The 276715-nt window shown below is 43.9% G+C and overlaps 3 protein-coding genes across 5 annotated transcripts in view; 1 reads left to right on the forward strand and 2 right to left on the reverse strand.

Annotated features, from left to right (window-relative positions):
- The window catches only part of MYPN (myopalladin), a 288939-nt gene extending 284510 nt beyond the window's left edge, over positions 1–4429 (reverse strand). Inside the window, exon 1 of the mRNA XM_069753441.1 lies at positions 4340–4429. The gene's annotated coding sequence lies outside the window, so the exon portion shown is untranslated. The remainder of the gene's footprint in view (positions 1–4339) is intronic.
- A 42664-nt stretch (positions 4430–47093) lies between these two features.
- Positions 47094–199553, forward strand: HERC4 (HECT and RLD domain containing E3 ubiquitin protein ligase 4). 2 transcript variants are annotated; one of them, XM_069753442.1, is made up of 25 exons: positions 47094–47420; positions 63373–63687; positions 75111–75270; positions 76826–76902; positions 77916–78137; positions 79223–79314; positions 81202–81332; positions 83112–83272; positions 83392–83468; positions 94239–94363; positions 94768–94827; positions 98933–99044; positions 128810–128999; positions 130756–130928; positions 131029–131148; positions 149647–149670; positions 151572–151670; positions 160335–160502; positions 160584–160727; positions 175742–175908; positions 177026–177092; positions 178188–178270; positions 194972–195155; positions 197910–198012; positions 199017–199553. In XM_069753442.1, exons 2-25 carry the CDS (start codon positions 63462–63464, stop codon positions 199223–199225), a joined length of 3174 nt encoding a protein of 1057 aa, XP_069609543.1. In that variant the 5' UTR covers positions 47094–47420; positions 63373–63461; the 3' UTR covers positions 199226–199553. The 2 variants fall into 2 exon arrangements, with proteins under 2 accessions (XP_069609543.1, XP_069609544.1); XM_069753443.1 differs by lacking the exon at positions 149647–149670 and having other exon boundaries at positions 47095–47420.
- Positions 199554–234068: 34515 nt separating this feature from the next.
- Positions 234069–261368, reverse strand: DNAJC12 (DnaJ heat shock protein family (Hsp40) member C12). 2 transcript variants are annotated; one of them, XM_069753445.1, is made up of 5 exons: positions 261073–261368; positions 243524–243602; positions 242620–242759; positions 239036–239225; positions 234069–235245 (listed from the first exon to the last, which is right to left on the reverse strand). In XM_069753445.1, the coding sequence occupies exons 1-5, from the start codon at positions 261148–261150 to the stop codon at positions 235151–235153; spliced, it is 582 nt and encodes a 193-aa protein (XP_069609546.1). In that variant the 5' UTR covers positions 261151–261368; the 3' UTR covers positions 234069–235150. The 2 variants fall into 2 exon arrangements, with proteins under 2 accessions (XP_069609546.1, XP_069609545.1); XM_069753444.1 differs by having other exon boundaries at positions 242620–242762; positions 261073–261306.
- Positions 261369–276715: the final 15347 nt, after the last annotated feature.

Here is a 276715-nt window from a genome sequence, read left to right on the forward strand (position 1 = left end):
CACTGCCGCAGTAAAAACAAAGACCTTGTGCGAGTCTCTCCTTGCAGCGTTGCTCAGAAGACTTAAGGCGATCGACCTGCATGGGTTCAGGAGAAGATGAAGAAGCCACCGGGGCTGCTTGAGAAAAAGAAGTCTCTCGAGCAACAGTGGTCTGGCGAAGAGGTCTCCTCTCTCTGGCAAGCTCACGAGTGCGCTCCTGAAAGCGCAGATCAATGCGTATGGCCAAGGAGATAAGATCATCCAAAGAGGTGGGAGTGTCCTGTCCCGCCAACTCATCCTTAATCCGTGAAGACAAACCACGCCAAAACGCTCCAACCAAAGCCTCATTGTTCCACCCAAGGTCTGAGGACAGAGTCCGGAAACGGATGGCGTACTGGGCTACTGAGAGAGTACCCTGGTAAAGGTTAAAGAGGGACTCAGTGGTAGAGACCAGACGACCAGGTTCATCAAAAACCTTACGGAAGGTATCCAGGAACGGATTGAGTTGGGAGACCAAAGGATCATCACGCTCCCAGAGGGGATTAACCCACGCCAAAGCCTCACCCTCCAAATGGGATACTATAAAAGCAACCTTAGCTCGGTCGGTAGGATAAAGTAACGGAGACAATTCAAAATGCAACTGGCATTGATTAAGAAAGCCGCGGCACGCTTTAGAATCCCCACCATACCGAGGAGGTCTAGCAAGTTGGGGCGAGGGTTGTGGCGCAGAGACAGGAGTGGAAACAGAGGCCACATTCTGGAGTGAGAGAAGCCGATCATTAATGGAGGCCATAAAATTCAAAATATGGGACCGAGTGTCCCGTTGTTGACCTAGCTCCTGCTGAAGGGCAACCAACTGTGGAGCAATAACAGGATCAGAAGGCTGTAAAGCCGCTAGGCGAGACTCCATATTCTTTAAAAATGACATGATCCTAGTCTGGTTTTCACGCAAAAAGAGTAAGTCCTTTTGAGTGGCAGAGACTCCAGCGGGGTCCATGGCCTGATGTTACTGTGACGCTGTAAGAATCTGGCTGCACTCGGATGTCACCCGAGTGCAGTCCTATTAGAGCATGTAGATTCAAACAGTGAAAAACAGAGAGTGGACCCACTGGACCGTGATGACGAACCCCTCTCGGACGAGCTGACCAGGTGGACCGCCCCCTATACAGGGAGAGTTAGGGGCAGGCCCGTGAGGGACTATCGCCACGGAAGCTGGAGGGTCGACTGAGATCAGATGGGTACACAGCAGGCACAACGGGAAAGAGGGAACAGAAAGGAACTACTGAGACAAGGGAGAAGATGGGAACGCTACGGAGGCACGGAGGCTGGCAGGACAATATGGAGACACTGAGGCTGACGGGAGCAAGGAAAAGATATAGGAGCCGGGCAGGTACTGCAGAGGAAAAGGAACTGAAGGAACAAGGCAGGAACACAGGAATCAGGCAGGCACTGCAGAGGGCAGAGGAGACCCAAAGTCAGAGAGCTAGGAACGCACAGAGACCACAGGTGGCCAGAAGCACTTGTAAACACAAATGAACATCAGGCACAGAGAAGCAGCAGGAAGCAGTTTACATAGCAGCATGGGAGCTACTTCCGGGTTACAGTCGTCCAGGATGACGGAGAGGACAGGAAAGAGCACCAACAGAGGAATCAGATGTGCGCACGCGCAGAGCTGAATGCGACGCGCGCGCGCACCCGGCGAGCTGCAGTGGGGAGAGGCGGCGGCAGCAACGGCATGACACTCGGCCTAGATCTGGCAATGGCTCACCATGTTCAACCACAGTAAACCATTGATTCTGGGAAGTTTAGTTAGGAAGTATCTCACACACCTTGTTACCTACATTGTAAGATTGATCTATTATTTGGTGGGTAGTAGTGATGAGCGATTGTACTCAGCTCAGTGGATTCCCTTCAGTTACCTTCATTTTTCAACTCCCAAAACGGCACACACACATTGCAATATTTGCCAGCCAAGCTTGTACTTGAAAGTGCAGTGACAGTGGACCAGCTCGAAGCTCCTCCAGCATACAGTCTACTGTCTGTAGGCACATTTGATAAAAATCATAATGGCTGCGTAGACCCAAATTCAGCTGCAGTAAGTGGCCTTTTTGGGCCCATTTCATGATGTGAGAATGGACCCATAATTATTGACTCAATTAATTCAAATGTTAGGTACCAAAGAAAAATCTAATTCACCGAAAAGCACCAAATTATAAAACTTAAATTTTAATACACTAATAAAATATGAATAATAGCACAATATATTTTACCCCAACACAAAGGAACAGCTGTGTTAACCCCTTAAAGACCGCCGATAGTCATTTTAACGGCAGCAGTTAAGGGTAATTATTACTCAGCGCCTCTTTTTAACGGCGCTGAGAAATAAGGATATGTCGCCCTCCAGTGTCGGAAATTTTCCGGGGTTTTGGTTTTTACCGACCCCAAGATAGTAATTGTCAATAGAAGGAAACTCTGGATGTCCTCTGCCACACTCTGCTTATATCCTAAGGTTCCAGGCAGTGCTTGTGATGATACACCACATGTGCATATGCAGTTTTACAATGATTCACTTCCTATACAGGACTAAAAAGAGGCGATGAGGGTTTAATCCAGCATTTTTTGAAAAATGATGGTGACTATAAAAATGTGTTTTTATTAGCAAAGCTTACTTCATTAAAAAATATATTGTCAAATTAAACGGAGGAAAAACGCGTATTTAAAACTCACGCGTTTTGGCCTATAGAGAGTCCTTATCTGAAACGCATAAGATTGTGCTTCTTTCGTCTCCTTTCTCCATTATCCGCTCAAGGTTACCGGTCTAGATGAGTCCATGCATCGACATTCAGGATATTTTGGCATTTCTTTCAGTGCAGTGGTAAACTGACCCCCCCCCTTTTTTTTCATATTTGACTTCCTATACAGGTTGCAGGGTGGGCCATGATGACCACTGACTTGGGCTTCAGAATAAAGACAGGTTGCAGTCTTGTTAAAAGCTGTATTTTCAAATTTCGTCCGAAAAGCTACTTTAACTTTTTCTCAGTTGTAACTGATTAAGAAATAATTTCATCAGAATCTTTGCAATTGTTATCGGTATAATATTTTTAATATTGCAAATATTAACCAATATGTGAACCTTTAATAATCAGAGTGCAAATAGTAAAATGAAATAATGGTACAAATAGACACTCGCACGACCAGTATATTTCTATTCATTTGATAAAAGATAAATAATTTAAATAGTTTGGGCAAATAGACAATCACATGACAAGCTTATTTCTATTAATTTTATAAGAAAATAAAAAGAAATTAATTAATAAAATAAAAGAACTGTTACTATATGTAACATATGTACATAAAAGCGGACTCATTTTTCTCTCGCCCTACAATGTGATGACTTTACTGTTGCTGAGGGTTAACAGTTAACAGCCCTGTCTGTAAAGAAACACTAGAAGTTGTGCCATATGGATGCCTTCATCACAGTACGCATTTGTGTGGAGGGGGAGGGCGACAGCCAGGCTATAAAAATAACTCATTTCATTTACTTTGATCCTTTGTTAAATTTACAAACAATTCTCCCAAATTGAACTCGTCTAGATACATACAGAATATTGATTTACAACAACTGTAGAAAAAAAATCATGCAGTGTTTTTGTTTTCACCTGGAATTACACTGTCATGTTCCATAGGACTATGAAGAACCATAGCACATTCTCAAAAAAATGTCAGAAATCATATAAAATTTTTCGTATCAATGTGCAATTACATAAATATAAAAGCAGCAAAGAACAAAATAATAAACAATTCGTAAGTCTTAATCTGGAATTAGTACCTTCCCAGCAGTATTTTGTGCTTGTCAGTTATAGTTTAACATTTAGTATGTTTTGGGTATTTAGAAGTCAGTGCCGTATGTATTTATTGGGGCAAAATTTTCATTTCATAGATCAAATCTCTACTATAATGTGAAATACCCGGCTGCTCTTGGTAGACAAGTCCCAGTACTCTTAACACAACAACTCTTAACAATATGTAACATTATTGATTGCGTTTTCGATATATGAACCATTAATTACAAAATACACATACGCCCAAAGGCAACACTCATGTCTCAATCATTCACCCGAAGATCTCCAAAAAAAACGATATGTAGACTCTTACAAAACAAATGACGCAGGAAGACTTTTTACAACCTTATCATCTATCCCCACAACTTTAGGGAATGACTTGTAGTATCTAAAATTTCTAGGAATAGTTTCCTCAAGTCTTATAATAAGAATAAAACACCAAAATCTAAATTGTAGAGTGTGAGTAAATGCTGAGTAAAGCAGATCTTATATGTAATACATACAAAATGACACCTTACCAGACAGTGACACACTAGTCATCCACCATCTGCTCTTCCTCTCTCTTTCATGGTTCTTGGTCTCGTGCCTTCCTCTGTCAGGACAGTAATGGCCGCTTTCTTTTTTTTTTGCCTTTTTAGCAAGCTAATTATAGGTGCCCTCCTCATCCTGCTGTGGAAAAAAAACATAATGTCATGCCAAGAGTTGAAGTGTACGCACCACTTGTCGGGCTGTGGACGCAGCCTGCAAACGGAGATTTAGACAAATTTAGGCAAAGGCTACTGGTTGGATGAGTCAGACACAAGATAATTAAAATAAATCAAATGTATTTCTTATGGTGTTATCCCAAACTTTTATTCTTTGATAGACGACCAATTATTTCCTATTAGAAGTAAAAACAAAAAAGATAATCTAAAATAAGGTTTAATAAATTAAATAAATAGATTGTAAGTCGGTGATGGCAAGGTCATGTTCTCTGACTCTGTAATAGTCTTTTATTGTTAGCTCTATTTTATTTGCATTTTCCCGAACTTTATACCTTATTTATGTACATTAATCCTCATAAAATAGTAATAATAATAATAATAAAAATGCAAATGCCTAAAATAAAGATCTGTATGAGTCAAGTTAACTTAAAAAAAATATGATAAGGGATTGAAGGAGATTAGACAAAAAAAAACTCCTAGGTAGGTAGTAGTTATCCACAAGTAGAGCAGAGTAGTCTACATGCATGGGATAGAGTATCACGTAGAAATAAACCCTCTTCTCAAGAGGAAGGTAGCAGACCTACACATGTTCTGTTATCTGACTCTTCTATTAAAAGGATAGATGGTCTGTATTTAGGGTCAATATAAAATTTATTAACAAGGATATGGTTGCACAGCTTAGTTGCTTCTATTCCCAGACACACGTTTCATAGCTTAACGCATGCAAATTAACTCTTTCCTAAAGCCCCCATACACAGACTAATTTTGTCAGAATCCATCAAAGTAGTTGACAGGTTCTGCCGGCAGTGTAGTGTGTATGGGGGCCCCAGACATCTGATTGTCACAGGAGATGTCGATCAGGCATGTCCCATTTCAGACTGCTGATCGGTTTGCTCTCTCGGAGATAAACCACCAAACAAGACTGTTAGTGGCTTTCTCATAAAGAAGACAGCAGCGCCCGTCCAAACGAATGCTGCTGTTGATGGTAGAGCCGGCGGAAATTACTGCAACTGAACAATCTGCTGAAGCATCGTTTGGCCGACAGCCATCTAATGTGTATTGCGGATGTAAAGAAGTTGTCCACTACTTGGACAACCACTTCTCATACCCCCTGCTTGGTCCCGATAAAATAAAGAAGCTTATACTCACCTCCTGTGCCAACACTCAAACGGCGCCAGCATGGTATGTGAGTATAAGCTTTTTCATGTTATCGTGGCCAAACATTTAGATTAAGAAGTGGTTGTCTTAGTAGTGGACAACACCTTTAAAGAGAAGAAAACTATCTTGCTTGTGACACCTTTTTAAATGCCACCATGTGGTATCATCATATCTCGTGTGGAGACAGATGCAGAAACACATATAGCCTCCTGACGACGCTTGATGGGGAGGAGACCTCATTCACACCTCCGTGTTTAAACACATATGTGAAAAAATGGTACCAGTGTCATCAGTGTATCTGTGTAGGCAGAGATTAGGCACGGCACTCCTGGTATTTTTCACTAGGTGCACAAGTAGGATCCCATCAAGTAATAAATACAGCTTTGGCAAAAATAACAACATGTCTCCGAATTTCCAAGCAATACATTTTGCATTTTTTTCTGACTAAGAAAAATGGTCAAAATTAAAAACAAACAAACAGTACTTTCAGGCCTCAAATAATGCAAAGAAAACAGGTTCAAAATAATTTAGAAACAACAATACTAATGTTTTAACTCAGGAAGAGTTCAGAAATCAATATTTTGTGGCATGCTTTCCACCAGTTTTTCACACTGCTTCTGGCGCAAAAATTTAAGTTCTTCTTTACTTGATGGCCATGTTACTATCCATCATCCTCTTGATTACATTGCAGAGGTTTTCATTGGGGTTCAGGTCTGGAGATTGGGCTGGCCATGACAGGGTTTTGATGTGGTGGTCTCTTAATTTTTTCCAGAGCTGTAGTAAGAAAACTTGGCACCCAAAGATCATTTAATTCAGTTTTATTTGTTCAAGAAATCCATGAATGGCCTGCACAACTAAAATGGAATTAAATGATCTCTAAGTGCCATGTTTTCTTGCTGCCATCAGTGTATGGTCAGTGTGTCCGTTTTTCCATCAGTCTGGTGTCATCAATGGTTTTCATGGATGGATAAATTACAAAGCTTCTCCTATACTTTGCAATGTTGACTATGGACAGAATATGGATGCTCTAAATATTTTTCATGGACCCATAGACTTGCAATAGCCATTTTTATCTGTGCTGCCGGAAAAAAAATGACATATGACTAACACCATAGATTATAAATGGTCTATCCGTGGTAAAAACGAATACAACACTGAGGTGCACACGGATGTGAGTGAGACCTTACTGTGTATCATTTGTTGTAGTGTTTGACAGTATTTTTATTGTTAGTAAACCCTGCAGAAAGCTGTTGTACTTAAACTACAACACCTGATGACTGGACAGTCTTCTGCAGCAAGCAGTGTTACTAATATTCCTGACATCTTTTTCTTCATTTTACAAAAGTCTGTAAATAATTCTTCTAGACAGCAATATACAGTGGGTACGGAAAGTATTTTCTGGTCTCTCCAGAGATGCTCAATTGGGTTTAGGTCAGGGCTCTGGCTGGGCCAGTCAAGAATGGTCACAGAGTTGTTCTGAAGCCACTCCTTTGTTATTTTAGCTGTGTGCTTAGGGTCATTGTCTTGTTGGAGGGTGAACCTTCGGCCAAGTCTGATTTCCATAGCACCATGGAAGAGGTTTTCATCCAGGAAATCTCTGTACGTGGCCACATTCATGTTTCCTTCAATGGCAACCAGTAGTCCTGTCCCTGCATCTGAAAAACACCCCCATAGCATGATGCTGCCACCACCATGTTTCACTGTTGGGATTGTATTCTGCAGGTGATGAGCAGTGCCTGGTTTTCTCCACACATACCGCTTAGATTTATCACCAAAAAGGTCTATCTTCGTCTCATCAGACCAGAGAATCTTATTTCTTGTAGTCTGGGAGTCATTCATGTGCTTTTTAGCAAACTACGTAGGTTTTCATATGTCTTGCACTGAGGAGAGGCTTCCGTCGGGGCACTCTGCCATAAAGGCCTGACTTGTGGAGGGGGCTGTAGTGATAGTTTTGAGATATTCAGAAAAAATACAGAACAAAAACTCAAACATTTATGACCAATTGACTGGACGAATCCTGTTGTTACACCAGGTTTCAACTCTCTAGGAACTCAAGATATTCGCTAAAAAATGGAATACAAAACAAATATTAACATTATCATTTCATGCTAAGTGTTACATTAAAAAGGCAATGTAGGATGGATCCCTGTGTATTATGAAGGAGGTAAGAAACAGCACCTGAGTTATGGTACTGTATATCCTGACAAAGACTGCACAGACTCTACTCAGAGATACATTCTGGTCTGTCTCTCTCTCTTTGGCTCCAAAACACAGCAAGTCTGGTCAGCTTCCCTGAGCTGACTGACTAAGGAGAACAGCTATCAGACGCCGTCATTACTAACCCAATAAGTAAAGGATGCGCAAATTCTGGGGCGGCTACAGGCTGCTATTTTTAAGCTGGGGAGGGCCATATACAGCTTTGGCAAAAATTAAGAGACCACTGCAAAATGTTCAGTTTGTCTGATTTTTCTCTTTATAGGTATATTTTTGAGTAAAATGTAAATTGCTATTTTATCCTATAAACGTCTGACAACATGTCTCCGAATTTCCAAGCAATACATTTTTTATTTTTTTTTCTGACAAAGAAAAATGGTCAAAATTAAAAAAAACAACAGTACTTTCAGACCTCAAATAATGCAAAGAAAACAAGTTCATAATCATTTAGAAACAACAATACTAATGTTTTAACTCAGGAAGAGTTCAGAAATCAATATTTTGTGGATTAACCATGATTTGTAATCACAGCTTTTATGTGTCTTGGCATGCTTTCCACCAGTCTTTCACACTGCTTCTGGTGCAAAAATTTAAGCAGTTCTTCTTTGATGGCTTGTGACCATCCATCATCCTCTTGATTACATTCCAGAGGTTTTCAATGGGGTTCAGGTCTGGAGATTGGGCTGCCCATGGCAGGGTTTTGATGTGGTGGCCTCTTAATTTTTGTATCTATAGCCCTTCCCAGCCTGAGAATAACAGCCCCCAGCTGTCTGCTTTATTTTGGTTTTATCTTGGTTATGAAAAGTATGGCGGAACCCACACCTAACCCCAACACAATCCTAACCCCAACAAAACCGTAACCCCAACACCACAACTGTAACCCCAGCACAACCCTAACCCCAAGAAAACCCTAGCCACAACCCTAACCCTAGCCACAACCCTAACCCAAGCCCAACCCTAAGTCTAGCCCCAACCTCTGCCCTAGCTTTAACCCCAACCCTAACCATAGCCCCAACCCTAACCCTAGCTGCAAAGAATGGAATTTTTTTTTATTTTATTACTTTTACCTAACTAAGGGGGTGACAAAGAGGGGTTTGATTTACTATTTTTTTTATTTTGATCACTGTAACATAGTAACATAGTAACATAGTTAGTAAGGCCGAAAAAAGACATTTGTCCATCCAGTTCAGCCTATATTCCATCATAATAAATCCCCAGATCTACGTCCTTCTACAGAACCTAATAATTGTATGATACAATATTGTTCTGCTCCAGGAAGACATCCAGGCCTCTCTTGAACCCCTCGACTGAGTTCGCCATCACCACCTCCTCAGGCAAGCAATTCCAGATTCTCACTGCCCTAACAGTAAAGAATCCTCTTCTATGTTGGTGGAAAAACCTTCTCTCCTCCAGACGCAAAGAATGCCCCCTTGTGCCCGTCACCTTCCTTGGTATAAACAGATCCTCAGCGAGATATTTGTATTTCCCCTTATATACTTATACATGGTTATTAGATCGCCCCTCAGTCGTCTTTTTTCTAGACTAAATAATCCTAATTTCGCTAATCTATCTGGGTATTGTAGTTCTCCCATCCCCTTTATTAATTTTGTTGCCCTCCTTTGTACTCTCTCTAGTTCCATTATATCCTTCATGAGCACCGGTGCCCAAAACTGGACACAGTACTCCATGTGCGGTCTAACTAGGGATTTGTACAGAGGCAGTATAATGCTCTCATCATGTGTATCCAGACCTCTTTTAATGCACCCCATGATCCTGTTTGCCTTGGCAGCTGCTGCCTGGCACTGGCTGCTCCAGGTAAGTTTATCATTAACTAGGATCCCCAAGTCCTTCTCCCTGTCAGATTTACCCAGTGGTTTCCCATTCAGTGTGTAATGGTGATATTGATTCCTTCTTCCCATGTGTATAACCTTATATTTATCATTGTTAAACCTCATCTGCCACCTTTCAGACCCTATCACAGTGATCAAAATGAACCAATAGGGAAAATTTCCAATTGTTGCTGGGTACCGGCCGGTTGAACTCGGTGGGCGCACTGCGTAATGAGTGGAGGACAGAGGAGTCTCTTAAAGAAGAAGTTATAGGTCTGCGATAGCCAGAAATCTTGCATGTTTTTAGGTGACCAAATACTTATTTTCCACCATAATTTCAAAATAAATCTCGCCAAATCAGACAAGGTGATTTTCTGGATCTGTTTTCTCATTTTGACTCTCATAGTTGTGGTCTACCTATGATATCAATTACAGGGCTCTCTCATCTTTTTAAGTGGGAGAACTTGCACAATTGGTGGCTGACTACTTTTTTCCCCACTGTATGCTGGATGGTGTCACACTGTTACACGTATGGCACACGGACACGGACCAGGGACCTCACCGATACTGTTTTTCCAGTACCAGAAATATCAGGATCTGTGAAGTGGGCCTAAGGCAGTTTTAATTAGCTGGATCCTTCCTGACCTATAAATTGTAGGCTTTTCAACCTAGGACAGGTTACTTATCAGGTTAGGGTCCCAACAATAAGGTACGCCTTGTCGATGGCTGTTGAGTTCTAATGGATTGGCCAATTTATGAGCTAAGTACCTTTTTTTCTGTATTTGTATTTTTTATAGCAATATTGCAGTTCCATTTTTTCAATATTCCATATGGATATAATGTAGCATTCACCTATTTTCTATGCCAGTAATGCAGTTTTATAATTTCCTAACTTTATTAAATTTTATCAATTCAGAGTGGAGCTATTTTTTCTTAGTACTGCATTGTAAGCTTCAGCTAAAAGCAAGTAGAGTGATGTACAGTAAAGCAAGCTGCTAGTTAAATGATTTATGAAAGTCACTACATTTACTAATTGTTTTGCAAGTGTAGTAAAAAGGAATATGTAAGGAAACCATACATTATTCAGTGGAAGGTATATAAAATGAGGTCTACGTTTCAGCCTCAGTCCAACTTGTGCTTACATTTTCTGTAACAGGTGGTTGTATCTGATATGCACTGCTCACAGCAAAATGATGCCCCATCAATCTGACTAATCAGAAAAACATCTGAACTGAAAGGAAAAGGTTAACAAAACTGCCTATCATATTTCAAGATGTTGAACTCATGACAACATGTGTCTCTGCCTGTCAGTGTTTTACTAAACATTAGTATACAGTATAGATAGTACCTATAAAAGAAGCATTTAGTAAATAACGGCTCTAAGGGAGAACATTTCTCCTTGTGGAGAGTGCCAAGCAGGCGCAAGAAGACCTATAGGCTATGCAATGCTCCTCTGGGAATTTAGAAATACACTTAACTCTAGTGCCATGGGAGCGGAGAGCAGTGAATATTCATTCCGCTTTAATAGCGGGACACACGATCGCCCAGCAGCTGTGAGAAGCCGGCGGCTGCTGCTACTGTGCCCGCTATTAAAGATCAATGAATATTCACTGCTCTCCACACCTATGGGAGTGGAGAGAATGAATATTAATTCTCTTGAGTAGCGGGAACACTTGAATGCACGGCAGCTACGGTAACTCGGTGGCTGTGGCTAACAGCATGTCCATTTTTAAAGAGAAATGAATATTCACTGCTCTCCACTCCCATGGACGTGGAGAGCAGCGAATATTCATTTCTCTTTAGCAGCGGTCAGCAGGTACATCCAGACTAAAAGTCGCATCCCTCATTTTCCTCAACATTTACAGTTGATCCTGTCTCTGATGGTAAATTTCCGATCATCATGAGGATTTCTAAATTCTTTGAAACAAGAAAAGAACACAGTGCGGCACTCACCCTGTTTGAAGCTGTGATATCGTGCTCTTTATTGGAGAAAAATATTTAAAACATCCGTAAGGACATCAGGTCTGCAGGAGGGTGCGGAGGTGGAGTGTGGACGACGGCCGTTTCGCATGGTATGTCCAATTGGACCCGTTGAAGCACATACCGTGCGAAACGGCCGTCGTCCACACTCCACCTCCGCACCCTCCTGCAGACCTGATGTCCTTACGGATGTTTTAAATATTTTTCTCCAATAAAGAGCAAGATATCACAGCTTCAAACAGGGTGAGTGCCGCACTGTGTTCTTTTCTTGTTTCATTTAATTTATGTGGATTGCTTATCAGTGCAGAGCACCGTATACCCAGAGCGGTCGTGCCACCTGTGTGTTTTTCGGATATCCTTCAATGAGTCAAGGTCCATACTGATTTGTGCTTCTCTAGTGCCGTCCACTGTTCATTCTGTGTCTTGTTTCTAAATTCTTTAGTGATGGGTAAATATTGGCAAAAGGTACAGGAATTAGTGGGGAATTTCTTCTTCAAAGAAAGACTTTACATTCACTGCCTTTCTATGAAGAAAAATGAACAGTTGTCGATGAGCAATTCTGGAGAACTGAAATACCTATATACTTACCTGCTTTACATATTCAGTGCAGACCAAAAGTTTGGACACACCTTCTCATTTAAAGATTTTTCTGTATTTTCATGACTATGAAAATTGTACATTCAAACTGAAGGCATCAAAACTATGAATTAACACATGTGGAAGTATATACTTAACAAGAAAGTGTGAGAAAACTGAAATTATGTCTTATATTCTAGGTTCTTCAAAGTAGCCACCTTTTGCTTTGATGACTGCTTTGCACACTCTTGGCATTCTCTTGATGAGCTTCAAGAGGTAGTCACCGGGAATGGTTTTCACTTCACAGGTGTGCCCTGTCAGGTTTAATAAGTGGGATTTCTTGCCTTATAAATGGTGTTGGGACCATCAGTTGTGTTGTGCAGAAGACTGGTGGATACACAGCTGATAGTCCTACTGAATAGACTGCTAGAATTTGTATTATGGCAAGAAAAAAGCAGCTAAGTAAATAAAAACAAGTGGCCATTATTACTTTAAGAAATGAAGGTCAGTCAGTCCGAAAAATTGGGAAAACTTTGAAAGTGTCCCCAAGTGCAGTGGCAAAAACCTTCAAGCGCTACAAAGAAACTGGCTCACATGAGGATCGACCCAGGAAAGGAAGACCAAGAGTAACCTCTGCTTCTGAGGATAAGTTTATCCGAGTCACCAGCCTCAGAAATCGCAGGTTAACAGCAGCTCAGATTAGAGACCAGGTCAATGCAACACAGAGTTCTAGCAGCAGACACATCTCTACAACAACTGTTAAGAGGAGACTTTGTGCAGCAGGTTTTCATGGTAAAATAGCTGCTAGGAAACCACTGCCAAGGACAGGCAACAAGCAAAAAAGACTTGTTTGGGCTAAAGAACACAAGGAATGGGCATTAGACCAGTGTAAATCTGTGCTTTGGTCTGATGAGTCCAAATTTGAGATCTTTGGTTCCAACCACCATGTTTTTGTGCGAGGCAGAAAACGTGAACGGATCGACTCTACATGCCTGGTTCCCATGGCATGGTGAAGCATGGAAGAGGAGGTGTGATGGTGTGCGGGTGCTCTGTTGGTGACACTGTTGGGGATTTATTCAAAATTGCAGGCATTCTGAACCAGCATGGCTACCACAGCATCTTGCAGCGGCATGCTATTCCATCCGGTTTGCGTTTAGTTGGACTAGCATTTATTTTTCAATAGAACAATGACCCCAAACACACCTCCAGGCTGTGTAAGGGCTATTTGACCAAGGAGGAGAGTGGGTCAGGAGAAAGCTTCTCTGGGAACTCCTTCAAGATTGTTGGAAGACCATTCCCGGTGACTACCTCTTGAAGCTAATCAAGAGAATGCCAAGAGTGTGCAAAGCAGTCATCAAAGCAAAAGGTGGCTACTTTGAAAAACCTAGAATATAAGAAATAATTTCAGTTGTTTCACACTTTTTTGTTAAGTATATAATTCCACATGTGTTAATTCATAGTTTTGATGCCTTCAGTGTGAATGTACAATTTTCATAGTCATGAAAATACAGAAAAATCTTTAAATGAGAAGGTGTGTCTAAACATTTGGTCTGTACTGTGTATATATTCCTAATAATAGAGTAGTTGTGCAATGTATTCCTGAACCACAGCTTATGATAAATTCATTTATATACTCGAGTATAAGCTGAGCTTTTCAGCACATTATGCAGAAAAAGCCCCCCTCAGCTTGTACCCGAGTGAGGGTCCCACAAGATGGAGAAAGAGCGGCAGCAGCAGAGCAGCGGGTCACAGGAGGCAGGATCTGGCTGCTGCGGCTAAAGCTTGTGCCCTATGCTAAAGAAAAATGAATATTCACTGTGCTAGCAGTGAATATTCATTGCTCTTTAATAGCGTGCACAGTATATGAAGCCGGTGGCTTCCTGCAGCTGCCGCGCGATCACGTGTGGCAGCTACTTAAATGAATGAATATTCACTTCTCTCCACTCCCATGGGCGTAGAGGGCAGTGAATATTCATTCCCTTAAGTAGCGGTCATATGTGATCGCCCGGCCACTGCAGGAAGCCGGTGGCTGCTGCTACTCTACCCGCTACTAAAGGGCAATGAAGTCAGTGCTCTCCACGCATATAGTCCCGGCATAGAGACCAGCAAGTGTTCCAGCAGCTGTCCTCTGCTTGTAAGCAGCACTTGACTGCTATGTGCGTGCTGCTTACAAGCATAAATCTGCTGGTGGCATCGGAACAAGATGCTGCGAGGGAGCACAGGAAGGTAAGTAGGATGTTTTATTTTTTTAATGCTTTTCTGATGGGGGCCATGCATATCAGGAGAGGGATGAGGGGGCCACGTGTACCAGGATAGGGATGAGGAGCCATGCCTACCAGGATAGGGATGAGAAGCCACACCTACCAGGATAGGGATGAGGAGCCATGCATACCAGGATAGGGATGAGGAGCTATGCATATCATGATGGGGATGAGGAGTGTTATGATCCGGTGACCTTGGAGCCGCATGGAACTTTCTCTGGAGTTGGTGGAAACTATACTGACCGCAAATCCTGAACTTAACTTCGCAACTAGAAGTAGCCGTGGGGTGTGCCTAACAAATCCTAGACACCTCGACACAGCCGGAGGACTAAATACCCCTATAGATGGAAATAGGAAGTCTACCTTGCCTCAGAGCAGAACCCCAAAGGATAGGCAGCCCCCCACAAATATTGACTGTGAGTAGTAGAGGAAAAGACACACGCAGGCAGGAAACAGGATTTAGCAAAAGAGGCCACTCTAGCTAAAATAGGAAAGGGTTGGACAGGATACTAAGCGGTCAGTATTAAAATCCTCCCAAAAATATCCACAGCAGAAAATACCAAAAAACGCCACCATCTAACTAAAGATGTGGAACGTATATCTGCAACTCCAGAGAATCCAGCAAGACTGAGAAAACACTGACACAATCTAAGCTGGACAAGAGACAACAAATGAATAGCACAGAATTATTAAGCACACAGCATGTGTGCCACAGAAACAAAAACCAGACACTTATCTTTGCTGAAATGGCAGCAAGGCAGGAGGAACCAGACAAAGATCCAAAACCTCCCAGAACCATGGACAACTGGCAAGGACTAATTAATCCTGCACACCTAAATACCCCAGTCAGAGCTGCAATCAGCAGATACACCTGACCAGGACTGCAACTCAGGGACAACTGCATTACCACCTACAACCACCGGAGGGAGCCCAAAAGCAGAATTCACAACAGAGGAGGCCATGCATACCAGGATGGGGATGAGGGGACATGTATACCAGGCTTATACATGAGTCAATAAGTTTTCCTAGTTTTTCGTGATAAAATTAGGTGCCTTGGCTTACAGTGGGTACATAAAGTATTCAGACCCCTTTAAATTTTTATCTCTCTTTGTTTCATTGCAGCCATTTGGTAAATTCAAAACGCTCATTTTTTTCTCATTATTGTATACTCTGCACCCCATCTTGACTGAAAAAAAAAAGAAATGTAGAAATTTTTGCAAATTTATTAAAAAAAACCCAGAAATATCACATGGTCATAAGTATTCTGACCCTTTGCCCAGTATTAAGTATTGCACTGTTTTGAGCTAGTAAAGCCATGAGTCTTCTTGGGAATGATGCAACAAGTTTTCCACACCTGAATTTGGGGATCCTCTGCCATTCTTCCTTGCAGATCCACTCTAGTTCCGTCAGGTTGGATGGTGAATGTTGGTGGACAGCCATTTTCAGGTCTCTCCAGAGATGCTCAATTGGGATTAGGTCAGGGCTCTGTCAAGAATGGTCACAGAGTTGTTCTGAAGCCACTCCTTTGTTATTTAAGTTGTGTGCTTAGGGTCATTGTCTTGTTGGAAGGTGAGCTTTCGGCCAAGTCTGAGGTCCAGAGCACTCTGGAAGAGGTGTTCATCCAGGATAGCTCTGTACTTGGTTGCATTCATGTTTCTGCAATGACAACCAGACATCCTGTCTCTGCAGCTGAAAAACACCCCCATAGCATGATGCTGCCACCACCATGTTTCACTGTTGGGATTGTATTGGGCAGGTGATGAGCAGTGCCTGGCTTTCTCCACTGCTTAGAATTATCACCAAAAAGGTCTATCTTCATCTTATCAGACAAGAGAATCTTATTTCTCATAGTCTGGGAGTCCTTCGTGTGTTTCTTAGCAAACTCGGGCTTTCATTTGTCTTGCACTGAGGAGAGGTTTCCTTCGGGCCACTCTGCCATAAAGGCCTGACTGGTGGAGGGCTACAGTGATAGTTGACTTTGTGGAACTTTCTCCCATCTCCCTACTGCATCTCTGGAGCTCAGCCACAGTGATTGTGGGATTCTTCTTTACCTCTCTCACCAAGGCTCTTCTCCCCCCTATTGCTCAGTTTGCCTGGACGGCCAGGTCTAGGAAGACTTCTGGTGGTTCCAAACTTCTTCCAGTTAAGGATTATTGAGGCCAATGTGCTCTTAGATACCTGGATTATTGCAGAAATTCTGTTGTAACCTTGGCCAGATCTGTGCCTTGCCATAATCCTGTCTCTGAGCTCCTTGGCCAGTTCCTTTGACCTCATGATTCTCATTTGGTCTGACATGCACTGTGAGCTGTGAGGCCTTATATAGACAGGTGTGTGCCTTTCCAAATCAAGTCCTATCAGTTTAATTAAACACAGCTGGACTCAAATGAAGGAATAGAACCATCTCAAGAAGGATCACAAGGAAATGGACAGCATGTGACAAATATGGGTGTCTGAGCCAAGGGTCTGAATACTTATGACCATGTGATATTTCAGTTTTTCTTTTTTATTAAATTTGCAAAAATGTCTACATTTCTGTTATCTTTCAGTCAAGATGTGGTATAGAGTGTACATTAATGCGAAAAAAATGCACTTTTTAGAATTTACTAAATGGCTGCAATAAAACAAAGAGTGACAAATTTAAAGGGGTCTGAATACTTTCTGTACCCACGGTACATACAAAAAATCTATTAATAATAAGAGGAATTATGATGAATAAGAACTATATAAGTTAACCTATTCATCAGTTTGCCCAGCCTTTAATAAAAGTTATAGTTAATGATTTTATGATTACGTGTTTTCCTATTGTGAAGAAAATATTATAGACACCAATAAATAATATTAATACACTGGAAGAATGAGCAATGAGAAAGATAATAAAGACTTGTAAGAAGATATTTAATATGCCCTCACCGCAGGTGCTATGATTGGATCCGGTCCTGGTCATGTGACTTGAAGGACCTTTGCATCCGCAGTTCCTAAAATAACTGTGGAATTCCTACAGTGTATATGTGGTAGGTCCTCAAATTAAGACGCTTAATGTGCAAGCGCTGCAGGTCCTATGATCGGATGTAATTCGGTCCCGATCATGTGACTTGAAGGACCTTTGTATTCTCAGGTCCTAAAATAAATGCTGAATTCCTACTACAAATGTGCAGCATGCCCTCATGTCTAATCAAATAATTACATGGCCGACATAGGTCATGTGACTTGTAGTACCGCCCCTTTTACAGGTCCTGAAAAGAAATGGATGAATTCACAAGTCATGAGAATGTGACAGGTCCTTAACCCTTTTCTGACCTTTGACGTACTATCCCGTCGAGGTGACCTGGGCGTATCTGATCCTCGACGGGATAGTATGTCATAGCGATCGGCCGCGCTCACGGGGGAAGCGCGGCCGGGTGTCAGCTGCCTATCGCAGCTGACATCCGGCACTATGTGCCAGGAGTGGTCACGGACCGCCCCCGGCACATTAACCCCCGGCACACCGCAATCAAACATGATCGCAGTGTGCCGGCGGTATAGGGAAGCATCGTGCAGGGAGGGGGCTCCCTGCGGGCTTCCCTGAGACCCCCGCAGCAACGTGATGTGATCGCATTGCTGCGAGGGCCTCTTACCTCCTCCTCCTCCTCGGATCCAAGATGGCCACGGCATCCGGGTCCTGCAGGGAGGTGGCTTCACTGCGCCTGCTCAGAGCAGGCACCGGAAAGGATAGGAAAAGTGCACGTCAGATCGCTGATCTGACACAGTGCACAGCAAAGTGTCAGATCAGCGAGCTTACACTATAACATAATGCCCCCCCCCCGGGGCAATGTTATAGTGTAAAAAAAAATATTCACATGTGTAAAAAAAAATTAAAATAAATTCCCCCCAAAAAATATATATATATATTGTTCCTATAAATACATTTCTTTATCTAAATAAAAAAAAAAACAATAAAAGTAGACATATTTAGTATTGCCGCATCCGTAACGACCCCACCTATACAACCATATAACTAGTTAACCCCTTCAGTGAACACCGTAAAAAACAAACAAACAAACAAACAAAAAACAACGCTTTATTCTCATACTGCAAATAAAAAGTGGAATAACACGCGATCAAAAAGACAGATATAAATAACCATGGTACCGCTGGAAACAACATCTTGTCCCGCAAAAAACGAGCCACCATACAGCATCATCAGCGAAAAAATAAAAATGTTATAGTCCTCAGAATAAAGCGATGCAAAAATAATTATTTTTTATATAAAATAGTTTTTATCGTATAAAAGCGCCAAAACATAAAAAAATGATATAAATGAGGTATCGCTGTAATCATACTGACCCGAAGAATAAAACTGCTTTATCAATTTTACCAAACGCGGAACGGTATAAACGCCTCCCCCAAAAGAAATTCATGAATAGCTGGTTTTTGGTCATTTTGCCTCACAAAAATCGGAATAAAAAGCGATCAAAAAAGTTACATGCCCGAAAATGTTACCAATAAAAACGCCAACTTGTCCCGCAAAAAACAAGACCTCACATGACTCTGTGGACTCAAATATGGAAAAATTGTAGCTCTCAAAATGTGGTAATGCAAAAAAATATTTTTTGCAATAAAAAGCGTCTTTCAGTGTGTGACCAATCATAAAAATCCGCTAAATAACCCGCTGTAAAAGTAAAACAAACCCCCCTTCATCACCCCCTTAGTTAGGGAAAAATTAAAAAATTAAAAAAATGTATTTATTTCCATTTTCCTATTAGGATTAGGGCGAGGGTTAGGGTTAGGGCTAGGGTTAAGGCTAGGGTTAGGGTTAGGGCTAGGGCTAGGCTTATGGCTAGGGTTGGGGCTAGGGTTAAGGCTACAGTTAGGGTTGGGGCTAAAGTTAGGGTTAGGAGCTAAAGTTAGGGTTAGGGTTTGGATTACATTTACGGTTGGGAATAGGGTTGGGATTAGGGTTAGGGGTGTGTCTGGGTTAGAGGTGTGGTTAGGGTTACCGTTGGGATTAGGGTTAGGGGTGTATTTGGATTAGGGTTTCAGTTATAATTGGGGGGTTTCCACTGTTTAGGCACATCAGGGGCTCTCCAAACGCGACATGGCGCCCGATCTCAATTCCAGCCAATTCCAGCGTTGAAAAAGTAAAACAGTGCTCCTTCCCTTCCAAGCTCTCCCGTGTGCCCAAACAGGGGTTTACCCCAACATATAGGGTATCAGCGTACTCAGGACAAATTGGACAACAACTTTAGGGGTCCAATTTCTCTTGTTACCCTTGGGAAAATACAAAACTGGGGGCTAAAAAAGATTTTTTATTTTCACGGCTCTGCATTATAAACTTCAGTGAAACACTTGGGGGTTCAAAGTTCTCACAACACATCTAGATACGTTCCTTGGGGGGTCTAGTTTCCAATATGGGGTCACTTGTGGGGGGTTTCTACTGTTTAGGTACATTAGGGGCTCTGCAAACGCAATGTGACGCCTGCAGACCAATCCATCTAAGTCTGCATTCCAAATGATGCTCCTTCCCTTCCGAGCTCTGCCATGCGCTCAAACGGTGGTTCCCCCCCACATATCGGGTATCAGCGTACTCAGGATAAATTGGACAACAACATTTAGGGTCCAATTTCTCCTGTTACCCTTGGAAAAATACAAAACTGGGGGCTAAAAAATAATTTTTGTGGAAATTGTTTTTATTTTATTTGCACGGCTCTGCATTATAAACTGTAGTGAAACACTTGGGGGTTCAAAGCTCTCACAACACATCTAGATGAGTTCCTTAGGGGGTCTACTTTACAAAATGGTGTCACTTGTGAGGGGTTTCTACTGTTTAGGTACATTATTGACTCTGCAAATGCAATGTGACGCCTGCAGACCATTCCATCTAAGTCTGCATTCCAAATTGCGCTCCTTCCCTTCCGAGCCCTCCCATGCACCCAAACGGTGGTTCCCCCCACATATCGGGTATCAGCGTACTCAGGACAAATTGGATAACAACATTTAGGGTCCAATTTCTCCTGTTACCCTTGGAAAAATACAAAACTGGGGGCTAAAAAATAATTTTTGTGGGAAAAAATGTTTGTTTTATTTTTACGGCTCTGCATTATAAACTTCGTTGTGAATTCTGTGGCAGAGCTCCCTCCTGTGGTCACAAGTGGTACTTCGGCTGATTCTCTCTGTGAGCTTCCGTTGGTGGAGGAAAGTGGTACTGCGGCTTCTGAGTTTCCTTCCTCAGGTGAGGGGTGAAGTCGTTAGGTGCTGCTCTATTTAACTCCACCTAGTGCTTTGATCCTGGCCTCCAGTCAATGTTCTAGTATTGGACCTGTTTCCTCCTGGATCGTTCCTGTGGCCTGCTGCTCTGCATAGCTAAGTTCCGCTTTGCTATTTTGTTTGCTGTTTTTTTCTGTCCAGCTTGTCTATTTGTTTTTTCCTGCTTGCTGGAAGCTCTGGGACACAGAGGGTGTACCTCCGTGCCGTTAGTTCGGTTCGGAGGGTCTTTTTCCCCCTTTTGCGTGGTTTTTGTAGGGTTTTGTGTTGACCGCAAAGTTACCTTTCCTATCCTCGCTCTGTTCAGAAAGTCGGGCCTCACTTTGCTAAATCTATTTAATCTCTACGTTTGTCTTTTCATCTTAACTCACAGTCATTATATGTGGGGGGCTGCCTTTTCCTTTGGGGTATTTCTCTGAGGCAAGGTAGGCTTATTTTCTATCTTCAGGCTAGCTAGTTTCTCAGGCTGTGCCGAGTTGCATAGGGAGCGTTAGGCGCAATCCACGGCTGCCTCTAGTGTGGTTGGAGAGGATTAGGGATTGCGATCAGCAGAGTTCCCACGTCTCAGAGCTCGTTCTATGTTTTTGGGTTATTGTCAGGTCACTTTATGTGTTCTGACCTCTATGTCCATTATGGTACTGAATTACCTTATCATAACAGTACTGGAGGCCCAAAGTACTAATGATTCCCAATAGAGGGAAAAAAGAAGTTCTGAGACCATTTTTTTTTCTCTGCACTGTGTTTTGCCTTTTTTTTCCCCTAGACATTTGGGTGGTTCAGGACACAGGTATAGCGATGGACATTAAAGGTCTGTCTTCATGTGTGGATCAGCTCACGGCAAGAGTACAAAATATTCAAGACTTTGTGGTCCAGAATTCTATGTTAGAACCGAGAATTCCTATTCCTGATTTGTTTTTTGGAGATAGAACTAAATTTCTGAGTTTCAAAAATAATTGTAAACTGTTTCTGGCTTTTAGACCTCGCTCCTCTGGTGACCCAGTTCAACAAGTTAGGATCATTATTTCTTTTTTACGTGGCGACCCTCAGGACTGGGCATTTTCTCTTGCGTCAGGAGATCCTGCATTAAGTAATGTCGATGCATTTTTCCTGGCGCTCAGATTGCTGTACGATGAGCCTAATTCAGTGGATCAGGCAGAGAAGAATTTGCTGGCTCTGTGTCAGGGTCAGGATGAGATAGAGGTATATTGTCAGAAATTTAGAAAGTGGTCCGTACTCACTCAGTGGAATGAAGGTGCGCTCGCAGCTATTTTCAGAAAAGGTCTCTCTGAAACCCTTAAGGATGTCATGGTGGGATTTCCTATGCCTGCTGGTCTGAATGAGTCTATGTCTTTGGCCATTCAGATCGGTCGACGCTTGCGTGAGCGTAAATCTGTGCACCATTTGGCGGTATTACCTGAGCTTAAACCTGAGCCTATGCAGTGCGATAGGACTTTGACCAGAGTTGAACGGCAAGAACACAGACGTCTGAATGGGCTGTGTTTCTACTGTGGTGATTCCACTCATGCTATCTCTGATTGTCCTAAGCGCACTAAGCGGTTCGCTAGGTCTGCCACCATTGGTACGGTACAGTCAAAATTTCTTCTGTCCGTTACCTTGATCTGCTCTTTGTCATCGTATTCTTTCATGGCATTTGTGGATTCAGGCGCTGCCCTGAATTTGATGGACTTGGAGTATGCTAGGCGTTGTGGGTTTTTCTTGGAGCCCTTGCAGTGTCCTATTCCATTGAGAGGAATTGATGCTACGCCTTTGGCCAAGAATAAGCCTCAGTACTGGACCCAGCTGACCATGTGCATGGCTCCTGCACATCAGGAGGTTATTCGCTTTCTGGTGTTGCATAATCTGCATGATGTGGTCGTGTTGGGGTTGCCATGGCTACAAGTCCATAATCCAGTATTAGATTGGAAATCCATGTCTGTGTCCAGCTGGGGTTGTCAGGGGGTACATGGTGATGTCCCATTTCTGACTATTTCGTCATCCACCCCTTCTGAGGTTCCAGAGTTCTTGTCTGATTGCCGGGATGTATTTGATGAGCCCAAGTCCGATACCCTACCTCCGCATAGGGATTGTGATTGTGCTATCGATTTGATTCCTGGTAGTAAATTCCCAAAAGGTCGACTGTTTAATTTATCTGTGCCTGAGCACGCCGCTATGCGGAGTTATGTGAAGGAGTCCTTGGAGAAGGGGCATATTCGCCCGTCATCGTCGCCATTAGGAGCAGGGTTCTTTTTTGTAGCCAAGAAGGATGGTTCACTGAGACCTTGTATAGATTACCGCCTTCTAAATAAGATCACGGTTAAATTTCAGTACCCCTTGCCGTTGTTATCTGATTTGTTTGCTCGGATTAAGGGGGCTAGTTGGTTCACCAAGATAGATCTTCGTGGTGCGTATAATCTTGTGCGTATTAAGCGAGGCGATGAATGGAAAACTGCATTTAATACGCCCGAGGGCCATTTTGAGTATCTAGTGATGCCATTCGGACTTGCCAATGCTCCATCAGTGTTTCAGTCCTTTATGCATGACATCTTCTGAGAGTACCTGGATAAATTCCTGATTGTGTACTTGGATGACATTTTGATCTTCTCGGATGATTGGGAGTCTCATGTGAAGCAGGTCAGAACGGTTTTTCAGGTCCTGCGTGCTAATTCTTTGTTTGTGAAGGGATCAAAGTGTCTCTTTGGTGTTCAGAAGGTTTCATTTTTGGGGTTCATCTTTTCCCCTTCTACCATCGAGATGGACCCTGTTAAGGTCCGAGCCATCCATGATTGGACTCAGCCGACATCTCTGAAAAGTCTGCAAAAGTTCCTGGGCTTTGCTAATTTTTATCGTCGCTTCATCTGCAATTTTTCTAGTATTGCTAAACCATTGACCGATTTGACCAAGAAGGGTGCTGATGTGGTCAATTGGTCTTCTGCTGCTGTGGAAGCTTTTCAAGAGTTGAAACGTCGTTTTTCTTCTGCCCCTTTGTTGTGTCAACCAGATGTTTCGCTTCCGTTCCAGGTCGAGGTTGATGCTTCTGAGATTGGAGCAGGGGCTGTTTTGTCGCAGAGAAGTTGTGATTGCTCGGTGATGAAACCATGCGCCTTCTTTTCCAGGAAGTTTTCGCCTGCTGAGCGAAATTATGATGTGGGCAATCGAGAGTTGCTGGCCATGAAGTGGGCATTCGAGGAGTGGCGTCATTGGCTTGAAGGAGCTAAGCATCGCGTGGTGGTCTTGACTGATCATAAGAACTTGACTTATCTCGAGTCCGCCAAGCGGTTGAATCCTAGACAGGCTCGTTGGTCGTTGTTTTTTGCCCGTTTTGACTTTGTGATTTCGTACCTTCCGGGCTCTAAAAATATGAAGGCGGATGCTCTGTCTAGGAGTTTTGTGCCTGACTCTCCGGGTTTATCTGAGCCGGCGGGTATCCTCAAAGAGGGAGTAATTGTGTCTGCCATCTCCCCTGATTTGCGGCGGGTGCTGCAAAAATTTCAGGCTAATAAACCTGATCGTTGCCCAGCGGAGAAACTGTTTGTCCCTAATAGGTGGACGAATAAAGTTATCTCTGAGGTTCATTGTTCGGTGTTGGCTGGTCATCCTGGAATCTTTGGTACCAGAGAGTTAGTGGCTAGATCCTTTTGGTGGCCATCTCTGTCGCGGGATGTGCGTACTTTTTTGCAGTCCTGTGGGATTTGTGCTCGGGCTAAGCCCTGCTGTTCTCGTGCCAGTGGGTTGCTTTTGCCCTTGCCGGTCCCGAAGAGGCCTTGGACACATATCTCTATGGATTTTATTTCAGATCTTCCCGTCTCTCAAAAGATGTCAGTCATTTGGGTGGTCTGTGATCGCTTCTCTAAGATGGTCCATTTGGTACCCTTGTCTAAATTACCTTCCTCCTCTGATTTGGTGCCATTGTTCTTCCAGCATGTGGTTCGTTTACATGGCATTCCAGAGAATATTGTTTCTGACAGAGGTTCCCAGTTTGTTTCGAGGTTTTGGCGAGCCTTTTGTGGTAGGATGGGCATTGACTTGTCTTTTTCCTCGGCTTTCCATCCTCAGACTAATGGCCAGACCGAACGAACCAATCAGACCTTGGAAACATATCTGAGATGCTTTGTTTCTGCTGATCAGGATGACTGGGTGTCCTTTTTGCCTTTGGCTGAGTTCGCCCTTAATAATCGGGCCAGCTCGGCTACCTTGGTTTCGCCGTTTTTCTGCAATTCTGGGTTCCATCCTCGTTTCTCTTCAGGACAGGTTGAGTCTTCGGACTGTCCTGGTGTGGATACTGTGGTGGACAGGTTGCAGCAGATTTGGACTCATGTAGTGGACAATTTGACCTTGACCCAGGAGAAGGCTCAATGTTTCGCTAATCGCAGACGCTGTGTGGGTCCCCGACTTCGTGTTGGGGATTTGGTTTGGTTATCTTCTCGTCATATTCCTATGAAGGTTTCCTCTCCTAAGTTTAAACCTCGTTTCATTGGTCCGTATAGGATTTCTGAGGTTCTTAATCCTGTGTCTTTTCGTCTGACCCTTCCAGATTCTTTTTCCATACATAACGTATTCCATAGGTCATTGTTGCGGAGATACGTGGCACCTATGGTTCCATCTGTTGACCCTCCTGCCCCGGTTTTGGTGGAGGGGGAGTTGGAGTATATTGTGGAGAAGATTTTGGATTCTCGTGTTTCAAGACGGAAACTCCAGTATCTGGTTAAGTGGAAGGGTTATGCTCAGGAAGATAATTCCTGGGTCTTTGCCTCTGATGTCCATGCTCCCGATCTTGTTCGTGCCTTTCATATGGCTCATCCTGGTCGTCCTGGGGGCTCTGGTGAGGGTTCGGTGACCCCTCCTCAAGGGGGGGGGTACTGTTGTGAATTCTGTGGCAGAGCTCCCTCCTGTGGTCACAAGTGGTACTTCGGCTGATTCTCTCTGTGAGCTTCCGTTGGTGGAGGAAAGTGGAACTGCGGCTTCTGAGTTTCCTTCCTCAGGTGATGTGGTGAAGTCGTTAGGTGCTGCTCTATTTAACTCCACCTAGTGTTTTGATCCTGGCCTCCAGTCAATGTTCTAGTATTGGACCTGTTTCCTCCAGGATCGTTCCTGTGGCCTGCTGCTCTGCATAGCTAAGTTCCGCTTTGCTATTTTGTTTGCTGTTTTTTTCTGTCCAGCTTGTCTATTTGTTTTTTCCTGCTTGCTGGAAGCTCTGGGACGCAGAGGGTGTACCTCCGTGCCGTTAGTTCGGGCTTCAGGCCAGCTAGTTTCTCAGGCTGTGCCGAGTTGCATAGGGAGCGTTAGGCGCAATCCACGGCTGCCTCTAGTGTGGTTGGAGAGGATTAGGGATTGCGGTCAGCAGAGTTCCCACGTCTCAGAGCTCGTTCTATGTTTTTGGGATATTGTCAGGTCACTGTATGTGCTCTGACCTCTATGTCCATTGTGGTACTGAATTACCTTATCATAACAAAACTTCTTTTAAGCCCTTGGTGGGTCAAAGTGCTCACCACACATCCATATAAGTTCCTTAGGGGGTCTACTTTCCAAAATGGTGTCACTTGTGGGGGGTTTCAATGTTTAGGCACATCAGTGGCTCTCCAAACGCAACATGGCATCCCATCTCAATTCCTGTCAATTTTGCATTGAAAAGTCAAATTGCTCTCCTTCGCTTCCGAGCTCTGTCATGCGCCCAAACGGTGGTTTACCCCCACATATGGGTTATCGGCGTACTCAGGACAAATTGTACAACAACTATTGAGGTCCATTTTCTCCTGTTACCCTTGGTAAAATAAAACAAATTGGAGCTGAAGTAAATTTGTGAAAAAAAGTTAAATGTTAATTTTTATTTAAACATTCCAAAAATTCCTGTGAAACACCTGAAGGGTTAATAAACTTCTTGAATCTGGTTTTGAGCACCTTGAGGGCTGCGGTTTTTAGAATGGTGTCACACTTGGGTATTTTCTATCATATAGACCCCTCAAAAAGACTTCAAATGAGATGTGGTCCCTAAAAAAAAATGGTGTTGTAAAAATGAGAAATTGCTGGTCAACTTTTAACCCTTATAACTCCCTAACAAAAAAAATTTTGGTTCCAAAATATATCTCTGTGATTTAATTGCATAAAAATTCAAAGTTGGAAAATTGCAAAATTTTCAAAATTTTCTCCAAATTTCCGTTTTTTTCACAAATAAACGCAGGTAATATCAAAGAAATTTTACCACTATCATGAAGTACAATATGTCACGAGAAAAAAATGTCAGAATCACTGACATCGTTGCCATAACGACACATTGACATTGTAGTCGGCATGACAATACACGATACTGACATCATGCTTGCCATGACAACACTTGATATTATTACATCATTGTTACCATGACAACACACTATGGCATCACCGTTGCTATGACAACAATCAGCACTATAACATAATTGTCCCAAGAAAAAACACAACACTGACAGCATCATTGCTATAAGAATACAATTAATCATTGTTACAATGACAACATTAACATTATCGTCACCATGGCAACGAAAGACACTATGACATCATCGTTGCTATGACAGCATTATGACATGTTTGTTTCCATGACAACACACAATATTGACATAATCTTTGCCATGACAACACATGACACTATGACATAATTATTGTCATGATAACATATGACAATTACAGTTCTTATTCCATATCATTAAAAATTTTCATTCTATTCACATTTAATTATTTATTGCACCATAATTTTTTGTGTTTCGGTCAGAATTTTTTTCAGACACTGGGTGCCCCAATGAGTTCAAAATTGGACCAGTCCCTAGCTATATTATTTATGTCATGACGGGAGGAATTTTTAATTTTTTCTGAGAAAAATCCTTTTATTCACACATAATTTCATATGGAAGTCATGTGGACGACATACTACTGGTATGGAGAATGGATTCATTAGATTTTGTCGAATTCACTAGGTATTTGAATACCAACCAATGCAATTTTCATTTTACATGCATTACCCCTTCAATTCAAGTTTCCTTTCTGGATGTATTGCTCACTGGAAATTACACCACGTGCAGAGTTGACACTTCTCTTTATAGAAAGGATACTTCGAGGAGTACAATTCTGTTATCCACTAGTTCACACCCCAACGCACTATTCAGGCCATCCCTAGGGGTGAATTCAAGGCCATCCCTAGGGGTGAATTCACCGCCGATCAGCAGCGGTGTTTGCCGCGCTGCTAAGCAAATGACAGCGCGACAAACACCCGGTGTTCGGGCAGCCTAATCCAAACACCCATTTAGTGTCTGTGCCTTTACTGTTCGGGTTCGCACATCTCTATCCTCGGCTACTGCACCTGGCCATGCAGGAGTCGATGATGAAACAACCTTCTCGGCATGTGGCCTCATACTTTTCTGTATGCGGCCACATGTCATCGAAAATGGCTACTCGTTTCAGTGCTGATACGCGTGTCATAGGTTCGCCATTGTTGAGTCCTTTTCCGTCCCTGGCTTCCTGGATGTAGGGATCCAAGTAAATGACACGCAGCACAAAGGTTGTGTGGTCATAAACAGGGGTAGCCCCGGAGCACGCCTGCCTCACTGGGTGCTGTCCCTTCTTTATATAGTAAAAAGTTAGGCATTTACAGACATGCGCACATATTTCACAATCTCTTACAAAACAAGTCTATATTAGTGAAATGTTACAATATCTGGTATGTGGGTGAAGGACTATGATAACAAGAAGGAATGCGCGCGTGATTACTTCCATAAAAGGAAATGTCAAGTTTGCTGTTTAGAAGCAGATTTCTCAGGAGGAAGACAAGATGGATTCTTTGGTTCAGTCTGGTCTCCACAATTCCCCCCTTTGACATATTCTTTTATAATCTATCATAAATTCTTGCATGAAGTCTGTGCATTCTCTTCTTTATACGGCAGTATACTAAAACATTACAAATTCAAGCATAAAAAATGACAAGGATTAATATGACGATCGGATAACATATAAAAACTTTATATTCTCGTATCACAAAATTTATTTGTGCATACCGAGATACCCTTGAGTACAACCTTGAACAATACATATATAATTACAATAACAATAACTATATGTATTAGGCTTTGCATAATTCCGGTAACCCACCCACCGATCCCTCTGAACCAATTGGCCGGGTTAAGAAAAGAAAAGGTATCTGACCACCAGCTATCCTTATTTTGGTCATTGTCTTTGTCATACTGATCCCTGAGTCGTTGTACGTCTTTTAATTTAAATCTCATACTCATAGTACTATTAGGGTCTATATAATGACAGCAGGTGGGTCCGATGATTTGACACATACCCCCTTGTGAGGCAGTTAGGTAATCCAATACCAGGGTATGTTGGTTAGTGACTATTATAAGCTGATTCTGTACAGCTATACTGGTATTTAATATGTCCAATATGTCCCAAATCTGATCATCTAGATAATCCGTGGCTCTAACTAATTTATCCCACATTTGTGTTAACATTATTAACATCAATATCATGAGTCTTATACTGCCTTTTTGCAATGACTTGCATGTATCCATGATGCCTTTCCTTCAAGCTTGACTGATGTAGGTGTTGTCAATAGGACTTGGAAGGGTCCGTCAAATCTTGGTTCAAGAGCCTTTCTGGTGTGTCTTTTTACATAGACTTGATCACCTGGTTCCAACTTGTGACTTCCTTCAGTGTTGTCAGGATCTGGAAGGGAAGCAAAAACTTGTGCATGCACCTTAGTTAATTGTTTCTGAAGATTTTGCACATAAGAAGTCAATGACTCAATATTTAACACAAGTTGCTGTGGAAAATAACATCCTAAATTGGCAGTCCTGCCAAACAAAATTTCATATGGAGACAGTTTAGTCTTACCCCTTGGGGTATTGCGTATTGAGTAAAGGGCCAGTGGAAGGCATTCTGTCCAAGGCTTTCCTGTTTCAGCCATGGCTTTCTGTATTTTTAATTTTAAAGTTCCATTCATGCGTTCCACCTTACCAGAACTTTGAGGATGATACGGAGTGTGTAACTGACTTTCAACACCCAACATTTTCAGTACATTTTGAAATATTTCTCCAGTGAAATGAGTACCCCTATCTGACTCGATCACTTCAGGGAGACCATAACGGGGCACCAGTTCGGCAACTAGCTTTACAGCAGTGTTTTTAGCTGAAGCCTTCCGAACTGGATAGGCCTCTGGCCACCCCGAGAACATGTCCACACACACCAACACATACTCATACCCATTACTCTTTGGCAGCTGGATAAAGTCTATCTGTAACCGTTGAAACGGGTAGAGAGGTCGGACATGGTGCTTCATAGGGGTCTTTGCTGTCTGTCCGGGATTATGTGTCAGGCATATAGCGCATGCAGCACAATAGTCTCTTGCGTAGTTGCCAAAACCTGGAGCCAACCAGACTTGCTTTGCCAGTAGTGTCATTGCATTTGCAGACACATGCGTAGGGTGGTGCAATCCACCAACTACAATCGGGTACCAGGCTCTAGGTAGACATATTAGTCCATCTTTCTTCCAAATTTCCGCTTGTTCTTCTGCCCCTTCCTTTTTCCACCTGTCCCTCTCCTCTTCTCCTGCATCTTCCTGTGCTTGTCTCAGTCTATCTTCAGTATTTTCCGTGGGATTTACAGTATGGACCTGTTGTAAGGGTTTGACTGCTGCTGCTTTGGCTGCTTTATCAGCCCTATCATTTCCCCTAGATTCCCTAGTGTCGAGTCTCACATGTGCAGCTACCTTGATTACTGCTACTTCTTTTGTTTCTTGTGCAGCCTCTAAGATCTGTTTGATCAGAGAAGCATGTTTTACAGGTTGTCCTGACGCTGTCATGTAACCTCTAGCTCTCCAGATTACTCCAAAATCAAACACAATACCATGTGCATACCTAGAATCAGTGTATATATTAGCTGTCTGATTCTCAGCTATTTTTAGAGCTTCAATCAATGCTGTTAGTTCTGCTTCTTGTGCAGATTGTTTCGGTGGAAGCGGTTCTGCTTTGAGAGTTTCAGATTCTGACACAACTGCATACCCTGTATGGAAGTTACCTGTGTCATCTGCAAACCTACTACCATCTATAAACAGCTCTAAATCTGGATTTTGAAGTGGTGTTTCGGATACATTGGGTAAGCCTACCGTTTCTTGTAAAATGAGCTCTGTACAATCATGTGTGTCTGTAGGGAAAAAATTTGCGTATGGATCAGTGTCCTTATTCCCCCCTTCAGACTCGAGAGGTAGCAGTGTAGCTATATTGAGAGTCTGAAGCCTAGCAAATGTGATAGTAGAGGGGAGCAACAAAGAACACTGTAGCCGCAAATGTCTGGCCATGGAAATGTGTTTTGGTTGAACCTGGTTTAATATCCCATAAACATCATGTGTAGTTTGAACTGTGAGTGGATGCTCTAGGACAATTTCTGATGCTTTGTCCAACAATAGTGAGACAGCAACAACTACACGTACACAGGTTGGCGCTGCTCTAGCTACGGGATCTAACCTTGCTGAAAGATATGCAATTGGTCTTTGTTTCCCTGCATGCTTCTGGGTAAGAACTCCTGTAGCATGGGAATCAACTTCTGCAGCCATAAGCTGAAATGGTTTGGTGTAGTCTGGTAGCCCTAACGCTGGAGCTGAAACAAGGGCATCTTTTAATTGTTGGAACGAAATCTGACCTTCTTTTGTCAACATGTAAGGTTCACTTTTTACACAGTCATACAGTGGTTGCATTAGTTGACTGGCATGTATAATCCATTGTCTACAATGAGACACTATTCCTAAAAATGCTCGTAGCTGTTTATGATTTCTAGGCTCATTCATCTGTCTTATTGCTTCAGTTCTTTGAGGTGTAAGATGCTTTTTACCTTGAGAAATGCAATGACCTAGAAAGACCACTTTGGTCTGACAAACTTGTAGCTTTTGTCTATTCACTTTACACCCTTCTTTTTCTAGAAAACATAGTAAACTCACAGTGGACCTTTCTGCAGTTTCTAGATCTGGGCAGCAAAGTAGTAGGTCATCCACATACTGCAAAATTACTACCTGTGGTTCGGGTTCAAACCTCTGGAGGACTGTTTGTAGGGCATTTGAATAAAGAGTAGGGGAGTGTATCATTCCCTGTGGAAGGCGTGTCCACGCCAACTGTTTGCCCTTAAATGTAAATGCAAACAAATGCCAACTGTCTTGGTGTAAAGGAACCGAGAAAAATGAATTTGAAAGATCTATTACAGTAAACACTTGAGAACTGGCTGGTATCTGTGATAGTAACGTATGAGGATTGGGTACAACTGGGGTGATTGGATCTAGAACTTTGTTTATTTCTCTTAGATCATGTACCATACGATATTTGGGCATAGAACCCTTATCAAGAGTTCTCTTCTTGACTGGATACAGAGGAGTGTTAGCAGGTGATTGTATCTCTACCAAAACTCCTTTCTCTCTATATCCCTCTATCTGTTTTGTAATCGCTAGTTCCTGTTGGGCACTCACAGGGTATTGTCTGAGCTGTGGGAGAACAGTTCCTGGTTGCACAGATAGTTTTACAGGAGAGATATGCAATAATCCCACATCAGTGTCACCCTGTGCCCACAGTGTTTCTGGGACCGTTGAGAGGTCTAGATCTGTGGTGTACTCTTTTTCTTCAGTATAATCCTCAAAAGCCTGAATTCTGACATATTGTTCTAATATTTCTGCATCATCAGGGATAGTCAGCATAACTGTGCCATCTTCCCTAAAATTGATGTTAGCTTCTAATTTCTTTAGGACATCAATTCCCAACAAACATGTTGGGGCACCTCTGGCATACAAAAATCTGGATGCAAAACATTTAGGTCCTAATGAGACCTCTAGGGGCACAGTATATTGCAGTGTTCGAATTACCCCATCATAACCCTCAGCCAAAGTTGTTTGCTGTGAAACATCTTCTGGGTTCGGAAGAAAATCTTGATTCAAAATTGAGGAAGTTGCACCTGTATCTATCAAAAATGGAATCTCTCTTCCCCCCACATTCACCTGTATTATAGGTCTTCTAGCTGGTAGGGAAGTTTGTAACACATTGAGTCAATCTGAGTCTGGTATGGGACCATCCACTATGGATGTCTGTTGGGTGTCTGAGGGCTTATTCTTTGGTACAAATTTTCCTGATTTTATGTCTGCCTGCTTCTTTCTACATTCTCTCTGGAAATGTCCTGGTTTCTTGCAGTAATGACAGGGAAAATTATGTCTTGCCCTTCCACCTGTTGTGTTTGCTTGCGCTATTCTGACAGGTTTTTTCTTTTCTCTTAAATCCATAGCAATGCCCATACATCTTTGTTTCACTATCTGTGGTTGTTCTAGAGTTCTCCAATCTGGCGTAGCTGACTTGAATCTTTCCTTAATGCCTGGTTCAAGTCCCTCAATCAATTGTTTAGTATAGAGCCGGAGGACTCCTGGATCAGCAATATTTAATCCCTCATCCCTAAAGCTATCTTCCAGCTCCCGGGAATACTCATCTATGGATTGACCTGCTTTCTGCATAACTATGCCTGTGGATCCTCTCTCCCTCTGTTTTCCTTGCATGAACTGATTTAGAGCCTCTACAAACCGGTTTCCTGACTCTATCACAAAAGGTGCTCTTACATTTTCTCCTGGTCTTTGAGCCTGTGTTGCTACAATCAGCTCCTGAAACATTCCCGATGGCATTTTTAGCCTACATAATTCCATTCCATCCATCCATGAACCATTATGTGTGCGAATTATTTGCTCTATATAACTAGCAAATCTATTTGGGTATCGAGTTGGATCTGGTGCATTCATAAGAAGAGACATACCCTCAGCTGGTGTCCATGGAAAATACTGCTGTGTTTCAATTTGCCTAGTAATTCTTTGATTAGGATTCTCGGGATCAGCTTCTCTCACTCCCTTTGTTATTATCCTAACAGGTGCTAATAACTGATGGCCTTTAGGGGCCCCACAGGCGGAACACTCAGTTCTCCAATCCGGATTCTGCTGGCCACAATTTTGGCATACCCATCCTTCCACCCCGCTTAACCCAGGATATAAATTTGGTATGGGTTTCCCTCCCTCTGTACCTCCTGAAGGTACAAATGGTTGAACATTCGGATCTAGATAAGGAGGAGGAACTGAATGAGTCGTAGCACAACATTTTCTCGTACCCATACTCCATTTGGAAGTGTCTGGATCATACTTCCAATTCTCCTCTTTAGCTGTTTTTGAGACCTTTATCATACAGTGTATGATTTCTTCCCACCCATTATCCCTGATAATTCCACCTCGTTCTTTACTCAGTCTTTCCCATTCAGTGCTAAACATTTGTGCTTCTGAAATTCCCAATTTTTTCTTACCCTTCTGATCTGCCTTCTGACTGTCTTTCCACATCTTTCCTGTATGATATCTTTTGCTTCTACTTGTCCTAAGACGGTTTTTGTCTGTTTATTTCCCATTTTTCTTTTCAATAATAGCTACACTTATCCTAGGTGACGTTTGGACAACCACCTCTCTGGAGTGATGTCTCGTTGCCTTCTTCCTAGGGAGCTAAAATATTGAAGGGCTGATCTGCTCCGTTCTTTCTAATGTGCAGAATAAACTTGATTCCTACAATGCACGCAAACAGGATCAGCAACACCAAACAGATCACCAAACTTTCCGTCTCTGTTATCATACTTGTCCCAGGCTCATGGACCCGTGTCCTGGGCTCATTCTATCAAACTCTTATCCAGAAATGAAGAAACAAGTTCTTAAAGAGAGTCAAGCATGGACGGAGGTCTCCCCGAAAGGACGCAACCACATGACCCAGTTAGGCTGACTTCACTAATAAGACTTGTCCTAACAATTTCGGCTTATTGTTTTACGTACTTTTATCCTTCTTTCATAACATGCCACAACCTTCACACTGTTCACACACTGCCAGGGACAGGACTCATAAATCTATACAATATGGTAACCCGAGTTTTATAGGTATCTACTCACTACTAGACTAACCCAGCGTGACACGGCTCGTAGAGATCTTTCGGATAATACAGGGCAGATAAAAGAGAACTAATAATGTCTCTTACCTGGCCAGGTTTTTCAGTTCATTTGCCGTCCATTATCCCAGATCTCCGTTGTCCGTATCCGCAGGTGAATCTCGAGCAGATACTCTCGCCTCGGGTCCCTGTTTCGGGCGCCAAGAAATGTTGAGTCCTTTTCCGTCCCTGGCTTCCTGGATGTAGGGATCCAAGTAAATGACACGCAGCACAAAGGTTGTGTGGTCATAAACAGGGGTAGCCCCGGAGCACGCCTGCCTCACTGGGTGCTGTCCCTTCTTTATATAGTAAAAAGTTAGGCATTTACAGACATGCGCACATATTTCACAATCTCTTACAAAACAAGTCTATATTAGTGAAATGTTACAATATCTGGTATGTGGGTGAAGGACTATGATAACAAGAAGGAATGCGCGCGTGATTACTTCCATAAAAGGAAATGTCAAGTTTGCTGTTTAGAAGCAGATTTCTCAGGAGTAAGACAAGATGGATTCTTTGGTTCAGTCTGGTCTCCACAGCCATCACGGGTCTAGACAGTCCTGGCAGATCTGGAACAAGTGATAATATGTACCATAAATCATCTGTTCAGGATCAATGCTACTTTGTCCACAGTGTTTGCAGTGTTATGGCCAGTCACGCTTGCTGACGTACTGAATGGAAAAAGACTGTTGCCCTGAACATGCGTAACGTCACTAGCTATGAGCAAAAACGATTATTCCATGTGTTTTCAGAGGCAACAAACTCCTTCCTCAGGATTCAAATCCTTGAAGAAGGAGGACAATATTGGAGACATAATTCCATGTCAATCATCTGTATACTGGTGCTGGAGTCCTGGGTCCAAATCCCACCAAGGACATCATCTGCAAGGAGTTTGTATGTTCTCCCCGTGTTTGCGTGGGTTTCCTCCGGGTTCTCCGGTTTCTTCCCACATTCCAAAGACATACTGATAGGGAATTTAGATTGTGAGCCCCATCGGGGACAGCGATGATAATGTGTGCAAACTGTAAAGCACTGTGGAATATGTTAGCGCTATATAAAAATAAAGATTATTTATTTATTATTATTGGGCATGGAATTATAAAAAAACCTTCAGCACATGCTGTGGTAACATGACACCTGGCCAGCTCAGACAAAGGATTCACACCCCCACCTAGCTGGCTGGTATGTAACCTTCAACAGGAAGACCCCTGTGGATCCAAGCTATGCGGCCTAAAGCTATTTCCACACACCAGTTTTTTGCCTTCAGGCATAATCTGTCTATTTTTGGAAAAAAACAGATCTGGAGTAAATTGTGAACAACTGATGCGCCGGATCCGTTTTTTTTTTTTTGCTCTATCCGTTTTGGTTTATCGGGCATAAAATTCTGACTTCCTGTTCCGAGGAAGAGGATAGGAGAGAGAGAGAGACTCTCCAGAAGTCAAAATGCAGGAACAGGGCATGCTCAGTGCGAAAAAAACATAATAGGTAGCTGGATCCAGTCAATACATCACACGTTTCATCTGTTTATCGCTGGAACCGAGGCTAGGAGTTTTTTTTCGCCTTACAGAAAAAACGTTCATATGGACGATTTCTCCGTCCGCTGGAAAAGAAATTTTGGACGGATGAAACGTGAGGCCATCAGGCACAATCCAGCGCTAATACAACTCTATGAGAATAAAATGAATCTTGCGGAAAAAAAAAAAAGATCTTTTTTTTCAAAACTCGCGGGACTGTGCCTGACGACAAAAACCTGATGTGTTCAGCCAGCTATGATTTCATAAAGGAGTTATGGAAATACTATAGGTCCTAGCTGTGCATCGTATATATATTTCTGAGATCCCTAGACCAGGGCAAGCTCCTGCCTGGGTCTCAAGTAATTCTATCACGCCGTTCCGCGCTGATAAGAGTCTGTTTCACTGGGGCTAGTAAAAGGGGCCTCTCAGCCTGTCAGGGTTGTAGGCGAGGGTGGTGCCACATCAGTGACTGCGTGGGCAACCTTCTCTCACTCCCTGTACCTCCCTGGGCCCGTGTGGACAGGAGGGATCTGTGTAAAACTGTGCCAACCTGACCTTACGTGTCCCCAGGCGGTGTGGAACGTCATCTTGGTACAAGTGGGAAAACCTTACCACGTGATCCCACTGACATAATACTGACGTAAGACAGGGTGGTGAGGTGTGAACTCTTCACACTAATCTTTCCTGAACAAAGGACTTATTGCACCGAATATCACTTGGCATCAACATTGTTTATTTGCTGATCGGTTTCTGAGATCACTTGTCATCAAGAGAATCCCTATGGTGTGTTATTTCATAGTGGATCTACATGCAAGTAGGTAGCCTAACACGATCCAGTTGCCAATCATTTGGCATTTCATTTTATGTCAATCGATTTTATAATTTATAGATCCTGGGCATCAGTGCATATCACTTTTTCTTTTATACATGTCTCAGTTTCAGACTCCGTTGGTTCTGATTGTGCTGTGCCTGGATATAGGAAGGTGCTCTAAGAAACAACATATCACTAATACCCAAGTGATCCTGTCTGATGTATGTGACTGTCAGTGTGAAGAAATAAGCTAACTTGTTGCAACCAACTATAATGTTCAAATTAACCAAGGATATGCATCAAGAGAAGGACCAGACTTTACCACTTGTCTTACATCCAATAGTGCCAGCCTTATAGTCATGCTTCCATAAAGATTCCACCATCTTGCCCTGTCCTCCATTTTATATTTAAAGGGATTTTCTCATTTTCTATCTTCAGGAGTGCAGGACTCGCTTACCTTTCTGTTTCCTAATATGGTCCTGAAGTTTCACAGTCCAGAACTGGAGCATGGTCATGTGGTCGGCTTGCAAACTGTAAGGGTACCATCTCACAGTGGCACTTTGGTCTCTACTACGGCACGATTCGTGACGTTCCAGCGATATACTTACGATCTCGCTGTGTCTGACACGCTACTGCGATCAGGGACCCCGCTGAGAATCGTACGTCGTAGCAGATCGTTTGAAGATTTCTTTCGTCGTCAAGTGTCCCGCTGTGGCGGCATGATCGCATCGTGTAACAAAGGTGTGCACGATATTCTCCACCTCCTCTGCTGATTCTACATCGCAAATACGTCATGAAATTATCGCTCCAGCGCCGTGCATTGCGAAGTGTGATCGCAGTCTACGACGCTGGAGCGATAATGGAGCGACGCTGGAGCGTCACGGATCGTGCCGACGTAGCGACCAAAGTGCCACTGTGAGACGGTACCTTAAAGAAAAAAGATTGCAAATATGTGCTCCTTGTCTAGGAAACCGGCCATCTCTTATACTTGGCAGAGGTGGCTGGTAACCTAAGCAACAAGAAGTAAATTATAGAAATAAAAATCTTACTTTTAATAAGAGGTAAATTGCAAAGCACTTGCAGTTTCACCCATTTAACAAGATGGAACAATCCTTTTTGGTTCTTAATAGGTTGCAACATCAGAAATGACCTAGTTTCTTGTAGTTTGTATCAACAGAACAGAGAGGTCATTCATGGGCCTGAGCAATGAACTTGAAGTTAGATACTGGTAAGCTGGGAGAAGTTGCTGAGAAGACAATTAGTGCAAAAATTGAAAGGAACGGATGGCACTCACCGGTTAAAAAAAAAACCTCTTTATTCCAATACTTTAAAACATTGGCATCAGGAGGATGGGAGCAGGAGTGGAATGGACGACAGCCGTTTCGTGCTGCAGTGGCGCTTCTACTGGTCAGCGCGAAAAATGGATGTCGTCCATTCCACTCCTGCTCCCATCCTCCCGATACCGATGTTTTAAAGTATTGGAATAAAGAAGGTTTTTTTTAACCGTTGAGTGCCATCCGTTCCTTTCAATTTTTGTATCCATTGTGGCTATTTCTTTGGAGTGGCATCCCGGCTCACGGAGCACTTACTGCAGTATATATGCTTGCAGCATCATTTCATGCAGATACCTGTGCACTGAGTGGGCTTCTCCGCTGTGCGGATTAACACTTTGTTGGAGCTGAGAAGACAATTAGCCAGCTGGCTAAAGCAGTGTTTTGAAGTAGATGAAGTATATACTGTATATGTGTGTGCAGTGGACTATAGATTTATTGTGTCACTGGCAATAGTGTAACATCTGTCTTGAAAGCTGCATGTCGCACCCAGGTGTTAATATGTATTTTCCTGGGACAAGTAAACTTCTGTCCCCAAATCTCACCAGGGGTCATGCTGAGATCCAAGAAGAAAGGTAACATTTGCCACCTCCTAGCTCTTGGAAGAGAGATGTTAATTACAGTCTGATGGTATCTCTGGGACATCTGTTACACAAAGGATCTCAAGAGAAAATCATATATTCATTGGGGGGTGCGGCCCTGGCCCAATCAAATACCAAGCAATTATGATATTAACCTGAGGGGCTGTTCTCAAAACCTGACCTCCAGACCAAAGTTATAAAATAGACCTGTAATCAGAGAATCGTGTTCACATGTGAGGGCAGCCTGAGACGCTGATATGTTCCACCAACTCCATTCACCCCCTCAGGGAGCAGAAAGCAAACTACCAGTTAGATGATTTCTGTAAATTTTCTCCTGTTGTTTTATATTGTTTTGCATAAGTTGTATGTCTTTTTATTATCATATTTTTATACCTTTTTCTTACTGTAAGCATATGAACTTTTTGTATTAAAGTATAAAACTTTAGCAAGTTGAGCCTTGAATGTTCTAAAAGAATCCATAGCCTGAGGTGTGTGAGCCTTATGAGTGATAGACATTATTAGTATTGATATTCCCGGGACTCATCGCCCGTGTATTCGGTGAGTGGTGGCAGCGTGTATAAGCGGGTGTGTGATTTATGCTCCCATTACAGCATAGGACAGAGGTTGAATGCTGGACTGAGAGAAGGGGATAGATTAACCCTTGCAGGCACAACCCCAAGTCACGTGCTGAGCGCGGGCACATGACGAAATTGTTACACCACGGAGTAGGGATCCGTGACAATTGGTGGCAGAAATTGGTGGCAGAGCGGTGGGATAGAATTATTTCTATTAAAGCATTAGTGCATGTGGATCGCCCCATAGGGCAGTGAGGTACTCGGAGCCGGGCCCTTCGGTTCTCAAGGGGGATGTCATGGTGGCTGACCCGGTCCGTGGCCCTAGGGACGTCCGTTGTAAAGGGGGGAAAGGTCTTTAAAGGGATAATGTTTGTGACGCCACCTGTGGTATTCGGTCAGGGTGACCGACGCTGCTCAGGGGTCCGCTGGGGTGATGTTATGGCAGCTAGATAGTATACCTTCCCACAGGAGAAGTGTGTCCCCAGGGCTTCCCAGAGTGTAGATGGTGGATGGTGTGAGGCGCAGTGAAGAATGAGGACACAAGGTTGCAGTCTCTTTACCTTTACTGAAGGCTTCAGCGTCCACAGTCCAGAGCACCGGATCACAGGGCTGGCAGAGTCCGGCCGGTCTGAAGGCAAATCCAGAGTCCACTTATCCAGGTGGAAATCAGTAGCCTTCCTCTGGCACTTGGATGTTGTAGTACCTTACTGCTGAGCCTCTCATAAGGTCCTCACAACTGTTGTTGGTGTTGTAGATGTTATGTCTTTCTCTCTGTCCCCCAGATGGATAGGAACAACCCGTATGACTGATGGCCTGAGGCTTTTTACAGGGACTCTAGCACGCCCCAGCCCCCACAAGTTGCCACCATGCCTGCTTGGTATAGGTCGGGCAGGTAACGTGGAATTATCTGTCCTACCAGTCTCTGAAGTAAAGCGTAGAGATTCTTACTCCCTCGGAATTCTGGCTACCGGATTTCTGTGCCTCAGAAGGAAGCAGCCTGCTCCTAGCTGATCTCCCTCTGATATTCATTTTCCTGTGCTCTGCTTTCCTGCACACTCTCTGCAATATGTTCTGCTTTCTATGTCTCTTCCCAGGAGCTGTAGCACTTCATGCCACAGAGCTCCTCTTCCTCTATCTTCCTGACAGGAACTGAACCTTTTCCCTCCAGATCAGGATGTTCTTATAGGGGAGTTCACCTTAAACAGGCTTAGAGCTCCCCCTTCTGATCTGGAGTGTGAACATGTTGCATGCATTGTATTACCTGATAAAGAGATCTCCTTTATTGCCTTCAGACGTAACATCACTCCCCCTGGTGGAAGAACGACATTACTGCAACGACCAGGACCCTGGGGCGCTGCACATGGTTTAAGCAATTATTCCCTGTACTAAAGAATTGGTATCCTTGTGAGGAGTGCACCAGTTCTACAAGGTTCAACTCAGTGCTTACTTAGACATACTTGCAAACATTTTCCCTTCCCCGTTTTTCTTTTCTATCTTTTATTTGGCAAAGGCTGTTCATCGATATGGCAGCCCAGCACAAGAAGATGAGCAAAGAGGCTCCGACCGGCCTCTGTGAGCAGAGAGGAATAGAGACGGCCGACAGATCCACGGAGCTGCTGATACGCGCCTTGGTCGAGCAAGACATAGAGCAAAGTGCTGGAACATCTGGGAAGGAGAGAGCCCACCTCAGAGAGACCCAGCAATGCCAGCTCTTGCACCGGAGATACCTGAAGGAAATGCCGGTTCTGAGGAGCCTATAGACTGTACTTTACAAAGGGACTGACAATGGCTGGGAACAAGTAATCCCAATTTGTGCATGCAGCTTATCCTACAGCACCGACAGGCTGAGAGAGAGGCTGCAGAACGCCGGTGTAACAGGCCAGATTAACCCCCCGCCCAGAATATACCCGGGGTTAAAGTGGCCTAGGCCAGATTATACCCCGGGTATATTCTGGCCTAGCCCAAACTATACCCCGGGTATAAATTTGACTAGTCCAGTTTATACCCCTCTGGGCCAGATTATACCCCGGGTATATTCTGGCCTAGCCCAAACTATACCCCGGAGTACAAATTGGACTAGTCCAGTTTATACCCCTCCAGGTCAGAATATACCCCAGCTACTGTAGATCAGATTTTTCAGGCTTTTGAGAACCATTGAGTGACATTCTTAAAAACAAATTGGAGCTGAAGTAAATTTTTTGGTGAAAAAAAGTTAAATGTTAATTTTTTTAAAACATTCCAAAAATTCTTGTAAAACACCTGAAGGGTTAATAAACTTCTTGAATGTGGTTTTGAGCACCTTGAGGGGTGCAGTTTTTAGAATGGTGTCACACTTCGTTATTTTCTATCATATAGACCCCTCAAAATGACTTCAAATGTGATGTGGTCCCTAAAAAATATTGGTGTTGTAAAAATTAGAAATTGCTGGTCAACTTTTAACCCTTATTACTCCCTAACAAAAATTTTAGTTCCAAAATTGTGCTGATGTAAAGTAGACATGTGGGAAATGTTACTTATTAATTATTTTACATGACATATCTCTGTGATTTAAGGGCATAAAAATTCAAAGTTGGAAAATTGCAAAATTTTCAACATTTTCGCCAAATTTCTGTTTTTTTCACAAATAAACGCAAGTTATATCAAAGAAATTTTACCACTATCATGAAGTACAATATGTCACAAGAAAACAATGTCAGAATCGCCAAGATCCGTTAAAGCATTCCAGAGTTATAACCTCATAAAGGGACAGTGGTCAGAATTGTAAAAATTGGCCCGGTCCATAACGTGCACACCACCCTTGGGGCTTAAGGGGCTAATTACAGCCTGATGGTATCTCTGGGACAGCTGTTACACAAAGGATCTCAAGAGAAAATAACATATTCATTGGAGGTGCGGCCATGGTCCAATCAAAAACCAAGCAATTATGATATTAACCTGAGGGGCTGTTCTAGAAACCTGACCTCCAGACCAAAGTTATAAAATAGACCTGTAATCAGAGAATTGTGTTCACATGTGAGGGCAGCCTGAGACGCTGATGTGTTCCACCAACTCCATTCACCCCCCCCTCAGGGAGCAGAAAGCAAACTACCAGTTAGATGATTTCTGTAAGTTTTCTCCTGTTGTTTTATATTGTTTTGCATAAGTTGTATGTCTTTTTATTATCATATTTTATACCTTTTTCTTACTGTAAGCATTGAACTTTTTGTATTAAAGTATACAACTTTAACAAGTTTAATCTTGGATGTTCTAAAAGAATCCATAGCCTGAGGTGTGTGAGCCTTATGAGTGGTAGACATTAGTATTAATATTTCCGGGACTCATCACCCGTGTATTCGGTGAGCGGTGGCAGCGTGTATGAGCGGGTGTGTGGCCTGGGTCGGTGTGTGATTTATGCTCCCATTACAGCATAGGACAGAGGTTGAATGCTGGACTGAGAGAGGGGGATAGATTAACCCTGAGAGCGGGCACGTGGCGAATTAGTTACACCATGGAGTAGGGATCCGTGACAGGGGATATGGGACCATCATACTGTATTGGGGCTGTGAGGGGAACCCCCATACGATATGGTGGATTATCATACTGTATTGGGACTGTTAAGGGGACCCTCATGCTATATGGGTGCTGTGGGGAGACTAAGGCTGTGGTGAACCATCATACTATATTGGGAACCATAATACTGTGTGGGGCAATGTGGAGGGACCATCATACTGTGTAGGGGACTGTGGTGGAACAGTCATACTTTGTGGTGGGCTATGGAGACCATCATGTAGTGGGGGAACTGTTGTGAATTCTGTGGCAGAGCTCCCTCCTGTGGTCACAAGTGGTACTTCGGCTGATTCTCTCTGTGAGCTTCCGTTGGTGGAGGAAAGTGGTACTGCGGCTTCTGAGTTTCCTTCCTCAGGTGAGGGGTGAAGTCGTTAGGTGCTGCTCTATTTAACTCCACCTAGTGCTTTGATCCTGGCCTCCAGTCAATGTTCTAGTATTGGACCTGTTTCCTCCTGGATCGTTCCTGTGGCCTGCTGCTCTGCATAGCTAAGTTCCGCTTTTGCTTTTTGTTTGCTGTTTTTTTTTGTCCAGCTTGCTTATTTGTTTTCTCGTGCTTGCTGGAAGCTCTGGGACGCAGAGGGTGTACCTCCGTGCCGTTAGTTCGGTACGGAGGGTCTTTTTGCCCCCTTTGCGTGGTTGTTTGTAGGGTTTTGTGTTGACCGCAAAGTTACCTTTCCTATCCGCGCTCTGTTCAGAATGTCGGGCCTCACTTTGCTAAATCTATTTCATCTCTACGTTTGTCTTTTCATCTTAACTCACAGTCATTATATGTGGGGGCTGCCTTTTCCTTTGGGGTATTTCTCTGAGGCAAGGTAGGCTTATTTTCTATCTTCAGGCTAGCTAGTTTCTCAGGCTGTGCCGAGTTGCATAGGGAGCGTTAGGCGCAATCCACGGCTGCCTCTAGTGTGGTTGGAGAGGATTAGGGATTGCGGTCAGCAGATGAGATATGTGGCCAGGTGAACCGACTGTCCCAACTTGGATTCTTTAAGAAATCTCTGGGGTTTCAGTGATGGTCAATGATGCAGACCTGTGTTCTACCAGCTGAGATCGTGAAGTCACCCGGACCAGAAGAAAAAGTCTCTTTACTGGTGGCATGCAACCTATTTTTAGATTTAACCAGTGTCCTTCAGTCCACCCTTACAGATAAGGGGAAGAATGGTGACGACCAAGTTGCCTTGTTTGAATATGTAATCTATTTGCATAGATTTTACTCCTCTGTTTTAAACATCAACAAACTATCTTTGAGTAATTAGCATATCAGTAGACCTTACTATTCATCGAGGATAAGCTACCGCCTCACCAACACCGGAGCTACCGCCTCACCAACACCGGAGCTACCGCCTCACCAACACCGGAGCTCTTGCAACCCTCAACCTACTGTCTCCTTCCCCATAATCCTGTAGAATGTAAGCCCGCAAGGGCAGGGTCCTCACCCCTCTGTATCAGTCTGTCATTGTTAGTTTGTTTACTGTATGTGATATCTGTAACTTGTATGTAACCCCTTCTCATGTACAGCACCATGGAATCAATGGTGCTATATAAATAAATAATAATAATAATAAGGATAAGAGCACACTATGTTATATCAAATATCAGCTTACAAGTCAATATTCCAGGCTTACACAAACAAAAGTCTGTTTTCTTGCATTATTACTGTCTGGAGTAGTGCCATATGGTTTGTGTAGAGATGGTGGAATGTGAGAAGGGTTCTAGAAAAACAGTAAGCCACAGATTTCTGTGTGTTACATTTTACAGAGACGAGTTATGGATGGAAGAAGAGGTCATGGTGGTCTAGGCCAATGAAAAAGAAAATGGAAAATGAAAGACAACAATCTACAAGAACGTCACCGGTGAGAACCTGCACAGTACACACATACAGTCATGGATGAAAGTATTGACACCCTTGAAATTGTCCAGAAAATTAAGTATTTCCCCCAGAAAATTATTGCAATTACACGTTTTGTTATACACGTTTACTTCCTTTGTGTATTGGAACAACACAAAAATAAGAAAAAAGGGCAAATTGGACATAATTTTACACAAAACCCCCAAAACGGGCAGGATAACACATATACATGTGCTGAATACAGAATAATTAAATGGCCATCAGTGCTGCACCATGATCGCAACCATATTGTGTATTTAATTATTTGTGATGGTATCCATAAATTCCTCACAAAAATCAGTTTGAAAATGGCACAAGCCGCGACTGCTCGGTAGCAGCTATTGGCGATCCGACAGCTTCTACTGCACAGGCAGCGCCATCTTGCTCTAGAAAAAAGAAGCCTCCTCCAAGATGGCGCCTGTGCAGTAGCATCTGCAGGATTGCTGAGAGATGCTACTGCGCAGGCGCGGCTGGCGCCATCTTACTGGAGATAATTTTTTTTCTCTAGCAAGATGACGCTGCTGGCACCTGAACTGTAGGTGCCATTTTTAAACAGATTTTTTTTTTTTAAGGAATTTATGAATATCATCACAAAAAATAATTAAATGCATAATATGGATGCAATCATGGTGCAGCGGAGGCACCGCCGCCTTCCTGCAGAAGGGGATTCTTTTTTATATATATGTGATGTTGTCATAATATACTCTTCCTTGTGTATATATATTACCTGGCTTTTCACCTACTGTAACTTCCCCTTTAAATAATGTATTTATACTGTATGACGCCTATGATTTTTTGCTGTCTGTATGTGTAGGCACCCATTGTTAGTCGTGCCACCACTTCACCTTGTATTTCTAATAAATATGTTTAAATATATTTTTTCGTTTCACTTATCCTTTATTTGCATACTTTCCTTGACCTATATTCGGCCTTTTCTCTATTGGTTTACTATTTCCTCTGAATGGTCTGCCATTCTCCATGTGCACAAATACATCACTATCTACAATTACATTGTTCATACAAAAATATTGGTTTGATGTATATACTGCTCTGGTTCAGTATTTTGAGCTATAATATTTATTATGTAAACTAGGGGGCAGGTCAGTAACTTGCCTGGAGCCATACAGATGAATACCTAATCAGAGCACCACATGAAGACCCCCCACGGGCCGCCCCGAGCACGAGCATATCAGTAACTCAAAACTGAAAATAAAGATTAAACAACAACCACAAGACAGATTTCATCAACCAAGGTATCATTGTGATCAGTATAACGGCGCCGACCTGACACTGTCTGTAGGTTACTGTGCACAATCCTGCTGACGGGTTCCCTTTAAAAGCTGAAGAGGTTGTCCACATTGATGGCGTATCCTCAGGATAGGACATCAATGTGTGATCAGCCGGGGTTCAGCATCCTGCCGATCATCTGCTATCGGTGCCGGCCGTCTACTCATAGTTGACGCCGTGGGGTCCTAGATGTACAGTACCAAGTCCCCACTACTACAAGTAGACGGCCACGTTCCACAAGTACCGGCGGCCACCGATGACAGCTGATTGGTGCGGTGCTGAACCCCGGGTGATCAACCATTGATGCTCTATCCTAGTGATCGGCCATTAATGTAAAAGTAGTGGACAGCCTCTTTAATAAAAGTTACAGTAATCTGTAAACTATAAGTGCACTAATTGCCGCCAGTGACGGATGAAGCGCATTTTGCAATGTCACGGTTTGGCTTCGTTCACACTGAGTGTTTTTTAATGAGAACTCTTCCTTCATTTCTATGAGAAATTCACTTTGCGGCTTATGGAGGAGTTTCTGGAGCTTTTCGGGTATGTGCACATGTTGCGGATTTTGCTGCGGATCCGCAGCAGTTTCCCATGAGTTTACAGTACAATGTAAACCTATGGGAAACCAAAAACGCTGTGCACATGATTGCTGTGTTTCTGAAGAGGGTTGCATAAACCCAGGTCCTTGCTCCTGAGGGAAACCTCCCCAAACTAAGCACCGTCCAATCAATAGGCTGCCAAAAAGCTTCAGGAAAAACTCCCGGCCCTATAAAAGGGCGATTCCTGGACAGGTTTGTGTTTGAGACTCCTGAACTGCTCAGTGTAACCCTGGCCTTACACTGCAGCCCAACAAATCAAGAAAAAAAACAAATAAATGGAGCGAGCAGTGAGGGGTAAATGCTGTGGTGATGAAGAGGTTAATAATCATCCCCGGCACTGGAGAAGCTTCGCGTAGTTCCCAGGCTGGAGGTGACGTCACGTGTGCGCGGCGCTCGGTGCTGCTGCTCCCCCTCCCGGTAACCCAGAAGGGCCTGGAATGTTCCTCCCCCGGTCACCGCGCGCACCATAGACGTCACTGAGCCGCTCGCAGCACGGACGGCAGGCCATGAACCTGGAGGCTCGGGGTGAGTAGCGGCTATGGCGTGTGTGTGCTCGGTGCCGGGCGGTGGATGTAGCAGAGCCGGGAGCCTGCACTCACCTCATGACAGCAGCTCCAGGACCGGGCCTGTGGACCGGAGCCGCTGTCACCTGACTGTCACATTACCGGGCAGGACCCGGGCGGCAGGTTACAGCCCATCCTCATGGCTAGCTGGCTACTAACCCCATCAGGACCGGACAGTTCTCTTTACGTGCTCTAGTTTTTTAGTCTTTTCACCAAACCCGTAACTTTTCTGTTTTTCTGCTGACACATGTACAGGGGTTGTGTTTTTAGGGCACAAGTTGTAGATTTCATTGACCTCGTTCGCGTTCAAAGTGGGGTGAAATAAACGCAGCGCTGCCCAGTGACTGGGGCTTGTGTTTATGGCGCTTGTCGTGCAGCAATAATAAGGCCGTGCGATAACGGCAATCCCACACGCACACATACGTGTACACACACGCGTAAACACACGATTGCATGCTACATACATACAGAATATCACATACACAGTATGTGCGCACACGATCGCATGCTACATACACACAGAATATCACATATACAGTATGTGCACACGATTGCATGCTACATACACAGAATATCACATATACAGTATGTGCACACACGATCGCACGCATAAACACACGATCGCATGCTACATACACACAGAATATCACATATACAGTATGTGCACACGATCGCATGCTACATACACACAGAATATCACATACACAGTATGTGCACACACGATCGCATGCTACATACACAGAATATCACATATACAGTATGTGCACACACGATCGCATGCTACATACACAGAATATCACATATACAGTATGTGCACACACGATCGCATGCTACATACACAGAATATCACATACACAGTATGTGCACACGATCGCATGCTACATACACACAGAATATCACATACACAGTATGTGCACACGATCGCATGCTACATACACACAGAATATCACATACACAGTATGTGCACACACGATCGCATGCTACATACACAGAATATCACATATACAGTATGTGCACACACGATCGCATGCTACATACACAGAATATCACATATACAGTATGTGCACACACGATCGCATGCTACATACACAGAATATCACATACACAGTATGTGCACACGATCGCATGCTACATACACACAGAATATCACATACACAGTATGTGCACACGATCGCATGCTACATACACGCAGAATATCACATACACAGTATGTGCACACACGATCGCATGCTACATACACGCAGAATATCACATACACAGTATGTGCACACACGATCGCATGCTACATACACGCAGAATATCACATACACAGTATGTGCACACACGATCGCATGCTACATACACGCAGAATATCACATACACAGTATGTGCACACACGATCGCATGCTACATACATGCAGAATATCACATACACAGTATGTGCACACACGATCGCACGCTACATACACGCAGAATATCACATACACAGTATGTGCACACGATCGCATGCTACATACACGCAGAATATCACATACACAGTATGTGCACACACCGATCGCATGCTACATACACGCAGAATATCACATACACAGTATGTGCACACACGATCGCATGCTACATACACGCAGAATATCACATACACAGTATGTGCACACACCGATCGCATGCTACATACACGCAGAATATCACATACACAGTATGTGCACACACGATCGCACGCTACATACACGCAGAATATCACATACACAGTATGTGCACACACGATCGCACGCTACATACACGCAGAATATCACATACACAGTATGTGCACACACGATCGCACGCTACATACACGCAGAATATCACATACACAGTATGTGCACACACGATCGCACGCTACATACACGCAGAATATCACATACACAGTATGTGCACACACGATCGCACGCTACATACACGCAGAATATCACATACACAGTATGTGCACACACGATCGCACGCTACATACACGCAGAATATCACATACACAGTATGTGCACACACGATCGCACGCTACATACACGCAGAATATCACATACACAGTATGTGCACACACGATCGCACGCTACATACACGCAGAATATCACATACACAGTATGTGCACACACGATCGCACGCTACATACACGCAGAATATCACATACACAGTATGTGCACACACGATCGCACGCTACATACACGCAGAATATCACATACACAGTATGTGCACACACGATCGCACGCTACATACACGCAGAATATCACATACACAGTATGTGCACACACGATCGCACGCTACATACACGCAGAATATCACATACACAGTATGTGCACACACGATCGCACGCTACATACACGCAGAATATCACATACACAGTATGTGCACACACGATCGCACGCTACATACACGCAGAATATCACATACACAGTATGTGCACACACGATCGCACGCTACATACACGCAGAATATCACATACACAGTATGTGCACACACGATCGCACGCTACATACACGCAGAATATCACATACACAGTATGTGCACACACGATCGCACGCTACATACACGCAGAATATCACATACACAGTATGTGCACACACGATCGCACGCTACATACACGCAGAATATCACATACACAGTATGTGCACACACGATCGCACGCTACATACACGCAGAATATCACATACACAGTATGTGCACACACGATCGCACGCTACATACACGCAGAATATCACATACACAGTATGTGCACACACGATCGCACGCTACATACACGCAGAATATCACATACACAGTATGTGCACACACGATCGCACGCTACATACACGCAGAATATCACATACACAGTATGTGCACACACGATCGCACGCTACATACACGCAGAATATCACATACACAGTATGTGCACACACGATCGCACGCTACATACACGCAGAATATCACATATACAGTATGTGCACACGATCGCACGCGTACACACACATGATCGCATGCTACATACACACAGAATATCACATATACAGTATGTGCGCACACAATCGCACGCGTACACACACGATCACATGCTACATACACAGAATATCACATATACAGTATGTGCGCACACGATCGCACGCGTACACACACACGATCGCACGCATAAACACGATCGCATGCTACATACACACAGAATATCACATATACAGTATGTGCACACGATCGCATGCTACATACACACAGAATATCACATATACAGTATGTGCACACACGATCGCATGCTACATACACACAGAATATCACATATACAGTATGTGCACACGATCGCACGCGTACACACACATGATCGCATGCTACATACACACAGAATATCACATATACAGTATGTGCGCACACAATCGCACGCGTACACACACGATCACATGCTACATACACAGAATATCACATATACAGTATGTGCGCACACGATCGCACGCGTACACACACACGATCGCACGCATAAACACGATCGCATGCTACATACACACAGAATATCACATATACAGTATGTGCACACGATCGCACGCATAGAAACACGATCGCACGCATAAACACATGATCGCATGCTACATACACAGAATATCACATATACAGTATGTGCACACACACGATCGCACGCGTAAAAAACACACGATCGCATGCTACATACACAGAATATCACATATACAGTATGTGCACACACACGATCGCACACGTAAAAAACACACGATCGCACGCATAGAAACACACGATCGCACGCATAGAAACACACGATCGCATGCTACATACACACAGAATATCACATATGCAGTATGTGCACACACGATCGCACGCGTAAACACACGATCGCATGCTACATACACAGAATATCACATATACCTTATGTGCACACGATCGCATGCTACATACACAGAATATCACATATACCTTATGTGCACACACGATCGCATGCTACATACACAGAATATCACACATACAGTATGTGCACACACATGATCGCACGCGTAAAAAACACGATCGCACGCATAGAAACACACAATCGCACGCATAAACACGATCGCATGCTACATACACACAGAATATCACATATACAGTATGTGCACACACGATCGCATGCATAGAAACACGATCGCACGCGTAAACACAAACACACGATCGCATGCTACATACACACAGAATATCACATATACAGTATGTGCACACATACAATCGCACGCATAGAAACACACGATTGCATGCGTACACACACACACGAACGACCTCACACTCGTGCGCACACACTCTTATCTTGTATACGTGTGTGTGCATACGTATGCGTACACACACGGCTATAAATAGTTTGTTGCCATTTTTCCGGACCAGTAGCCCCTCTGTACATACACCTATGTGAGAGCTTGATACTTGCTCTCTGATCTAAATAATTTTATATTTTCATACTACAAATTTTTTTTGTGCGCAGCATAGCAAATATTTATTTATTTATTTTAAACTGGGTTAGGGTGGTGATTTAAGGGTACTTATTCCTCAGCGCCGCTTTTTAACGTCACTGAGAAATAACGGTATAGCGCCCCCCCCTTCCAAGGTCTCAGCGACGGGGGATAACTAAGACCCCAGAGGACATGATCAGGGCCTGTCTTTACAGTCCCCTGTCATGTGATTGCTGTTATTCACCCCCCAAAAAGTCAGATTTACAATTAATTCACCCTTTGATATGATCTCGCACAGGGGTGTCAAACTGCATTCCTCGAGGGCCGCAAACCATGCGTGTTTTCAAGATTTCCTTAGCTTTGCACAAGGTGCTGCAATCATTATTTGTGTAGGTGATTAAATTATCACCTGTGCAGTACAAGGAAATCCTGAAAACATGACCTGTTTGCAGCCCTCGAGGAATGCAGTTTGACACCCCTGACTAGCATATCAGAGAAAAGAGAAATTGGACATATTACTCCTTCCCCCCCCCCCCCCCAATGCTTATGCCATCCCCTGACCCTCCTGCTCTGTCCCCCGGCCATCCACATCATCTTCCTGGGAAAAAATGGCGGGTACATGCACAGTGCGTCCGCCATGATTTACCAGCTGGTACCCAGCAACAATAGGGAATTTTTCATATTGGTTCCTTTTGTTCACTGTGGTAGACCCTATCACAATGATCAAAATAAAAAAAAATATTAAATTCCTCCTTGGTTACATAAATGTTATAAAATAAAGTGTATTTTTCCATTCTTTGCAGTTGGGACTAGAATTGTTTTTTTTTAATTTCAAAAGGTAAAAAAAAATGACGATATGACAGATAGTGTTGATCGCAAGTGCTCGCTACTCAAGTTTGCATCGGGTGCTCGGGTATGCAGGGAGATTCGCAGATACCCCGCTTGTTTTCCTTTGTGCTGTCTAAGGCCGGGATCACACATGCGAGAAATACGTCCGAGTCTCGCATGTTAATACCCGGCATTGCTGCCGTCACTCAGGAGCGGAGCGTGTGGCTGCATGTATTGCTATGCGGCCGCACGCTTCGGGTATTAAAGGGACACTGTCACCTGAATTTGGAGGGAACAATCTTCAGCCATGGAGGCGGGGTTTTTGGATTTTTGATTCACCCTTTCCTTACCCGCTGGCTGCAATATTGGATTGAAGTTCATTCTCTGTCCCCCGTAGTACATGCCTGCACAGTGCAATCTTGCCTTGCCCAGGTGTGTACTATGGAGGACAGAGAATGAACTTCAATCCAATATTTCAGCCAGCATGCAGCCAGCGGGTAAGGAAAGGGTGAATCAAAAATCCAAAAACCCCGCCTCCATGGCTGAAGATTGTTCCCTCCAAATTCAGGTGACAGTGTCCCTTTAACATGCGAGACTCGGCCGTATTTCTCACATGGGTGATCCTGGCCTAACACTCACAAAACATGCAGGGCAGGGACTCGAGCATGCCACTCAAGCACCTGCGATATTCGGTGCATAGCCGAGCACCTGATGGAAACTGGAGTAGCGGGAACTTGTGCTCAACACTTATGACGACATATTCAATATGACAACCTAATACATTGTGTCCGTAAAGTCATGGTGCACTTTTGACCAGTCACAGGATCTATTTGTAATTTACATTTTGGCGCCCTTTCTCTGGCCCAATCATATCAGACCTGTTCATGAGGAGGGATAACAAGAACCAATCAAACAACACAAACTCATTTAAGCTGTTGCTGAGCCCCCTGTCAGATTAACCCCTGATAAACTGAACTCTGATTAATACACTGCCAGGTCTGTGACATCATGCTACCACAAGCTTATGTGAGCTGTGAGTTTTTCCATGCCAGTCGAGATGTGGACGGTACAGAGGAAAGTTCAGTGTGTTCTGTGGCTCGCTAAATTCGAATCCGTGACCAAAGTGCTACGTGAATATGGGCGCATTTATAACGAAGCGCCACCACATAGGAATAACATTACTCGTTGGGATAAGCAGTTGAAGGAAACCGTCAGTTTGGCAGAGGAACCCCGTTCTGGTAGGCCATCAGTCAGTGACGAGTCTGTAGAGGCTATACGGGATAGCTTCCTAAGGAGCCCTAGAAAATCTGTGCGTGCGTGCGCTCAACAATTACACCTAAGCAAGACTACAGTTCATAAGGTGTTAAGGAAAACGTCTTTGTTTTACGGGGCACGAATTGCGGCTGTTGCACGCTATCAAACCGGCAAATAGACCCACACGATGCGCGTTTGCTACAGATATGTTTCATGAGATCAACAATGATGCAAGATTTTTGCAGAAGATTGTGTTTAGCGATGAGGCGACCTTCCATATCTGTGGACATATTTATCGCCATAACGTCGGAATATGGGCTGCTGAACATCCTCATGTCTACGCTGAGTACGAACGTAACACCCCTAAAGTGAACATGTGGTGTGGCCTGATGCATGATAAGGTGATGGGTCCATTTTTTTTTCGCAGAGCGGTCTGTGACGGCAAAGACATCTTGACATGTTGGAATTGTATGCAGTGCCACAATTTCCAGAAGATGTCATCTTTCAACAGAACGGCGCTCCTCCACACTACGCCACCATTGTTTGAGAGTTTCTGGATGGAACATTCCCCCGGCGGTGGATAGGCAGGGGTTCTGTCAAGCCATGGCCACCACGATCCTGGATCTGATGCCCTTAGACTTTTACTTTTGGGGTTAAGTGAAGCAACATGTGTACATTGAACGTATCAACGACATTAATCACTCAAAACAGACGGACGTTATTCACTCTGTTACACCAGACGTCCTTACCCATGTATGGCAAGAACTTCACTATTGTTTGGATGTGTGTAGGGCAACAAATGGAGCCCACATCAAAGTGCACTGAATAGGTATGAAACTGGAGGAGTTTTTCTTTTATTTGAAGCAGATTTCACATTTCTATCTTTTTTTTGTTGCTTTTCAGTGACTGGTCAAAAGTGCACCATGACTTTACGGACACACTGTATTATCAAATTCTGTGTCGTACCTGTGGGTTCAAAATGCTCGCTGTTCCGCTGTATGAAATCCTTGAGGGGCGTGTTTTCCGAAATGAGGTCACTTGTGGGGAGTTTCCACTGTTTAGGCATGTTAGGGGCTCTCCAAATGCGACATGACGTCCGCTCTCATTTCTAGCCAATTTTGCGTTCAAAAAGTCAAATGGAGCTCCTTCCGAGCTCTGCCATTGTACCAAAACAGTAGATTTCCCCAACAATTGCGGTATCGACGTTCTCAGGAGAAATTTCACAACAAATTTTGGGGGACAATTTTCTCCAGTTACCCTTGTGAAAAGTAAATTGTTTGGGGAAAAAGTTAATGTTTTTTCCTTCGACATTGCTTCAGTTCTCGTGAAGCAACTGAAGGGTTAATAAACTTCTTGAATGTGGTTTTGAGCACCTTGAGGGGTGCAGTTTTTAGAATGGTGTCATCACTTTTGGACTTCAAATGTGATGTGATCCCTTTAAAAAATAAAACAAAAACAAAGTTTTGTACATTTTGTTGGAAAAATGAGAAATTGCTGGTCAACTTTTCACCCTTATAACTTCCTAACATTAAAAATGTTTCCAAAATTGTCCTAAAGTAGACGTGTCGGAAATGTTATTTATTAACTATTTTGTGTGACACCACTCTCTGATGTAAGGGCAATTTGATTATTTCTTTATTAATAAACTCGTCATATTGAAGAATTTTTACCACTATCCCGAAGTACAATATGTCATGAAAAAAACCAATCTCAGAATCAGTGGGATCCGTAGAAGTGTTCCAGAGTTATAACCATGTAAAGTGACAGTGGTCAGAATTGTAAAATTTGTTTTGGTCAGGAAGGTCAAAATTGACTCTCACTAAGTGGTTAAACATTTCTATTTTTTTTTAACATTATTTTCCATCCTTTCCAAGAATTTTGTTTGTTTCCCATCACTGTCTGTCCTACTGGTTCTTGGAATCCCTGGTATCTCTTTTCCCTTTCGCTTTCCCATTTGTGTCTGTATCCTTTTCACAGTTCGTAATCACGTCTTATTACCAGGATTCAGTGCACTCGGTACTGAGGGAATGAATTATACATGTTCTGGATCTGCCCGAGAATATACCTGAATCTTATCAGGGTTTAAGGGGAACTTGTCAGGTCTCACAAGCCTCCTAGACTGCCCCATTATCATTCAGAGCCATAAACCCTCCATCCCAATGATGCCCTTAAAGGGAACCTGTCACCCCCAAAATTGAGGGTGAGCTAAGCCCACCAGCATCAGGGGCTTATCTACAGCATTCTGTTATGCTGTAGATAAGCCCCCAATGTATCCTAAAAGATAAGAAAAAGAGGTTAGATTATACTCACCCAGGGGCGGTCCCGGTCCGGTCCGATGGGTGTCGCGGTCCGGTCCGGTGCCTCCCATCGTCACCAGATGACGTCCTCTTCTGGTCTTCACGCTGAGGCACAGGCGTACTTTGCCCTTTCGAGGGCGGAGCAAAGTACTGCAGTGCGCTGGCGCTGGCCCTCTCTGACCTTTCCTGGCGCCTGCGCACTGTCAACAGGGCAGACAAAGTACGCCTGCGCCGGAGCCGCAGTGTGAAGACCAGAAGAGGATGTCATCCTATGAAGATGGGAGGCGCCGGACCGCGACACCCACTGTATCGGACCGCCCGCCCAGGTGAGTATAATATAACCTATTTTTCTCATCTTTTAGGATATATCGGGGGCTTATCTACAGCATTACAGAATGCTGTAGATAAGCCCCTGATGCCGGTGGGATTAGCTCAACCTCGATTTTGGGGGTGACCGTTTGCCTTTAATAGCACAGACAAGGGTTCCTATATGTTAAAAAGAAAGGCCTTGCTTTTAGAAATAGAGGAAGAAAAATGAAAGGGTATGTGCACATCTTGCGGATTAGTGTGCGGATTTTTCCACACTGTTTTTTGCAAAATCTGGAGTAAACAGCACTGCGGATTACCCACAGATTTGCCGCGTTTTTTATGCGGATTCCACCTGCGGTTTTACACCTGCGGAATCCGTATATATATATATATATATATATATATATATATATATATATATATATATATATATATATATATATATATATATATATATATATATATATATATATATATATATATATATATATAATATGCATGCATGCATGCATGCATGCATGCCCCTCCGGCAAAAATTAAGAGACCACTGCAAAATGTTCAGTTTGATTTTTCTCTTTATAGGTATATTTTTGAGTAAAATGTAAATTGTCCATTCACTCTATAAACTTCTGACAACATGTCTCCGAATTTGCAAGCAATATATTTTGTATTTCTTTTTTTCTGAACAGGAGAAATGGTCAAAATTACAAAAAACCCAGTTTGTGTGTGTGTATATGTGTGTGTATGGCCGGGGTCACACTAGACCGTAATACGGCCGAGTGCAATGTGATAAAAAATCGCATTGCACTCGGACCAATGTTACCATATGGGGCAGCTCCCAGCAGCCAACTTTTTGTCAGCCATTTTCCTTGGTCCGAGACAATCGCAGCATGCGGCACGCAGCGCTGGATCAGGGCCAGGTGAATATAGCAAGTGTCGGGGGCCTGAGCTATCGGCGACTCCGGCACCTGAGCCCCACAAGTGCGCTGGTGTCCCCGCCTGCTCAGGCCCCCCAGCACTCGGCGCCCAGCGACGATAGGTGAGTGTTATTTTTTTTTTATATATATATCGCAGCAGCATACGGGGCATATACTATGGAGCATCTTATGGGGGCCATAAACCTTTATGGAGCAGTGTACGGGGCATATACTATGGAGCATCTTATGGGGGCCATAAACCTTTATGGAGCATCTTATTGGGGCCATCAACCATAATGCAGCAGCATACAGGGCATATAATATGGAGCATCATATGGTGGCCATCAACCATCATGGAGCAGCATATGAGGCATATACTATGGAGCATCTTATGGGGGCCATCAACCATAATGCAGCAGCATACAGGGCATATAATATGGAGCATCTTATGGGGGGCCATCAACATTTATGGAGCAGCATACGGGGCATATACTATGGAGCATCTTATGGGGGCCATCAACCATAATGGAGCAGCATACGGGGCATATACTATGGAGCATCTTATGGGGGCCATCAACCATAATGGAGCAGCATACGGGGCATATACTATGGAGCATCTTATATACGGGGCATATACTATGGAGCATCTTATGGGGGCCATCAACCATAATGGAGCAGCATACGGGGCATATACTATGGAGCATCTTATGGGGGCCATCAACCATAATGCAGCAGCATATGAGGCATATACTATGGAGCATCTTATGGGGGTCATCAACCATAATGCAGCAGCATATGAGGCATATACTATGGAACATCTTATGGGGGTCATCAACCATAATGCAGCAGCATATGAGGCATATACTATGGAGCATCTTATGGGGGCCATCAACCATAATGCAGCAGCATATGAGGCATATACTATGGAGCATCTTATGGGGGCCATCAACCATAGTGGAGCAGCATACGGGGCATATACTATGGAGCATCTTATGGGGGCCATCAACCATAATGGAGCAGCATATGAGGCATATACTATGGAGCATCTTATGGGGCCATCAACCTTTATGGAGCAGCGTATGGGGCATATGGATGGGAGCAACAAATTACAGAACGGTGGGGCAGGATGGGAGCAGCACATGACAGAACGGGGGTGCAGGATGGCAGCACATGACAGAACGGGGGTGCAGGATGGAAGCAGCACATGACAGAACGGAGGCGCAGGATGGGAGCAGCACATGACAGAATGGGGGTGCAGGATGGGAGCAGCACATGACAGAATGGGGGCGCAGGATGGGTGCAGCACATGACAGGATGGGGGAGCAGGATGGAGCAGCTCATGACAGGATGGGGACGCAGGATGGAGCAGCACATGACAGGATGGAGACGCAGGATGGAGCAGCTCATAACAGGATGGGGACGCAGGATGGAGCAGCACATGACAGGATGGGGACGCAGGATGGAGCAGCACATACCAGGATGGAGACCATATACCAATATAAATGCTCGCCACCCGGGCGTAGAACGGGTTCAATAGCTAGTGTGTGTGTATATGTATGTATGTGTGTATATATATATATATATATATATATTCCAAAAAATGAAGGCAGCACTCCAATAGAAAAAAGGACAGTGATTTATTGGCCCATGTGCGACGTTTCAGTCCAGGATGTGGACCTTTCTCAAGGCTTGAGAAAGGTCCACATCCTGGACTGAAACGTCACACATGGGCCAATAAATCACTTTCCTTTTTTCTATTGGAGTGCTGCCTTCATTTTTGGGACTATAGTATGAGGTTTGGTATATACCTGGAAAGACTTTTTGCACCCTTTGTTTTCTTTTGGTGCTGCTTTTTGTTTTCTTTTTCTTTATCTATCTATCTATCTATCTATCTATATTAATATTATACTGACGAACCCTTTTTCGAATCCTGAGTGTCATAGATCTGCATGAGATTGGTTGTGCTTAGTTCTTTTCACAGAAATATACTGGGGAAAGAAGGGTGATTGGGGGTTTATAGGAATTTTTTAACTCCAGTTGTTCAATCTGACTCTTAATAATTGAACATCAAATGTGAAGAATAATTTCTAATTTCCCTTCTCATCCGAGTATCTTCCCGCGGTTATGTGCTGTCGTCCATGACATGTCAGGCATTTAGTTTGTGTTCGCCCCTATGACTGCAGTGATTCCTTTGTGTATACAATAGGGTGAATGTTCCTGTCACTGAGCAACAACACTGTAGTGTTTAGGTGGCAATGGTTTTTCTTTTTACAATACTAACAATAGTAAAAAGATACTACAGTAATTATTTAAATATATTGTCCAGCACTAAGGGTACCGTCACACTAAGCGACGCTGCAGCGATACCGACAACGATGTCGATCGCTGCAGCGTCGCTGGAGAGCTGTCACACAGACAGCTCTCCAGCGACCAGCGATCCAGAGGTCCCCGGTAACCAGGGTAAACATCGGGTTACAAAGCGCAGGGCCGCGCTTAGTAACCTGATGTTTACCCTGGTTACCAGCGTAAACGTTAAAAAAACAAACACTACATACTTACCTTCAGCTGTCTGTCCTCCGGCGCTCTGCTTTCCTCTGCACTGTCAGCGCTGGTCAGCCGGAAAGCAGAGCGGTGACATCACAGACAGACAGCTGAAGGTAAGTATGTAGTGTTTGTTTTTTTAACGTTTACGCTGGTAACCAGGGTAAACATCGGGTTACTAAGCGCGGCCCTGCGCTTAGTAACCCGATGTTTACCCTGGTTACCAGTGACGACATCGCTGGATCGGCGTCACACACGCCGATCCAGCGACGAAATAAAGTTCTGGACTTTCCTCAGCGACCAACGATCTCCCAGCAGGGGCCTGATCGTTGGTCGCTGTCACACATAACGATTTCCTTAACGATATCGTTGCTACGTCACAAAAAGCAACGATATCGTTAACGATATCGTTGTGTGACGGTACCTTAAGATATTGGTGAGGTATCCTTAGGATAGGCGGTACTCAGGATCAGCCAGGTTAGGTTCTGACACTGAGCGTCTGTTAACGGGAACCTGTCAGCAGGATAATGCAACCTACACATAGTGTCAGGTCGGCGCCGTTATACTGAATAAAATGATACCTGGTGTGATGAAATCCGTCTTGTGGCTGTTTCTTAACCCCTTTACCCCCAAGGGTGGTTTGCACGTTAATGACCGGGCCAATTTTTACATTTCTGACCACTGTCCCTTTATGAGGATATAACTCTGGAACGCTTCAACGGATCCCGGTGATTCTGACTTTTTCTCGTGACATATTGGGCTTCATGATAGTGGTAAAATTTCTTTGATATTACCTGCGTTTATTTGTGAAAAAAAAACAAATTTGGAGAAAATTTTGAAAATTTCGCAATTTTCCAAATTTGAATTTTTATGTCCTTAAATCACAGAGATATGTCACACAAAATACTTAATAAGTAACATTTCCCACATGTCTACTTTACATCAGCACATTTTTGGAACCAAAATTTTTTTGTTAGGGAGTTATAAGGGTTAAAAGTTGACCAGCAATTTCTCATTTTTACAACACCATTTTCTTTTTATGGACCACATCTCATTTGAAGTCATTTTGAGGGGTCTGTATGATAGAAAACACCCAAGTGTGACACCATTCTAAAAACTGCACCCCACAAGGTGCTCAAAACCACATTCAAGAAGTTTATTAACCCTTCTGGTGCTTCACAGGAATTTTTGGAATGTTTAAAAAAAAATAAAAAAAAAAAAATGAACATTTTAATTTTTTTTCACAAAAGATTTACTTCAGCTCCAATTTGTTTTATTTTACCAAGGGTAACAGGAGAAAATGGACCCCAAAAGTTGTGGTACAATTTGTCCTGAGTACACCGATACCCCATATGTGGGGGTAAACCACTGTTTGGGCGCATGGGAGAGCTCGGAAGGGAAGGAGCGCCATTTGACTTTTCAATGCAAAATTGGCTGGAATTGAGATGGGACGCCATGTTGCTTTTGGAAAGCCACTAATGTGCCTAAACATTGAAACCCCCCACAAGTGACACCATTTTGGAAAGTAGACCACCTAAGGATCTTATCTAGATGTGTTGTGAGAGCTTTGAACCCCCAAGTGTTTCACTACAGTTTGACTGTTATGTGTTACGGAACCACTCAGCACCCAGAATATGTTGTGCAGTTATATGTATGTATAATAGGTTCCATGTGAGATGCATGTCCCTAATGCATCAGCCCACAGGCTGCACCCCTGGGCAGAGGGGACACGATATTCCCCTTTTGTCCGCCCCCCACCTTTGTAATTCCCACAGTAAATATCGGCAGGCTCCGGCCACCTGCGGCTATTGTAATGTATGTCTGGCCTGCCGCTTTTTTATTGGCCTGCCCTCTGTATCTGTGTGATATATTCTGTGTCCTGTGAGTAAAGTGTTGTCAGACTGGAAATACATGGAGAAGCAGTGATCTTTTATATGCGCCCATGTAATCAAGCAATTCCAGCCAACGTCCTTCATTCAGACTCCAGCCAAAGCAGAGTGGACCTCCTGAAACACGGGGTGGTGCTGAAAGAGGTACCCCAGCTTGGTAGACCCCGTTACAATAGCGCAGAGCCGTGAAAATATATATTTTTTTTCCACAAAAATTATTTTTTAGCCCCCAGTTTTGTATTTTCCCAAGGGTAACAGGAGAAATTGGACCCCAAACGTTGTTGTCCAATGTGTCCTGAGTACGCTGATATCCCATATGTAGGGGGGGAACCACCGTTTGGGCACATGGCAGAGCTCGGAAGGGAAGGAGCGCCATTTGGAATGCAGACTTAGATGGATTGGTCTGCAGGTGTCACGTTGCATTTGCAGAGCCCCTGATGTACCTAAATAGTAGAAACCCCCCACAAGTGACCCCCATATTGGAACCTAGACCCCCAAGGAACTTATCTAGATGTGCTGTGAGAACTTTGAACCCCCAAGTATTTCACTACAGTTTATAACGCAGAGCCGTGAAAATAAAAAAATATTTTTTTTTCTGTTTTTTAGCCCCCCAAATTTTTATTTTCCCAAGGGTAACAAGAGAAATTGGACCCCAGAAATTGTTGTCCAATTTGTCCTGAGTACGCAGATACCCCATATGTTGGGGTAAATGGGAGCTCGGAATGGAAGGAGCACTGTTTTACCTTTTCAACACAGAATTGGCTGGAATTGAGATCGGACGCCATGTTGCGTTTGGAGAGCCCTGATGTGCCTAAACAGTGGAAACCCCCATTTCTAACTGAAACCCTAACCCAAATACACCCCTAACCCTAATCCCAACCATAACCCTAACCACACCTCTAACCCTGACACACCCCTAACCCTAATCCCAACCGTAAGGGTATGCGCACACGTAGAAAGGTCCACTGCGGATTTTTGTGCAGTGGATTTGATAAATCTGCAGTGCAAAACCGCTGCGGTTTTTACTGCGGATTTATCGCGTTTTCTATTGTGGATTCCACTGCGGTTTTACATCTGCAGTTTTCTATTGGAGCAGATGTAAAAACGCTGCGGATTCCGCAAAAAGAGTTGACATGGTGCGGAAAATAAAACGCTGCGTTTCCGCGCGTTGTTTTCCGCAGCAAGGGCACAGCGTTTTTGGTTTCCCATAGGTTTACATTGTACTGTAAACTCATGGGAAACTGCTGCGGATCAAAAACACACACAAAAAGTGGCAAAAAAGTGCATATTTTTTTTTGCTGCCAATTCTTCAGTATGTATTTGCAGCAGCCTTTCTGCTCCCGATACTTAACGTTTGCAGATAAAGCTGACTAGTTTTTCTTATTTGGCTTGTTTTAGGCCTCTCGGGGCTTGTAGGTAGGTAGACATCTTGTTACATACTCCTGTATGGATGCTGAAATTATGTATTTTTTTTTTTTTAAACAGTTTTTTGCAGCACTTCAATGTCCTATCACTGAGAGAGCCTTCTCCGCCCGCAATCTTGGAATATCACTGATATTCGAAACCCAACAAACATGTTGTGCTGGGGAAATGCCTCCTTCGGACAGCTGGGATTAGGAGGAATTGATGAAGAAATCGTTGCAGAGCCCAGAAGATGCGACTTCTTTTCCAACAAATCCGTTCGGGACGTTGGCTGTGGAAGCAGACATACTGTGTTTGTACTGGACGACGGGACGGTCTACACATGTGGCTGTAATGACTTGGGGCAACTAGGCCATGACAAGGGCAGAAAAAAGCCAGGTAAGGACATGTTACATTGCACTGTTGTAGTGTCTGGAAATAAGGTCTGGTGGTTTCCAGCAGAAACTGTTGACTCATGCTGACAGGACTACTTTCACTCTGCTGCTGCCGCCACCCTTCACCGAGGTCCTCTGCCATTATAGCTAAATATATGTTTCGACTTGTCTGCTCTCTTTTTGTATGTCTTCTGCACAGTCCCTAGAGTTGAGCGAATTTTTCAATATTCGGTTTAGATTACGCTCACAGGCGAATATGGTTTTTGCAATATTCGCCGAACATAGCCAAATTCCATTGGAGTCAATGGGATTAGAAATGAGCAAATATGTTCGGAAGCGATCATCGAACATAAGTTCGGCACGAATAGGCTATCAATACGTCATGAATATGGCAAATTCGGATTCGTTTCAGAACATATTCCCTCAACTCTATTAGTAACCACAGACATTAAAGCAAAAGTCACAATTTATATGTAAAGAAGCACTCCTTCCATCAAAGTTTTTATACTCTTCATATAATGAGGAATCACTATATTGCACTTACAATTGCTCATTTTGCCTTTCTACCCAGTAAATTCTTCTCTTTTCTCTGCTCGATGTGGAAACAGGAAGTCTCTTGTCCTTGCAGAAATCACAAACATGTTCCTCATAGAGACAGACTTTGTGCTTCGTGGCGGCCTGTGGTCAGATCTCTCCTTGTTTTTCTGGCCTAGAGCAGGAAGAAAAGACTCTGCCTACAGTCCCACCCGAGAGCACGGGCATAGCATTAGCTGCAAACTTCTCACTGATTACCAAAAAGAACCACAAGATGGGTTTCTTCACCCCAAATATAATTTTAATCAGTTTAACAATGCCAACCTGACAGTGTCTGTAGTTTACTTTGCAAAATCCTTCTGACAGGTTCACTTTAAGTTTCCAAAAGTGAAAATGTTGCTCTGTAGTTTGTTGTAACATAGCCTCCCAATAGTGAATGAACTTTATTTCTCCATAGAGCTGCCGGCTTTCAGTCATAGAGGCATTCCAATACGGCTGGTCGCTCCTCACAGCATTGATGGTGGCAGCTGTAAGCTCGACCTGGCACTTTGACAGCCAGCTATGCAGTGCGTCAGTGCAGAGTTGGCTGTCAGTCAGTACCAGGGTGTGCTTTCAGCTACCGCTCTCAGTTGTGTTAGCGGTGACTGTAAATGATACATGCCCACTTGCATGACTGAAAGCTGGCGGGTCCCCGAAGAAATGAAGTCCATTTACTCCCACGTGCCACACACTCAGTACTGCAACAAAGCACCTTCCAAACGCTATTAACCTGCACTTTAACCCTATATCTGCAGATAAATAGTGCTATCTGACATAACGAGTTCGTTTTAAAGACATATCTTCATGACTCTGTCCTTTTCTGTGTTGCTGTCGAGAAATACCGTCACGTGACTTCTTAACTTTCCGTGCTAAATACATATACGTTCCTGTCCAACAAGTTGCCATTTGATAAGCTCTCAAGTGTTTTATTTTTTTCTCCTTTTCTCCATATGCTTTTAATATTGTATATATCAGGAGCCACTTCTAAACTTGAGTGGACAAGTTAACCGTTTGTTTTTTTTTTTTAAAAAAAAAATTTTAGTGGCTATGTCATAACACTGAAGGTACGCTAGCGAATAATAAAAAAAAAAAAATCCAATTTTCATCCAGGAGAGTGGGGCGACTTTTTTTTTTTTTCTCACTTGTCATCCATAGGAATTCCGTTTTTTTGTTTTTGTTTTTTTATTATTTACTCATTAGCTATTAATCTTTTACAAGACCATTTAGTTTCCAATGCTATAGAATTGTAATGTACATGTAAAAATCATGTGCAATACTGATGGTCCGTATGGCATGTGGTTTTTCCTTTTCTTTTCTCCCCTAATTCTGAAGACGTGTAAGAAAAAATACGCAAATCCGCTCTGCCTCATTGAATAAATAATTTTTTTTTATCAGATTGCACTCTTTCAATTTGTACGCTAGTGTGAGCGAGCACTGATAGATTAATAAAGCACAAAATTAAGAAACCCATAGTGGATGGGAAGTTTGTCTTCCTGCATCTTTGAGCAAAAGTTTTCCTTGAAACAGTTTCTAAGGGTAAGGCTACTTTCACACTAGCGTCGGAATCTCCCCGTCGCAATGCGTCGGGCAGAGATTCCGACGCTAGCGTTAACGCACTGCACAACGGGTGCAGCGGATGCATTTCTCCGGTGCATCCGCTGCCCCATTGTGAGGTGCGGGGAGGTGGGGGCGGAGTTCCGGCCGCGCATGCGCGGTCGGAAAAAGCGGTCTGTCAGGGGCAAAAAACGTTACATGTAGCGTTTTTTGCTCCCGACGGTCCGCCAAAGCACGACGCATCCGTCGCACGACGGATGCGACGTGTGGCAATCCGTCGCAATGCGTCGTCAATACATGTCTATGGGGAAAAAACGCATCCTGCAAGCACTTTTGCAGGATGCGTTTTTTCTGCAAAACGACGCATTGTGACGGATTGCAGTTAACGCTAGTGTGAAAGTAGCCTAAGTGCACAATTTTCAGTAATTGGCAGCGCTTTGGGCGCAGCACATGTCCGCTGTGTCCAAGTGCTGGCGGCTATTGAACGCCGAGATTTTCAGCCCATTTTTTTAGGCTAAAAGTGCCCCTCTCGGCTTATACTCGAGTCATTGTCCCATGGGGCCGGAGGGGGAGCGTCAGGAGTGGCGGCTGTCACATCATACTCGCCTGCTCCCGGCGCAGTCTCTACACGTCCCTGCTGCTATGCGTGGAGTGCATATTCATTACTTTAATGAGCGGTACCATGTGACCGTTGAACACAGGAACAAGCTCCCGGCACGCGCCGGAGACCATCGGAGAAGCAGGGACATAGAGAGACCGCGCCAGGAGGGGGTGAGTATGACAGGGGAGGGTGAGCTATGCGATATTCACCTGTCCCCGTTCCACTGCCACGCTGTGCCTTCCGTGTCCTCTGGCTGTGATATTCAGGTCAGAGGACGCAATGACGTGTTTAGTGCGTGCCCTCTGCCTGAACAGTCACTGCAGAGACCCGAAAGAGACAGCGGCGGTTGAACGGGGACAAGTGAATATCGCAAGTGCTGGTGTCCTGAACCAGCTGCGACTCCGGCACCTGGCCCCATAGCGCGCCGGTGTCCCTGCCTGCTCAGGCCCCCGGCACTCGGTGCCCAGCGATGAGAGGTGAATGTGTCATATATATATTTTTTTTATCGCAACAGCAGCATACGGGGCATATTATTCTATGGAGCATCTTATGGGGCCATCATTAACCTTTGTGCAGCATTATATGGAGCATAATATATATATATTTTTTTGTTCAAATAGATTTTTATTAAGAATAACAAGGCAATTAACATGTTACATTCTCATTTTCAACACAAAATTCCCCCCCCCTTCAAACAGCCCCCTTCAGTCCCAAAACCCCCCGCCCCCACCCAACAGAGCAGCTCACCTTGCTAATTACTTCCATCATTAAAACAATAGAATATCTACTCCCTCAACCGATCGTATAAGCCACACTTTACATTACTATCCCATAGCAATCCACGAAGACCACAATTTATTGAACGTTTAAATTTTCCCTCTCTTCTTATAAATCCCCTTTTCCAGTGTCAGGCCTTGCTTCACATATTGGAGGAACTCTCCTCTTGACGGCGGCTCTTCTCTAATCCAGTTTCGAGCTATTACCTTCCTAGCCATGTATAACAATCTGGCAATAGCAATCCTTAGGTTTTTATCCACTCCAATCTCATCCACGCATCCCAACAAACAGACAACTGGGTCCCTTGGCACCTTACATCCAAACGCACCTTCCATACGACTCAAAACTACCACCCAGAAGGCAGCCAACCTCTGACATGTCCACATCATATGAAAAATATCAGCATCCGCGGACCTACACCTCGAGCATTCAGAGTCATTACGCAAACCTGTCTTGTATAGCACCATCGGAGACTTATAAACCCTATGTATTACATAGAGCTGTGACAGCCTATACGGTTCGCTCAGTGACAGTCTTGGGACCCATTCTAGCACCGATTCCCAAGTCTCATTTCCCATTTGCCCCAGATCCCTCTCCCACTTAGCTCTCGCCATTATTGGAAACCCCAATAGGAAAGTATGCAACAAATCTTTATACAAAGTGGATATGACCCCTCCAGTAGTCCCGTCATTACACACATACTCCAATACTATATCCCTTTGAGTTCTAATACCTCCGTCCCTCCTCTGAGCTCCAAAGGCATGCCTCATCCGCAAATACTGATACTCCACTGCAGTCCCAAGACCGAATTCCGCCTGCAATTGGGAAAATGATTTCAATTCACCTTGCTCAATAATTTGATATGCGTACTGAATCCCTTTGCCCTGCCATTCTGTCAGTACCCCCAGTGCCTCAAACTCCTTCAGATTGTTATGCAAGAATCTAGTCAAGTCTGTGATCCCACGTATGTGCCTCAATCTACTCCACAGCTTGCGTATCAACAACACTGTCGGATGTAACTTCCCCAGAGTCTCCAGAGATCCATCCTCCAAACATTGTACCACTGGCCTTCTTTTTGTCACCACTTCCATCAACCGCTGTACAACTCCAGATGACCCTTCATGCGCCCAGCCCTTTAAATGTTGACTCTGGGCTGCAAGAAAATATATTTCAGGGTTAGGCAGTGCCAGGCCCCCATCATCCTTGGGTCGCTGAAGTGTCTCCAGTCTGATACGTGGATGTTGTCTCCCCCATATCAAATTCCTAAACAGAGAATTAATCTGTCTAAATTTCCCGCGTGGTATCCAAACTGGCGCATTATGGAGAGTATACAGTATTTTCGGCATCAGAATCATTTTGATAAGATTCACCCTACCTACCACAGATAAATGCAGCTTAAGCCAAGCATCCGCTTTTGCCTTAAGAATACCTAAGATTGGAGTCAGATTCTTATGTATATAATCAGTAACAGGCATAGATACCCATATTCGAGGGACTTAAATTTGCTCGTCACCTCCAGTCGCCCATCCTCCAGTGGTTCCCCACCCATGTCATCTACTTTAAACAAGATAGACTTACTCCAGTTTATCCTAAGTCCCGACACCGATCCGAATTGTTCAATAATCCCAATGGCTCCTTCCAAGGATGCAACCGGATCTGCCAAAAATAACAAAATGTCATCCGCATACAACGCCACCCTTTCTTCAATCATCCCATATTTAAACCCCGTCACCTCATCAGACCGTCGAAGCTTAGCAGCCAGTGGTTCCACAGCCAGAGTAAATAAAAGAGGAGAGAGCGGACACCCCTGTCTCGTCCCTCTAGCCAGTTGTATGGTCCGTGACAACTCCCCGTTCACCCTAACCCTGGCCATCGGCATCGAGTACATTAGTTGAATCCAGGATATGAACTGCGGTCCAAACCCCATACTCCGCAACACCTGCCAGAGATATCCCCACTCCACACTATCGAACGCCTTTTGGGCGTCTAAAGATGCAATAACTCTCTGGTCACAGTTATCGGATCTGAGTTGCAAGTTCATATACAGCCTTCGTAAGTTGATCGCAGTTGACCTATCAGGCATAAAGCCAGACTGATCTGAGTGTACCAGGCCGGAAATAACACTTGTCAACCTCATCGCAAACACCTTAGCCAGGAGTTTAACGTCTATGGTAAGCAAAGAGATTGGCCGATATGAATCCGGCTGTGTCGGGTCCTTCCCCTCCTTAGGAATCACCACTATTGTGGCCTCCCGCATAGATGCCGGTAGCCTTCCACCATTCCTAGCCTCCTTCAGGACCGCCTTTAATTTAGGGATCAACACTTCCCCCAAATTTTTATAAATTTCGGCAGGAAATCCGTCTACGCCAGGCGCCTTCCCACTAGCCATCGACTGCAACGCCCGCCCCAATTCCTCCTCCGTAATGGGAGCCTCCAAATCCTCTCTATCCGTGTCACTCAGCCTTGGGAGCTCCAACTCCTCAAGGAACGCCACCGTGTCCTCCATCGACCCATCTACCCGAGAGGAGTATAAGTCCGCGTAAAAATCTGCAAAAATCTCCAAAATCTCTGAAGTCTCAGAGACAGCCATACCGCTCCCAGTCACCAGAGAATGAACAAAGGAAGTATTTCTCTGGGCAGAAGCCACCAGCGATAGCAAATGACCCACAGATTCCCCCTCCTGGTAAAAAGCCAGATTCATGAATTCCCTTTTCCTTTCAGCCTTACTCAGCAAAACCGCCTCTAACTGACTCTGAGCTGCCTTTAACCTCCTCCCAGCCTCTGGAGTACCCATTGTTACCATTTCATCCTCGGCTATCCTCAGCCCCTCAATCGCCAACCTCTCTGTCTCTCTCGATTTCCGCTTACACCTACTAATATCCCTGAACAATAGCCCTCTCAAGTACGCTTTCATGGCTTCCCACACAGTAAGCACATCTACACTTCCCTCATTTGTCTCAAAAAATTCCACCAACTCCTTCTTAATCTTTTCCAAGTCTATACTGTGTAGCCAATTAGGGTGAATCTTCCACTCCCTCCTGCTCCCGGTCCGTGTCCCCACCGGCCGAAATTCCACCTCAACTGGACTATGGTCTGAGAGAGCCCTAGGCAAATATCTCACGTCCCCTACCATCCTATCCAGTAAACGGTTCCCCAGCGCCAAATCAATCCTAGACAAAGTACCATGAGCTGGCGAGTAGCATGAGTACCCCCTTTCCCCGATATGTCTAACTCTCCATAAATCAATCATACCCACTTCCCCGACATAGGTCCCAAATGTAGTGATATTTCCCACTGTCCTATTCTGGGGGTTTTTGTTCTTATCCCAAAAATCATCACATATATTATTAAGGTCGCCGATAATTAGTAACGGTAACGGTCCCCAACGCTCTACCCTCTCCAGCATCTCTCTTATCTTCTTGCTTGAGTATGGGGGTGGAATATACATTGCCACTATACACATCAATACTCCATTCATTTTACATTTCACCACCACATACTGACCATGCACATCTTCCTTTACCGCTACCTCCTCATACTGCACCCCCGCAGGAATCAACACACACACCCCTAGAGTACGTCGAGAAAGTAGAATGATACGCCCTCTGTATCCAGCGCCTATTCAATACATTCACCCTCTCCCGCACTAAATGTGTCTCCAGTAGACATATCATTGAGACCTTCCGCTCTAGAACATACTGTAGACTTGCCGCCTGCCATGTTTTATCCGCCAGCCCTCTCACATTCCAACTCAATATTTTAATACAATCTCCCCTCATGTGGCTCATCATTTCTCATAGTATCCAATTTCCCAAGTATGAGCTCCCCTAACCCCCCCAATGTAACGCATTCTTCCTCTCAGCAAGAGTGGGGCTCCACTGCGAACACTCTCCCTTACATAACCCTCTCCATTCGCTTCCCGCTGCCATAGTAATCATAATTCCCCCTGTCAAGGTGAAAATATATGTCTTTATACACTTTTGTACTTTTATATATTCTTATGCTGTGAAACAATAAGATTTTCCCTTTGCTTGCCAAATGCAAATTTAACTGTATTTAAGATGGCTGCCAGTATTCACCTTTGCTCCAGATTCGCCCTGCTGAAGAAACGAGTTATACATTCCAGAAGGACAAGTATCATTTCTCTGGAAATGATACTTAAAGCGATGTGGACAAGATGTGGACAAAGGAAGATTCATCAGATGACGTCAGGCCAACCAGAGGGACTGAATACTAGATACATTGCTTAAACCCCGCCTAACCCTGCCCTCTGCACACCTTCCCCCAATGGACCATATAATGTTGTGTATATGAAATAAAGAGTTCAGTTGCTGTGAGGTGACCACTACGTGTGGAAGCATAAGCAGACACTGAGTTTGAACCAGCATTGTGTCTGACTCATTCTTCACTCCGGTACCACTGCTTTTAATCTAATTTGGAATGACTGGTGAAGGAAGGGTATTGTCGTGACGACCCCGACACCCCCAACTTTTCACTTTATTATATCTTAACATTCCAACTTATATGAACATATAGAAAAAGTACCAAACCAATTTACAGTACCCGGAATAGCCCTCCTCCCCCATACTTAGTAGACGGTACTATCCCCTCCGGCCAGTCCCTCAACATGGCCCAGCAAAACCCCCAGCAGTTGCTCAACTCTTTAACCAACGCTAATAAGCGCAAAACCCTCTGCCAGCGACAGAGAAAACAATTCCCAGCCAAATCTCGCCAATATGTCAGTCGCCCATTCCTTTCAGCTTTTTCTCATTGGTGTCAAGCCACTGGGTAGCGTCCTCCGGTGTCAGGAAAAAGTGGGTCTTATTAAAAGCCACCAGTCTCAGCTTGGCGGGAAACATCACTGAGTACTGCACTCCCAGCTCCCTCAGTCGCCGCTTGACTCCAGTAAACTTCATCCGCTGCTTCTGAACCGCAGCGGAATAATCCGGATAAATGGCGATTTTCTGACCTCCAGCCGTCAGATCCTCCATCTCTCTAGCCTTTCTAAGGATAATGTCTCTGTCCCTGTAGTTCAGTATTTTAGCAAGCATGGTACGGGGATTCGCTCCTGGGGCAGGGGGCTGCGGCGGGACCCTATGAGCTCGTTCAACAGCAAAGACTTTTGTCAAAATCGTGCTCCCAATTTTCTCCAGCAGCCAGTTTTCAACAAACTCTGTGGGATTTCTCCCCTCAGTCTTTTCAGGCAGCCCCACTATACGTATGTTATTTCTTCTGGGCCTATTTTCCAGATCCTCATTTTTGGCAGCGAGCTCGGCTATTGCTTGGGCGAACTTCTTTTCAGCTTTTTGTAATTTAACTATGTGATCTTCTGCCGTGCTCACCCTCTCCTCCACCACTCCTATATGTTTGTCCATTTTCTGTAGGGCCGCATTAATCTGTGCCGTGTCCCCTTTAACTTCCTGCATCTGTTGGGCCAGGGAATTCAGGGATTGCTGGCACGAGGAGATCAGGGTAATAACATCCCTAAGAGTCGGCTCCTCTCCCTGCGATATGCCTTCAGGTCCCCCATTAGCCCCCGCCATGCTGCCTCCTTCTTTCCCCTTCTGTACCTCGTGCTGCTCAGCCATGCCTGCTTCCTTCACCTCTTGGTCAGCTCCAGCTCCGGATCCTAATCTAATCACTTGCTATCTTCAGTGGGACTTACAGTGTCTGTAAAGCTTTAGGCTATGTGCACACGTTGCGGATTTTGCTGCGGATCCACAGCGGATTGGCCACTGCGGATTCGCAGCAGTTTTCCCTGAGTTTACAGTACCATGTAAACCTATGGAAAACAAAATCTGCAGTGCACATGTCAATTCTTTGTGCGGATTCTGCAGCGTTTTACACCTGCTCCATAATAAGAATCCACAGGTGTAAAACTGCAGGTGGAATCCGCAAAAAAATCTCGGTAAATCCATGGTAATTCCGCAGTGCAGAGTAATCTGCAATGTGTGCACATACCCTTACAGTATAAGCAAGTATAATAAAGGAGTCAACTTTTTTACATATTAAAGGGAATCGGTCATCACTGTCAAGGAAGCCCCTCGAAACTGCTTTTATGGTCATGCAGCTCTTAAAAAGATGAGCCAATCTATACCTTTATTGACAAAATCCTCCTTTCCATATCCAAAAAATCTGCATACAATTAATATGCAAATGAGGCTGAAATGCTCTGGGCGTGATCAGAGCACTTCCTTCCCTGTGCCTCCTCGCATCTGTACTCGATGTGTAGTCATTAACCAAATAATAGGCCTAACTCAAAAAGGCACTCCCATAAATACAAAATCAATCAAAGAGAACAATCGGAAGCTTGAATGCCAATAAAAAATATCAAATTTTATTAAATCACAACAATAAATAAAAACAAGTCTCATAGTAGCCAGTGGAAATACATGTGACAGAATGATACTGTCTGCATACAGTAATATGCCAGATCTAGTAATACATATACATACGCCAATGGCAATAGCCGCACATAAATATGAAGATAGGGAAGATATAAATAAATCTCCTATATATTATAACCTATCAAATATAGCCCATTCCTTAGTATCACTGCAAAAAACAATTAAAGCATATGCCAGTGTGTTGCTATATAAACGTATACCTATAGATGCTATAATATCATATACCTCAGTGGGAAAGAAAAAGCATATAAATACCAAAAATAGCTCACAATAGTAATAAGGAGAGGGCAAAAGTATGCACAACAATATCCATTATGTCTACCTATGGTTAATAATATCACAGTGAACAATGAAAGAAAGGGTTAATACCATCAGGCACATTACATAGCAAAGCATAGCGTCAGGTCGCCCCCTGCCCTGACGCGTCGGGGAGGGGATTGGACAGGCCGCATGTGACGTTGACCGGCAGTGATGTCCGAGCCGGTTTGTTGAGACAAGCGCCATTTGAAACCGCTGCCACCACTGATTACACCTACTATATAAACCCTGAAATAGCCACTATGTGCTGTGACTATCCCCCTGGACGAAGCATACCGCGAAACGCGCGTTGGGGTCCTTTATACTGAGCTGCGTATCTAGGTAATATGCCCTCTCTCTATTTTTAGGCTGCTTATATGCACTATATGCACTTGTCTACTATTGGTGCAATATGTGATCTGTCCTGCTCTACTGGATGGGGTTTCTTTTTTATGAGCAACTTTGCTATGTAATGTGCCTGATGGTATTAACCCTTTCTTTCATTGTTCACTGTGATATTATTAACCATAGGTAGACATATTGGACATTGTTGTGCATACTTTTGCCCTCTCCTTATTACTATTGTGAGCTATTTTTGGTATTTATATGCTTTTTCTTTCCCACTGAGGTATATGATATTATAGCATCTATAGGTATACGTTTATATAGCAACACACTGGCATATGCTTTAATTGTTTTTTTGCAGTGATACTAAGGAGTGGGTTATATTTGATAGGTTATAATATATAGGAGATTTATTTATATCTTCCCTATCTTCATATTTATGTGCGGCTATTGCCTTTGGCGTATATATATGTATTACTAGATCTGGCATATTACTGTATGCAGACAGTATCATTCTGTCACATGTATTTCCACTGGCTACTATGAGACTTGTTTTTATTTATTGTTGTGATTTAATAAAATTTGATATTTTTTATTGGCATTCAAGCTTCCGATTGTTCTCTTTGATTGTTGTTGTTGTTGATGTGTAGTCAGGCAGAAGAAGGTGAGAGATCACGCTCTCTCTAGGGTTAGGTCATAATCAGTTCAGTGTGTAAGTGCAAAGACCAGGAGAGGGGCGCTGAGATCTGGATTCACACTGGAAAGTACATTAGTAAATTTTATACTCTGTAACATTTTTCCTAACATTGTATTGTCCATTTCCATTCCACTTTATCCCAGGTCCTGAGTAATGCTTTCACTTTCTTTTTCCAGAGCAAGTTGGAGCCCTTGACGCTCAGAATATCGTTGCGGTCTCATGTGGGGAAGCGCACACACTAGCCCTAAATGACAAAGGTCAGGTGTTCTCTTGGGGTCTGTCTAAGGATGGTCAGCTGGGTCTTTCCATCATAGAAGAATATGTCAGAGTACCAAGGTAATGGTTCCCAATCTGGCACCTATAAATGTACTGCTCTCTTATATGTAACTAATATACATGTTCAAGAAGTTTGGGTGAGATCTACAAATCTGAAACAAAATTCTTGGCATTCTGCCGCGTGCCACAGCATAATTTTTTTGTTGAATGTGAACAAGGTTTTGCAGTCCTGTTCACTTGTAATACACAGGGGTGTGGATTGCACAATGAAAATCTGCAGCAGATATTGCAGTGAAGGCCACAGTGAGTGTGGGGCTTTAGAAAACCGTTCAGAGGATTACCTAGGCAATTTTATTTTAACAAAAGCTCAGTTGTGAGCAGCATTAGGTCGGGGTCTAAGCTCTGCAGCACAGGCAAGTGATACTTTAATAGGAAAGTGAACACGATGCACGTGCTGTAGAGATTATTGTTTATAAACACTCATTTGTGAGTCCACTTTTTTCATATCTTTGGCCAATAGCTTTGCCTCGTGACTCATCCAAACATGAGTACGCTTGGTTTGATCAATTTGGACATGAAAGAAAGCCTCTGCAGCCGCCTCTGGCAGCAGCATTTCTTGCTTGAGAACATAGTCAGGCATTGTTGAAATTCACCAAGTTTGATCTTTTTTTGGTTAGATTTTTCTATACTAATTTTGCTGAACACGCCCACGCCAATTTTTTCCACCATTTAACCCTTTAATTTAATAGCTAGAACGCCCAAATTTTGCACATACACACTACTAACATTAGTAGTGTGGAATATGCAAAAAAAATGGGAATATGACATGGTTTACTGTATGTAAACCATGTCACATATCATGTCGGGTTTTGGAAGGAGAGAGCAAAAGCCGGCAATTGAATTACCGGCTGTGAGCCTGCGAGAAAATCTCGCAGTACGGATGCCATACGGATTACATACGGAGGATGCCATGCGCAAAATACGCAGACACACCCTGCCTACGGAGGAGATACGGACCACTATTTTGGGGACTTTTCTGCGTATTACGGCCGTAAATTACGGACCGTATTTTTATACGCTGAGTGTGACGTCGGCCTTAGTCATGAATTAGACAAGCGGTGGTCGTCATGCCCCGTTCAAGCCTAGCTCCACATTTTGATGGAGCTGTCCAATACCAAAACTAGCGTGAAAACACCATAGGTGTCAACATTTTTGTGCAATTTCCAAGATTTCTGCCATAAATACTTCGACACAAAAGCCCAAGTGTATTCACTCTCCACCCACCCAGCCTGGCTGATGGCTACAGCTTGTACTAATTGTTGTGAGATCTCAGCAGCAGGAGGGACACTGAGGAGCTGTCAATCTGTCTTGCTGGGCAGAGATGAAGGCTTAACTTTTATGAATTATGCAACTGTTCTGACATGGTATGTACATCATTCTCATCTGGTCTAATAAATCGGATTACTATTTTATGTTGATTGTATTGTGAAATCTAGAGACACAGATGCTTTAATTGTTACATATTGAGATTTATCTGATCTCACCATTCCATGACCTCTACTTTATATGTAGTATTTTACTTCTTATTCTAACCGTATTTTATTTGTTTCTCTAGAAATATAAAGAGTTTATCTGATGTTCAGATTGTGCAGGTTGCCTGTGGTCATAAGCATTCGATCTCACTCTCCAGAGGTAATGTGTTAATGGCAGCATTAGTATTTTGTGTGAGATTATCAAGATACCGCATGGCTCAGATAGATTTTTACATTGAAAAGAGACATCTCTTTTAATTGTAGCATCCCCATTGGATATCACTATTATTTTACATATATTGTACTCGCTTCCCTAATGTTCGGCCTCATGGGCTTCTGCTCAATCTAATATCAATCTCAAGATGCAACTGCCCGCCATCATATGGGCATCTACAGCCAGTACCATGTCTGCCTTTTGGGGAAGACCATCTGATTATCTTCTTCTTTTATAGTCTGTTTAAATTGGCAAGAACATGCGTGCATAAATACAGTCATGGAGGCTGAACGGTCATCTGTGTGATGGGAGCTGTCTAATAATCATTAGTAACTGTGATAGTAGTTTCTGTTCCTTGCTGTAAAGAGCATGTGTGAAACAGTTAATGCAATTTCATCAACTGTTATGCCATGGCACCAAAGTGATATTTAGTGATACAATCAGTAAGAAATCAAACAAGTAAGAGACTGACATAACATTTCTTAATAAAAGTACATCCAAAAAGTTAGTTTTTATGTTGAATTTCCCTTTAAGCTAAGAGATATTTTAGCAGGAAAAGTGAGAATCTTCTGGAGGAAGGCATTTCAGCATCACCTTCAGCTGATTTTTAGCAAATGTGTTTACGTTTTTATCTTTTGTCTTGAATTTGTTAATTTTTGTAACATAGAAATGATAAAATGTGTGCAGTTTTACTCGGCACTTTCAGCCCTATAATGATTTTAGTAGTGCCCCCTGCGGCTAGTTGATCCAGGAGAGGTTCGCTCCAGGTTATCAGTTGTTAGGATTGATTCATGAAAGTAAGTTTTTATGTAATGTATCAATACCCGATTATAAAGAGAAAATGTATTCAGCCATTATATTATAAAATTTGTAGTCACCTCACTTGTGAAACAAAAAAGTGAAATTGAACTTAATATTTTATCTTAAATTATTATTTTCTTGTCTGTTTTATTCCATAGAAAATGAAATTTTTGTTTGGGGAGACAACAGATATGGCCAGCTTGGATTAGGCTCTGAGATCAAGAAAGAAATGACACCTAGACCATTGAAATCTTTACCGGGGATCCCTTTTCGCCAGATTGCTGCTGGTGGAGCGCATAGCTTTGCTCTGACACCATCAGGGGCAGTTTTTGGTTGGGGACGGAATAAATTTGGCCAGCTTGGTCTCAATGATGAATTGGGTAAGAAGGCTTTCTAACTGCAAAGGGCTGATAAAAGTGCCAATTATATAATGTTGCCATCTGTTATTAAAGCAGAATGGAAGATGAGCTAAGCCCACCAGCATAAGGGCTTATCTACAGCATTCTGTAATGCTGTAGATAAGCCCCCGATGTATCCTGAAAGATGAGAAAAAGAGGTTAGATTATACTCACCCGGGGCGGTCCTGGTCCGGTTCTGGTCCGATGGGCGTTGCGGTCCGGGGCCTCCCATCTTCTTACGATGACGTCCTCTTCTTGTATTCACGCTGCGGCTCCGGCGCAGGCGTACTTTGTCTGCCCTGTTGAGGGCAGAGCAAAGTACTGCAGTGCGCAGGGGCCGGGAAAGGTCAGAGAGGCCCAGCGCCTGCGCACTGCAGTACTTTGCTCTGCCCTCAACAGGGCAGACAAAGTCTGCCTGCGCCGGAGCATGAAGACAAGAAGTGGACGTCATCCTATGAAGATGGGAGGCTCAGGACTGGACTGCAACGCCCATCGGACCAGAACCGGACCGCGACAGCCCCTGGGTGAGTATAATCTAACCTCTTTTTCTCATCTTTCAGGATACATCAAGGGCTTGGCTCACCTTCGATTTTGGGGGTGACAAAGGTTATTTAAAACTGGTTACCATCATTCATTATATACACTCATAAATTCAGAATCACACTCATAGATCCATGAAAGAATAATTTAGCCAGAATTCTGTTGTAAATTGTTTTTTTTTTAAAGTTGCAAAATTGTGTTGCAGTTTAGAGTTGCACAAAAATGTTGCAACTTTTGTCATTTTCACCCCAGTCTTTCCCAGTTTCTCCAAAATACGCAGAGGTGGGTGGTACGGGGGCATGACTCAGAGCTCATCTATTTAGTGATGAGCTGTGGCATTTCTTTGCATGTGAAATCTTAGTACAGCCAGAGACTGGAGTAAGATTTCTGGTGGGGTCCACCTCTTCATGAATCGGCAGCATCTGACTCCACCGCTCCCCCTCATAAAGACGTAAAAATCACTGGTCTTGATGAATTGGGGGCCATAGTGTTCTGGTCAAAGACCCTTTTACTTTTTGTACTTACAGACAGATCTTGTCCATGTCTCCTGAAATCATTACGAAGTCAGAAAATTGCGCATATCTGCTGTGGTGAGGATCATACTGCTGCACTAACAAAGGTATAGGCAAGTCAACACAAGAAGCAGCCATGTCCCAAGAGAATGGGCGTATCCAGCGAGAGAAAATTATGTGCTTCCATTGCTGGTTTATGGCATTGGTTAAACTTTTACAGTGTAACATAACTGTAGAAAAGACATGGATCACACCTCGAAATATCACACGTTGATCTGTTGCTGCTAAGGAAATATAGCAAGGTTCTCAGTTTTGATCAGAATGTATAAAGCCCACTAATGTATAATGGTGAACTCCCCGCTGGGTCTCTACACCTATAGGAGCACTTAGGTGTCCCACTGCACCCATACGGCAAGGCAAAGCCCCCATGGCTCCAGGTCACACCTCCCTACAGGCACAGCAACGTCTGCCACGCAGCACAGTGCTATGGGGCACTTGGGTTTCTTACCCATCTTTTTCTGGTATCGGTGTGGCAATGGTCGCCGCTTTGCAATAAAAGTTACATGCTGGGGACCAAATAGGAGATTCACCGTGATCTGACACAGGGCGTAATACATTGTGATCAAAATGATTACCAAGAACCTCATTGATTTTGCTGAGCCGCAATAGGTCCATCTATAATATGTAGATGTGGGGTCATGTGTGTGTTTTTTTTTTTTCTAATATACTACAGTTATCATTTTCCAGTTGCTTTACAATGTTGAAAGCTACAGAATTTTACATTCACTTGGCAGTTGGTCCCTTGCCCATTTAGTACCATCACTATAATTTGACCCCTATATTTTTGGCCTATATATACGGTGTAGTAGTGCAATTTGCAGTGCACAGATATTGACAGCGGCATCTAACAGCAAAGCTCAGCTCTGGCCACTGCTATTAGATACAGATGCCAGCTATGGAACACAGACTTCATCTATTGTGTGGGAGAGAGCTCCGCTCATGTTCTCCCTCCATACTTGTGGACCCCAGGGGAGCACATACAGTTATGCCCATGTTTGTGAAGGCGTTAAGAAAATTTGGAGCACGACCCACGCCTATCAGATACGTATAAGGGTGCCCAAGCTCGTTTTCCAGATGAAGAGGCAATGACAGGTAGGTCGTGTTGAATTTCTGCATGCCAGATGTGGTGGTCTTACTGTAGCTCAGTGACCCCAGCATAGGCAACAGCTCATTTTTTTTCTCTACCTGTTAAAAAGACATGCTTGCTCAGTTTAGTTGAGTGTGCATGTATGGGGAGAGTCGATGGTAGAGCTGAAAGCTATTAAAAGTGTATGGCTACACTATGGTCAATACAGCTTTTGTTAACAAAAATCTGAGGACTGATTTTAGTTATGTAATCTGAGCGCACCATAATGTAGGCGCATAGACCCTGATTGCAGCAGTGTATCATTTGCAGGCATGTGATTTGCTGTTTTAATACAGTGTTTTATCAGCATGAAATTATCACTAAAGGCTAGGTTCACATCGCGTCAGCGCATCCGTTAAACGGATGCGCTAACGTTGAACCCCAAATTGTCTGTATTTTTCCGATTGCGTTAACGCATGGTTGCTTTGCGTCGGCCTGCATTAGCAATAGAGTTCTATGCACAGTGAACGCTTCCATTTGCCATAACGGACCCGAAAACACGGTAGTCCGCTTTCGAAGGTGCGTCACAAAATAATGGCCATCGCTAACGCATGCCAATTTTTGACATGCGTTAGGATCTGTTGTGCTAATGGAAGCCTTTGGGTGCGTTAACGGATCCGTTACATTGTATTAGTGCTGCTTAGAGATGGATCCGTTAAACGGATTGCCTTAACGCAATGTGAACCTAGCCTAAGTGATAGATCGCTGGAATCAGGGTCTCTGTACCTACCTCATGCTGCTGTCGGATTACATAGCAAATACCTGATGACAGATTCCCTTTAATAATGTTGTTCTTTGGTTTGTTTAGGAAGGAGGCGTTTTTACATTTGGAGCTGGAGGTTATGGACAACTTGGTCACAATTCTACAAATCATGAGATCAATCCCAGGAAAGTGTTTGAACTCATGGGAAGCATTGTCACACAAATCGCTTGTGGGAGGTAAGTGTTTTAAGACAGGCAGGTAGTTACTGTACATGCACTTGCATTAGTTTACAGCACACCTTTTGACAGTACTACTAGTCAGGATGCTTGTAAATATATAAAAGCATCTCCTAAAATGTCATGCACCCTAGCGTGAGCACTTCTGCCAAGAGCTGCTAAATACAAGGGCTTGTTTCTTTTCTTTTTCTGTTTTTTTGTAGGAGGAGTTAGTTTTGAATAAAAGAAAAAAAAGGGGGGTTGGTGCTGTTAACCAGTTTAATTATTTTTTTTTTTTAAGTTTTGAATGACACACTTCCATTTAATGTAGTGATAATGGGATAAAAAAAATTCCAAATGCATTGAAAGGTTGGAAAAAAATGCAATTCTACCAATAACCCTTTTAAAGGCACATTTTGGGGTACATGCAGTGGTGCAACTAGTCTGATGAGCCCTGGGGCAAAATTTGGACCTTGGCCACCACCTGCATGTTGGTCAGATGTTTTTGCCCTTGTAGCATTCTAAATGCTATAAATATGCCAATTGCCTCTTCAGAGAAGACGAGGACTAGAACTCTAGTGCCACCTACTGGAAGTGGCAATCCTAAAAGTCAATATCAACCCTTTTAACAAGTCTTGCAATATGACTTTGGATAAAAGCCAAACTGAATTTTCATCCTAAATCATGTTGGAAGACTTTTTAAAAGGTCAATGCTTTTTAGGATCACTACTTCCAATAGGTGGCACTAGAGATTCAGTCCTCTTCCTTTCTGAAGAGGCAGTGTGCATATTTCATTTATCAGAGGATTTCCTCTCTCTGTCAGGCCTGGCTTGTCACTCTTCACAAGGAGAAATGTTATCCCTTAGATCCCAGATCCTTTAAAGACAAGTGTGTACCACCCGTCCCGGGCCCCTTCCTGGTACAACGGTCCCCATTAGGAGACCTTCCGTTATTTTTCAAACATAAAATAAAAATTCTTAGTGCTGATAGGGGACTTGAAGCTGTGTTTGTTCATTTTCTATACTGCAGTACAGCAATATAGTAAGAAGCATTTCTCCTATGAAGCCCAGCCTATGGCCGGGCTTCCCAGAAGTACTAGGACAGCAGGTCCCAGCTGTGATTCCAACCTATCAGCATCCAATGACACACGAGAGGGCTGATGGGTGTCTGAACGGTGCCCTCACCTTGCTTCCACCATTTAAATGCCACTATAAGAGCTGGCCTCAGTCACTGTATTTAGAGGCACTTACCCCTGAGGAAGCCACGCTGTGTGGCGATACGTGGGGGTGTCTCCCCCTCCTCCACTACCATGACCAGGTGACTCTCTTATTTCAGGATCTAACAGGTTTTCTGCAGTCCCATTCATCCTTCTCTCTTTTTTGATTTTGGACTAATTTGTGCTTCCTCATCAAACTATTTTTAGGGAGAGTTTTGGGTTTTGTGCATTATCGCATTCTTTGTCATTTGTCAGCCTGCAGTTTTTTATCCTGTTTAAACTTTATTTGTCTCTGATACTATGATTTTTTTCTCTTTTTGGTAACATACATGTTTCTAGCGTGTGGTCAGTGATCCGATATCTAATTAGTAGTGCCCTCAGGTCCCCCATTTTTCCCTCTTTTTAGAGGCAGGCGCTGGCTGTGTAACACAAAATGCGTCCTAATGCTTAGTCGCTCCATACACTCTCTCACACCCCATGACGTAGTATAATGTCATGGGGCGTGAAAGGGTTAAATGACTAATGCTGCTCTAAATGCTGACAGAATGTTTCTTTTTTTTTTTTATGTTTTCGCATACATCTAGGCAGCACACTCTGGCCTTCGTCCCATCATCTGGTCGTATCTACTCTTTTGGACTTGGTGGTAATGGACAACTAGGAACTGGTTCAACTTGTAACCGAAAAAGTCCTTTTACAGTGAAAGGAAACTGGATATCCCACAGTGATTACTCCCAGCATACTGACAGTAAGGGGCTGTTTGTTTGTTTTTTGTGGGGGAGGGGGTTATATTTTGTTTTTAACCCTTTTCTGTTTCAGCTTGGTAATCATTCATGTATTGTTTACCGTCAACTTATTTCATTGTAGGAATAGAGGGCTACTACTGTGTGAAGAAAATTTTCTCTGGTGGAGACCAAAGCTTTGCACATTACTTTCATGTACAGGTAAACCAAGGCACTTTTTTTATATGTTATTACTTGCTATACCCTTTTGAAACACTGTTTTGTTTTTTGTTTTTTTCCTCCTTGCTTTTTCTAAAAGCCATAACATAAATTTTGCTGTCAATTTTTGCATTTTGTTTTTACAACCTTTTCTTTGTTGTAAAAATGACCTCCAGGTCGGTGCAGTTATGGTGATGCCAAGTTTCTCTAATTCTTTTTTACTTTTCTGTTTTACTTACTTTGGCTTTCACTGCGTGGGATAAATATTTTGACATATTTATTCTTTGAGACAATTAAGCACATTTTCTATTAGTTCCCTTAAGTGATTGCAGGCTGAAGTCCCATAATTGCCCATATGATGTACTGTGATAACCCATCATTTCATGGGGTTAGTGGTTCAGGGCGATTGGCTTCGGATGCACTCCTTCACCATTACTTGTCCGTTTAAATGTCCCGATTGACAACCACATCTATGAGGTTAAAATCCGATGCCTGCTGTACAGAGCGGGCTCTACTCCTGAGCCCTATTCACACAGTAAGGCTGCGGTCACACGTTCAGTATTTGGTCAGTATTTTACATCCGTATTTGTAAGCCAAAACCAAAAGTGGAACAACCAGAGTATAATAGAAAAACGTCACCACTTCTGTATTTATCACCCACTCCTGGTTTTGGCTTACAAATACTGATGTAAAATACTGACCAAATACTGCTAGTGTGACCGTAGTCTAAGTGTACATCTCTGCCATAAATGTATGGTGGATGTCATCAAGGGGTTAAATACCCAATTATTAATTCCCTTTTTTTTTTTTTTCCTTTTAAAAATAGAAGAAAATAAATAGCGACACCACATACCACTCAGAGGATATGTGCACCCTATAATTGATTTGCGAGGCGTATTTATTTATTTTTTGCCGTGTACCACTTACCGACATACAGTTACTTAATATGCCAACTCCCCGACTTTGAGTCGCAAATTTCAAATTTTCAGTCTTCATATCCTTAAACCAGGTAGTCATACTGTACAAAATAATTGATGAATAACATTTCCCGCATGTCTACAGTACTTTACATCTGCATCATTTTTCAAACGTCATTTTATTTTTGTCAGGATGTTAGAAGGGTGAAAAGTTTAGCAGCAATTTCTAATTTTTGAATGAAATTTACAAAACTTGTTTCTTTAGGGACCTATTCCGATTAAAATGAACTTTGCGTGGGGCCTATATATTGGAAACGCCCCAAAAGTGATACCATTTTAAAAACCGCACCCTTCAAATACTTTAAAACTTCTGTGAGGAAATGTTTAACCCTTCGGATGCTTTACATGTATTAATGCGAACTCAAATGAAAAAAAAAAACACATTTTTACTTCAAAATGTTGCTTTAGCCCCCACTATTTCACTTTTACAAGGGATAGCTCAAGAAAATGGGCTCATAAGGGAAGGAGCACCCTTTGAATTTTGGAACACAAATTTGGCTGAAAGATTGTGGACGGCATATTGCATTTGCACCCAAACAGCAGACAGCCCTCCAAAAGTGACCTGATTTTGGAAATTAATCTAGAGATATTTTGAGTTTGTCGAGCCTGTAGGTGCAGAACTTTTTAAATTGTGGATGTGAAAAGGAAAATAGTTTTTCTTCTCTTAAAATGTTGTTTTAGGCACAAATTTGTAATTTTTGCAACGGATAATAGGGAAAAACAGACCTCATAATTTGTGATTTCTTTTGAACACATAGATAACCCATTTGTGCTCAACGACTGCTGTTTAGGCACGTAGTAGGGCTCGGAAAGGAATGGGCGCGATATGATTTTTGGAGCGTAAATTTGTCTGGAAACCCAACAAAAGTGACCCCATTTTGTAAACTAGATGCTTCAAGTAATTCATCTAGGCGTGTCCTGAGCCTTTTTTTTATAGCATTGATATGTGAAGCCAAAAAAAATTATTGTAGGTGCACACGGTCAGGAATTGGGAGCGCTTTGCATGCATCACATGTCCGCTGCATCCAAAGAGCTGCCGGCTATTGAATGCAGGTGATTCCGCATGTGTTCATTGAACCGTGCAGAATCAACGCGTCCAATCCATTGTACGGGTGAAATTTATCTTGCGGAGACTTGTCTCTGCAAGATAAATTGACATTCTGCGGTCTGGAAAGATGCGCCACATGTGTCTCTGCTGGTGAGCCACGGGCATCTCTGGATGCATAGTGGACATGGAATTTCTAGAAATCCCATCCACTATGCTGCAACATCTGAACGCTGCAGGTTGGACGTGTGGATGTATGCAGCATCAAACCTGCAGCGTTTACTGACCATGGGAACGTACCATGATATTTTTTTTCCCCCACTAAAATTCTGTTTCAGCACCAAATGTTTAAAGGGAACCTGTCACCCCCGTTTTTTGAGATTGAGCTATAAATACTGTTAAATAGGGCCTGCGCTGTGTGTTCCTATAGTGTATGTAGTGTACCCCGATTCCCCATGTATGCTGAGAAATAACTTACCAAAGTCGCCGTTTTCGCCTGTCAATCAGGCTGGTCAGGTCGGGAGGGCGTGGTGACATCGCTGGTTCTTCCTCAGCTTTACGTTGGTGGCGTAGTGGCGTAGTGGTGAACAAGCAGCGCGCGATCTGCGCTGTCATCCCTTTCGTCGGTGGGGGCGGCCATCTTCCTGGGGCCGCGCGTGCGCAGATCGAGTGCTCTGCTGCACGGGGCTTCAGGAAAATGGCCGCGGGATGCCGCGCGTGCGCATTAGAGATCGCGGCGGCCATTTTCCCAAAGCCGAGATGCAAACTCGGCTTTGGGAAAATGGCCGCCGCGATCTCTAATGCGCACGCGCGGCATCCCGCGGCCATTTTCCTGAAGCCCCGTGCAGCAGAGCACTCGATCTGCGCACGCGCGGCCCCAGGAAGATGGCCGCCCCCACCGACGAAAGGGATGACAGCGCAGATCGCGCGCTGCTTGTTCACCACTACGCCACTACGCCACCAACGTAAAGCTGAGGAAGAACCAGCGATGTCACCACGCCCTCCCGACCTGACCAGCCTGATTGACAGGCGAAAACGGCGACTTTGGTAAGTTATTTCTCAGCATACATGGGGAATCGGGGTACACTACATACACTATAGGAACACACAGCGCAGGCCCTATTTAACAGTATTTATAGCTCAATCTCAAAAAACGGGGTGACAGGTTCCCTTTAATTTACACAAGTGTGTATTAGAAGAAAATGGATCCCATCGTTATGCAATCTCTACTGAACGTGGCAGTACCCCATGTGTGGTTGTAACTATTGTTAGTGCAGGCAGCAGTGATTGGATGGGAAGGAGTGCTACTTGGCTTTTAGAATGCAGATCTAATTTGAATAGATTGTGGGGGCCATTAGCTGAGCCCCTGAGGTGCAAGATCAGCGGGAAACTCTCACAAGTGATCCCATATTGGAATTATCACTTCTTTTTTTTTAATTCAAATAAATTTTTATTAAGAATAACAAGGCAATTAACATGTTACATTTACATTTTCAATATAGAGTATTCCCCCCCACCCCCACCCCACAAAGCAGCTCATCTTGTTAATTACTACCATCATTAAAACAATAGAGTATCTAATCCCTCAACCATTCGTATAAGCCACACTTCACATTACTATCCCATAGCAATCCATGGAGACCACATTTTATTGAACGTTTGTTTTCCCTTTCTTCTTATAAATCCCTTTTTCTAGTGTCAGGCCCTGTTTCACATACTGGAGGAACTCTCCTCTTGACGGCGGCTCTTCCCTAATCCAGTTTCTAGCTATCACCTTCCTAGCCATATACAACAATCTGGCTATAGCTATCTTTAGGTGTTTATCCACTCCAATCTCATCCACGCATCCCAACAAACAGACAACTGGATCCCTTGGCACCGTGCATCCATACGCACCTTCCATACGACTCAAAACTACCACCCAGAAGGCAGCCAACCTCGGACATGTCCACATCATATGGAAAATGTCTGCATCCGTAGACTTACACCTCGGACATTCAGAGTCATTACGCAATCCTGCCTTATATAGCACCATCGGAGACCTATAAACTCTGTGTATCACATAGAGCTGTGACAGTCTATACGGTTCACTCAGCGACAGTCTTGGGATCCATTCCAACATCGACTCCCAAGTCTCGTTATCTATTGGGCCCAAATCCCTTTCCCATTTAGCTCTTGCTATTATTGGAAACCCCAATAGAAAAGTGTGCAACAGATCCCTGTACAGAGTGGATATGACTCCTCCAGTCGTCCCATCATTACACACATACTCCAGTACTATATCCCTTTGAATCCTAATACCTCCGTTCCTACCCTGAGCTCCAAAGGCATGCCTCATCCGCAAATATTGATACTCCCCTGCAGTCCCAAGTCCAAATTCCGCCTGCAATTGGGAAAATGATTTCAGTTCACCTTGTTCAATTATTTGATACACATACTGAATCCCTTTGCCCAACCACTCTATCAGTACCCCCAATGCCTCAAATTCTTTCAGATTGTTATTATGCCATAGCGGCGAGTATCTAGTCAAGTCCGTGATCCCACGTATGTGCCTCAATCTACTCCACAGCTTGCGTATCAACAGCAAAGTCGGATATAGCTTCCCCAAACTCTCCAAGGATCCATCCTCCAAACATTGCACCACTGGCCTTCTTTTTGTCACCACCTCCATCAACCGCTGCACTGCCCTAGATGATCCCTCATGCGCCCAGCCTCTTAAATGCTGACTCTGGGCTGCAAGAAAGTACAACTCAGGGTTAGGCAATGCCAGACCCCCCATCATCCTTGGGTCGCTGAAGTGTCTCCAGTTTGATACGCGGATGCTGCCTCCCCCAAATCAGGTTCCTAAACAGAGAGTTGATCTGTCTAAATTTCCCACGTGGTATCCAAACCGGCGCATTGTGAAGAATATACAGTATTTTCGGCATCAGAATCATTTTGATAAGATTCACCCTGCCTACCACAGACAAATGTAGCTTAAGCCATGCATCCGCTTTTGCCTTGAGGGCATCCAAGATTGGAGTCAGATTCTCATGTATATAGTCAGTGACCGGCATAGATACCCATATTCCCAGGTACTTAAATTTACTCGTCACCTCCAGTCGCCCGTCCTCCAATGGCTCCCCATCCACATCGTCCACCTTAAACAAGATAGACTTACTCCAATTTATCCTAAGTCCGACACTGATCCGAATCGTTCAATAATCCCAATGGCTCCCTCCAAGGATGCAACCTGGTCAGCCAGAAACAACAAAATATCATCCGCATACAACGCCACCCTTTCTTCAATCACCCCATATTTAAACCCCGTCATCTCATCAGACTGTCGAAGCGTAGCGGCCAGTGGTTCCACCGCCAGAGCAAACAAAAGGGGGGAAAGCGGACACCCCTGTCTCGTCCCTCTAGCCAATTGTATGGTCCGTGACAACTCCCCGTTTACCCTAACCCTGGCCATCGGCATCGAGTACATTAATTGAATCCATGATATGAACTGCGGTCCAAACCCCATTCTTCGCAACACCTGCCAGAGATACCCCCACTCCACACTATCGAACGCCTTGTGAGCGTCTAAAGATGCAATAACTCTCTGGCCACAGTTATCGGCATTGAATTGCAAGTTCATATACAGCCTTCGTAGATTAATCGCAGTTGACCTATCAGGCATAAAGCCAGACTGGTCTGAGTGTATCAGGCCAGAAATAACACTTGTCAACCTCATCGCCAACACCTTAGCCAGGAGTTTAACGTCGATAGTAAGCAAAGAAATTGGCCGATATGAATCCGGCTGTGTCGGGTCTTTCCCCTCCTTTGGAATCACCACTATTGTGGCCTCCCGCATAGATGCCGGTAGCCTTCCACCATTCGTAGCCTCTTCCAAGACCGCCTTCAATTTAGGGATCAACACTTCCCCAAAGCTTTTATAAATTTCGGCAGGAAATCCGTCTACGCCAGGCGCCTTCCCATTAGCCATCGACTGCAATGCCCGTCCCAGTTCCTCCTCCGTAATGGGAGCCTCCAAATCCTCCCTAGCTGTGTCGCTCAGCCTCGGGAGCTCCAACTCCTCAAGGAACGCCACCGTGTCCTCCATTGACCCATCTACCCGAGAGGAGTATAAGTCTGCGTAAAAATCTGCAAGTGTCTCCAAAATCTCTGAAGTCTCAGAAACAGCAACACCACTCCCAGTCACCAAAGAGTGAACAAAGGAAGTATTTCTCTGGGCAGATGCCACCAGCGACAGCAAATGACCCACTGATTCACCCTCCTGGTAATTGGCCAAATTCATGAATTCCCTCTTCCTTTCAGCCTTACTCAGCAAGACCGCCTCTAGCTGGCTTTGAGCTGCCTTTAACCTTCTCCCAGCCTCCAAAGTACCCATTATTACCATCTCCTCTTCAGCCACCCTCAGCCCATCTATCGCCAACCTCTCTGCCTCTCTCGATTTCTGCTTACACCTGCTAATATCCCTAAACAACAGCCCTCTCAAGTACGCTTTCATGGCTTCCCACACAGTAAGCACATCTACGCTACCCTCATTTATCTCAAAAAATTCCACCAATTCCTTCTTAATCTTCTCCAAGTCTATACTGTGTAGCCAATTAGGGTGAATTTTCCACTCCCTTCTGCTCCCGTTCCGTGTGCCCACTGAACGAAATTCCACTTCAACTGGACTATGGTCTGAGAGAGCCCTAGGTAAATATCTCACGTCCCTTACCATCGTATCCAGTAAATGGTTACCCAGTGCCAGATCAATCCTAGACAAAGTACCATGAGCTGGCGTGTAGCATGAGTACCCCCTCTCCCCGATATGCCTAACTCTCCATAAATCAACCATGCCCACTTCCCCGACATAAGTCCCAAACGTAGTGGTATGTCCCGCCGTCCTATTCTGGGGGTTTTTGTTCTTATCCCTAAAGTCATCACATATATTATTAAGGTCGCCGATAATTAGTAATGGTAACGGTCCCCAGCGCTCTACCCTCTCCAGCACCTCTCTTATCTTCTTGCTTGAGTATGGGGGCGGAATATACATTGCCACTATACACATCAATACTCCATTCATTTTACATTTCACCACCACATACTGACCATCGACATCCTCTTTTACCATTACCTCCTCATACTGCACCCCCGCAGGTATTAACACAGACACACCCCTAGAGTACGTCGAGAAAGTAGAATGATACGCCCTCTGTATCCAGCGCCTATTCAATACGTTTACCCTCTCCCGCACTAAATGTGTCTCCAGCAGACATATCATTGAGACCTTCTGTTCTCGGACATACTGCAGACTTGCCGCCCACCGTGTTTTATCTGCCAGACCTCTCACATTCCAACTCAATATTTTAATACAATCTCCCATCATGTGGCTCATCATTTCTTAAAGTATCCAATTTCCCAAGTATGAGCTGCCCCAACCCTCCCACCCCCCCTGCCCCCTCCCAACTTGCCCCCCTAACCCCCCCAATGTAACGCATTCTTCCTCTCAGCAAGAGTGGGGCTCCACTGCCCACTGCGAACACTCTCCCTTACTTAACCCTCTCCATTCGCGTCCCGCTGCCATAGCAATCACAATTTCCCCCCCAACTTTCACTTTATTGTATCTTAACATTTCAACTTATATTAACATATAGAAAAAGTACCAAACCAGTTCACAGTACCCAGCATAACCCTCCTCCCCCGTACTTAGTAGTTGGTACTGTCCCCTCCGGCCATTCCTTCAATATGGCCCAGCAAAACCCCCAACAGTTGCTCAACTCTTTAACCATTGCTAACGAGCGCAGAACTCTCCTCCATCGACAGAGAAAACAAATCCCAACTGGATCTCGCCGAAATGTCAGTCGCCCATTCCCTTAAGTTTTTTCTCATGAGTATCAAGCCACTGGGTAGCGTCCTCCGGTGTCAGGAAGAAATGTGTCTTATTAAAAGCCACCAGTCTCAGCTTGGCGGGAAACATCACTGAGTACTGCACTCCCAGCTCCCTCAGTCGCCGCTTGACTCCAGTAAACTTCATCCGCTGCTTCTGAACTGCAGCGGAATAATCCGGATGAATGGCAATTTTCTGACCTCCAGCCGTCAGATCCTCCATCTCTCTAGCCTTTCTAAGGATAATGTCTCTGTCCCTGTAGTTCAGTATTTTAGCAAGCATGGTACGGGGATTTGCTCCTGGGGCAGGGGGCTGCGGCGGGACCCTATGAGCCCGTTCAACAGCAAAGACTTTTGTCAACACTGTGCTCCCAATCTTCTCCAGCAGCCAGTTCTCCACAAACTCAGTGGGATTTCTCCCCTCAGTCTTTTCAGGCAGCCCCACTATACGTATATTATTTCTTCTGGATCTATTTTCCAGATCCTCATTTTTGGCAGCGAGCTCGGCTATTGCTTGGGCGAACTTCTTTTCAGCTTTTTGTAGCTTAACTATGTGATCTTCTGCCGTGCTCACCCTCTCCTCCACCACTCCTATACGTTTGTCCATTTTCTGCAGAGCCGCATTAATCTGTGCCGTGTCCCCTTTAACTTCCTGCATCTGCTGGGCCAAGGAGTTCAGGGATTGCTGACATGAAGAGATCAGTGTGATAACATCTCTAAGAGCCGGCTCCTCTCCCTGTGATATGGCTTCAGGTCCCCCACTAGCCCCAGCCATGCTGCCTCTCTCCTTCCCCCTCTGTACCTCATGCTGCTCGGCTGTGCTTGCTTCCTCCTCCTCCTGGTCAGCTCCAGCTCCAGATCCTGGTTCTGCCTCCTCAGCAGCCTCCACTCTGGCATACTGCTGCAGCTTTGCGGCCACCTCCATGCGCCGCTGACATGCGGCGTTCTCCTTCTCGGCGTCCTCCCTAGCATCGGAGCCATCTTGGCTGGCTCCTGCATCGCTGGTGCCAGCGTCTTTCTGCCGCCTCCTGGTCATCGCTGCCGACTCCGGACCTGCTGCTCCGCACCGCTGCACTCTCCGGACCTTCAGCCAGCCGGATTTAGGTGAGTTTACCCGAAAATCGGGGTTAAAGCAGGATTTTTGTCCTTATGGCAGCAGGAGCACTCTTCCCTGCTTCCACTCACATGGCCAGCTAGGACACGCCCCCGGAATTATCACTTCTTAATTTCTTTAACCCATTCCCAACTGGGTGACTTTCTGTTTTTGTGCTTTTTGTTTCCTCTCCTTCCAAGGGCTATAACTTTTTTTTTTTTTTTTTTTTTCTCCCGTTGATATTGCTATGTGAGGTCTTGTGTTTTGGCAGAACCTCTTGTACTCTTTAATGACACCATTAATTTTATCATGTGATCGTACTGGGAGGCAGGAAAAAAATTCTAAGTGTGGCGAAATAGCAAAAATGTGTGCAGAACAAATTGGATATGCTTTGCTCAGTGGGATTACTACGTCATATCTTATTGGTCTATTATGTCTCTTGAGTTATAATTGCTGCAGTGGTCAGACACTTACCTCTGTGTGATGTTTGATACCTATAGTTTGTGTTTAGACATTTTGATGGTGTTCTGTGAATGTGTGTGATATGATATAATATATAAATATAAATATTAATAAATATTATTATATATATATATTTTATTATGTGTGCGAACCTCTATGGTGCATTGTGTACATGTCTGCTAGGTGATTTCTGTGTTGTGTTTTTTGGTGTTCTGTCAACACTTTTTTCATTGGAGATTTCTTTGAAGATATTCTCTTTATCTCATCATGGACACACAATAACCCAAATCATGTATCTTTTTTAAACGTATTTAATGTTCTTTATTTGGTGTCCCATGTAAGGCATTATTATGTTTCATTAGGAAAAGTAAAAAATTATATCTACTAATTTGGTAATTTAAGGTGTTATCTGACATTAAACATAGCAGCTTTCTGTTATGAGCTACTAAAGTAGATTTTAAACCAAAAAGCTGTATAAACTAAAAATCTCCATGGTTAACAAGTGGTCTGTGCACATGGACTTGTTCTAAACATACTAAACCAAAAAACAATACGGCCAGCAAAAATATATACAAATTGATCTAGTCTTTCTCTTTTAATAATAAGAACATAATATAACATTGGGAGAATTGTACAAAGGCAATACTTTTGTGTAAAGCCTACAAATAACTGGCCTGATTCTCTATTACTAAACTGTAAAGAATATCAACCCATTACTGGCGATGAGCGAATGTGCTCCGATAACGTGTTGTCCGAGTATCTTGTTCGTGCTCGTATCAAGCATATTATTTGAGAATACCCAAGATACTCTGATAACGAGCACGTTTTCTCATCACTAACTATTGCATAATATGCTGAGAGTGATAATGGTGTATGCAGACTCATTCCTCTTACGATGATACATTTCTGATTGTTTTCCAATCCTTGCTAGGCCAGTTTTTTTTTTTTTTGTCTATTTTTTTTTTTGTTTAGTATAATAATCCTAAATCGGACAGGGCACACATTAGCTGTTTCTCTTATAAATTGTTTTGTAGTTCTTCTGATCATAGGCAAACCTCTCAGACATATTGTCCCACGAATAAGATTTAGTACGGATATACTGGCCCGAGTATCGTGCCCATAGCAGCACTCCAATATGAAGATAGTTATGGTACAGAGGATTTGTACGTAGCGACACCAAAAATATGCCCAATCTCTGCCATACAAGTCTATGAATAAAATGAAGCAAGTACTGAGTGACGGGCTGAACAAAAGTATGACTAGCGTTGTTTCTGAGAAAACAGCTCATTTCTCACCTTCACTAAATATTAAACTGTGACATCTCTCATTTCTAGAACTGCCACCCACCCGATGACTTCAGAAACTGTAACCATTCCAGACACATATGGGCCATAAATGAGGAGCTCATTCAAAGATGGCTGAGTTACTCATCAGGACGGCTTCCACTAGATATAGTAAAGTAAGCAATGCTGAGCAAAAAAAAAACCCCAACTAATTACGTGGCGTGATGAATGTGACCATTTTTGACATTTTTTTTGTTGTTGTTGCAGTATAAAATTCGCTTTCTCATTTACACACTCAAATTGGAACTTTTGGTGTCATCATAGTAAAAATGCATCTTATGATTCAATCTGGCAAAATACTGATATGGATACATTTTGCAAGTCTGTGCCTATTTGCATGTCTCTTGTTACTTCAGTTGTAAGCTCTGAATAAATTAATATTTTCAGAAATGTAAATACCGTAATAAAACAAGCAATCTGGTAGAATGCAGTGAAAAGGATTTTTTGTTTGTGGGTCACCTGGGCATTACCCATTAGTCCTGGACTGATCATTCTTCTTTTTTTCTGTTTGCCTTAATAGTGAAATTGATAAAGTATTCTCGTCGGCTGCTTGTATAAATGGAAGTTTTCTCTCTACCAGGTGAGTATTGTGTATTGCTTCTCATCGGTTTCCTGTATTGAATGATTTCTGATGGCCGGGGGGCTACACAATGCAAATCTCTACAAAGTGGCTCGTATAGTAAAGGCCTACTTTACAACTACAAATATTCCCCCCTTAAGTGGGTATTCTCATCTTGTATTTCATCGGTAGCCCACTCCTCCCTATTAGAATCCTTTGATGCTTCCGTTGTTACATACATATATATTTATATTTTTTAACCAAATTGACAGATTCTGACGCTAGACTGCAGCAGTTTTCTATCAATATTTGGGAAGCTAATTAGAGTGGAAAACCATTAGGCCTGCACTACTTATCACAAAAAAAGTCAGTAGCAAAATACAGAAAGACAACAAACAAATTTGCAATACGTAAAGGAGTAATACTCAATTATCGATCCTCTGCTGCTTTTGTGCTGATGTTTCCTTGGTTTGCTGCCGGTCTCTGCTCATCCAGTTCCAGCTATGTTGTTTTCACAGTGACTTCAGTGGTGTCAACATGTCAATGCTAAAGCCAGAGATTGGCTGAAGCTGTCATGTGTCAAAATTCTTCACTGGATCCCGGTAATCAGAGATCATCGGGGAACCAGGGAAGTGATGGCACAGGAGCAGCAAGATTACGAAGGTAAGTAGGACGACTTTTTGTTACTTTTTTGTTACTTTTTACTGTTTTTTCAGTTAAAGGGGTTTTCCCCACGAACAAAAGTTCATTTTAAGCAATAGATCTTGAATAATAATTTTCACAATTGGATGTGTTTAAATAAGATGTTCCTGTGCTGAGATAATCTTATAAATGTGCCCCTGCTGTGTACTGTGTAATGGCTGTCTGACCGTACAGGAACATGGTGTGATCATATCACAGCTCCTGGGGAGGGGAGAAAGAAAAAGAGTATACAGACAGGACAGCAGGGGATCACAGCTGATTCTTTCTGTGAGGTAAAACATTTCCCTGCCTGTTTTCAAACCAATATTTTGCTTCAAAGAGTAATTTGTAATCCCCTGCTGTCCTGTCTGTATTCCTCCCCAGGAGCTGTGATATGATCAGACCATGTCCCTGTACTGTCAGACACAGACATTACACAGTACACAGCAGGGGCACATTTATAAGATTATCTCAGTACAGGAACATCTTATTTAAACACCAATTGTGGAAGTTATTATTTCAGGATCTATTGATTAAAATCAAGTTATGTTCGTGGGAAAACCCCTTTTAAAGTGGTTATTCGTGTTTTTTTTTTCTTTTCTTTTTTTTTTTTCCCATGGTCAAAGCACTTACCAGCACTTGTCTTTGTTGCCCTGGGCCAATTTGTGAACTGTGAGCAGTCATAGTCCTGCCTGCCATTTGCATCTCTTTTTCTGCCGCTCTGCTCTGTCAATGGGTAATGCTGCCAAATATTAAAGAACTTGTCCACTATTTGGACAACCCCTTATTAAATTAAAAAAAAATATTCCCCTTGTAAAATAAAAGCTACCTATACTATTCTCTGGGACAGTCATCATTCCAGTGATGTTGGCGCTGTGTCTGCTGGCCCTCATGTGACTTTACTATCAGCGGCCACTGATGGGCTGCAGCGTTCACATTTCAGATGGATAAAACTGGTGACTTTGGACTGGGGAACTTTGAACATTGCAGCCCATCAGTAACAACTGATAGGCTGCAGCTGTCATGTGACATAACAATATGACCACTAGAATGGTGCTGGTCCCAGAGGCCAGTGCTGATATGTTGTTTTTATTTTGCACTTGTAGAATTACCCAGGTTCACAGAAGTCTTTTTACTTTAACTGTGTGTGGTTAAATACTTTGTTTTCTACTGATATACAGTTGTGCTCAAAAGTTTACAAACCTGGCAGAATTTTTGCTTTCCTGGCCTTTTTTCTGAGAATATGAATGATAACACCAAAACATTTTCTCCACTCATGGTTAGTGGTTGGGTGAAGCTATTTATTGTCAAACTACTGTGTTTTCTCTTTTTAAATCATAATGACAACCCAAAACATCCAAATGACCTGATCAAAAGTTCACATACCCCATTTCTTAATACTGTGTATTGCCCCCTCTAACATCAATGACAGCTTGAAGTCTTTTGTGGTAGCTGTGGATGAGGTTCTTATTTTCTGGTAAAGCTGCCCACTCTTCTTGGCAAAAAGCCTCCAGTTCCTGTAAATTAATGGGCTGTCTAGTATGAACTGGGCGCTTGAGATCTCCCCAGAGTGGCTCAATGATATTGAGGTTAGGAGACTGAGATGGCCACTCCAGAATCTTCACTTTGTTTGGCTGTAGCCAATGACAGGTCGACTTGGCCTTGTGTTGTCATTTTGGAATGCCGATCCTATAAAAAAGTCGGGGTCGGCCGAAACTCGAAACCCAATGCAGTGCATTGGGTTTCCAATGGTTCCCAGGGTCTGAAGGAGCGGAAACTCTCCTTCAGGCCCTGGGATCCATATTTAAGTGTAAAATAAAGAATTAAAATAAAAATATCGCCATACTTACCCTCTGACGCGCCCTGGTACTAACCGGGAACCTTCCTTCCTTCGAATCAGCCTTCCAGGACCTTGCGGTGACGTCGCGGCTTGTGATTGGTCGCGCGGCCGCCCATGTGACCGCTCGCGCGACCAATCACAAACCGCGACGTCACCGCGACGTCACCGAAGGTCCTGGAAGGGCTGATTCTTAGGAAGGAAGGCTGCCGGAAAGAAGCAGGGCGCGTCCAAGGGTGAGTATACTCCTATTAGGTATATACTCACCCTCGGACGCGCCCTGCTTCTTTCCGGCAGCCTTCCTTCCTAAGAATCAGCCCTTCCAGGACCTTCGGTGACGTCGCGGCTTGTGATTGGTCGCGCGAGCGGTCACATGGGCGGCCGCGCGACCAATCACAAGCCGCGACGTCACCGCAAGGTCCTGGAAGGCCGATTCAAAGGAAGGAAGGTTCCCGGTTAGTACCAGGGCGCGTCAGAGGGTAAGTATGGCAATATTTTTTATTTTAATTCTTTATTTTACACTTAAATCTGAATTCCGATACCAATTCCCGATTATCTTAAACATATCGGGAATCGGTATCCGAATTCCGATTCCAGATTCAGAAGATCGCCGACTTCATGGCCGACCCCACACAGGGGTCGGGTTTCATGAAACCCTACTTTGCCAAAAGTCGGCGACTTCTGAAAATTGCCGACCCGTTTCGCTCAACCCTAGTAATTACTAGCCAGTGCTATAATCTCTAAATTAGTAGGAAGAGATAAATATTAAGAACAGGTAAACCTATAAATAAATTAGTGCAACAATCAGTACAAAAAATCCCCAGCGTCTATGTGATATTTAAGTAAATGGGGCTAAATGTGCCACACATAACAACAAACATAGCGTCTGAGTATGGCCATCTTGTGGACACGTCTAATACAAAGCACTCATTTACCAAATAGAGTAGAAAAGATCCAGGAGTCCACCACACCCGACGCGCGTTTCGCAATTAAATGCTTCGTCCAGGGACCCTGCCCGCGAGGGCTCACAATCTACGTTATCATTCATATTCGATCGACCAAACCGCTGCATGACCATCTCTACCCTCACCTACTGTATTCTCACCCATCCCTTGTAGATTGTGAGCCCTCGCGGGCAGGGTCCTCATTCCTCCTGTACCAGTTATGACTTGTATTATTTAAGATTATTGTACTTGTTTTCATTATGTATACCCCTCCTCACATGTAAAGCGCCATGGAATAAATGGCGCTATAACAATAAATAATAATAATAATAATAATAATAATATTCTCTGAAAAAAGGCCAAGAAGGAAAAATTTCTGCTGGGGTATGTAAACTTTTGAGCACAACTGTAAAGCTAAAATATCTGAGTTATGATTGTTCATCATCATGCATAGACGTAATGCCCCCCCTCCCTCCCCCCCCAAGAAAGAAAGAAAGAGAAAAAAATTGATAGCTCCCCCATTGGGCTTATATCTCTGCAACGGAAAGGAAAAATTAAAAAGTAAAAACATTCAGCTTTGTATCAACTATTCCACGATGTGGCCAGCTTAACATGTTCAAACTTTAATAAGTTGATTCTTCTAATTGGTATTATGACTTTTTAGCAATAATGATCATTACCGAACAAGTGCCAAGTTCTCAGGGATAGATCTGAATGCTGCCAGACTCCTTTTTCACAAGTTATTGGATTCTGCACCACCACAAATTGTACAGCAGGTAAGTTTGTAGTTAAAGGGATTATTCATCCATGTCCCAGAATCCTCAAAAATTAAAAGCTTGATTCCCATGTTACCCACTGGTCTCCATTCTTCACTTCCAACCAGATGGGAATTTGACCGCTGCAACTAATTACTGGCTGTACCTGTGATCAACTTGTCACTCTGCATAAATGCAAAATAAAGTAGCTCACTAATTTAGGGTATGTGCACATGCAGAAAGAAGCTCTGCGGATTTTTCCGCAGCGGATTTTAGAAATCCGCAGATAAAAGGCACTGCGTTTTACCTGCGGATTTACCTGTGCATTTACCACGGATTTCCCGAAGATTTTGTGCGGATTCCACCTGCGGTTTTACACCTGCGGATTATGGAGCAGGTGTAAACCGCTGCGGAATCTGCACAAAGAATTGACATGCTGCGGAATGTAACCTGCAGCGTTTCCGCATGTTTTTTTCCGCAGTGGATTGCGTTTTCCATAGATTTACATTGTACTATAAATGCATGGAAAGCTGCTGCGGATCCGCAGGAAAATCTGCAACGTGTGCACATAGCCTAAGAGTATCTGCACACGATGCAGATTTAGTGCAGAACTGCAGCAGAGTTTTCTGCAGCAGAAACGCTGCAGAACTGCGTTGTGATTTACAGTACAATGTAAATCAATGTGAAAAAAAAAAAGCTGTGCACATGGTGCAGAAAAATCTGCGCAGAAACGCTGCAGATTTCAAAGTGCATGTCACTTCTTTTGTGCAGTTCTGCAGCGTTTCTGCACCCTCCATAATAGAAATCCATTGGTAAACGCATCAAAAACGCACCTGCGGATTCTGCCAGGAGATGCAGATTTAGTGCAGATTTTATGCAGAAAATTCTGCACCAAATCTGCATCGTGTGCACATACCCTTATTGTTTGTTTTTTCTTTTAAAACTTGTTTCAGAGTGATTACTCATCTAACCTGTTGCATGTCCGCACAGACTGACGTGACAGGTAGCTTCACTTCTTTCTTTGGGTGTCGTTGATGTGTATGAATGGGCTAGCTGTCAGGCTCAGTTCTTAGCTTCGCAATACCCTTTCTCCATCATTACTAATGCAGAGAGAGCACATGACAAAAGGAGAAGGCTGGCTTGGCTTATGATCTGAGCCCGACAGCTAGCCCCTTCAGAGGTCATCAACACACAGGATGTTTCAACTGTGACTACGCTTCAGTTTACAGACTTTCCAGAATTTCTGGTCAATGTTTCCGCTGGTATAATCAGGCCATCCGGGAAATTGTAAGCTTTTATTACCTTAGTAAGTTGCTTTATTTTCCAATACATTTGAATTCAATAGATCACATATATATTTTTGCCATTGAACAACCCTTTTAGAATGGTTGGTTGTTTTTAAATCGCATAAGTTTCTACTTCCCACGTTCTTTAAAGGGAATCTTTCAGTAGGATCAACCTTCCTATGCCTCTTATATGGACATAAAGGTGATATAGAAAGTTATATAGTCACGTAGGTTGAAACAAGTCGTCAGTCCATCATGTTCAACCTTTCTCCATTATTTATATATCTTCTATCCTTCCTAAGCCGCCAAAATGGGCTTGTAGTTCATAGAAAGGTGAATAAAATGATACCTTCATATCTGCGATACAATGTCTTATTTCAGAGAGCTTTACATTTTTCTTAGTACGTAAATGAGCTTTTAAGAGCTATGGGCCGGACATACTGTAGATCTCCCTGAGAATCTGCCTCCAGGGATTATTTTAAATGAAAGGGGTCGTAAAAAAGAGTGTGAGACATGTAATGACTGATGTCTGCTCTCCTGATCTTCATATGTACGTAAGGTGTATTAAAGGGATTGTACACTACTGTTGTAAAATAGTAACCCATATACTCTCCACCGGTGACGTCTGCCCTGGCTCTTCTGGGGATCGCGTAACATTATTATGTCACACGATCCCTGGGGTCAATCAGCGCTGGCTTCACTCTCCCCGCTTTCAGACAAATCGCATACATCCAGAGCAAATGACAGCTGCTGCTGCTCTCCCATTTCCTTTCCATCCTACCCCATATTCCTGCCCGATCTGTCTGCATTCTGTCCCTCGTGTCTGCATTCTGTCCCTCGTGTCTGCATTCTGTCCCTCGTGTCTGCATTCTGTCCCTCGTGTCTGCATTCTGTCGCTCGTGTCTGCATTCTGTCGCTCGTGTCTGCATTCTGTCGCTCGTGTCTGCATTCTGTCGCTCGTGTCTGCATTCTGTCGCTCGTGTCTGCATTCTGTCGCTCGTGTCTGCATTCTGTCGCTCGTGTCTGCATTCTGTCCCTCGTGTCTGCATTCTGTCCCTCGTGTCTGCATTCTGCCCCTCGTGTCTGCATTCTGCCCCCGTGTCTCCAATCCTGCTCACGTCCTTGTGTCTCCATGCTGAAACATTGCGGCTTGCCGTTTTCAATAAAAGAAAACTTTCTTCTTACCTGGCCACGCTCCTGCGGCGAAGATCCCTCCCGGCGATGCGCGCTGACGTCAGCCGCCAGCTCCGATTCGCTGGCGGCTTTAACCATTGCCTTGCGGGCCAGGAAGGCAAACTGAACATGCGTCTCGGACGCAGGTTCAATTACCGATAGAAGCCGCCTGCCCCCGGGGCCTGTTGAGCAGAAGAGATGGGGCCTGATGCGGGCCCCCTCTGCCCACCGGGCCCCATACGCCAGTCAGGGCTGTAATGCCCTGATGGCGGCCCTGATACGTCACAGAGAAAGTTTCTGGAAGGGGAAGGACGGAGCAGCTGGGTCAGGAGATGGAGGGGAATGATAAATGCAGAGAAAAGAGACTTCCTGTTTCTACATAGAGCAGAGAAAACGGAAGAATTAGCTGGGTAGAAGGGAAAAATTTGCAATAAGTACACAGTGCTATATCATATGATTACAATATACTAAGTGGAAAAAACTTTGATAGTGCAGCTCTGAGGCTGGAGTCACACTTACCGTATAAAAAATCGGTCCGATTTTGACGGCTGAGAATCGCACAAATGTTCCCAAACAGTAATCCATATATAATCCATTTGCAATGCAAGGATGTGATTTCCTCGCATCTAGTAACAGTGTGTCATCTGTATGGCATCTGTATGCAATGCGATTTTAACATGAGCTTTTACATGCAGCAGTTCTCTCTATGTAAAAGCTCATGTTAAAATCACATTGCATACGGATGCCATACGGAGGTCACACCGATGGTCTGTGTGGTGTACGAGTTTTTCTCGCACCGATAGACCCATAGAAAACAACAGATGGGAGCTGCCTGTCATGGTTCACGGGGAGGATACCTTTATCATCTCCACCACTCACACCAATTTGTCATGAACCGGGGTTGTTTGGTTGCCCCTGATTCTTTCTGAAGGGGATTTATCTATATCCCACCACTTCCCAGTTCCGGTTTGGAACCTGCAGCTTTCTGGCACCCCTTTTACCCTCAGGTCAGACCAGGTACTGCACCTAGAATAACTAGTCGCCAGAAAGGCTGCCTTACTTTGTTCTGTCTAATGGGCACACTGCAGCGATATAACTACTCCCACTCAGGAGGCGGGAACAATAATTATCAGTGCCACTGTCTCTACAAAGCCTCCCAAACGCACAGAACAAATCCGCTGCCACCAGCTCCGATTTCTTATTATTTAACGGGTCCGGAGCCAGCCCAGATTAGTAGCGTAATTCACTTCAGAGGATGTGACCGTACGTTATAGAGCAAGAAGAGACAAAGATAGTAATTTTATATTTTACTCCAAAAAAGGTAGGCAGTGTTTACAGAAGTAATAAAAGATATTATAATGAAGACAAGTATCGTATGTACAGTACAATTACAAATAAAATGGGATTAAAGTTGAAAAAAACATTTCGTTCAGATCATTTCATCTCATGGTTGACCATGTGCTGTGGGGGATGGGCAAACATATTTCCAGATGCATTACACCCCTGTCTCGCAGCTAGACCCAGGACAAAAGACACTGGAAGACTGATGTCCCGCTTGGTTATCTCCCTGCCCAAAACCAAGGCACTCCCCCGGTCGTGACCACACTGGCTGAATCCTCCCCTTTCTTAGTTATAACAAACCATTTTTATACATAGCTCGCTGTATGAACCTCGTATATGAACGACACAATGATCAGGATGTTCACCACGTCAGGGGAGTTCTTTTAAGTGTAAACACGGCGTAGTTACACGACCTGACTACGGAGAAACCCACTCCTTGCACTCGTTGGGTTTAGCTTCTAGCGATTTCAGTGAGTTATAGATCTCTCGATGGACATCCGGAATATATAATCCTTATATCTCTAGCCCGTATCAGTGGCAATATATATAACCTTAAAAGAACAATAGAGTACCATGCAGTTTCTGTACCAGTTTTGGCTGGTATTAGGCAGCAGGGGGAATGAGGAGTTTAAGGAATCTGGCTTTTGCAGCACCAAGCCATGAATATTTCTCCTTCGCCTCATTGGGGGACACAGGACTGCGGGTGTATGCTTCTGCCGCCAGGAGGCTGACACTAAGTAAACTTAAAAAAAAAAATTAGCTCCTCCTCCATCGTATACACCCTGACACTGGCTACCAGAGACTCCAGTTCATGCTTAGTGTCTCAAGGAGGCACATCTCTGGGTCCTGGATCGATGGACCCGATTTTTCAACATCTTTGGATTGAAGGGGCGACGGACCTTTTTGAGGGTCCGATCTCCCCAAACCATCAACGGGCAAGTACGTGCGATTTTCTCCACGTATCCTTACCCGCGACGTGGGATTCTTCACCGGACTTAGCCCTGACCACCCTGAGGTACCTAGACTCCAGGCTGTACAGGTGCCCATAAGATGTCCGTGTGTTCCCCCCTGAATTCTACACCCCTGCGGTGTTAGCTGGGGTGGTGGACGGTCCCTTTCCTTATCCTGGGGATAATGGAGATAGGGTTCCTGCACAGTCATTGGTTCTACCCCTCGATAGTGCGGTATGATGGGGGGGCTCCTGGCATTACCTGCGGGGTCCGGCGGCTGTGTCCTCCGGGAGTGCGGTGCCTTTTTTTCAGCACTGCTGAGGCCGGCGTCTTGGTGTGGCGGCGCTGCGGCGTGGTCCGGCGCTGCTGCGTTGGGACTGCTGCGCTGCGGTGTGATCCGGCGCTGGGGCGTTGGATCTGTGGCGCTGCGGCGTTGTCCGGCGCTGTGGCGTTATGTCGGGCGACGCTGTGGCGCAGCTACGCTGCAGCGTGGTCCGGCGGCGCGCGGCGTTAGGATCAGCGCCGCTGTCCCCCCAGAGGCATCGGCTCTGCCTGGCCGCTTCGGGCGTGGAGCAGCTTCCTGGAGCCGGGACTTCCGGCCATCGGACCGCGCTGTGGGGCTCCGCCCCTTCCGGCGCGTCACTTCCGGTTCCGGCTCTCCTCGCTCTAAGGGGGGAAAAATTGAGGCCCCGGCTTCGGGCCTGCTCCAGGCCGCAGCATCGTTTGGCGGTCCCTCCCCCCTAAGGCCTGCTATGCATATAAGACAGCGCTTTTGGGCTCAGCATCATGCTTTGAGGATCCATCTCGGTACTCGTGGGGACACAGGACTGGGGTAAGTGCTTCTCCCTCCATCTGGCTGAAGCATTCCTTTTTTCCCAGTCTCTGGCCCTGGGTATAGCATTACGGATCATTATGTCTAGAAGGGTTAAGACTCACACGGTTCTTTTTACCAGTTGTGTATCTTGTAGTGCCCTTTTTCCGCACGCCCAAAGTAATCGCCTCTGTGAGGCCTGTGACCCTGAACATGTCCAGGAGCCCCCCCCCCTGCCAGTCCTCCAGTAGTCTCTCCAGCTCCGGTCCCTCAGCCAGATGCTGTGGTAGCTCCTCCGGAATGGGTCACGTCCTTGTCACAATCCATGGCGTCCCTTACTGAAGCGATCAAATCACTGCAGACCCCGGCGGTCGGGACCGGTAATTCGCCTGTCTCAGAGAGGGCCTCGGGGTCTCAGGAGTCTGCGGCCTGCAGGGGGTGCGCTCTCACTCGACAGACGCATGGAAAGCGGATTCGCAAAGCGTCTCCCAGGCACTCAGGTGCTTCCGCATCCTGGAGTTCCGTATCTCGCTCTCCTTCCCCTGCAGAAAGCGGTGAAGTTGAGACTGACTACGAGTCAGAAGGGTCTCTTAATTTTGATAAACCTGGGTTTCAGGAGTCAGTAGACAGCCTAATTGAAGCTGTCAATCAGTCTTTGGGGATAGAAGACGAGCTCGTCTCTTCCTCTGATCATAAGGTCTCATTTAAGCGGTCTAAACGGGCCCATAGGGTTTTTTCCTCTCATCCTGAGTTCGAGGACCTCATTCGACGCAATAGGGAGCACCCGGACAAACGCTTTTCAGGGCAAAGGGCTCTGAAGGCTAGGTATCCTTTTGCTTCGGAACTTTGTAGTGATTGGGCAGAAAATCCTTCTGTAGATCCTCCAGTGTCCCGTTTAGCCTCTAACACGTTACTATCTCTCCCTAATGGCTCATCGATTAAGGATCCTACGGATCGTCTTATAGAGAGCTTGGCTCGTTCCGTCTTTGAGGCCTCAAGCTCAGCAATTTTTCCTTCTTTTGCGGCAACCTGGGTTGCCAGGGCTATGATATCTTGGTCTGACTCGTTATCTAAGGCTCTCCAGGAAGGTAATGTGTCAGCAGAATTGGCTGAAATGTCTTCTCAGGTAGCTATGGCTGGTAGCTATCTGATTAACGCATCTCTGGATGCGGCAGATTGTGCTTCCTCGGCTGCTTCTAATGCTAGAAGGGCCCTTTGGTTAAGGTCCTGGCGGGCTGATTCTACCTCTAAGAAATCTCTTACATCCCTGCCGTATCAGAGTGGTCGTTTGTTCGGAGAAAAGCTGGATCAGCTCATTTCTGACTCCACAGGAGGGAAAAGTAAATTCCTTCCTCAGCAGAGGGCCAGACAGCCTTTTCGGCGCCATTTTCAGGCTCGCTTTAGAACCTTTCGCTATGTCAGATGGGCCCCAGCATCAGGTTCTCCTGCGCAGGGTCGGCCCAATCAGGACCGAGACGGTCGGACCCCTTATTCGGCCAGTCAGGGGGGAAGAATGCGTCCCCAGTCTTCTAGATCTAGAGGATCTAGGACGCAAAGATTTTCGGCCAAGTGACTGGAGGCCTCTTCCGGGCATCTCCAAAAGGGTAGGCGGACGTCTACTTTTATTACGCCAGGTCTGGCTTCAGGTAATCCACGACCAGTGGGTGGCAGAGCTCATATCTTCAGGTTACAAAATAGAGCTGGTCTGCCTTCCTCCTCCCCGGTTCTTCCCATCCCGTCTTCCCAAGTGCAAATCTCTTCGTCAAAGCTTGTTCAATTCCATAGAGTCTCTCTGTATCTGCGGTGTCATTTCTCCTGTTCCAAAGGAAGAAAGATTCCAGGGCTTTTATTCCAATCTTTTTGTAGTGCCCAAAAAGGATGGAGCAGTGAGGCCTATTCTAGATCTCAAACTCTTAAACAAGTTTGTCCGCGTTCGACACTTTCGGATGGAGTCTCTGCGGTCGGTCATCGCCTCTCTGGAAAAGGGAGAATTTTTGGCCTCAGTAGACATTCAGGATGCTTATCTTCATATTCCCATCTTTCCGCTCCATCAAAGATTTCTCCGGTTTGCCGTAAACAATCTACACTTCCAGTTCACGGCATTACCTTTCGGACTGGCTTCCGCTCCCAGGGTGTTCACAAAAGTCATGTCGACTGTGGTGTCCATTCTGCACTCCCGAGGTATAGTTGTCTTGCCATACCTAGACGATCTGCTGATCAAGGGTCCGACATTTCAGTCTTGCAAGGAAAATGTCGACATCACTCTGGACACCCTTTCCCGTCTAGGTTGGTTGGTAAATTTAAGGAAGTCATCTCTACGGCCGTCTCGAAAAATCTCTTTCTTAGGCATGACCTTCGACACCTCTCAAGCCTTAACTATCCTTCCCCAGGACAAGGTCCTAGCCCTTCGGCGGGAAGTGAGGAACCTTCTACAACCATACCCTCATACGGTTCGGTCCGGGATGAGGGTGTTAGGAAAGATGGTTGCAACCATAGAGGCGGTTCCGTTTGCACAGTTTCATCTTCGACCCCTCCAACGTGCAATCCTATCAGCATGGAACAAAAATCCTCTCTCTCTCAACCGCAATTTTCGGTTGTCTTTTCAGACCAGACAGGCTCTCGCTTGGTGGCTAAACAGCTCATGTCTTCTCAGGGGGAAGCCCTTTCCCCCAACCAATTGGCTAGTGGTCACAACAGATGCCAGTCTCCTGGGTTGGGGAGCAGTGTTCTTCCATCACACAGCTCAGGGACGCTGGTCTCCTTGGGAATCAGAACTCCCCATCAATATCTTAGAGATTCGAGCGGTCCGGCTAGCCTTGTTACGTTTTCACCATCTTCTGGCGGGTCGCCCTGTCCGGATTCAGTCGGACAACGCTACAGCGGTAGCCTACATATATCACCAGGGGGGCACCCGCAGCAAGGCAACCATGCAGGAGGTAAAACTGATTCTACTCTGGGCGGAGAGAAATCACTCTGTGATCTCAGCGGTCCACATTCCGGGCGAAGAAAACTGGGCGGCAGATTTCCTAAGCCGTCAGGGTCTAGCCTCCGGGGAATGGTCTCTCCACCCCGAGGTTTTTTTGCAGATATGCCATCTTTGGGGAACTCCAGACGTGGATCTAATGGCGTCCAAGGTGAATGCCAAGGTGCCCAGTTTTGTCTCTCGGTACCGAGATCCCCAGGCTATCGCCGTGGATGCGCTGGTACTGTCTTGGAACCAATTTCATCTCTATCTGTTCCCTCCTCTGGCACTGCTCCCAAGAGTAATCAAGAAGATCAAATCAGAGAGAGTGCCGGCCATCCTGATCGCTCCGGATTGGCCACGACGGACGTGGTATGCAGACCTGGTACAACTTCTAGCCGGGGTTCCTTGGCGGCTCCCCGATCGGCCAGATCTTCTATCTCAAGGGCCGATCTACCACCAGAACTCAGAGGTCCTACGTTTGACGGCCTGGCCGTTGAATCTTGGATTTTAACTCAGGCTGGTTTTTCTCAAGAAGTGGCTGATACCTTGATCAGTGCACGTAAGTCCGTTTCGGCCAGGATTTATTATCACACTTGGAAGGTGTTTCTTTCCTGGTGTAGAGAACGCGGGCTGCCCCCTTTGCGTTTCTCCGTTCCTAACATTCTAGCCTTCCTTCAAGCAGGTCTGGATTCTGGGCTGGCTCCGAGTACCCTTAAAAGGCAGGTTTCGGCTTTATCAGTACTTTTTCAACGCAGGATTGCTCCTAATCGTCAAGTCAGGACTTTTTTCCAAGGAGTCGCTCATAAGGTCCCTCCTTATAAGACTCCTTTGGAAGCTTGGGACCTTAATCTGGTCTTAAGGGCTTTACAGGACGCTCCTTTTGAGCCTCTTCAAGAGGTTTCTTTGATGTTTCTCTCTTGGAAAGTTGTATTTTTAGTGGCCATAACGTCCATAAGACGGGTATCGGAGCTGGCAGCTCTTTCTTGTCGTCCTTCTTTTTTGCGATTTCATCAGGACAAGGTGGTGCTCAGACCAGCTCCATCCTTTTTGCCGAAGGTTGTTTCATCATTTCACATTAATGAAGATATTGTTCTGCCCTCTTTTTGTCCGGCACCTACGCACCGTGTAGAAAAGGCTCTCCATACGTTGGATCTGGTGAGGGCTCTGAGGAGGTACGTTTCCCGTACGGCCCCCTTTCGCCAGACGGATGCTCTGTTTGTCCTTCCGCAGGGTCGCAGGAAGGGATGCGCGGCTTCAAAATCTACCCTGGCCAGATGGATAAGGGCGACCATTCAGGAGGCTTATCGCTCCATGGGCATGACGGTTCCGGCCGGAATCAAGGCTCATTCGACTAGAGCAGTGGGGGCTTCCTGGGCCGTTCGGCACCAGGCCTCAGCAGAACAGGTTTGCAAGGCTGCGACCTGGTCTAGTCTGCATACATTTGTCAAACATTATAATGTCCATTCCCAGACCTCTGCAGATGCAAGTCTGGGTAGAAGAATTCTTCAAGCGGCAGTGGCGCATTTATAGGCAAACATTATCTGGATGTCTTTTTCTGGTGAGTGATTTTTTCCCACCCAGGGACTGCTTTAGGACATCCCACAGTCCTGTGTCCCCCAATGAGGCGAAGGAGAAATAGGGATTTTTGGTTACTCACCGTAAAATCCTTTTCTCCAAGACGCTCATTGGGGGACACAGCTCCCTCCCTGGTAGCCTTATGGCTGCTTTGGTTATATCTGATTACATTAGTCAGTAGGATCTTTTCTAGACATAAAGTTTCTGTATTTATGCTGTTATATTATTTTTTGTGTTTTCTTTTGTTCTCCTACTGCTTTTTGCACCAAGCTGGAGTCTCTGGTAGCCAGTGTCAGGGTGTATACGATGGAGGAGGAGCTAATTTTTTTTTTAAGTTTACTTAGTGTCAGCCTCCTGGCGGCAGAAGCATACACCCGCAGTCCTGTGTCCCCCAATGAGCGTCTTGGAGAAAAGGATTTTACGGTGAGTAACCAAAAATCCCTATTTTTCAGGCTGACACACTGGTCTCACATTACAACAATACAGCTGCCAGGCACAGGAAACTGCAGCTGAGAGCTCTGTATGTGTAACTGAAGTAATCAGAACTTCTTCCTATTTCCTGACACTGCCCCATAGATTAACATTGGTCCGAGTGCTATGCGATTTTTTTTTTTTTTTTCGCTCATAGCACTCGTCCGTATTCCTCTCTAGTGTGACTCTGGTCTTAAATAAGTACTCCTATGTGTGTTTTTTTTTAAAAAAAGTTGTTGCAATATCAAAATAGTTTTTGCACTAAGAAAGTTGAGACTAAGAGGACCTGTTACCAGGTCATGTGTTGACAGATTTTGTTCTTTTTTTATTTTTTTATTTCCATTGGCCTCCTGGGTGCTCTTTTTTTCTCCTCATTGGGGGACACAGACCATGGGTGTATGCTGCTGCCAATAGGAGGCTGACACTAAGTGATACAAAAAAAAGTTAGCTCCTCCCCTGCAGTATACACCCTCCTGCTGGCTCTCAGCTCCTCCCCTGCAGTATACACCCTCCTGCTGGCTCTCAGCTCCTTCCCTGCAGTATACACCCTCCTGCTGGCTCTCAGCTCCTCCCCTGCAGTATACACCCTCCTCCTGGCTCTCGGCTCCTCCCCTGCAGTATACACCCTCCTGCTGGCTCTCAGCTCCTCCCCTGCAGTATACACCCTCCTGCTGGCTCTCGGCTCCTCCCCTGCAGTATACACCCTCCTGCTGGCTCTCGGCTCCTCCCCTGCAGTATACACCCTCCTGCTGGCTCTCTGCTCCTCCCCTGCAGTATACACCCTCCTGCTGGCTCTCGGCTCCTCCCCTGCAGTATACACCCTCCTGCTGGCTCTCGGCTCCTCCCCTGCAGTATACACCCTCCTGCTGGCTCTCCGCTCCTCCCCTGCAGTATACACCCTCCTGCTGGCTCTCTGCTAACCAGTTCTTGCTTAGTGTCTGTAGGAGGCACATGGGTCTGTTTCAGACCCCAACGTTTTTATTTTATTGTTTACTTTTCTGTAAATTTTTATTTTTTAATTAACGGAGTGAAGGGGGCGACGGTTCCTTTCAAGGTTCCGATCTCCCCCGAACCATCAACAGGCGAGCACGGCGAGTATTCCTCTCCGTACCCTCTCCTGCGACGTGGGAAGCCATGCCTGAGCTCACTGATCTCCCCACACCAGCAGCAGGCGACCACATGGAGTGTCGCCTCCATGTATCCTCTCCTGGAGCCAGGCCTAATGCCGGACAACTGGCCCTGTCCACCCGGACTGATCTCCGTGGCTGTACAGAGGCCCCTCTCTATGGCGTCCGAGCAGCCCCCACTGTCCCACCACTGTGAAAGCGGATGGCACAAGGAGGCGGACGGGTCCTCTCCACCTCCCTAACAAACGGATGATGGATTGAGGTTTATCCCTGCACCGTCCACGCTGCACAGAACAGCGCTGAAACCCCCATCCGCGGCGGCTCCATGCCGGGACGCGCACCAATGGTGAGTGGATCCATCTTCAGTGGGATATTCACATGCTGACAGGCAGCCTCAGCCACTTCCCTGTGGCTCACCTCTCTGAGGTAACGCTCTGGATGGCTGCAAAAATTTAGTCCCCGCCTTCGGCCGATTTGTAGGCCGCATCCTGGAAGTCTTGCCTGGAACGACCCACTGGTGACGTCCGCCGGCTACAGAAACTTAGGCCCTGGCTTGGGCCTATTCAACATCGTGTCTGTGGCTCCGCCGCCCAAATTGGCGCTTCTCGCTCACCAGCTCACACTGGGGTGACAGTATTTTTGCATTAACCCCTTCCCGACCTTTGACGCATACGCTGCGTCATGAAAGTCGGTGCCATTCCGACCCATGACGCAGCATATGCGTCATGGAAAGATCGCGTCCCTGCAGGCCGGGTGAAAGGGTTAACTCCCATTTCACCCGATCTGCAGGGACAGGGGGAGTGGTAGTTTAGCCCAGGGGGGGTGGCTTCACCCCCTCGTGGCTACGATCGCTCTGATTGGCTGTTGAAAGTGAAACTGCGAATCAGAGCGATTTGTAATATTTCACCTAAAAAACTGGTGAAATATTACAATCCAGCCATGGCCGATGCTGCAATATCATCGGCCATGGCTGGAAACACTTATGTGCACCCACCCCACCCCTCCGATCACCCCCCCAGCCCCCCGATCTGTGGTCCGCTCCCCTCCGTCCTGTGCTCCGCTCCCCCGTCCTCCTGTCCGCTTCCCCCGTGCACCAATCACACCCCCTGCGCTCCAATCAAACCCCCCCGCACTCCGATCCCCCCCCGCACACAGCGACCCCCCCCCCCGTGCTCCGATCCACCCCCCCGCACAGCGATCCCTCACCCCGTGCTCCAATCCTCCCCCGTGCTCCAATCCTCCCTCCCGTGTTCCGATCCACCCACCCCCATGCTCCGATCCACCCCCCCCGTGCTCCGACGCCCCCCCCGTGCCCTGATCTCCCCCCCCTTATACTTACCTGGCCGCCCGAGGTCCGTCCGTCTTCTTTCCTGGGCGCCGCCATCTTCCAAAATGGCGGGCGCATGTGCAGTGCGCCCGCCGAATCTGCCGGCCGGCAGATTCGTTCCAGAGTGAATTTTGATCACTGAGATAGGTTATATCTCAGTGATCAAAATAAAAAAAATAGTAAATGACCCCCCCCCTTTGTCACCCCCATAGATAGGGACAATAAAAAAAATAAAGAATTTTTTTTTTTTCACTAAGGTTGGGGTAAGAACTAGGGTTAGGGGTAGGGGTAGGGTTAGGGCTAGGGTTAGGGCTAGGGTTAGGGTTTCGGTATGTGCACACGTATTCTGGTCCTATGCGGATTTTTCCGCAGCGGATTTGAAAAATCCACAGTGCTAAACCGCTGCCGATTTATCGTGGATTTACCGCGGTTTTTCTGCGCATTTCACTGCGGTTTTACAACTGCGATTTTCTATTGGAGCAGTTGTAAAACCGCTGCGGAATCCGCAGAAAGAAGTGACATGCTGCGGAATGTAAACCGCTGCGTTTCCGTGCAGTTTTTCCGCAGCATGTGTACAGCGATTTTTGGTTCCCATAGGTTCACATTGAACTGTAAACTCATGGGAAACTGCTGCGGATCCGCAGCATTTTCCGCAGCGTGTGCACATACCTTTAGAATTAGGCTATGTGCACACGGTGCGGATTTGGCTGAGGATCCGCAGCAGTGTTCCATCAGGTTTACAGTACCATGTAAACATATGGAAAACCAAATCCGCTGTGCCCATGGTGCAGAAAATACCGCGCGGGAACGCTGCGTTGTATTTTCCGCAGCATGCCAATTCTTTGTGCGGATTCCGCAGCGTTTTACAGCTGTTCCTCAATAGGAATCCACAGGTGAAATCCGCACAAAAAACACTGGAAATCCACGGTAAATCCACAGGTAAAACGCAGTGCCTTTTACCCGCGGATTTTTCAAAAATGGTGCTGAAAAATCTCATGCGAATCCGCAACGTTGGCACATAGCCTTAGGGTTGGGTTGGAATTAGGGTTGTGGTTAGGGTTAGGGGTGTGTTGGGGTTAGGGTTGTGGTTAGGGGTGTGTTGGGGTTAGGGTTGTGATTAGGGTTACGGCTACAGTTGGGATAAGGGTTAGGGGTGTGTTGGAGGTAGAATTGAGGGGTTTCCACTGTTTAGGCACTTCAGGGGGTCTCCAAACGCAACATGGCGCCACCATTGATTCCAGCCAATCTTGTATTCAAAAATTCAAATGGTGCTCCCTCACTTCCGAACCCCGACGTGTGCCCAAACAGTGGTTTACCCCCACATATGGGGTACCAGCATACTCAGGACAAACTGCGCAACAATTACTGGGGTCCAATTTCTCCTGTTACCCTTGAGAAAATAAAAAATTGCTTGCTAAAACATCATTTTTGAGAAAAGAAAAATGATTTTTTATTTTCACGGCTCTGCGTTGTAAACGTCTGTGAAGCACTTGGGGGTTCAAAGTGCTCACCACATATCTAGATAAGTTCCTTGGGGGGTCTAGTTTCCAAAATGGGGTCACTTGTGGGGGGTTTCTACTGTTTAGGCACACCAGGGGCTCTGCAAACGCAACGTGACGCCCGCAGACCATTCCATCAAAGTCTGCATTTCAAAAGTCACTACTTCCCTTCTGAGCCCCCACGTGTGCCCAAACAGTGGTTTACCCCCACACATGGGGCATCAGCGTACTCAGGAGAAACTGGACAACAACTTTTGTGGTCAAATTTCTCCTGTAACCCTTGGGAAAATAAAAAATTCTGGGCTAAAAAATTATTTTTGAGGAAAGAAAACGTATTTATTATTTTCACGGCTCTGCGTTATAAACTTCTGTAAAGCACTTGGGGGTTGAAAGTGCTCACCACACATCTAGATAAGTTCCATTGGGGGTCTAGTTTCCAAAATGGGGTCACTTGTGGGGGGTTTCTACTGTTTAGGCACACCAGGGGCTCTGCAAACGCAATGTGACGCCCGCAGACCATTCCATCAAAGTCTGCATTTCAAAAGTCACTACTTCCCTTCTGAGCCCCCACGTGTGCCCAAACAGTGGTTTACCCCCACACATGGGGTATCAGCGTACTCTGGAGAAACTGGACAACAACTTTTGTGGTCCAATTTCTCCTGTAACCCTTGGGAAAATAAAAAATTCTGGGCTAAAAAATTATTTTTGAGGAAAGAAAACGTATTTATTATTTTCACTGCTCTGTGTTATGAACTTCTGTGAAGCACTTGGGGGTTCAAAGTGCTCACCTCACATCTAGATAAGTTCCTTTCGGGGTCTAGTTTCCAAAATGGGGACACTTGTGGGGGGTTTCTACTGTTTAGCCACATCAGGGGCTCTGCAAACGCAACGTGACGCCCACAGAGCATTCCATCAAAGTCTGCATTTCAAAACGTCACTACTTCACTTCCGAGCCCCAGCATGTGCCTAAACAGTGGTTTACTCCCACATATGGGGTATCAGCGTACTCAGGAGAAACTGGACAACAACTTTTGGGGTCAAATTTCTCCTGTTACCCTTGGGAAAATAAAAAATTGCGGGCTAAAATTCATTTTTGAGAAAATAATTTTTTTTTTTTATTTTCATGGCTCTGCGTTATAAACTTCTGTGAAGCACTTGAGGGTTCAAAGTGCTCACTACACATCTAGATTAGTTCCTTTGGGGGTCTAGTTTCCAAAATGGGGTAATTTGTGGGGGATCTCCAATGTTTAGGCACACAGGGGCTCTCCAAACGCGACATGGTGTCCGCTAATGATTGGAGATAATTTTCCATTTAAAAAGCCAAATGGCGTGCCTTCCCTTCTGAGCCCTGCCGTGCGCCCAAACAGTGGTTTACCCCCACATATGGGGTATCTGCATACTCAGGACAAACTGGACAACAACATTTGTGGTCCAATTTCTCCTATTACCATTGGCAAAATAGGAAATTCCAGGCTAAAAAATCATTTTTGAGAAAAGAAAAATTATTTTTTATTTTCATGGCTCTGCATTATAAACTTCTGTGAAGCACCTGGGGGTTTAAAGTGCTCAGTATGCATCTAGATAAGTTCCTTGGGGGGTCTAGTTTCCAAAATGGGGTCACTTGTGGGGGAGCTCCATTGCATAGGCACACAGGGGCTCTCCAAACGCGACATGGTGTCCGCTAACGATGGAGATAATTTTTCATTCAAAAAGTCAAATGGCGCTCCTTCCCTTCCGAGCCTTACCATGTGCCCAAACAGTGGTTTACCCCCACATGTGAAGTATCGGTGTACTCAGGAGAAATTGCCAAACAAATTTTAGGATCCATTTTATCCTGTTGTCCATGTGAAAATGAAAAAATTGAGGCTAAAAGAATTTTTTTGTGAAAAAAAAGTACTTTTTCATTTTTACTGATCAATTTGTGAAGCACCTGGGGGTTTAAAGGGCTCACTCTGCATCTAGATAAGTTCCTTGGGGCGTCTAGTTTCCAAAATGGGGTCACTTGTGGGGGAGCTCCAATTTTTAGGCACACGGGGGCTCTCCAAATGTGACATGGTGTCCGCTAAAGAGTGCAGCCAATTTTTCATTCAAAAAGTCAAATGGCGCTCCTTCCCTTCCAAGCCCTGCCTTGAGCCCAAACAGTGGTTTACCCCCACATATGAGGTATCAGCGTACTCAGGACAAATTGGACAACAAGTTACGTGGTTCAGTTTCTCCTTTTACCATTGGGAAAATAAAAAAATTGTTGCTGAAAAATCATTTTTGTGACTAAAAAGTTAAATGTTCATTTTTTCCTTCCATGTTGCTTCTGCTGCTGTGAAGCACCTGAAGGGTTAATAAACTTCTTGAATGTGGTTTTGTGCACCTTGAGGGGTGCAGTTTTTAGAATGGTGTCACTTTTGGGTATTTTCAGCCATATAGACCCCTCAAACTGACTTCAAATGTGAGGTGGTCCCTAAAAAAAATGGTTTTGTAAATTTCGTTGTAAAAATGAGAAATCGCTGGTCAAATTTTAACCCTTATAACTTCCTAGCAAAAAAAAAATTTGTTTCCAAAATTGTGCTGATGTAAAGTAGACGTGTGGGAAATGTTATTTATTAACTATTTTGTGTCACATAACTCTCTGGTTTAACAGAATAAAAATTCAAAATGTGAAAATTGCGAAATTTTCAAAATTTTCGCCAAATTTCCGTTTTTATCACAAATAAACACAGAATTTATTGACCTAAATTTACCACTAACATGAAGCCCAATATGTCACGAAAAAACAATCTCAGAACCGCTAGGATCCATTGAAGCGTTCCTGAGTTATTACCTCATGAAGGGACACTGGTCAGAATTGCAAAAAACGGCAAGGTCTTTAAGGTCAAAATAGGCTGGGTCATGAAGGGGTTAAAGGGGCACATCGACTCTCCATCAGTACCCGGGTAAGGAAGTACCTGGTCTTAAAGGCACATGACCAGTATTTCCTCGTCTTAAAAGCACATGACCAGTATTCCCTGGTCTTAAAGGCATATGGCCAGTATTCCCAGTCTTAAAGGTGCATGACCAGTATTTCCTGGTCTTAAAGGCGCATGACCAGTATTTCCTGGTCTTACAGGCGCATGACCAGTATTTCCTGGTCTTAAAGGCGCATGACCAGTATTCTCTGGTCTTAAAGGCACATGACCAGTATTCCCTGATCTTAAAGGCGCATGACCAGCATTCTCTGGTCTTAAAGGCGCATGACCGGTATTCTCTGGTCTTAAAGGCGCGTGACCGGTATTCTCTGGTCTTATAGGTGCATGACCGGTATTCTCTTGTCTTAACCCCTTTACCCCCAAGGGTGGTTTGCACGTTAATGACCGGGCCAATTTTTACAATTCTGACCACTGTCCCTTTATGAGGTTATAACTCTGGAACGCTTCAATGGATCCTGGTGATTCTGACATTGTTTTCTCGTGACATATTGTACTTCATGACAATGGTAAAAATTATTTGATAGTACCTGCGTTTATTTGTGAAAAAAAACGGAAATTTGGCGAAAATTATGAAAATTTCGCAATTTTCCAACTTTGAATTTTTATGCAATTAAATCACAGAGATATGTCACACAAAATACTTAATAAGTAACATTTTCCACATGTCTACTTTACATCAGCACAATTTTGGAACCAAAATTTTTTTTTGTTAGGGAGTTATAAGGGTTAAAAGTTGACCAGCAATTTCTCATTTCTACAACACCATTTTATTTTAGGGACCACATCTCATTTGAAGTCATTTTGAGGGGTCTATATGATAGAAAATACCCAAGTGTGACACCATTCTAAAAACTACACCCCTCAAGGTGCTCAAAACCATATTCAAGAAGTTTATTAACCCTTCTGGTGCTTCACAGGAATTTTTTGAATGTTTAAATAAAAATGAACATTTAACTTTTTTTCACAAAAAATTTAATTCAGCTCCAATTTGTTTTATTTTACCAAGGGTAACAGGAGAAAATGGACCCCAAACATTGTTGTACAATTTGTCCTGAGTATGCCAATACCCCACATGTGGGGGTAAACCACTGTTTGGGCGCATGGCAGAGCTCGGAAGCGAAGGAGTGCCATTTGACTTTTCAATGCAAAATTGACTGGAATTGAGATGGGACGCCATGTTTCGTTTGGAGAGCCCCTGATGTGCCTAAACATTGAAACCCCCCACAAGTGACACCATTTTGGAAAGTAGACCCCCTAAGGAACTTATCTAGAGGTGTGGTGAGCACTTTGACCCAACAAGTGCTTCACAGAAGTTTATAATGTAGAACCGTAAAAATAAAAAATCATATTTTTTCACAAAAATTATCTTTTCGCCCCCAATTTTTTATTTTCCCAAGGGTAAGAGAAGAAATTGGACCCCAAAAGTTGTTGTACAATTTGTCCTGAGTACGCTGATAGCCCATATGTGGGGGTAAACCACTGTTTGGGCGGATGGGAGAGCTCGGAAGGGAAGGAGCGCCGTTTGACTTTTCAATGCAAAATTGACAGGAATTGAGATGGGACGCCATGTTGCGTTTGGAGAGCCACTGATGTGCCTAAACATTGAAACCCCCCACAAGTGACACCATTTTGGAAAGTAGACCCCCTAAGGAACTTATCTAGAGGTGTGGTGAGCACTTTGACCCACCAAGGGCTTCACAGAAGTTTATAATGGAGAGCCGTAAAAATAAAACAAAATTTTTTTCCTACAAAAATTATTTTTTAGCCCCCAGTTTTGTATTTTCCCGAGGGTAACAGGAGAAATTCGACCCCACAATTTGTTGTCCAATTTGTCCTGAGTGCGCTGATACCCCATATGTGGGGGGGAACCACTGTTTGGGCGCATGGGAGGGCTCGGAAGGGAAGGAGCTCCATTTGGAATGAGGACTTAGATGGAATGGTCTGCAGGTGTCACATTGCATTTGCAGAGCCCCTAATGTACCTAAACAGTAGAAACCTCCCACAAGTGACACCATTTTGAAAACTAGACCCCCTAAGGAACTCATCTAGATGTGTTGTGATAGCTTTGAACCCCCAAGTGTTTCACTACAGTTTGTAACGCAGAGCCGTGAAAATTAAAAAAAAAAATCTTTCCCCCCAAAATTATTTTTTAGCCCCCAGTTTTGTATTTTCCCGAGGGTAAGAGGAGAAATTCGACCCCAAAAGTTGTTGTCCAATTTGTCCTGAGTACGCTGATACCCCGTATGTTGGGGGAAACCAACGTTTGAGCGCATGGCAGAGCTCGGAAGGGAAGGAGCGCCATTTGGAATGCAGACTTAGATGGAATGGTCTGCAGACGTCACATTGCGTTTGCAGAACCCCTAATGTACCTAAACAGTAGAAACCCCCCACAAGTGACCCCATATTGGAAACTAGACCCCCCAGGGAACTAATCTAGATGTGTTGTGAGAACTTTGAACCCCCAAGTGTTTCACTACAGTTTATAACGCAGAGCCGTGAAAATATAAAATCTTTTTTTTTTCCCACAAAAAATATGTTTTAGCCCCGAGTTTTGTATTTTCCCAAGGGTAGCAGGAGAAATTGGACCCCAAAAGTTGTTGTCCTATTTGTCCTGAGTACGCTGATACCCCATATGTTGGGGTAAACCCCTGTTTGGGCACACGGGAGAGCTCGGAAGGGAAGAAGCACTGTTTTACTTTTTCAACGCAGAATTGGCTGGAATTGAGATCGGACGCCATGTTGCGTTTGGAGAGCCCCTGATGTGCCTAAACAGTGGAAACCCCCCAATTATAACTGAAACCCTAATCCAAACACATCCCTAACCCTAATCCCAACAGTAACCCTAACCACACCTCTAACCCTGACACACCCCTAACTCAAATCCCAACCCTATTCCCAACCGTAAATGTAATCTAAACCCTAACTGTAACTTTAGCCCCAACCCAAACTGTAGCCCTAGCCCTAACCCTAACCCTAACCCTAGCCCTAACCCTAACCCTAGCCCTAACCCTAGCCCTAACCCTAGCCCTAACCCTAGCCCTAACCCTAGCCCTAACTCTAACCCTAGCCCTAATGGGAAAATGGAAATAAATACATTTTTTTAATTTTTCCCTAACTAAGGGGGTGATGAAGGGGGGTTTGATTTACTTTTATAGCGGGTTTTTTAGCGGATTTTTATGATTGGCAGCCGTCACACACTGAAAGACGCTTTTTATTGCAAAAAATATTTTTTGCGTTACCACATTTTGAGAGCTATAATTTTTCTATATTTTGGTTCACAGTCATGTGAGGTCTTGTTTTTTGCGGGACGAGTTGATGTTTTTATTGGTAACATTTTCGGGCACGTGACATTTTTTGATCGCTTTTTATTCCGATTTTTGTGAGGCAGAATGACCAAAAACCAGCTATTCATGAATTTCTTTTGGGGGAGGCGTTTATACCGTTCCGCGTTTGGTAAAATTGATGAAGCAGTTTTATTCTTCGGGTCAGTACGATTACAGCGACACCTCATTTATATCATTTTTTTATGTTTTGGCGCTTTTATACGATAAAAACTATTTTATAGAAAAAATAATTATTTTTGCATCGCTTTATTCTCAGGACTATAACTTTTTTATTTTTTTGCTGATGATGCTGTATGGCGGCTCGTTTTTTGCGGGACAAGATGACGTTTTCAGCGGTACCATGGTTAGTTATATCTGTCTTTTTGATCGCGTGTTATTCCACTTTTTGTTCGGCGGTATGATAATAAAGCGTTGTTTTTTGCCTCGTTTTTTTTTTTTTTTTTCTTACGGTGTTTACTGAAGGGGTTAACTAGTGGGCCAGTTTTATAGGTCGGGCCGTTACGGACGCGGCGATACTAAATATGTGTACTTTTATTGTTTTTTTTTTTTTATTTAGATAAAGAAATGTATTTATGGGAATAATATTTTTATTTTTTTTTTCATTATTTTGGAATATTTTTTTTATTTTTTTTTACACATTTGAAATTTTTTTTTTTTACTTTTTTACTTTGTCCCAGGGGGGGACATCACAGATCAGTGATCTGACAGTTTGCACAGCACTCTGTCAGATCGCTGATCTGACATGCAGCGCTGCAGCCTTCACAGTGCCTGCTCTGAGCAGGCTCTGTGAAGCCACCTCCCTCCCTGCAGGACCCGGATCCGCGGCCATCTTGGATCCGGGGCTGGAGGGAGCAGGGAGGGAGGTGAGACCCTCGCAGCAACGCGATCACATCGCGTTGCTGCGGGGGGCTCAGGGAAGCCCACAGGGAGCCCCCTCCCTGCGCGGTGCTTCCCTGTACCGCCGGCACATCGCGATCATCTTTGATCGCGGTGTGCCGGGGGTTAATGTGCCGGGGGCGGTCCGTGACCGCTCCTGGCACATAGTGCCGGATGTCAGCTGCGATAAACAGCTGACACCCGGCCGCGATCGGCGGCGCTCCCCCCGTGAGCGCTGCCGATCGCATATGACGTACTATTGCGTCCTTGGGAAGTAAAGCCCACCCCACATGGACGCAATAGTACGTCTAATGGCAGAAAGGGGTTAAAGGTGCATGACCAGTATTCTCTGGTCTTAAAGGTGCATGACCTGTATTCTCTTGTCTTAAAGGTGCATGACCAGTATTCTCTGGTCTTAAAGGTGCATGACCAGTATTCTCTGGTCTTAAAGGTGCATGACCAGTATTCTCTGGTCTTAAAGGTGCATGACCAGTATTCTCTGGTCTTAAAGGTGAATGATCAGTATTCCCTGGTCTTAAAGGTGCACGACCAGTATTTCCTGGTCTTAAAGGTGCACGACCATTATTCCCTGGTCTTAAAGGTGCACGACCAGTATTCCCTGGTCTTAAAGGTGCACGACCAGTATTCCCTGGTCTTAAAGGTGCACGACCAGTATTCCCTGGTCTTAAAGGTGCACGACCAGTATTCCCTGGTCTTAAAGGTGCACGACCAGTATTCCCTGGTCTTAAAGGTGCACGACCAGTATTCCCTGGTCTTAAAGGTGCACGACCAGTATTCCCTGGTCTTAAAGGTGCACGACCAGTATTCTCTGGTCTTAAAGGCGTACGACCTGTATTCTCTGGTCTTAAAGGCGCATGACCAGTATTCCCCGGTCTTAAAGGCGCATGACCAGTATTCCCCGGTCTTAAAGGCGCATGGCCAGTATTCCCCGATCTTAAAGGCGCATGACCAGTATTCCCTGGTCTTAAAGGCGCATGACCAGTATTCTCTGTTCTTAAAGGCGTATGACCAGTATTTCCTGGTCTTACAGGTGCATGACCAGTATTCCCTGGTCTTAAAGGCGCTTGATCAGTCCGAGGAGCCCTCCGCCGCCGACCCCAGCTTTATCCTCTAGTTCCCCTCAGTGGACTTCTTCACTGACCAATCCATGGTTCTCTGACCAAGAGATTGAATCCCTCTGTGTACCCTTTGTGTTTGGAGTGCTCGCAGGACCAATATACATGGCCCCTATCCTACATGGGAGCCGTCGGCTAGCAGGGGCCGTAAGTATTCTAGAAACGTGCAGGCATCTAGAAACATACAGGCATCTAGAAAACGGAAGTTTTTCGTTTCCTGCTCCCTCACCAATGATTTGATGACAACAAGGCTCTGAATATGGATTGGATATTGCCTGAGCTTGCCAGGGCTTCAGAGACTAAACTACCTCGAGAGCATTTGCCATTCAATTCGGATAAGCGATTCACTGGACAGAAGCCTCTACGTGGGATGCCATGTCTGGCCTGTTTTTTTAAGGGCGACGGGTCCTTTAAAGGGCACCGATCTCCCACACAATCAACAGACGAGCACACGGAGTGTCTTCTCCATGTTTCCTCTTCTGCATCCAGGCCTAACGCCAGACAACCTGTCCTGTCCACCTGGAGACCTGTACTCTGTGGACATATAGAGGCACCCTTTTTGGCGTACGAGCTCCCCCCTTTGCATCACCACTATTTAGTGGATGATGCAAGAAGGCGGACAATTCCTCTCCACTTCCCTGTTAAGAGGTTGATGGATCGAGGGTTCCTAATTTTTATCTCTGCACTGTGAAAAGAGAGCGGCGATGGCAAGAGACTATGACCTGCTGGATGCAGCCGCACATTCTGCCATGGGGCAGATTAACCGGGAATAATCTCCTGTGGTATACCTACCAGTATCCCTACCTGATGGGTCATCAATTAAAAATACCACGGACTGTCAGATAGCAAATCTGTTTCGTTCCGTCTTGCGGCTTCGGGTCCAGCGTTCTATCCTCCCTAGCGGCCGCATGGATTACTAGAGCAATGGTCTCCTGGCTGGAGACCTTAACTACCTTGATTCACACCAGCAACAACTGGCCAATCAAATCCTTTGAGCGGGAGACTGACAAAGGATTGTATAAGGATTGTCCAGCACAGTCTAGATCTAAGGGATCTTGGTTCCAAACAGGGGAACGAAAAGTAAGATCGACCCTGGACCTCAAACTTCTAACAACCTTTGACATGGTCCTCCTTCTTTGGATGGAGTTCTTCCGCTCAGCCATTACTTCAACAGAAAAAGGTGCAGTTTCCGGCATCCATCGACATTCGGGTTGCTTGCCCTCTGCAAAAATTCCTTCGCCTTTCCATTCGTCAGCAGCATTTTCAAGTCACAACCTTGTCCTTCGGCCTTGCTTCCGCACCCAGAGTGTTCGCTCGGGTCATGACGGATGTCATGTTTCTCTTGCACTCTAGAGGCGTGCTCGTCCTGCCCTGTTTGGTCTGTCTAGCCGCCCTTCCAGGACTACGCTGAGTCGTCTATATCTCTTGCGATACCTTCTCTCCTGGGCTGGCAGCTACACTTAGACAAGTTCTCCTCATTTCCAGCCCAGCAGATATCCTTTTTGAGGATGATCCTGCACACTTCTAGAAGGATGGCAATTCTTCCTCGAGACAAGGTCATGGCCCTTCAACAGGGACCTCGCGCAAGGAGAGTTCTGAGGACTTGATTACTCACCCCCTCATTTCATTCGATTTGCTAAGAGAGTTCTGAGGAAAAATGGTGACGAAAATGGAAGCGGTTTCCTTCGCTCCGCTCTTTTTCAGCAAGTCAAACAGACTTTCAGACAATAGTCTCTGAGCTCCTTCTTCATCCAGGGCCTTTCTCCCGGTTCAATGGTTATTAGTAACTACCAATGCCAGTCTTCTTCTCCCCATCATTGTTCTGGAGATCCGAACGGTAGTCTTACAGCAGGTCCACTGCCTTCTGGCGGGTCAATTGGATAATGCCACGGCGGTGCCTTACGTCAGTCATCTTGCAGGTACCCACAGTAAGGCGCCATGACCGAGGTACCTCACTTTCTCTGATGGGCCGAAGTCTATTATTCGGTGATCTCGGCAGTATATATCCCAGAAGTAGAACTCCGAACGGCAAACAAATTCAGCCGTCAGGGTTCCGCCTCAAGTCAGTGAGAACTTCACCCCGAAGTCTTCCATCAGATCTGTCCTTACTGGAGCTCTCCAGTTGTAGGTGGGATGACATCCAGACTAAAGGCCAATGTATTCGAGTTCGTGGTTCGGCCTCGAGATCCAAGAGCCATCGCTCTCCATGCTCTGGTTCTGCTGTGGTACCAGTTTCCATAACTCCCCTTCCACTGCTTCCGAAAGCCTTTCGGAAGCAGAAAGGGGCCCGAGTGATCCTCAGAGATCCGCACTGACCACGTCCGTTTTTTGTTTGCGGAGCTAGTATCTTCTCGCCTTATCGCAGCACAACTGCAAGTAGGGACTTTCTCACAGGGAGTTTTCACACGTAGTTCACACGTAGTTCTTCCCTATCACATACCGTTAGATCATTGGGACCTTATTATTCCTAGGAGCCTTACAGCAGGCTCCTTTTTCATCCGGGCAGACTTTACTATCAGAGAAAGTCGTCCCGTTCTCCTCTGCGATATTCTCACTCTGACGAGTCTTCGGAGCTAGCTTCTCTGCTCTTTCAGACTTTTTTCCCTTATTACCTTCGAGGCAAGGTTGTCCTCAGGCCATCTCCATCCCTTGTTACCAAGGTGATACTGTATTACCACTGTTATAAGGGCTTAGTTCTTCCCTCATCTCTTTTGGCTCCAGTCCACAAAATGGAATAAGATCCCCCATATTCTGGACGAAGTGAGTGCTCTGAGTAGGTACGTCTTGAGGACGGCGTCCTTCTGAAGGTTGGACGTTTTATTTGGGCTTCCTGACGGTAGAGGAAGGCTTTCTGACATTTTCAGGAAGGGTTTAGCCGTTTCATCGACCATGATAACATGGTGAATTCTTTTCACCATCCAGGAGTCCTTCCGTGCTAGATGTCAGCCTATCTCCCTGTCTATCAAGGGTCCTAGGCACCAGGCGTCAGCAAGGCACGCCTGCAAGCTTGCGGATTCGTCCAGTCCGCATGCATTCTTGAAGCACTATAATTCCCACACTTCCACAGATGTGAGTCTGGGCAGGTGGACTCTGCAGGCCGCGGTGGTGCACTTGTAAGTAGCGGTTACACAGGGCCTGATCTATTGTTGTCCCCACCCAGGGACTGCTTTGGGACGTCCCACGGTCTGTGTCCCCCAATGAGGCGAAGGAGAAATGGGGATTTTTGTGTACTCACCGTAAAATCCTTTTCTCCGAGCCATTCATTGGGGGACACAGCTCCCACCCTGTTATTAGTTTATGCTTGTTCTTTTTTTAGAATATGACATGCTATACGCTCATATTTTGTTGTTGATCTCCTACTGCTTTTGCACCGAACTGGTTAGCTGAGTGCCAGCAGGAGGGTGTATACTGCAGGGGAGGAGCTAACTTTTTTTTGTATCACTTAGTGTCAGCCTCCTATTGGCAGCAGCATACACCCACGGTCTGTGTCCCCCAATGAATGGCTCGGAGAAAAGGATTTTACGGTGAGTACACAAAAATCCCTATTTTTTGTTGTTGTTAAAATCTGTAATATAGTTGTAGAGATGGCTCTTTTTATTTGGTGCAATTTTTTATGGATTTTAGCAAATGTGGCTCACATGGCAATTCTACACATCAACCTAAAGACGCACCCAGAGAATCCTGAGAGCAACGCCTCCCTGTAAAGTCCATAAACATTTTGCACTAAATAAAAAGTCCCATATGTCAGATTTAAGGAAGAAAGAAAAAAAAAATTAGATGGTCAATGGAGCGGCAAGAATTAAATAAGAGCAAAAACTGTCCCCCACTTTTGCAAAATTACTGCAAACTTTCTAGTCATTGAGGCTTAACCAATCCTGGTTATTACAGGGTTACTATCCTTTATCTAATGCTGAAATGTCTTCATTCTGCTGGTAACAGTGTTGCCCAGTCCCTCTGTGCATCATACAAGCAACTTGTAGGTAAGCGCTACATGTTTACTTAAAGAGGACCTGTCTCAGTCCTGGGGCTGTCAGTTTTACTAAACTATTCTATTCTTCATGAAATAACATATCTGGAGCATCTTTTCTTAGGACTCTGTGTGGTGCTGTTCCCCTGTTATTTCTCCCTGAAATGTGTGAATAAATTGAGGACAATTGAGTGTTAGGGTATGTGCACACGTTGCGGATTCTCTGCGGATCCGCAGCGTTTTTTGCAGTGCAGAAACGCTGCAGATCCGCAATTGATTTACAGTACAATGTAAATCAATGAGAAAAAAAAATGCTGTGCACACTTTGCGGAAAATCCGCTGCGGAAACACTGCGGTTTAAAAGTAGCATGTCACTTCTTTTTTGTGAATCTGCAGTGCTTTTGTCCCCATTCCATTATAGAAAACCGCAGGGGTAAAAAACACAGCAAATCCGCAAGAAAACCGCAGCAAAAACGCACAAAAAATGCAGCGGAACCGCACAAAAAACGTGACAAATCCGCAGGTGCGTTTTCTGCCAGGAGAGGCAGAATCCGCACCAGAAATTCCTAAGCCTAAACCGCAACGTGTGCACATAGCCTTACTAGTTGGGAATGTGAAACAGGATGACTTGGCTCATTTGCTGCTGGCAGTATTAATGCTAGTTTTTTTTGTTTTTTCCCCAAACCATACTTTTATTTTTAACATTTATAATTATACAATAAAATTTATATACACTTAGTGTACAAACTCTCAGCTTTAGTTTCTTTTCTTCCATTTTCAAAATGAAAGGATCACAGAGTACCGTAATTGAAAAAGAAAGCAAAACAAAACCTAATTCCCCAACTACCCTCCCTCTACCCAGACATGCAGGATATACCATTTATATTTCCAGTGTTCACTTCTATCTATCCTATCATTCTCTTGACCAAAGTAACTCCTTGGATGTTGCACTTCCTTATTTAAAGGGAACCTGTCAGCAGAATTGTGCTCAGTAAACTACACACAGTGTCAGGTTTGCGCTGTTATACTGATTACAATGATACCTTGGTTGATGAAATCCGTCTTGTGGTTTAATATTTATTTGTAGTTTTCAGGTAATGAGTTTTTTGTGCTTCAGGGCAGCCTGTGGTGGGTGTCTTTTTGTGGTGGTTTCTTAAAGGGAACCTGTCACCCCGAAAATCGTGGGTGAGGTAAGCCCACCGGCATTAGGGGCTTATCTACAGCATTCTGAAATGCTGTAGATAAGCCCCCGATGTTACCTGAAAGAGGAGAAAAAGACGTTGGATTATACTCACCCAGGGGTGGTCCCGCTGCTGGTCCGGTCGGATGGGCGTCTCTGGTCCGCTGCGGCACCTCCCATCTTCATTACAAGACGTCCTCTTCTGATCTTCAGCTCCGGCGCAGGCGTACTTTGCTCTGCCCTCTTGAGGGCAGAGGATAGTACTGCAGTGCGCAGGCGCCGGAAAGGTCAGAGGCCCGGCGCCTGCGCACTGCAGTACTTTGTCTGCCCTCAACAGGGCAGAGCAAAGTACGCCTGCGCCGGAGCTGTGGCTGAAGATCAGAAGAGGACGTCTTGTAATGAAGATGGGAGGCGCCGGAGCGGACCGGAGACACCCATCTGACCTGACCAGCAGCGGGACCGCCCCTGGGTGAGTATAATCTAACGTCTTTTTCTCCTCTTTCAGGTAACATCGGGGGCTTATCTACAGCATTACAGAATGCTGCAGATAAGCCCCTGATGCCGGTGGGCTTACCTCACCTGCGATTTTCGGGGTGACAGGTTCCCTTTAATCAAAATGGCACCTGCGGCTGTGCCTGTACAGTGGAATCTGTTGCTTTCTGAATGATGTTACTGCACAGGGCGGCCGCAGGCGCCATTTTGATTGAGAGCAGAAGTCCTATCAGCTTCTGGTAAATTTTATACCTCCGATCGCAGCTGAGCGCTCTCGCTGTCTTTTGACAACGTGGAAACCGCGGTTCTCTGACCGGTGAGGATGATTTTACCACCGATCAGAAGCACACATGACAGCGTGACATGTGACAGCGTGACATGTGACAGCGTGACATGTGACAGCGTGACAAACACCCAGTGTTCGGGCAGCCAAACCCGAACAGTAACATGGACTTCCTGGTGAAGTCCGTGTTCGGTGTCCATGCCCGAACTGTAGGTATTCCTTACGCCCATCTCTACTGACACGCTAAACACATTGGTGAATTTCTGATCCAAAGCAGAAAAATGAATTGAAGAAAATCAGAGTTTTGCACACAAGAATAATTTTGGATGTCTGGATGAGCCCTTAGATTGTATAGGGACAGTAGCCTTTTTGACAAACTGAATGGTAATACATAGTTGTCAATTTATTCATAAATTTCTGGTAAGAATAACAAGGGAAAATCATTGCGCAGCTTTAGAAGAAAAATCCTCCCGATTAATTGCGCATTGAGAAGCATTAATGAAATGGACATGTCAGGTGTTGTGATAAGTCCTCTATTCAAAGGGAATATGTGAGCAGGTTTTTGCTGTGTAATCTGAGATGAGCATAATAAAGGGCCATAAACCCTGATTTCAGCAATGCCACTTTGACTTACTGGGCTGTCGTTTTGATAGAATCCCTGTTTTATCTGCTGCAGACCTAGCAGTGGTCAGAATGCTGAGGTCTCTATAGCCCCGTCCACACCACTGATTGACAGCTTTGTGTGTACATTGTCAGCAACCTGTTACTCACTGGCGGGGGGCGGTGTTACACAGATGAGCCTGACTTGCCTGCACATGAGTCCTAGTCCTCTAGTGGTGATCTCCAGCTGATAAAACACTGATTATATTGAAACTACAGCACATAGCCTAGTAAGTGATACATCCTTGGAATCAGGCTCACTCGCCCTATGTTATGTTTCTCTCAGATTATTTAGCAAAAACCTGCTGACCGTTTCCCTTTAAAGACTTATTTTTAATCTCAGTCTAGTGTCTTTACATTTAGGTGGCTGCCAGTTTGGAAAAGCATCTAATACCAAAACTACCAAGCTCCCCACCTGACATTGAGGCTTTGAGATTGTACCTCACGCTGCCAGAGTGCCCGCTTATGACTGATCCAAACAACTTTTCCTCTTTAGCGATTCCTTTTGGGACGGCAATTATTAAGCTTGAAAAGGCTCCATTAAAAGTACTAGGTGAGTGAAGGCATGACCTCTTCTTGTTTAATTCTGTACATGGCAAACAGTAGTGATTTTCTAATCTAGATCCTAATACCTGCTTGCATGTAGCTTACATCCGTATCTAATCAATTTTAATCTAGTTGGTAGAATTCTAGGAAAGGACATTTCTTCAGAATTACCAGTAGGATATTGGGGAACGATTTGTATAGTCCCGCTTTAGGAAAAAGGGTCATCATTGCCCATTAGACCACTATGCGTGGTGGAGTAATGACCTGGGACTGAGCATTAAAGTAGCGGGTTTCTTTCAAATAATCAAACAAATGGATTAACCTAAATAAAAGGATTAGTATTTTTCAATTCTGCAATACTCCTGTGCGAATGTTTTTCACGTCAGCTGAGACTTATCAGCCGCTCTCTCTACTACCTCTTTACCTAGTCTCTGAATGGGAGAATATGTACAGAGTGGCATCAGGGATTTCAGTCAGTGCCATCAGTTTGGTCTGAAGTTCATCAATATTTCTTGTGTGTGAAAAAGAAAAAAAAAATTTTTCCTATTGTTTCCCTAAGGGACAGGACCCCCCACCCATGCCCCACACCTCCATATACTTGCATTGCTGATTTTTTTTATCTGATGCTTAGATCAAAATCGGACAGATCTCTGCGATTTTGCGCAGACCACTTGGTCTGTGAGAAAATTATGGACTTTGGAATGATCCCATTCACTATTATAGGTACGAGTTCCATCGGTGAAAAACGCAGAAAGGACTTGTATGCAAAAAAAAAAAAAAAAAAATACGGACGTCTGAATGAGTCCTTAGTTATTGAAATGGCCACGTAAATAGAGAAAGGGACATCTGGTAAATTAAAAAGGTAATTTTATTACAAGAAGGAAACTATCCATTAGTTTAAATCATGTTTTTCAGATCTTTCAAAATCTTGACTGCTTCCTGCTAAAGAAAAGCCGGCACTTTGACGCTTTATAGTTTGTCAAAGTTTTGTCAAATGTTTCTTAAATGTGTTTCCAGTACCTTTTTATTTGATGACTTTTCTCAAGGATAGATCATTAATATGAGACTGGTGGGTTTCTGCTAGCAGGGACCCCCATTCAGCTAGTATGACCTCCAGCGGCAGCCGGCTGTAACCCGTGTACTGAGCAGAACATTGCAGCTCCGTGCCTGATCAGTGGATGTTGTCAGGTGCTGCAGATCAGCTCCTATTGAAAAAAAAAATAGCTGATCTGCAGCACCTGGCAGCAGCTACTAAGTATTGTACAAAGCTGCAGATGTTGTACACTGTCTGTATCTGGCTACTCACTGTAGGTCATATTAGCTGATCGGTAGGGTTTCAGAATCCCACCAATCCTCTATTGATGATCTATGCTGAGGATAGGCCATTAATATAAAAGTACTGGAAAAAGGTTGTCCACTACTTCATCATTTAAGACCTATCCCTAGGATTAGTCAACAATGTCTGATCGTTCGTGGTCCGACACCTGGAATGGCGGCAGCCGCCAGCCTGAACTCCTCAATTACGGCGCTGTTGTGGCCGCGGCTGGGTACTACCCATCCGCCTCTTATTAATTTTGAAGGATAGGTCATCAATAACAAAGTAGTGGGCAACCTCTTTAACTGTCTCATTCATTGTCAAATATAAAAAAATCTTTATAATTTCAAGTTGAATTGACTTTGTTTTTTTTGATATGCATGGCTTTTAAAACACATTTAGCAGTTTTACATTTTCATTATTAATTTTCTTATTATTATTATTATAGAAAACTGGTGGTCTGCTCTTGAAAATCCAGAGTTCATGCGATTAGTGCGGCTTTTTAAAAACATTGTGTTGCACCTATTGAAGTTTGCTAAAACAGGAATTCCTCATTCGGAAAGAAGAATTTTCAACACCTTTCTTAATACACCTCTGAAAGTTTTGGAGAGTCTGCATAGGGTATGCATCACTATGCTATGTGGCATGTTCTAAACTTCCAGCAAAGTTAGCAGGTCACTTAATTACTGTAATAAAAGTTAATTTTACTCCCTTTATTCAGGTAAATGAAAGATCAGGACAGATTATACCTTATGATAAATTCTATATTCATGAACTACAAGAATTTATAGATATCCAGAACGACTATGTAAATTGGATCCAGCAACGAGCACTTTGTATGGTAAGTCAAGATTTATTGGCTGCACTTAACGAAAATTGTCAAAATTTAAGGTTCCCATCTCTGAATGTGAATATATACAAGTCACTCTCCATTCATTTCTATGGGAGTTCTGAGAACTAGCTGAGCACTTTGCAATTTCTCCAATTACATTGGTGTGAGACAGGTCTTGTTCTCAACATGGATGCATATCCCATAAAAATCAGATATAGAAATACCCCTTTAAACTTGACATGTTCCTTTAAACCCTTAATGGCCGCTAATGTATCTTTTTACTTTAGTCATTTCTATTATTTAGTCTTTAGCGCCCCTTTTTACAGCACTGAGCAATAAGGGAAGAGCTCCCCGTGTCATCAGAGGATGCAGCGGGTACTGCCTGTATGCTGCCACGGACATCCTGCTACATCTGCCACAACCCATGCTAACACCGATCTTGGGTGTTTAATCTCCCAAATGCTCCTGTCATTAACGAAAGTGGCATGTAGATGGTTAACACACAATAGTGAGGTGCCAATGACTGCTATAACAACCTTTCAAAATCACTTCAAAAGCGAATAGGTCTTCAAAATAACAAGTTTTGAAAATGTCTGTGAAAAAAAAAATGGAACATTTGCTCCTAAACTTTTAAGCCTTTTGACAACCTAACAAAATAATAAAAGGGCATTTGAAAAATAATCTTGGCTTTCAGGGCCAGTTTTGGACAAAGTGGGGACCTGGGCAAAAGCTCACATATTACACCATCACACAGAAACATGTAGGTTGTATTGACATGTGCTGAGTTCAGGCCGATAAATGGACAGTATTCAAGTTGTTTTGCGCTTGTTGACACAGACTGACGACGAATGTAAGGGAACGATTACTAATACATCAATCTGTCCCCATACAGTATCATATTATCAGCAGCACATCTGCAGTTTTCACTCGGTGATGTGCTAACGAGAACAATGATTTTTGTTACAACATAAACAATCCAATCATGTGATGAAAGAGCATCATTTTGCTCATTTGTTGGGCAATTGCCACTTATGAACTCTGCCCTGCCTGCATTTTAGAAATGTGGATGCTAAATGTGGACACACACACGCGTACACGCACACTTACACACACGTACGTATAGAGAGCGCGCACACCCTAGCGAAGAGCGAATAAATTTAGAGTAAATTAAATTCTACTCAAATTTTACAAAAATCAACTTTGGCCAAAATGCAGATATGTATATAATTGGCTTATGCGTGGCTTTAAATTGAACCGTAAAAGGCCATCCAAATGTTAAAAAAGCAAAAAATAGATCCTTATACTCACTTTACTGCTAACCTCTCCAGCCCCTCCACTCTTCACGTCTCCTTTCCAATTCTTTTCACATCGCTGCCGCTTATGCTGAAATACCCGGGCTTCTCAATCTGGGCCTTAACTTCCAGATTTTACTAGAGCGGTAAGGGTTCAGCACATGCTCTTGTAAAAATCACAGTCCTGTCAAGTGAAGGTCACAGCATCATGACATCAGTTTGCGCAAGAACCATTTCGGGTTCGTATACAGAGCCCCCATGGCCAAGTTAAATGGGCAAGTTAGGGCTAATGTGAGTGGCAGTGATCTGAAACTGTGTGGGTCACAAGACAGGTAACTGTGAGAACTAGAGTGGCTGGAGAGGTGAGCAGTTAGTATAAGGATTTTTATTTCATTTTTTTGTATATAAGGTTTGTTATTGTGTCGGGTCTGGAGAGAGCACAGACCATACTAGGAGGGACATTCTGCAAATCGAATTTCCCAGGAAAATTTGTGAAACTGTGCACATTTGAATTTTGCTTGATTCACTCATTTCTATACACACGTATATACATAGAGCATATGTATACAAAAAGCACATACATACATACATACATACAGTGGGTACGGAAAGTGTTCAGACCCCTCGAAATTTTTTCACTTCAGCCATTTTTAAATTAATAAAAAGTTATTTTTTTGCTCATTAATGTACACTCTGTATCCCATCTTGACTGAAAATAAACAGAAATGTCGATATTTTTGCAAATTCTTTAGAAAAGAAAAACTGAAATATCACATGGTCATAAATATTCAGACCCTTTGCTCAGTATTGAGTAGAAGCACCTTTTGAGCTAGTACAGCCATGAGTCTTCGTGGGAATGATGCAACAAGTTTTTCACACCTGGACTTGGGGATCCTCTGCCATTCTTCCTTGCAGATCCTCTCCAGTTTCGAAACTCGATCTGAATGTTTGAATAAAAACCCTTAGGGTATGTGCACACGTAGAAAGCTCCTCTGCGGATTTTTCCGCAACGAATTTGATAAATCCGCAGTGCAAAACCGCTGCGGTTTTTCCTGTGGATTTATCACGGTTTCTATTGCGGATTCCGCTGCAGTTTTACATCTGCAGTTTTCTATTGGAGCAGGTGTAAAAATGCTGCGGATTCCACACAAAGAATTGACATGCTGCAGAAAATAAAACGCTGCGTTTCCGCCCGTTTTTTTCCGCAGCATGTGCACTGCGGATTTCGTTTCCCATAGGTTTACATTGTATTGTAAACTCATGGGAAACTGCTGCGGATCCCCAGCTGCAGAAACGCTGCGGATCCGCAGCAAAATCCGCAACGTGTGCACATACCCTTATACTCCCCTCGTCATTCCAATGGTGTCGGCACTTGCTTTCCCGGGGCTTACCTGCGGTTATGACTCGTGAACCCTGCGCCCAATCATACCTATATGCAGTCAATAGGAAGTCAGAACTACGACTGCCCGCTCACTTCCTCCTGATTACTTTTGATTTCTCCTTCGCCTCATTGGGGGACACAGACCGTGGGGTGTATGCTGCTGCCAATAGGAGGCTGACACTAAGTGATACAAAAAAAATTAGCCCCTCCCCTGCAGTATACACCCCCCTGCTGGCTCTCAGCTAACCAGTTCTTGCTTAGTGTCTGTAGGAGGTAAAGGTGCATGACCAGTATTCTCTGGTCTTAAAGGTGCATGACCAGTATTCCCTGGTCTTAAAGGTGCATGACCAGTATTCCCTGGTCTTAAAGGTGCATGACCAGTATTCTCTGGTCTTAAAGGTACATGACCAGTATTCTCTGGTCTTAAAGGTGCATGACCAGTATTCTCTGGTCTTAAAGGTGCATGACCAGTATTCCCTGGTCTTAAAGGTGCAGGACCAGTATTCCCTGGTCTTAAAGGTGCAGGACCAGTATTCCCTGGTCTTAAAGGTGCAGGACCAGTATTCTCTGGCCTTAAAGGCGCATGACCAGTATTCTCTGGCCTTAAAGGCGCATGACCAGTATTCTCTGGCCTTAAAGGCGCATGACCAGTATTCTCTGGCCTTAAAGGCGCATGACCAGTATTCTCTGGCCTTAAAGGCGCATGACCAGTATTCTCTGGCCTTAACCCCTTCATGACCCAGCCTATTTTGACCTTAAAGACCTTGCCGTTTTTTGCAATTCTGACCAGTGTCCCTTTATGAGGTAATAACTCAGGAACACTTCAACGGATCCTAGCGGTTCTGAGATTGTTTTTTCGTGACATATTGGGCTTCATGTTAGTGGTAAATTTAGGTCAATAAATTATGCGTTTATTTGTGATAAAAACGGAAATTTGGCGAAAATTTTGAAAATTTCGCAATTTTCACATTTTGAATTTTTATTCTGTTAAACCAGAGAGATATGCGACACAAAATAGTTAATAAATAACATTTCCCACATGTTTACTTTACATCAGCACAATTTTGGAAACAAAATTTTTTTTTGTTAGGAAGTTATAAGGGTTAAAAATTGACCAGCGATTTCTCATTTTTACAACGAAATTTACAAAACCATTTTTTTTAGGGACCACCTCACATTTGAAGTCAGTTTGAGGGGTCTATATGGCTGAAAATACCCAAAAGTGACACCATTCTAAAAACTGCACCCCTCAAGGTACTCAAAACCACATTCAAGAAGTTTATTAACCCTTCAGGTGCTTCACAGCAGCAGAAGCAACATGGAAGGAAAAAATGAACATTTAACTTTTTAGTCACAAAAATTATCTTTTAGCAACAATTTTTTTTATTTTCCCAATGGTAAAAGGAGAAACTGAACCACGAAAGTTGTTGTCCAATTTGTCCTGAGTACGCTGATACCTCATATGTAGGGGTAAACCACTGTTTGGGCACACGGCAGGGCTTGGAAGGGAAGGAGCGCCATTTGACTTTTTGAATCAAAAATTGGCTCCACTCTTTAGCGGACACCATGTCACGTTTGGAGAGCCCCCGTGTGCCTAAAAATTGGAGCTCTCCCACAAGTGACCCCATTTTGGAAACAAGACGCCCCAAGGAACTTATTTAGATGCCTAGTGAGCACTTTGAACCCCCAGGTGCTTCACAAACTGATCCGTAAAAATGAAAAAGTACTTTTTTTTCACAAAAAAATTCTTTTAGCCTCAATTTTTTCATTTTCACATGGGCAACAGGATAAAATGGATCCTAAAATGTGTTGGGCAATTTCTCCTGAGTACACCAATACCTCACATGTGGGGGTAAACCACTGTTTGGGCACATGGTAAGGCTCGGAAGGGAAGGAGCGCCATTTGACTTTTTGAATGAAAAATTATTTCCATCGTTAGCGGACACCATGTCGCGTTTGGATAGCTCCTGTGTGCCTAAACATTGGCGCTCCCCCACAAGTGACCCCATTTTGGAAACTAGACCCCCCAAGGAACTTATTTAGATGCCTAGTGAGCACTTTAAACCCCCAGGTGCTTCACAGAAGTTTATAATGCAGAGCCATGAAAATAAAAAATAATTTTTCTTTCCTCAAAAATGATTATTTAGCCTGGAATTTCCTATTTTGCCAAGGATAATAGGAGAAATTGGACCCCAAATATTGTTGTCCAGTTTGTCCTGAGTAGGCTGATACCCCATATGTGGGGGTAAACCACTGTTTGGGCGCACGGCAGGGCTCGGAAGGGATGGCACGCCATTTGGCTTTTTAAATGGAAAATTAGCTCCAATCATTAGCGGACACCATGTCACGTTTGGAGAGCCCCTGTGTGCCTAAACATTGGAGATCCCCCAGAAATGACCCCATTTTGGAAACTAGACCCCCAAAGGAACTAATATTGATGTGTGGTGAGGACTTTGAACCCCCAAGTGCTTCACAGAAGTTTATAACGCAGAGCCATGAAAATAAAAAATAAAAATATTTTCTCAAAAATGATCTTTTAGCCTGCAATTTTTTATTTTCCCAAGGGTAACAGGAGAAATTTGACCCCAAAAGTTGTTGTCCAGTTTCTCCTGAGTACGCTGATACCCCATATGTGGGGGTAAATCAGTGTTTGGGCACATGCCGGGGCTCGGAAGTGAAGTAGTGACGTTTTGAAATGCAGACTTTGATGGAATGCTCTGCGGGCGTCACGTTGCGTTTGCAGAGCCCCTGATGTGCCTAAACAGTAGAAACCCCCCACAAGTGACCCCATTTTGGAAACTAGACCCCGAAAGGAACTTATCTAGATGTGTGGTGAGCACTTTGAACCCCCAAGTGCTTCATAGAAGTTTATAATGCAGAGCCGTGAAAATAATAAATACGTTTTCTTTCCTCAAAAATAATTATTTAGCCCAGAATTTTTTATTTTCCCAAGGGTTACAGGAGAAATTGGACCCCAAAAGTTGTTGTCCAGTTTCTCCTGAGTACGCTGATACCCCATGTGTGGGGGTAAACCACTGTTTGGGCACACGTCGGGGCTCAGAAGGGAAGTAGTGACTTTTGAAATGCAGACTTTGATGGAATGGTCTGCGGGCGTCACATTGCGTTTTCAGAGCCCCTGGTGTGCCTAAACAGTAGAAACCCCCCACAAGTGACCCCATTTTAGAAACTAGACCCCCCAAGGAACTTATCTAGATATGTGGTGAGCACTTTGAACCCCCAAGTGCTTCACAGACGTTTACAACGCAGAGCCGTGAAAATAAAAAATCATTTTTCTTTCCTCAAAAATTTTGTTTTAGCAAGCATTTTTTTAGATTCACAAGGGTAACAGGAGAAATTGGACCCCAGTAATTGTTGCGCAGTTTATCCTGAGTATGCTGGTACCCCATATGCGGGGGTAAACCACTGTTTGGGCACACGTCAGGGCTCGGAAGTGAGGGAGCACCATTTGACTTTTTGAATACGAGATTGGCTGGAATCAATGGTGGCGCCATGTTGCGTTTGGAGACCCCTGATGTGCCTAAACAGTGGTAACCCCTCAATTCTACCTCCAACACTAACCCCACCCCACACCCCTAACCCTAATCCCAACTGTAGCCATAACCCTAATCACAACCCTAATTCCAACCCTAACCCTAAGGCTATGTGCCCACGTTGCGGATTCGTGTGAGATATTTCCGCACCATTTTTGAAAAATCCGCGGGTAAAAGGCACTGCGTTTTACCTGCGGATTTTCCGCGGATTTCCAGTGTTTTTTGTGCGGATTTCACCTGCGGATTCCTATTGAGGAACAGGTGTAAAACGCCGCGGAATCCGCACAAAGAATTGACATGCTGCGGAAAATACAACGCAGCGTTTCCGCGCGGTATTTTCCGCACCATGGGCACAGCGGATTTCGTTTTTCATATGTTTTTTTTTTTTTTTTTTTTAAATAGATTTTTATTGAAAGCGAATATGAACAATACAATTTATGCATTTTCCAGTATATTACAAAATTTTACATTTTCCAAACCCCCAACAATCCCAACAAAACCCAAACCTCCCCCTCCCCTGACAGCTCATACCCAGTTATACTTTGTTACCAGTATTGATGGCTCTTTGAGCCATTTGAATCACTTATGTCCGCTTGTTCTTTAGCACTCTCTTCCTTTCAGAGGCCCTCATCCTCCCATTACCCATACCTACTATCCCAGCTCGAGCCACGGAGACCACATTTTATCAAACGTTTCTATTTTCCCACGTCTTTTGTATACCCCCTTTTCCAAATTGAGACCATGTTTAACATATTTCAGGAATTCACCCCTTGTAGGCGGCTCATCCTTGATCCAGTTCCTTGCTATTACCTTCCTTGCCATATATAATAGCCTAGCTATTGCTATCTTCCAGGTGTTATCCACTCTAATTTCCTCTACATGTCCCAGTATACACACTATCGGATCTCTCGGCACTCTGCATTTATACGCCCCTTCCACACGGCTCATTACCACCAACCAGAAAGCAACCAGTCTTGGACATGTCCACATCATGTGATATATTCCTGCATTCTCAGTCCTACATCTCGGGCATTCAGAGTCAGCACGCAACCCCGCTCTGTGCAACACTTCCGGTGATTTATAGACTCTGTGCAAGATGTACAGCTGCGATAGTCTATACGGCTTGCTCAGTGACACTCGTGGAACCCACTCCAACACCGACTCCCAGGTTTCATCCTCCATTGGGCCTAAATCTCTTTCCCATTTCGCTCTCGCTTTTAGAGGGAAGTCTAGTAAATATGCATGTAGAAGGTCCTTATAAAGGGTGGTAATGACTCCCCTTGTGGACCCTTCCCCACATACGTATTCCAGAACTATGTCCTCCTGGATCTCAATACCACCGCCCTTGTTTTGCGCTTTAAAGGCATGTTTCATCTGAGCATATTGATACTCCCCAGTCGGTCTCAATCCAAACTCCCCCTGCAGCTGCGAAAAGGACTTTAATCCTTGTTGTTGAATTATCTGAGCCACCAAGTGGATTCCTTTGGCCTGCCACTCCGCCAGCACTCCAAGAGCCGCAAACTCAACCAAATTATTATTAAGCCATATCGGTGTAAATTTAGTCAGCCCCGTAACCCCCCGAATATGTCGCAGTCTGGTCCATAATTTATGTATCAAAAACATAGTTGGGTATAATTTCCCCAATACTCCCAAGGAGCCATCCTCCAGACACTGCGCCACCGGTCCTCGGTTTGTCACCCTCTCCATCAAGTGTTGTACCGCACTGGTAGACGCTCCCCGCGCCCAGCCCTTCAAATGCTGGCTCTGGGCTGCAAGAAAATATAACTCAGGATTGGGTAAAGCCAATCCTCCATCTTCCTTGGGTCGCTGAAGCGTCTCCAGGCGAATACGTGGGTACCGCCTCCCCCATATCAGGCTTCTAAAAAGAGCATTAATCTGCCGGAATTTCCCACGTGGAATCCAAACTGGCGCATTATGTAGGACGTAAAGTAATTTGGGCATCAGAACCATTTTAATGAGATTAACCCTACCCACCACCGATAGGTGTAATTTATTCCACGCATCCACTTTTGCTTTAAGGGCGCCCATGAGAGGAGTCAAATTCCTATACAAAAACTCTGTAACTGGGATCGAGATCCGTATTTGAAAAGGGATGCCACCTTAAGCCGCCCCTCTCCCAATGGCTCACTTCTGCTCTCCTCCACCCCATCCACCTCGAAGAGGACCGATTTATCCCAATTTATCCTCAATCCCGACAAGGCTCCAAATTTCCCAATGATCTCGATAGCCCCATTCAAGGCTTCATCCGGGTCCGCCAGGAACAGTAAGATGTCATCTGCATATAACGCGATCTTCTCCTCAACACTCCCATATCTGAACCCAGGAACCTCATCCGATTGTCGGATCTTAGCGGCCAGTGGCTCCACAGCTAAGGCAAACAGAAGGGGCGACAGTGGGCAACCCTGCCTCGTACCTCTGGCCAACTTTATAGGCTGAGAAAGTTCCCCATTCACTCTAATTCTAGCTGTTGGTAGTGAATATAACAGTTGAGTCCATGCCACAAATTGCGGACCAATACCCATACACTTCAACACCCGCCAGAGATATCCCCACTCCACACTGTCAAACGCCTTATGGGCATCCAAGGATGCAATAACCCTTCGGCCACAGTTGTCAGACTTCAGCTGTAGGTTCATATGCAGCCTCCGCAGATTAACCGCTGTAGACCTGTCAGGCATAAAACCAGACTGATCCGGATGTACAAGGCTAGCAATGACGCTGGACAAACGGGTAGCTAACACCTTGGCCAAGAGCTTGACATCGATGGTTAACAGAGAGATTGGTCGATATGACTCAGGCTTCCCCAGATCCTTATCCTCCTTCGGAATAACCACTATAATAGCCTCCCTCATAGATGCTGGGAGATACCCTTGGCATCCAGCCTCCTCCAGTACTAACTTTAATCTGGGAATCAGCACTTCCTCCAAACTTTTATAGATTTCGGCTGGTAACCCATCAACCCCAGGTGCCTTCCCATTAGCCATAGACTTCAGCGCCCGACTCAGTTCCTCCTCGGTGATAGGGGCATCGAGGCTCACCCTATCCTCCTCACTCAATTTCGGAAGACCCAGACTCTCAAGGAAAGTCTCCGTATCTCCGGCTGACTCATTGACCCTGGAGGAATATAAGTCCGCGTAAAAGTCCGCAAAGACCTTTATAATTTCAGGTGTTTCAGATACCCTGCTCCCCCCATCTGAAACCAACGAATGTACATACGAGGTACCACGCTGAGCCGCGGCTACCACCGATAGCATGTGTCCCACTGTTTCTCCCTCCTGAAAATAAGCCACCCTCTGAAACTCCCGCTTCCTTTCAGCTTTTCCCAGCAGAATCTTTTCCATACAATTTTGCGCTGTTCTCAACCTTTTCTCTGCCTCAGAAGTCCCCAGCACTACCATCTCGTCCTCTGCGGCTTTCAGCTCCTCCATCGCCACTCTCTCCGCCTCCCTTGTCCTCCTCTTACACCTACTAATGTCTCTAAATAGTAACCCTCTCAGGTACGCTTTCATTGCATCCCAAACAGTTAGAGCATCTGTACTCCCATCATTTAAAGCAAAGAATTCCGTCACCTCCTTCCCTATACCGTCCAAATCAATACTCTGTAACCAGTTAGGATGGATCTTCCATTCTCTCCCACTTGCGGTCCGTGTCCCCAACAACCTAACCTCCACCTCAATTGGACTGTGATCCGAAAAGGCCCTCGGCAGATAACGCACCTCTCCCACCATTGTGTCCAACAGGCGGTTACCCAACGCCATATCAATTCTGGATAGCGTAGCATGAGCCGGCGAGTAGCACGAGTACCCTCTCTCCCCAACATGTCTAACTCTCCATAGATCAATCATGCCTATTTCACGCACATAGGTACCAAATGTTGTAGTGTGCCCCTCCGACCTGTTCTGGGTGTTCTTATTTTTATCCCAAAAGTCATCACAGATATTGTTCAAATCCCCAATAATTAAGAGTGGTAGTGGTTCCCATCGCTGCACCCTCTCCAACACCTCCCTGATCTTCTTACTTGAATATGGAGGTGGAATATACATTGCCGCCACACACAATCTCACTCCATACAATATACATTGTATCACCACATACTGACCCTCAGCATCCACGCATACTTTCACCTCTTCATACTGCACTCCCACCGGCACCAACACTGACACACCTCTTGAGTACGTCGAAAAGGTAGAATGATACCCTTTCTGTATCCAACGTCTATTCAGTACGTCCACTTTCTCCTGTATCAAGTGCGTCTCTAGCAAGCATATCATAGAAGCCCGCTGATCCTTCGCATACTGCAAGCTCGCAGCTCTCCTAGATTTATCCGCCAGACCTCTCACATTCCAACTCAAAATCTTAAAGCGGTCCCCTATTATGTGACTCATCATCCTTAGTTATGTCAATACTCCCGGTTCTGAGCTGTCTAACTTCCCTCCCCACCCTCACCCCTCCCCCCCCTCCCCCACACCCCCCAATACTATACATTCTGCCTCTTATCAAGAGTGGGGCACCATCACCCATTGCGAACACTCTTGTTAACGTAACCTTCTCCTTCCGCCTCCCGCTACCGTTTATAACAGAATTCGGCGCAATTCTTAGAAGAACAATATAATTCAACCTGTATTAAATTACAACTGCAAGAAACTAAATAAACTTTTAGTACGCTGCACACCCTTCCTCCCTCGTACTTCTCCGCCGCATCAGCACACCCAGTACATTCCCTGAATAATACCCAGCTCCACCCTCCAACCTTCACATTTCAATTACCAATGTACTGTCAGTCCATCTCTTTTTCCCCTTTTTGAAAGAATTAAAATACCTCCCGACTAACCCACCCCACATTTTCAATCTCCTTTCCCTTTAAGCTTTTTAGCGTTAAGATCTATCCACTGGGTAGCGTCCTCCGGCGTCTGGAAAAAATGAATCTTATCCAGCGCTACCACTCTCAGTCGTGCCGGAAACATCATGGAGTATTGCACTCCCAGTTCTCTCAGCCGTCTCTTGATACCCGTGAACATCATCCGTTGTTTCTGTACCAGGGCGGAATAGTCAGGGTAAATAGCAACTCTTTGACCTCCAATTGTCAGATCCGTCATGTCTCTAGCTTTCCTCAGGATAATGTCTCTGTCTCTGTAGTTTAGGATTTTGGCAAGCATGGTACGGGGATTTGCTCCAGGGACAGGTGGTTTCGGTGGGACCCTGTGGGCTCTTTCTACCGCAAATACTTTTGTCAGTGCTGCATCACCAAAGGTCTCAAGGAGCCAGCTTTCAATATACTCCGTGGGATTCCTCCCCTCAATTTTTTCAGGGACACCCACTATACGAATGTTATTTCTTCTGGACCTATTCTCCAGATCCTCATTTTTTGCAGCCAGCTCCGATATTGCCTGAGTAAACTTCCTCTCCGCTTTCTGCAGCTGCACTATATGGTCTTCTGCCGTGCTCACTCTTTCCTCCACAGCCCCCACACGTTTGTCAATCTTCTGCAGGGCTGCATTTATCTGGGCTGTATCCCCCTTGACCTCCTGTAGCTGCTGGGTGAGGGATTGTTTGCATGCTGATACCAGTGCAAAAACATCTCTAAGAGTGGGCTCTGCTCCTGACTCCTTATCTTCAGATCCCCCTACTACCACTGCCATGTCACCATCCCTGCTCCCCTGTTGTACCTCCTGCTCCTCTGCTGGGCTTTCCTCCTCTCCTTCTGTGTCTGTGTCTGCTCCGGCATCCTCCTCTGCTTTTCCTGTGTTCCCTGCGGCCTCCACTCTAGCAAACTGCTGGAGCTTTGCCGCCGCCGCCATTCTCTTCTGGCATGCCGCGTTGTCCTTCTCCGCCTTCTCTCTGGCGTCGGCGCCATCTTGGCTGATCCCAGCCTCGCCGGCTCCTGCATCTCTTTGCCTCCTCCTGGTCATATTTGTTGACCTCGAGGCCGCCTCTATTCACCGCCGCACTCCCGGGACTTTCCTGCAGCCGGTAAGCGCCTTGAATCGCCGCTCAGCTGCGGCTTATAAGGATAAATTGAGCGTTAGCAGCGGGAGCGCTCTGTCACACGTCCGCTCACATGGACGTTCAGGCCACGCCCCTGTTTTTCATATGTTTACATGGTACTGTACACCTGATGGAACACTGCTGCGAATCCGCAGCGGCCAATCCGCAGCCAAATCCGCACCGTGTGCACATGGCCTAATTCTAAAGGTATGTGCACATGCTGCGGAAAAGCAGCAGTTTCCCATGAGCTTACAGTTCAGTGTAAACCTACGGGAAACAAAAATCGCTGTACACATGCTGCGGAAAAACTGCACGGAAACGCAGCGGTTTACATTCCGCAGCATGTCACTTCTTTGTGCGGATTCCGCAGCGGTTTTACAACTGCTCCAATAGAAAATCGCAATTGTAAAACCGCAGTGAAATGTGCAGAAAAAACGCGGTAAATCCGCCGCGGTTTAGCACTGCGGATTTATCAAATCCGCAGCGGAAAAATCCGCAGAGGACCAGAATACGTGTGCACATACCGAAACCCTAACCCTAGCCCTACCCCTAGCCCTAACCCTACCCCTAACCCTAACCCTACACCTACCCTAACCCTAACCCTAACCCTAACCCTATTCTAACATTAGTGGAAAAAAAAAATTTATTTTTTTATTGTCCCTACCTATGGGGGTGACAAAGGGGGGGGGGGGGTCATTTATTATTTTTTTTATTTTGATCACTGAGATAGGTTATATCTCAGTGATCAAAATGCACTTTGGAACGAATCTGCCGGCCGGCAGATTCGGCGGGCGTACTGCGCATGCGCCCGCCATTTTGGAAGATGGCGGCGCCCAAGGAGAAGACGGACGGGACCCCGGCAGGATCGGTAAGTATGATGGGGTGGGGGGGGACCACGGGGGGGGGGGAATCGGAACGCGGCAGGCGTGGAACGGAGCACGGGGGGGCTGGAACGGAGCACGGGGGGGTGGAACGGAGCACGGGGGGGGTGGATCGGAGTGCAGGGGGGGTGATTGGAGCACGGGGGGGTGATTGGAGCACGGGGGGAGCGGACAAGAGCACGGGGGGGGGAGCGGGGCACTGGACGGAGGGGAGCCGGAGCAGTGTACCGGCCAGATCGGAGGGCTGGGGGGGCGATCGGTGTGGTGGGGTGGGGGCACACTAGTATTTCCAGCCATGGCCGATGATATTGCAGCATCGGCCATGGCTGGATTGTAATATTTCACCCGTTATAATGGGTGAAATATTACAAATCGCTCTGATTGGCAGTTTCACTTTCAACAGCCAATCAGAGCGATCGTAGCCACGAGGGGGTGAAGCCACCCCCCCTGGGCTAAACTACCACTCCCCCTGTCCCTGCAGATCGGGTGAAATGGGAGTTAACCCTTTCACCCGGCCTGCAGGGACGCGATCTTTCCATGACGCCACATAGGCGTCATGGGTCGGATTGGCACCGACTTTCATGACGCCTACGTGGCGTCATGGGTCGGGAAGGGGTTAAAGGCGCATGACCAGTATTCTCTGGTCTTAAAGGCGCATGACCAGTATTCCCTGGTCTTAAAGGCGCATGACCAATATTCTCTGTTCTTAAAGGCGCATGACCAGTATTTCCTGGTCTTAAAGGCGCTTGATCAGTCCGAGGAGCCCTCCGCTGCCGACCCCAGCTTTATCCTCTAGTTCCCCTCAGTGGGCTTCTTCACTGACCAATCCATGGTTCTCTGACCAAGAGATTGAATCCCTCTGTGTACCCTCTGTGTTTGGAGTGCTCGCAGGACCAATATACAGGGTCCCTATCCTACATGGGAGCCGTCGGCTAGCAGGGGCCGCAAGTATTCTAGAAACGTGCAGGCATCTAGAAACATACAGGTATCTAGAAAACGGAAGTTTTTCGTTTCCTGCTCCCTCATCAATGATTTGATGACAACAAGGCTCTGAATATGGATTGGATATTGCCTGAGCTTGCCAGAGCTTCAGAGACTAAACTCCCTCGAGAGCATTTGCCATTCAATTCGGATAAGCGATTCACTGGACAGAAGCCTCTACGTGGGATGCCATGCCTGGCCTGTTTTTTAAGGGCGACGGGTTCTTTATAGGGCACCGATCTCCCCACACCATCAACAGATGAGCACACGGAGTGTCGTCTCCATGTTTCCTCTTCTGCATCCAGGCCTAACGCCAGACAACCTGTCTTGTCCACCTGGAGACCTGTACTCTGTGGACATATAGAGGCACCCTTTTTGGCGTACGAGCTCCCCCCTCTGCATCACCACTATTTAGTGGATGATGCAAGAAGGCGGACAATTCCTCTCCACTTCCCTGTTAAGAGGTTGATGGATCGAGGGTTCCTAATTTTTATCTCTGCACCGTGAAAAGAGGAGATGGCAAGAGACTATGACCTGCTGGATGCAGCCGCATATTCTGCCATGGGGCAGATTAACCGGGTAGAATCTCCTGTGGTATACCTACCAGTATCCCTACCTGATGGGTCATCAATTAAAAATACCACGGACTGTCAGATGGCAAATCTGGTTCGTTCCGTCTTGCGGCTTCGGGTCCAGCTCTCTATCCTCCCTAGCTGCCGCATGGATTGTTAGAGCAATGGTCTCCTGGCTGGAGACCTTAACTACCCTGATTCACACCAGCAACAACTGGCCAATCAAATCCTTTGAGCGGGAGACTGACAAAGGATTGTATAAGGATTGTCCAGCACAGTCTACATCTAAGGGATCTTGGTTCCAAACAGGGGAACGAAAAGTAAGATCGACCCTGGACCTCAAACTTCTAACAACCTTTGACATGGTCCTCCTTCTTTGGATGGAGTTCCTCCGCTCAGCCATTACTTCAACAGAAAAAGGTGCAGTTTCCGGCATCCATCGACATTCGGGTTGCTTGCCCTCTGCAAAAATTCCTTCGCCTTTCCATTCGTCAGCAGCATTTTCAAGTCACAACCTTGTCCTTCGGCCTTGCTTCCGCACCCAGAGTGTTTGCACGGGTCATGGTAGATGTCATGTTTCTCTTGCACTCTAGAGGCGTGCTCGTCCTGCCCTGTTTGGTCTGTCTAGCCGCCCTTCCAGGACTACACTGAGTCGTCTATATCTCTTGCGATACCTTCTCTCCTGGGCTGGCAGCTACACTTAGACAAGTTCTCCTCTTTTCCAGCCCAGCAGATATCCTTTTTGAGGATGATCCTGCACACTTCTAGAAGGATGGCAATTCTTCCTCGAGACAAGGTCATGGCCCTTCAACAGGGAGCTCGCGCAAGGAGAGTTCTGAGGACTTGATTACTCACCCCCTCATTTCATTCGATTTGCTAAGAGAGTTCTGAGGAAGAATGGTGACGACAATGGAAGCGGTTTCCTTCGCTCCGCTCGTTTTCAGCAAGTCAAACAGACTTTCAGACAATAGTCTCTGAGCTCATCATCCAGGGCCTTTCTCCCGGTTCAATGGTTATTAGTAACTACCAATGCCAGTCTTCTTCTCCCCATCATTGTTCTGGTTTTACAGCAGGTCCACTGCCTTCTGGCGGGTCACCCTATCCGAATTCAATTGGATAATGCCACGGCGGTGCCTTACGTCAGTCATCTAGCAGGTACCCACGGTCAGGCGCCATAACCGAGGTACCTCACTTTCTCTGATGGGCCGAAGTCTATTATTCAGTGATCTCGGCAGTATATATCCCAGGAGTAGAACTCTGAACGGCAAACAAATTCAGCCGTCAGGGTTCCTCCTCAAGTCAGTGGGAACTTCACCCCGAAGTCTTCCATCAGATCTGTCCTTACTGGAGCTCTCCAGTTGTAGGTGGGATGACATCCAGACTGAAGGCCAATGTACTCAAGTTCGTGTTTCGGCCTCGAGATCCAAGAGCCATCGCTCTCCATGCTCTGGTTCTGCCGTGGTACCAGTTTCCATAACTCCCCTTCCACTGCTTCCGAAAGCCTTTTGGAAGCAGAAAGGGGCCCCAGTGATCCTCAGAGATCCGCACTGACCACGTCCGTTTTTTGTTTGCGGAGCTAGTATCTTCTCGCCTTATCGCAGCACAACTGCAAGTAGGGACTTTCTCACAGGGAGTTTTCACACGTAGTTCTTCCCTATCGCATACCGTTAGATCATTGGGACCTTATTATTCCTAGGAGCCTTACAGTAGGCTCCTTTTTCATCCGGGCAGACTTTACTATCAGGGAAAGTCGTCCCGTTCTCCTCTGCGATATTCTCACTCTGACGAGTCTTCGGAGCTAGCTTCTCTGCTCTTTCAGACTTTTTTCCCTTATTACCTTCGAGGCAAGGTTGTCCTCAGGCCATCTCCATCCCTTGTTACCAAGGTGGTACTGTATTACCACTGTTATGAGGGCTTAGTTCTTCCCTCATCTCTTTTGGCTCCAGTCCACAAAATGGAATAAGATCCCCCATATTCTGGACGAAGTGAGTGCTCTGAGTAGGTACGTCTTGACAACGGCATCCTTCTGAAGGTTGGACGTTTTATTTGGGCTTCCTGACGGTAGAGGAAGGCTTCCTGACATTTTCAGGAAGGGTTTAGCCGTTTCATCGACCATGATAACATGGTGAATTCTTTTCACCATCCAGGAGTCCTTCCGTGCTAGATGTCAGCCTATCTCCCTGTCTATCAAGGGTCCTAGGCACCAGGCGTCAGCAAGGCACGCCTGCAAGCTTGCGGATTCGTCCAGTCCGCATGCATTCTTGAAGCACTATAATTCCCACACTTCCACAGATGTGAGTCTGGGCAGGCGGACTCTGCAGGCCGCAGTGGCGCACTTGTAAGTAGCGGTTACACAGGGCCTGATCTATTGTTGTCCCCACCCAGGGACTGCTTTGGGACGTCCCACGGTCTGTGTCCCCCAATGAGGCGAAGGAGAAATAGGGATTTTTTGTGTACTCACCGTAAAATCCTTTTCTCCGAGCCATTCATTGGGGGACACAGCTCCCACCCTGTTATTAGCTTATGCTTGTTTTTTTTTTAGAATATGACATGCTATACGCTCATATATTGTTATTGATCTCCTACTGCTTTTGCACCGAACTGGTTAGCTGAGAGCCAGCAGGGGGGTGTATACTGCAGGGGAGGAGCTAATTTTTTTGTATCACTTAGTGTCAGCCTCCTATTGGCAGCAGCATACACCCCACGGTCTGTGTCCCCCAATGAATGGCTCGGAGAAAAGGATTTTACTGTGAGTACACAAAAATCCCTATTTCTTATGCGTCCAGAAGCAGTTAGAATGGTGCCAGCACTGATTGGGTGCTGGGCTTTCATGTCATAATCGCACGAGAGCCCCGGAAATGGTGCCAACACCATTGAACCGGCACCAGGATGTTAGGGGAGTAGAAGTGTTTTTGTTTTCACGGTGGCAAACATTGAGTGAGAAGGGGGTTGTCCGAATAGTGGACAACCTCTTTAAAGCGTAACCGTCATTCTAATTTTTATTTCTTAAAACAATGGTAGGCCTACAAATAAACAACTTTGTAATATATCTTATCAGAGAAATCTGCTTCTTTCTCTGCCAGAATTGAGCAGTCATAATCAAAATTCTCAATCCTGAGGTAAAATCTGTATTTAGTGAAGACCGACTTTCCCTTTACTAGGAGGAGAGATGGCGGCGGCTAATGATCAGATTCCATGTAGACAGGATTAGGAGGAGTTGGAGGCAGATCAGCTCCACCCTGTCTACATAGAATCTCATCAGTAGCTGCCGCCATCTCCTATCTCAGTAACGGGAAAGTCGATCTTCGCCGAATACAGATTTTACCTCAAGATTCAGAATATTGAAAATTATTGATCCGTCCAGGAGGAGAAAGAAGCAGATTTCTCTGAGATATATTACAGAGCTGATTATTTTGACATGTACTATTGATTTATGAAATAAAAATTAAAACAACGGTTACACTGTAAGTAAACCTGAATATTCTATTATAAAAGACATTAGGAAATATTGAAAGTATCAAATATTAATAGTAAAGCCGCACCCTATAATGGCAATGTCTCTATGGACAGCAGAGTGCACGTCCTCACCAGGGGATCCATCCCAGTAGGTAAATCCAGAAGCGCATGAAGAGAAGGACAGCACCACAGCAATTGTGAAAAAACAGCTCCCATATTTATTCTGCCATCTGCAACGTTTCGGTCCGTGGATGCTTGAAAAAGGTCCACGGACCGAAACGTTGCAGATGGCAGGATTAGGAAATATTGAGTCTTAAGTAATTAAATGCGAGAAGTTTTGCGAGTTCAGGTACTAATTAGCACTTTCCTCCTACTACATTTTCTTAGGACGTAAACCCAGGATTACCTGAGGTAAGACTAGGATTTTGCTTTAATTCTGTTTTCCCTCCTGTATTCATACAACCCAAACTCATCATCATTCTTGTCAGATTCTCATCCACCACCATTAGAAATGTGATACTTGTAGTTCTTACATTAAAGCATTGTGCCATTTGCTTACTCAATATCAATGAAAAGCAGACAGAACGTTGGTTAAAAAAAAATTAACAAATGTTTGAGGGGGATTTTAGGGGGTGAGGACTTTTTTTTTTTTTTTTTGCTAATGCTTATTAATTGGTCTATGAATATTAAACTTGTTTTTCACATCGTATGCTTGGTGTCATCCAAACAAGCTGCCCCCCATACATGCGGTAACCTGACTGGCCTCTCACACTAGGAGTACAGGGGATTCGGCAGTGAGGTGCACACAGTGACTGCAGACATTTCTTCTCAGCTTGGAAAACACATTTAAGGCTTAAATTGGTGACCTACATGAAAGCAAATTCCAGTCATGTGTAAAATCTGAGTCTCCGTGGTGTATTTGATGTCAGTGATGCAGGCTATAGCCCTGGCTGGCAGAAAGGATCTATTTTTTCTGCCCACAGTGAGATTGGATGTCACAGTTTAATTAGTTTTCACCTCATTGTCACTTGTAGATGGAGGGTTAGTGCGCATTACTCAGGCCTGTGGTACTGCCTGAACTAAGCAGCATTAACAGTTGTTGTAGAAAATGGAGCTACTAATCAGAGACAATGGGGCTTATTTATTTTGAAATTTTCTCCTCGAGTCCCTCTGTCCATACAGTAATGCATGCCAAAAAAGAGTTTGCTATATTAAAGTAAACTTGGATATAAATTTCAGAAAATAAAAATACATAAATTCCTCTTTTTTTTCCCTTCTTGTTTTACCCACTCACTATAGAACCTAATTTGCACCCATTCTGTTGATTACTGGACAAGTTTCTCTCCCATTTACTTTTGTTCATTAATAGATTTAGAATTCCTCAAGACCTTCCCCTAAGATATAACAGTGGAATGACCTAAACCCTGCACATTTGTAAAACCTGGTGCTATTTGACTAAAAATGTTGAAAATAGTGTTCTAGTATGTGTCCTATTAAAGGGGTTATCTGGGATGATTTTTTTAAAAATTTTACAGCCTGTCTACTATGCCTGGTGCCGCTCTCTGCTGGCTCACGGTGGTTAAGGACCGCTCCTACCGGTGATCCTGCAACTTTCAGTAGCATCGCGTTAACAGAGCAGCTGCTTCTTTTCTGCTCCGCTCTGTTGACGGGGCGAGATTGCCTGACTGTGTAGAGCCGGTTGTCAATCAGTATGACGCCAGCAGTGACGCCCTGGACGAGCGAGAACTGCTCTGTTGATGTGTGGTCAAATGAAGCTGCAAAATCGCTTTCAAAGCTGTCGTTGACTTCTCTGAGCTGGGTAGAACAGGCCGATGGCAACTACCTACCTGTCAGTTCTTAGCCCCATGGAAAAAAAATAGTCCCGGCTAACCCCTTCAACCACATATCTCATGAAAGGGATTCACTACTTATGTACACCAAACATGTCAAGATTTATTTAGAACTTCTGTAGCTGATAAAGCTGAAACCGCTGCTTTTTAGCAGCTTATTGGGGGCAGCACTGCTGTTGATCATGGCTGGCCCACGCATGACAATTCTAAGTCTTACTAGGTTTCCTCAAATCCAGCATAAACATTGCGGCTCCATCATCAGAAAAATATGATCATTCTAAAAGCAAAAAAAACACTACATTGGCCTCCAACCATCATGATATGTGGCTGCATGTTTGCATGAAATTCCCAGGAAAAAACTTTGAAATAAATAAGCAGTAACACAATTCATGTCTAGTTGTCTAAGATTCATTTTGAGTAATATATGGATATTTCAATCATGTCTTTCTCTCTGTTGTACAGGGACCAGATGGTTCTCTCACAATTTGTACATATCCATTTGTATTTGATGCACAAGCTAAGACAACTCTGCTACAGACAGATGCCGTCATACAGATGCAGGTACGCTACATGAGCATAATATGATGCATTATTATGGCACTTTGACAATAGTATCAATATTTATATTCATACTCCTGTCCTGAGCAGAGTATTCATTCAGTAGAAAGTCTAGGACTTTATATTTAACCCGTTCAACACACTGTGCGCTTTCTCAGATAGTAGCAGTGCTCTTCACTGGTCCTTTAAAAATTGGAGGTCTCAAAACCTGGACCTTCACCTATCTATGGGTAATTAAGATGACTTTTCACCAATTTTTTTCATGTTGGACTGATCATACAATACAATAGGCTATGCAGAGCAGAATAAAACTTGCTTTTTTATGTTGCCTTTCCATTGCGGAGATATTAGCAATTAAAATATTTAGCACCTAAACATTTATTTTTTTTTAGTCCAAGAGGGCATTACCAGAGATTTCACTGGGAGCATAAAATTCTTCCTCTTCCTGATGCAAAGCAATTATAAGTAGGTAGCAACACACTGGGAAGAGAGGAGCAGTCCCCACAATAGCACTGACAAACAGTCTGCTCTCCTAACTGCAGAGTGATGACAAGTGCTGGAGCACAGCAGACCTGAGTGTGTGGCCAACTAAGGCTACTTTCACACAAGCGTCGGAATTCGGCCCGTCGCATTCTGTCGGGCCGAGATTCCGACGCTAGCATTGTTAGCGCAGCACAACGGGTGCAGCGGATGCATTCTCCGGCGCATCCGCTGCCCCATTGTGAGGTGGGGGCGGAGTTCCGGCCGCGCATGCGCGGTCGCAAAAAGCGGTCCGTCTGGAGCAAAAAACGTTACATTTAACGTTTTTTTTTGCTCCCGGCGGTCCGCCACAACACGGCGCAACCGTCGCACGACGGTTGCGACGTGTGTTAATACGTCGCAATGCGTCGGTATTGTTACTCTATGGGGCAAAAACGCATCCTGCAAACAACTTTGCAGGATGCGTTTTTTCCCCTAAACGACGCATTGCGACGTATTAAAAAAAACGCCAGTGTGAAAGTACACTAACACCTTTCATCTCTGGCTGTGAGTGTGCAGTGAGTGGCAGTGCTGCAGAAGTTGACTCTCATTGCAAACCCTTTTTCTAGCTCTCCTCTCAAATTCAAATGAGCTTTATTGGCAAGGCCATATACACATTAACATTGCCAAAGCAAGTGTAGTGGCCTGAACTCTGCTGTACTGCCCCTCCCACACATGCTAACATCTCCAGCAGTCAAGTCTGCTGTGCTCCAGCAGATATAGTCATTCTGCACTGAGGAGAGCAGACTGTTTAATTGTTTCACACACAGCCTGTGCTTAGCTATAGGGGGTGCCTGCTTATGATTAGCAGAGCTGGCAGTACTACGAAAGGAGAGCTAGTAGAAGTGTTGGTAGTGAGACTCAATTCTGCATTACTGTGCCTCCCCCATACTGACTGGATATGAAAGCTGTCAGGCCACGTTCACATTTGGGAGCGCAAAATTCGCTGGATTTATTTTGGTGGTGATTGTGTGGGGGGAGGAAACATAGCGCATTTCCAGTGCCTTTGTACTACCAGTAACATGGAAGCCCAATATATTTCTGTTAACAGATGACGGACCTGGATTGGGATTTTTTTTGTTGTTGTGGAATGAATTGAAGCTTTTTTGGGGGAACATTTTGCATAACATTTTGGATCGATCACATTTATCCTGCGCTCTACGCTGAGTATTTACATCGTTGTTTCCTTCTAAATATCTGCGTGATGTGATTTAGGTGACAACCCCGAGGGATCTATTCACTATAATGAGACAGCAGAGATACTCTGTACTCCATCTGGCCTCTGTTCAGCGGTGTCCTTTTTTCCAGAGGTGCACAAAATTGTGGCCAACCACGCTCTTATGCATGCCTAAAACGACGGACACCGCAGGATCTTAGGTCAGACAGTGTCCACAGTGCCGCCATCTTCCTCCTTATAGGGAATCTTCCTTCAGAAATTTACGTGGAAACCCTGGTGTAAGCGCTCAGCGTAGAGCGCAGTATAAATGTGAGCTGAGCCTTACTGTGATCTTTGGGAGACAGAATGAACAAATCAAAAGCAGGTGAAGAATTGCTTTTATTTTATTTTTTTACACCGTTCCTTGTGCGGTAAAAGTGATTAGATGATTTTTATTCTTCGGGTCAGTGCGATTACAGCGATACCAAATTTATTTTTTTATTTTTTTTATGTTTTGCTGCTGTTACACACTAAAAAACACTTTTTATTTTAAATAGAAGAATTTGCATCACCGTATTTCGACAAATAGTTTTTCTATATTTCTGATGACTGAGTCACGTGAGGACTTATTTTTTGTGGGACATCCTGACTTTTTTCAGGCACCCAACAAAACAAGATGGCATTTTCAGCAATACCATTTTTATTTCCATTTTGACTGTTTGATTGTGTTTTATTCCACTTTTTGCTCGGTAGTTTGATTTGAAAAGTATATTTTTTTTTACTTTTTATTTTTTTGCGGTGTTCACTGAAGGGGTTAACTAATGGGACAGTTTTATAGGTCGGGTCGTTCTGGACCAGATGTGTGTACTTTTTACTTTTTAGCTTAGTCCTTCTATGGTACATTAACTTTCATTACTCTGATCGCTGGTATAAAGCATTACAATGCACCAGCTCTGCGATGCATTATACCTGTCAATGCTGCACTGATAGAAGCTTCTTAGACCATGCTGCGGGCATTATCTAGCAGGCTAGCTGTAGCTGGCTGACCCAGAGGACGTTATGATGATCGCTTGTTGCTTTGTCAACTATCTGGCCCTCGTAGTGACGTCTTGGACGCTGATCGGACGGGAGAGGAAGCCACCTACCTATAAACTCATTTAAAACATAGATCAGTCGCGTAATAAGGGAGGGGGAGATTGTACATGGGATCCTATGATTAAGGGCGCCTTAGTGCGTCAGGTTTCTGTGTTCAATGGTTACTCAATTAAATGTAATTTTATATTACCTGGATGAATGTGCCGGATCGAATGCTATATTGTTTCGTTAACGCCTGGACAAGGTTAGGGATTTTATGTTTAGAGTTTTGTTTTGGTACTATTCAACCCGTGGAAATAAACACTATTCAGTGTGCGATATAAAAAAAGAAACACCAAAAACTCTGGCCTTGTGTTCAATGCGGCTATCTGAGAGCGTGAACCCCTACACTCTGTATGTATTTTACTCTGGACAGTTCTATCACCTTGTATAAGACTATTGCTATACTCTACTCTATCAGCTACTGTTTTGTTGCTTATACAATTTACACTACCTCAGAATGTCCTGGATTTATCCTTGGATACCCTTGCATTTATCCAGCTGTGTACAGTTGCATTATGTGTAGCATTTTGATATAATTCAAGATGGTGCTACTTTTTCATTGGTGACCTATCCTTCGGATAGGCCATCAATGTCCGATCTGTTGGGGTCCGACACCTGCACCCCCACTTATCAACTGTTACTAGTGTCTTTGGCGGCGACCGCCAGCTGGAAATACTTGAGGAGCTGCTCAGTCCTCTTGTAGGGACCGCTGCAGGGTACTGCACTATTGATTTGAATAGGAGGCGGATGTATAGTACCAAGCCACTACCAGACGGCCAGCATTTCCGGCCGGCGCGCAGAAACCTAGAACAGCTGATCAGCAAGGGTGCCATGTATCAGAGCCTGACTGATCAGACATTGATGACCTATCCTATGGACAGGTCACCAATGATAAAGTAGTGGACAATCTCATTAATAATACTAGCTATATCTAGTGATTTTATGTATTAGCAGTTTGGAATAAAATACTTACGGACACAATATATCCACTCTTGTCTGGGCTTTTCTTTATGACCTTATGTCATTGATGTGTTTAGAGTTCTCGCCCTAGTTACCTATACACTGTATCTGAATTGGGAAAAGTTTTATTGTGTTTAATGCTGTGGTATTGCAGTGTATAGTATACGCTGTTAGACTATCGCAGGTTCAGTCCCCTAAGGGGAGGAAACAATAAAATAAAGAAAACACTGTTTAAAAATCTGAAATAAATTTGAATCGCTCCCTTTTTCTCCCACATGAAAAAAAAACTAGAAGTTTGGTATTCCTGTAACATTTCTTACCTGGAGAATCGTGGTATGACATTTTTACCATACAATGAATAAGTTAAAAACAAAACCCCAAAAAACTATTGCAAAATTGCTTTTTTTTGCTACCTCACCGCACTTGGAATTTTATTCCCATTTTTCAGTAGATTGTATGGTAAAGTGAATGGTGTCATTTAAAACTACAACTCGATCTGCAAAGAGTAGGTATTTAGATGTAAGAATAAAAGTGTTATAGCCCTTGGAAAAAGGAGGAAGAAAAACAAAAACGCAAAAACAGAAATTTGCTTCAGCAAGATGTTAAGTGTTTTGTATGTCCTGCATCACCAGGCACATACAGCTGTCATTCACTCTACAGGGGAGCGGAGTAGGCAGCACTACATACCAGCACTACATGGCAGCACTAGTGATGAGCGAGTGTACTCGTTGCTTGGGTTTTCCCGAGCACGCTCGGATGGTCTCGGTGTATTTGTGACTGCTCGGAGATTTAGTTTTTATAGACACAGCTGCATGATTTACAGCTGCAAATACCAATTAGACAAACAATACACAGGGTGAACAGGTTACACCCTGTGCCCATCCGGGGATATATAACTATATCGGCCCCGTACAATATATATACATATAAACCTACAAAAATTTGCACAAAGACCTCATCGTACAAAAAATCATATAAATTTTATTAGGAACAATAACAAGAATGTTAAAAACAGCAATGATGGAAAATGGTACTAAATAAAGACACCCTAGGCCAGAGGTAAGCACGTAACAACATTGTATCACACCGCCATATAAATGTAATGATGTGTCCTGGAAAGAAAGTCTCTGATGCCAGCACGGCACAATCACTATATTACCCCAAACTAGAGTCTCCCCCGGAAGAAGGCACACGCAGCCGAAACGCGCGTAGGGGTCGTGGCACCATCAGACCGGAGGTATAGTAGCATTATATTATATACTAGATTGTGGCCCGATTCTAACGCATCGGGTATTCTAGAATATGCATGTCCCCGTAGTATATGGACAATGATGATTCCAGAATTCGCGGCAGACTGTGTCCGTCGCTAATTGATTGAGGCAACCTTTATGACATCATCGTTGCCATGGCAACCATTATGACATCATCATCGCTGTGTCCGTTGCTGATTGGTCGAGGCCGATACTGTGCCCGTCGCTGATTGGTCGAGGCCGGCAGGCCTCGACCAATCAGAGACGTGGGATTTCTAGGACAGACAGACGGAAAAACCCTTAGACAATTATATATATAGATACTTTATCTGCGCCGCCAGATGATAATCTAGTTTGGAGTAATTCAGTGATTGTGCCGTGCTGGCATGAGAGACTTTCTTTCCCGGACACATCATTACATTTATATGGCAGTGTGATACAATGTTGTTACGTGCTTACCTCTGGCCTGGGGTGTCTTTATTTAGTACCATTTTCCATCATTGCTGTTTTTAACTTTCTTGTTATTGTTCCTAATAAAATTTATATGATTTTTTGTACAATGAGGTCTTTGTGCAAATTTTTGTAGGTTTATATGATTTACAGCTGCTAGCCAGCCTGAGTACATGTGGGGGTTGCGTGGTTGCTAGGGAATTTTCACACGTATTCATCCTGTAGCAGCTGTAAATCATTCAGCTGCAGTCAACAAAAACTAAATCTCTGAGCACTAACAAACGAGTATACTCGCTCATCACTAGTCAGCACCACTCTTGGTGTCGTTACTCCTCTTGTCTCTGTATAATTGTTGGATTCCGCCATCAGGATGTCATCATGATCGATGTTACCGTATATACTCGAGTTTAAGCTGAGATTTTCAGCCCATTTTTTTGGGCTGAAAGTCCCCCTCTCGGCTTATACGTGAGTCATACCCAGGGGTCGGAGGGGTAGCGGGGGCTGTCTAATAATACTCACCTACTCCTGGCGCGGTCCATGCACATCTTTTCCCCGGCGCTGACAGCTTCTTCCTGTACTGAGCGGTCACATGGTAACGCTCATTACAGTAATGAATATGCGGCTCCACCTCCCATAGAGGTAGAGCCGCATATTCATTAATGTAATGAGCGGTAACGGTGACTGCTCAGTACAGGAAGAAGCTGCCGGCGCCAGGGAACAGACGTACAGGGACCGAACCAGGAGCAGGTGAGTATAACGGGGAGGGAGCGCTGCGCGATATTCACCTGCTCCTCGTTCCCGCGCCGCTCCGTCTTCAGCAGTGGTTAGTGATGATGTGGTTAGTGCGCCCCCTCTGCCTGAACGTCAGTGCTGAAGATGGAGCGGCACCCGAACGAGGAGCAGGTGAATATTGAAAGTGCCGGGGGCCTGAGCGATGAGAGGTGAGTATGTAATTTTTTTTTTAAAAATTTATCGCAGCAACAGCAAATGGGGCAAGTGTCTGTATGGAGCATCTATAGTGCCATATCGTTTGTGCAGCACTATATGGGGCCATAACGTTTGTGCTGCACTGTATGGGGCCATAACGTTTGTGCAGCACTGTATGGGGCCATAACGTTTGTGCAGCACTATATGGGGCCATAACGTTTGTGCAGCACTGTATGGGGCCATAACGTTTGTGCAGCACTATATGGGGCCATAACGTTTGTGCAGCACTGTATGGGACCATAACGTTTGTGCAGCACTGTATGGGGCCATAACGTTTGTGCAGCACTATATTATTATTATTATTATTATTATTATTTATTTATATAGCACCATTGATTCCATGGTGCTGTACATGAGAAGGGGTTACATACAAGTTACAAATATCACATACAGTAAACAAACTAACAATGACGGACTGATACAGAGGGGCGAGGACCCTGCCCTTGCGGGCTTACATTCTACAGGATTATGGGGAAGGAGACAGTAGGTTGAGGGTTGCAGGAGCTCCGGTGTTGGTGAGGCGGTAGCTCCGGTGTTGGTGAGGCGGTAGCTCCGGTGTTGGTGAGGCGGTAGCTTCGTTGGTGATGAGGCAGCAGCGGTGTCAGTGCAGGCTGTAGGCTTTCCTGAAGAGATGAGTTTTCAGGTTCCGTCTGAAGGATCCGACTGTGGTTGATAGTCGGACGTGTTGGGGCAGAGAGTTCCAGAGGATGGGGGATATTCGGGAGAAGTCTTGGAGGCGATTGGATGAGGAGCGAATAAGTGTGGAGGAGAGAAGGAGGTCTTGGGAGGACCGGAGGTCACGTGAGGGAAGATATCGAGAGATTAGTTCAGAGATATATGGAGGAGACAGGTTGTGGATGGCTTTGTAGGTCAGTATTAGCAATTTGAACTGGATACGCTGAGGGAATGGGAGCCAGTGAAGAGATTTGCAGAGGGGGGAAGCGGAGGAGTAGCGAGGAGAGAGATGGATTAGTCGGGCAGCAGAGTTAAGGATGGACTGGAGAGGTGCAAGGGTGTTAGCAGGGAGGCCACAGAAAAGGATGTTGCAGTAGTCAAGGCGGGAAATGATGAGGGCGTGCACAAGCATTTTAGTAGATTGGGGGTTGAGGAAAGGACGGATCCTGGAGATATTTTTGAGCTGGAGGCGACAGGAGGTGGAAAGAGCTTGGATGTGTGGTTTGAAGGACAGGGCAGAGTCGAAGGTTACTCCGAGGCAGCGGACTTCGGGTACAGGGGAAAGCATGATGTCATTGACTGCGATAGATAGGTCAAGTAAGGAAGATTTGTGGGATGGAGGAAAGATGATGAGTTCAGATTTGTCCACATTGAGTTTGAGGAAGCGAGAGGAGAAGAAGGAGGATATGGCTGATAGGCACTCTGGGATTCTGGACAGCAGAGCGGTGACGTCTGGGCCAGAGAGGTAGATCTGAGTGTCATCAGCATAGAGGTGGTACTGGAATCCATGGGACTTTATGAGTTGTCCCAAGCCAAGTGTATAGATTGAGAAGAGTAGGGGTCCTAGAACAGAGCCTTGGGGCCATAACGTTGGGGCCATAACGTTTGTGCAGCACTATATGGGGCAAGAGTCTGTATGGGGCCATAAAATTTGTGAAGCACTATATGGGGCCATAATGTTTGTGCAGCACTATATTGGGCAAGTGTCTATATGGGGCAAGTGTCTGTATGGGGCCATGATCAACGTTTGTGCAGCACTATATGGGGCAAATATCTTTATGGAGCATCTTGTGGGGCCATAATCAACATTTGTGCAGCATTATATTGGGCAAATGTGTCTATGGAGCATCTTATGGGGCCATTATTAACCTCTATGCAGGATTATATGGGGCATATTTTAATATGGAGCATCTTATGGGGCCATCATAAACTTTATGAAGCATTATATGGGGCTCCTGATTCAATATCAATAGTCAAAAACACTTAACTACTGATGTCTCAATTAATTTTACTTTTATTGGTATCTATTTTTACTTTTGACATTTACCGGTAGCTGCTGCATTTTCCACCCTAGGCTTATACTCGAGTCATTAAGTTTTCCCAGTTTTTTGTTGCAAAATTAGGGGGGTTGGCTTATACTCGGGTCGGCTTATACTCGAGTATATACAGTATATTTCTAAAAAATTACCATTTGTATTGTGTTAATATAAGAATGAATTATGTTTTTTATACATGCATATTATATTTTATTAGATGGCAATTGATCAAGCCAACAGACAGAATTTTTCGTCCATGTTTCTCCCAGTAGTTGAATCCGTGGACCCTTGCCTAATTTTAATAGTACGCAGAGAAAACATTGTGGGTGATGCTATGGATGTGTTAAGGAAAACCAAAAATATAGATTACAAGAAACCATTGAAGGTAACGAATGCATGTGACTTTCCTTTTACACTTCTCAGTTTTGTGCTTTGTTTAATACTGTTTTTCGTGTTGGGATTACAGGTCATTTTTGTGGGAGAAGAAGCTGTTGATGCCGGTGGAGTACGTAAGGAGTTTTTCTTGCTCATAATGCGAGAACTTCTAGATCCAAAGTATGGAATGTTTCGGTTCTATGAAGATTCCAGACTTATTTGGTTTTCAGATCAGGTATACAACGCATTGAAAAGGACATCAAATAAAGAAAAAAAAACATCACAGCACCTGGTCACAATACTAATGCACTGCAGAATATAGTAGCCACCATGATAAAAGCTGAGGCAGAACAGGTTCAAAATAACCACTCACACACTTACTATTCAAGGAATGTTATAAATACACATGGAAAAGACTTCTATAGGGCACCAGTCACAGTCGTGCAGTGCACGGTGGCAGGCTTTACAGCCCATTAGTGAAACCCTTAGGCTATGTGCACACGTTCAGGATTTCTTGCAGAAAATTCCTGAGAATTCCGGACATTTTCTGCAAGAAATCCGCAAGAAAACCGCATGCGTTTTTTCCGCGGTTTTGACGCATTTTTGCCACGGTTTTGACGCGTTTTCGCCGCGTTTTTTTCCGGACACTTCCCAATGCACTTTGGAGTGGGAAATCCGCAAAAAAAAACCCCGGAAAATTAATCAACATGCTGCGTTTTTTGCCGCGATGCGTTTTTTTCGCGGAAAAAAACGCATCATGTGCACAAAACATGCGGAATTCATTCTAAATGATGGGATGCTTATTGTATGCGTTTTTTTTGCGGTTTTATAGTGTTTTTATCGGGAAAAAAACGCAACGTGTGCACACAGCCTTAGGCTATGTGCACACGTTCAGGATTTCTCGCAGAAAATTCCTGAGAATTCCGGACATTTTCTGCAAGAAATCCGCAAGAAAACCGCATGCGTTTTTGCCGCGGTTTTTTCCGGACACTTCCCAATGCATTTTGGAGTGGGAAATCCGCAAAAAAAAACGGAAAATTAATCAACATGCTGCGTTTTTTGCCACGATGCGTTTTTTTCGCGGAAAAAAACGCATCATGTGCACAAAACATGCGGAATTCATTCTAAATCATGGGATGCTTATTGTATGCGGTTTTTTTGCGGTTTTATAGCGTTTTTATTGGGAAAAACCGCGAAAAAAACGCAACGTGTGCACACCGCCTTAGGCTATGTGCACACGTTCAGGATTTCTCGCAGAAAATTCCTGAGAATTCCGGACATTTTCTGCAAGAAATCCGCAAGAAAACCGCATGCGTTTTTTCCGCGGTTTTGACGCATTTTTGCCACGGTTTTGACGCGTTTTCGCCGCGTTTTTTTCCGGACACTTCCCAATGCATTTTGGAGTGGGAAATCCGCAAAAAAAAACCCCGGAAAATTAATCAACATGCTGCGTTTTTTGCCGCGATGCGTTTTTTTCGCGGAAAAAAACGCATCATGTGCACAAAACATGCGGAATTCATTCTAAATGATGGGATGCTTATTGTATGCGTTTTTTTTGCGGTTTTATAGTGTTTTTATCGGGAAAAAACCGCGAAAAAAAACGCAACGTGTGCACACAGCCTTAGGCTATGTGCACACGTTCAGGATTTCTCGCAGAAAATTCCTGAGAATTCCGGACATTTTCTGCAAGAAATCCGCAAGAAAACCGCATGCGTTTTTGCCGCGGTTTTTTCCGGACACTTCCCAATGCATTTTGGAGTGGGAAATCCGCAAAAAAAAAAAACGGAAAATTAATCAACATGCTGCGTTTTTTGCCGCGATGCGTTTTTTTCGCGGAAAAAAAACGCATCATGTGCACAAAACATGCGGAATTCATTCTAAATCATGGGATGCTTATTGTATGCGGTTTTTTTTGCGGTTTTATAGCGTTTTTATCGGGAAAAACCGCTAAAAAACCGCAACGTGTGCACACAGCCTTAGGCTATGTGCACACGTTCAGGATTTCTTGCAGAAATTTCCTGTGCAAAACCGGACATTTTCTGCAAGAAATCCGCATGCGTTTTTTAAGTGTTTTTCTCGCATTTTTACCGCGTTTTTGGTGCGTTTTTTTTTTGCATAGTTTCCCAATGCAATAATATAGTGGGAAATCCGCAAAAAAAAATTGCCAAATTAATGAACATGCTGCGTTTTTTACTGCGATGCGTTTTTTTTTCGTGAAAAAAACGCATCCGACAAGCCTACAGCCTGCAGTGATCCTCAACCTACTGAACAGCCGCACAGCCAGCTCTTCCCTCTCCTAGTGTATCCTCACCCACCCCCTGCAGACTGTGAGCCCTCGCGGGCAGGGTCCTCCCTCCTTATGTACTCGTGTGCCTTGTTATCTGCTCATGTTTAATGTATTTGTCTATATTTGTCCCGTATCCACATGTAAAGCGCCATGGAATAAATGGCGCTATAAAAATGTATAATAATAATAATACATAATGTATGCGTTTTTATAGCGAAAAATCTGCAACGTGTGCACACAGCTTTACTATTCGATCAGACGGGATACCTAGTATTATGTAAATACACCTCACAAGGACCAGCACCCCAGTTTCCCCAGCCAATGCTAAAAGGCCTGATTGCATCCTGAATAAAAGTGAAAAATTGGGAGCTTGCAGCATCAGTTAGTGCATTAGTATTGTGACCTGGTGTCGTTAAATAATGCTGCCTTTTTTCCGATCAGGTATACAGTATTAAAGTACTGTATTATATGATGTGTTAAAGGGACTGGGCCATCAGAAAGAGATTTTTATATTAAATATTTTTTTTTAAGAGAACCTTTCAGGACTGCAAATTAACCCCATATCTGCAGATTAAAGGCTACTTCACACTAAGCGAGATCGCTAGCGAGATCGTTGCTGAGTCACAAGTTTTGTGACGCAACAGCGACCTCAGTAGCGATTTCACTATGTGTGACACGTAGCAGCGACCAGGCCCCTGCTGTGAGATCGCTGGTCGTGTCGGAATGGCCTGGACCTTTTTTTGATCGTTGAGGTCCCGCTGGGTAGCACACATCGCTGTGTTTGACACCTTACCAACGACCTCGTTGACGACTCAGACACCGACACATAGGCGTGCATTTGCGTTGCCTTTTCCCCACCCCTCCGCTCCGATTGGTGGTCGCTACTGCGTTCTGATTGGCGGTCATGCCTTCAACATAAGGCGACATAGTAGCGCTTCCATCCTTTGTTCCTGACCGAGTGGTGGTTTGCAGATCGTTGTAGAGTTCTCCAGCCTGCGACTCCTCTTCGATGTATCTATTCTTCAACGGTTCTTCTGACACCTATATTTTGTGCACGGTAGGTATCGTTTGGGGTCTCAAATGCGTTTTCATTTTTCCTTAATCTGCAAACCACCAATCGGAACTGAATGTGCGCGGAAAAGGCAACGCAAATGCACGCCTGTGTGACTACAACGTCACACAGGACGTCCCTCATCGAGGTCTGAATCGTCATAATAGCTGCCATGTGACAGGGTCACAACGACCAACAACATTGTTGTACAGGTCGCTACAGGTCGCCGCATCGCTGCTGCGTCGTTGGGAAGATCTCACTGTTTGACATCTCACCAGCGACGACATAGCGACACAGCAACGATCTCTGACAGGTCGTATCGTTGTCGGGATCGCTTTAGCGTCGCTAAGTGTGACAGGGCCTTAAGTGTTTTTTTTTTTTTGCGGTGACCAGTTCCCTTTAAAGGGATGTTTCCATCTCCAAGCTCCTATTCCAATATGTAGTAGGTGCAATCTGTGTTGGACTGGGTGCCAAGGGACCACCAGTAACATTGACTTTGGGGAGCCCACATTTCACATGCATGCAAATGTTACACTTCCCTGGTTCACAAATTTACCTGTGCTTCTATATAAAAATAAACTGGATAGTTTGGTTACTGAGTGATAATATGTAGTTTTTTTTCTGTACAGAGTAAATCATGTGAGTTATTCCAAGTATTGCCCATACAGTGGGGTTGGGGGCCCATAACTAGACAAGGACCCACCGGTTCCCCTATGGGCCAGTCCAAGCCTGGGTGTAATATTAATAATGTTCGTAAATACCTCCAATTATAAATGTAGTATTGTTCTTCAGATTCGCTATGTGGCATCCCTTCATGTAAAGGTGCCTTCACACTGAGCGACTTTAGAACAATAACGATAGCGATCCGTGACGTTGCAGTGTCCTGGATAGCGATATCGTTGTGTTTGACACGCAGCAGCGATCAGGATCCTGCTGTGACATCGCTGGTCAGAGCTAGAAGGCCAGAACTTTATTTCGTCGCTGGATCACCTGCTGACATCGCTGAATCGGCATGTGTGACGCCGATTCAGCGATGTCTTCACTTGTAACCAGGGTAAACATCGGGTTACTAAGCGCAGGGCCGCACTTAGTAACCCGATGTTTACCCTGGTTACCATTGTAAATGTAAAAAAAAACACTACATACTTTCCAGTGTCTGTCGCGTCCCGCACTGTGATGTCACCGCTCTGCTTTACGGCCGGCGCTTACACAGTGCAGGGAAGCTGACGCCGGGGGACGCGACAGACACCGGAATGTAAGTATGTAGTGTTTGTTTTTTTGTACATTTACAATGGTAACCAGGGTAAACATCGGGTTACTAAGCGCGGCCCTGCGCTTAGTAACTCGATGTTTACCCTGGTTACCAGGGGACTTCGGCATCGTTGGTCGCTGGAGAGCTGTCTGTGTGACAGCTCTCCAGCGACCACACAACGACGAAACAGCGACGCTGCAGCGATCGGGATCGTTGCCTATATCGCTGCAGCGTCGCTTAATGTGACGGTACCTTTAGGCAGTGTTCCCCAAGTTCGGTCCTCAAGAGCCACCAACAGGTCATGTTTTCAGGATTGCCTTAGTATGGCCCAGGTGAGAATTCCATCATCTAGACAGGCAATAATTCCATCACCTGGGCCATACTAAGGAAATCCGGAAAACACGACCTGTTGGTGGCTCTTGAGGACCGAACTTGGGGAACACTGATTTAGGGCATTGCGTAGCTTGGATGTCTATGGTTGCGACCACTAAGAGCTGTCTAACTAATTGTCACTGAGTGGTCGTAACCATACATACCTAAGCGATTGCAATGCCCTACATGAGGTAAACTACATAACGAACCTGAAGAACTACACTACATTTCTAATTGCAGGTGTTTACTAACCTTCTTACACCTACTACATATTGGGATAGGAGCTTGGAGATGGAACCATCTTTTAAACTCTGTAGAAACAAAAAGTCTTTTCTCTGCATTAGTCATTAGAACTACAATTCTACATCATTGCCAAGTCCCTGGCATCCCAGCTCCACCCCATCTGAAACGCCTGTCCCAGCTGCTTCACACACCCCTTACCCCAGGGACTTTGCAGTGATGTAGAATTGTAGTTCTAGTGATGACTCATGCTAAGAAGAGACATCCTGTTTTTGCATAGCTTTTAAAAGGATTTATCTAGTTTGATTTTAATCTCGTGATATCACCGACCTAATGGCAAAGAGAAGAATTAAGTATAAAGTGACAAATAAAATGATCACAGCAGTATATTAAGAAAATAAAAACTGTGATGGGGGTGCTTTTATAACCCCTTCTTGACATCTGCCATATATGTGTGGCACAAGTCTGAAGCGGGCATATGAAACAGGGTGAGCGCAACCCTTACCCGGCAGATCATGGCTGTGTGTCACGGCCGGGACCTATGTGCCTCTAACAATAGTTTGACTTGGTTTGAACAGTCATTCTGTGCCGACAGCTGTTCTTTCACAAATGTTTGCAAAGGCAGACTGCATGGCAAGGGGCTGGATTTAATACACCTGTGCTATGGGACTAAAAAATGAAAAAAAAATTCAATGAAAAAAAACTGAACTAAATGTACACATTAAGACTAGGCCTTTTTTAAGTCTTTTTTATTTTTTTATAAATTTGTTGCATTCCAATGTCTTGTTTGTTGTTTTTTGCAGGGTGAGACGTGTTTGTCAGTGGCTCCATTTTGGGGTTTATACAGGCAACTACTTAACTTTTATTGACTCTCTAACAAAAAGAGGGAAAAAAACAATATGGCTGTTTTTTTTATATTGGCGATATATAAATAAAACTATCGGTACATACATTTTTATTCCATAAAATACAGTGAAGAATAATCATTTGTTTTTCTGTCGCCATATTCTGAGTCATAAGTTACGGTAAATATTTTTTCCATCAATCGAGCTAAATGAGGGCTTAATTTTTTTTGTGTTGTTTTCATTGGTCTCAATGGTGGGGGTTTAGAGAAGACTTTTTGATCACTTTTTCTATTGCTGCTTTTTTATTTTCTCTTCATTCTACCTGCAAATGTTTTATTCTGCAACATATTTTTTTTCTCAAACACTTATAAGTGACATACCATTTTTTTTTCTCTGTCAATACCAAATTTATTTGATTTCTTTTTCTTTTTTATTTTACTACTTTTGTTTAAATACCCAATTTTATGAGCCATTTTTGTTGTCCACGTTTCTTTTTTTTCTATACAGAGTTTTATAAAAGCTTATCTCTTAGGGTATGTTTCCACGTTCAGGATTTGCTGCGCATTTGACGCTGCGTACAGCCGCAGCGTCCAATCCGCAGTGTCCAGATGTTACAGCATAATGGAGGGGTTTTTATGAAGACCCGTCTCCACTATGTGAGCACGGCCGCAGTGCGTATCCGGACATGTGGCACTTCTTTACCGACCGCAGCATGTCTATTTAATCTTGCGGAGACACTCCGTCTCTGCAAGATAAGTAACTCGGTCTATGAATATGATGTAGTGATTCCGCATGTGTTCAATTAACACATCCGGAATCACCGCATGTACAACAGGGGGTAGTACTTTGGGTGGAGCGAGGTTTCCGCTGCGTCCAAAGCGCAGCCATTATGCCCCGTGGAAGCATACCCTTACAGGATAAGCTGTAGTTTTCACTTGTACCATTTTTGAGTACATATGACTAGTCAATTTTTTTTATTCCAGCTGTTCTGGCATTGTATTTTTGTATGTATTTTTCTTTTCGAGTGCTCCATTTAGGAAATATAAAAGTATGGGTCTGTACGATTAAACCGTGTTCCAAATTACTATGCAAATTGGCTTTAAGTGTCATAAAGATTTAATTGTTTTGTTTTTCAAATAAACTTTTGGATGGTATTGTGTCTCAGGGCTCAATGGATCACTGAAATCAATCTTAAACACATGTGATAATTAGTTTTCCAGGTGATGCTAACCAAAGGAAAACTACTTAAAAATGATGTTGCACATTATTAAGCAGGCCACAGTTTTCAAGTAACATGGGAAAGAAAAAGGATCTCTCTGCTGCCGAAAAGCATCAAATAGTGCAATGCCTTGGTCAAGGGGTGAAAACATTAGATATTTCCCGAAAACTTAAGCGTGATCATCGTGCTGTTAAGAAATTTTTGGCTGAATCTGAGCACAGATGTGTGCGTGCTGATAAAGGAACGATGAGGAAAGTTTCTGCCAGGCAAGTTCATCGGATTAAGAGAGCAGCTGCTAAAAGCCATTACAAACCAGCAAAACAGATATTTGAAGCTGCTGGTGCCTCTGAAGTCCCTCGAATCTCAGATGGATGGAGTAGTGGATGGCCGCCATGTCCCAACAAGGCTGCGATGTCAGCAAGGAGGTGGAGGAGTCATGTTTTGGGCTGGAATCATGGGGAAACAGCTGGTAGGGCCCTTTAAGGTTCCTGAAGGTGTGAAAATGACCTCTGCAAAGTAAATAGAGTTTCTGACTGAGAACTTTCTTCCATGGTATAAAAAGCAGAAACGTGCCTCCAGGAGCAAAATCATCTTCTTGCATGACAATGCACCATCTCATGCTGCAAAGAAAACCTCTGAGTCATTGGCTGCTATGGGCATAAAAGGAGATAAACTCATGGTGTGGCCACCATCTTTCCCTGACCTCAACCCTATAGAGAACCTCTTGGAGTATCATCAAGCACAAGATCTATGAGGGTGGGAGGCCGGTCACATCAAAACAGCAGCTCTGGGAGGCTATTCTGACTTCATGCAAAGAAATACAAGCAGAAACTCTGCAAAAACTCACAAGCTCAATGGATGCAAGAACTGTGAAGGTGATATCAAAGAAGGGTTCCTATGTTAACATGTAACTTGGCCTGTTAGGAGGTTTTGGAGTTAAATAGCTTTTTTGTTCAGTGAATGTGACCTCCTAATGCTGCAAATTCCACAAATGAACATTTTCAGTTCTTTAAAATATATCAAATGCTTAGAAATTCTACTGTGCCTAATAATTTGGAACCGTGCATTTTGAGTTTTTATTCTTCAAAAAATTTCGATGTATAATCTAACGGGTGATGACTTTTATTAGACTGACAGTCATTTGCACCGACCATTTAGGAAAATCCGAGAAAAATATAATTTGCATAATAATTTGGAACATGGTGGACAGTGATCTCCAGTTTATAACTTCTCAGGTTTTGTACAGTAATATCAATTTAAAAAGATGGTTTTTTTTTGTCCAACTGTTTTTGTTAGATTTAAAAACTTTTTGTTTGGAAAAATAGGATTTTATTTTTAGATTTTACATTTTTTAACCCCTTCAAGACCCAGCCTATTTTGACCTTAAAGACCTTGCCGTTTTTTGCAATTCTGACCAGTGTCCCTTTATGAGGTAATAACTCAGGAACGCTTCAACGGATCCTAGCGGTTCTGAGATTGTTTTTTCGTGACATATTGGGCTTCATGTTAGTGGTAAATTTAGGTCAATAAATTCTGCATTTATTTGTGATAAACACGGAAATTTGGCGAAAATTTTGAAAATTTCGCAATTTTCACATTTTGAATTTTTATTCTGTTAAACCAGAGAGATATGTGACACAAAATAGTTAATAAATAACATTTCCCACATGTTTACTTTACATCAGCACAATTTTGGAAACAAAATTTTTTTTTGTTAGGAAGTTATAAGGGTTAAAATTCGACCAGCGATTTGTCATTTTTACAACGAAATTTACAAAACCATTTTTTTTAGGGACCACCTCACATTTGAAGTCAGTTTGAGGGGTCTATATGGCTGAAAATACCCAAAAGTGACACCATTCTAAAAACTGCACCCCTCAAGGTACTCAAAACCACATTCAAGAAGTTTATTAACCCTTCAGGTGCTTCACAGCAGCAGAAGCAACATGGAAGGAAAAAATGAACATTTAACTTTTTAGTCACAAAAATTATCTTTTAGCAACAATTTTTTTTATTTTCCCAATGGTAAAAGGAGAAACTGAACCACGAAAGTTGTTGTCCAATTTGTCCTGAGTACGCTGATACCTCATATGTGGGGGTAAACCACTGTTTTGGCGCACGGCAGGGCTTGGAAGGGAAGGAGCGCCATTTGACTTTTTGAATCAAAAATTGGCTCCACTCTTTAGCGGACACCATGTCACGTTTGGAGAGCCCCCGTGTGCCTAAAAATTGGAGCTCCCCCACAAGTGACCCCATTTTGGAAACTAGACGCCCCAAGGAACTTATCTAGATGCATAGTGAGCACTTTGAACCCCCAGGTGCTTCACAAATTGATCCGTAAAAATGAAAAAGTACTTTTTTTTCACAAAAAAATTCTTTTAGCCTCAATTTTTTCATTTTCACATGGGCAACAGGATAAAATGGATCCTAAAATGTGTTGGGCAATTTCTCCTGAGTACACCAATACCTCACATGTGGAGGTAAACCACGGTTTGGGCACATGGTAAGGCTCGGAAGGGAAGGAGCGCCATTTGACTTTTTGAATGAAAAATTATTTCCATCGTTAGCGGACACCATGTCGCGTTTGGATAGCTCCTGTGTGCCTAAACATTGGCGCTCCCCCACAAGTGACCCCATTTTGGAAACTAGACCCCCCAAGGAACTAATTTAGATGCCTAGTGAGCACTTTAAACCCTCAGGTGCTTCACAAATTGATCTGTAAAAATGAAAAAGTAATTTTTTTTCACAAAAAAATTCTTTTCGCCTCAATTTTTTCATTTTCACATGGGCAGTAGGATAAAATGGATCATAAAATTTGTTGGGCAATTTCTCCCGAGTACGCCGATACCTCATATGTGGGGGTAAACCACTGTTTGGGCACTCGGCAGGGCTCGGAAGAGAAGGCGCGCCATTTGACTTTTTGAATGGAAAATTAGCTCCAATTGTTAGCGGACACCATGTCGCGTTTGGAGAGCCCCTGTGTGCCTAAACATTGGAGCTCCCGCACAAGTGACCCCATTTTGGAAACTAGACCCCCCAAGGAACTTATCTAGATGCATATTGAGCACTTTAAACCCCCAGGTGCTTCACAGAAGTTTATAACGCAGAGCCATGAAAATAAAAAATAATTTTTCTTTCCTCAAAAATGATTTTTTTAGCCTGGAATTTCCTATTTTGCCAAGGATAATAGGAGAAATTGGACCCCAAATATTGTTGTCCAGTTTGTCCTGAGTACGCTGATACCCCATATGTGGGGGTAAACCACTGTTTGGGCGCACGGCAGGGCTCGGAAGGGATGGCACGCCATTTGGCTTTTTAAATGGAAAATTAGCTCCAATCATTAGCGGACACCATGTCACGTTTGGAGAGCCCCTGTGTGCCTAAACATTGGAGATCCCCCAGAAATGACACCATTTTAGAAACTAGACCCCCAAAGGAACTAATCTAGATGTGTGGTGAGGACTTTGAACCCCCAAGTGCTTCACAGAAGTTTATAACGCAGAGCCATGAAAATAAAAAAAAAAATTATTTTCTCAAAAATGATCTTTTAGCCTGCAATTTTTTATTTTCCCAAGGGTAACAGGAGAAATTTGACCCCAAAAGTTGTTGTCCAGTTTCTACTGAGTACGCTGATACCCCATATGTGGGGGTAAATCACTGTTTGGGCACATGCCGGGGCTCGGAAGTGAAGTAGTGACGTTTTGAAATGCAGACTTTGATGGAATGCTCTGTGGGCGTCACGTTGCGTTTGCAGAGCCCCTGATGTGGCTTAACAGTAGAAACCCCCCACAAGTGACCCCATTTTGGAAACTAGACCCCCAAAGGAACTTATCTAGATGTGTGGTGAGCACTTTGAACCCCCAAGTGCTTCATAGAAGTTTATAATGCAGAGCCGTGAAAATAATAAATACGTTTTCTTTCCTCAAAAATAATTATTTAGCCCAGAATTTTTTATTTTCCCAAGGGTTACAGGAGAAATTGGACCCCAAAAGTTGTTGTCCAGTTTCTCCTGAGTACGCTGATACCCCATATGTGGGGGTAAACCACTGTTTGGGCACACGTCGGGGCTCAGAAGGGAAGTAGTGACTTTTGAAATGCAGACTTTGATGGAATGGTCTGCGGGTGTCACGTTGCGTTTGCAGAGCCCCTGGTGTGCCTAAACAGTAGAAACCCCCCACAAGTGACCCCATTTTAGAAACTAGACCCCCCAAGGAACTTATCTAGATATGTGGTGAGCACTTTGAACCCCCAAGTGCTTCACAGACGTTTACAACGCAGAGCCGTGAAAATAAAAAATCATTTTTCTTTCCTCAAAAATTATGTTTTAGCAAGCATTTTTTTAGATTCACAAGGGTAACAGGAGAAATTGGACCCCAGTAATTGTTGCGCAGTTTGTCCTGAGTATGCTGGTACCCCATATGTGGGGGTAAACCACTGTTTGGGCACACGTCAGGGCTCGGAAGTGAGGGAGCACCATTTGACTTTTTGAATACGAGATTGGCTGGAATCAATGGTGGCGCCATGTTGCGTTTGGAGACCCCTGATGTGCCTAAACAGTGGTAACCCCTCAATTCTAACTCCAACACTAACCCCAACACACCCCTAACCCTAATCCCAACTGTAGCCATAATCCTAATCACAACCCTAACCCCAACACACCCCTAACCACAACACTAACCCCAACACACCCCTAACCCTAACCACAACCCTAATTCCAACCCTAACCCTAAGGCTATGTGCCCACGTTGCGGATTCGTGTGAGATATTTCCGCACCATTTTTGAAAAATCTGCGGGTAAAAGGCACTGTGTTTTACCTGCGGATTTTCCGCGGATTTCCAGTGTTTTTTGTGCGGATTTCACCTGCGGATTCCTATTGAGGAACAGGTGTAAAACGCTGCGGAATCCGCACAAAGAATTGACATGCTGCGGAAAATACAACGCAGCGTTCCCGCGCGGTATTTTCCGCACCATGGGCACAGCGGATTTGGTTTTTCATATGTTTACATGGTACTGTAAACCTGATGGAACACTGCTGCGAATCCGCAGCCAAATCAGCACCGTGTGCACATAGCCTAATTCTAAAGGTATGTGCACACGCTGCGGAAAACGCTGCGGATCCGCAGCAGTTTCCCATGAGTGTACAGTTCAATGTAAACCTATGGGAAACAAAAATCGCTGTACACATGCTGCGGAAAAACTGCACGGAAACGCAGCGGTTTACATTCCGCAGCATGTCACTTCTTTGTGCGGATTCCGCAGCGGTTTTACAACTGCTCCAATAGAAAATCGCAATTGTAAAACCGCAGTGAAATGCGCAGAAAAAAACGCGGTAAATCCGCCATAAATCCGCAGCGGAAAAATCCGCAGAGGACCAGAATACGTGTGCACATTCCTAACCCTAACCCTAACCCTAGCCCTAACCCTAGCCCTAACCCTAGCCCTAACCCTAGCCCTAACCCTAGCCCTAACCCTACCCCTAACCCTAACCCTAGCCCTACCCCTAACCCTACCCCTAACCCTACCCCTAACCCTATTCTAACATTAGTGGAAAAAAAAAATTTCTTTATTTTTTTATTGTCCCTACCTATGGGGGTGACAAAGGGGGGGGGTCATTTATTATTTTTTTTATTTTGATCACTGAGATAGATTATATCTCAGTGATCAAAATGCACTTTGGAACGAATCTGCCGGCCGGCAGATTCGGCGGGCGCACTGTGCATGCGCCCGCCATTTTGGAAGATGGCGGCGCCCGGGAGAAGACGGACGGGACCACGGCTGGATCGGTAAGTATGATAGGGTGGGGAGGGACCACGGGGGGGGGGGGATCGGAGCACGGGGGGGGAATCGGAGCGCGGGAGGGGTGGAACGGAGCGCAGGGGGCGTGGAACGGAGCACGGGGGGGGGGCTGGAATGGAGCACGGGGGGCTGGAACGGAGCACGGGGGGGGTGGATCGGAGTGCAGGGGGGGTGATTGGAGCACGGGGGGGTGATTGGAGCACGGGGGGAGCGGACACGAGCACGGGGGGGAGCGGAGCACTGGACGGAGGGGAGCCGGAGCAGTGTACCGGCCAGATCTGGGGGGTGGGGGGGCGATCGGAGGGGTGGGGTGGGGGCACACTAGTATTTCCAGCCATGGCCGATGATATTTCAGCATCGGCCATGGCTGGATTGTAATATTTCACCCGTTATAATGGGTGAAATATTACAAATCGCTCTGATTGGCAGTTTCACTTTCAACAGCCAATCAGAGCGATCGTAGCCACGAGGGGGTGAAGCCACCCCCCCTGGGCTAAACTACCACTCCCCCTGTCCCTGCAGATCGGGTGAAATGGGAGTTAACCCTTTCACCCGGTCTGCAGGGACGCGATCTTTCCATGACGCCGCATAGGCGTCATGGGTCGGAATGGCACCGACTTTCATGACGCCTACGTGGCGTCAAAGGTCGGGAAGGGGTTAAAGAAACACTTCCATCAGAATTTTTATCTTATTAATATAGTGCTGTCATCATATTAGATGGCACTAATATTTACAATTTCTCATTTTGCTTTTCTACGCAGCTAATTCTTATCTTTTCCATTAGGTCTATGACATCACGTGATTAAAAACGGACTAGGTGAATCCTTCTAAGCTCTATGTAGAAACAGGAGGTCAATTTTGTCTGCACAAGTCATGAGTCACTACAAAAGTGTAATGGCAGGGGAGGAGGGAGCAGCTGGGTCATGAGATGAAGAGGGGAACGATTTCTGCAGGAACACGAGACTTCCTGTTTCTAGAGAGCAGAAAAAAATGGATAACTGAATAGAAAGGGAGAATGATAAACAAGTACGTACACAGTGCTATACAGCTCTGGCAAAAATTAAGAAACCACTGCAAAATGTTCAGTTTGTCTGATTTTTCTCTTATAGGTATATTTTTGAGTAAAATGAAAATTGTTCTTTTTTTCTATAAACTTCTGGCAACATGTCTCTGAAGTTCCAAGCAATACATTTTGTATTTTTTTTTCTGTAAAGGAGAAATGGTCAAAATTACAAAACAAATAGTGCTTTCAGACCTCAAATAATGCAAAGAAAACAAGATCATAATCATTTAGAAGCAACAATACTAATGTTTTAACTCAAAAAGAGTTCAGAAATCAATATTTTGTGGAATAACCATGATTTTTAATCACAGCTTTCATGCGTCTTGGCATGCTTTCCACCAGTCTTTCACACTACTTCTGGCGCAAAAAATGTAAGCAGTTCTTCTTTGTTTGATGGCTTGTGACTATCCATCATCCTCTTGATTACATTCCAGAGGTTTTCAATGGGGTTCAGGTCTGGAGATTGGGCTGCACATGACAGGGTTTTGATGTGGTGGACTCTTAATTTTTGCCAGAGCTGTATACTATGGTGATTGCAATATACTAAGAGGATTAAAACTTTGATGGGAGGATTAATGCTTCTTTAAGTGTGTGTACAGTATATATATATTTTCTACAATGTTTTGGTCCCACAAGGAAGATTGATCATGTGGTCCTTTTGAACTGATAGAACATTGCACTACTAATAGTGCAGTGCGTTGTCCCCGTGCCAGTGTTGGGTTGGGTTTAGACAGACCTATGTCACCATCCATATATCACCTGCAATTCTCGAATGGAACGCTAGTCATTCGACCCAAACTTACAGCATCATATTTGTCTGAAGGTGTAAGTTCAGGTAAGGGAGACTGCCGGTCTGATGCTTGTACTGACAGGCAGCCTAACAGATCGTGCCTCTGCCAGTTATGTTCTGTAAAACATGTTAATGCATCTTTGCTATTCCGTTGTATTTACTTCCTGGATCACTCTGCTCAGCCTCTCCTGCTCTATTTCGGGGAGGCATTTTTATTAATTCTTTGAAAATAACGTTTCTGCTGCAACTTTTTCCATTGTCTGTATAATGTTACAGTAGTGTTTTTTTTAATGTTGTATATATTTTGCCATATAATAAATTTGTTTCTTCCAGACTTTTGAGGACAGCAATTTGTTCCATCTCATCGGTGTCGTTTGTGGCTTAGCAATTTACAATTTTGCAATTGTTGACCTTCATTTCCCTTTGGCCTTATATAAGAAACTTTTAAAGAGAAAACCGACATTGGATGATTTAAAGGAGCTAATGCCAGATGTTGGCAGGTGATTCCAAATATTAATAAGAAATAGTTTTTTTTCTTTGGGGTAATTTACTAGGGGATCATTTTCCATGTGGATTATTTATCTTCTTGGGTAATTTTTTTCTATGTTTGGCTTTTAAATGTTTTTAAATATATAGTGTGTGGTCTAAGGACTTGTAATAAATAACATTTGTTATATTTGTTGATCCCTGCGTCTATGCATGTTTCTTTCTCTGTGTTTGCTAAGTCTGCATCACTGAGAAGCAAGTGCTGCTGGGAAATGTAGTGTTAGCAGATAAGAGTAGAATTGCCCATTCTGCTTTGATGCACCAAGGAGCAGATTAAACATGAAAAGGGACACAAAAGCTACAAGAAACAAACATTGTTGGGTTTATTCTGTATATCAAAGGGAACCTGTCTCCATAAAAATGCAGTTCAATCTGCAGGCGCCATGTTATAGAGCAGTTGGGAGCTGAATAGATATATAGTTTTGTGCGTAAAGATTCAGTATAACCTGTGTTTTATCATTTGACCCTCTGCTCTTTCTGGCATTTTCAGTCCAGTGGGTGGTGCTGTCAGTGACTGACAGCTTTCGTTGTATAAGAGTGCTTACAGAGGTAGCTGTCAGTCACTGATGGGACCGCCCACTGGACCCAACATCTCAGCAAGAGCAGAGGACTAAATGATGGAAACACAGGTAATACTGAATGTATCTACTTGGGTCCTTCTCTATAACATGGTGCCTGCAGATTGGATGGCGTTTTCCTGGTGACCGGTTCCCTTTAATAAGAAGTATGCATTTACTGTGCCTTATGAAAAATGATGCAGTTGTGGGAATAATCCTTTAAACATTGCCGCTCCAGTGGTCCCCTTTGTTTGTTTTTAATGTTTTTTTTTAGTGCACTCAGCCCTTTTTTGTTTAAATCCTGTATAACCTCTTTTTATTACCGTAAGTCTCAAATGTGGTGGTGTCTCCTCCTACATGCACACTTCAATTTCGTGATCTCTGATGACATTTCCAGACTTTGTCCTGTGTGTTGACCGTCTTGAAATTTTACTTGTTCGTTTTTAAAAAAATTCTCTGAATTGAATTAATGATAAAGATGTGTCGCTATAACACCAGTCTGTTCATCTTTCAGGAGCATGCAGCAACTGCTGGACTACATGGAAGATGACATGGAAGACACGTTCTGCCTCAACTTTACAGTACGTGTCTGCTCTGGCCATTGATAATCAGTATCTTCCACCAAGCCTCAGGCCTCCTCTACTACAAGTGTTAGGTTTTCTGTGCTATCCAGTTTTCACATCCTATCAATTTTCTAAATAGGACTCGAATAATACAGAATATGAAGGTTACGCGAAAAAAGTGACATTCAGATGTCAGTGATACAAAATTGAAACAGCTGCTACAGTTCAGTATCTTGAAATATAGCCAGCAACTGTAAGAGAAAATGTAAGAAAGCGAACAAATGCATCATTGTCTGACAATTGTCAGACAATTGTACCGATTCCATTGATGTCACTTCTAGTCCGCTTTCTTTAAGTTTGATAATCTCCTGTTGATAAAAACTGATTTTATAATTGGAGGACTAATTGGCCTGCTGCAAGGTAGTCCAACCACGCCCCCATCATGGATTGGCTGATTGCCGTCTATGCCAAATGTACACAGCTGCCAATCGGTTATGTGGGCGGGATTATACAGAGCTCAGCATTCGGAGAACTGCTAAATCTGCAGCACCCAGTGAAGTAAGTGATGCATCACTGAAATCATGGTCTCTACCTCTACATCATGCTACTGAGTAGCAAAACAATTTGGCAGATTCTCTATAAAGGGCAGTGATTCCTGTAGAATCTTTCCACAGGATTAGGAATATATATATAATAGATGCAGAGATGACATGATGACATTTCGACTGCTGCTCGTCATCACTGATTGGATGCATAAAAAATGATGGGGGTCAAATGAAGAGCAGTCATGGAAGCGCCAGGGGAGGTTGAGTTATAATGCTTATCTGGATTTGTGGACTTTCGTTTCTGCAGTTTTGCTGCGGATTACATTTGAATTTACAGCAAAAATTGCAGTGATACCATTTGTAGAAATTGTCATGCTTCTGGTTTATAAATTCACTCCGGAGGACAAGCTCTATATCTTTATCTATGGGTGACTGACTGTATGCAGCTTTGGATTTTCCATTTGAAAATCCAGATAAAAAAAACGTCAGCATGTCCGATAGCTGTGAACGTACCCTTACTTGCTTAGGTGGAAGGTTCCCATACTGACTTTCCCTTTCTTTGGCACAGGTTACAGTGGATAACTTTGGAAATACAGAAATCAGGGAACTAATTCCAAATGGCGCAGAGACAGTTGTAAATCAGAAAAACAAGTAGGTTCTTTATGATTGCTGAAACATCCCCTGTCCGCCGTAGCGCATTACTTCCCCATGTGTAAAATAAGAATCGGCTTTATTATACTAATTGCATTTCTTTGAATAGGAGTCTGTGTATAGTTCAGGGATTCGTGGCTTACAGTCTGTATTATAGTTTGTAGAGATGTTCAGAATTTTGATGACTTTAGAGCTACAATCTTCCTTTTGTTCCTTACTTCCCAGGAGTTACATTTTGGTAGTGAAGTTAATACTTAGCTTCAACATACAAACGCCTTGCAGATGTCCTTAGTGGGATTTGAACCCACCAATGCTAACCACTGAGCCACCTTGCTGCCCGCTCTGGGATAGTATATGATAAGCAATGCAATGTAGTTGCAAATGACAAGTCAGGACATGGGCAAGAAGAAAAAAGCCCAAAGAGAGAGTTTATCATAGCCCAAAAATAGTTTTATTCTTTAAAAATAACATACAAATAGACGCTTGATACAATAAAAGCAAGCTGATGCTAAATACAAGGACATATAAGATGTATGAACCAACACATCTAAGACAAGCTGTACTATAATAATATGGAGGACATTGAGTGTCTTATGGTAGACCTGAGCAAAGCGCGGCCCGCAGGCAACATCTGGCCCCCTGGCTGTTCCAGAGCAGACCATGACAACCAAAGAGCTGGAAGATTAGTGCACAGACCGCACCGTGCCCTTCCCCGCCCATCGTCCATCCTTTTCCACCCAATGTCACCACTATCTTCATCCCCTTCCACCAATCAGCTGACACTCAATGATGTCATTTCATCGCATCAGCAGTACATCGGAGATGAGAGCAGAGCGCTGGGGAATGGGAGCGAGGTGACTGGTGTGTATAGGATGTTTGTATGTACTTATGAGGCTGTCTGGGGCAATACTGTATATGGGAGGCTTTCTGAGGTTTATGCTGTATATAGGGAGGCTATGTGTGGGCTCTTTATATAGGGAGATGTTGACATACTTAATTCTGTTCAATATTAAATAATAATAATAATAATTATGATATATTGAGCTAATTTAATTTCAGGAGTTTGGTTTGGCCCTTCACTACAGTCACAGTCTCTCATGTGGCCCCTTGGAAAAATTAAGTGCCCACCCCTGTCTTATGGTATGTGGGGAAAAAGACTTTGCCAATTAATTAGATGGGCTGTCCAACTATAAAGAATTACAGTATAGTGTGGCATTTACATGTGTAAATGGATCGTTAATTATAGCATCCCTGTCTCCCCATTGGCCAGATAAATCCTCTTCTGGGTCTGTTAAATAGTTATGTTGACATTTTGTTTAACCCCTTTTCGACCATGGACATATCAATATGTACAGGTCGCTAGGTACTTACTGACCTTGGACATATGGATACGTCATGGCGACACTGCGTGTACATTGGCTGTGCGCATGTGATCAGTGACGGGTGTCAGCTGATAAAAAAAATTATTTTTTCTAAAAAAAAAAAAAAAAAAAGTTTTTAAAAAACGTATGAAAGCGCCAACTGACCCGAAGACTATTGCTTCCTTATTAATTTTACCACACGCTTAGCGGCATTAAAAAAAAAATGTCTGTCTGCAGAAATATGGAAAAATTGTTACTCACAAAAAAAAGCATCTTTTAGTGTGTGGCGTCAGCCATACATAAACAATGTAAATCAATATTGTTGTAATCTAACGGACCCGAAAAATAGTCATCTAATTACTGATACCGCACAAAAAACGCCATATAAAAATAAATAAAACCAATTCTTCACCTGCTGTTGATTTGTTCATTCTGCCTCCCAAAGATCGCAGTACGGCTATGTGCACACGTTGCAGATTTTGCTGCGGATCTCAGTACAATGTAAACCTATGGAAAACGCAATCCGCAGTGCCCATGCTGTGGAAAAAAATGCGCGGAAACACCGCAGCATGTCAATTCTTTGTGCGGATTCCGCAACGGTTTACACCTGCTCCATAATAGGAATCCGCGGTAAATCCGCAGGTAAAACGTAGTGCCTTTTACCTGCGGATTTCTCAAACCCGCTGTGGAAAAATCCGCAGAGCTCAAATCTACGTGTGCACATACCCTATGGCTCGACTCACATTTATCCTGTGCTCTGAGCTTGTTTTGGGGTTTCCGTGTAAATCTCTGAAATACGTGCTACAGACAGAACCCCCAGCGGAAGATTCCCTATAATGAGGTAGATGGAGGCACTGTGGACGCGTCTGACCTATGATCTGGCTGTGTCCATCTTTTTAGGCGTGCATAAAAGTGCCGTCTCCCACAGTTTTACGCACTTCTGAAAATGACAATGCTGAACAGAGACCAGACTGAGTCCAGATTATCTCTGCTGCCTCATTATAGTGAATGGATGCCTCAGGGATTTCATCTAAATTGCTTCACTCAGAGATTTAGATGGAAGCTCCAATGTAAGTGCTCAGCATAGAATAAATGTGATCCCAAACGTTATGTAAAATGTTCCTAACAAAAGCTGCAAATCAATCCATGAAAAAAAAATTCCAGTCCCCACTCGGGTCCATAATCTGTCAGTGGAAATATAGGGGGCTTTCACGTTACTGGTAGTACAAAGAATCTGGAAAAGCGCTATGGCTTCTCGACCCCAAAAAGAAATCCAACGACGTCTGCATTCCCAAATCCAAATGGCCCCATCCCTTCTTCCCTTCTGCGCCCCACAGTGTACCTAAACCACATTTAGCATCCACAGCTTGGCAATTCTGTAGCGAAGAAAGCCCACCTAATCTACGGGTGCATGTCTCCAGAAGCATAAGCTGGTCAATACCACGCACTGGTCACTACCATGGCATTTTGCAGTTTTTCACTCGGCAACATCCACTGCTGCTTATTTATGGAAAATGTCAATGGAGTCAAAATCGTCACTACACAAGTTTCCAAAGGGGTTTAATTTACAAAATGGGGTCACTTGAGGTGGGATTCTGCTCTTCTAGCACTTGGGGGCTTTGTATATGGAGTCCGCAAACTATTCTTTGAAAATCTGCGCTCCAGGAGGCAAATAGCGCTCCATCCCAGAGTCCCCCCCCCCCCCCCCCGTATGTCTAAGCAGTACAGCCACACATTATTATTATTTATTATTATAGCGCCATTTATTCCATGGCGCTTTACATGTGAGGAAGGGTATACATAATAAAAACAAGTATAATAATCTTAAACAATACAAGTCACAACTGGTACAGGAGGAGAGAGGACCCTGCCCGCGAGGGCTCACAATGTACAAGGGATGTGTGAGAATACAGTAGACATATGGGATATTTCTACATTCAGCAGAAATTGTGGGACAAATTTTGGTGCCTTTTTTTTTTTTTTTTTTTTTTACCCATTTCCCAGTGTGAAAATATAAAATCTGGGGCTAAAACAAAATTTTAGTGGTAAAATGTAATTTTATTGTTTTTTTTTCACAGCCCAATGGTGTAAAACTCTGTGACCCACCTGTGCTCTCAATATGATCACTGCACCCCTAGATGAATTCATTGAGAGGTGTAGTTTGTAAAATGGGGTCTCTTATTGGGAGGTTCTGGTGTTCTGGCACCTCAGGGGCTCTGCCAGTGTGACATGGCACCACACCACAAACCAGTCCAGTAAAATCTCAACTCCAATATGATGCTTCTTCTAAGCTGTTCACTGTTCCTCAAAAGTAGTTTTCGACCACATATGGGAAATCATTGTACTCTTGAGAAATTGTGCAACAAATTTTTTGGTCCATTTTCTACTGCTATCCTTGTGAAAATGAAAGCATTTGAAGCTAAATCAACTTTGGGTGAAAAATATATATATTTCTCCTTCGCCTCATTGGGGGACACAGACCGTGGGGTGTATGCTGCTGCCACTAGGAGGCTGACACTAAGTGATACAAAAAAAGTTCTCTCCTCCCCTGCAGTATACACCCTCCTGCTGGCTCTCAGCTAACCAGTTCTTGCTTAGTGTCTGTAGGAGGCACATGGGTCTCTTTCAGACCCCAACATTTTTATTTTATTGTTTAATTTTCTGTAAATTTTTATTTTTTAATTAACGGAGTGAAGGGGGCGACGGTTCCTTGCAAGGTTCCGATCTCCCTCGAACCATCAACAGGCGAGCACGGCGAGTATTCCTCCCCGTACCCTCTCCTGCGACGTGGGAAGCCATGCCTGAGCTCACTTCAGGGGCGACGGTTCTTTCACGGTCCCGATCTCCCCACACCAGCAGCAGGCGACCACATGGAGTGTCGCCTCCATGTATCCTCTCCTGGAGCCAGGCCTAATGCCGGACAACTGGCCCTGTCCACCCGGGGGCTGAACTCCGTGGCTGTACAGAGGCCCCTCTCTATGGCGTCCGAGCAGCCCCCACTGTCCCACCACTGTGAAAGCGGATGGCACAAGGAGGCGGACGGTTCCTCTCCACCTCCCTAACAAAGGGATGGTGGATTGAGGTTTATCCCTGCACCGTCCACGCTGCACAGAACAGCGCTGAAACCCACATCCGCGGCGGCTCCATGCCGGGACGCGCATCAATGGTGAGTGGATCCATCTTCAGTGGGATATTCACATGCTGACAGGCAGCCTCAGCCACTTCCCTGTGGCCCACCTCTCTGAGGTAACGCTCTGGATGGCTGCAAAAATTTAGCCCCTGGCTTCGGCCGATTTGTAGGCCGCATCCTGGAAGTCTTGCCTGGAACGACCCACTGGTGACGTCCGCCGGCTACAGAAATTTAGGCTTGGGCCTATTCAACATCGTGTCTGTGGCTCCGCCCCCCAAATTGGCGCTTCTCGCTCTCTGCGAGATTTTATCAACTCCGCTACTCCCGGTGGCCATCTTGGTCCACCCGGCCAGCTCACACTGGGGTGACAGTTTTTTTGCATTAAAGGGACACATCGACTCTACATCAGTACCCGGGTAAGGAAGTACCTTGTCTTAAAGGCACACGATTAGTAGTCCCTGGTCTTAAAGGCACATGACAAGTATTTCCTGGTCTTAAAAGCACATGACCAGTATTCCCTGGTCTTAAAGGCATATGGCCAGTATTCCCAGTCTTAAAGGCATATGACATGTATTCCTTGATCTTTTAAAGCGCATATCCAGTATTCTCTGGACTTAAAGGCGCATGACCAGTATTCCCTGGACTTAAAGGCGCATGACCAGTATTCCCTGGTCTTAAAGGCGCATGACCAGTATTCTCTGGTCTTAAAGGCACATGACCAGTATTCTCTGGTCTTAAAGGCGCATGACCAGTATTCCCTGGTCTTAAAGGTGCATGACCAGTATTCTATGGTCTTAAAGGTGCATGACCAGTATTCTCTGGTCTTAAAGACGCATGACCAGTATTCTCTGGTCTTAAAGGCGCATGACCAGTATTTCCTGGTCTTAAAGGCGTATGACCAGTATTTCCTGGTCTTAAAGGCGCATGATCAGTATTCCCTGGTCTTAAAGGCGCATGACCAGTATTTCCTGGTCTTAAAGGCGTATGACCAGTATTTCCTGGTCTTAAAGGCGCATGATCAGTATTCCCTGGTCTTAAAGACGCATGACCAGTATTCTCTGGTCTTAAAGGCGCATGACCAGTATTCCCTGGTCTTAAAGGTGCATGACCAGTATTCTCTGGTCTTAAAGGTGCATGATCAGTATTCCCTGGTCTTAAAGGCTCTTGATCAATCCGAGGAGCCCTCCGCCGCCGACCCCAGCTTTATCCTCTAGTTCACCTCAGTGGACTTCTATACTGACCACAATCCATGGTTCTCTGACCAAGAGATTGAATCCCTCTGTGTACCCTCTGTGTTTGGAGTGCTCGCAGGACCAATATACATGGTCCCTATCCTACATGGGAGCCGTCGGCTAGCAGGGGCCGCAAGTATTCTAGAAACGTGCAGGCGTCTAGAAACATACAGGCATCTAGAAAACGGAAGTTTTTCGTTTCCTGCTCCCTCACCAATGATTTGATGACCACAAAGCTCCGAATATGGATTGGATATTGCCTGAACTTGCCAAAGCTTCAGAGACTAAACTCCCTCGAGAGCATTTGCCATTCAATTCGGATAAGCGATTCACTGGACAGAAGCCTCTACGTGGGATGCCATGCCTGGCCTGTTTTTTTAAGGGCGACGGGTCCTTTAAAGGGCACCGATCTCCCCACACCATCAACAGACGAGCACACGGAGTGTCGCCTCCATGTTTCCTCTTCTGCTTCCAGGCCTAACGCCAGACAACCTGTCCTGTCCACCCGGAGACCTGAACTCTGTGGACATACAGAGGCACCCTTTTTGGCGTACGAGCACCCCCCTCTGCATCACCACTATTTAGCGGAAGATGCAAGAAGGCGGACAATTCCTCTCCACTTCCCTGTTAAGAGGTTGATGGATTGAGGGTTCCTAATTTTTATCTCTGCACTGTGAAAAGAGAGCGGCGATGGCAAGAGACTATGACCTGCTGGATGCAGCCGCACATTCTGCCATGGGGCAGATTAACCGGGTGGTATACCTACCAGTATCCCTACCCGATGGGTCATCAATTAAAAATACCACGGACTGTCAGATAGCAAATCTGGTTCGTTCGGGTTCGGCGCTCTATCCTCCCTAGCGGCCGCATGGATTGCTAGAGCAATGGTCTCCTGGCTGGAGACCTTAACTACCTTGATTCACACCAGCAACAACTGGCCAATCAAATCCTTTGAGCGGGAGACTGACAAAGGATTGTATAAGGATTATCCAGCACAGTCTAGATCTAAGGGATCTTGGTTCCAAACAGGGGAACGAAAAGTAAGATCGACCCTGGACCTCAAACTTCTAACAACCTTTGACATGGTCCCCCTTCTTTGGATGGAGTCCCTCTGCTCAGCCATTACTTCAACAGAAAAAGGTGCAGTTTCCGGCATCCATCGATATTCGGGGTGCTTAACCTCTGCAAAAATTCCTTCGCCTTTCCATTCGTCAACAGCATTTTCAAGTCACAACCTTGTCCTTTGGCCTTGCTTCCGCACCCAGAGTGTTCGCACGGGTCATGGCAGATGTCATGTTTCTCTTGCACTCTAGAGGCGTGCTCGTCCTGCCCTGTGTGGTCGACTGTCTAGCCGCCCTTCCAGGACTACGCTGAGTCGTCTATATCACTTGCGATGCCCAGCAGATATCCTTTTTGAGGATGATCCTGCACACTTCTAGAAGGATGGTAATTCTTCCTCGAGACAAGGTCATGGCCCTTCAACAGGGAGCTCGCGCAAGGAGAGTTCTGAGGACTTGATTACTCACCCCCTCATTTCATTCGATTTACTAGGAGAGTTCTGAGGAAAAATGGTGACGACAATGGAAGCGGTTTCCTTCGCTCCGCTCGTTTTCAGCAAGTCAAACAGACTTTCAGACAATAGTCTCTGAGCTCCTTCTTCATCCAGGGCCTTTCTCCCGGTTCAATGGTTATTAGTAACTACCAATGCCAGTCTTTTTCTCCCTATCATTGTTCTGGAGATCCGAACGGTAGTCCTACAGCAGGTCCACTGCCTTCTGGCGGGTCACCCTATCCGAATTCAATTGGATAATGCCATGGCGGTGCCATACGTCAGTCATCTAGCAGGTACCCACGGTCAGGCGCCATGACCGAGGTACCTCACTTTCTCTGATGGGCCAAAGTCTATTATTCGGTGATCTCGGTAGTATATATCCCAGGAGTAGAACTCTGAACGGCAAACAAATTCAGCCGTCAGGGTTCCGCCTCAAGTCAGTGGGAACTTCACCCCGAAGTCTTCCATCAGATCTGTCCTTCCTGGAGCTCTCCAGTTGTAGGAGGGATGACATCCAGACTGAAGGCCAATGTTCTCGAGTTCGTGGTTCGGCCTCGAGATCCAAGAGCCATCGCACTCCATGCTCTGGTTCTGCCGTGGTACCAGTTAACATAACTCCCCTTCCACTGCTTCTGAAAGCCTTTTGGAAGCAGAAAGGGGCCCCAGTGATCCTCAGAGATCCGCACTGACCACGTCCGTTTTTTGTTTGCGGAGCTAGTATCTTCTCGCCTTATCGCAGCACAACTGCAAGTAGGGACTTTCTCACAGGGAGTTTTCACACGTAGTCCTTCTCTATCGCATACCGTTAGCTCATTGGGACCTTATTATTCCTAGGAGCCTTACAGTAGGCTCCTTTTCATCTGGGCAGACTTTACTATCAGGGAAAGTCGCCCCTTTTTCCTCTGCAATATTCTCACTCTGACGAGTCTTCGGAGCTAGCTGCTCTGCTCTTTCAGACTTTTTCCCTTATTACCTTCGAGGCAAGGTTGTCCTCAGGCCATCCCCATCCCTTGTTACCAAGGTGGTACTGTATTACCACTGTTATGAGGGCATAGTTCTTCCCTAATCTCTTTTGGCACCAGTCCACAAAATGGAATGAGTTCCCCCATAATTTGGACGAAGTGAGTGCTCTGAGTAGGTACATCTTGAGGACGGCGTCCTTCCGAAGGTTGGACGCTTTATTTGTGCTTCCTGACGGTAGAGGAAGGCTTCCTGACATTTTCAGGAAGGGTTTAGCCGTTTCATCGACCATGATAACATGGTGAATTCGTTCCACCATCCAGGAGTCCTTCCGTGCTAGATGTCAGCCTATCTCCCTGTCTATCAAGGGTTCTAGGCACCAGGCGTCGGCAAGGCACGCCTGCAAGCTTGCGGATTTGTCCAGTCCGCATGCATTCTTGAAGCACTATAATTCCCACACTTCCACAGATGTGAGTCTGGGCAGGCGGACTCTGCAGGCCGCGGTGGCGCACTTGTGTACACAGGGCCTGATCTATTGTTGTCCCCACCCAGGGACTGCTTTGGGACGTCCCACGGTCCGTGTCCCCCAATGAGGCGAAGGAGAAATAGGGATTTTTGTGTACTCACCATAAAATCCTTTTCTCCGAGCCATTCATTGGGGGACACAGGTCCCACCCTGTTATTAGCTTATGATTGTTTTTTATAATCTGACATGCTATACTCTCATATATAATATGACATGCTATATGCTCATATATTGTTATTGATCTCCTACTGCTTTTGCACCGAACTGGTTAGCTGAGAGCCAGCAGGAGGGTGTATACTGCAGGGGAGGAGCTAACTTTCTTTGTATCACTTAGTGTCAGCCTCCTAGTGGCAGCAGCATACACCCCACGGTCTGTGTCCCCACGGTCTGTGTCTCCCAATGAATGGCTCGGAGAAAAGGATTTTACGGTGAGTACACAAAAATCCCTATTTTTTTATTTCCACAGATCAACGTTGTAAATTTCTGAGAAGCATCTGTGGTTTCAAAGGGCTCACCACACATCTAGATAAATTCCTTAAGTGGTTTAATTTCCAAAACGGGGTCACTTGTTGGGGTTTTCCACTATTTAAGGCACATCAGGCGCTTTCCAAATGCAACTTGACACTTGCAGACCATTCCATCAAAGTCTGCGTTCCAAAACTTCACTCCTTCTTTTCTGAGCCCTATCGTGCACGCAAACAGTAGTTTACCCCCACATATGGGGTATCTGCATGCTCAGGAGAAATTACACAAATTTTGGATTCTCTTTTCTCCTGTTATGTGAGAATACGGCTGAAATAACATTTTTTGTGGGAGGGGGGAGGTGCCCACCACACGTCATGAGAAGTTCCCAGAGGGGTTTAGTTTTCAAAATGGTGTAACTTGTGGTTTCCAATATTTAACCCCTTCATGACGGAGCCCTTTTTCATTTTTGCCTTTTTTTTTTCGCTCCCCTTCTTCGCAGAGCCATAACTTTTATTTATTTTTTTTCCATCAATATGACCTGGTAACGGCTATTTTTTTGTGGGATAAGTTGTACTTTTGAACAACACCATTGGTTTTACCATATCATGTACCCAAAAACGAGAAAAAAAGTGCTCTGAAATTGCAAAAAAAAAGTTACATTCCACGATACATTTTTTTTTTGTTTTTTGGATTTTATTTTTATCATGTTCACCAAATGCTAAAAGTGACCCACTATTATGATTCTCTGAGTCATTACGAGTTCATATACACCAAACATGTTAGGTTGTTTCTTATTTAAGTGGTGGAAAAAAAAAATCAAAAGTTTGTTAAACAAATTTTTAAAAAATTGCGGCATGTTCCGAGACCTGTAGCATCTCCATTTTTCGTGATCTCGGGTTGGTTGAAGGTTTATTTTTTGCGTGCCGAGCAGACATTTTTAATAATGCCATTTCGGTTTGGATAACGATCATTTGATCGCCCATTATTGCATTTTAATGCAATGTTGCTTTTATCAAATTTACTTAATTCTGATATTTTTTACTTTTTTTTTTTTCCACTACGCCATTTACCAATAGATTCATTCTTTTTATAGCTTGATAGATCGGGCGATTCTGAACACCGCGATACCAGATACGTGTATGTTTGATTTTTTTATTTTGAATGAGGCGAAAGGGGTTGATTTGAACTTTTATTTATTTCGTTTTAAATACTTTTTTAAACTTTTTTTTTTTTTTACTTTTGGCATGCTGCAATAGTCCGATCGCCTGTATGTAGCAGAATCGTTGACTTGCTATTAGCGCTGACCACCAGGCAGCGCTCATAGCAGTCCAGCAGTGACAACCATAGAGGTCTGCTGGAGACCTCTGGTTGTCATGCCAACCCATCGGTGACCCGCGATCAGGTGACCGGGATCACCGATATCTGGCACGGTTGCGGGCACATGTCAAAACGATTATGTGCCGGAAAAGATGTGGTCTCAGCGCCGGAGCCCGTAATAAAGGGGGAGACACGACATGTGCCGTACATGTAGGGGTAAAGCACATCAGGGGATCTCTAAACGTGACACGGCGTGCACTAATTATTCCAGCACATTTTACATTTAAAAAGTCAAATGGCACTACCTCCTTTTTGAGCCCTGCCATGCGCCCAAGCAGTAGTTTCCCCACATAAGGAGTATCTGCATGCTAAGAAGACATTTCACAACACTGTTTGGGGTAATTTTTTTCCAGTTACACTTGTAGAAATAAAGTAAATTTGGGTCTGAAGTACTTTTTTTGTGGAAAAAGTTTTAAATATTGATTTTTTTTTTTTTTTTCTCCTTCCATATTCCAAAAATCTCTGTGAAGCACCTGATGGTGAAACTTCTTGAATTTCGTTTTGAGCACTTTTAACCCCTATAATTTCTTAACAAAAAAAATTGTTTCAAAAATTGTGCTGATGTAGACTAGACATGTGGGAAATGTTATTTATTAACTATTTTGTGTGCGATGACTTATTTAAGAGCATAAAAATAAAATTTGAAAATTGCTGAATTTTCACCAAATTTCATTGTTGGTTTTTTTTCAAAAATGCATGTCTTATCGAAGAAATTTTGCCACTATCATGAATTAGAATATGTTACGAGAAAACCATTTCGGAAATAGTGGGATCTGTTGAAGCGTTCCAGAGTTATATTATCACATAAAGTGACACTGGTCAGAATTGTACAATTTGGCCTGGTCATGAAGGTGAAAATGGGCTTGGGAGCTGAAAGGGTTAAAACTCCGAGCATACATAGAGCACTATTAAATGGAACACCATCACTGCTGTCTCCCCCCTGGGCATGTCCTAAAATATGTGGGGGTGGGGTATTACTAGGAGATCATACATGTTGGGCACGATTCATAAAAGCTTTCAAGCCAAAATTCTTTTGTTACAAATGTTGAAAATTTGCTGTTTTGGAGCAATGCGAGGTGTTTGTTCGTAATTATTTATTTTTAAAGCACCATTAATTTTATGCTGCTGTACATGAGAAGGGAAAAAACGTAGTTCAATAAGTAATTCTCATTCACCATTGGCAGCTCTGTGCTGACTTGGTATGTTGAGGCATAAAATTCAAGAGGATGGGGGACACTCGGTAGAAGTCTTGGAGGCCGCTTTGGAGGTTACAGGTTCTCTTTAAAGGGAACCTGTCACCTCGTTTTGCCGCTATAAGATGCAGCCACTGCCTTTCGGGGTTTTTCTACAGCGTTCTATAATGCTGTAGATAAGCCTCCAGTCTGACCTGAAAGAGAAGAAAAACAAGTTTTATTATTAGTGATGAGCGAATATACTCGTTACTCAAGATTTCCCGAGCACGCTCGGGTGTCCTCCGAGTATTTTTTAGTGCTCGGAGTTTTAGTTTTTATTGCCGCAGCGGAATGATTTACATCTGTTAGCCAGCATAAGTACATGTGGGGGTTGCCTGGTTGCTAGGAAATCCCCACATGTTATCAAGCTGGCTAACATGTAAATCATTCAACTGAGGTGAGGAAAACTAAATAATAATAATAATCTTTATTTTTATATAGCGCTAACATATTACGCAGCGTTTTACAGTTTGCACACATCGCTGTCCCCGATGGGGCTCACAATCTAAATTCCCTATCAGTATGTCTTTGGAAACTAAATCACTGAGCACTAAAAAATATTCGGAGGACCCCCGAGCATGCTCGGGAAATCTCGAGTAACGAGTATATTCGCTCATCACTATTTATTATACTCACCAGGGGGCGGTCCAGTCCGATGGGTGTCGCAGGTCCAGGGCCTGGCGCCTCCCATCTTCATGCAATGTCGTCATCCTGCTTACCTCGTGCCACGCTCCTGGCGTACTGATTTGCCCTGTTGAGGGCAGAGCAAAGTACTGCAGTGCGCAGGCGCCGGGAAAGGTCAGAGATGCCCAGCGCCTGTGCACTGCAGGAATTTGCTCTGCCCTCAACAGGGCAAATCAGTACGCCAGGAGCGTGGCACGAGGTAAGCAGGATGACGAGCTCGCATGAAGATGGGAGGCACCAGGCCCTGGACCTGCGACACCCATCGGACTGGACCGCCGCCAGGTGAGTATAATAAAACTTGTTCTCTCTGCTACAGACCTAGCAGTTCTCTGAATGCTGAGCTCTGTATAATCCCGCCCACACCAATAATTGGCGGTTTTCTCCTTTTTCACTGTATACACAGAAGGCTGTCAATCAGTGGTGGGGGTGGGGTTTCACAGAGGTCATGAAAATGGAGGACTGCATGGCAGCAGGTTTACTAGTCCTCTAGTGATAAAACTGATTGTATCAAACCTACAGCAAGAAGAAAATTAAGTTATACATAACTTGAAACAATCGCTTTCTCCACATTATGCTTCTTCCAGATTAGGTGGCTACATTTCCTTTAAGGTGGGCTGCTCTGTTAAAGTAAGACCAGGGGGACCTGTAGAAGCCCATCTGAAAGTGAAATATTGAATGTATTCTGATAAAAAGCATATTTGGTAATACAGCATCTGAAAAAGTCCACTCTATCAAAATATAAAATTAGTTGATGCCTACACATGTACTGCTGTAAGAAAAAAAAATCAGTGCCAATACTGACATTTTTTATTTGCAGCAGCTCCCTAAAAGATTCAATAAAAAGCTTTCAAAATGTTATATGTATCCCAGAATAGCATCATCGAAACATCAGCTTGCCAAGCAGAAAACAAGGCCTCCTACAGGTCTAGAGACTAGAAAATGGAAAAAAAGTTACAAATTCATAAAATGTAAGAAAACCTGTATGAGTTTGGTACGGTTTTCAGTTTGTTATAGTTCTGCTGGTCTACAAGCTGTTCGATAAACTACAAGCACAAGACCCACCAGGGACAGGACGATTATCAGGTATCCATCACCTACACACAGCCAATGAGCCGAAGCCATTGTTGAGCCTGGCGATCAGCTCTAATATTATCCATGACTAAAACCTGAAGATCTTTGGCACTCAGACTCGTTTATTAACAGACAAAGGTTATTTGTTCACACTGGTATTTATGGGTCTGTCATCAGTTCTTTACAATATGGCACCTACAGTCATGGCTGACGATGAATCTATTTATACCGTAAAGGCTTGAGTTGTTAGCATTGCTGGAATATGTCAGCTGCGACCTCCGGACACTTGACAAGTACATTCATTTTGGAATGGTGACATCACAGGTTAAATCCGTCAATTCAGTGGGAGTGAAATGATTCATTTTTTTCTTTTGTCACAAGGATCGTAAGCCTTATTGCCCTTTAAACACCACTGTACTGTTTTTATATTCATACAAGCATTATGTACATATGTAGCAAAACTTAACTTGACATTCAACTTCCTACATACTAAAGGTAACGTCACACATAGCAACTTTACAACGAGAGCGACAACGATCCGTGACGTTGCAGCGTCCTGGATAGCGATCTCGTGTTTGACACGCAGCAGCGATCAGGATCCCGCTGTGCCATCGCTGGTCGGAGCTAGAAGTCCAGAACTTTATTTGGTCGTCAGGTCGGCGTGTATCATCATGTCTGACAGCAAAAGCAACGATGCCTGCAATGTTTTCACATGGAGCTAACAACCAGCAAGAACGATAAGTGAGTCGCCGTTACATCACTGGCTCGCTCCTCCATCGTTCTGGAGCTGCCGTGTTTGACGTCTGTACAGCGACCTAAACAGTGATGCTGCAGCGATCGGCTCGTTGTCTATATCGCTGCAGCGTCGCTGAGTGTGACGGTACTTTTAGTGATACATCGCTGGTATCTATGTCTCTGACCCTATGTCATCCTGCTCTCAGATAGGGTAGCAAATACTTGGTGACAGATTCCATTTAAGATACTTTACATTATATAAGATGATGCACTCGTCAATAATTTATAACCAATAACTAATGCACATGAAATGGCAAACTAGAATATTGAGTAAAAAATGCCTGCATTTGTCTTTTTTGGGGGGTTCTTTTGTGTTAAACTGGTGGAAAGTCAATGGGTCTATATCCACAATGCAGTACATTATCTGCAGCTGCCATCTGCTGGGAAGCAAAAGCGTGGGACCCAGAACAAAATCTACCTCTTAGACTGACTTGGGGATAATGTGTTATTCTCTATTAAGTACCTAGTATAGCTCCATAACAAATAATGTTGGGTGTTGACTCCTGTATGTTGTGTGGGAGAGAACTTGTAAACATTCAGTATATTTTCCTTCCTGAAGAGAAGTATATTTATGGCAGTCACCACATGAATGCTGTGGATATACAGGTGCTTCTCAAAAAATTCAAATATCATCAAACCTTTAATTTATTTCAGTTCTTCAATACAAAAAGTGAAACTCCTATAGTATAAAGAGTCACTACAAACAGAGTGATCTTTTTCAAGTGTTTTATTTCTGTTCATGTTGATGATTATGGCTTACAGCCAACGAAAACCCAAAAGTCATTATCTCAGTAAATAAGAATAATTAAAAAACACCTGCAAAGGCTTCCTACGGGTTTAAAAAGGTCCCTTAGTCTGTTTCAGTAGGCTCCACAATCATGGGGAAGACTGCTGACTTGACAGATGTCCAGAAGGCAGTCATTGACACACTCCACAAGGAAAGTTAATTTTGCATTTCATTTGGAAATCAAGGTCCCAGAGTCTGGAGGAAGAGTGGAGAGGCCACAATTCAAGCTGCATGAGGTCTAGTGTGAAGTTTCCACAATCAGAGATGGTTTGGGGAGCCATGTCATCTGCTGGTGTAAGTCCACTGTATTTTATCAAGACCAAAGTCAGTGCAGCCATCTACCAAGAAATTTTAGAGCACTTCATTCTTCCCTCTACCGACAAGCTTTTTGGAGATGGAAATTTCATTCTCCAGCAGGACTTGGCACCTGTCCACACTTCCAAAAATGCCAATGCCTGGTTTAAAAACAACAGTATCACTGTGCTTGATTGGCCAGAAAAGTCACCCGACCTTAACTCCATAGAGAATTAATGGGATATTGTCTGGAGGAAGCTGAGAGACACCAGACCCAACAATGCAGACAAGCTGAAGGCTGCTATCAAAGCAACCTGGGCTTCCATAACACCTCAGCAGTGCCACAGGCTAATCACCTCCATGCCACGCTGCGTTGATGCAAAAGGAGCCCTGACCAAGTATTGAGTGCATTTACTGAACATACATTTCATTAGGCCAACATTTTGGATTTTAAAATCATTTTTCATGCCGGTGTTATAAAGTATTGTAATTTGGGTTCTCATTGGCTGTAAGCCATAATCCTCAACATTAACAGAAATAAACATGTGAAATAGATCACTCTGTAATGACTCTATATAATGAGTTTCACTTTTTGTATTGAAGAACTAAAATAAATTAACTTTTCGATATTCTAATTTTGCGAGAAGCAACTGTACTTGTATGTTCTATGTTTTGTTGAATGATTTACCCAGAGCATCACATATTTTTAATGCAAAGACCTGTGTGTTTTGCTTTTTATATCTGACACCGTAGTGCTGACCCTATTTTCTAGCAGTGGACTAAATTCAGAATACTTTGCTTTCTTTGATGACCGGTATGTTGTCAGAGGCAGGCAGCATTATAACTGCGCCCTTCGCTCATCCTGTTACTATATACCATATAAATGACAGTGGTTTTCTCCATTGCAGAAAAATAAATGGGTCTCATTTTGTAGGTGCTTAATGTGCTCTTTCCTTGTCAAAATCATGAAATGTCCATGAACATAACCTGGAGGCTCATGTACCTTGTAACTGCCTTCATTGCTTTCTTACAGCAGTGGACTGTACAAGGGGCGGTGGGTGCGTATGTTTTCTTATTAGATGTTAAGGATCACTTCCACTTGCTAATTTGCTAGGATTTGACTACTTAAAAAACATTTGCCTCCCTGTAACATAACTCCATAGGTAGAACTGGCCGGTATACAACATCCATTGGTCTGTCCAGTTGCGTTCATCGGTCTATGTTTTAATTTGCAGGCAAGAATTTGTAGATGCCTATGTGGACTACACGTTCAATCATTCAGTGGCTGCCTTATTTAATGCATTCTATGCAGGCTTTCACAAGGTGTGTGGAGGCCGAGTCCTAGAGCTCTTCCAACCAAATGAGCTGCAGGCCATGGTTATCGGCAACACAAACTATGACTGGAAAGAATTGGAGAAGGTTGGTAAAAACGGTCTTGCTGGCAGTGTATCATTGTAAATTCTACAATACCAGGAGAAAAAGTAAGGCACATCTATAGACTATGACAAAGCAGTCCGCCGTTATGTTTCTAATTTACATACGTACAAAGTTTTAGGCAGGTTTTGAAACAAAATTCTGGAATTATTCAAAAAATATAAGTGTTAATAGTTTATTATTTATCAAGTTAACAAGATGGAAAGTAAGTGAGCAAAAGAGAAATGGAAATCAAATAATTCAGTGTTTCCACCCTTTCTCTTCACGACCAACAATTCTTCTAGGTACTTAACATAGTTAGTAACATAGTTAGTAAGGCCGAAAAAAGACATTTGTCCATCCAGTTCAGCATATATTCCATCATAATAAATCCCCAGATCTACGTCCTTCTACAGAACCTAATAATTGTATGATACAATATTGTTCTGCTCCAGGAAGACATCCAGGCCTCTCTTGAACCCCTCGACTGAGTTCGCCATCACCACCTCCTCAGGCAAGCAATTCCAGATTCTCACTGCCCTAACAGTAAAGAATCCTCTTCTATGTTGGTGGAAAAACCTCCTCTCCTCCAGACGCAAAGAATGCCCCCTTGTGCCCGTCACCTTCCTTGGTATAAACAGATCCTCAGCGAGATATTTGTATTGTCCCCTTATATACTTATACATGGTTATTAGATCGTCCCTCAGTCGTCTTTTTTCTAGACTAAATAATCCTAATTTCGGTAATCTATCTGGGTATTGTAGTTCTCCCATCCCCTTTATTAATTTTGTTGCCCTCCTTTGTACTCTCTCTAGTTCCATTATATCCTTCCTGAGCACCGGTGCCCAAAACTGGACACAGTACTCCATGTGCGGTCTAACTAGGGATTTGTACAGAGGCAGTATAATGCTCTCATCATGTGTATCCAGACCTCTTTTAATGCACAGTATTTGAAAGAACTTGGCAGGGAGCCCGTTTAAAACATTTTGAAGAATTAAAGATGAGTTGCCATCTCCAAGTTCCTATCCCAATATGTTGTAATAACAATATTATTAGCAAATGCCTCCAACTAGAAATGTGGTATAGTTTTTCTGATTCGCTATGTCTCTTTTCTCATGGGCAGACATTGAGTATCCATGCTAACTGTCACTGTATCAGTGGTCGTAACCATGGATACCTAAGGTTCTGCACTGCCTGCACAAGAGGAAAGGAACATGGCGAATCAGAAGAACTATACTATATTTCTAATTGTAGGTATTTGCTAATAATAATATTATTATTATTATATCTCAACATATTGGGATAGGATCTTGGAGATGGGAATACCCTTTTAACCACAGATCATCTGTGGATGCGCTTGTGAAAATCCTCCTGTCTATTCATGTAATCCCAGACAGACTTGATGTTGAGACCAGGGCTCTGTGGGGCCGTATCATCACTTCCAGGACTCTTCTTCTTTTCACGGAAGATACTTATTAATGACTTCAGCTCTGTTTGGGGTCGTTGTTCTGCTGTGGAATAAATCTGGGGCCTCCCTGATAGTATTACATGGTGGATAAGTAGATAAGTATCTGCCTGTATTTCTCCAAGATGTTTGGAACAGACTCCTTGCCGAATTCCTTCAAAAACTGCATATAAGTGTACCAAGTTGTTGGTGTTTCAGCAAAATAACAATTTTCACATTTTTGAGTACAAAACCAAATTTTAAGATATGAATCCTGTTATGCCCCCATACCTATAGAGTAGGAACTTGGCACTTTGTGAAAATGCAAAACTGCAGTGAAAATGCTGGGTGGAAAAATGTGGCATTCTGAAAAAGTGTAAAAAAAAATGTGTTTACGATGCAAGCATAGTATGAGAAACACAAAAAGCCCTAAAAAAATACATGGTCCTATGTGGTCTACTCAGTATTTTAGAAGGACCAAAAGATTAAGGTGAGATGGTGGTAACAGAAAGTAAATCATTGCATTACCCGTCTCACATGCTGCCAAGTGTTTCCACATGGAAATTGACCTGCTGTTTGTTTTTGGGTTTTCCCGATGTGGTGACATTCATGCCCGTTAATATATAAGCTAAAGAGTTACACAGCCTAGATATATAAATAAGGGTTCTACATCAGTAAAAGACATCTATATGGCAGCAGAGAAAGGGGAGAGCGTATAAAGCAATCATTAAACAATGTGCACACCTGTAAGTAGATTTAGTAAGAAACCACATGTGAAAGCTCCAGAAAAACAAGTAAAATGTGAAAAAATCCCTGACATCGACATCCAGATATCCGTGTGCAAGTATAATATATAATGAAGTCTAAATGCCAGACATGGAAATACCAACTAGATATAAATTAATCTATAACATTTGCAAATTATGAATATAAATAGAGTATAAAATTGGTAGCTTCGCAGGTCGGTCGACCATGGCAGCGTTGACTACACGTGTCAGAGGTGCACACAACTAATGGTGAAAGTGTTTTGGTGCTCCTAACTGACCGTTAAAGGGGATGAACAGAAATATCCTGTAAAACGTGTATAAACTACATCACCCCCCATCCAATTTAAAAAAAAAAAAAAAACTACAACTCGTCCCACAAAAAAAAGCCCTCATACAGCTATGTTAACAAAAAAATGAAAAGTTATGGCTCTTGGAGGAAGGGGAGGAAAATCTGGCAAGGCAATGATGAAAAGTATACGCAAATGCATCTCCAATGGAGCATATGATGAGTGTGTGCTAATGCTTTGTTTCAACGTTTGTCTTATGTAGCATACTGAATATAAAGGGGAGTTCTGGGCAGACCACCCGACTATGAAACTGTTTTGGGAGGTTTTCCATGAGTTGCCACTTGAAAAGAAAAAGCAGTTTTTATGTAAGTATGCTTTAAAGTTCCTGGTTTGTTTTGCTCTTTTGTTATTGTGATGCAACTTTCATAAATTGAGCATAAATTATGGCACCAAGATAATAATTTCATGGTGATAAAAGCCAGTATGATCACCACATTATCCAGTTGTTTGCAAACAAAAGCAGGTCCTCATACAGCTACATCAGTGGAAAAATATAAATGGCATGGGTTCTGAATGCTGGGATGCCAATATGATCATTGTCCTTGACAAATGAATGATTTGTTCTTTTGATTGTTGTATGACCAAATGCAGCAGCGTTCAACCAGAATTACACCAGAAGGAATCTTTCTTGGTTTGTGGTCTGCAAATCATCCAAGATCCCATCACATATTCGGCAGAAGATGATAAAACAATTACAAAACATATACATGTATATTTTATTTATTATACACATACAAGGTATGCAGACTTTTGATTGGGTTACGTACTGACTTTTAAAGTCGCGGGAAGACAGGTTACTCGCTCTTCCCGGTCAAACACTGCCTCTCCACCCCTGTCCTGATCTGTGTTGGTCAGCTGCAGCGGTGAGCTCACGTCTACAGTGATTCAGCCAATAAGTGAGCTCAGTGGTTTGTACCGCCTGCATCCGCTGAGCCCAGTGATTGTCTGCAGTGCTGTCGTTGTGACCTCCCATTTCAGATGATCAACTGAGACCGGAGCAGCAGCGGAGATAAAGCTCTGGACCTGGGGAGGGTTAGTATAGCAAACTTTGTTATTTTACAAGTTGCTAATACATCAGGCTAAAAATGGGTAATAGGAGTCCAGTAATGCAGATAAGTTTCACGTAATGTATGGCCCAATGTGACAAGTGTAGGACATGTAAGCATAGTGTTGATTGGGACCACCGCTTTTCTAAGAGTTTTCTTCTCATATGTTAATGGCATATAAAGGTAAAGATTAGTTTACCAGAATGCAGAATACAGTCCTTTCTACCATGTCCTCACGTGTAACTTTTTTTTTTTTTTTACAGTGTTTCTGACCGGCAGTGACCGCATACCCATTCTTGGGATGAAAAGTTTAAAACTTATAATCCAACCAACAGGCGGAGGAGACGGTTTCCTACCAGTCGCCCACACATGCTTCAATCTTTTGGATCTCCCCAAATATACCAGTAAAGAGACTCTACGAGAAAAACTGATCCAGGCAATTGACCATTATGAAGGATTCAGCCTTGCATAATAAAGATTTTCCATCACTTCTACTTTACTTCGCAGCCTTGAGTAACTGAGCCATGCCAAGACGACATTTAATATTATATATAATTCTAGTTTTCTTCAGGCTGTTTTTGCAGTTAAGACAAAAGACCTGTACAGGCTCTGTGTACAGCACCTTGTACATAAACGTGAGTGTCCCTTCTCATCTTAAAAGTTATTAGGAAATCTTTGGTCAGATTTTTGTGGTCATTTTCTCTCTATTTAGTGTGTTTCCATTCAATAATATTGTTTATAATCCTTGATCAAATTGTAAAGAATTCTGTGAAAATAAAGTTTTTACTTTAAGATTTGAAGGGTTTTCTGTTTTGTGTATATTCTGCAGATCACAGAAATCATATGTATTCAACACTAGACGTTAAAGGGTTGAATAAAATGAGACCTTGATATCTGTGAACCAATGTCTTGTTCCAAAAAAAAATCCACTTTTTTTTCATATATAAATGAGCAATTAAGACCTATGGACTGGATACATCTGCCTCCAGAGCTTGTTACATGAATGGGGACTTACCAGTGTGAAATATGGAATGGTTGACACTTTCTCTCTCGTAATCACAAACAGCTCTTCAGTGAGATCAGAACTGACACAGTACAGCAGAGCTGACACAGTACAGCAGAGCTGACACAGTACCGCAGAGCTGACACAGTACCGCAGAGCTGACACAGTACCGCAGAGCTGACACAGTACCGCAGAGCTGACACAGTACCGCAGAGCTGACACAGTACCGCAGAGCTGACACAGTACCGCAGAGCTGACACAGTACCGCAGAGCTGACACAGTACCGCAGAGCTGACACAGTACCGCAGAGCTGACACAGTACAGCAGAGCTGACACAGTACAGCAGAGCTGACACAGTACAGCAGAGCTGACACAGTACAGCAGAGCTGAGCTTTCTCTCTTTCCACTGGCTTTCTGTGAAATGGAAGCTGGCAGCACTATACTGTGCAAGCTTTGCTGTAGTGTGGCCGTAATGTGTGAGCTGACGGGAAGCCCCCCGGATGACTGGTTTCCCCATTCCCAGCTACTTCTCAAGCTATGTTTTTTTTTTAAATGCCTCTGTGCTTGAAACTAAAACCTTGATGTCTGCAATGGGGAGCCAGCCCCCTCACTGCTTATGTCATAGTTGACAAGGAAAATGTTTTCCTTTGTTAAGCACAGGATCGGAAGCATGGTAACCAGGTAGCACCTAGTTGAAGAGTATGGCGCCTGGGCTAATACATAATTTACTGTACTTATATAATACTAATATCCCTACCTCATTTAGCTATATTTAATTTGGCTGGAAAATCCTTTTAACTGGTTAACTTGAAGCCTAAATGGGAGACATGCACTGCTTTTACCTAGTTTAAAGGTACCGTCACACTAAGCGACGCTGCAGCGATACCGACAACGATCCAGATCGCTGCAGCGTTGCTGTTTGGTCGCTGGAGAGCTGTCACACAGACAGCTCTCCAGCGACCAACTATGCCGGTAAGCAGGGTAAACATCGGGTTACTAAGCGCAGGGCCGCGCTTAGTAACCCGATGTTTACCCTGGTTACCAGCGAAGACATTGCTGAATCGGCGTCACACACGCCGATTCAGCGATGTCAGCAGGAAGTCCAGCGACGAAATAAAGTGCTGGACTTTCTGCAGCGACCAACGACATCACAGCAGGATTCTGATCGCTGCTGTGTGTCAAACTGAACGATATCGCTAGCCAGGACGCTGCAACGTCACGGATCGCTAGCGATATCGTTCAGTGTGACGGTACCTTTAGTCTGAAATATTTTGGACCTTCATAATTAAAGAGAGCCTGTCATGTAAAATACAGTTAGGTCCATAAATATTTGGACAAAGACAACATTTTTCTAATTTCGGTTACAGACATTACCACAATGAATTTTAAACAAAACAATTCAGATGCAGTTGAAGTTCAGACTCTCGGCTTTCATTTGAGGGTGTCCACATTAAAATTGGATGAAGGGTTTAGGATTTTCAGCTCCTTAACATGTGCCACCCTGTTTTTAATGGGACCATAAGTAATTGGACAATTGACTCCAAGGCTATTTCATGGACAGGTGTGGGCAATCCCTTCATTATATCATTCTCAATTAAGCAGATAAAAGGCCTGGAGTTGATTTGAGGTGTGGTGCTTGCATTTGGAAGGTTTTGCTGTGAAGTAAACATGCGGTCAAAGGAGCTCTCCATACAGGTGAAACAAGCCATCCTTAAGCTGCAAAAACAGAAAAAAAAAACATCCGAGAAATTGCTACAATATTAGGAGTGGCAAAATCTACAGTTTGGTTCATCCTGAGAAAGAAAGAAAGCACTGGTGAACTCATCAAGGCAAAAAGACCTGGGCGCCCACGGAAGACAACAGTGGTGGATGATCGCAGAATGATCTCCATAGTGAAGAGAAACCCCTTCACAACAGCCAACCAAGTGACCAACACACTCCAGGAGGTCGGCGTATCAATATCCAAATCTACCATAAAGAGAAGACTGCATGAAAGTAAATACAGAGGGTTCACTGCACGGTGCAAGCCATTCATAAGCATCAAGAATAAAAAGGCTAGATTGGACTTTGCTAAAAAACATCTAAAAATGCCAGCACAGTTCTGGATGAACATTCTTTGGACAGATGAAACAAAGATCAACCTCTACCAGAATGATGGAAAGAGAAAAGTATGGCGAAGGCGTGGTACAGCTCTTGATCCAAAGCATACCACTTCATCTGTAAAACACAGCGTTGGCAGTGTGATGGCTTGGGCATGCATGGCTGCCAGTGGCACTGGGTCACTAGTGATTATTGATGATGTGACACAGGACAGAAGCAGCTGAATGAGTTCTGAGGTATTCAGAGACATACTGTGTGCTCAGATCCAGCCAAATGCAGCAAAACTGATTGGTCGTCATTTCATACTACAGATGGACAATGACCCAAAACATAAAGCCAAAGCAACCCAGGAGTTTGTTAAAGCAAAGAAGTGGAATATTCTTGAATGGCCAAGTCAGTCACCTGATCTCAACCCAATTGAGCAGCATTTCACTTGTTAAAGACTAAACTTCAGACAGAAAGGCCCACAAACAAACAGCAACTGAAAACCACAGTAGTGAAGGCCTGGCAGAGCATCAAAAAGGAGGAAACACAGCGTCTGGTGATGTCCATGAGTTCAAGACTTCAGGCAGTCATTGCCAACAAAGGGTTTTCAACCAAGTACTAAAAATGAACATTTTAGTTAAAATTATTGAATCTGTCCAATTACTTTTGGTCCCTTTAAAAACAGGGTGGCACATGTTAAGGAGCTGAAACTCCTAAACCCTTCATCCAATTTTAATGTGGATACCCTCAAATGAAAGCTGAAAGACTGAACTTCAACTGTATCTGAATTGTTTTGTCTAAAATTCATTGTGGTAATATCTATAACCAAAATTAGAAAAATGTTGTCTCTGTCCAAATATATATGGACCTAACTGTAATGCTATTAACCTGCAGCTATGGGGCTTATCTGCATGTTAATAGCATTCTGACACTGCGGCACCAGCACTGAGAGCCCCACTGCCAGGAGGAAATTAACCTTTTTTCCCTCGTGGCAGCCTCACTTTCAGTCACAGGGGTAGTGCTAGCATGATTGCTGTTACTGCTTAGCACATAGAGAGCGGTGGATGGAACTGTGCCCCCGACAATGACACAGCTGCCACTCTCTATACACAGGGCGGTGACGGAAACTGTGCCAGTGCCGCCCCATGACTGAAAGGGCGAACCTGCCGGGAGGAAAAGTTAATTTCCTCCTGACAGCGGGGCTCTCAGTGCTGGTGTCATACAGTGTCACAACACTATTAACTTGCAAATTATCCCCATATATTTAGCTTAATAGCATTATTTTACATTGCCAGTTCCTTTTTAAACCCTGGCAATGTTTAAGGGCATGTAACATTCTGGCTGTTACTTTTGCCCAACTATCATTGAAATTTTTTTTTTTGTGTTACGCAGGTTTAAATTTTGAACATCCTTATACATATCAATTTCTCCTTTGCCTCATTGGGGGATATAGACCATGGGTGCATGCTGCTGCCACCAGGAGGCTGGCACTAAGTATTACAGAGAAAGTTAGCTCCTCCCTGGCAGTATACACCTTCATGCTGGCTCCCAGAGAGCCGGTTCTTGCTTAGTGTCCGTAGGAGGCATACGGACTGGTCTGCTATTCAGACCCAAAACTCTTTATTATTTTACTTTTCAATTTTGATTATCTTTTTGATTTTTGATATTTTTCCACGGACGAATGGGGCGATGGATCCTTTCAAGGCTCCGATCTCCCCAAACCATCAACAGGCGAGCACGAAGAGTGTCGCCTCTCCGTATCTCTCCTGCAACGTGGGATGCCATGCCTGAGCTGATTTTTTTTTTTTTTTTTTTAGGGGCAAATGGGTCCTTTAAAGGGCACCGATCTCCCCGCACCATCAACAGATGAGCACATGGAGTGTCGCCTCCATGTATCCTTTTCTGCAGCCAGGCCTAATGTCAGACAACTGACCCTGTCCACCAGGGGGCTTGATCTCCGTTGATGTACAGAGACACTCTGGCGTCCGAGCAGCCCCCACTGCATCACCACTGTTAAAGCGGGATGGTACAAGGAGGTGGACTGTCCCTCTCCACCTCCCTAACAAAGGGATGGTGGATTGAGGTTTACCCCTTTATCCCTGCACCGTCCACGCTACAATACCTGACCTGCAGCAGAACCGTAGAGTGCGCTCGCTTTCCTCGGCGCTGAAACCCAGTCATCCGCGGTGGCTCCATGCCGGGACGCACACTGATGGAGAGTGGATCCAGTCAGAGGTGGGCCTCTGCAGTGGGATATTCACATGCTGACAGGCAGCCTCAGCCATGACTTCCCTGTGGCCCACCTCCCTGAGGTAACGCTCCGGCCGGCTGCAAAAATGTATCTTCCGGCTTCGGCCGATGTGTATGCCTCATCCTGGAAGCCGTGCCCGCACTATGGCGCTCCAAGGTGGCTCCGCCCACTTTTCTGGCGCTTCTCACCTGACATGGGAGCGCTCGTTTTTTTTCTCGGCCACCACCAACGCACCCTCACCTCTACCCCTGGTATTGCTCCCGCTGGCTGCAGAAATTTAGTCCCTGGCTTGGGCCTATTCATGGAAGTCACAAGGCTCCGCCCACATTGTGGCTGTGGCTCCGCCCCCGAATTGGCGCTTCTCGCTCTCTGCAAGACTTTACCGCCTCTGCAACTCCCGGTGGCCATCTTGGTCCACCCGGCTGGCTTACACAGGGGCGAAGGTATTAAATTTAAGGGTTACAACGACTGCAACATCAGTACCCTGGTAAAGAAGTACTGCTCTCTCCCCATGTAGTGTTTCCCTGGTCTTAAAGGCGCATGACCAGTATTCCCTGGTCTTAAAGGTGAATGACCAGTATTCCCTGGTCTTAACCTTTGTCAGGCTGCATCATTTTACGTTAACAGGCTGCAGAGGTACAATTGTACCTTCACATATATTTTATTGAAATTTGGCCAATATATTCTGGACCAAAACTGCAGAGATGTCACGAAATTTCAGCCCTCTACGGCTTTTCAAAAAAAAAAAAGTTATTGCAATTTTAAAACGGAATAGTTACAATTGTACCTTCTCAGCCGGACGAAGGTGCAAGGCACATGACCAGTCCGAAGCCGGTCACCCCAAAAGAGCTCAGGAGCCCGCCGCCGATCCCAGCTTATCCCAGAGTACCTAGTTCCCCTGAGTGGGCTTCGTCAGTGCCGCAATCCATGGCATCTCTGACCAAGAGATTGAATCCCTCCCTGAACCCTCTGTGGCTCGGAGTGCTCGCAGGACCGATATAGATGGTCCCTCTCCTACATTGGAGCCGTCGGCTAGCATGGGCCGCAAGTATTCTAGAAACGTACAGGCATCTAGAAAACGGGAGCTTCATTCCCTGACCTCCCTCACCAATGATTTGCTGAGAACAAGACTCTGAATATGGATCGGATATTGCCTTGGATCTTGACTCGCCAGAGCTTCAGAAAAGGATGGATTCGCCTGGATAAGTGATTCACTGGACAGAAGCCTCTTCAAGCGCGGTATCTTTTTTTTCAGCCAATATGTGAACACGTGGGGTATCTCCCCCCCCCCCCCCCCCACGTATACCCCCCTACAATGTGGGATGCCAAGCCTGGTCTAATTTTTAGGGACGACGGGTCCTTTAAAGGGCATCGATCTCCCTACACCATCAACAGACAAGCACATGGAGTGTCACCTCCATGTATCCTCTTCTGCAGCCATGGCTAACACTGGACAATCAGCTCTGTCCACCCAGGGACCTGAACTCCGTGGATGTACAGTGGCACCCTTTTCGCATCTGAGCAGCCCCTGCATCACCACTATTTAGCAGATGATGCAAGAAGGCGGAAGATCCTTCTACACTTCCCTGTTAAGCGAATGGTGGATCGAGGGTTCTTCATTTAACTCTGCACCGTAAAAAGAGCGGCGATAGCAAGAGACTTTTTTTTCCTGACCTGCTGGATGCAGCCGCACATTCTGCCACTTGACAACTTAACTTGGTAGAATCTCCTGTGTTATGCCTACCAGTATCCATGCCCAATGGGTCATCAATTAAAAACACCACGGACTGTCAGATAGCAAATCTGGTTCATTCTGTTTTGCGGCCTCGGGTTCAGCACTCTACCCTTCCTTAGCCGCCGCATGGGTTGCTAGAGCAATGGTTTCCTGGCTGGGGACCTTAACTACTTTGATTCACAACAGTAACCTTTTCCCGAAGACACTACAGCTGGCCAATCAAATCTTTTGAGCTGGAGATTGTGGTTCACGCCTCTTGGATGTGGCTAGTTGCGCGGCACTGTCAGCAGCGAATGCCACTACATTCAGAAGGGCATTATGGATCAGAGAATGGAATCGTACTCTGCGTTCAAAAAACCTGCCATCACTCCCTTACCAGAGTGGTCAGTTATTCGGTGAGAATTTGGGAGCGTTTCCCACGTAACAAAGGATCGCATGTTTCCTATAAACCCAACCAGTAGTGGAAGGGTTGCCCAAAACAGTCTGGATCTGAGGGATCTTGGTCCCAAAAAGGGGATGGAAAAGTAAGATCGATCCTTTCTCAACATTCGGGATGTTTACCTCCACATTCCGATTTTTTTTTTTTTTTTCCCATTCACGAATAGCATTTTCAGGTCATGACCTGCCCGTCGGCCTTGCTACCGCTCCCAGAGGGTTCACAAGGGTCATGGCAGCTGTCTTGTCTATCTTGCACCCTCGGGCATGTTCGTCCTGCCCTATCCGGTCGACTTTATAGCTGTCCTTCTAGGACTGCGCTGAGTCAGACTATATCACTTGCTATACCCTTTCTCACCTGGGCTGGCAGATAAACTTAGATAAGTCTTCCTCATTTCCAGCCCAGCAGATATCCTTTTTGAGGATGATCCTTGACCCCTCAACAGGGAGCTCGCACACTTGGTTATTCATCCCCTCATTCCATTCGATTTGCTATAAGGGTTCTGAGGAAAAATGGTGGCAGCAATGGAAGCAGTTCCCTTCGCTCCTCTTGTTTTCTGAAGGTTATACAGGCTCCACACTGCTCAAGGCCATCCGTTCATCTCTGGAATCCAGTCTCCCAATCCTTGTTCTGGGGATCCGAGCGGTACAGCTAGTCCTACAGCAGGTCCACTGCCTTCTGACGGGTCACCTCATCCGAATTCAATCGGATAATGCCACGGCTGTGCCGTACGACAATCATCTAGGAGGTACCCGGGGCCAGGCGACCATGGCCGAGGTACCTCTTATTCTCCGATGGGCCGAGAGCAATCAATCGGTAGGCAAACAAGGCTGTACCCATGTCAGCACCATATCATAACAATCCAATAGAGACAAAAAAAAACCTGAGGGCACTACTAATGGTAATATATGGGATCACCAACCACATGCTAAAAAATGTGTGACCAAAGAGAAGAAAGGTAAAAATCACCACAAACAATATAACAAATATTAGTTTTATTAAGACAATTAAAGTTAGACAAGCCACAAACAAGTTAAAAAGAATTAAAAAAATCACAAGGTTAACAAATGAACAATAGTGTGGAGGTCCTTATAAGTGCCCCTCACACACACAGAGACGTTCCTCCACTATGTACATCGGGAGAGTGTTATGATAAAACACACTAAGCTACTCAGGATGGTAACCAGAGCTCACCAGGATAATCCTGCAAATTAACAAACAGCAGCAAATGTGATGACAAAATCCAAACGTGGTACCAAAGACAAAAATGGCACAACAGGATAAGGCCTGCAGACTCACAAAATATAGTAAAATAATAATAATGATTAAGTAAATAAAGCTTATAACCCCCCTAAGAGCATCTCCGTAATCCAGAAAGATGGTCAAGAAAGATATATGACCCTCTGATACATAAACAGAAGGTTAAAGGAGGGAAAAGAAAGAGTAAGGCCGGCGTCACACTAGCGAGTTTTACGGACGTATGAGCGCATAAAATACGTCTGTAAAACACGCATTACACACGGCCCAATTATTCTCTATGCCCCTGCTCCTATCTGCCGTATTTTACTGATCCGTATTATACGGCTTTCTACGGCTGTAGAAAATCGCAGCATGCTGCGTTTGTCACCGTATTGCGCAAAAAAAACGCCAATGAAAGTCTATGGAAGCCAGAAAAATACGGATTACACACGGACCAGCAGTGTGACTTGCGAGAAATACGCAGCGGTGTTAGAGAGAAAAGCCGGTAATTCAGTGCGGTGTACAGTAAAATCACACTGACAGCTTACAGTAGAATAAATGTGTACACATAGAATAGGTGTATATATATTTATGTATGTCAGTGAGACACATATATGTATATATATTATTATTTCATACAGCGCGAGATAGCTTTAAAGCCGGTAATTCAATTGCCGGCTTTTGCTATCTCCTTCCTAAACCCGACATGATATGAGACATGGTTTACATGCAGTAAACCATCTCATATCCCCATTTTTTTTGCATATTCCACACTACTAATGTTCGTAGTGTGTATATGCAAAATTTGGTCGTTCTAGCTATTAAATTAAAGGGTTAAATGGCGGGAAAAATTGGCGTGGGCTCCCGCGCAATTTTCTCCGCCAGAGTAGGAAAGCCAGTGACTGAGGGCAGATATTAATAGCCTGGAGAGGGTCCATGGTTATTGCCCTCCCCCACCCCCCCTGGCTAAAAACATCTGCCCCCAGCCACCCCAGTAAAGGCACATCTGGAAGATGCGCCCATTCTGGCACTTGGCCACTCTCTTTCCATTCCCATGTAGCGGTGGGATATGGGGTAATGAAGGGTTAATGCCACCTTGCTATTGTAAGGTGACATTAAGCCAAATTAATAATGGAGAGGCGTCCATTATGACACCTAATCATTATTAATCCAATAGTAGTAAAGGGTTAAAAAAACAAACACATTATTAAAAAGTATTTTAATGAAATAAAAACAAAGGTTGTTGTAATATTTTATTCTACGCTCAATCCATCTGAAGACCCTCGCTCTGTAACAAAGTAAAAATAATAAACCAACAATATACATACCTTCCGAAGATCTGTAATGTCCCACGATGTAAATCCATCTGAAGGGGCTAAAATATTTTTGAAGGTAATGTAGGTCATTCGCGGTGAGGCGCTCTCTGCTGGTTGTCCTCATATGAACTCGAGCCTGGGAGCTTTCTAGGAAAGTTCCCACGCTCGAGGGACAACCAGCAGAGGGCGCCTCACCGCAAATGAAGGAAAAATAGAATTATTCTTACCGTTAATTTGGTTTCTAGGAACCTTCCACGACGGCATATGGAGGTTGTCTCTTTGCCCTAATGGGGAACAGGAAACAGAGGTTAAAAGCACCTCCGACCTCCCACTCGCCAGTGACTTACAACTGAGACCATAGCACCGGTTTACCTTCTGAATCCCAGAATCAATCCAGGAATATAGAGGGTGGGAAATTAGCGCCGTCGTGGAAGGTTCCTAGAAACCGAATTAACGGTAAGAATAATTCTATTTTCTCTAGTCACCTTCCACGACGGCATATGGAGGAATACCAACTAATTGGCACTAGGGAGGGACAACAGCCTGAAGAACCTTGCGGCCGAAAACTAAATCTCTATTGGATAATACGTCCAATCTATAATGTTTGGAGAAGGTATGGAGTGAAGACCACGTAGCTGCCCTGCAGATCTGCTCCGGAGATGCGCCTGCTCTTTCTGCCCAGGAAACCGACATCGTTCTAGTTGAATGGGCCTTGATCCCTACCGGAGGTAGTTTATTTTGAGCAAGGTAAGCTTATGTTATGGCTTTTTTAATCCATGTAGCAATGGTACTCTTGGCTACCTTCCTTCCCTTATTTTGTCCTGAGGAGTGGACAAAAAGGTTATGATCAACTCTAAGGACACGGGTTTGATCCAAGTAATGTAGCAGAATACGCCGAACATCGAGAGTATTAAATTTTCTTTCTTCAGAGTTTGCAGGATTATTGCAAAAGGTTGGTAGCACGATTTCTTGAGAACAATGAAATTCAGAGACCACTTTTGGAAGGAAAGAGGGATCAAGTCGGAGCACTATCGAATCTTCTCTAACAAGTAGATAAGGTTCTCTTATTGATAAGGCCTGTAATTCACCCACTCTTCTAGCTGAAGTTATAGCTACCAAGAAAACGGTTTTGTAAGCAAGATTTTGTGAGGAACAGGCAGACAGAGGTTCAAATGGTGGACCTGTTAGGCCTTGAAGCAAAATATTGAGATCCCATGGAGGAACTATAATTTGCTTCCTAGGGTTTATTCTGTTCGCTGAGGTCATGAACCTTTTAATCCAACGATGTCCTGCTAGATCTTGATCAAAGATAGAACTGAGCGCAGAGACCTGGACCTTCAGAGTACTGGGTTTCAGACCAATTTCCAGGCCTCTTTGTAAAAAATCTAATATCTTAGGTATATCTGGCCTAAGAGGGTCCGGAGGGTTAGGCATACAAAAAGATGAAATTTTTTTCCACATTTTATTATAAATAGCGTTTGTTACCGGTTTTCTGGATTTTTGTAGAGTAGCTATAACAGGGTTTGATAACCCTTTTGCTCTCAACACATTGGCTTCAGAAACCACGCCGCTAAATTCCATTTCTGAGGGTCTGAGTGAAGAACTGGCCCTTGAGAAAGGAGATTGTCTTTCATCGGTAACATTACCGGTTCGTCCACCTGTAGTTGGATGATCAGGTTGAGCCAACTTCTCTTGGGCCAAAATGGAGCAACCAAAATAGTTGGGGTCTTTTCTATCCGAATTTTCCGTAGCACCCTTGCAAGAATCGGGATGGGCGGAAATGCGTAAGCCAGATGAAAGTGCCAATCTTGGACTAAGGCATCTACTGCTCTGGGATTTCCTCTTGGATCCAAGGAAAAAAATGTTTCGACTTTCGCATTTTGGTGAGAGGCAAAGAGGTCGACTTCCGGGAGACCCCATCTGTTTACCAGAAGGTTGAATGTTTGCCGATCCAGACTCCATTCGCTTGGGTGAATATCCTGGCGGCTCAGATAATCTGCCTGAAAATTGGCAGTACCTTTCAGGTGAGTTGCCGTCAGGGACAGTAAGTGTTTTTTGGCCCAGGCAAAAATTCGGGCAGAGATCTTTTTTTAGACCGGTGAATTTTGTACTGCCCTGATGTCTGATATGAGCCACCATGGTCATGTTGTCCGAGTATATCTGGACATGTTGTCCAGAGAGCTGACGATTCGCTGCTAGGAGAGCTTCTTCCACACAGGGGCGGATTATCAGAGGGTCAATATGGGCGGGAGCCCAGGGCCCAGTGGTCTGGGGGGGCCCTGGGCTACCGCACAGATTGACCCTCCACTAATTGTCTGAATGCCCGCCAGCATTTGTGTGCCCCCGGACCCGGTGGGCAGAGAGAGGGGGCCCGCATTGGTTGGGAGGTGCGTGTATCAGCCGGTCAGCTAAGAGCTCCGAGTCCCTGCACCAGGCCTGCACAGCAGCACACCACATAATGGCTGCTCTGTGCACAGGACCTGTGATGAGGTCACAGGATGGGAGGAGTCAGGTGTCACATGATCGGGAGGAGGACCTCCGTGTACAGGACTTTGCTGGTTGCCATGGCGCCGGAGGAGGGTAAGGCAGCGTATGTGTGAGGTCAAGAGGTGTTTACAAGGTGGATGTAGCAGAGCCGTGTGTGTACGAGGTGTATGGATCAGAGCAGCGTGTGAAAGGTCTATGGAGCGGAGTCGTGTGTGTACGATGTGTACGGAGCCGTGTGCATGAGGTGTACGGAGCCGCGTGTGTACGGAGCAGAGCAGCGTGTGTATGAGGTGTACGGAGCGGAGTCGTGTGTACAAGGTGTACGGAGCACAGCCGCGTGTGTACGAGGTGTATGGAGCACAGCCGCGTGTGTACGAGGTGTACGGAGTGCAGCCGCGTGCGTACGAGGTGTACGGAGCACAGCCGCATGTGTACAAGGTGTACGGAGCGGAGTCGTGTGTAAGAGGTGTACGGAGCAGAGCAGCGTGTGTATGAGGTGTACGGAGCGGAGTCGTGTGTACAAGGTGTACGGAGCACAGCCGCATGTGTACGAGGTGTACGGAGCACAGCCGCGCGTGTACGAGGTGTACGGAGCACAGCCGCGTGTGTACGAGGTGTACGGAGTGCAGCCGCGTGCGTACGAGGTGTACGGAGCACAGCCGCATGTGTACAAGGTGTACGGAGCGGAGTCGTGTGTAAGAGGTGTACGGAGCCATGTGTACGAGGTGTACGGAGCACAGCCGCGTGTGTACGAGGTGTACGGAGTGGAGTCGTGTGTACGAGGTGTACGGAGCGGAGCCGTGTGTACGAGGTGTACGGAGCACTGCCGCGTGTGTACGAGGTGTACGGAGCACAGCCGCGTGTGTATGAGGTGTACGGAGCACAGCCGCGTGTGTACGGAGCACAGCCGCGTGTGTATGAGGTGTACAGAGCACAGCCGCGTGTGTATGAGGTGTACGGAGCACAGCCACGTGTGTATGAGGTGTACGGAGTAGTGCCGTGTGTGTACGAGATGTATGGAGAGGAGCCGTATGTGTATGAGGTGTACGCAGCGGAGCTGTGTGTGTGCAAGGTATGCGGAGCAGTGTGTGCAATGTGTATGGAGCGGAGCGGTGTGTGTATGAGGTGTACGGAGTAGTGCCGTGTGTACGAGATGTATGGAGCGGAGCCGTGTGTGTATGAGGTGTATGGAGCGGAGCCGTGTGTGTATGAGGTGTATGGAGCAGAGCCGTGTATGGAGCGGAGCTGAATGTGTACGGAGTGGAGCCGTGTGTGTATGAGATGTATGGAGTGGAGCCGTGTGTACGGAGCGAAGCCGTGTATGCAAAGTTTACAGAGCGCAGCCGCGTGTGTAGGAGTAGCTATGTGTGGCCATTATCATGTGCGGCCAATATACAGTAAGGAGCATCATGTGTGGCCATTATACAGTATGGAGCATCATGTGCGGTCATTATACAGTATTATTGAGCATCATGTGCGGTCATTATACAGTATGGAGAATCATGTGTGGCCATTATACAGTATGGAGCATCATGTGCGGTCATTATACAGTATGGAGCATCATGTGCGGTCATTATACACTACGGAGCATCATGTGTGGTCATTATACAGTATGGAGCATCATGTGCGGTCATTATACAGTATGGAGCATCATGTGCGGTCATTATACACTACGGAGCATCATGTGTGGTCATTATACAGTATGGAGCATCATGTGCGGTCATTATACAGTATGGAGCATCATGTGCGGCTATTATACAGTATGGAACATCATGTGCGGTCATTATACAGTATGGAGCCTCATGTGCGGTCATTATAAAGTATGGAGCCTCATGTGCGGTCATTATACAGTATGGAGCATCATGTGCGGCTATTATACAGTATGGAACATCATGTGCGGTCATTATACAGTATGGAGCATCATGTGTGGCCATTATACAGTATGGAGCATCATGTGCGGTCATTATACAGTATGGAGCATCATGTGCGGCTATTATACAGCATGAAGCATCATGTGTGGCCATTATACAGTATGGAGCCTCATGTGCGGTCATTATAAAGTGTGGAGCATCATGCGTGGCCATTATACAGTATAGAGCATCATGTGCGGTCATTATACAGTATGGAGCATCATGTGTGGCCATTATACAGTATGGAGCATCATGTGCTGTCATTATACAGTATGGAGCATCATGTGCTGTCATTATACAGTATGGAGCATCATGTGCAGTCATTATACAGTATGGAGCATCATATGCTGTCATACAGTATGGAGCATCATGTGCAGTCATTATACAGTATGGAGCATCATGTGCGGCTATTATACAGTATGGAGCATCATATGCGGTCATTATACAGTATGGAACATCATGTGTGGCCATTATGGAGCATCATGTGCGGTCATTATACAATATGGAGCATCATGTGTGGTCATTATACAGTATAGAGCATCATGTGCGGTCATTATACAGTATGGAGCATCATGTGTGGCCATTATACAGTATTGAGCATCATGTGCGGTCATTATACAGTATGGAGCATCATGTGCAGTTACTATACAGTATGGAGCATCATGTGTGGCCATTATACAGTATTGAGCATCATGTGGGGTCATTATACAGTATTGAGCATCATGTGGGGCCATTATACAGTATTGAGCATCATGTGGGGTCATTATACAGTATTGAGCATCATGTGGGGCCATTATACAGTATTGAGCATCATGTGGGGTCATTATACAGTATTGAGCATCATGTGGGGCACTTATACAGTATTGAGCATCACGTGGGGTCATTATACAGTATTGAGCATCATGTGGGGCCATTATACAGTATGGAGCATCATGTGTGGCCATTATACAGTATGGAGCATCATGTGTGGCCATTATACAGTATTGAGCATCATGTGGGGTCATTATACAGTATTGAGCATCATGTGGGGCCATTATACAGTATTGAGCATCATGTGGGGTCATTATACAGTATGGAGCATCATGTGTGGCCATTATACAGTATTGAGCATCATGTGGGGTCATTATACAGTATTGAACATCATGTGTGGCCATTATACAGTATGGAGCATCATGTGTGGCCATTATACAGTATTGAGCATCATGTGGGGTCATTATACAGTATTGAACATCATGTGTGGCCATTATACAGTATTGAGCATCATGTGGTCATGTGGGGTCGTTATACAGTATGGAGCACTGTGTGGCCATTATACAGTATGGAGCACTGTGTGGCCATATTTTTTTTTTATAATTATTCTTTATGAACAGTGTGATCAGCAGTGCTAAATGGGTGTGGTTGAGACATGGATATGGGTGTGACTAGTGAATGGGTGTGGTCAGAGGTGTGTCCTAAAATTTGCTGCGGCGCGCAACTTTGTCCCTCTTTCCCAACTTAAAAAGTTGGGAGGTATGGTAATATGTGGTCTGGAAATGGTGCGGTGGTATTTGTCCCTTGTATGTGCTATTATTCGATCACTGTGGTTGTAATTTGTGGTCTGGTCATAGTGCGGTGGTATTTGTTCCTTGTATGTGATATTATTGGTCAAGATATACCTAAATTGTATTGCAGATTTTAACAAATATTTCCTAGGTTACAGTAGAGTAGGGCCCGGCCCTTTTTCTGGAATAATCTGGTTCGGGTATATCATGACCCCCGTCACATGACCCCCGTCACGTGACCCCCGTCACGTGACCCCCGTCACGTGACCGGGGGGGCCCACAGTGTGTGAACAGCCCGGGGCCCTGGCTACCCTTAATCCACCCCTGCTTCCACAGCTTTGAGTTCTCGGAAGTTTGACGATCTCTCTCTGATTGACTGGTCCCAAAGACCATGATAAGGAACATGATTTATCATGGCTCCCCAGCCCCTCTTGCTGGCATCTGATTTGATCGTGGTTATCGGGAATTGAATCCAACTCACACCCCTGCGAAGGTTTTCGGATTTCATCCACCATGCTAAGGATGCTTTCACCCGACCTGGAGTGTGAATCCTTTTGCTTAAAGAGCCGGGACGACCATCCCAATTGTCTAGCACATGGGTCTGGAGAATTCTTGAGTGGGCTTGAGCCCAAGCCACCGACTGAATGCAGGCTGTCATGGAGCCTAAGAGCGACATTCCCTCCCGGAGTGTAGGAGATCTCATCTCTTTGTATTTCCTGATCTTTACTACTAATGGTAGTCTGTGATCGTCTGGAAGGAAGGACATTTGTTTTTCTGAGTCCAGAATTACTCCCAAAAACTTTCTGGTTTTTGAGGGTTGAAGCTGAGATTTCTTTATGTTCGGTATCCAACCCAGAGACTTCAATATCTCTAATGTGGTTGACACATGGGATACCAGGGTCATTTCGGTGGGAGCCACCATCAACAGATCGTCCAGATAGGGCACTATACAAACCCCTTGTCTCCGGATGAATGACACTGCCTCTGCCATTACTTTGGAGAATACCCTCGGAGCTGATGAGATGACAAAGGGAAGGACTCCAAACTGATAGTGCTCCACCTGATGATTCCCCTGAATCGCAAACCTCAGATATTTTTTGTGTCTCGGGTGAATAGGAATATGAAAATATGCATCCTTTAGGTCGATTGTTGCCATAAAGGAGTGTTGATCTATTAAGGGAATGGCTGATTTTACAGACTCCATCTTGAATCTTCGGTATTTCACATACTGATTCAGACCTTTTAGATTTATGATGATACGTACTTCTCCTGATGGTTTAGGTACCAGGAATAATCGGGAATAATGTCCCAGACCCCATTCTGATTGTGGAACTGGGGAGATCACGTTTGATCTTAGAAGATCTCTGAGACCCAATGTTAACAATTTGTGATCCCTCATTGAGGGGATAGTAATCTTTAGAACCTGAGGAAGGGGAGAAGTTAACTCGTTCAATAGGCCCTCTTTGATAACATTGAGGACCCAGTGGGAGCTGGTGATGTTTTCCCACTGATCCACATATTTTGAGAGTCTTCCACCCACCGGGTCGGAGTCATTGTTTATCTTTTTGGAATGACTGCTGCTGTTGTTGTTGAGAGACGAAGATATTTTTCCCTCTACCTTTAGCATAGCTCCATCTACCGGTTTTGCCTTTACCCCTCGGCTAAGAGGGCTGAGACAGTGGGGCACGAAAAAACTGTTTCCTCGGTTGTTTTTGCTCTGGAAGTGCCTTTTTCTTGTCAGTAGCTTTATCAAGAATGTCGTCTAAAGCTGGACCAAACACATAGTCTCCCTTAAAGGGGATGGCGCATAACTTGGCCTTAGAAGTGATGTCACCACTCCATAGTTTAAGCCAGAGAGCTCTTCTGGCAGAGTTAGAGAGCACTAAAGATCTGGTGGCAATTCTAACGGATTCCAGAGAAGCGTCCGCCAGAGACCCAGTAGCCTTATGTAAGATAGGGAGTGAATCCAACATCTCACTTCTAGAGGTACCCTGAGAAATGTGAGATTCTAATTTCTCCAGCCAGCAGGAAAGGGTCCTAGCTACGCAGGTAGAGGCGATATTAGCCTTGAGGACAGAAGAAGAAGTTTCCCAGGACTTCTTCAGGAGACTCTCAATCTTCCTGTCCATAGGATCTTTCAATTGCGAAGCATCCTCAAAGGGGAGTGCAGTTCTTTTGGCGACTCTGGCCACCTGCACATCAACCTTGGGAATGTCAAGTTTGACAAAATCACCTAATAGAGGAAATCTATGTTTCATCTCAGAAGACATACTAAGGCGCTTTTCAGGGAGTTCCCATTCTTGCTCAATCATACTATAATAACATTAGCGTGAACAGGGAATCCTGCCTTTTTCTCCGATCTGAGCCCACCAAACATATGATCCTGTATGGACTGTGGTACAGGTTCCTCTTCAAGACCCATAGTGTTACGAACAGCAGACACCAGGTCCTCAATATAATCCGAGGAGAAGAGGTATTTCCTGACCTCAGCCTTAGGGGATGCTGGATCTTCCCAGCCAGCAGATGAAGTATAAGAGTGGTCTGAATCAGAATCAGATTCTACGACCTGAATCTTCCTCTTCTTAGCTGGGGAATGTGGTGGCGGAGGTGGGGGTGGAGGTGTAAAAGCTGCTAAGGAAGATTGTACCTCCTGTTTAACAAGAGAGCGTATCTCATCTAGAAGGGATGGTTGCTCAGCTTTAATTATCCTGTCAGTACATGGCTGGCAGAGTTTTTTATCCCAGATAGGAGGGAGTTTTGTAGAACAGACCGGACACTTCTTCCTAATAGTAGCTCTAGGGGCAGACTTTTCTCCCTGAAACAGAAAGGGAGAGAAGAATGAGGAGCTAACCCCTAAGGAAACTACCTCCCGGATCCAGTCCCTGCGTACTCACAGTAGCAGGGGCAGTGCTGGGCTCTGCAGACGCAGGGCATAAAGAACCGTCCATACTGAAGAGATTTTAGTCTTACCTTCAGTGGTGATTCAGCAGGCTTTTATGGAGCACCGCTCCTAGCACCTGCCTCCAGTGACAAGATTCCCCCTCCCCCTCCAGGATCCACGTGTGGGACGCCATTGCTCCGACAACGCCGGCCGGCGAACCCGGAAGTACTGGCTTCAGGGAGATACAAAAACCGGAAGTGACGCGCGCGCGACCGCTGACGTCACTTCCGGAACGCTGAACCAAGCAGCATGGAGGGGAGGAAGCCGGGAAGCTCAGAGAGGATCCCGGCTGGGGATCCCGGCCTGCTTTACCCTCGTGGGGGCGCAGGAAGGCCGGGAAGAGTCCCGAGGTACCTGACATGCAGGACGAAGGGAGCAGCTCAAGGAGAGGCACGGGGCGACCACCAGCTGCCCGGCTTAAACAGGTAAAACCTGTAATAATAACTGTAGTCGCCGGCCACTACAGCATATGGAAACCTCTCCCTGTCCCATGGGGAACAGGAAAGACACTGGCGAGTGGGAGGTGCTTTTCACCTCTCTGTGTTTCCTGTTCCCCATTAGGGCAAAGAGACAACCTCCATATGCCGTCGTGGAAGGTGACTAGAGAAATATAGGTCATTGACCTATTTTACCTTCATTCCCCGGGGTTTTGCAGCCACGAGCACCGCTGCATTAGCAGAGCTCCTGGCTGTAAAATATTTTAACCCCTTCAGATGGATTTACATCGTGGGACGTTTCGGAAGGTATGTATATTGTTGGTTTATTATTTTTTCTTTGTTACAGAGCGAGGGTCTTCAGATGGATTGAGCGTAGAATAAAATATTACAACAACCTTTGTTTTTATTTCATTAAAATACTTTTTAATAATGTGTTTGTGTTTTTTTTAACCCTTTACTAGTATTGGATTAATAATGGGTAGGTGTCATAATTGACGCCTCTCCATTATTAATTTGGCTTAATGTCACCTTACAATAGCAAGGTGGCATTAACCCTTCATTACCCCATATCCCACCACTATACGGGAATGGGAAGAGAGTGGTCAAGTGCCAGAATAGGCGCATCTTCCAGATGTGCCTTTTCTGGGGTGGCTGGGGGCAGATGTTTTTAGCCAGGGGGGGGCCAATAACCATGGACCCTCTCCAGGCTATTAATATCTGCCCTCAGTCACTGGCTTTCCTACTCTGGCGGAGAAAATTGCGCGGGAGCCCATGCCAATTTTTTCCGCCATTTAACCCTAATTTAATAGCTAGAACGGCCAAATTTTGCATATACACACTACGAACATTAGTAGTGTGGAATATGCAAAAAAAAAATGGGGATATGAGATGGTTTACTGTATGTAAACCATGTCTCATATCATGTCGGGTTTAGGAAGGAGATAGCAAAAGCCGGCAATTGAATTACCGGCTTTAAAGCTATCTCGCGCTGTATGAAATATTAATATATATACATATGTGTCTACTGATATATATATATATATATATATATATAGACAGTATGTATGTTTTTATGGGGGTTTTTTACACATGGATCCCTTGTATATCCGTATGTCGGTTTTGCAAGCCTGCGAGAAAAACACGCAGTACGGATGCCATACGGATTACATACGGAGGATGCCATGCGCAAAATACGCTGACACACCCTGCTTACGGAGGAGCTACGGACCACTATTTTGGGGACTTTTCAGCATATTACGGCCGTAATATACGGACCGTATTGTCTTACGCCGAGTGTGACGCCGGCCTAAGGCTGTATAAGACCTGTTAGATCCTGGAGAAAGAGTAACCCGGTCACATCATAGAGGACTGCGTTACTCTTTCTCCAGGATCCAACAGGTCTTATGCAGCCTTAGGCCGGCGTCACACACAGCGTAAAACAATACGGTCCGTATATTACGGCCGTAATACGCTGAAAAGTCCCGAAAAAAGTGGTCCGTAGCTCCTCCGTAGGCAGGGTGTGTCAGCGTTTTTTGCGCATGGCATCCTCCGTATGTAATCCGTATGGCATCCGTACTGCGTGGTTTTCTCGCAGGCTAGCAAAACCAACATACCGCTATAGAAGTGATCCATGTGTCCCAAAAAGAAAAGAAAATATATATATACTGTCTATATATATATATATATATATATATATATATATATGTATATATATATATATATATATGTGTCAGTAGACACATATATTAGAGAGAAAAGCCGGTAATTCAGTGCGGTGTACAGTAAAATCACACTGACAGCTTACAGTAGAATAGGTAGAATAAATGTGTACACATAGAATAGGTATATATATATATATATATGTCAGTGAGACACATATATGTATATATATTAATATTTATTCCAGCGCTAGACAGCTTGAAAGCCGGTAATTCAATTACCGGCTTTTTCCTTCTCCTTCCTAAAACCCGACATGATTTGAGACATGGTTTACATACAGTAAACCATGTCTTCTCTCCATTTTTTTTGCAGATTCCACACTACTAATGTCAGTAGTGTGTATCTGCAAAATTTGGCCGTTCTAGCTCTTAAAATAAAGGGTTAAATGGCGGAAAAAATTGGCGTGGGCTCCCGCGCAATTTTCTCCGCCAGAGTAGTAAAGTCAGTGACTGAGGGCAGATATTAATAGCCTGGAGAGGGTCCACGGTTATTGGCCCCCCCCTGGCTAAAAATATCTGCCCCCAGCCACCCCAGAAAAGGCACATCTGGAAGATGCGCCTATTCTGGCACTTGGCCACTCTCTTCCCATTCCCGTGTAGCGGTGGGATATGGGGTAATGAAGGGTTAATGCCACCTTGCTATTGTAAGGTGACATTAAGCCTAATTAATAATGGAGAGGCGTCAATTATGACACCTATCCATTATTAATCCTATACTAGTAAAGGGTTAAATAAAACACAAACACATTTTTTAAAATTATTTTAATGAAATAAAAACAATGGTTGTTGCAGTATTTTATTCAACGCCCAATCCAGTCACTGAAGACCCTCGTTCTGTGAGTAAAAAAACATAATAAACCAACAATATACTTACCCTCCGCAGATCTGTAACCTCCAACGATGTAAATCCTTCTGAAGGGGTTAAAACATTTTGCAGCAAGGAGCTGTGCTAATGCAGGCTGCTCCTCGCTGCAAAACCCCAGGGAATGAGGCTAAAAATAGATCAATGATCTATATTTAGCTTCATTTGCGGTGAGGCGCCCTCTGCTGGCTGTTCATAGATCGTGGGAAATTACCTAGAAAGCTCCCTGGCTTTCTAGGTAATTTCCCACGATCTATGAACAGCCAGCAGAGGGCGCCTCACCGCAAATGAAGCTAAATATAGATCATTGATCTATTTTTAGCCTCATTCCCTGGGGTTTTGCAGCGAGGAGCAGCCTGCATTAGCACAGCTCCTTGCTGCAAAATGTTTTAACCCCTTCAGAAGGATTTACATCGTTGGAGGTTACAGATCTGCGGAGGGTAAGTATATTGTTGGTTTATTATGTTTTTTTACTCACAGAACGAGGGTCTTCAGTGACTGGATTGGGCGTTGAATAAAATACTGCAACAACCATTGTTTTTATTTCATTAAAATAATTTTAAAAAATGTGTTTGTGTTTTATTTAACCCTTTACTAGTATTGGATTAATAATGGATAGGTGTCATAATTGACGCCTCTCCATTATTAATTAGGCTTAATGTCACCTTACAATAGCAAGGTGGCATTAACCCTTCATTACCCCATATCCCACCGCTACACGGGAATGGGAAGAGAGTGGCCAAGTGCCAGAATAGGCGCATCTTCCAGATGTGCCTTTTCTGGGGTGGCTGGGGGCAGATATTTTTAGCCAGGGGGGGGCCAATAACCGTGGACCCTCTCCAGGCTATTAATATCTGCCCTCAGTCACTGACTTTACTACTCTGGCGGAGAAAATTGCGCGGGAGCCCACGCCAATTTTTTCCGCCATTTAACCCTTTATTTTAAGAGCTAGAACGGCCAAATTTTGCAGATACACACTACTGACATTAGTAGTGTGGAATCTGCAAAAAAAATGGAGAGAAGACATGGTTTACTGTATGTAAACCATGTCTCAAATCATGTCGGGTTTTAGGAAGGAGAAGGAAAAAGCCGGTAATTGAATTACCGGCTTTCAAGCTGTCTAGCGCTGGAATAAATATTAATATATATACATATATGTGTCTCACTGACATATATATATATATATATATATATACCTATTCTATGTGTACACATTTATTCTACCTATTCTACTGTAAGCTGTCAGTGTGATTTTACTGTACACCGCACTGAATTACCGGCTTTTCTCTCTAACAGCGCTGCGTATTTCTAGCAAGTCACACTGCTTGTCCGTGTGTAATCCGTATTTTTCACGCTTCCATAGACTTTCATTGGCGTATTTCTTGCGCAGTACGGTGACAAACGCAGCATGCTGCGATTTTGTACGGCCGTAGAAAGCCGTATAATACTGATCAGTAAAATACGGCAAATAGGAGCAGGGGCATAGAGAATAATTGTGCCGTATTTTTTGCGAGTTTTACGGACGTAGATTCTGCGCTCTTACGTCCGTAAAACTCGCATGTGTGACGGCGGCCTTACTCTTTCTTTTCCCTCCTTTAAAAAGACAAAACTTGAATTTTTATGGAAATCACCTGGTGCTGATTTTTCCTTTTTTGCCTGCAGCTTACCAAAGTGCCTAGACCAGATATTAAATATCAAGCCCATATCATTGCCCCGCTTTCAGCAAGCTTTACCTTTGGATTCGGTGTCAGGCAAGTACCTTTCTCCTGGTATTTACCAATCTCAGACTGCTAGATAGAGAATTGTGATTCATTCCATAGAACATGTTTGCGCTGGTCCAGAATCCACAGGCAGTGTGCTTTACACCACTGCATCTGACACTTGGTATTGTGCATAGTGATGTAAGGCTTGCATGCAGCGGTTCAGCCTTGACACTCCAGACATAGGTTTGTTTTTTATTTGTTGATGCCAAAGGAGGTTTGGATCTCTGCAATTAATTAATCTACATCATGCTGGCAAACTTTATGTCCCATGTTTCTCAGCACTCAAGAGACCATACTATACCTTTGTCTTTACGTAGTCCCCATTTCATGGCTGAGTTGCTGCAGTTCCTCCAACTTCTCAATAAAACTGCTCACGGTTGATCATTGAATACGAGTGGAGACATTTCATCGACTGACTTGTTACAATGGTGGCATCCTCATTTAAGTGCCACATTCAAATTCCGTAATCTCTAAAACAAAAGCTGTTCTTCCACAAATGATAGTAGAGGCAGACGGCACGGCGAGGGGCTGGATGTTATACACCTGTGGTTTTGGAAAAAAAACTGATTTCTGGTGTCCAATACTTATGTCCATATAGTGAACGTGCCAGACTGTTGAGTTCAGGACAGGAGACCTGCAGCCATTCTCTACATCGCAAGCCCTATTCTGACCGTTAGCTGTGTCAAACCGGCTTTAGCGCTCATTCACACATGAATTTGTGTCGTACTTGTGTTGTCCTTGTTTTTCACTGACCATACACTGACATATTATACTCCGAAGCTAGTCATACACTTGTTTTTCTTGCTTTGTATTTTTTAGCTGGCTGCATTCAAAAATAGAGATATTCTGTATTGATCCGATTTGAATCAAAGTCGCCCAATCAAGTGAATCAGTTTGTGAAGTTTTGAATTTTTTTGCATGACAAAAAGGAATGTCACCCTGATTGTAAAGACAAACAAGCAGATTAAAAGTGAATCCAGCACACTAAAAAAAAAAAAAGTCACTTTTAACATATAAGGAAAATAATCAGAGTATAAATTTGGCTGCAGGTGAATCTGGATTGTGGAAGGAATGGATTGAATTGTTCCCAGTTTAGTAACTAATGTGGCAAAACAACACACACAAAAAAATGGATACCTGATGTCACTGCAACAAAAAATACATTGGATTGATGTACAGGTAAAATTAAAAAGATCTTATCAATTAGATAACTTTTTCCTGAGCATTTTCCTTGGAAACCTTAGGCTAGAAATGTGGGCTGCTGCGGATATTAAATCCTACAATCTGATAGGGCTCTTTTATTAGTTCATATCTTGCAAGGATTGTGTTTGTTTTGGGCACAAGATTCATTTAGCCATAAACGCACTGATGATTTACCTCCTATCGGAAGCCTGTACTGTCTACATAGAATATCTGTAGTTACTCTATCCAGCATGCTTGGCAGTTTAAAAAAAACATTGTAAATATTACTAATACAGCGTTTCTCCAAAAATTAGATAGGGTCTTATATATTTTTTTTTTGCTCTAAAAATTGATTAGTGCTTATTTATTTTAGGGGATGTCTTATTTTTTTTTTTCCAGGAACAACAATCCACATTTATTCTTGAACAAAATAAAATTAACATTTTTCCAAATATATTCATGATATCACACACTGCACTTACACATGTATGATGATGTTCGTCCTTCGTTTTCGAAGATCACCATGACTTCAGGGTTAGAAGAGAATTAGTAGTTATGGGTCCGGAGGTGGCTGAGTCCAATCCGGGCCCTGAAGGTTCACCCACATACTTGACATAAGGAAGCAGATGTGGTCAGTACACCAGATTCTACTTGTGCCTTGCGTACAGCACGCTTTCTTTTTGCGTCACTGATTTTCCTATCTTCAGCTGCACGTGCTCCTGAGGTAATCCTGCCCCGCCAACCTGGACGATCCAGGGCAAGCTCTTCCCATTCATTGGTGTTGACTTCCAGGTTTTTGAGACAGAAAAGATATATATATTGGTACCGTGTTAGCCAGTAGATAGAAAAATATGTAGAATTGAGAGTCCTCAGTGGTTGATACCTTTTAATGGCTAACTGAAAAGATGGTAACAAATTGCAAGCTTTCGAGACTACTCAGGTCTCTTCATCAGGCAAAGACTAAAACAAATTCTGAATAAATGCATAAATATGTGATTCTTCAGAATTTGTTTTAGTCTTTGCCTGATGAAGAGACCTGAGTAGTCTCGAAAGCTTGCAATTTGTTACCATCTTTTCAGTTAGCCATTAAAAGGTATCAACCACTGAGGACTCTCAATTCTAAAGGTTTTTGAGAGACACCTTAAGGCAGTTTTTATAGCGCTTCTTCTGCCCCCAACTGTTCGCTTTCCTTGGCACAGTTCTCCGTACAGCAGTTGTTTCGGTAGTCAGCATTCTGACCACATGTCCAGCCCACCTGGCTTGGACTTTCAGCAGGAGAGTCTAAACGCTGCAGAGCCCAGTTTGTTCCAGAATTGCCGTGTCCAGAACATTGTCTTGCCACCTGATGTGGAGGAGGCAACTCATGTGGAAATGATTAAGCTATTTAGCATGCCGGCTGTACACTGTCCAGGTCTCGCTAGCATAGAGAAGTGTGGTGAGGACCACCGCACAGTACACCTTCAGCTTGGTGGTAAGGCTGAGTCCCCTTCGTTCCCAGACGTTCTTACGCAGTCTCCCGAAGGCGGCACTGGCTTTGGCGATTCTGTTATTAACCTCAACGTCTATGGTTACTTCACGAGAAAGTGTGTATGTATATACACATACACACTGCACATACACATGTACTGTGTATATATACACACACATATGTATACACACACTGCACATGTATACACACACACACTGCACATACACACGCATACACATGTATGTATATACACATACACCACACACACATGTACTGTATGTACACACACTGCACATACACATGTACAGTAACCCCCGGATGAGGCACGGAGGGTCGGAAGTAGGGGGACATGACCCGTGCAGGTTGCCAGTGACCAGGTGATTGGGGATTTTGGGAAAAGGCAGGGAGAACAGCAAGGAAGGAGGGGGGAGGTAGTAAAGGATTGACAAAGGGGAAATGACATAGGGGAAGTGACCTAGGCACGGGGGAGAAGGAGGGAGATCAAGGGGGATAAAAGGACGCAGGGAGGAACCATAATCCTCTTTCACTCCCAGGACGGCTGGACAACAAGCCTGAGGTTCTGTTATAATCAACGGAATAGTGATTTGAGCGCTGGTGGGTCCTCGAAGCTGGCAAAAAAGTTCGGTATGGGGGGGTTCTCGTATTGCAGGGCCCCCCCCCTACAGTGGATGGTTACGGGTTGTTGGTGGTCTGGTTAAACTTGGGTGATACCCGACGAGACAAGTCGGGGTCACATTATGATGGGACCCGGAGGGCCACCCGATGTTGGAGGTCGGGTGCGCGGTATCGATGGGTGGGTACCCGACGATGGAAGTCGGGTACAGGTTTAACGGTGTGGAGGCAACCTCTTCCCTCAATTCATGGTGCTTCCGAGCCTGGAGGAAAATGCGTCTGGAAGTAAGGCTGGGAGGGAAGAGGCAATGCCGACGGTTTAATCACCAGACCAGGATCGGGTTAGCTTTGAGGACCCCACCAAGTGTCTTTAATTATTATTATTATTATTATTATTAATAATAATAAATTGGCTGCTGTGGCTGTTATCCAGAAGTACTGGTGTGGCTTGTTTATTCAAGGGAAAAAGGGGGAAGGTCACGGAGAGTCAACCTTGCGAAGGTCATGTATACACACTGCACATACACATGTATATACGCATACTGCACATACACATGTACTGTACACACACTGCACATACACATGTATATACATACACATGTATATACACACTGCACATGTATATACACATACTGCACATACACATGTATACACATACTGCACATACACATATATACACATACTGCACATACACATGTATATACACACGCACATACACACACATATATACACACTTCCCATACACGTGTATATACACACACATGTATATGCACTTGCACTGCACATACACATGTATACACACTGCCTATACACATGTACTGTACACACACTGCACATACACATGTGTATTCACACACTGCACATGTATATACACACACTGCACATACACATGTATATACACACACTGCACATACACATGTATACACATACTGCACATACACATGTATATACACACTTCCCATTCACGTGTATATACACACACTGCCCATACACATATTTATATACACATACTGCACATACACATGTATATATACACTGCACATACACATGTATACACACACACTGCACATACACATGTATACACATACTGCACATACACATGTATATACACACACTGCACACACACACGTATATACACACTTCCCATACACGTGTATATACACACACTGCCCATACACATATTTATATACACATACTGCACATACACATGTATATATACACTGCACATACACATGTATACACACACACTGCACATACACATGTATACACACTCACTGCACATACACATGTATACACATACACTGCACATACACACACATGTATACACACACTGCACACTGCACATACACACTGCACATACACACACATGTATACACACACTGCACATACACATGTATACACACATTGCACACATACATGCAACACACACACACGTATGTATATACACACACACTGCACATACACGTGTATATACACACACGTGTATACACAATGCACGTGTATATACACACACACATGTATATACATACTGGACATACACATGTATATACACACACTGCACATACACATGTATGCATACACTGCACATGTATACACTGCACATACACATGTATACACACACTGCAGATACACATGTATACACACACTGCACATGTATACACCCACTGCACATGTATACACCCACTGCACATACACATGTATACACACACGTATGTATACACACACTGCATATACACATATATACAGTTAGGGCCAGAAATATTTGGACAGAGACACAAGTTTTGTTATTTTAGCTGTTTACAAAAACATGTTCAGAAATACAATTATATATATAATATGGGCTGAAAGTGCACACTCCCAGCTGCAATATGATAGTTTCCACATCCAAATCGGAGAAAGGGTTTAGGAATCATAGCTCTGTAATGCATAGCGTCCTCTTTTTCAAGGGACCAAAAGTAATTGGACAATGGACTCTAAGGGCTGCAATTAACTCTGAAGGCGTCTCCCTCGTTAACCTGTAATCAATGAAGTAGTTAAAAGGTCAGGGGTGGATTCCAGGTGTGTGGTTTTGCATTTGGAAGCTGTTGCTGTGAGCAGACAACATGCGGTCAAAGGAACTCTCAATTGAGGTGAAGCAGAACATCCTGAGGCTGAAAAAAAAGAAAAAATCCATCAGAGAGATAGCAGACATGCTTGGAGTAGCAAAATCAACAGTTGGGTACATTCTGAGAAAAAAGGAATTGACTGGTGAGCTTGGGAACTCAAAAAGGCCTGGGCGTCCACGGATGACAACAGTGGTGGATGATCGCCGAATACTTAATTTGGTGAAGAAGAACCCGTTCACAACATCAACTGAAGTCCAGAACACTCTCAGTGAAGTAGGTGTATCTGTCTCTAAGTCAACAGTAAAGAGAAGACTCCATGACAGTAAATACAAAGGGTTCACATCTAGATGCAAACCATTCATCAATACCAAAAATAGACAGGCCAGAGTTAAATTTGCAGAAAAACACCTCAAGAAGCCAGCTCAGTTCTGGAAAAGTATTCTATGGACAGATGAGACAAAGATCAACCTGTACCAGAATGATGGGAAGAAAAAAGTTTGGAGAAGAAAGGGAACGGCACATGATCCAAGGCACACCACATCCTCTGTAAAACATGGTGGAGGCAACGTGATGGCATGGGCATGCATGGCTTTCAATGGCACTGGGTCACTTGTGTTTATTGATGACATAAGAGCAGACAAGAGTAGCCGGATGAATTCTGAAGTGTACCGGGATACACTTTCAGCCCAGATTCAGCCAAATGCTGCAAAGTTGATTGGACGGCGCTTCATAGTACAGATGGACAATGACCCCAAGCATACAGCCAAAGCTACCCAGGAGTTCATGAGTGCCAAAAAGTGGAACATTCTGCAATGGCCAAGTCAATCTCCAGATCTAAACCCAATTGAGCATGCATTTCACTTGCTCAAATCCAGACTTAAGACGGAAAGACCCACAAACAAGCAAGACCTGAAGGCTGCGGCTGTAAAGGCCTGGCAAAGCATTAAGAAGGAGGAAACCCAGCGTTTGGTGATGTCCATGGGTTCCAGACTTAAGGCAGTGATTGCCTCCAAAGGATTTGCAACAAAATATTGAAAATAAAAATATTTTGTTTGGGTTATGTTTATTTGTCCAATTACTTTTGACCTCCTAAAATGTGGAGTGTTTGTAAAGAAATGTGTACAATTCCTACATTTTCTATCAGATATTTTTGTTCAACCCTTCAAATTACACGTTACAATCTGCACTTGAATTCTGTTGTAGAGGTTTCATTTCAAATCCAATGTGGTGGCATGCAGAGCCCAACTCGCGAAAATTGTGTCACTGTCCAAATATTTCTGGCCCTAACTGTACACTGCACACACACACGTATGTGCACACATATATATGTACACGTGTGACAGACATACTGCACATACGGTACATACCAGCCTGTCTCCTCTTCAGTTCCTTTACACTCATTATCATTGTCACATGACTTTCTCCAAAGTTCCTTAAGCAATTTGAACCTTGGAGTAAATCTGCTGGGGGCCCCTAAGAGAGTGTGAGCCCTGCACAATACACCAGTATTTTTTCCCCCACATACCGGTCTTGACGTCCTGACTAACTAGGGCTTATTTTTGGGGACAGGCGGTACAGTATATACAATGGGACAAAGCTGTAGGATGGCTTGACTTTAATGCATTAAACAATATTGTACACTTAAGCAGCGATGCCGGAGTTTAAAATGGCAATACACCTTAGGTCTGCCGTCACCTGTTCCGATGACTGCTAATTTGCCCAATTGCTCCACACTCTATACATGTACACACTTTGCTTGGTCAAGTCCACACGTTTATTTGATGTGGAAAAAGTAACAAAAATGGCTGGCACTGGCTTTTCTTAAGAACAAAAGGATCAGGCATGTTGAAATCCAACATGCCTGATCCTCATTCTACAAGCATGTCCTGTAGGGGGAGAGTCAGAATATATCTGTACAAATTAAATGGTTGTCTGGTCTCACTGAAATTTGTGAGCTCAGCAGATAATTACCTAATGTGTATAGCCAACCTAATTCTGCCAGACCATTGCATTTAATTTAAAGTATATGTGTTGGCATCCTTCATATAAGGGCATTTTGAGGCTCGTGGGACCAGATCCCAAAATGCAGAGAAACAGAAGAACAAGAGAAGCTTTTATTCTGAACTAGATGGTGGCCCGATTCTAACGCATCGGGTATTCTAGAATATGTACAGTCATGGCCACAAGTATTGACACCCCTGCAATTCTGGCAGATAATACTCATTTTCTTCCTGAAAATTATTGCAAACACAAATTGTTTGGTATTATTATCTTCATTTAACTTGTCTTAAATGAAAAAACACAAAAAGAATTGTCCTAAAGCCAAATTGGATATAATTCCACACCAAACATAAAAAAGGGGGTGGACAAAAGTATTGGCACTGTTCAAAAAATCATGTGATGCTACTCTAATTTGTGTAATTAACAGCACCTGTAACTTACCTGTGGCACCTAATAGGTGTTGGCAATAACTAAATCACACTTGCAGCCAGTTGACATGGATTAAAGTTGACTCAACCTCTGTCCTGTGTCCTTGTGTGTACCACATTGAGCATGGAGAAAAGAAAGAAGACCAAAGAACTGTCTGAGGACTTGAGAAACCAAATTGTGAGGAAGCATGAGCAATCTCAAAGCTACAAGTCCATCTCCAAAGACCTGAATGTTCCTGTGTCTACCGTGCGCAGTGTCTTCAAGAAGTTTAAAGCCCATGGCACTGTGGCTAACCTCCCTAGATGTGGACGGAAAATAAAAATTAACAAGAGATTTCAACGCAAGATTGTGCGGATGTTGGATAAAGAACCTCAACTAACATCTAAACAAGTTCAAGCTGCCCTGCAGTCCGAGGGTACAACAGTGTCAACCCGTACTATCCGTCGGCGTCTGAATGAAAAGGGACTGTATGGTAGGAGACCCCACTTCTTACCCCGAGACATAAAAAAGCCAGGCTGGAGTTTGCCAAAACTTACCTGAAAAAGCCTAAAATGTTTTGGAAGAATGTTCTCTGGTCAGATGAGACAAAAGTAGATCTTTTTGGGCAAAGGCATCAACATAGAGTTTACAGGAGAAAAAAAAGAGGCATTCAAAGAAAAGAACACGGTCCCTACAGTCAAACATGGCGGAGGTTCCCTGATGTTTTGGGGTTGCTTTGCTGCCTCTGGCACAGGACTGCTTGACTGTGTGCATGGCATTATGAAGTCTGAAGACTACCAACAAATTTTGCAGCATAATGTAGGGCCCAGTGTGAGAAAGCTGGGTCTCCCTCAGAGGTCATGGGTCTTCCAGTAGGACAATGACCCAAAACACACTTCACAAAGCACTAGAAAATGGTTTGAGAGAAAGCACTGGAGACTTCTAAGGTGGCCAGCAATGAGTCCAGACCTGAATCCCATAGAACACCTGTGGAGAGATCTAAAAATGGCAGTTTGGAGAAGGCACCCTTCAAATATCAGGGACCTGGAGCAGTTTGCCAAAGAAGAATGGTCTGAAATTCCAGCAGAGCATTGTAAGAAACTCATTGATGGTTACCGGAAGTGGTTGGTCGCAGTTATTTTGGCTAAAGGTTGTGCAACCAAGTATTAGGCTGAGGGTGCCAATACTTTTGTCTGGCCCATTTTTGGAGTTTTGTGTGAAATGATCAATGTTTTGCTTTTTGCTTCATTCTCTTTTGTGTTTTTTCATTTAAGACAAATTAAATGAAGATAATAATACCAAAGAATTTGTGTTTGCAATCATTTTCAGGAAGAAACTGAGTATTATCTGACAGAATTGCAGGGGTGTCAATACTTTTGGCCATGACTGTATGTAGTTTATTTATGAAGTTTTAAGAATAATGCAATTTATACACAGGTTCGGCGGTCAGGCGCGACCAATTAGCGAAGCATGGTTCAAATTCTGCGCCAATTCGTGGCTGGACTGCGCCTGTCGCTGATTGGTCCCGGCCAGCTGGTCCCGGCCGGCTGGGCATGCCCAATCAGTGAAGCCAGGGCCGGCTCCAGGTTTTTGAGGGCCCCAGGCGAAAGAGTCTCAGTGGGCCCCCCACTTTAACACATACCACGATTCATGATGCACAGATACAGCAGAGAAATATACCATAGCCAAGTAACATATAACACAGCTCACATAGCATACTACACAGCCCACGTAGCATAGCACAGCCCAAGTACCATATAGCACAGCGCATGCAGTGTATAACACAGCCCACGTAGTATATAACAGCCCACGCAGTGTATAACAACCCACGTAGTATATAGCACAGCCCACGCAGTATATAGCACAGCCCACGTAGTATATAACACAGCCCATGTAGTATATAGCACAGCCACGTAGTATATTGCCCAGCCATGTATATTGCACAGCTACGTAGTATATAGCACAGCCCACGTAGTATATAACATAGCCACATAGTATATAGCACAGCTCATGCAGTATATAGCACAGCCCACATAGTATATAACACAGCCCATGCAGTGAACAACAGCACCCGTTGTATATAGCACAGCCCACGCAGTATATAACACAGGCCACGTAGTATATAACACGCCAGGTAGTATATAGCACAGCCACGTAGTATATTGCCCAGCCATGTATATTGCACAGCTACGTAATATATAGCACAGCCCACATAGTATATAACAGCCCACATAGTATATTGCCCAGCCATGTATATTGCACAGCTACATAGTATATAGCACAGCCCACGTAGTATATAACACAGCCCACGCAGTATATAGCACAACCCACACAGTGTATAACAGCCCACGTAGTATATAGCACTGCCCACATAGTATATAACACAGGCCACTTCTATATAACACAGTGTATAACAGCCACGTAGTATATAGCACAGCTCAGGCAGTATATAACACAGCCATATAGTATATTGCCCAGCCACGCAATATATTGCACAGCTACATAGTATATAGCACAGCCCACGTAGTATATAGCACAGAGACGCAGTATATAACACAGCCCACGTAGTATATAGCAATGTGGGCAACATATATAATGTGTGCAAAAAACTGTAAAGCGCTGCGGAATATGTTAGCGCTATATAAAAATAAAGATTATTATATTATTATTATATGTTAAAAAAAAAGAATTAAAATAAAAAATAGTTATATACTCACCTTCCGGCGCCCCCGGATCCAAGCGAGGCGTTTAGCGATGCTCCTCGCAACGCTCCGGTCCCAAGAATGCATTGGGGTCTCGCGAGATGATGACGTAGCGGTCTCGCAAGACCGCAATGCATGGCCCGGAACGTCGCGAGGAGCAGCGGAAAAGACGTCGGAAGGTGAGTATATAATGATTTTTTATTGTTTTTATTATTTTTAACATTAGATCTTTTTACTTTTGATGCTGCATAGGCAACATCAATAGTAAAAAGTTGGTCACACAGGGTTAAAGGGACTGTCACCTGAATTGGGCGGGCTCTGTTAATGGTCCGATGGGCGGTGTTTTCTGTTCTTTCATGCACCCCTTCCTTTCCTGCAGGCTGCAATATTGTCTTGAATGTGATTCGGTTTCCTCTGTAGTACACGCGTGCGCAATGCAATCTTGCCTTGCGCACGCGCAGTATGCCTTGCCCAACTGCGGGCAAAGCCAAAAAGCATTGGTGCGCATGCGCCGACGCACTATGTCCCGGAACACAGCAAAATACTTCCGGGACATAGTGCGCCGGCGCATGCGCACTAATGCGTTTCGGCTTTGTCTGCAGTTGGGCAAAGCATACTGCACGTGCGCAAGGCGAGATTGCATTGCGCACGCGTGTACTACGGAGGAAGCCGAATCACAATCAAGACAATATTGTGGCCAGTGGGAAAGGAAAGGGTGCATGAAAGAACAGAAAACACCGCCCATCGGACCGTTAACAGAGCCTGCCAAATTCAGGTGACAGGTTCCCTTTAATAGCAGCGTTAATGGACTGTGTTACACCGAGGCATAACGCTGTGTAACGCAGCCATTAACCCTGTGTGAGCGCTGACTGGAGAGGGCACTGACAGAGAGTAGGAAGGGGCAAATTCATGGCCGGACTGTGCCCGTTGCTGATTGGTCGCGTCCGCCAGGCCGTGACCAATCAGCGACGCGGAATTTCCGTGACAGACAGACAGATGGAAGTGCCCCTTAGACGATTATATATATATAGATTGTGCATGGCTTCTGCATATCCAGTGATCTGGAAATAATATGTAGAAATAAACAGACTGTTCCTTGCCAGTTTCTTTATTACAAGATAATGCACATAGATAACACATTGACAATATTCAGACATATTAGACAACTGAAGTATACTTTGGACAGAAATAAGCAGCAATTCCTTGTGTTACTGACACTCTGGACTAAACCGATTTAGGGCTTTGGGCAATTCACCCTTATGCTAATTTTAGTGTCAGATTGGTCCCATTTTAGACAAATCGAGATGATCTGCTTGCACTGGCACCTTTCTATGCAGTTCTAATAGCAGGCAGGCATAGTGTATGATATACATTGGCATGCTATATCCCAATATACACGCATGCTGACTGCCATAGGATCGGATACCACTGACTACCTCTATTGCTGTTTACCTACTGGTAAAATAAAGGTTGTGCCTGTGATACCCTTGAAGAGCCCTTACATGATGTAACACGAGTGTGGAAAGACCGCCATCTGCAGGCCCGGTCTTTAAAGAGGTAAGAGGTATTCTGCTGTTGGCTTTGTGGCCCCCAGTGACCAACACCACTTATACAGATTCTGGCTGCGGTGGAAACTACACCACACAAGTCATGCAGCCAATCACTGAGCTTGTCTACATCAGCACAGTTGCTGAGCTCAGTGATTGGCTGCAGCGGTGATGTGCACCGCAGTGATGACATACCACCACACCAGAACACACAACAGATCCTACAGAGGCAGCGCTAGAGCAAAGGGAGAGTGAAAAATATCTGATTTTATTTTTTTTAACCAGTGCTGGCCATTAAAGTTTAGAAAAACCCTTTAATGCCCGGGCTATTGATAGATTTCAACTATGGAGCTAGAGCCTTCATACAAAGTAATACTATCATTATATAATGAAAACTCAGGTGTGGACAGTGCATGATGAGTGCACTTAGAAGGCAAATGTATACATCTAGAAAACTCTCGCACAAGTACATTCTTGTAAATATTCTCTAATGGTTAAACATTACAATATATATGTTTCGAAGACAAGTACAAATCCTTGTGTGGATCTGAAATAAAATACAGTAAAAATATAATTTTATATTTATAATATGGAGGAAAGACCATTTAATACTTCAGGGAATGATCTCTAGATTTCGTAATTTCTGAATTTCCGAAGGAGATCCGAGGGAGCCTCGGCCGACCAGCGAAAGCGCAGGAGACAGTAAGTCATGTCGGGACTTCCTATAAGAAAAAGGCAAAGAACAAACTGCTAGTAAAGTGCTCCAGACAGTGTCACTAATATAACTGTCACCATGAGATAACAAGATAAAAAAAAACCTGTGGAGATTTATGCCTGATCTTTTTTTTAGTTATAGGTTGAAAGACAATATAATGGTGGAAACTAGTGGAATAAAAACCTCTTCTGTCTCTGGATCAAAAATCTTTATTTCGGTAGTGCAACCCAAAGCCATAAATCGTCTTTTCTTGTCAAGCATCCTGGTGGAGATCATCCCTCAGCGTCTACGCAGCAGTAACTGGTATTGAGCTTTTACAGGAGTTTTGCCTACACAGGTGAGCAGATTACCTAGAATCCTAAAGGGTCATCGTGTCCGACCCCCTGCTCAATGCAGGAGTCACTAAACCATCTCAGACATGTCTGTCCAGCCTCTGTTTGAAGACTTCCATTGATGGAGAATCCCCAACCTCTCGTGGCAGCCTGTTCCGCTCATTGATCACCCTCACTGTCAAAAAGTTTTTTCTACTATCTAATCTGTATGTTCTCCCTTTCAGTTTCATCCCATTACTTCTCGTAATGTGTAATTAAGAATAATCCCTCTACCTGGATCTATTGCATTTTTTACAAGGGTATCACCCTATTATCTGATGCCTACAGTCTATTTCCGTACAGTCTTTATCTAAAAAGACAATTTAGGCATTTATACATTTTGGTCTGCATTTTGCAGCATTTTTAAAGGGACTCTGTCACCTGAATTTCGAGGGAACAATCTTCAGCCATGGAGGTGGGATTTTCAGGTGTTTGATTCACCCTTTCCTTACCCGCTGGCTGCATGCTGGCTGCAATATTGGATTGAAGTTCATTCTCTGTCCTCCGTAGTACACGCCTGCACAAGGCAATCTTGCACAGCGCAGGCGTGTACTATGGAGGACAAAGAATGAACTTCAATCCAATATTGCAGCCAGCATGCAGCCAGCGGGTAAGGAAAGGGTGAATCAAACACCCAAAAACCCCGCCTCCATGGCTGAAGATTGTTCCCTCCAAATTCAGGTGACAGTGTCCCTTTAAGCCAAAGGCCATTAGCCTGAAACACAGTAAAATGTAAATTACAAATATTAACCAAAATATGCAAGTATGAATGAAGCCATATGGCCACTTTACACAAGGTGATTCATTACCGATCAACTGCTGAACGAGCAAAACTCTGATTCTTAAGGCAGGTGCAGACGACCGTATGTTCTCTCATCTGAGAGAATTGGGTCGCTTCTACTAATCACACTCTAATCAGAGTTTAATTACAGTGTTCCCCCATTCTCTTGGAAGAGGAGAAGATGGAGAAAAAAAAATGTCTCCATCTTCTCCATTCTGTCAGTCCGTAGGAATCGAGTGCAGTCCAATGTTTTCCACGGAATCATTGACTTGCATGGCTGAATGCAATATGAATATCTGATCAAACTCGAGCATGCTTCAATTTTTTTCCCGGGCAAACTCTGTCCCAAGAAAAATTGGACATTTGCATGGCCCCATAGCATAACATTAGTCCGAGTGAAATATCATGTTTCGCTGGATCACAATCAGACCGCAAATACGGTTGTCTGCATGAGTCCCGAGGATGATTTGACTTTTATGCATGTATAAAATCATTATCAGCAGATCCTCATCCCTGTAAGCAGGATGGAACAATCAGATTAGCAATCATTCAGTCTCTACATGAGATGATCACCGCTGATACCTAGAATGAAAGGTCTCTATATCGTTCACAATCCTACGTGTCTCTTATCAGATATTTCCGTTACTGGACACATTCTGGGCAAACGGCCATTAATATGATGGGCCCTCGCATTGTCAGATTTTAGCACCACGAACAAGGTATGAGATCTCTATAGGACTCGTCATTCTGAATCCGTGTTGGCCCTGGATCAGACTTTATCGGTGTCATCTTCTCAGAAGTTTCTATAACATTTCATTAAAATATTTTCTGAGGTCTTTCAGCTAGTGTAATAATGGAGCTGACGTATTAGGACTTACAAATTATTCAAAAAGCAATGGCAGCTTATTATCGTGGATCGAGACGAAAAGTTACAATCCATTAAAAAAAAAAAAACCCTAGCGAAAAAAAGACATGCTGACAATAACATGAAGGTCACATGGAATTTGATGTGTGAAAAGTCACTGAATATTTGCAATGTTTTTGAGCTATAACTAAACCCTATATATTGGAATTACAGTGTGAGACCTGTGTGTAGGGTGCTATGTGGCGAGAACGAGGGAGGACGATCTTTTCTGGTTCCATTCTTGACAAAGAATGGAAGGACACTGTTCACATTTATATATCATCTCATATTACTAACAAAGGAAGACCATAAGTAAATCTGTCTGAGTGTTCTCAGCCCAAAACAACAATAACCTAAATGAAATTATCACTAACTTAATGAACACATCGCCCCATAGCATCTAGGAGAGTTTCATTGCTTTAAAAGAGTGGGAATGCTTTTGTCTGACGTGGTACTGATCGTTCACTTTGAAGGGTAAGTACACCTTCACAATGACAGTTATGTAACACATCCGCTTACAGTAGGTTAACGAGAAGTAGAAAAGTGATGGATCAGACTACAGGGTTTGTTTGTAGTCTGTTACCATGGAAACATGGATCTGTATGGGAGCTGTAGATTCTTCTGTAGCTTCATTCATCCTTTTAGATACTTAGAAACAATGCAAAAATGGTTTGAATAGGTGGACATTTAAAGGGAATATGTCATTTGGTTTTGACTACCTCATCTGAGAGCAGCATAACATAGGGAAAGAGACCCTGATTTCAGTGATGTATCACTTAGTCTGCTGGGTGCAACAATTAAGATAGAATCAGAGTTTTCTCTGTTGTAGAAGTAGCATGGCTCAGAAAGCTATTTCCACCCACACTACAGCTTTGTATGTATATGGTACAGTATATTGACAGTGAGCTGCTAATCAGTGGTGTGTTTGGACCAGGAGGCACCAGGCAGCTAGTCTGGCAGTGATAAAAACACTTTGTCTCTTGCTGATAAAGCACTTATTGTATTGAAACAACAGCACACAGCCTAATAAGTGATACATCGCTAACATTAGTCTATCATCTCCTACCGCATGCTGCCCTCAGATTACACAGCAAAAACCTGCTGACAGATTTCCTTGAAAGAAAAATATGGTGGAAGGTCTCACTGGCATCTTTGGTCTATGACATCTCCCTGTGCTTAGATGCCTCTCATTAACACTGTAGTAGCAGAAAGTGTCATAGCCGTCTCTTTTCTATGTTCATAATGATCAAAATGTGCTTGTTCATCTCTTGGAAATTGGCAGTTCCTCACTTAGCTTAATCCATTGTGAGTGTAATTTATGCCATATGTCTACATAAATCCCTGCGATGAAACTGCCAATGGAGGAGAAAGAGCAGTCCTACACCTATAACACCCCAATCACACTATACTGGGGAGCCATTTTTCTGCATTAGGTCAAATAGCGTATGTGTCCTACCATATTCCTACATCTATGCCATATCTCATCATCGTTGCTTGTTCTTCTGCTTTTAGAACTGAATTACTACAGCAAGGCAGGAGAGGTTACATTTTCATGACTTTGTGTCTCGTCTTTCAACTTTTTTTCATGTTTCAAGAAAAACAAAAGCAGGCACAGCGTGTATGAGTAATAAAGCGCTAATAATTCCGCTCTGAAGGGTGACATGTGAGAAGGGCTTTTCACCAGCGAAGCCTCGGCTTAAACACCACATCGATTGAACACTTTATTTAATTGTGTTGTTACCTTCGGGACTTTTAGGCGACAGCAAATCAATATCCTCCGGTGGTTTCTTCAATACATGATCCTCGTTTCCAGCAATGATTTGGTTTTTCTTTTCTTCTGAGTTAAATGAAATGTCATTATGTGTTTCAATTGAAGATTTATCTGGGGCCTCCAGCATTGCTTCCTTCTTCTTTACAGCCCAGTGCATTGACTAAAAATGATTAATAATAAAAAAAAATTATGCTATGATTTCTGCAAGATTTTCCATCTGCTTCCTCCTTATGAAGCTTTAAAAACAATTGACCTAAATGGATATGATCTGACCGAAATGAGAATCAGGTGTGATTTATGAGGTCTCTGCTGAACATGGTCATGCATAGCCACCTCCGTCCCAAACCTACGGCATATCCAAAGGATATACCATACACAAGATGGATGTACCCCTCTAATTTTCATTGAATTGATGCAATTAGGACAATGGAATGGATGAACCTATACAATACTGTACATTTCTATATACAATACTCGTCTTCTAATCATAGAGTTCAATCCTCCGAAAACAAGAGATTCAAGATGGAACCGAGCAATGGAGAAACATGGATAATGCTTTCTGATGTTGGGCTAACGTCACCATACTGAGCCTTATAATTTGTTACAGATTGTTCTATAGAAAATCTCCAGATACTTCCTGTTGTGTTAGTTTGTGGACAGCATGGTGGCATGATTGTTTGTGGTACAACTTGCAGCAATGGAGCATTAAGTTTCCATGTAATTAAAAAAAAAACCCAATGGCATGGAGATGAAATGTTCTTCCATGCTAACACAAGTTTTCTACACATCCTCCAGTTTCTCTCTTGACTATACGATGAGCTGCCGTTAACCTAAAACAATATATTTTCTTTTGCTTATAAACCTAATCAGTCATAACATAAAAATCGTCGGCCTCGTAGTATGTAGCTCCTCATCGAGCCATCACAAGAGCTGTGACAGCGAGGCCATGCCGTTAACTCCTGTAGATTTAAGGTAGACCTTTATGAAGCGGAATTATATTGTTCCTCGAACATTTCCTGAACAATTTTTGCAATGTGGACGGGATCATCATCCTGCTATTAGGGAATATTATTGCCATTAGAGTGCATTCAGACGACCGTATAAATCTGACTGAGATTGGACCTCAATACGTGGACTGACCGGCTGGTCTCCCGACCTGAGCATGACGGCTTCATATATGCCTGAAGCTGTCACAATCAGGTCAGGAGACATGCCGGCCACTCCCTGCATTGCAGTCCGATATCGATCAGATTTATACAATCACCTGAATGCGCCCTAAAGGGGTCTACAGGTCTAAGTATGTGGCACGTGTCACTGCACATATCCATCCATATGATGTAATGGAAACTTGACTCTGTGTCTGCCTTCCAACACATCAACTTCAGATACTGATTGTTCAGTGACTAATACATCTTACCCTTTTAGAGGTGCCATCGAACAGGATAATCAATATTATTTACTTTAGTGCACAAAGATTATTAAAGCATTCTGAAGACTACCAGACATGAAGGAATTTCAAAATGTTCTTACTAATTTAATTAATTTAAATTTCTCAATTTTATCGTTTCTTCTCTATTCTATCTGTGCTTCCTTCCCAGAGCTAATGATAAGTGAAGAGCTGGCAAGAGAACGCACTGTTAGTGCGTATTGAAAAGGAAAGAATGTGGCAAGCAGAGAGAGCAGAAACCAGAAACAACCCACACAACTGACATCACTGATGACATCTGTTTTGGAGGTTGGGCTACTCTCTGCAGTGCCTACTCATTGCATTCTCTCGTTTATTGTTTTCACTGACAGTGTGCTCTCTTGTCTGCTGTTCACTTCTCATTAAAGCCAGTGAGGGAGTGCACTGCCACTGTGCAGTCAAAGGAAATATACCACTGCACGCATCAGATTCTTACTAAGCATACATTAGAACAGGGACTAGAGCAGTCCTTGAAATGGGCGTCACTGGTGACACTTAATTTCAGGGTGGAGAAAGCCGCTGGAGCAGTGACTGCAGTGACTGCAGCCACTGCCCACTGATGACATCCTGACATTCTGAGTATCTCAGCGTACACTGGGGAGTCTCAAATGAGACAACATCAAAATGGAAGTAAAAAATACAAAGCAGGAAGATAGAGAGGGAAATAAGGAATGGTAGGAAATTTTGAATGAACCTATGATAGAAAAGTCATGAGATTATTGCATTAAATAGATAGACATTAAGGCTTAATTTAAACTTTGCATCCCTTTAAGTTTGCTCTGTTCCTGAGCGGTGACATGTGCTGATGCGACCTTCAGCTCCTTACTCCCTCTACAGTCTGCTAGAGGGCTGAGCTAGCAGCTCTGCAGTGTGCTCTGTACAGTGATGTCATGAGGATGTGGCCTGTAATCCGTGCAAGTTTAGAGTGTCCGGGGTTGTGCACAGGGAGGCAAAGTAGTGAGACATTGCAGGCTTCACATAGAACAAGGAATGTTATCAACTCGTGACTAGTGGGAATGGTATTTGGCTTAGTAGTAGAGTACTATGGGTACTAGATTACATATGGATAAATACATTATATGATGCCCTGCAGCACGCTGAGACTTTGTTGTGCCAGTGTCAGCACACGTTACATTACTGCCCGCAGGAAAGTGTCAGGATAGCATATATTAAGAGAAGTAGTGGGAGGAATCTTGGGAAGCAGAACCTGTGTGCAGCAATTCAGCTATCTTAATGCAGTGCCTTAGTGGCAGTCATTATAGATGGAGTGGGTGAGGAGAGGGTGGAAGTGTGTGAGTAGTGGGACAGATACAACTCTCCCTGTTGAGAACTGTTTTCTAGAGGCATGGAGGGAGAGCTGGCAGGAATCTCAGGATGTCAACAATAACAATCCACAAGAATGGCTTTGGGGGAGCAGATGGGAAGATTAAAAAAATATATAAATAAAGGAAATAGGGTGGCTAGGGGACAGCCATATCTTTTTTTGGCACCCAGAAAACTCCTTTAACATATCATATATTATTAGATCTTTGAGGAACCTCAACTAAAATGGCAAACACAAAAAAGAGCCACCAAACTTCATTCATTGGATCTGAACCCAGGACCTCAATACTGCAGGTAGAAACCACTAAGTCTCCTTGTAGCCTATGCTGTACTAAAGAACAAAACGATCAATATTAATGGTAAAAAGAACAGTACAATCATGTCGGTAAAGGATGTGGTACATCAGCAGCCCCGTTTATAATACTACAAAGCTCGGATTAGGAAATGTTTATTTACAATGTTGCAAGACTCAGGAAGCTGAAAGCATTTCATCAAAACAAATTATTGTGAAATACATGTTCCAGTAGCAACAAACACGTTAACGGGAATGCCATCCCTACTACAAAATGTCATTGTTTTTTGTGCTGCGAGACAAACGTGACTTATTCAAAACATGTGTATGAAATTATGAAATGAAGCTCAGACAGCATGGAGTCACATAAACACTACATTGTCAGGAAATTGGGCCTCCCTGTCTCCTGCCGTCATTTACTTGATTTTCCAGACTGTGGCATATTAGGTTTCTTGCATATTCAGGGTGACCTACCATCTTTATTGTATCACTCAGGACTTCCCATTGTGGAAATGGAATCATGATTTTACTTTGTCTCCAATGGTCGTACTGTGCCCGGCTCTCCTCGTTGGTAAGGGTGTCTTTGGCTTGCTGAAGTTTCTGAAACTCTTCCACTACAAAAGAATAAACATAGATTGTGAAGATCAAACTAGGGTTCAGAATATCTTTATGACCTGGCTACATATTGGGGTTGTTGCAGTAGAAAATATTTAACCCAACCCAGGCCGGCCCCTGTGCACCCAAATCTAGTTAGCAGAAAACTTCAAATGGTGATTCATTAAAGAAGAACAACAAAGCAGATTTCTTCACCCAAGGAATCAATTTAGCCTGTATAACAGCGCCATTACAGTCATGTCTTTACATTACAAGATCATGCTAACAGGTTCTCTTTAAACTCCCTCCATTGTCCCACTTATAATGGTAGACTTTCAGGTGACTGTGTATACAGGCATCCACGACACCATCCATTAGGTGTCCAATGGTCACAAGATTTTGACACCAAATTGTGAAGTCCATTGGTCATCATGGCGTCTGTAATCACCTTTACTTTATTATCCCTGTTTCTCATAAAGGTGAAAATAGTTTTAAATGAGTTGTTTGGAAAGGTCTACATCAGTGTTCCCCAACTCCAGTCCTCAAGATCCACCAACAGGTCATGTTTTCAGGATTTCCTTAGTATGGCCCAGGTGATGGAATTATTGCCTGTGCAGGTGAAGCAATTATCACCTGGGAAATACTAAGGAAATCCTGAAAACATGACCTGTTGGTGGCTCTTGAGGACCGGACTTGGGGAACACTGGTCTACATCGTCCATGAGCTGTGTCTGATATTGCAGTTCAATTCTATTGATTGACACCAAACAAACATAATGAAATACCTGCTTTTTGATTGCCGGGGTGTTTGTCAGGATGGCACTTGAGGGCTCTAACTTTATATTCTGCCATAATTTGCTCAACCTGATGGAAAAACATACAGTCATTTGCTTATGACGTCTCTGTATATAAATAACTGTCGTCCTGACTATTCAGAAGAACAAGCCTTACACCTTCTGACAATGGCCTGCGCTTCCCCGAGAGCAGCGGGAGCCTGTCATGATTCATCTTCCTCTTCTGAGTCTTTTGTTATTATAACCATGTTTCCCCTTAGTCATCACTACCTACCTGATAACAAATGTAAAGTTTAAAGCTCCAGAATCAATTACCACTGTCAACAGTGGAAAGTACGGAGGAACACACATAGATGTAATACCACATTTTCAAGATTTGCGTTTCAGAACTGCGCTTCTGACCTCTCGTCATCTCTAGAATTTAATCATTCCTATAACTAGGTTAAGCAAAGTAATACAGAACAAGGAAGAAGACAAAAATGGTATGCATAATAATAATCTTTACATGAATAATTACTGTGTATACATAACCTAAAACTATTATTATAACACTAATAGTATTTAAAAAAGTACCGTATTTGTATTTTTGCTCACACTCTCCCAGAATGAGTAGTAATTTCAATGTTGTGAGATTATGTCATTGAATTGAGCAATACGTCTTAATTTATAGAATGTCACAATTCCAACTTGTTAGGCGTCCCTTCAAAATAAGTATGCAAATTGCCTCTTCAGAGAGGAAGAGGACTAGAATTCTAGCACCACCTATTGGAAGTAGCAATCCTAAAATTCAATATTGACCACTTACCATATGACTTAGGAGAAAAGCCAAATGAGAATCTAAATTTGCAGACACTTTGTTTCAGGTTGTTTCCCCTCATCAGTGCAAAGTATGAGATCTGATTTGGCTAGGTGAGAAGCTAAAGACTGGGACTTAAGGTACCTTCACACTAAACGATCCGGATCGCTGCAGCGTCGCTGTTTGGTCGCTGGAGAGCTGTCACACACGCCGATTCAGCGATGTCAGCGGGAGATCCAGCGACCAAATAAAGTTCTGGCCTTCTAACCCCAACCAACGACATCACAGCAGGATTCTGATCGCTGCTGCGTGTCAAACTGAACGATATCGCTAGCCAGGATGCTGCAACGTCACGGATCGCTAGCGATATAGTTTAGTGTGAAGGTACCTTTAAGGTGTGATGTTTCTCCTTGTGGAGAGTGACAATCCAGGCCTGGCATGTCACAGTAAGGAGACTTATATGCCACACAAGCTTTTTGGGGAAATTAAATAGGTAAATTGCCTCTTCAGAGAGGAAAAGGAGTTGAACTCTAGTATTATCTACTGAAAGTAGCAATCCTAAAGCTCAATATCAACCCTTTAACCCCTTCATGACCCAGCCTATTTTGACCTTAAAGACCTTGCCGTTTTTTGCAATTCTGACCAGTGTCCCTTTATGAGGTAATAACTCAGGAACGCTTCAATGGATCCTAGCGGTTCTGAGATTGTTTTTTCGTGACATATTGGGCTTCATGTTAGTGTTAAATTTAGGTCAATAAATTCTGTGTTTATTTGTGATAAAAACGGAAATTTGGCGAAAATTTTGAAAATTTCGCAATTTTCACATTTTGTATTTTTATTCTGTTAAACCAGAGAGTTATGTGACACAAAATAGTTAATAAATAACATTTCCCACATGTCTACTTTACATCAGCACAATTTTGGAAACAAAATTTTTTTTTGCTAGGAAGTTATAAGGGTTAAAATTTGACCAGCGATTTCTCATTTTTACAACGAAATTTACAAAACCATTTTTTTTAGGGACCACCTCACATTTGAAGTCAGTTTGAGGGGTCTATATGGCTGAAAATACCCAAAAGTGACACCATTCTAAAAACTGCACCCCTCAAGGTGCACAAAACCACATTCAAGAAGTTTATTAACCCTTCAGGTGCTTCACAGCAGCAGAAGCAACATGGAAGGAAAAAATGAACATTTAACTTTTTAGTCACAAAAATGATTTTTCAGCAACAATTTTTTTATTTTCCCAATGGTAAAAGGAGAAACTGAACCACGAAAGTTGTTGTCCAATTTGTCCTGAGTACGCTGATAACTCATATGTGGGGGTAAACCACTGTTTGGGCGCACGGCAGGGCTTGGAAGGGAAGGAGCGCCATTTGACTTTTTGAATGAAAAATTGGCTGCACTCTTTAGCGGACACCATGTCACGTTTGGAGAGTCTCCGTGTGCCTAAAAATTGGAGCTCCCCCACAAGTGACCCCATTTTGGAAACTAGACGCCCCAAGGAACTTATCTACATGCATAGTGAGCCCTTTAAACCCCCAGGTGCTTCACAAATTGATCCGTAAAAATGAAAAAGTACTTTTTTTCACAAAAAAATTCTTTTAGCCTCAATTTTTTCATTTTCACATGGACAACAGGATAAAATGGATCCTAAAATTTGTTGGGCAATTTCTCCTGAGTACATTGATACCTCACATGTGGAGGTAAACCACTGTTTGGGCACATGGTAAGGCTCGGAAGGGAAGGAGCGCCATTTGACTTTTTGAATGAAAAATTATCTCCATCGTTAGCGGACACCATGTCGCATTTGGAGAGACCCTGTGTGCCTAAACATTGGAGCTCCCCCACAAGTGACCCCATTTTGGAAACTGGACCCCCCAAGGAACTTATCTAGATGCCTAGTGAGCACTTTAAACCCTCAGGTGCTTCACAAATTGATCCGTAAAAATGAAAAAGTACTTTTTTTTCACAAAAAATTTATTTTCGCCTCAATTTTTTCATTTTCACATGGGCAATAGGATAAAATGGATCCTAAAATTTGTTGAGCAATTTCTCCCGAGTACGCCGATACCTCATATGTGGGGGTAAACCACTGTTTGGGCACACGGCAGGGCTCGGAAGGGAAGGCGCGCCTTTTGACTTTTTGAATGGAAAATTAGCTCCAATTGTTAGCGGACACCATGTCGCGTTTGGAGAGCCCCTGTGTGCCTATGCATTGGAGCTCCCCCACAAGTGACCCCATTTTGGAAACTAGACCCCCCAAGGAACTTATCTAGATGCATACTGAGCACTTTAAACCCCCAGGTGCTTCACAGAAGTTTATAATGCAGAGCCATGAAAATAAAAAATAATTTTTCTTTTCTCAAAAATGATTTTTTAGCCTGGAATTTCCTATTTTGCCAATGGTAATAGGAGAAATTGGACCACAAATGTTGTTGTCCAGTTTGTCCTGAGTACGCAGATACCCCATATGTGGGGGTAAACCACTGTTTGGGCGCACGGCAGGGTTCAGAAGGGAAGGCACGCCATTTGGCTTTTTAAATGGAAAATTAGCTCCAATCATTAGCGGACACCATGTCGCGTTTGGAGAGCCCCTGTGTGCCTAAACATTGGAGATCCCCCACAAATGACCCCATTTTGGAAACTAGACCCCCAAAGGAACTAATATAGATGTGTGGTGAGCACTTTGAACCCTCAAGTGCTTCACAGAAGTTTATAACGCAGAGCCATGAGAATTAAAAAATAAATTTCTTTTCTCAAAAATGATTTTTTAGCCCGCTATTTTTTATTTTCCCAAGGGTAACAGGAGAAATTTGACCCCAAAAGTTGTTTTCCAGTTTCTCCTGAAAGTAAAAGCAAAGCAATATTACAGGGATCAAAAAAGAAGAAAAACATACCATGCAGTAAACTATTAAAAATATGGCTTTATTAAAGGAAATGCCAATGATTATACAATCATAAAAATTAAAAACAGAAAAAAACAAAAAACCACATCCGCGTAGCAACGGGATTACAGAGTTGTACAAGCAACAGAGCCCCCACAATATCAGGTTAAAAATAAAATTAAATATAAATGGACTGTATATCACACAGTTTACATGAAAAAATTAGAAAAAGTCAGGAATAAAAAATATATATAAAAATATATTTTAAAATATAAAAAAAAGGAAAAGAAAAAAATAAAAAAATATATTTATATATGTGTAAAAATATATATTATGTGCAAAAATACAACAAAGTGGTACAGAAAATTAGAAAAAATAATAATAATTACTTGATTGCAAAGTCTCATATACTGTGATATACGTAAAAATTATATACTGTTGCACAAAATAAAAAAACAGCAAAATAGTGAAACAAAGAAACGGGGGTAAATAGAACCGAGGGTAATAGAACCCACTAATAAATCCCCTCAAAGCTATACTAAGGTGCATGAATGAATAAAGTGCTATAGTGCTACCACACCGCCCAAATCACCTTGGATCTATTCCTGCTGATTCCAACCACATAAGCACCCTAATGGCGCCTATATGGATATGCACAATATAAGGTGCAGCTATACAGTCGCAATTATAAAATATCACTACCTGGGGGGTCTCTCCTGTGCCAACGCGTGCCCGACGCGCATTTCGGTTTTTAACCTTCGTAATTGCGACTGTATAGCTGCACCTTATATTGTGCATATCCATATAGGCGCCATTAGGGTGCTTATGTGGTTGGAATCAGCAGGAATAGATCCAAGGTGATTTGGGCGGTGTGGTAGCACTATAGCACTTTATTCATTCATGCACCTTAGTATAGCTTTGAGGGGATTTATTAGTGGGTTCTATTACCCTCGGTTCTATTTACCCCCGTTTCTTTGTTTCACTATTTTGCTGTTTTTTTATTTTGTGCAACAGTATATAATTTTTACGTATATCACAGTATATGAGACTTTGCAATCAAGTAATTATTATTATTTTTTCTAATTTTCTGTACCACTTTGTTGTATTTTTGCACATAATATATATTTTTACACATATATAAATATATTTTTTTATTTTTTTCTTTTCCTTTTTTTTATATTTTAAAATATATTTTTATATATATTTTTTATTCCTGACTTTTTCTAATTTTTTCATGTAAACTGTGTGATATACAGTCCATTTATATTTAATTTTATTTTTAACCTGATATTGTGGGGGCTCTGTTGCTTGTACAACTCTGTAATCCCGTTGCTACGCGGATGTGGTTTTTTGTTTTTTTCTGTTTTTAATTTTTATGATTGTATAATCATTGGCATTTCCTTTAATAAAGCCATATTTTTAATAGTTTACTGCATGGTATGTTTTTCTTCTTTTTTGATCCCTGTAATATTGCTTTGCTTTTACTTTCTTGAGCAGTGGTTTCCATTGCAATTGTGCACAGTGCACCCTGGTGGTTGATTTTATATATTCTTATATATATCACTTTTTTAGGGGTGATAGTATATTGGTGAATTTTATATATACCAAGTGTGGGCATACTGTGTTATTTACCCAGTTTCTCCTGAGTACGCTGATACCCCATATGTGGGGGTAAACCACTGTTTAGGCACATACTGGGGCTCGGAAGTGAAGTAGTGACGTTTTGAAATGCAGACTTTGATGGAATGATCTGCGGGCGTCACGTTGCGTTTGCAGAGCCCCTGATGTGGCTAAACAGTAGAAACCCCCCACAAGTGACCCCATTTTGGAAACTAGACCCCGAAAGGAACTTATCTAGATGTGAGGTGAGCACTTTGAACCCCGAAGTGCTTCACAGAAGTTCATAACACAGAGCAGTGAAAATAATAAATACGTTTTCTTTCCTCAAAAATAATTTTTTAGCCCAGAATTTTTTATTTTCCCAAGGGTTACAGGAGAAATTGGACCACAAAAGTTGTTGTCCAGTTTGTCCTGAGTACGCTGATACCCCATGTGTGGGGGTAAACCACTGTTTGGGCACACGTCGGGGCTCCGAAGGGAAGTAGTGACTTTTGAAATGCAGACTTTGATGGAATGGTCTGCGGGCGTCACGTTGCGTTTGCAGAGCCCCTGGTGTGCCTAAACAGTAGAAACCCCCCACAAGTGACCCCATTTTGGAAACTAGACCCCCAAAGGAACTTATCTAGATATGTGGTGAGCACTTTCAACCCCCAAGTGCTTTACAGAAGTTTATAACACAGAGCCGTGAAAATAATAAATACGTTTTCTTTCCTCAAAAATAATTTTTTAGCCCAGAATTTTTTATTTTCCCAAGGGTTACAGGAGAAATTGGACCACAAAAGTTGTTGTCCAGTTTGTCCTGAGTACGCTGATACCCCATGTGTGGGGGTAAACCACTGTTTGGGCACACGTCGGGGCTCCGAAGGGAAGTAGTGACTTTTGAAATGCAGACTTTGATGGAATGGTCTGCGGACCTCACGTTGCGTTTGCAGAGCCCCTGGTGTGCCTAAACAGTAGAAACCCCCCACAAGTGACCCCATTTTAGAAACTAGACCCCGCAAGGAACTTATCTAGATATGTGGTGAGCACTTTGAACTCCCAAGTGTTTCACAGACGTTTACAACGCAGAGCCGTGAAAATAAAAAATAATTTTTCTTTCCTCAAAAATGATGTTTTAGCAAGCATTTTTTTATTTTCACAAGGGTAACAGGAGAAATTGGACCCCAGTAATTGTTGCGCAGTTTGTCCTGAGTATGCTGGTACCCCATATGTGGGGGTAAACCACTGTTTGGGCGCACGTCGGGGCTCGGAATTGAGGGAGCACCATTTGACTTTATGAATACAAGATTGGCTGGAATCAATGGTGGCGCCATGTTGCGTTTGGAGACCCCTGATGTGCCTAAACAGTGGAAACCCCTCAATTCTAACTCCAATACTAACCCCAACACTAACCCCCCCACACCCCTAACCCCAACTGTAGCCATAACCCTAATCACACCCCTAACCACAACCCTAATTCCAGCCCTAACCCTAAGGCTATGTGCCCACGTTGCGGATCGTGTGAGATTTTTCAGCATCATTTTTGAAAAATCCGCGGGTAAAGGGCACTGTGTTTTACCTGCAGATTTACCGTGGATTTCCAGTGTTTTTTGTGCGGATTTCACCTGTGGATTCCTATTGAGGAACAGGTGTAAAACGCTGCGGAATCCGCACAAAGAATTGACATGCTGCTGAAAATACAACGCAGCATTTCCGCGTGGTATTTTCCGCACCATGGGCACAGCGGATTTGTTTTTCCATAGGTTTACATGGTACTGCAAACCTGATGGAACACTGCTGCGAATCCGCAGCCAAATCCGCACCGTGTGCACATAGCCTAATTCTAAAGGTATGTGCACACGCTGCGGAAAATGCTGCAGATCCGCAGCAGTTTCCCATGAGTTTACAGTTCAATGTAAACCTATGGGAAACAAAAATCGCTGTGCACATGCTGCGGAAAAACTGCACGGAAACGCAGCGGTTTACATTCCACAGCATGTCACTTCTTTCTGCGGATTCCGCAGCGGTTTTACAACTGCTCCAATAGAAAATCGCAGTTGTAAAACCGCAGTGAAATGCGCAGAAAAACCGCGGTAAATCCGCGATAAATCCACAGCGGTTTAGCACTGCGGATTTATCAAATCCGCAGCGGAAAAATCCGCAGAGGAACAGAATACGTGTGCACATACCGAAACCCTAACCCTACCCCTAACCCTACCCCTACCCCTAACCCTACCCCTAACCCTACCCCTAACCCTACCCCTACCCATACCCCTAACCCTAACCCTACCCCTATTCTAACCTTAGTGTAAAAAAAAAAAAAAATTCTTTATTTTTTTATTGTCCCTACCTATGGGGGTGACAAAGGGGGGGGGGGGGTCATTTACTATTTTTTTTTATTTTGATCACTGAGATATAACCTATCTCAGTGATCAAAACTCACTTTGGAACGAATCACTGCACATGCGCCCGCCATTTTGGAAGATGGCGGCGCCCAGGAAAGAAGACGGACGGATCCCGGGAGGTAAGTATAAGGGGGGGGGGAGATCAGGGCACGGGGGCAGCGTCGGAGCACGGGGGGGTGGATCGGAGCATGGGGGGTGGATCGGAACACGGGGGGGTGGATTGGAGCACGGGGTGGGGCATCGCTGTGCAGGGGGGTGGAATCGGAGCACGGGGGGGGATCGCTGTGCGGGGGGGGTGATCGGAGTGCGGGGGGGTTTGATTGGAGCACGGGGGGGTGTGATTGGAGCACGGGGGGAGCGGACAGGAGGACGGGGGAGCGGAGCACAGGACGGAGGGGAGCGGACCACAGATCGGGGGGCTGGGGGGGCGATCGGTGGGGTGGGGTGGGGGCACATTAGTATTTCCAGCCATGGCCGATGATATTGCAGCATCGGCCATGGCTGGATTGTAATATTTCACCAGTTTTTTAGGTGAAATATTACAAATCGCTCTGATTGGCAGTTTCACTTTCAACAGCCAATCAGAGCGATCGTAGCCACGGGGGGGTGAAGCCACCCCCCCTGGGCTAAACTACCACTCCCCCTGTCCCTGCAGGCCGGGTGAAATGGGAGTTAACCCTTTCACCCGGCCTGCAGGGACGCGATCTTTCTGTGACACAGCATATGCGTCACAGGTCGGATTGGCACCGACTTTCATGACGCATACACTGTGTCACAGGTCGGGAAGGGGTTAACAAGCCTTGCCATATGATTTAGGATGAAAGCCAAACAAAAATATCAATTTGCAGACACGTGTTTTGGGGTGTTGCCCCCTCCTCATTGCAAAGCATGAGATCTGATTTTGCTGCATGAGAAAGAGGCCACGGACTTTTATCTAAGGAGTAAAATCTCTCATTGTGGACAGTGATATGCCTGACATGCCTGGGTGAGGAGACTTATAAGCCATGCAATTCTCCAAGCAGACTACAAAGTGTGCCCTGTGGGGATGCTGAATGGTAATCATCTCTGAAAAAAGTGTTCAATTTCCTTGCAGAGTAACCACAGGTGAAGTTTAGAATTAGAGTTACCATGTAGGACAGGTCCTCCTGGGTAAGGGACGCTGTATGTTACCACTCTCCACCAAGGAAAATACTGAACAGACGACGCCCTTCTATTAACCCCATCACGACATCTGCCGTACGTGTATGGAGCTGTGGAAGGTGTATTCTTAAAAACCACCATACATGTATGGCTCACTCCGAGCACCAGAGTGATCAAAAGCAAGTGTCAGCACTCTGAGAGCTGACACATTTGGACAATGCCCGCGATCAGTGCTAGTGCCGATAATGGGCATTTAACCCCTCTGATAGTGACAGTAACATTGATCGGTATAGCAGAGGAAGGGAGCTCCATCCCTGCTCCAATTGGCACAATGCGATTGGTCTCCAAGGTGACTCTGGGCCCAAGTTGGCAGCAGGGTCACCCAGGTACGGTGGTCTGTAAGCTCCTGTACAGAGCAGAAGCTGACACTCCTCCTCCCTGTGTGTGATGTACTGAGCTAATGCCATGCTATGCAAAAACATTGCAGAGTATTAGATCAGCGATCAGGGCAGGGAAAGTTGATGTCTCATCCAGGTAGAAGGTAAAACAGTTTTTAAAAAAGTTTAAAACAAAAAATGAAAAAAATATTAATCCATTTATTAATAAACTTATTTATATAAAAACAAAAATAAACAAATAAAGTAAACATATTTGGTATTTCCGCATCCGGAATGACCTGACCTATAACACTGTTCCATAAATTAACCCCTTCAGTGAACTTCGTAAAAAAAGTGGCAAAAAACTTTTTTGTCTTTCTGCGGAACAAAAAGTGGAATAAAACGCAATTAAAAAGTCGAATGTAAATTAAAAAGGTTATCGCTGAAAATGTCATCTTATCCCACAAAACTCAAGCCATCATACAGCTCTATCAATGCTAAAAATAAAAAGTTATAGCTCTCAGACTAAAGCGAAGCAAAAACAATTCTTTGTTCTGTAAAATAGTTATTATTGTGTAAAAGCAGCAAAACATAAAAAAATATATATATGAATGTGATATCGCTGTAATCGTACTGAGCCGAAGGATAAGGGTATGTTCCCACGGTCAGTAAACGCTGTGGGTTTGACACTGCGTACATCCGCAGCGCCCACCCCCCCAGCGTGCAGATGTTACAGCATAGTGGATGGGATTTCAGTATTAGCGGTAGAAATCGCTGAGGTAGTGAGAGATGAAATGGACATCACAATCGATTCCTTTACATTCTACACAGATAGTAGAGTGGTACTTGGATATATATATAACTAAATGAAACAATTCTACGACTATGTGAGTAATAGAGTAGAGCGCATCAGACATTTTGCTCCTCCTGAGCAGTGGCATCACATCCCTTCTGATCTAAACTTAGCTGACCGGGGAACGAGACTCACAGCTGCATCCAAGCTCGATGACAACATGTGGCTGAAACCTTCAAGTATACATACGATAACTGCGTCAGCATCGCATATGAGCTGGTGGATCCAGAATCTGACAAGTAAATTAAGCCAATTCCTAACTTACAAGAAGGAGAACTCGTGCTGCTTAAAAGATAAAAAGGCTCATCATATCCATTGGCTGATGGGTCTGATCACCAAGGTTGTGCGCAGCCATGACGGAAAGACTCGGAAGGTAGAAGCCAAGGTGACAAAAGGGGGTTCAACTCAAATCTTCTTTCGCCCACTTACTGAACTCGTGCTACTTCTACTGAAGGAGGACATCACATGAACTGAACATTGTTGCTGGACTCTGTCATGGCGGGGAGCATACTTCTTCATACCCCAGCCATGTTAGAACATAAAACGCTCTGCGTGCAACCGGACTTGAACACTTCTCCGTGGATTAAATGTTACCATTGGATTGTTGGGTTGGTGGAAGAGTTGGCTAGTTGTGGCTTCCCCAACCTAAAGATGGTTTTTTTCTACCAAACTCATTCATTTTTTATTCAAGAACTACACGACATTGTTCAAGTATGGACTTGAATTGCTGCATATTGCCTTCTCTCCTATATTCAGGTTCCATATCGGCGTTGGACAGTAATGACTTGTCACGTCATACAGAGGCATTGCGAAATCTGAAGATTTCAGATGGGGAGTGTTATGTGTCCCATGAATGGGAAAAACTTGTTGTGTATTTTCTGTGTTATGCATTTAATTCTGCTGTTGCTAGGGAGAAGCTCTGTCTTTTGAAGTGTGTCCTTTCTTCCCTTCTGTAGTTGATGATGGTAGCCCTTGCTCCTCCAGTCTTCTTAATTATCAGTTTGCTGTAGCCATCTTTAGATGCACATGTATACTTCTCTGTTTGATATTACTCTTTCCACCTGCTGCATTGTACTTAATACAAGATTTCAGAAAATATCAACTCTGTTTCTTCTGAACTCTCATTACAAGTGAGTACAGCTGAGTTAGCACTATCTGAGGATGCCTGGCATGTGAGTACAACAATCATACAGCTATCTAAGGGATTAATGGTCATATTGCTTATAGACTCATACTGGCTTGAAAATCAGAATAATGAATGCGGTATCAACATACTCAGGAGAAATTGCGCAACAAATTGTATGGTTCATTTCCTCCTGTTACCCTTGTAAAAATACTAAATTTGGGGCAAAATTAACATTTTTGTGGGAAAAATTTAAATATTCATTTTTTTTCTTCAACATTGCTTTCATTCCTGTGAAGCACCTAAAGGGTTAATAAACTTCTTGGATGTGGTTTTGAGGACTTTGAGGCTTGTAGTTTATAAAATGGTGTCACTTTGGGATATTCTTTGTCATATAGGCTTAAAGTCACTTCAAATGTGATGTGGTCCCTAAAAGAAAATTAGTAAATTTTGTTGGAAAAACTAGAAATTGCTGATGAATTTTAACCTCTTCATGACCTTGGGGTTTTCCATTCTTGAGTTTCTGTTGCGTTTTTTTGCTCCCATTCTTCCCAGAGGCATAGCTTTTTTATCTTCCTTCAATATGGCCATGTGAGGGCGTGTTTTTGTAGAACGAGTTGAATTTTTGAACGACACTATTGGTTTTGCCATACAGTCATGGCCAAAAGTATTGACACCCCTGCAATTCTGTCAGATAATACTCATTTTCTTTCTGAAAATGATTGCAAACACAAATTATTTGGTATTATTATCTTCATTTAATTTGTCTTAAATGAAAAAACACAAAAAGAATTGTCCTAAAGCCAAACTGGATATAATTCCACACCAAACATAAAAAAGGGGGTGGACAAAAGTATTTGCACTGTTCAAAAAATCATGTGATGCTGCTCTAATTTTTGTAATTAACAGCACCTGTAACTTACCTGTGGCACCTAACAGGTGTTGGCAATAACTAAATCACACTTGCAGCCAGTTGACATGGATTAAAGTTGACTCAACCTCTGTCCTGTGTCCTTGTGTGTACCACATTGAGCATGTAAAAAAGAAAGAAGTCCAAAGAACTGTCTGAGGACTTGAGAACCAAATTGTGAGGAAGCATGAGCAATCTCAATGCTACAAGTCCATCTCCAAAGACCTGAATGTTCCCGTGTCTACCGTGCACAGTGTCATCAAGAAGTTTAAAGCCCATGGCACTGTGGCTAACCTCCCTAGATGTGGACAGAAAAGAAAAATTGACAAGAGATTTCAACGCAAGATTGTGCGGATGTTGGATAACGAACCTCGACTAACATCCAAACAAGTTCAAGCTGCCCTGCAGTCCGAGGGTACAACAGTGTCAACCCGTACTATCCGTCGGCATCTGAATGAAAAGGGACTGTATGGTAGGAGACCCAGGAAGACCCCACTTCTTACCCCGAGACATAAAAAAGCCAAGCTGGAGTTTGCCAAAACTTACCTGAAAAAGCCTAAAACATTTTGGAAGAATGTTCTCTGGTCAGATGAGACAAAAGTAGAGCTTTTTGGGCAAAGGCATCAACATAGAGTTTACAGGAGAAAAAAAGAGGCATTCAAAGAAAAGAACACGGTCCCTACAGTCAAACATGGTGGAGGTTCCCTGATGTTTTGGGGTTGCTTTGCTGCCTCTGGCATTGGACTGCTTGACCGTGTGCATGGCATTATGAAGTCTGAAGACTACGAACAAATTTTGCAGCATAATGTAGGGCCCAGTGTGAGAAAGCTGGGTCTCCCTCAGAGGTCATGGGTCTTCCAGCAGGACAATGACCCAAAACACACATCAAAAAGCACTAGAAAATGGTTTGAGAGAAAGCACTGGAGACTTCTAAGGTGGCCAGCAATGAGTCCAGACCTGAATCCCATAGAACACCTGTGGAGAGATCTAAAAATGGCAGTTTGGAGAAGGCACCCTTCAAATATCAGGGACCTGGAGCAGTTTGCCAAAGAAGAATGGTCTAAAATTCCAGCAGAGCATTGTAAGAAACTCATTGATGGTTACCGGAAGCGGTTGGTCGCAGTTATTTTGGCTAAAGGTTGTGCAACCAAGTATTAGGCTGAGGGTGCCAATACTTTTGTCTGGCCCATTTTTGAAGTTTTGTGTGAAATGATCAGTGTTTTGGTTTTTGCTTCATTCTCTTTTGTGTTTTTTCATTTAAGACAAATTAAATGAAGATAATAATACCAAATAATTTGTGTTTGTAATCATTTTCAGGAAGAAAATGAATATTATCTGACAGAATTGCAGGGGTGTCAATACTTTTGGCCATGACTGTATAGTGTACTGGAAAATGTACGAAAAAATTCAAAGTGCGGTAAAATTGCAAAAAAGTGCAATTCAACAATTGTTTTTTGTTTTGCTTTTTTACCATGTTCACTAAATGCTAAAACTGACCTGCCATTATGATTCTTCATGTTATCACGAGTTTGTAGATACAAGACATGTATAGGTTCTTTTTTATTTACGTGGTGAAAAAAAAATATCCAAGGTTTGTAGAAAAAAAATCGTTAGATTCTTTGCCCCTTCCCTTTCCTTTTTTGTGATCTGGGGCTGGGTGAGGTCTTATGTTTTGCACGCCGAGCTGATGTTTTTATTGATACCATTTTTTGTGTAAATATGATCTTTTGATGCAATGTTGCAGGGACCCAGAAAAAAAACAAAACGTATTTCTGGCGTTTTGACTTTTTTGTTACTTCATTTACCGATCAGATTCATTCTTTTTATATATTGATAGATTGGGCGATTATGAAAGTGGCGATATCAAATATGTGTGTTTTTATTTTTTTTTATTTTGAATGTGACAAATGGGGGGTGATTTGAACTTTTATATTTTTTAAATTTTTTAAATATTTTTGAAAACTTTTTTTATTACTTTCTACTAGCTTCAAAGTCTCCATGGGAGACTAGACGCTACGATCAGCCGATTGTTTGTGCTACACAGAGAAGGGCTCCAGCCCTATGTAGCTGAACAGATCACTTGCTATGAGCTCCGACTGCTGGGCAGTGCTCATAGCTATTAGACAATGACAACCACAGGGGTCTCCTGCTAACCCATCGTCGATCCGTGATCGGTCATGTGACACGAGCGCTGATGGGCGGGATTAGTGACGCGCTTCCAGCACTATCTTGTTAAATGTCACTGTCAGAGATTGAAAGCAGCATTTAACATGCTAACAGCCATGGGTGGATTGCAATTCCAACTGTAGCTGTTAGGGGCACATGTCAGCTGATAAAATCAGCTTATATGTGCCGGAAAAGTTGGGGGCTCATTGCCAGAGCCCGCAACAACCAGAAGGAGTGCACCTTAGACTAAACTATACTTCTAAGGTTGGAAAGGGGATAACTCTTCTAACAAAAAAATATATATTTCAAAAATGATGCTGATGTAAAGTGGATATATGAGACATTATTATATATTATTTTGTACAACATGACTAACTGATTTAAGGGTATGAAAACTGAAAGTTTGAAAATTGCTAAATTTGTTCATTCTTTGCCAAAATTTTGATATTGTCAAAAATAAATACAAAAAAATTTGACCTAAATTTACCACTAGCGTAAAGTACAATGTGTCATTAAAAAAAACAACTTACCACATAAAGTGACACTGGTCAGAATTGTAAAATTTGGCCCAGTTATGAAGGTGAAAACAGGCTTCGGGGCGAAGGGGTTAATCCATTAATAGAGTATATATAAAAATTGGACAAACCCTATTAAGAAAGTTAGTTGCTCAAAATTTTGCATATGAATCATGGCAGATGCTATGGAATATAACACAATTTTATATCTCTAGTTTTTATGTTCTTGTAATGATGATTACAGCAGACAAGAATTTATATTAAATTAATGTGATCAATTAGGTGCTATCTTAAAGGGGTTTTCCACTACTAGGACAACCCTTTCTTAAACTAAATGTTCAGCCCCAACAAAATAAAGCCTATACTAACCTCCCGTGCCAGCTCCGTTCCAGCGGTGTCAGCAGTCATGGTCCCGGTGCTGTGATGCTATGGAATGATGTGATGCCCGGCGCCAAATCAGTGCTGGCGGTCACTGTCTCCGCCTTCGGACAAACTGAACATGAAGTGGAAGTCCAGGATGAGTTGTAGTCCAGACTTCCTGTTCATTTTCAGTTTGTCTGAAGACGGAGACAGTGACCGCCAGCACTGATTGAGTGCTGGCGTCATGTGCCACAACACCACATTGCAGTTCCGGTGAAAGCCTGTGCCGACACCGCGGGAACGAAGTCGGCACAGGAGGTGAGTATAGGCTTTATTATTTTATCGGGACCGAACATTTAGTTTAAGAAGGGGTTGTCCTAGTAGTGGACAATACGGTCTGTTTACATGGACAAACCACTGGCATGATATGACCAGCAATCGGTAAACGTTTACCGAACAGTGGTCGGTAAAAGCAAACAAACGATGTGCACTGAATGATCTATACTAGATCTCTCAGTGCATATATGTTGACATGGTTCTGGAGAGCACGAAATCCTGTTTATACCGTCGAAAACAATGATGTTTTATGCTGCACAATAGATCACTGCTTCCGATGAACAAGCTGTGATCGACAGCCTGTTTACTCAGCAAGATAATTATGAAAGGAGCTATCTATTCCAGTTACCATAAATATCAGCATTCAATATCAAATTTTTCAATGTGAAGGGGAAGTAACATAATGCTATGATAGCTCATGTGAGACAATAGTGCAACCCATATCATCCTTATCAGACTAATGAATTATCCAGATCTTATAACCAAATACTGAGGACTTCAGCATAAAGTCACATTAGTTTTATCCTAATTAAATCAGTACCGAAAAAAGGGTTGAGAGTACTGGCACAAAGTTGCTTCCAGCCCCCAGCTGTCTTCTTCAGCAAGGCTGGTTGTCAAAAATGTGGAGGACCCCACACCTTCTTTTTCTAAATTATTTATATAATTTAAAAAAGCAGCTTCGGGACCCCTCTATTCTTGATTACCAGCATTGCTGAAGCTGACAGCTGAGGGTTTCAGCCTGCAGCTGTCAGTTTTGCCTGTCTGTGTATTAAAAATATAGGGGAACCCCCGCTGGGATTTTCATTTATTTATGTATTTATTTATAGCGCAGGCAGTGGCTCATAAATGCTCTCATCAGCTGCTGCCTGCTCTCACTGTTATTAGCGGCAGCAGGTGTAGGCTGATGGGAGTAGTAGTCACATCAGCCGCCACCTGCTTTTGTGGTTATCAGCTGAATACAACTCTCAACATTCTCCCCTGCTCATGCTGATCTGATTGCCGGCAGAGCAGGGAAGAATGTTGAGAGTGGCCTTCAGCACTCGACACCAGGGAACAGTGCGAACTGTACCACTGCTTCCCAGGTGCCGGTACGTGTGGTACTGATGTGACATATGGTATTACACACACGGATACATGAACACTGATATATCCAGTCCTGTTTTTTCCAGTACCGGAAATATCAGGACGTGTGAAAGAAGCCTAACCAAAAATAAATAAACTGGAGTGTAAGTTGGTATGCATGCAAAGTAGGAGCATGTTCACAATGCCCATTAAACAGATAAAATCCAAGACAGAAAGAAAACGAACAGATACCCTGCCATGGCCTCCCTTTCTTTGAGATGGACACCACGTTTATATAGCTTCCCATTTGCTGGGTATCCATTTGGGACCCGCCCTTATTCACATTGATGTCACTTTGACACATGGTAAGGTTTTAATACTAGTGGTTAGGACCATCTGGATTTAGGTGCACCTTGACAATGGTGGGATGGCGTTTACCCTTTTTTTTTTATAGAAAATGGTGCTTACCAAGTACCCCATGATATTTATATGCACTTTTGCCTTTACTTATTTACTTACAGCAGGGTGTATGTTCATTTTCTTTCTGTCTTGGCTTTTATATTTTAAACCCTATAGCTAAATAATTAGGAACAAAAGAACAAATAAATAAGTAGAAACAAGATTACAGAGTTATTGTAATGGTTTGTATTTATAGTAATAATCAGATTATATACAATTTCTCATTTTACTATTGTCTACCGTGAGAATCACAATATTAGAACAATATGCATTTGTTAAATTGTTCATAAATGTGATGAACTTGTCACTAATGTTAAGATATTGGACAAATATATGATTTGGTTATTATTATTTTTTTACCCACTTAGTTTTGCATGCATCCAAAGTATTAAAGTGCACGCCACATACACAAGCACATCAGAGCTGCTTTGCGAAAGCTGTACTTACATAAGAAGACATTTCCTAAGCACGCCATAAAAAATAATAAGCTATTATAATAATGCTATGACAGACAGATGTATAGATATAGAAGAGATAAGATGGACACTGACCGTGGAGAGCTCGTCACAGCCCAGCAGTGAGTAGTAGTCATCGCCCACAGCCTCTGTGCCACTCAGTACAGACTCCATCGATGGGCAGCACCCAGCCAGCTCTGTTGCTCCTCACTTTCTGATGATGCAGGGTCTCCACCAGCCTTTATATTAGATGGGCAGCTCCACACTTGTTGCTTGCTATTGGCACTTGAAAGGGGGAGCGGCAGCTTCAGTCGCAGAGCAGCCTGGGATCTATAGTCAACAAAAATAAAAGAGCTCGGCTTATTACGTCTGTTTGTGCACAATGTGAGCGGGATCTGGTTTGTATTACAGAATGGCTCCAGGAAGAATCATTGACTCGTAGAAACCGGCAGCCTACAGGCATCTGCAAATATCCAAGATGATTTCATATATAAAGGCATTTTGCAATAAATGGTTAATATAGAACACTGAATACACAGAATAATCAATGTTTCTTTAGATCATCACATTTTGTGAACTCACATATACACGGTCATGTACTGGAAAATGTGTCGCTGATAATTAGTACGTGTTGGAAAATATTCTGCAATTATACCTTCAATTATAAAAAAAACCCTCAGGCTGTGTTCATACTGCGGCCAAAAACCGCAAAAGCCCCGTGCGGTTGCGGTCTCTCCAATCACTTATTCGTGCAGGGAAACAGGTGTTTCACCTACAAGACAAAGTAGCCGATTTTTTTATTTTTTTTTCACAGGTGAACAACCTGTTTCCCTGCAATATGAAGAGATTGTGCTGGGAAACAGTGGAAAGACCGCAATGGTGCAAGGCTGATGCAGTTTTGAGCTGTAGTGTGACTGTTGTGTGAGAACAAAGCCTAATACCACTTGCAAATTGATGAAACCTAAAGAAATGAGCTGAGATATAAGTTGGGGTGCATGCAGCATGTAAGTGAATGTTCACTCTGCCCAGTGAGCTGGACATTCTATTCATGTTGTTCCCCATGGCTGTGTATCTAGTAGCCGGGATCAGTCCTTCTCAGCCCTTAGCCACATGCATGACGCTTGACAAACAGTAAGGTTTTAAATATTAGGCCAGGGTCACACTTGCGAGTGCCATGGGAGAAACTCGCGCAAGTGTTCCCTAAACAGTGATCCGTATGTCATCTGTTATCCGTAGGCAGGGTGTGGCTGCGTATTGGAATGGAATGTGTTCCCCTGCATTCCATTCATTACCCAGTTTTTACAACCAGGAGCAACAGCTGCATTAGCAGGCTCCTGGTTGTAAATTTATTTAACCCCTTCGGATGGATTTACAGCGTGGGACATGACTGGTCGCCGGAAAGGTATGGGATATTGTTGCTTTTTTATTTTATTTTTTTCACAGAATGAGGGTCTTCAGGTGGATTAAGCGTACAATAAAGATTTTAAACCGCGTGTGTATTTATTTCATTAAAATACTTTATTCATAATGTGTGCGTGTATTATTAACCCTGTACTACTATTGTATTAATAATGGATAGGTGTCTTATTGACATCTCTCCATTATTAACCAGGCTTAATGTCACCTTACATTAGCAAGGTGACATTAGCCCTTTATTTCCCCATATCCCACCGCTACTCGGGAATGGGAAGAGAGAGGCTAAGTGCCAGAATAGGCGCATCAGACAGATGTGCCTTTTCTGGGGTGGCTGGGGGCAGATGTTTTTAGCCAGGGGGGCCAATAACCATGGTCCCTTTCTAGGCTATTAATATCTGCCCTCAGTCACTGGCTTCCCACTCTGGTGGAGAAAATTGCGCAGGAGCCCACGCCATTTTTTCTGTGATTTAACCCTTTATTTTAATAGCTAGAGCCATCAAATTTTGCACACAGACACTTCTAACATTAGTAGCGAGTAATATGTAAAAAAAATAAGGGATATGAAATGGTTTACTGCATGTAAACCATGTCTCATATCCTGTCGGGTTTGATAAAGAGATAGCAAAAGCCGGCAATTGAATTACCAGCTTTTATGCTATCTAGCTCTGTAATATATATATATATATATATATATATATATATATATATATATATATATATGTATGTATGTATGTATGTATGTATGTATGTATGTATGTATGTATGTATATATATATATATATATATACACATATATATATATATATATATATATATATATATACAGTAAAGACCAAAAGTTTGGACACACCTCATTTAACCCCTTTCTGACTTCGGACGGGATAGTCAGAAGCCCCTCTTTGATGCGGGCTCCGGCGGTGAGCCCGCATCAAAGCACGGACATGTCAGCTGTTTTGAACAGCTGACATGTGCCCGTAATAGGCGCGGGCAGAATCGCACCTATTAACTAGTTAAATGCCGCTGTCAAACGCAGACAGCGGCATTTAACTACCGCATCCGGCCGGGCATCGCCGACCCCCGTCACATGATCGGAGGTCGGCGATGCTTGTACATTGTAACCATAGAGGTCCTTCACACCTCTATGGTTACTGATCGCCGGTAGCTGTGAGCGCCACCCTGTGGTCGGCGCTCACAGCACACCTGATTTTCTTCTACATAGCAGCGAACATAAGATCGCTGGTATGTAGAAGAGCCGATCGTGCTGTGCCTGCTTCTAGCCTCCCATAGAGGCTATTGAAGCATGGCAAAAGTTACAAAAAAAAGTTTAAAAAAATGTGAAAAAAATAAAAAAAATATAAAAGTTTAAATCACCCCCCTTTCGCCCCAATCAAAATAAATCAATAAAAAAAAATCAAATCTACACATATTTGGTATCACCGCGTTCAGAATCGCCCGATCTATCAATTAAAAAAAAGCATTAACCTGATCGCTAAACGGCGTAGCGAGAAAAAAAATCGAAACACCAGAATTACGTTTTTTTGGTCGCCGCGACATTGCATTAAAATGCAATAACGGGCGATCAAAAGAACGTATCTGCACCAAAATGCTATTATTAAAATTTTCATCTTGGCACGCAAAAAATAAGCCCTCAACCGACCACAGATCATGAAAAATGGAGACGCTACGAGTATCGGAAAATGGCGCAAATTTTTTTTTTTTTTTTTTAGCAAAGTTTAGAATTTTTTTTCACCACTTAGGTAAAAAATAACCTAGTCATGTTAGGTGTCTATGAACTCGTACTGACCTGGAGAATCATAATGTCAGGTCAGTTTTAGCATTTAGGGAACCTAGCAAAAAAGCCAAACAAAAAACAAGTTTGGGACTGCACTTTTTTGCAATTTCACTGCACTTGGAATTTTTTTCCTGCTTTCTAGTACACGACATGCTAAAACCAATGATGTCGTTCAAAAGTGCAACTTGTCCTGCAAAAAACACGCCCTCACATGGTCATATTGATGGAAAAATAAAAAAGTAAGGGCCCTGGGAAAGGAGGGGAGTGAAAAACGAGAACGCAAAAACGGAAAAGGGCAAGATCGTAAAGGGGTCGTTCAAAAGTATAACTCATCCCACAAAAAATAAGCCCTAACATGACCAAATTGACGGAAAAATAAAAAAGTTATGGCTCTGGGAAGGAGGGGAGTGAAAAACGAACAGGGAAAAACAAAAAATCCCAAGGTCATTAAGGGGTTAAAGATTTTTCTGTATTTTCATGACTATTGTACATGAATTAACACATGTGGAATTATTCTTGTCCAGGTGTCAATGGTAAAATGCACCCTGGCAGACATAGATTTTTTCAGGGAACGAATGATGTTATCTTCGACATGCTCGTGTAGCACAGGCACAGCTTTCTTAGAGAAGTAATGGCGACTAGGCAACTGTTACTGGGAAACTGCGACAGCCATCAGCTTTCAGAAACTGTATCCACCAGACAGAAAGGCAGCATTTCCGTAGCCAACAGATTGGAGATGGTGGAGTTTAAGCTCTTAGCTCTGTAGTAGCACTCTGCATGTGTAGGAGGAAACATCCTTTTTCGTGACCACAACTGCGGGACCAAGGGCTGGCTGCTGTGTTGAGGGTGGAGGAGGGTGAACACGACAAACTGCTGGACTGAGAGTGAGGTGCAGGCAGGGATGCTATGCTGTATTGAGACAGATGTGGTGTGCTCGATGAAACAAAAACAGCAGGCATCGTCACATTTGTAACAGCTGATGGGCTCTCACCCCGACAGTAGAGGGTATACAAGTGGAGGTTCTGCTGCCGGAGATCTGTGTCAGAACACTTGCCACGGTGACAGAATAGGAAGAAGCAAGAGATGTGGTTCTTGGGCCGGCAGTTGGCGAGGCCCGCTGGTAAGTATTTTAGTGCAGTGAGATTCCCAGACTAACGCATATTGATTGCACATGTGCATGTAGTAGTCTAATTATTGCAATTTTTGCCTCTACCAAGTCATTTTTTGCAGATTTGGCAGATAATGTGAGTTGGGTCATCCTTTGCGGTCTCAAAAAAGGCCTAGGTTAGGCAACCCTTGCCGTCCCTGTGAACTGTAGACCTGCGACTGCTGCTGGCCACAGCTACTCAATTGCTTGCCTCTGGGTTTGCAGCAAGTGGGATCAACAACCTCATCATCATCCTCTCTGTTCTCCCACTCCTCACCTTGAGAGTCACCCACGTGCACTTCAGGTATCTCAGTCTCTTCGGGATTCCCTCCACCCCCAGGGGTTAACATCTGGTGACAAGAGTCCAGATTCTGCTATTTCATCCAGCCCACCATCCAACTGAAAAAAATTTTGGGCATCGGTGCAGATACTTTCCTCCTCTTGATTCTATGAATATTTAGAGCAGACCTCTGATGCCCATGGAACAGAATGTGTGAACATCTCTGCAGACTGGCCCATCTGTGGTTACTGACAGTCAGTTGGGTGGTTGGAGAATTGTGATGTCGGGGGAAAACAAGGGGGTAATTGGAGTTGCACCTCTGAGGATTGTACGGCGTTTGATGTTAAGGTGGAGGAAGATGAGGAGAGGCCACTTGATTCAGCGCTTGCCATCCACTGAAGCACATGCTCTTTCTGGCCCTCATCTACAAGGCATACCACTGTGCGGCTGCCAAAGAAAGGGAGCCGAGTAGCCCATCAAGTAACAGATGTTAGTTGTCTTTGGACAGGAAGAAACAGTGTTTGTTTAGTAGAGCTTTCAGTAACATTACCACCTAACCCACGTACACCTTGAGCACCAAGCCTATTCCCCCTTCCACCACAACCTCACTTTTTCCCCACTCATGTTGGATGTACCTTTCCCCTCTTTTAGCCAGCTCTTTCAAAGCCCTAGACACTGTCAGTCACCTGTCACAAAATTAACAATCAGTGTTTATTTGCTAAGATAGTGTGTCTAGACCACACTATTAGCATAAAGGATTTGGATTCAGAAATGTGGCCTGGTGTCTGGACCACACTATTAGCACAAAGGTTTTAGATTCTGAAATGTGGCCTGGTCTCTTGCCCACACGATTAGCGCAAACAATTTAGATTCTGAAATGTGGACTGGTCTCTGGCCCACAAAATTAGCAGAAATGATTTAGGGTACCGTCACACTATAACATTTCGATCGCTACGACGGTACGATTCGTGACGTTCCAGCGATATCGTTACGATATCGCTGTGTCTGACACGCAGCAGCGATCAGGGATCCTGCTGAGAATCGTACGTCGTAGCAGATCGTTTAGAACTTTCTTTCATCGCTGGATCTCCCGCTGTCATCGCTAGATCGGTGTGTGTGACACCGATCTAGCGATCTAGCGATGCGATCCAGCGATGCGTTAGCTTGTAACCAGGGTAAACATCGGGTAACTAAGCGCAGGACCGCGCTTAGTTACCCGATGTTTACCCTGGTTACAAGCGTTAAACTAAAAAAAAACAAACAGCACATACTTACATTCTGGTGTCCGTCAGGTCCCTTGCCGTCTCTGCTTCCAGCACTGTGACTGCCGGCCGTAAAGTGAAAGCAGAGCACAGCGGCTGTGCTTTCACTTTCACTTTACGGCCGGCAGTCACAGTGCGGGAAGCAGAGACTGCAAGGGACGTGACGGACACCAGATGTAAGTATGTGCTGTTTGTTTTTTTTTAGTTTTACACTTGTAACCAGGGTAAACATCGGGTAACTAAGCGCGGTCCTGCGCTTAGTTACCCGATGTTTACCCTGGTTACCCAGGGACCTCGGCATCGTTGGTCGCTGGAGAGCTGTCTGTGTGACAGCTCCCCAGCGACCACACTACGATTTACCTACGATCACGGCCAGGTCATATCGCTGGTCGTGATCGTAGGTAAATCGTATAGTGTGACGGTACCCTTAGATTCGTAAATGTGGCCAGGGGTATGACCCACACTATTAGCAGAAAGGATTTAGATTTGGAAATATGGACTCGTGGCTGGACCACAATATTAGCACAAACGATTTATATTCTCAAACATGGCCTAATGTATAGCCCACACTATTAGCACAAACGATTTAGATTATGAAATGTGACCTGGTCCCTCGTCCACACAAATAGCCCAAACTATTTAGACTCTGAAATGCGGCCTGGTCTCTGGCCCACACTTTTAGCAGAAACTATTTAGATTCTGAAATGTTGCCTGGCGTTTAGCCCACATTACTAGCAGAAAAGATTCAGATTCAGAAATGTGGACTCCTCGCTTTACCACACTGTTAGCACAAATGATTTAGATCCTGAAATGGGCCATGGTGTATGGCCCATAATATTAGAAGAAAATATTTAAATTCTGAAATGTGGCCTGGTCTCTGGCACACACTATTAGCACAATCAATTTGGATGTTTGGAAGGTCGATTTCACACAGGATCCTATCTATTCGAATTATCTGACTAACATACACTTTTTAAATGGAGAGGGACACGTGACTTCGGCAGCCAATGACAGAAGCCCTTGTGTCTGGACGTTGTGGATGGTTTCTGTGCTCTGATTGGCTGTTAGAATCTCCACACACTAAGTTACCGTAATTAAAAAAAGAATAACAATCTAGTGCTCCTCTGACCTCTTCCCTCATCAAAGATGTTCCCCCGCTCATCATACAGCACCACTATCCTAGCCAAAGTACTAACAAAAGCATTAGTGGAAACTCGATTATATACTGAACTTTGGCCAAATTTTGCCAATTTTGAGGAAAATGCTCAGGAATCCGAATCCGAAAGTGCAACATTCGAGACGAATTTGAGATTGACGAATGTTTTCTGAACAATTTCGTTCATCTCTACTCTTAATGAATCAGGTGCATCTGAAAACTGGCATGCACATTGCCACAAATCTTACTCAAGTCAGAAACTAAAATAAGATTTGGTCATGAGTGTGTCATATCCTCCTGGGACATCTATGGTTAGAAGATCACTACGTATTGTGAATCACAGTTCTTTCATTTAGCCTGTGTGTTTGTGTCCCATATTTAATGGATTTGGTTTCCTTGGGTGCTGAAGAGATTAATGACACTTTCTATGCTGGTCAGAAACATAAAGCACCATTGCAGCTGCTTCTGATCTGGTCATTACCTCTCCCAATGAAACCTGACCAGACCGTTTCTTCCTTGCCAGTGAAAGCTTTAAAAGCTTTACTTTCTAGCTCCTTAGAGTTGCTGTGCTAAATTGGAGATCATTGTTGCTACTGGAGATTGTTGTGTGCTGTTTTAGTGTATATGCTTTCCTTATTGTCCTATTTCCATTTGGTTGGTACATTCTCATCCTTCACTATATAACGCTCTACCTTTGGTGCCTTTGGTGAGTTTTTGTGTGTTTGTTTCTTTCTGTTATCCCGCTCTGTCTTATGTGTTGATACACTAGCATTTTTGTCCCGGCCTCCTGGGGAGGGGGAGGGGACAACTTAGGGAATAACAGAACATTAAGGCAGGTGGCCCAAATCTCCTCAACTTTAGAGGTACCTTTGTGAGCAGGGATAGTTAGGGCCACATTCTTAGGAACAGTGCACGGCCCTTTTCCCCTAATCACTTACAGTCACTGCGTGGCAGATTTCTGGTGTAAGGTATGCCACAGTTCGTGATGAATTAGGTGAGCTGTGGCAGTCCCGCTTTCTCTGCCCATTTTGACATACCATGGTGAAACTATTGTGAAAATAGCAAGTCTCAAAATCTTAAACTTTTCAAAGCAATTTAAGAGCAGAATTTTGGCATAATCGCTTTGTTGAATTGGTGTCTTTGTTTTTATTTAAATGAGATGCAGTGTGGGTAAATGTAAAGCATACCTTTAAAGGGGTTGTCCAAGCTTGGGAAAAAAGCCACTCTATGTGACTGCAGATTGGAAAATCGTGACATTGTGTTGTGTTGTGATTCCCCTGTATTCCTATGAGCGGGCCCTCATGTGACGTGTATGCGATTTGCACACCTGAAGTCACGTGCCGACTAGACTCGTTTGGCTTCTCTCAATACAAAAGAAACTGGGCGAGTCTAATTGGCAAGTGACTGTAAGTATGCACGTTGCATACACAAGGTCACAAGACTGCCCACTAGCACCTGAAATACCAGGTAATCATGACAGCACGCACACTGCACACAACTCAGCAACTTGCAGTCACGTAGAGTGACTGCTGACATTTGTCCCAAGCCTGGACAACCTCTTTAATTTCAGCTCACCTTTCATAATAAGCTTCCATGTATACATTAGAAATAACACCATTTCTGGCCATTATGTGACTTGCATACTGCATTTTTCCCTATTTAGGATCTCACTTTAATTTTCATTGTCTTTGAACTAGTGTAGGGTGCCAGTTAGCTAAAAATGACATGGTGTAATTGTCATGTGTCGTTCATCTGAGGTTGCATATACCTCATTTTAAAACCTTCTAAAGACCAGATTTTTTGTATTATGTCCAGAGGACATAGCTGGCTGTGTTCATCCTGAGCTGCTCTTTGCACACTATTGTCCCTCTCTTTCCAATATGCTCCTGCCCAATGACATATAATGCAAAACTTTATAAATCCATTTGTACTATGGATATTTGTAAATAAATAAATACAAATATTTATATAAGTATGATTTGACATTTTAGATAAAAGATAGGAAAAATTTAATTTTTAATTGATATTTGAAGATTATGAAATGACCATTAAGTGACTGATAAGAAGTAACAGGAGATGAGTTACTATATATTGAATCATATAATGTTAGAGTTGGAAGGGACTTTCAGGGTCATCGTGTCCAACCCTCTTCTCAATGCAGGAGTCACTAAACCATCTCAGACAAATGTCTGTCCAGACTTCCATTGAAGGAGAACTCCCCACCTCTAGTGGCAGCCTGCTCCACTCATTGATCACCCTCACTGTTTTTTCTAATATCTAATCTGTATCTTCTCCCATTGCTTCTAGTATTTCTTTGTGTGACCGTGTGACAGCCAATAATGTTTGTAGATCAAATAATATATTTACGGTATGTTATGGTTAAGGTAGCCTGATTTTACCATGAACACCTTCATGGGAAGAGTCGTGATTCTTCATTCATTGTTGTTTTGGAATCACCCGACAGATTGCGTTAGGATGGGGCATGTGTTATCTGATCTTTCTAAATCGCATAAGCAGGTGCTATAAACCTTATTTTATGGCACCAATTTAAAAAGGTACATAAAAGTCAAGGCAGAAAGCAATCATGATTTGCATGTTGACTGTTTCTTAGGAAAAAATAAAAGAGACATTATAAAATAGAAATGTAATTCACCTGGTTTGCGATTCCCAGAGAAAGGACTATATTGGACCATACTGGTTTTTTTTCTAAAGCAAACTCTGTCCCTGATTCTTGAAGACTGGTGTTTTATACTGGAGGATTGAAGAAAAGTGTGCTGGAGAAAGATGCTCCAAATTCATTAACAGGTATACACCTTTTACAGAATTTGTCAAACTTTTTAGATGCTGGGCCCAACTGCATGGCGTGTACACCAGTCATGGGCCCAAATATATTTCTTCTGTAATTTACAGATTAGATTATGATGAATTTGTTGGCAGGGCTAGACTATACCCCTTCTTGGCTAAACTATGGCCACTTTTAAAAAAAGTTGGAAAAGATGGACAGGACTTCAGAAGTTGCAAATATCTTGCAACATTTAAAAAAACTGCGTAATAATAATAAGCTAAACACTGACGGACACAGACACTCGGTCACTCACTTCTACATTGGTGGGTTCAGTTTGGGGAAGTTAATGGAAATAGTTATTTCCCAGCTTGTTAGGAAAGAAGCAGAACCATTGAGGAACCATGGTGGAAACTATTTGGTCAGAAGGAAAGAGAGACAGATTCTTTTGAGATCCTGACCCCAGCAACAAAAATAGAGGCTCGTTAAAGCAAGAAATTGCAGTCTTTTGGGACTTTTAATATCATTTAACCCCTTTAAAAATGGCGCTCTGTATTCTGATAGGGGCAGTCATGCACAATGTACATTATGATGGACGCCGTGAGCTGTGCTGATTCACAGAATAGTGAAATTACTGCTTGTTATGGCAAAGTATCAATAAGCACCATTGAAATATTACTTAAAACTGGAGGGAATTTCTCTCTGCAGACGCTCATACGTCCTTAAGGAGCACATCTTGTATGATGCCTTTGAGGAATACAGCTAATTATATTGTAAACATGCAGCTTTATTTTTACATTATATCACTCTAGAGAGTTAAGCATTGGGGAAATTAAATAAAAGTATTTAAAGTGCAATAACAACAGAGCTGGATAATCCAGACTCAGATTACAGACGTGGAGGTAAAATTACATATTAATTGACTCAGAAACTGCACATATTTAGAGAAATTGCACATTTGTAGAAACACAACAATTTTAGCTTTATATTTAAAATTTAACTATAATACGAAAAATTATACAAATAAATCAAGCTATACAACATTTTCAGAAATAAATAATATAGGAATAATTTTATACGTTTGCCTAGTTTATTTACCTGTTATATTATTCAAAGACGCGTAGTAAAAGGGGATAATAAGTATAATACAAATTTAGGAATGAAATGATCATTAAATTTAATAATTGTTACCTTAAAGACTGAAAGGCAATCTGTCAATTACAAAAATGCCTTTAACATGCAGATATTGGGGTAATAGCATTCGGAACAACATTTCAGTCATAACGGCAGAGTGGGCACAGGTTCCATCACTGCTCTATGTATAGAGAGTAGCGGCTGTAATTCGTATCCAGAACTGACTGATAGCCGGCTATAATGCTGACCTGCTGTCAGTCACTGCCGGAGATGCAGTTACAGCTGTCGCTCTCTGTACACAGAGCTGTGATTGAACCTGCGCCGCCCTTGTGACTGAAAAATTAAAGCTGAACCCTGTAAAGCTAAAATATGCAAACATTGAATATATGAAATTGGAACTGCATTACTGTTATAGAAAATAAGTTAAATATGAAGCTAGTTAGCACGTAAATTGGCTAAGTCATGTGTGCCCAACAGCCAGCGACAAGGCGATCTTCTTTGCTGGGAACCTAACCTAATATGATACCTCTCCCGGGCTGAAAGCCTACAGATATATAAGTAGGTAGGATCAAGTTGTGATTAAAACTGCCATAGGCTTAGGGGTGGAATGCTCAGTCACAAGGCATGTGTATACAAATATCAAAAGACTGACCGTCACTTCCAAAAAGACAGACAAGTGTGAACAGGTGCAAGCTAAGAATGCCACCTCCACCGCCCCTGTGACTGAAACCGGAAGGAATAAAGTTCATTTCCTTCCGGCAATGGGGGTCTAAGTGTGAGCGCCGGGCAGGTTCAGAATGCCGTTAACCTGCAGATTAACCCCATATCTGCAGGTTAATAGCATTTTTTCATGTGACAGGTTCCCTTTAAACATTATTAAATCTTCATATTTTATGGATAAAATAACCCATTGATTTTTTTCTTGTAATGACTGCAGTTTCAGCTTAGCTTTGTGGGATCATAAAATTGAAGCTTGCTAAAATAAATTAAAAAAATGTGGTGATAAGAATCTTAGCCCAAAAGACTAGTTAATAATAAAAAAATATATAACAATATAATAGAAAAGGATAAATTGCAAAAGTGATTTAATAATGGAAGATATATTGCAATGTATTAAATACTAAATATTTTAAACATTTGATATCACTTGAATGTAGAAGCCTGAGCCTCCAATGCTGTGTCTCTGCTTCTCCCCAGTCTCTGATTACACGGCTGCAGTATTGACATCTCGTCTACACTATGTGACCGCTGCAGTCAATTACTATTCGCAGCGGTCAAGCTGGTGTATAGAACAAGAGACTGAAGAGGCCAGCCATTGGCATCCCAGCGGTACCATGTTGTAGACGTCATATCACAACTTTCTAAAGAAAAAAACATGGGGAGCAGGAGGCAAGCATTACTGGTGTGGCAGGGGATTTCACAGGTAAGTAATGCTTATATTGCTATTTTATGCATTACTAGCCTGCAAGGTTGAAAACAGGCAAGCCCTTTAAAAAAACTGTTGAAATAACAATTTTCCACTTTTATCTGCAGACCCCATATAAATAAAACATCCTGCCCATGTCAGTATTTCATGATGGAGTTCACTGAGGTAAGACGCTACTTTATCATTGCCTCAGTAATCAAATACAAGTGTAGACATTTTTACTTATAGGAATAATTCCTATCTTAAAGAAAATCTGTCTCCAGATTTTTGCCACCTAATCTGAGAACAGCATAGTATGAGGACTGAGACCTGGATTCCAGCGATTTGTTGTAGTTTTTATAAATTAACAGTTTTAATCAGCACTAGATTATCACTAGAGGACTAGTAAACCTGCTGCCATCAGCATCAGGGTCTCTGCCCTACATCATGCTGCTCTTAGCAAAAATCTATTGACAGATTTCCATTTAAGTGTTCCCTATAGTTTCAACAAACTTTGCTTAATTCAATGGAACAAACACAGTACAAATGAATTATAAAACGTATTTTGCGGATTATAAAATACATCAGATTATAAAACGCACCCCAAGTTTTGGGGAGGAAAATAGGAAAACATTTTTTTTTAAAAATAGAATGGTGGTGCATCTTATAATACACCTACCTGGGGGCAGTGGAGCGGGGTCTCAGGTGGACGGTTTGCTGCGGCAGGAAGCTGGTGGCCATGGCAGGAGATGCTGTGGGCCCCAGTCTGGTAGGAGGTGGTGTTCGGCGGAGGTGACTGGGGTGATGCTGCGGGCCACAGGCTGGTAGGAGGTGGTGTTTGGCAGGGGTATGAGTGGTGTGATGCTGCGGGCCACAGGCTGGTAGGAGGTGGTGTTTGGCAGGGGTATGAGTGGTGTGATGCTGCGGGCCACAGGCTGGTAGGAGGTGGTGTTTGGTGGGGGTATGAGTGGGGTGATGCTGCGGGCAACAGGCTGGTAGGAGGTGGTGATGGCGGAGGTATGAGTGGTGTGATGCTGCGGGCCACAGGCTGGTAGGAGGTGGTGTTTGGCGGGGGTATGAGTGGGGTGATGCTGCGGGCCACAGGCTGGTAGGAGGTGGTGATAGCAGAGGTATGAGTGGTGTGATGCTGTGGGCCACAGGCTGGTAGGAGGTGGTGTTTGGCAGAGGTATGAGTGGTGTGATGCTGTGGGCCACAGGCTGGTAGGAGGTGGTGATGGCGGAGGTATGAGTGGGGTGATGCTGCGAGCCACAAACTGGTAGGAGGTGGTGTTTGGCAGAGGTATGAGTGGTGTGATGCTGTTGGCCACAGGCAGGTAGGAGGTGGTGATGGCGGAGGTATGAGTGGGGTGATGCTGCGGGCCACAGACTGGTAGGAGGTGGTGTTCAGCGGAGGTATGAGTAGGGTGATGCTGCGAGCCACAGGCTGGTAGGAGGTGGTGTTCGGCAGAGGTATGAGTGGGGTGATGCTGTGGGCCACAGGCTGGTAGGAGGTGGTGATGGCGGAGGTATAAGTGGGGTGATGCTGCAGGCCACAGGCAGCGGGCCACAGGTTTGTAGGAGGTGGTGTTCGGCAGAGGTATGAGTGGTGTAATGCTGTGGGCCACAGGCTGGTAGGAGGTGGTGTTGGCGGTGTTATGAGTGGGGTGATGCTGCGGGCCACAGGCTGGTAGGAGGTGGTGTTCGGCGGAGGTATGAATGGGGTGATGCTGCGGGCCACACACTGATAGGAGGTGGTGTTCGGCAGAGGTATGAGTGGTGTGATGCTGTGGGCCACAGGTCGATAGAAGATGGTATTCGGCGGGGTGGGGGCTCCGCCGACATTTTGTGGAAGCTCAGAGCCCCCACACTTTCCATGCGGCGCCCGTTTCCATGGAGTTCACCGCATTGAAAAGCATGGAAAGTGCAGGGGCTCTGGACTTCCACAAAATATGGCCCACAGCATCACCCCACTCCTGCGGCCACCAGAAGCTTCCTGCAGCAGTGACCCTCGGACCCCACTCCCCTTTAGCTGGTAAGCTACATTTGGATTATAAAATGCACCCCCATTTCACCCCCAATCCCTTATCTTCATGTCTCCTGAACTCATCCTATAGTCTGTAAAACAACTAAAATTCATCTTGTTCAAGACAGCATGAACTGTTAGCTCACGGCGAGGATAGTCTATGGTAAGTCTAGAGTAAGTGAAGATGCGGTGAGAGGCACAAAAACAATGTTGCTCACTCCAGCACTAGATTCGCAGCTACACTACTCAGCACTGCTGTATGATGTCCTTCATGTTGCTACTGCTTCTGGATGTATACTGTATTAACACAGGAATGCTTCCTACATGTGTGTATAGAGGGGTTGTACCACAAACAAAAGTATATTTTAATTTTTAGTTATTATATGGCAGCTCAACACTATTGGTTATATATGTATGTGGCTCTCAAGCTAAACACAGTTTGGAAACCTCTGGCATAGTATTAAAGGGAACCTGTCACCAGGTTTGGCCAATAAGAGATACGGCCATCACCTTTCAGGGCTAATATCCAGCATTCCATGATGCTGTATATCTGCCCCTAACCCTGCAAGAGAAGAAAAATAACTTTTATTATACTCACCGGTGGGGCGGTCCGGTCCGATGGGTGTCGCTCTTCTTGATCAGTTGCCTCCCATCTTCTTACGATCCCCGTCCTCCTGTTTGCTTCGTGTGGATGACACGTCCCTTCGTCTTCCACACAGTCTCCTCAGCACAGCGCTCCTGCGCAGGCGTATCTCTCTGACCTGTTGATGGCAGAGCAAAGTACTGCAGTGCGCATGCATCGGGACTCTTTGACCTTTCCCGGCACTTCCGCACTGCAGTACTTTGCGCTGCCCACAGAGGGCAGAGAAGTACGCCTGCGCAGAAGTGTGGTGCCGAGGAGACCTATCATCCACATGAAGCAAGCAGGAGGGCGGCATTGCAAGAAGATGGGAGGCGCCAGACCAAGAAGAGCGACACCCATTGGACCGGACCGGCCCGCAGGTGAGTATAATAAAAGTTATTTTTCTTCTCTTGCAGGTCGGGTTGGGGGCAGATATACAGCATTATAGAATGCTGTATATCAGCCCTGAAAGGTGGTGGCCGTATTTCTTATCAGACAAACCTGGTGATAGGTTCACTTTAAAGAGGTTTGTGACTTAAGTGTAAAAATACTAAATTAGTTAATAAAGGTGGTACATGCATTGATCTTTCATTATCTTACTGGGTTGTTTTACATTTAATTTTCCCCCAAAAATGGCAATGAATTATTTTCAGGCTCATTCACATGAAGATACTTTTGGTCAATGTGTGCATTACACCCTGGGCATGGACCAATTATAGG

Source organism: Ranitomeya imitator, chromosome 2 (genome assembly GCF_032444005.1).
Source record: "Ranitomeya imitator isolate aRanImi1 chromosome 2, aRanImi1.pri, whole genome shotgun sequence".
Classification (NCBI taxonomy): Eukaryota; Metazoa; Chordata; class Amphibia; order Anura; family Dendrobatidae; genus Ranitomeya; species Ranitomeya imitator.

What these genes read in the sequence shown, in the direction of transcription:
- HERC4 (XM_069753442.1), top strand. Translation starts at nt 63,462, where the DNA reads ATGTTGTGCTGGGGAAATGCCTCCTTCGGACAGCTGGGATTAGGAGGA. An exon ending in GAATATGTCAGAGTACCAAG is followed by an intron (nt 75,271 to 76,825) that starts GTAATGGTTCCC and finishes TTGTTTCTCTAG; the next exon opens with AAATATAAAGAGTTTATCTG. An exon ending in TTCGATCTCACTCTCCAGAG is followed by an intron (nt 76,903 to 77,915) that starts GTAATGTGTTAA and finishes TTTATTCCATAG; the next exon opens with AAAATGAAATTTTTGTTTGG.
- DNAJC12 (XM_069753444.1), bottom strand. Translation starts at nt 261,150, where the DNA reads ATGGAGTCTGTACTGAGTGGCACAGAGGCTGTGGGCGATGACTACTAC. An exon ending in CCCCGGCAATCAAAAAGCAG is followed by an intron (nt 242,763 to 243,523) that starts GTATTTCATTAT and finishes TTTATTCTTTTG; the next exon opens with TAGTGGAAGAGTTTCAGAAA. An exon ending in TGAGTGATACAATAAAGATG is followed by an intron (nt 239,226 to 242,619) that starts GTAGGTCACCCT and finishes AATCATTTTTAG; the next exon opens with TCAATGCACTGGGCTGTAAA.